Source organism: Podarcis pityusensis, assembly GCF_964106645.2.
Source record: "Podarcis pityusensis genome assembly, chromosome: 13".
Classification (NCBI taxonomy): domain Eukaryota; kingdom Metazoa; phylum Chordata; class Lepidosauria; order Squamata; family Lacertidae; genus Podarcis; species Podarcis pityusensis.
In genome coordinates, this window is record NC_138038.1 from 44,579,719 (window position 1) to 44,848,678 (window position 268,960).

Sequence of the window (268,960 nt, forward strand, 5' to 3'; positions counted from 1 at the left end):
GGCCTGGCTGGCACTTGTGAGACAGGGGCCTTGCGTAATCTCCCATAATCCTGTGGGCTTTTCTTTTTGGCCCTCAGCCCTAGTCTGGCTGGTAGGGTGGACATGCGTCGGCTGCTTCCTGTACAAAGCGTGCATTAAGTTATTGGCGTGGCTGTTCCACAGAACACCAAATAAATCTACCTTTTATACTAGACTCTTTTCTGTCCGCAGATTTGAGGGAAGAGGCGATCCCTTGCTTTAAGGGAAGCGCTTTGGCCTAAGATCTCTCAGTCAAATGTGTGAGAAAGACACTCTTGAGCATTGGGGCCTAAGGAACCATTTCCTTGTGAAGATCTGAGGCAGCTTTCTGTCAAGTCCAACTGCTGGTCTATATAATCTGGAAATGTCCGCTCTGAATTATAACCAGAGGCACACCCTTCCTCCCCACTGGCTTACTTTCAAAAGTATGTGAATTGGATGCACTAGGGGTGCCCAACAGATATTTCTGGACTACAACAGGGGTGAGAGGGACCAGTGTGGCCCTTCAGGCATCTCTTAATTGGCCCCTGGAACAGTCCCCAGACTGCACACTCCTCACTGGTCCTGCTTTGCCCCAAATGTTTTTGCCTGGCCAGAACTTTGACAATGCTTTCTTCTTGGCTGGAAGATGTGGGAGTGTGTTTGGAAACTAAGCCTGCATTAAAACAGCAACATTTATGCTCCATACACCCCCCGCCCCAGCAAAGGAATGTGGCCCTCTTCTTCCCCTGCCCCCTGGATGACAGCTCTCATCAGCCTTGCCCACTTTAATAATGTGTTGGCTGGGGCTGACGGGAATTGCAGTCCAAGACGTCTGGCAGGCAGCAGGTTACCAAAAGCAGATTGCTCTAGCAGAATAGGCTTTCCTCATCTGGATGCCTGTTCCAGCTAGAAGGAGACCAGTCCAGCAACTCGCACAGAGACACACTGGCCAACCTCCCGTTGAAAGCAACCGCTCCTGCTGCTGTGTTTCTGCACCTGAAGGAGTTAAAAAATCCACTAGCACCCAATGCTGACATTGCAGAATGGCCCCCTCTCTCGGGACAGGCTGATTGAGCCTTGTCCCTTTCCAGACTAGTGGATCCAAAATAGCAGGTCCTCTCTCTCCCCCCCCCCCCCCGTTTGTCTGGAAAGGGAGGGGGCTTGAGCTCAGAAGAATCTTTAAATGTAGGAAACAGCAAGCCTAAGGGTCAGAAGAGCCACTGGTACAGTAGTGGATACTACAGGGCTGGCTAAGATAGTGTTCTCATCTCCCCATGTGGATGGAGCATGGACGTAGGAAAAAGTAATGTCACCAGTATTTTAAAAGGATCTGCAAACACCAGAGAAGGAGCCGCTTGCAGGCAGAGAAAAAGCCCATTGCCACAATGTTCTTCCATCATCTTCATTTTTTTAAAAAAGCAATTCCGATAGAAAAACACAAAACGAAAACGAAAAGACAACAGTGCAGGCAAATATGGTACAGAATAAGTTAAACATCTTTTTCGTCCGCACCTCCTTGATGCTACCAGAGCTGGTGGGGGTGCAGAAATCTCCTCCTCTAGGATATAGGAGTTAAGAGGCTGTCATATATAATAAATAGAAGCCGGTCCGTGGCCACGTTTCGAGAGTGGAAGCAGGGAAGAAGATGCAAGAAAGGCCGAGGAAACTCTGGCAGGCTTGCAACATTGGCGGTAGGGAAATGCATTTGGAGGCGGGGGGGGGGGCAAGCAGATCAGACGCCAGCGCCAGAGGAGAAGAAATGAGCGGCCGAGTCCTGGAAAGTGGGCAGAGCCAGGAGGCCCCAATCCCCTGCAAGGGCTAAAGGAGAAGCGGGGGCGCTAGTTGGCAAGGAGCATAGCCGCTGAGGTAGAGAGAGGGCCCTGAGGCGAAGAACAGCAGGGAGAGTCTCTGCAATATTAGCAGAGATCGATGGCACCAAGAGGAAGGGATTCCCCACTTTTGCAAAAGGTAAATCCCAGGTTCCTAACATGGCCTGATCGGAAAAGGCACGGCCAACCCCACAGTTAGGGAACCCTCAAGAGCCAGGGGTAGGGCGTGGGAAGCAGCATCATGCCCACGAGCCCGTGGGGCAGGTTCTGGGTCAGTTTACCCACACGTGGAATTGACCCTCTGTATCCAGAGGAGGATGGGGGCTGTGTGCAAATCCGGCTCCAGCTTGCTGGCAAAGAAGGTGCTGTGTTCAGGCATCTGATTCTGGGAATGGGGCGGACTACACTTGCAACCCTGCTTTGAAATGGAGTGCCCACCTCCCGCATTGTTAACAGGCGTTGGAAAATGGAGGCTCCAACTAGCTGCTCCTCTCTGTGTGAAAAAGGGACCCAGTCTTTGAAAGCACATAAATTTAACCCTCTGAGCGCAGGAGGTAAAGGTAAAGGGACCCCTGACCGTTAGGCCCAATCACGGACGACTCTGGGGTTGCGGTGCTCATCTCGCTTTACTGGCTGATGTGGCCAGCTTCTGGTGAACCAGAGCAGCGCATGGAAACACCGTTTACCTTTCTGCCAGAGTGGTACCTATTTATCTACTTGCACTTCGTGCTTTCGAACTGCTAGGCTGGCAGGAGCAGGGACGGAGCAACAGGAGCTCACCCCGTCGCGGGGATTCGAACTGCCGACCTTCTGATTGGCAAGCCCTAGGCTCTGTTATTTAGACCACAGCGCCACCTGCGCAGACAGGAAAAAATAATCCCTGCGCTGACAAAATTTGTCATTGCAGGTGCCCCTGAATCATCTACCTCAATGCATCTGGCCTGGCAATGATGCCATGGGTGTGGGTGGGGCGATCTGGCTTTTTCCCATGCAGAATTGCTGGAGGCGGCCCACCTACCCACCCCTCCCTCTGGCTGAGGAAGTTGGCTGTCATCGCCCTGGGCATTGAGCTCCCCCACCCAGCAGGACAAGTGCTGAAGAGTTCGGACGAGTTTGTAGTTGAACCAACCGTAAGTGGCTCTGTGCACAGTGCAATGAAGCTGAAGATGCTGGCAATACCGCCCTCTTCTGGCAAACAGCAGGCAAAGCAGGCAGGTTGGGTGGTGTGCCTCCGACACCTCCAGTGGCCCACTTGTGGCATTACAGTCTACGTCCAGCGAGAAGCATTGTGGGCATGTGCTATATATTGGTCTTGCTCCTCTCTAGCGCCACCTACTGCTGCCATCTTTGGTGCCCCCCTTTGTGGCAGTGCTTCTCCTGCCCTGAGCAGAGCAGATGTTGCTCTTAGTCTGAGCCCAGTAGTGAGATAAACATCCTCGTTCCGTGGCTCTGTGCCCGCCGCCTCAGGCCGAACTGTACTTGCTCTTCGTGTGGCTGGTGCGCGTCAGCTGGAGTTGGCGGGCGGCCTGCAGGACGCGGTAGCGCTCGCGGAGGTTGCGCCGCCGCACATGCTCGTTCGTGATCTCCTGCACGTAGCGCGAGGGGAACCAGCCCTTCTTGCCGTCGGTCAGGCGGACGCCCTCATACCAGCCTACAAGAGGGGAGGAAAAGGGAAGGATACCCGTCAGCCTCTCGCTTCCTGTCCGCCCCTTTCCTCACCTTCAAAGCCACTAGGAGGGGGGTTCTCTCGGGAGTTGGGTTTGAAGCTTCCAGAAGCTTCCAGAGCAGCCCTGCTGCTTCGCAGGAAGGCTGGGGTCAGAACACAGCATATCAATAAAGTGTGTGGGCCCTAGATTGCAGGGAGTGTGTGTGTGTGTCAAAAACTGAAGGAGGACCGTTCTTTCGGTAGCTACAGGCCTCAACTTCAAAAAACACCGCCTTGTAAGAACTTAAGAAGAGTTTTGATGGACTAGCCCAATGGCCCATACTGTCCAACATCTTGTTCTCTCAGATGCCCTGGTGAGAAGGCCAGAAGATGGATCTGAGCGCAGCCACACTCTCCCCACCTGCGGTTTCCAGGAACTGGGATTCAGAACCATATGTTGCCTCTGGGTGCAAATTCCATAGTTTTAACTACCTCCATGTTTAAACATGGCATACCTTAGGTGATGAATGTTTCCCCCCTCCCCTTTATCTATCTGGGATAAGTGACACTTTTACAGAGTGATTCGATAACTCCACACACGTCGCTATTAAACGTACGCGCATTTCGATATTAAACACACACATACCCTCGTTGGTTTTGCGTAGCACATTGACAATGTCTGTAGGCTCTAGGCTCAGTTCGTCGGCCTGGGCAGCAGAGTAGGTCTCAATGCACTGCACCTGAGGGCAGTCTGTGAGGAAAGAGGGAAGGAGAAAGAAGGAAAGAAGGAAAAAGTGGCATTGGCATAGGGTACAGGGAGGTTTACAGATATAGGTGAAAATGATCTTCCTATAATTGGACACATAGTCATGGAGGAAGGAACACACATCCACAAGAATAGTTCCAGGGGGAGGCAAATTAAACACTGAGAGCAGGTTGGACACAGACCTGTTCCTCACGAAAAACAATGAGAATAGTACATTTTGCCTTGCATTGCAGGTTCGACAAACACTAGAAACTTGCTCTCTTTTTCTTATTTAAAAACCAGAAAATGAACACTGGGAATCTGGGGATTATGGTTCATGGCCAGGAAGGGGAAGAGGGTCCTGCCCTCAAAGAAATAACTTACTAGTTACCACTAATTGAAGGGAACCACAGCTTTAAGGTGAGGGCGTCATTTTATATTGGTGAGCTTGTGCAGCTTACAATTGTGAGGCTTACACAGACCATGAAGAAAAACATTTCCTGTCACAGTTAGTTGCTGATCTATAATTTTAAATCTCGATGTGGTTTTCGTTATGTATGCTGTGTATAATTGCTGTAAACCGACTTGGTATTTTTTAAAAAAATGAAATCGTGGTATTGAAGTATTTTTTATAAACAAATCCAAGAAAATCAGTGTACATGGGGGCTGACCACCACCCCCCTCCCAGCACCACCATCCTGATTCAAATCCCACCTCTGAAGCAGTTAGCGCGTCGGGCTATATACACACTACATACCCTTCAAGCACATTCAAGGAACACTCTTTCCCCTCAAAGAATTCTGGGCCCTGTAGTTTACCCCTCACAGAGTTACAATCCCCAGCAAATCTTAACGTACTACGACGCCCAGAATTCTCTGAGGGAATGAATGGGCTTTGAATGGACTCCAGAGACATAGTGTGTACACAGCCTCAGACCAAGACCTGGGAGACCCAAGTTCAAATTCTTGCATGGCAGCGAAGCTCAGGTGGGTGATACTAGGCCAGACACCTTCTCTAAGCCTAACCTATCTCACAAGGTTGTCAGGAGGATAAAAAAATTTTTGGGGGGACACACACTCCTTGTATTTGTATTATATTATTGTATTATATTATATGGGATCTAAATATAACAAGAAAGCAAATAAATTTAGCTGGTAGTAATGACAAGAGCAGATTTTAGGCAGTGTGTACATGAAACCAATGTGTCTCACCCCAGTCCTCATAGATGGTTTCCTGTTTGCCAACCGACTGGGATTCATGGCGAGGAAAAGCACCCATCCAGCGGTGCATATCTGACCTGAAAACAAATGACAAATCCATGAAAAGCATCTTTCGCCATGGTGGGCTGGTTCTGGAAGAGATGAGGCAATTGCGGTCCTGCAAAAATGTTTTTTGGGAAAGTGATTTGATGCATCCATAGGGAAGCCCCTGGGCAGAGACTGCACACAACGCAAAGCCATGGTGTAAGAAACCACGGTTGAATCAACCATAGGTTTGCATTATGTACGAACCAGGACTTTAGCTAGTTGTCATTTTCTTCCCTAACCCCATGCCCAGCCTGATCTCTGCCACTCACTGTGTTGGGGCACGGCAGAGCCGGTCACTGTTCCGTCCTTGGTGGTTCTCCAGCAGCGTCAGGTAGAAGCTGTTCTCCGCGCTGTGGCTTGTGGAGGATTCGCAGCAGCCCTGGGCCTGGACGAGAGAGCGGTGGGCATAATCCAGCACCACAAAGCGCTCTGAACTGCAGGAGAGGGTGAAGCAGAGGAGAAAACCTATAGCAGAGGGACTGCTAAACCGCAATGTGCACGTATAAGCCCTATTTCTTTGCAGAAAACATCATCTTGAAAAATGGCTTCTTTTCCTTCAGCAAAGTGGAATAAATAGACTGGTGTGTCATTGCCATGTTCACACCCCACAAGCAGCCAACACTTGGGCAATCTCCACTCTTACTATTATTATTATTACAGTCAAACCTCGGTTGTCAAATGTAATCCATTCCGGAAGACCGTTTGACTTCTGAAGTGTTCGACAACCAAAAACTGAAAGCAGAAGCCTCAATACAATAGGGTAGCATGTTCAGTAGCATATTCAGCTTCCAAAAATCATTCAAAAACTGGAGCATTTACTTCTGGATTTTCGGCGTTCAGGAACCAAGGTTTGACTGTACAGTGGTACCTCGGTTTAAGAACAGTCCTGTTTACGAATGATTCGGTTTACAAACTCCGCAAAACCGGAAGGAGTGTCCCGGTTTGCAAACTTTACCTCAGTCTGAGAATGGAAGCCGAACAGTGAAAGGGCACCAGGAGGCCTCATTAGGGAAAGCGTGCCTCGGTTTAAGAACGGTTTCGGTTTAAGAACAGACTTTTGGAACGGATTCCGTTTGTAAACCGAACTTATTATTTTTAAAATTTCTAGTCCTTGAGAATACAGCAACAGGTTTGGAAAGCGGGCAACTGACTGAGACTTAAAATTTGTATAAATGTATCACAGGCTGCAGGCTTTCAGCTACCCGATTCTGCTTCTCTGCCCCATGAGTCACTTCTTAAGATCCCTTCCCTTCCCCATATTGACCCTGTCCAAAATTTGCATGCCCTTTCCTTTGTTGGGGGGCCAAGCACAACCTACTCAACCACTCCTTGCCAAGGAGAAAAAAATCCAGCGTGTTAGCTCAGCCTGGTGCTGATACCACCAAGATCATGGGATTGAACCCCATACAAGCCAAGAGTCGTAGGTCAGAGCATCTGACTTGCATGCAGAAGACCCCAGGGCTTAATCCCCAGCATCTCCAGGTAGGGCTGGGAATAAGTCTCCTGTCTGAAACTCTGGAGAGCCCCTGCACATAATACCAAGGGAGATGGGGCAAGACTCTGGTTGACTCCGCTGTAAGGCAGCTCGCTGTTTTTCAGCTCACCTCTTCCGCTGGGTGATGAGCAGCAGGTCGTTGAAGAGGTACAAGTAAATGGGGACCAGTTTGGGCTTGGTGCCAAAGATGGTGCCCCGGTGCACCACCTCCAACAGCTCGCCCTGTTTCAGCAGCTGCCGGCTCTGGGAGATGATGGGAACTGCCTGGATCAAAGAGAAATCAAAACAGAATTGAAGCCCCCCAAACAGGCCACCAACTTGGATTACCTTCTGCTGAGCATTTGACGTGTGTGTGTGTGTGTGTGTGTGTGTGTGTGTGTGTGTGTTCAAGTGTCAGGTCAAATGTTTTTTAGACAGCATTAACTTCATCCGATCAAACACAAAGGTGCTTTAATTATTTACAGGTTTTACACTTACACTAATTATTTTTAAAAAAACAAGACAACAACGGCCATTGTGAAACAATGAAATTAACTTTTTCTTTCCTCTAAGCAATGGGAAGCACCGTACTTTTCCGTGTATAGGACTATGTTTTTTTCTTTAAAAATCATGCTAAAAAGTGGGGGTCGTCTTATACATGGGCAGTGCATAGGGTGGACATTTGATTGGTTGCTGCCAAGGTTGTCAGCGGCTATTGTGCGTGTTATTGGCTGCTGCGTCAATGGGTAGAAGAAGAAGAGGAGTTTGGATTTGATATCCTGCTTTATCACTACCCGAAGGAGTCTCAAAGTGGCTAACATTCTCCTTTCCCTTCCTCCCCCACAACAAACACTCTGTGAGGTGAGTGGGGCTGAGAGACTTCAGAGAAGTGTGACTAGCCCAAAGTTGCCCAGCAGCTGCATGTGGAGGAGCGGGGAAGCGAACCCGGTTCACCAGATTACGAGTCTACCGCTCTTAACAACTACACCACACTGGCTCTCACCACTACACCACACTGGGTAGTGTTGATTGGCTGATGCTCCTTTATGTACCGTATTTGGGCGGTCGATTGGCAACTTATGCAGGCAATGTGACAGACAGGAGGCAGATTTAGCGATGCGTATGGGTGAGTGATTATCGCCCCCCCCCCCCAAAAAAAACCACCTCAACAACCCTGGGCAATCCTCTGCAAAAAAAGCTCAACAACTCTGTGCCATCTCCCCCCATTTTCTTAAATCTGAGACCCCCAAAATAGGGGGTGTCCTATACATGGGGACGTCTTATAGATGGAAAAGTACGGTAAACTTTCTAGAACTGTGAGTGATTAACTAACGGCTCTGGGCTTTCTTTGGCTTTTATCCTGGAACAAGCGGGTCAGCCTTGAGTCGCAAAGTCTAAAAACACCAAAATTAAAAACAGAAAGAAAGAGAAGCAATGGCAAAGCCTCACTTTTTTTTTTTTTTTAAGAGGTGGTTGTTCTAAGTGAGTAAATAAGGCCAGCGGGCTAATTTCTTGAGCATCCCTGACATCAAAGTTTCTGGGCATATTTGACAAAGAGTTGATGGTCAACTGGCAATATTTAACTGGTCTATTAAGAACAATATGGTGATCCCTCCTGGATCAGGCCAATGGGCCATCTAATCCAGCATCCTGTTCTCATTTTGACCAACCAGATGCCCACAATGGGAAGCCCATTCAGCAGCAGAACCTGAGCACAACAGCATTCTCCCCTCCTGCGGTTTCCGCAACTGGAATTCAGAAGCACACTGCCTCCGAAAGGGGTGGTGCTGACCAGCAAGCCAACTCAATTAATTCATTAATTAACTCAATTAATAATAATAATAATAAATTTTATTTATATCCCACCTTCCCCAGCCAAAGCCAGGCTCAGGGTGGCTAACAACAATAAAATAGTACAAACATTCTAAAATCATTTCATTATAAAATTAATTCAAATCAAATTGATGGCAACCATTAGGCTAAAGTTCTGTGCAGATTGCCAAAGGAGGGAGTCAGGCTGCGCCCTGACCAAAGGCCTGGTGGAACAGCTGCCTTGCAGGCCCTGCGGAAAGATGTCAAGTCCCGCAGGGCCCTAGTCTCTTGTGGCAGAGCGTTCCACCACATCGGAGCCACAGCCGAAGAAGCCCTGGCTCTAGGTGAGGCCAGCCTAACCTCTCTGTGGCCTGGGACCTTCAGGATGTTTTTTGTTTGAAGACCGTAAGTTCCTCTGTGGGACATCCCAGGAGAGGCGGTCCCGTAGGTACGAGGGTCCTAGGCCGTATAGGGCTTTAAAGGTTATAATTAGCTCAATTAATTAATTAATTAATTAGCGGAATGTGTATACTGCTTAACTGTAAATAAGATGTTCACAATGTCTATTAATAGCATGAATTTTGCAATTATGGTTACATTTACGTGCTGCTCTTCTTCCAAGGAGCTGAAGGTGGCGGCAGATAGGCAATGCTATTTTCACAACAGCCCTGTGAGGTAGGCTAGGCTGAGGGACCCCGGCCCAAGATCAGCCAGTGTGCTTCAAGGCCGAGTGAGGGTTTGAACCCTAAATTCACAGATCGTCAATGCTCCAATCACACGGATAGCGTACTGATTCCAGGGGACACAATCAAATTACATTATTTCCAAGGATTGGGCAAGGCACAGTTGTAAAGGAGAGGAAGATATTCGGAACCAAGCGGAGAAAAATAACGTAATGCGCTCTGTTACGCTGCTTAGCACAAGTCGCAAAGAGGAAGAGGCACAGCAATGTTTTCAACCCACAATTTAGGCAGGCAGAGAGGATCAGGGAAGAGCTATTTGGAGTGAGCCCAAAAGCAAGGCAGAGAGCTGAAGCCTTCCTGACCTTAAGCTTGTCAAACTCGATCTTGCTGGCGATGTGGATGAGCTCCTCCATGTGACGCATGCGGCCCACCTCAGAGTTACATTCTTCTATTATCTTGGTCAGAGATTGAGGGAATGGGAAAAGGAGAGAGAGGAGAGAGTCACGTTACTTGTGGTCATTGAGAGACTGCTGATCTACCGCAAAGGGAAGGGAATGCTTAGGAAACAGGCGGTATTAAAAATATACAAACGTGCAAATATCTGCAACAAAATGCAGCAGTGTGCAGCGCTCCAGCCAACCACACCCTTTCCAGAGTACAGTGGTACCTCAGGTTACATACGCTTCAGGTTACACACTCCGCTAACCCAGAAATAGTGCTTCAGGTTAAGAACTTTGCTTCAGGATGAGAACAGAAATTGGGCTCTGGCGGCGCGGCAGCTGCAGGAGGTCCCATTAGCTAAAGTGGTGCTTCAGGTTAAGAACAGTTTCAGGTTAAGTACGGACCTCCAGAACGAATTAAGTACTTAACCCGAGGTATCACTGTACTCCATTCCATTCCATTCTTCTTGGCTAGTAAACATGCTCAGTCCTCATCAGGGTAAATTTGGGTTCGTTTTTCTTCCTTTTTTTTTTTTTAACTTCTGCTAAACTTGGGATTTCACCCCAAATAGTCTGATACATCCCTCTTGCTTCACCCTCGGCCCCATTCTGGCTACATAGCCATTGGCACTTAGCACCTGACTATTGGGAAGGAGCAGGATTAAGCAGTGTAGTGCAAACAAGGCCATGGCTCAGTAGCACATCCGGTGCTTTGGGTGGCAAAGATTCCAAGGTCAACCGAGGGCATCTCTGGTTTGAGATGATATTTGGTAGCAGCGCTGGAAAAGATCCTGCAGAGCTGCTGCCAATCACAATAGCAGGGTTGACTCGGTCTGAGATGGCTTCGTAAGTTCACATAATCAGCGTCATCCTCACCTTGGAAACAGAGGACAAAGCTTTCATGGCGTTCTGCTCTCGCAGTGAGCCTTCTTCTGTCCGACGCAGGATATTCTAGGAGAAACAAGTAAAGTTAGAGGGGGAGGAAAAGGGGCTGGAAGAGGGGTTTCAGGTGCACCCTCTGCTCTTAAGCAATTGGACGAACGGGTGGCGCTGTGGGTTAAACCACAGAGCCTAGGGCTTGCCGATAGGAAGGTCGGCGGTTCGAATCCCAGCAACGGGGTGAGCTCCCGTTGCTCAGTCCCAGCTCCTGCCCACCTAGCAGTTTGAAAGCACGTCAAAGTGCAAGTAGATAAATAGGTACCGTTCTGGCGGGAAGGTAAACGGCGTTTCTGTGCACTGCTCTGGTGTGCCAGAAGCGGCTTAGTCATGCTGGCCACATGACCCGGAAGCTTTACGCCGGCTCCCTCGGCCAATAAAGCGAGATGAGCGCCGCAACCCCAGAGTCGTCCACGACTGGACCTAATGGTCAGGTGTCCCTTTAACCCCCTCCCACATTGACACATCTGCCACACAACCTCTGAGATTTGCAGAGGATTCTGGGAGAGCATCTCCCATTTGCCCAAGGTGCCAACAGCACTTCTACTGGACCTCGCTGAAGACTTGCACTGAGTGTGCCTTAGAAAACTCTCAATGCTCTCCCTCTGCAGCTACACGTTACAGGGGAAGATAGATAATGGTTGGCAGATGCCTCCAGCTCTACGATTCTATGGTTCTATGAATGTCTCCAGAGCCCCCACCTCTATGAGCATCTTGATCCGGGTGATCCTCTGGAAAGGAAGCAGCAGGAAGGACATGAAGGGGAGCCGCTGGCATTGGGGGAGCTCCTGGAGCCGGGTGACGACAATGGCAAACTGGGGGTTCTTCTCCCTGAGAAGGAAGAGAGGAGGCAGGATTGGATCAGGAAAGAGGGCTATGTCTTCCTGCTGCAGCGCCACCTAGAGAGGGGAGGATGGAACTTGCCATAGTTATATATGCCCAGGTTACACCCAGACTAGACTACAGCAGCACATTCTATGTGGGGCTGCCTTTCAAGGTGGTTCAGAAGCTTCCTCTGGTACAAAACACAGCTGCCTCGTTACTTGAGAGGGGCAAGCGATGGGGGCATATGAATGCTATTCTGTACCGGCTATGCTGGTTCATTTCCAGAGCTGATTTAAAGCGCAGGTGGTTACCTTTAAAGCCCTAAACCAGGGCTAGCCCTCCAGATGTTGTTGAACTGGAGAGCCCTGGCCTATCAGTGTAATAGTAATAGTAATAATAATAATAACATCTATTATTATTATTATTATTATTATTATTATTATTATATTTATTCCCTGCCTTTCTGCCTGACACAGGACTCAAGGCAGCTTCCCAATAAAAATAAGAACCATTCAAAACATAAAAAATTGGTAGCCAATACTGAGCTCAATGGACCAAAGGTCTGAATCCATATAATGCAGCTTCTTATGAACACACAAGCAAACAGCTATTCCATCAGGCTGCAGAGCAAAAGAAGAAGAAGGGCTGTTTCAGTGCCTCCACTTCTGACCTTGCCTCAACCGTCACATAGCAGGCAGCCATTCCACAGGGCTACCTGAACTGTCTCCGTCCCAGCTGGTCAATATTAGAAGGGTAACTTTAAGAACTGGTGCCTGAGCTTGTTTTCGTCCTCCTCCCTCATCTCCCCTTTTCCCTTTCATGTCATCTCTTCTAGATTCTAAGCCTGAGAGGGCAGGGACCATATTAATGCTGTTTTTCTTTTTCTGAAGCCACTCTGGAATACCTTTCAGCCCAAACAGCATGGTTTTTAAATGCGCTAGATAAAAAACAAAGACACAATCCGACATTGCTAGACCAACCGCAAAAGAAAGAAAGAGATTCTTTGGCTAGCGGCTCCCTATTCCCATCGAGAGACCTTTGAAACTATCAAGAGTCTCCCAACGGAACTCCTTTTGCTTCCTTCTCTCTTTCTGCCACTCACATGAGGCTGCTGTAGGTCTTTTCTTGGTACAGCTGGTTGCGCACGTAGTCAATGTAGACCGAGAAGTTCTGCTGTGCGTGTGTCTCCACTATGTCACAGACGTCTGAGATCTGCAGGCTCTCGGCCAGGCGTCCTTCAAGATCATGCAGAAATCTGCCAAAGGGGAAGGACTGGCATCATGAATAGCCACATATACCGTATTTTTCACACCAGACCATAAGACGCACCCAGTTTTTAGAGGGGGAATGCAAGGAAAAAAATATTCTTTAAAGGGAGCGCTGAGCAGAGCCTGCCTGTATCCCAGGCTCTGCTCAGCACTCCCTTTCACGAGCCGCGTGGAGCATGTGTGCGACTCTTGGGGGCTTTTCCCTGAGGGGAAAAGCCCCCAAGAGCCGCACACACGCTCCACGCGGCTCGTTAAAAGGAGTGCGGCTCTTGCAGGCTTTCCCAGGAAGTGGGTGAAGGGACTGAGGGGCTTCCCCCACCTCCCGCAAAAGCCAGCAAGAGCTGCGCACTGTTTAAAGGGAGCACGGCTCTTGCGGGCTTTTCCGGGAGGTGGGGGAAGGGACAGAGGGGCTAAGCCAGAAGCTAGAACAGCAAGAGGGAGCACTGCGCAGCACTCCCTCTCACTGTTCTGGCTTCTGGGATAGCTGCGTGAAGCCTCCTCAGGGCAGTGGGATTAAGGCTCCCCGTGCCCTGAAGAGGCTTTGCGCGGCTAAACCAGAAGCTAGAACAGCAAGAGGGAGCGCTGCACAGCGATCCCTCTCGCTGTTCTGGCTTCTGGGATAGCCGTGCAGCCTGCATTCGCTCCGTAAGACGCACACACATTTCCCCTTACTTTTTAGGAGGGAAAAAGTGTGTCTTATAGAGCGAAAAATACAGTGTGTGTGTGTGTGTGTGTGTGTGTGTGTGGGACATTCAGGAGAAGTGGGGAAGGGGCTGTAGGTCAGTGGCAGAGCACATGCTTTTCATACAGAAGGTCCCACGTTCAAACTCAGGGTTGCAAATGTCCCCAGACTTGATAAAAGGCAGGCTCCTATTTTCCTGCATAATCATAGATCAGTTTCCTTTACTTTTCTGGATAGCCCCATGGCGATATAGCGAAAGGGGACAGAAGAAGGGAAGAGGAAGAGGCAGAGCTGACCTTTCGCTGACCTCCTTGACTTTGCGGATGTTGGAAAAGAGGGTGCGGTGCTCGCGCAGAAGGATGGTGGCTGTCAGGTCCCGCGATTCCATAAAGTGCTCGATCAGCAGCAACAGGGAGCGCAGGTAGGACGCCTCGGAGGTTACCACCTCAAAAAGGCTCTGGACATGGCAGAGAGGCAAGAACCATGGAAAGGAGGATCAGTGGGAGGAGATGGGGAGGACTCATCACAACCATGGTTTGCTTCGCCTGTCGCACTTCGCCAAACCATGGTTAGCACGAATGTGCAGGCTGCAGAATGGGAGATTGTGGCCGCTTCAACTCTTTCCTGGTCATTTTGCTACTGTGCCATGCTAAGCTAGGCAATTATTTGGCCAGAGTGTCGCTCTCCTGGACAAATCACAAGCTGTAAATCGTACAGCAAACCTTGGCTGCAGCTCATGGTTAAGTCTGGAAAGGGCTAAGCCATGAACCAGGTATGGACAACACACAAACCCGAACTCTTTGTTAGTTCAGCATGGCGCAGCTTCAGAATGACCAGGGAGGAGCAGATTGGATGCAATCTCCTCTCTGGTTTGGAATAGCATGATGTGCAAACCAGGCCCGTGTGTGTGATGTGGCAGAACACAGCTAATCCTACCTATTCTATTTATCTTTCACTAATTAATTACTATGAACCATAAAAAGTGGCATGCCAGGAAAAGCAAACCTATCTACCACATCTCCCATGATGGGCCACTTGAGAACCCAATTAACTTGTATATTTAAAGCTTGGATTTTGTTTGCCCCGGGGTAAAATCAATTCATGCTTTTCAGACACTGATCAGCACCCAACAAACTCATCTGAAAGTGTTCTGCTTCCTAAAGTTTAGAATGAGCGATTAAAACACACAAAACAAACACATGCAATTTGTGAACGAGGAGCCACCCTTTTGAAAGTTGTGCACAATTATAAAATGACCCCATTTTTTTAAAAAAACCAAATAAACAGCGCTAATGGGTCTCTTCCAATGCTACAATTCTTTGGTTCTCAAAGTGTTCTGGGCTCAAAAAAGTTCTTCATTCAGTCTGAGGCTGTGGCTCAGCTCTGACTATGCACAAGATCCCAGATTCAGTCTCTGCCCATCTCCAATGACAGGATCTCACAGTGGCAGAACTGCAGGAGATCACTTTGCCCGAGACAACAGCCAACTCACCTCCTGCATCTTCCTTTCTTCGGGGCTGATATTTCCCAGAAGGCCGCTCTCTCGCACAGCGGGCAGCTCCTGCCAAAGCGTGCTGTGCGGGATGGGGCCCCGAGGCCCCGCGGGCCCTTCGCCAGGGGAAGGGCCCCCATAGTCAGAGCTGCTGAAGCTGCTGTTGCGGGGGACCGTTTGCCGCTTGATCTCCTTGGAGATGACAGCCTGGCGATACGTCTGGTACAGGGGCTCTGAGGAGGGAAGAGATGGGAAAGGGTTTCAAAAAGAGACACGTAGCCCCTCCAGACTGATGTGTGTTTTTTTGCAGATGTATTCTGTATCGCATCAAATAATAGTGCACTGGTAGTTGATCTGTGTTACTAGGCATCATTTCATCAGATGTCAAGGAAATAAGAAGCTATCCTATTTTTAAAAGACATCTGAAGACAGCCCTGTTTAGGGAAGTTTTTAATATTTAATGCTGTATTGTTTTTAACACTCGATTGGGAGCCGCCCAGAGTGGCTGGGGAAACTCAGCCAGATGGGAGGGGCATAAATAAATTATCATTATTATTATTATTATTATTTGTACAGTGGTACCTTGGGTTAAGTACTTAATTCATTCTGGAGGTCTGTTCTTAACCTGAAACTGTTCTTAACCTGAAGCACCACTTTAGCTAATGGGGCCTCCTGCTGCCGCTGGAGCACGATTTCTGTTCTTATCCTGAAGCAAAGTTCTTAACCTGAAGCACTATTTCTGGGTTAGCGGAGTCTGTAACCTGAAGCGTATGTAACCTGAAGCATATGTAACCCGAGGTACCACTGTATTTGTTGTGGTTGTTGTTGTCTTGCTGTTGTTGTTGTTCCACAAGGCAGGACTAAATAAACCACCAGAGCATTTCCTGAAAACCAGAAGCAATCTAATGGAAGCTAAGTATCGGGAGATTTGTGACAGACAAAAGGAGGAACTTCTTCACACTGCGCATGGTTAAACTCTGGAATTTGCTCCACAACACTGTTGCTGTATTAGGCAGTATAGAAATCTATGAAATAAATAAATAAGATGTAGTGATGGCCAACTTGGAAAGCTTTTAAAGAGAGGAGTGGAGGAGGATAGGTCTATCGGTGGCTAATAGCCATGACAGTTCTGTTCTACCTTCACTTTCAGAGACCTTATGTCTCTAAATACCATTTGGTTGGAATCACAAGTGAGGAGAGTGCTGGTCCTGCTTGCTGACTTCTCAGAATGGGCCCCTAGTTAGCCACTGTGAGAACAGGATGCTGTACTCAATGGGCCTTTGGCTTGATCCAGGTTCAACCCTTTTCCTGCACCAATTTCCCACTTACCATCCTGTAGGTAAAGTCCCCAGTCAGGGCCCTTTGGGGATAGCACCGAGCAGTGTCTGCAAGGAAGGAGAAGCAGAAAGAAACTAACTGGTAAATTATCTTAAGAGATGATGCCATACTGGTTGAACCAAGGATGATGGAGCAGTCAGACTGCAGGCTTGTAAGATCCACTTAAAAAATAAGTGGCTGAGCATCTGCTTTGCATGCAGAAAGTCCTTGGTTCAATACCCAACATCTCCGTTTAGGACTAGGAACGTCCCATGTCTGAAACCCCAGGAGAGATGCTGCCAGCCAGTGTAGATTATATTGGGCTAGATGGACGAATGTTAGAATGGACCTGGTAGAAGTTTAGGCACGTTGAGAGATTCTCTGGACAGGCAAGGTCAGCTAAGTGATCATACAAGCAGAATGCATGACAATCTCTGTGTGTGTTTATGGCACTTTTAAGTCCAGCCTCCTGCTTCAACAGACACAATTTGCAGAAGACGGTATCCCAACCCCATACTCTGATTGATGCAAACAGACCCTCTGCCCTCCTGAAAGCTGGGCTATGCTCTAGAAACCTGGAGTGATCCAACCAGTTCTGCAGAGATAACAGTGCAGACTTTGCTTTGCTTAGGTTACAACTCTCTCAAGATTCAATCTCCACTCCAGAAGGCAGTGGCTTGTCCAAAGTGGGGCAAGCTGACTCAAATATAATGCCTCACTTCCTATGTCCCTATATCCACTGTGAATCACCCAGAAATCTGGGCAAGCCCATCACAACATCCCCCAATCAAGATCAGCATCCTCTTTGCACACAAATACCCATGGACATCTTTCATTCAGGAATTTGCGGGCACGCGGAAGAACACCAACGCACCCGTCATTTGGGGTCTCCGCGTCAGAGTCTCCAGGAGTCGGGCATTCATTTTCGCAGCCATCTGGTGAGAGAGAAATTTTGCAGAGTTAGTTGAGATTGGGAAAGGAGCAGAGATAAAGCTATGTGTGGGCAGCAGGGTATTGCTCTCACTCGTTTTTATTTTATTTTAGGTAACTACCGTACTTTTCCATCTATAAGACACCAACATGTATAAGACGGCCCCTATTTTTTTTAACCCAAAATTAAGAAATTAAGTTGTTTAGCTTTTTTTGGGGGGGGGGGTCACTTCCACCAATGGCTCCTTGCCTGCCCGCCACTGCTGACCCCTTGTCACAGCCACTGCCAATCGCACACCTCACCACAGCTGCCAATTGTTTGCCCGCTCACCGCCAACAGCCCACCCGCCCACTTGCCACAGCCGCCAATCACCTGCCCAACTGCTGCAGCCAATCGTCAGCAGGCCCTTCCGCAGCCACCAATCACCCACCCAATCGCCGCTGCCAATCTCCTGCTTGCTGCTGCCATTAATCGCACGTCCCCCCTCTGCATTCACTATCCGTGTATAAGATGACACCCAATTTTTGCCTAATTTTTTTAAGCAAAAAGCATCGTCTTATACATGGAAAAATACAATATTCTGGGTAATTTTAGTCTTTTGTTATTTTCCTTGCTGGCCAATTTCCTTGGGACCTTTTCAGGAGGCATGGAATATCCTGAATAAATCTTAGCCTAACAAATCTCTTAACTCCACCCTTCTTATCCTTCCCAGGCCACCCCCCCCCCAATTATGTCTTTCACTTGCAGGGTGCTGTCATTACCTTGACACAGTCCTTCACCCAAGGGTGGTGGTGGCTGGGTTGGAGGAGGAGGCAGGCCTTGAGGCAATGGCGGCGGTGGCTGGGAGGGCGGAGGGGGAGTCATGGTTGTGGGCAACTGGCAGGAAGGGGGCAGGGGGGGCTGGTTCTGCGGGAGGGGAAGGGGCGCCTGCACCTGGGAGACGGGTGGCGGCGGCGGGGGCATTGAGGGGGGAGGCATGAGGAGCCCTTCCACTGCAGAGAGGAGGCAGGTGTCGCCTTGAGCTTGGTTCATCTCCAGCGGGTACTGCAGGGAACTCCGGCGAGAGTAGGCTAAAGGAACTAAGGAGTTGCGGGGCGGTTTTGTGGGGGCCTTGGGTGGGATGGCGGGGGGCAAGGCCTCGCCATCCAAAGAGGCAAGGGAACCCGCTTTGCTGCGCCGGGGGGGCTTGGGCATCAAGGGCGGGCAGCGCAGCGGAAGAGGCTCGGCGGTGGATCGGTACCCCGTCAAGACCACACCGCCTTCGGGGTGCCCGTTGGCCGAGGGAGGTGGGTCAGGGGGCTTCTTGCTGCGGGGAGAACGGCGGGATTTAGGGGGCCGCCCACTGCAGGCTGGGGGGCTGGGGGCAGCTGGGGCATTGAGCACCAAGAGGTGTTGGAAGACAGGCCCTCCCTCATCCGCAGAGGACGAGAGGTCAGAGGCGGGCCCGTCCTCACAGTCGGCCTGCTGGGAATGTGCCGGAACCCAAGCCAAGACCATGCCTGGCCGCTGTTGATGGCAGACGCAGGGGCAGCCTGAGGGGCAGGTGGCTGGCGACTCGACGCCGTTCTGCTCCACCACATGCGACATGGGCTGCTGGGGATCCTCACTGGGATCTGTGGGAAAGAGAGAAGCAAAAGAAGATAAAGCCCCCACCAGAGAAGAACAGCAGATCAAGTTGACGGATTATGCCGAAATGACTAAAATGACTGGAACCGTCGGAAATCAGGAAGACAAATTTTTAATAAGGAATGGGGAAAATTTATAATTTATCTTAAAAACCACTGTAAACAGCTAAAATCGTTAGTAGGATGGGAATAACACTTGTAGTTTAATGGTGAATTTTGGACACAATGGAGATGTAGACAATTTGGATTATCATAAAAGATGCAGGAGGAAATGGCTAACAATAGGATCCCAAAGGGGAGCAAGGGATTCCAGGAGATTCTTCGGAATCTTGTTTTTATATTGTATGTTGGATATGTGATTGTAAAATTTTAATCTGAACAACCAAATACATAAATTTAAAAAAAGAGAAGAGAAGCAACACTGGAGGCCTTGTCAAAGATAAGACAGAGCCTCTGCCGTGCAAAGGGATACTGCTTTAGATATTGCCATGCACTGAGGCTCAAAGATAAATGCATGAGAGGAATGGGGGAGGGCGGAAATGGAAGCGAACAGGGATCCTACAGACAGGGATTGTGGAATTTGGAAAGCTCAAGTAGAGTGTGGAAATTAACAGCTAGGACAGAGCTTTCCCAACTTTTCACGTTGGTGACACACATTTTAGACATGCATCATTCCACGACACTGTAATTCGGTTTTACTAGCATACTGGAGTTTAAACTAACCCCTTTCCAGTCCCGGGAGGAGCACCAGGAGAATTCGCACAACACACCTACACACCGCAGTCGACACACTAACATCTCACAACACACAGTTTGGAAAGCTCTGAGCTAAAGAAATGGAACAAACTGTTGTGTGAATGAAGCCTATTTTAGTTGTGTCCCCATCACACCTCCCTGCAAGGGCAATACTGACACTAAAGAGGAGAAATTCAACAGCTAAGGCCACCTCTCCCTGCACTGGTTGTTAAGGACAGAGGGGTGGTTGAGGGCAGAATGAAGTTGGCAAAGCAGCGCCCCATTCAGCCTAATGGACCAGCCTGGGCTGGTATGCAAACACACTTTGCTTGCACAATTTATACAAGCAGCAAAACAATTCACCATTACTTGGGGCAGAGATTCCAGTTTGGGATGCACGTGGCTTTCGAAGCATCCTAAGGCCTGCAGGGCCAGAGGTTACCTTCCAGCCAAAGACATTTTTATTTACCTTACTTTGAGTTCTGTATGTTGTATACTGCCTTGCTGTGTTTTCTAATGAGTGTGATCTATAAATATTTTAATACCGCATTGGCCCGAATATAAGCCACACCTGGATATAAGCCGCACCTTTAAAATTCGGGGGGGGGGGGGAGAGAAAAAAAGACAGTACAGAGGTACCTCAGCTTAAGAACTTAATTCGTTCTGGAGGTCCGTTCTTAACCTGAAACTGTTCTTAACCTGAGGTACCACTTTAGCTAAGGGGGCCTCCTGCTGCGGCAGCGCCACGGCCGCGCGATTTCTGTTCTCATCCTGAAGCAAAGTTCTTAATCTGAGGTACTATTTCTGGGTTAGCGGAGTCTGTAACCTGAAGTGTCTGTAACCTGAGGTACCACTGTACTCAAATATAAGCCGCTCCCTTAAAATTCTGCAGGCACTCACACCCGTTCCGTTTTACCGTATGTCTGTTTCAGCAGCAATATTGTAAAAACCAATTTTTGTAAGGTAGCGAATTTAAGCCTCACTTTTAACTTTTCATGGTCAGAATTTGGAAAAAAAAAGTGAGGCTAATATTCAGGCCAATGCGATAATAGGGAAGGAAGCCACAAACAGCCACATAGCCTTATAGCCAAGTTCACTTACCCAACTGCCCCTCCTTCCCCTCCAATATCTTCTCTTCCCCATTCTCAGCGACAGGCACCTGGCTGCAGTTCACAGCAGGCTGAGCCGGCTTCCCAGCCTCTTCCTTCTCCGTGTGGCTGAAGCGCACGACGATTTTACGAACGGCGCCAGAGTTCTGCAGCTTGTGGAGCTGCTGCTGTTGGCTGTTGCAGGGGGGATCAGCCGACCTGGAGGATCCATCGTTGGCAGCCTCAGTTGAGGAGCCCTCTGGGGGCAAAGGTGGGGTTGGACCACGGCTCAGCCTGGCAGAGTCCGGCCTGGGGGGCAAGTACGGTCGTGGCCTGGTGGGTGGGCGGGGCTTAATGATGCGCGTGGGTTTCTGGGTCGGAGGGGTCGCCGGAGGCAGAGGGTCCATGGAGGACATCTTCACAGCAGGTGGGTCATCCGCAGCGCTGCCGCCACGACTTCATTTCCTGAGGTGGGATGGAGAACAAGAGGCAGACACAATCAAGCAGAAGCCTAAATAATAACAAATAACATAATTTTATTTACCATATTTTTCGCTCTATAGGACGCACCCGGCCATAGGACGCACCTAGTTTTAGAGGAGGAGAACAAGAAAAAAAATAATTCTCCCTCTCTGCACAGAGCCCCATGAGTGAAGCGGCAGGAGAAACGGAGCCCCTTCCATTTTTTCTCCTGCTTCGCTGAAGGGGCGCAGCACAGAGAGGGAAAGCTGCGCAGCACCTCTCCAGCGAAGAGAAGCCAGGAGAGCGAGAGGGATCAGTGTGCACCAATCCCTCTTGCTCTCCTGGCTTCGGGCAGCCATCCCTGAAGCCAGGAGAGTGAGAGGGGTCGGTGCGCATCAACCCCTTTCGCTCTCCAGGCTTCAGAGGAAGCAACGCGAAGCCATGGAGCCTGCATTCGCTCCATAAGACGCACACACATTTCCCCTTAATTTTTGGAGGGGGAAAAGTGCATCTTATAGAGCGAAAAATATAAAGCGAAAAATATCCCGCCCTCCCCAGCCGAAGCCGGGCTCAGAAAGGCTAACAACAGTAAAATAATAATAAAGGCAGGGGGGAGGGAACATTTTTCAGCCTGACAAGCTGCCCGGGGGCGACTTGCATTTTTTTAAATGCTTCCTCACATTAAGCGAATGAAATCATAGAACTGTACATTTGGAAGCGTCATCTAAGGCAACCCTCTGTAATGTAGGAATCTCAGCTAAAGCATCCAGGACAGACGGCCACCCAACCTCTGCTTAAAAGCCTCCAAGGAAGGAGAGCCCACCACCTCCCGAGGAAGCCCATTCTACTGTTGAACAGCTTCAGAAACTTCCTCCTGATGTTTAGTCAGAATCTCCTTTCTTGCAACTTGAAGCCATTGACCACTTTCAGACCATTCCCTGCCATGCTCATCCTATGTTTGCTGAAAAGTCTGGTGTGTTTTGCTCATAAAGCATTCAAAAGACTGGATCCCCACCATCGAAAGTGGCTCAGCCTGCTCTATCACTTAAGGAGGGTGGTAGCTCAGTGGCTGAGCATCTGTTTTGCACTCAGAAGGTCTCAGGTTCAATCCCCGGCTTCCCTAGGTATGACTAGGAATGTCCTGATACGACAGACAGTTGATGTCAAGTCAGAGTAGACAATATTGAGTTGGATAGACCAATGGACTAACTCTGTAGAAGGCAGTTGGTTGTATATAGAGAGTGGGGATCCTTCTGAAACAACAGTAGAATAGACTGTGCCACTTAAGATGGAAGGAGGGAATGGTTTTTTAATGCGCTCTCGTGTTGTTTTTTCAAAAGCCTCTCTGCAAACGGGAGAATTAGCAAAGTCAGAAACAGGCTAGAATGGAGCCTTTGTCCCCGATGCACACACATTATTTTATTTGCAGAAAGTGCTTGTTTGTTTTAGCATAAGGGAAGGATTCACAAATGGTATCCCATTTCACTTGCAATTGTAGCCAGCACAGTCCATTACACCATCTCGTGACTCAGTCACATCATTCTGTTTAATACAGGCATGGGTCAAGGCTAAGTTTAAGAAGCTGGAGGGGCCCTGGACCCCTTGGGGAAGGAGGGGGCACATACTGGTCTACCAGCCCCAATTTACACTGTCCCACAAAGGCTATTAGCAGTATATATTCATGGGAAGTTGCCTTATCACACTGAATCATACTGGCTGTGTACACATACAGCTAGATACAGTGGTACCTCAGGTTACATGTGCTTCAGGTTACACACTCCGCTAACCCAGAAATAGTACCTCAGGTTAAGAATTTTGCTTTGGGATGAGAACAGAAATCGTGCTCCGGCGGCGCGGCAGCAGCAGGAGGCCCTATTAGCTAAAGTGGTGCTTCAGGTTAAGAACAGTTTCAGGTTAAGAACGGACCTCCGAAACGAATTAAATACTTAACCCGAGGTACCACTGTAGTTCTTTTCCTCAATTCGGATCGAAGCTGGTTTTGGAGGGGAAACACACTATTTCATAAGAAACAATAGGATAGATATGGATTGCGGCTAACATCACTTTCCAAACCACCAATGGGAGCATACTGGATGCAAAGCAACTGGGAGTGTGCACACTTGGTGTGGCAAAGATGTTGCCCTCCCATTCGTTGATGGACTACAAAACCCATAATCCCTGACCAGATATCACACTTACAGGGGCTGATGGAAGTGGTAGTCCTCAACATCAAGAGGCCACTACGTTGGCTGCCCCTGTTCCCACACAGACAGGCAGCGACTCTCTCCAGTGTTTTGGACCAGGGCCTTTCTCAAGTCCAGGGTGAAATGGGTGTCGTTGGCACGACAGGCACGTGCTCAGCCACAGAGCTACAGCTTTTCGCTCATGGGAGGCTGAGGCAAGAGCCCTGTAGGCAAAAAGCAGCAGCTTAAAGGAGGGATTGTGTCAACACCCCCTCAACCCCGGTTCAGGATAAAAGTTCTGGGCGTCCGGTTGAATCAGGCTTCCTTCCGGAAGCATTCCAGAGTCATACGCGAGGTCTTGGCAGCGCTTGCCCAAAGCCCTGTCGTCATCTATCGCTTGGACTAGGCCTCCACAACCTTGTTCGTTTCTGCTCTGCACGCAGGCAGAGCAACCTGCCCTCCGGGGAGCTGAAACACGCGGCAGCCCAGCCGGCTCTAAATGCTACCCCCCCCCTTGAGGGCCAGCTGCCAGAACAGGCCCTCCAGCCTGGCTAGCGCACTCCCGGGTGTGGCTGTCATACTTCCAGCTGGGGAAGTTGACCGCAACAGGGCTGCTCAGCCTGGCCAGAGGCTGCCCAAGGAACGTGGAAATAAAATAAGAGGCAAGTCATAGGAAATGGAGGAGGGGAGGCGGTTAGTCTGACCCTGATGCAAGCAGCAAAGGGGGATGGCAACTCCACCTATTTTAGGTAAAACATGAGGATGGAAAAGATCAGACATCCATTTTATTGTGCATTCTTGACGTTTTGCGCTTGGAGAGTTTATACGTGACCCTGTTTTGTGGCTGCAGAGGTTTCAGGGCAGAGATACGACTTCAGTGCATCTTGCGGAAACCCTGCAGCTTTTCATACTGCAAATGCTCCGGTTTTAATTTTTTGGCCCTCCTTTCGTCGCTCTATGGAGCAAGAGCAAACGTAACAACCTAAGATGCGCTTGCAGGATCAGGCCAGTGGCCTAGCTAGTCCAGCATCCTGCTCTCACAGTGGCCAACCAGATGCCTGCGAGAAGCCTGCAGGCTTCTAGGCGGCAATAAAGTCAATAACACGAGGCAAGAATCGCAGAATATCTCATAAAGTGGAATGACGTGCAGACGCACAGCAGGTTCTTATGGAGATGGTCCAGAATAAATCCACCACTGATGCACTAATATTGCACCAATGGTATGTGTTGCAGAATACAACCCATAAAAACAAAAGCCCAACTTCCAAGAGCCCTTGTCTGACTAGGATTTGGCAGAACAGGGTTCAAATCCCACTCAGCCATGAAGCTCACCGGGTGACCCTGGGCCCGTCACTGCCTCTCGGCCTAATCCACTTTACAGTGGTACCTCTGGATAAGAACGGGATCCGGAGCCCCGTTCATATCTAGAAGCAAACGTAACTAGCGACGGCACGTCTGTGCACGCGCGTGTCACTTTTTGCCGCTTCTGTGCATGCGCGTGACGTCATTGAGCGTCTGCGCATACGCAAGTGGCGAAACCCGGAAGTAACGTGCTCCGTTACTTCCGGGTTGCCATGGAGCGCAACTCGAACGCGCTCAACCCGAAGCACATTCAACACGAGGTATGACTGTACAAGGGTTGTTGTGGAGATTAAATGAGGAGGGGGAGAACTATGTATGTCTTGACCTCCTTAGAGAAAAAGGTGGGATATAAATGCAATAAATAAATAAGAAAATGACCAAGCTATGCATTGTAGTTGCATCAGCGGTGGCCAGCATGGTGCCCCTGCCCAGATATAACTGAGTACAACTCCCATCAGCTCCAGCCTACATGGCTGATAGTCAGGGATTATGGGAGTTGTAGTCCAACAGCATCTGAAGGAGTACTCCTGCATGGCATAATGACATGTCAACCAAAACCAGTTACAGTGATGGTAGCGAAGTAGACGCTGGTCCTTATTGGGACTGTGGGAAGGGAAGATTTGACTTTCCACTCGGAGCCATTTTCCTGCCAAACCTTTCCTGCCCACTCAAAGCTGCTATTCTACCAAAACCACCCCCGCCGCCATACAAGAAGTAAAAGTTGTAGACCTTTTTCCCCTCCAGGGCTTTTCTGTTTCTCTAAAGGAACTCACAAAACAGCAGTTGCTACTTGACCCAAAGGGACCGTGAAACCCACTTCAGTCCCTGCCCCTGCCTCCAGCACAAAAACATACCCAAAACATCCCACAATCAAGTGAATCTTCCATACTTCTGTGTTTGCATGAGAATCTCCCTCCCTCCCTCACAAACACGTCAAGTTTGTAGCCCTTATGATTTCCAAAAGATACCTGGGGGGTGGGGAGGAATATAGGGACTGGTGAAATTTCAAGTTATACAGGAGTGGGCCCTCAATGCATGAGTGTTTATATGGTCAGGATGCCAAACAAGGGCAGAATAGCTCAACCCTCCCCCTCCAAGAAGCGGTAACAAAAACTATGCCAAAGAAACTATTAGTGCAACTGCAGTAAGCTTGCATCACCGACTCCACTAAATACTCTGGCATTCCTCAATGAAGATTGTGGAGGAGGGCAGAGAGTACTATTACAGAGAGCACATACCCCTGTATAGATTCCCTTCATTTCAAATCCAATGCCACAGCTTCTATTTACTTCTGAGCCCAAGCGAGTGCCCTTATCAGCTGCATATAAACTCTCCTGGATCAAAAACTGGGCAGGGCTGGAAAGAATGTGCCAGTCGTCCCCTCCAAAATCCCCCCTCCCCGCATCCCAGCAGATTTAATTCCCAGGCCGACTGTTCCTTTTTTAAAAAAAAAATTGGCCTAGATCTCGATTCCAGAAAACACGTTCCAAACCCTGCCACACAGGGACACACCCTCGAACATCCCCAAGCACATACATACAACACACAATGCTCTTCCTCCGCAGGCTTCAGATTTCCAGTCTGTTCTCCTAGCCTCATCTTACCTGTTCCCATACCTGACGGCTGCGAAACCACGGCCAAGCAGAAGAGGGGCCGCTGAACACATGCAAACATGCACTCACATACATGCATGGCGGGGGACTGGCGACGGGGAGGTGGGGTGGCGAAGAGGCAGGAATGAATTTGGGACAGCTGTCTCTTAGGAGACAGTTGCAAGGATATCAGCTGCTGGGTATTTTGGGCCCGCCATGTGGGTAGAGAAAGTCAGGCTTTGTGCCTGTCAGGAAATAGAACAGCAAGGGAGGCAAAGGGGACGGGCCTGTAGAGAAAGGATGTGTGTGTGTTTGGAGGGGTACTGGTCGGCAACCGGCGGCCGTCAAACCGAAACACGGCCAGTGTAAAGTCCTTGCTTGGCCTGCTGCTCCTATTGGGCCCTAAAATCAAATGCCAGAAACCTTTAGCCCCAGCAGCTACAAGAGGCTGAGAAAGTGCCATGCAGGTTGAAACCCCCCCCCCAAAAAAAAACAACTGAATACAGCTCCTCTCCCCAATTGGCCCAAAAACGTGGCCTCACCTATACCACCCCCCAATCGTATATTTTCATACATATGAAAATAAAAATCAGTCCTCTGTGTGTGGGCTAAAGGGAAGAGAAAAGAGAGAGAAAATCATGGGAGGGAGGGTGCAGGAATGGAATGGAGTATCCTGGAAGAGGGAAGGACTGTCTGGCTCCCTTAACTAGGAGCACTCCAGTCTGTGGATGAGCAGTGGCGGGTTCAAGGCAGCCTGCTCTGCTCTTTCTCATTCCTGCATTGCAGGGGGCTGGACTAGATGACCCTTGGAGTCCTTATTACAGCTCTACAATGCTATGATTCAGTTGCAAGCCTCTCTTGTTCTCTCTGTGACCAATCACAAACACCCTCTGGGCAGCACTATAAGATTGCAGAGGAAGTCGGGAACTTCGGGCCTAGGGGCCGAATGTGCCCCCCCCCCCCCAGGTCTTTATCTGGCCCTCATAGCTCTCCCCAGGCTAAACCCAGGTTCACACACCCCAGAGCGTTTTTGCCTTACATGCATCCAAGTTTTCTAATAATGCTGGATGGAGGATAAGGGAGGAGTGTGCGAGTGTATGTAGAAACTAGCCTCCTGTAACAAAGGTAAATTTTACCTTTGTTGCTCTGTCACCTTCTGCCTTAAGCTCTGCCTTACCCTGGACTGGTGGCCCTCAGGAGGTTCGTGCAGAAGGGAATGTGGCCCTTGAGCTGAAATAAAAGGTTCATCGTTCCTGCTTTACAATCTAAAGCACTGAGTGTGGACTGAAAGGTTGCAGAGAGACTGTCTGCCCCGAAAACCACGCGACTCCCTTCCCCAAAGCCAGAGCTTCATCTTCACATCTTTTTGAGATTCCCTTTAGGCTGTGTCTAGGATTGAACCTGTACAAGCCACAGGGTGGGGGGCAGAAGTAGGAAAGGAAACGTTCCCCCTTCTGCTTCTCTGTTCAAAGATGACCTGCTTTATTTGCCTCCTTCGTTACCATTCGGGAAGAAGAGCAGGCCTCTCCCTTTAGCAGCAGGAGCGTAGGCCGCAAGAGTGCAGCGGTTGCTACGGCAACCCCGTAGCCGGTACCTTACCTAAGCTGCCCCCACCTAAGGCTTTCAAGCCTTTGCAGCCACAACGAGGGGCCAGAAATTCAACAGGAAAGCTCCCTCCACACCTGTTGAATTCCTGCCTGCTGTTTTCGCAATCATTTAGTGCACAGGAGCTTTGCTGGGGTGGAGTGAGAGGCTATCCTGCCCCCATTCTCTTCTCTGCAGCGGTGCAACGCTGCAGAGTCTTCTTCCTCCCTCTCTCTCCACCCCCTTGGCCAGAAAAGCCTCCGTTTTGATCCTGTCCAAAAACTCTCGCTCTCAGCCCCTCCTTACACTCCCCACACGCTCATCATATCGATGACAGGGAGGGAAGGCAGAGCACGCATGACCAGCTGAGGAGCAGCGCATATCCAACGCCAACCGGCCGCACGCCAACGTCCCCCGGGGAGGCCGGAGCCAGGCGCCTCCCAGCTATAGTTCCCTCCTCTCCCTTGACAGGCTGCAAAGCTGCCTGCCTTGCAGCTGATCTTCAGCATTTCAGTGGCAGGGCCCCCATTCCAGGCTCCCAGGAGAGACATAGCCATGTTTTGGGAGTGGAGAGAGGGAAAGCATTCAATAAAAAAAACTTCTCTTTCCTCAAGAACAACAAAAACCGTTTCTGGGGGTGCTCGCCCCCACCATACACTTAACAGCTTCTACACAATTCTCAAATTATGTCTACTCAGAACCCTATTTCTAATGGTGGAACTCATCCTGGCCCATGAGAAATAATAATAATGATCCCATATACTGAAAGCAAACTGTGAAGATCCTTAGGTAGCCAAAACTGCACCGTCTACAGACAACACAGCAGGCTTTTGGGGACAGTCTCTAAGACAAGGTACTGTAGTAGAACGTAGTCATAATCAATTATGGGGTGCAAACCCCAACACCTCTCGTTTTAAGAATTAAATACAGTGGTACCTCGGGTTAAGAACTTAATTCGTTCCGGAGGTCCGTTCTTAACCTGAAACTGTTCTTAACCTGAAGCACTACTTTAGCTAATGGGGCCTCCCACTGCTGCCGCGCCGCCGGAGCACGATTTCTGTTCTCATCCTGAAGCAAAGTTCTTAACCTGAGGTAATATTTCTGGATTAGCGGAGTCTGTAACCTGAAGCGTATGTAACCCGAGGTACCACTGTACCAGAGAGCCCTGCTTTCCGAAGGAGAAGAAAATAAAGCAAGATGGTCAGAGCTTGGGCAGAGATTCAGACTTTTAAACTGAGGGAACAAGTCCCTATTTGGACAGCAGCACTTTTGTTCTGAGAAGAGGGAAACTCATAGGCAGAGCATGCTAAAACTCCCAGATTCAATCCCTAGCATCTCCAGGTAGGTTTGGGCAGGAGCACTGCCTGAAAACAATCTTCTGCCAGTCAGTGTAGACAATACCAAATGAGCCACTAGCATGACTCATGTATAATACAGCTTCCTAATGAATTCTAGGCATGCTCAGAGATTCTCTGGACAGGAAGAGTCAGTTCAGGCATCCTCCTACAAGTAGAGTGCATGACAACATGTGTGTGTGTGTGTATGACACTCTTAAGTCCAGCGTCCGCAATTAGCAGAGACAACCCTCATCCGACAACATCCCACAGCCATTCTTCAACCGATGCAAGCAGGCCCTCCGCCCTCCTCAAATCTGGGCTATGCCCTAGAAACCTGGAGTGATCTAGCCAGCTCTGCAGTGACAAGAGCTTGTTTAGGTGACAGCTCCCTGGAGGTTCACACTCCAGAAGGCAGCAGCTCCTAAAAAGTGGGACAAGCTGAGAATGGGATAGATCCTCAAAATATCAAAATGGAAGCTCAACCCAGAGCTCTTCTGTTACATCTCCAATAAAAAGCTGCGGCTTGTTTTCTTTAAAATGTGGGGGCTCTCTTCCATTTTGCAGCAAGTTTCTCAGCCTGAGGGCCGCCTTACCTCTGGAAAACTTTCTGGGGGCCACACGTCAGGGATGGGCAGGGTCAGAGGCAAAGGCGGGCAGAGGAACGAAAGTTAATTTTGCCTTTGTATGGTCAGCTGCTTTCTAAATACATTCCCATACCCATCTCTAGCCTGTATCTAGTAAAGCAAGTGGGATTTTCATAGTTCAAGAGCACATCCCAGTCAGGCAAAAACACCAGAGGAGGATTTGAAGAAGGACCAGGTGAGGGTGTGGCTGGAAAGAGTCCTAAGGGCCAGATTAAAAGACAGATTTGGGAGGTTTGGCCCCAGGGCCTTAGATTCCCCAACTCTGCTTTACACAATGTTCCTCCTTCAAGAAACCTGTTGCAATATTCACCTAAGTCCAAACCACATGCTATGTGGTAGGAAACTTTGCCTATTGAATTCCTGCTCCTCGTGCAGCTTGGGACTGAGGAGACCCAGGTTCAAATTCAAAGTCAGTCAAGACAAGAGGTTCACTGGTGGACTTTGTGCTAGCCCCTCTCTTTCAGCCTTGCCTACCTCACTGGGTTGTTCTTAAGAATAAAGTAGCCGAGTAAGCAGAGCATCATATACCCTTCCCTGGGCAGCTTGAAATAAACCTCCACATAAATGAAACGAACACGCCTCCCCTTTCCACCCCCACTGGCACTCCAGATAACTTTACATGGCAAAAAATATCACAAATTGGTATTATCTGTAAAAATGTTAAATCGCTGGCAATTGCAAAACGCAGGAGCAAGACCTCCCTCCCAGAAGCAAAGCACAGGTGCAGGATTCTACATTTTGAACAGAGGCTCAAGCAACGGCCGTGGGGTGGGGCTTTTGCACAGAAATGCCAGAATAAAAGATACCGTTTTGCAGATAACAAGTTGCCGGTCCTCATTATTCAGGACCGTACAGGCACACTGCGCTGCAGCCCAGGCTTGTACGGCAACTCGGAGCCACCAGATAGAACCCCAGGGAAGAATCAGAAAGGGTAGTTAAGGCCGAGAGGTGAATCCGTACCTGGAACAATTCTGCTGGCCCCTCTCGGTCAAGGACTTATTGGAGAAACTGCAGACAGGCTCCCTGCAGATGCGACTTGGCTCTTCCAAGCCACAGCCCCTTCATGAATCCTACCCTTCCAACCCTTTTCCATGGAGAAGGGAAATGCGTCTTTCCGGACGCAGGAAACGAGGAGGTTTTAGTTAGCATCCTCTCACTGCAGAGGAAAGGAAATGCTAGGAAAAAAGGAACAACCAGGGGGACGGGGCAACAATTGTTCGGCCAGCACTGCCAGAGTATTGTTTTCTTATCATTTCTAAAGCGCCATCTATGCGCAAAAGCTGTGCTTTTTACATCAGGGTGTGGGAGAGCAGCGACTCATCCCCCCCCCATGCAATTTTCCCAACAAAAAGTCCTACATCCCCTGTTCTTTGCCCCTGCTAAACTAGACTTTTTCCTGTGTACAAATCTATCTGTCATATACAGTCATATCTCGGGTTAAAGACACATCAGGTTGCGTTTTTTCAGGTTATGGACCTGCCGAAACCCAGAAGTACCGGAACGGGTTACTTCCTGGTTTCAGCGGTCACGCATGCGCAGCAGCACTAAATTGCACTTTGCACATGCGCAGAAGCGCTGAATCATAACCCGCGCATGCGCAGATGCGGCACTGCGGGTTGCGAATGTGCCTTCTGCATGGATCACGTTCACAACCTGAGCATCCACTGTATAGCTCAATTGGCTAGAGTGTGATGCTGATAACACCATTGGTCGCGGGTTCAATCCCTGTACGGATGAGCTGCATATTCCTGCATTGAGGGGTTGGACTAGATGATCCTCGAGGTCCCTTCCAACTCTACAATTCTCTTATTCTATGACCCAAATTCCATGTACGGCCGCGGCCGCCTCACTTAAAAATATATACTGTTCTGAGTGATTATATACATACAGATGCACGCATCACAGCACATTACTTTCAATCTGGAACAACCAGTTCACCTGCTTCCGCTAATTTGGAATAAATGTAATGCGAAAAAAACAACTTTCTCCACAAGCAGTGGAGCGAGGTGGTAGAACAGACTGTGCCACCTTAGCCTGCAGGTGAAGAGGAGGGGTTGGTTGCTGAGGGAGGCGGGAGTCCACATTATAAAAAAACACACCAATCTGCTATTTTAAAAAACAAAAAGCCTAGGATAGCAGTGAGAAATGTTCCAGACTTGAGCTTTCCCAGCTACACTATTTTTCCACTTGCATGCAGATGTGCTGAGCGTGTGGTTTGTTGGGTTTTCTTAAATCCAGGGAAGCATTTTTAAAAAAGAAAAAGGGAATCCTCCCCGCTTGCAGCCTAAACTGGTATAATCCACTTTCTGCCCCCTCATTTTACTGCATGTGTTACCCCAACAAAACTTAATGTGTGTGCGTAACATTCAGCTGCTTTAAAATTATCTGTCAGCATCAAACCCGTCTGGAGCAAGTGGTTCTGGCCACTTCCCAGATGTGGTCCGCTCAGTAAAACACTTTAAAGCCCTTTAAAAGCCCACACAATGCTCTTAAAATGGGCATCCTGGATTTCCAGCGTTTCCCGACATGACCTAAAGCCGTTATGAAAGAGCTGCCATGCACTTAATCGCCTTTCTTCCAACAATAGCCAACAAGAAGCCACATGCAGGTTTAGAAGCAAGGCATGATGGGAAAATCCGTCACCTGCAAACACTGTGCATCTGCTAGTTGCGAGTCCGGGCTTTATTAAAGCCAGGAGCAGAGCATCCTAAACCCGTATTTATTAGTGCCACTCAGCCACAAGTAGTACTCAAGGCAAAGCAATACAGAAGAAAAGAGAGTCTCTCAGGATTTGCGGAACTCACTTCTCTCTCAATTGAAAAACAGGAGCCAGTATCTATGTGATCATAGGTGCTTATCTGATATATTGGGGGGGGGGGGCACACATTTTTGGCCCAGCAGGCCAGATCTGTTGAATAGTGGGTAGACATAGCAGACGACGCAGCAATTTCTCCAAAGCAGCTCTTTATTTGTAAGCTGGAACAGAACTGAACAGCAAACAGCTCAGCCGGCCTGCTTTTATAGGCAGCCGGCTATCAACATTGTAGCAACAACATCCCAGGGTTTCCCGCCTAAAGTAACTGACGTGGACCTGAGTGAAAACTATATACAGTGGTACCTCAGGTTACATACGCTTCAGGTTACAGACTCCACTAACCCAGAAATAGTGCTTCAGGTTAAGAACTTTGCTTCAGGATAGAACAGAAATCGTGCTCCAGCGGCGCGGCGGCAGCAGGAGGCCCCATTAGCTAAAGTGGTGCTTCAGGTTAAGAACAGTTTCAGGTTAAGTACGGACCTCCGGAATGAATTAAGTACTTAACCTGAGGTACCACTGTACATGATACTCCTGGTGGCCAGGGTGATAACTTCAATACATAACAAGATCTTTATCTCCCTCTACCCGGGAAGATAACTTTGACAAGTGGGTGGAGCAACCCACTTATCAATCATCTGGCGTCATGACAACATCAGGTGACCAGTAGGTGGCCGGTCCTGGCACCTGCAGAGGTGGGGTCTTCTTCAGCACAGAATTTCTTGCACGGAGAGTACTTGTGAAGCAGCACCCAGCAGGACTGAACTCTCCACTTACCAACCGATGAGCAGAAACTTCAGTCATGCTCTCTGCAGGGGTCTGCTTCACCAACCCAACAGAACTGAGCCACGTCCCCCTGCCCATCAGTGGCAATGAGTTCCATGGACAAGTTACTGACTGCAATATCAATACCACACCTTTCTGAACCCAAATAGGGCAAGGCAGCTAAGAACCAAAATGAAACTGTCATCAGATTAAAAACAAATAAGCAAGCAAGTTTTATTTCCATGATCAATGAGGGCTAGCGACCTGTTATTTGCAAAACAGCATCCGAGATTGGGGCAATTCTGCACAGCACCCCCACTACTAATCTTTATTTTCTAGGCCTCTAACGAATTCTCTGAAATTGTGACACTGAAAAGCACATTAAAACAATAAAGTTTTTATCTGGCATCTAAAGATACAGACAGGGGCCTGAAAAATCTACCTAGGCAGTGTGATTCACCAGCATACGTAATTGTGACAAAATCTGCCGTGATGCCAGCACACCAGCAGAACCTGCACACACACAGACTCTTGACCAAAGCTATTGCCATGTCAATCCAGGGCAATGCCAGTTTCAAGTGTACTCCTGAACTGTGAACTATTGGAATTTATTTTGTTAGTTTGGGCCCAGTTTTACGATCTGTTAGGGTCATCTTGAGTCCTGATTCTGTCTCCTGAGGCATTAGCTACCCCTCCCAGTTTGGTGTCATCTGCAAATCCCCTCAATTCCTTCAGCCAAGTCGTTTATAAATGGTCCGTGCGACACCCCACTTCTCACTTTTTCCCAGGATGATGAAGAACCATTAGTGAGCACTCTTTGGGTTCAGTCAGTCAACCAGCTACAAATCCACTTAACAGTTACCTCATCCACATTTGCCAGCTCCTCGTGGATCTCTTCACAACAGCGTTCGAAACTCCCATTGTTCTAGGTGCGTTTTGCGGCAAGGAATTTCATTAGCGTGAGCTGTTTCTGAGCTCTGGGTGCAGTACTGCGCCTAATATTTCAGATTAAAACTGCGGAGTGGAAGGAAAGGAGGACCTTTTTCTGCCTCTCCACTTCCAGTCACTCTCTGAAGACTGGAGAAGAGATTCTCTTAAGAATATTAGGGGGGCAGACAGGTAAAGCATGGCTTTGTTTTTTGCCGTCTTCAGGTGAGGACTAGACCATGTGAGAAATGAAAATAAGATTTTAGCTGCAGTTCATTTTCAGCTTTTTATTCTTGCTATTAAAAAAGTGTGCCTAGACATTCTGTTGTTGTACCCATTACCGAGGTTTAAGGTGCCATTTAGCTCCCCGCTTTCATATCTCAGTTTCTAACACTGCTTCACAACTGTACATATCCTTTACATACTTCTCCTTTCCTGTTTGGTCTATTCCTTTTTAATAGGTTATACCCCTCAATTTCTACATTCCAGTCATGAGTCTCATCCCACCAGGTTTCAGTACAGTGGTACCTCAGGTTACATATGCTTCAGGTTACAGACTCCGCTAACCCAGAAATAGTGCTTCAGGTTAAGAACTTTGCTTCAGGATGAGAACAGAAATCGTGCTCCGGCGGCGCGGCAGCAGTGGGAGGCCTCATTAGCTAAAATGGTGCTTCAGGTTAAGAACAGTTTCAGGTTAAGTACGGACCTCCAGAATGAATTAAGTACTTAACCTGAGGTACCACCGTAATGCCTATTAGGTCATATTTGCCATCCTCTATTAAGAGCTCAGATTCATCTTGCTTGTTTCCCATTCTCTGGGCATTAGTATAAAGCCAACTGAGACCATAAGCCATCCTATCCAGCTGCTTCCTTCTTTAGAAGGTTTCTGGAGCACCACCTTAGTTCCCTGTATATCAGTGAAGGTATTATCTCTAGTATCAGGTTTGACTCTGTCATCTGTGATATTGTCTCCCTCCCTCTCAGTATTTAGTTTAAAGTTGTCCTGATTGGGTTTCCCAGGCCTCCTGCAACCACTCCCAGCCCACACCTAGTAGCTGAATAAAGGGAGGGATTTGTCCACAGACCACAAAAATATCTCCTCCTTCTTCTTCTTTTTGAAAATCAAAGTTTACCTCAAAGTTGAAAATGAAAGGAGGAAATAAGGAAGAACAGAATCTGTCTCATTGACTCTTGGCTTACACCAGGGTGAGTCACAAAGCGGTGGTATTCATCAGCTGCAAAGCAGATACTTCTGATTTCCTAAGAGTATAAGGAGAATGCTGATGGAACAGGCAAATGGCCCAATAGTGGCCAAACTGCTGTCTGTGGAAATAAGCCCACAAGCAAGACGCAAGTGCAACAGCACTCTTCCTACCAGTGATTCCTAGAACCTGGTATTCGGAGGTATACAGTCTCCTCTAATGACAGAGGTAGAGCTTAGTCATTGTGACTAGCAATCATTGGTAGTCTGATCCTCCATGAATTCCTCTATCCTCTTTTAAAGCTATCCAAGTTGGTAGCCATCACTACCTCTTGCGGGAGCAAATTATGCTGTGTGAACAAGCACTGGGTGAAAGGCAGAGTGAGAATCGTGACTTATCCTTCAGAGTTACTCCAAATTTACACGCCCCAAAAAGGAATGATTGCAAAGAGGTCCTTACGATTCACTCCAGAGCGAAAAGAGGTAGTAGAGGTGAAATCCCAGGATTTCAACTGAGTGAAGAAGGGGTAAGTAACTAGTTCAGGAGACCTCATATTAGTTGTTTCCTGGTGAACGAGCCCAGTGAAAGTCAATTGCACTGATGGTCACTAAGTGTTACTCCAGGCTTAAAATAAAAGGAGCCAGACTGTTGGGCTATGTACACACTGGTAGATGGCCGTCTTTCATGGATGCTTTAGCAGAGATTCCTGCATTGCAGGGGGCTGGACTAGATGACCCTTGGGGTCCCTTCCAACTCTATGATTCTACAAAAACACAGTGAGGTCATTCCTTCCCCCTGCGATTCATATTGCATTTGAACGCTGCTGTGCACACCAGACCGGGAGGGGAGCAGGCATGTCTTCATCCAGTGCGCACAAGCAGTTTGGTTCCCCTCCCCCCAGCCCTGCAAACCACCATGCCATGAACTCTGAATTCGTGAAGCCATCACCTGGGCATGTGCTGTTCTCTCTTCATGTGCAATGGCTGCCTCAAACGTACAGACCTCAGCTTAACCGCAAAGCGAACACGGCCTACGTTTTCAGATCGGATGGAAGCTGGTTAGGGGGAAAACGCATCGAACTGCTGTGGCTAACATCATGTGTACAGTGGTACCTCGGGTTAAGAACTTAATTCGTTCTGGAGGTCCGTTCTTAACCTGAAACTGTTCTTAACCTGAGGTACCACTTTAGCTAATGGGGCCTCCCACTGCCGCCATGCCGCCAACGCACGATTTCTGTTCTCATCCTGAAGCAAAGTTCTTAACCTGAGGTACTATTTCTGGGTTAGCGGAGTCTGTAACCCAAAGCGTCTGTAACCCGAGGTACCACTGTACATGTTTTCCAACACCAGTGGTGGGAACAACACACTGAAGCCAGAATAAACATGCACACAGAATAATGTGCACACAGTCTTCCTGGCTCCAGCAGAATTACACCTTGTTCACACCAGGATAAGGAGTTGGTGGGACAGAGGTTTAACAGAGGAGGATCCCCCCCTAGTTTACAGCAGGGTGAAAAAAATCAGCCCCCATAGAGAGCTCTTCTTTATTTACAGCAGGAACACATGATGAGAGTCCATTTAGCTACATTATTCCAATGGAGCACAACTTGATCAAACCTAGAGAAAGCTGAAGTTATACTACTCAGTATCCCTTATGCTGGGTAGAAATTGGGCTCCTGAATCAAACCCAATTTTTCTGCTACCAGAAAGGCAATGGAAGTGTCTATGCCACAGTACGATCGCTTCTCCAATTAAATTATTTTGCTTTGTAACCAAAGACTCCTTAGGGACGCGGATGGCGCTGTGGTCTAAACCACAGAGCCTAGGGCTTGCCGATCGGAAGGTCGACGGTTCAAATAGCTGCAACGGGGTGAGCTCCCGTTGCTCAGTCCCTGCTCCTGCCAACCTAGCAGTTCAAAAGCATGCCAGTGCAACAAGATAAACAGGTAAATGGCGTTTCCGTGCGCTGCTCTGGTTTCTCCAGAAGCGGCTTAGTCATGCTGGCCCCATAACCCGGAAAACTGTCTGCGGACAAACGCCAGCTTCCTCAGCCTATAAAGCGAGATGAGCACTGCAACCCCCGAGTCGTCTGCAACTGGACTTAACTGTCAGGGGTCCTTTACCTTTACCTTTAACCAAAGACTCCTAATGTGCTGAACTACAGTACTTTTTGGGTTGTGTTGTTGTTGTTTGTTTAATTTTATTATAGAGGTTTTCTTCTTTTTTTCATTTTTCTGATTTTCTTTTTATCCATGTGTGCTTGTCTTTCATGAAATTTCAATAATCACTTTAGTAATCTTTTAAAGTCTTTGTACTTTTTTGGACAAGTTTGTGTGTGTGTGTGTGTGTGTGTGTGTGTGTGTGTGTTTAAAAAGGCAAGATATTTGGCAACTCTGCGTGTATTCAAAGCACTCTTTTTTGATGACATCACATAATTCTGCCTTTTTAACTCTCTGAACTGTACTTTCTCCCTGTCTGCAACCAAAGTCTGTCCTGTCATTGTGTTCGTTTAATGGGCTCTTCTCTCATTTGAAAAATCAAACTGCTCAGATGAATCATTCAAAATTGAGACCACATGAAGCAGGAACCTTTGTAAATAAACCATTGAAATTGGCAAGTGTGGGGGAAGAAGGGAGAGAAATGCTCATTCTTTAACCCTGGACATATTTTATTCCCCATACCCTGTTGCCTCCTTTAATTTTGGGGGGAGGAGAAGACCCTTTCACTGCTATGTTCTTTTTTAGTTGGGCAAATTTATTCCAGCCCTGCAGTTTTTCCTCTGCTCCAGATTTCTGGAGAGGGTGGGGGCGTTCCTATTACTGTAAGACTTTTCACGCTCCCAGTTCCAAACTAGCCTCCCTTGGGAGCGGCTTAAGAAAACACATGTAATCCAGCCAGCGATAAGGCAGAGATGTTAACTCTCCTCTTCTCGCCCCCCCACCCCCAATTTCACTTGAATTTTAAGCCTGCAAGGGGAGGAATCATAGAATCATAGAATTGGAAGAGACCACAAGGGCCATGGAGTCCAACCCCCTGCCAAGCAGGAAACACCATCAGGAGACAAAGGATTCCCAAGAAAGTGAATGTGGAATTGGTCCCTATGGGGCAGAATCTTTTCCAGCTCACGGACTCTTGGGAAACATTGGGGGGGGGGCACATGTGAGTGGTGGGTGGAGCCAGAGACAGAAGTGGGAGGGGCAATGGATCTCTGAACAGCCATGCAAAGGAGAGACGCTTCCACAGACACACACAAACACACGTGTGTGCAAAGGCGGCCCTCCACCCAGGCGAGCAAAAGGCATAATCGCAGCTGAAGGACAGATGCCAGCCAGGCAAAAGCACCTGAGGAGTGTGTGCAGCAAGAATGGTGAGGGGTGAATCCTGGAGAGGGGGTGTGGCCTATTATTGAGAGAGACCAGAGGTGTGAAGGACCACAGATTCCCTACCACCTTTAAAAAGAACATTATAAGTGTTGCTCTAAGCCAGGGTTCGGCAAGGTTTACTGGCCATGGGCCGAATCACTCCCACGGAGATTGTCTGTGGGCTGGACTGGCGCAGTGCGACACCAGAAATCGCGTCTGCACATGTCCGCGGCGCCGGAAATCACTTCTGCGCATGCCCAGACGCCAAAAATCATGCCTGCACAGAAGTGATTTTCGGCGTCTGGACATGCGCAGGTGCAATTTTTGGTATATGCACATGCGCAGACGCAATTTCTGGTGCCGCTCAGCAAGTCCCCACACCGCGCTGCGCCAGTTCAGGGGCGGCTCATGGGCCAGTAAAACAGTCTTTGTGGGCCGCATCTGGCCCACAGGCCGCACGTTGCCGACCCCTGCTCTAAGCCTATGTACTTGGAAGACTGGATCCCACCCAGCCTAGTCCTTCCTGGAGAAGATGGAGAGGTAATTCCTTCTACCGTTTCCAATCTACTCCTGGGACCAGATCCGTTTCTCCAAAGGAGATTCTCCCAAGCCTGCGGAACGAAGAAGCCCAGCTACACCCACCCCGGCACGTGGTTGCCAGGGAGTGGGTGGGGAGATGAAAGGCGCAGAAAATCCTGAACAGGATCCTCCCCCTCAAACTGCTGGCTTTGATGTTCCAATGAGCGACGGAACCCCCCTGCATCTTAGGAAAAGATTTCCAAAAGGTTAGGTTGCCTCTCCCCACTGGGACCATTTTCTCTCCTAAATAAGAACACCTTTGTTAGGCCCTGTTTAAAATGAAATAAAAACCCTTTGTTAAGCCCACCCTCCCAGAAACTCCCTTGCACGAGAAAGATCCATTACCCTTCAGTTCCAGGCTGCCTCCGGAGTATTTCCACGCCAGATTGGGTCGACCATCCACAATGCAAAAAAAATAAATCCCTGCAAGGCGGGGGAACTTCACATCACGGACTCACTTGAGTTTTCAGAGAAAAGCCAGAAATCCAGAGGCGGACTCGCACACACACACACGCGCGCACACACACAAAAAGAAAAAAAGCAAGCCAGCTTCCAGAGTGGGAAAAACCGTCCTCTTTCCTTCTCTCTGTTGTTACAGGATGGTTACAACAGCTGCATTCTGCAAGCCTGCCGCAACTCAGTCCTCGCCAGCCGTCTCTGCCTGTGGTCCTCCAGAGAGAGCTTGCCCGTAAAAAGAATCAAACCGCTCCTTGTTTCTGAGTTGGCTGCTGGAAAAAAAGAAAGGGAGGGGAGGAAAAAGAAGAGCTGGTCCTCCTCTCCTCTTGTCTGATGAGAGGGTGCCGGGTGGCACAAAAGCAGGAAGGGAAGGGTTGGGATTGGCAGATGCCTTTGCACACAGGAGGAAATCGAGAGAGAGAGCATAGCACGCCTTTTTTCTCATTCATTGGGAAGGGAAGGGAGTGGCGGTCGGAAAGGTGGGAGACAAGCACAGAGGACTTATTCATGGAGCGGGCTTGCTGGAAAGAAGCAAGAGGACCTAGGGGATTTGCTTCTGCAAGAAGCAGCAGCGAGGACCACCAGTTTGGATGGCTGTGAAAGAGGGTGAGGGGAAAACATGGATCAGGCTATCCATGGCTCCTGGCCACGATGGCTGTGAATTAGAGGCATCTGACTGGCTGCCACAAGAACATGATGGTGGGCTACATGGGCCATTGGGCTGATCTTGCAGGGCTCTTAATTCCCTCAAGCGTTCCTCAAAGGTTCTGGAAGCCAAGACTTATGAGGAATGGTTGAGGGAGCTGGGTATGTTTAGCCTGCTAAAGAGGAGATTGAGAAGAAGAAGAAGAAGAAGAAGAAGAAGAAGAAGAAGAAGAAGAAGAAGAAGAGTTTGGATTTGATATCCCGCTTTATCACTACCCGGAGGAGTCTCGAAATGGCTAATATTCTCCTTTCCCTTCCTCCCCCACAACAAACACTCTGTGAAGTGAGTGGGGCTGAGAGACTTCAAAGAAGTGTGACCAGCCCAAGGTCACCCAGCAGCTGCATGTGGAGGAGCGGAGACGCGAACCCGGTTCCCCAGATTACGAATCTACCACTCTTAACCACTACACCACACTGGCTGAGAGAAGATACTACAGCCACCTTCAAATATCTCAAGGGTTGTCACGTGGAAGATGGAGCAAACTTGTTTTCTCCTGCTCTGGAGACCCGAACCAATGGATCTAAGTTACAAGAAAAGAGATTCCAACTTAAGATCAGGAAAAACTTTCTGACCACGAGAGTTGTTTGACAGTGGAACAGACTCTCACAGGAAGGTGTGGACTCTCGTTCCTTGGAGGTTTTTAAGCAGAGGTTGGATGGTCATCCGTCATGGATGCTTCAGCTGAGATTCCTGCATTGCAGGGGGTTGGACTAGAAAACCCTCAGGGTCCCTTCCAAATGTACACTTCTATGATTCTTGTGTTTATGTTCATATGGCCACCAACAGGCCATGAAAGATGGGCCAGAACGATGCAAAACGTTAATATGGGTGGAGATTTGGCTAAGCTATGCCAACTCATTGCAGCATACACCAATGGTTTATTTAAGAGAGCGCCACCCTTTTCAGGTTAAGGCTTGCTTTCTTCTCCCAGGGTTAAAATGCAGTGTGCCAAATAATGACTGCAAAAAGAACCCATTGTTATTACAAGCAGAAACCTGCAAACATACACAGAGGTTAACAATTCTGGGAACTCAATTCTTTTTGACTGTGGCATATCTATTTATTACATTTTTGCAACCCCGCTCTTCTGCCACAGAACTCAGCGCAGACTACAAGATTTCCCTGCCCCCAGGTTAAGCCACACAACACCCCTGCGTGGCAGGTTAGGTTGGCCACTGGAGAAAATTGGCTGTGGAAGATCAATCATGCAAGATATATGTCTAGTGTAAACTGTTTAAGATGCTCCACCTTAGGGTGTAGGGACCATTGGTCTAAAAATAATTCAGGATGTTTTGTATATACACCGTTTAATATGTTTACATGCGCACTAGTTGGTTAATATGTACTGTGAACTGAGATGTAAGTCAAACCATTGGTTCATCCAATCAAATATTGCAGTGGCTCCATGGTTTCAGCCAAGAGTCTTTTAGCAGCCATTTTAATTACCCACAATGCCCCTGACATAGCACCAACCCTCGGCACTGTGGGAAATTAAAATGGAAGCCAATTGCTGCTACCTGCCACTACCTGATAAGCCCATGGTGGGAAGGGGAGACACAGCTTTGCCACCCCTCAGAAAAAAACCCAAAAAACCCTGTAACCAGCCTTGACCTTATCTCCGAACACACTTGTTTATTAGAACAGTCATTCCTGGGCTTTGTTAAACCGTAGCTGTGGTACTCCAGATCTTGTTGGCCTACAACTCCCATCATCCCCTGTTCTCTGGGCATACTGCCTGGGGCTGATGGGGGTCCCCAGGCACTTTGGCTGCAATCCAGAGAGCCTTGCAGATCTCAGTGCGACTGTGTCTCTCTGGAGCTTCGGCCTTTTCCCTCCCCAAAAAAGTTCGACAACGACGAAGGTGGGATTCGAACCCACGCGTGCAGAGCACAATGGATTAGCAGTCCATCGCCTTAACCACTCGGCCACCTCGTCCTTCCTGGCCTCTCTGTGCACAACATACACCTCATTTGCTGACAGCAGGATCTGCACTCTTTAAAAAAAAAAAAAGCTTCCATTTCTTAAATCAGAAATACAATTTTTCAAGGGACAGGATTTAAAAATACCTTTTTAAAAAATCTGCTCTGTGTGCAGAAACAGGCTCCTGCATGCATAGTTACTGTTTCTTTGCACAAGAGGGTTGCGAAAGAACCTTATTACATAAGAGGGGGTGGGAATCAAATGTAGCCAGACATCCCACTCTGAAAGCTTTCTTGCACAACTTTTCCCCCACGGCCGCCCACACCCCGTGCCAAAAGCTGTCTGTATTGCCATGCACTAAAGAAGAATGATAATAAAAGAAACTATACCTGAAAAGAACTTGGGTTTGCCCACCTGCACAAATTATGCAATTTAAGGACCTTATTTCACCGTATTTTGCATCGTCGTTTCTACAAATATCAAGGGACAGTCTGCAGCAAAAATGCCTTGCTTCCGTGACTTCTCAAAAAAATTTCAGCCACCCCTTCAGCTTCCAAGACTGAACAAGCCTTGCATGCATCAAGCTGGCCTCAATAAGAACTAGAAACTTACCAGGGGGAAGGTATAAAAGGGAAGCATCTCAAGGAGCTTTGCTTTGCTGCCAAAGTCACACCCTTTTGTGCGTGTGGCATCTGCATAGTTTTCTCTGGGCACACCCCAGGTTGTAAAGCGCTTGTGCATTCCAGCACAGAGAGTAGGGAGGGATTTATTGCACTGCATATAGATTTCTGCGTCAGGAGCACGCAAACATATTTTTTGTCCCGCGTGTGCTGGGTATGGGCCAGGGCGGGGGCACAAGAGCAAGGTTGTGAAACCTACAAATCTGTCCCGCCAACCCACTTGCGGCTTGAAATCAGGTAAGGTGTTTTAAATCACGCTGCATGTGCTAATTAGCAGGCCGGTGCTCAAATGTTGTGTCAACACCTACACATTAATAACGGTAATTGCCGCTGTCTGTACTTTTCTGCCTGTTTACATCCACAGCCCTGTGTAGAAACACCAGCAACTCAAGAGAACGCTTCACATCAGGTGGGTTTGTAATGAAGAAAAGGCTCGTGACAAGGATGAGAAACTTGTGGCGGTCCAGATTATTATTATCAGCATCAATTTATATACAGTGGTACCTCCGGTTACATATGCTTCAGGTTACAGACTCCACTAACCCAGAAATAGTGCTTCAGGTTAAGAACTTTGCTTCAGGATGAGAACAGAAATCGTGCTCTGGCGGTGCGGCGGCAGCAGGAGGCCCCATTAGCTAAAGTGGTGCTTCAGGTTAAGAACAGTTTCAGGTTAAGAACGGACCTCCAGAACGAATTAAGTACTTAACCCGAGGTACCACCGTACCACCCTTTATCAAAAAATCCCGGGGGGTGTACAACATTACAAACACATTACAGAACATCAATGATAAAAACATTGCTAAAAAGATGATGAAAAGCACACCGACAGATAGCCTAAGAAAAAAATAGCCATCATAATATCAGTCCTCTCCCCCACACTTTGACAGATGTTCCTGAACTACATCTCCCAACTTCCCTGACCACTGGCCCTGCTGGTCAGTGGTTGATGGGAGTCCAGCAACATCCATCGTCCAGCTACCAACCTCCCCCCCATCCCAGACGCATGTCACAATAAAATGTTTTAGTTGTTCAGGTGCTGCAAGACTGTTGTTGTTGTAGCAGCAGACTCACACAGTTCCCCTGCTGGAAATCAAGTGTGATCGTGGGGGTACACTCCATTTCATCCCCAACACATAATTCTGGGAACTCTGGATGCCAGGCCCCTTTAAAGCAGTATTTTACTACTTTAAACATTCACGGCTTCCTCCCAAGAATCCTGGGAACCGCCATTTGATAATGGCACTATTGTCAGCAGACCCCGATTCCCCTCACAGAGCTACAGTTCCCAGCGTTCCCAGGAAAAGCGAATTAATGGCTAAGCCGTTCTGGGAATTGTAGCTGAGGAATAGTGGTTTACTGCTCCCGCTTCCCAGGGAACTCTGGGAATTGTAGAAACGAGCTTTACAATGCCACCACCCACCCTGCCCCCCCTTTTTGGGTGGTTATGTTGAGACCCAACTGTTTAGAAACTTTTGAAAACTGGCACAGGCTTTTCCCAGAGAGGAGGCTGATGAGTCACTTTCCGAGAAAGGGGAGCAGTCCGCAAACTGTCTTGTGTCCATTGTCCCTTTCCAACGCAATGTACACTTCCTTCCAGGCGGAATGAGAGCCCGGTAAGCAAGCGATCTCAATGGACAACTACGCATGAAGAGACAGTGCACTCCTTTCGCCTCCCTGCCCCATTGGCCTTTTAGCAATTAAGAAGAAGAAGAACAGCACCCATAGGTGCGGACAGGAAGGTTTAGATTCTGGACTTAATGGTCATCTGGGGTGGAAGAACCTAGTGCATAGACAGCATGCATTTAAAAAATATTTGAAGTACACGCCCTCAAAAAAAGAATTCTGGGAACTGTTTACCTCTCACAGAGCTAGCACCCTTAAACTACAGTTCCCAGGATCCCTGCATTGTGGGGGTTGGACTAGATGACCCATGGGGTCCCATTCAACTCTACAATTTGACAATTCTATGGTTCTTTGTGGCTAGCAATGTGCTTCCAAATATATACGCAGCCTCATTCTAAAATGTGGTGTGCCCACCCCACTGAATTTGGAAGCCCACCTGCTCTTTGTGCAGTGCGGCACTCTGGCCCGCTGCTCTAGACTATTGCCCTAACGGTGCCCCCCCTCAACCCTGAGAGAGCTGACTTCGATGCTAACAGTCCCTTTCACTCGGCTCCAAATTCCCACAGAAATAGTGATAGTGGTTATTAGCAAATTTATATCCCCGTCTTCCACCCGGAAGAGCCCAGGGGAGACAAACACAAAAGTGATAAAGCAATGCCCTCAAAAATAAAATAAAAATATACTTAGTCAAGCCACCAGTCCTCAATGAGGTGGGAAACCTGTGTCTAACTAGCACCACCTGCAGCAGCACAGGGAGGTTCTTAGATAACTGAATGCTTCCCAAGACACAACACTTTCATGCATGTAGAAAACTAGGTGTTTAGGGGCAACAGCTAGGCTGCAATTCTCCAAGACACCTCGTTTTCCTTGGAGGAGGTCACAAACAATGACTGCCTGGGAATTTCTGTCTGGGAATTCCCAGGTGTCAAAAAATGTTATCTATGTACAGTGGTACCTCGCAAGACGAATGCCTCGCAAGACGAATGCCTCGCAAGACGAAAGAGGTTTTCGTTTTTTGAGTTGCTTCGCAAGACGAATTTCCCTATGGGCTTGCTTCGCAAGACGAAAACGTCTTGCAAGTTTGTTTCCTTTTGGATTTTCAATGCATTCCTATGGGAAACCGTGCTTCGCAAGACGAAAAATTCGCAAGACGAAAAAACTCGCAGAACGAATTAATTTCGTCTTGCAAGGCACCACTGTACGCCACTACTGCGGCCCGTATTTTGTTAGCCCAAAAATGGAAAATGAGTGAAGTCCCAACTAAAGAAGAATGGCAACTTAAGCTGATGGAATATGCAAAGTTTGCGGACTTAACATACAGAATAAGAGAACAAGAACAACATAAGTTTAGCGAAGATTGGCATTCTTTTATTGAATATATGGGAATTGTGTACACTTGAAAACGCTGGCAGCATTAAGATAAATTCAATAGTGTAAATAAGTTTTGATGGACGTAATAATAGAACATTGAATGGTTTAGTTTATGTAAAATATGCAGGGATTTATGATATGCAAAATGAACCATGGAAAGAGAAGAAGGGAAGTCATTGATATTTTAAGGATGTTTAAATGAGTATTCTAAATTGCAAAACAGAAAATTTAATAATATAGGCAAATAATGACTGCCACCAGCAGCCAAAATCCGTGAGGCACCGACCTCTTTTCATCTTTGGCATGCTGAATGCATTTTAAAAAAAATTTAACCGTGAACAAGCTTTGAGCTTAAACAGGACCTGTGGCCATGGACCCTGTCCCCAGGATCAGAGAGAAAGAGAGAGAGAGAGAAAGAGCAGTTCTGAGCATGCACAGAGCGCCTTCCGCTATGGAGCTATCAAAATAAAAATAGGTTTCCTGGAATGCACTATTATAACATTTCAGGAAAGTCGACCGGCCCACGCCCCTGTTGAATGATCACTCTGCAAAATAAACACAATTACCGCCTCCTGATATCTTACCTGCATTTCCTCTGACACAGTTTCCCTGGTATCTGAAGGTCTGAGGCCTCCCACAAAAAGCAGGAGACGAGCACCCATTTTTTTCACAAAAGACGGGTAAAAAGCATTCTGCATGCCGGGAATTGCCACTGGCTGGCGACATTATTATGAATCTCTCCTGTGGCAATTTTTTTTATTGCGAAAAGACACTTTATGGTTCCGCAGTGCCCAGCTGAAGGCGGAATCTGAACCCAGATCTCCCCTAGCCAGACTCCAAAGACGGAGTCCACTACATCAGGCCAACTTTGACTCTGACCATTTCCCCATGCTGCCAGTGTTTCACGGGAAATAAAACAGTGAAACAATTAAAGTCCATCCCATAACTCTCTTTATCACCTTGGCCTCCTTTCAACCTGTCTCGGAAGCAGGAAATTCTTCCCTACCTCTGCACTGGATGTAATTGGACCATTCAATCACTCCCAAAGCCAGCATTCAAGAAAATTCAACTACTTCTATGGTTGGCAATTATCACTCTGCAAGACTCACGGTTCTCAGCTCAGATATATCAGCTAATCACCAAATGGCACCTTAAATCTAGGTTGTGGTCGCCACAACCGAATGTCTAGACACCTTTTTTCTTTGTTGCAATGAGGTTTATTATTATTGATCTCTATACTGCTTTGTATTTTAAAGAAAAAAATCTCAAAGCGGTTTACATCACTTCAAAACATCAAATAAAGAAATCCAGAATAAAACAAATGCAAGCTTCAAAGAAAATATTTCAAACCCTTCTCTAAGTGACATTTTGCTTTCCCCATATTTATTTACCGACTTAATTTATAGAGCTGTCCCATAGCAGAAAGGCTCTAGGGAGCCAGGGTGGTGTCACAGACATGGCCAAACTTGGCCCTTGAGATGTTTTGGGACTACAACTCCCATCATCCCTAGCTAAAAGGAGGAGTGGTCAGGGATGATGGGAATTGTAGTCGCAAAACAGCTGGCGGGCCAAGTTTGGCCATGCCTGGTAGAGTGTTGGACAAGGAACTGGGAGCCCAGGGTTCAAATCCCCACTGGGCCATGAAGCTCACTGGATGACCCGGGGGCAGTCACAGACTCTTAACCTACCTCACAGGGTCGTTGTAAGGATTAACTGAGGAGAGGAGTGAACTTTGGGAGAAAAAAATGGGATATACAGTGGTACCTCGGGTTAAGTACTTAATTCGTTCCGGAGGTCCGTTCTTAACCTGAAACTGTTCTTAACCTGAAGCAGCACTTTAGCTAATGGGGCCTCCTGCTGCCTCTGTGCAATTTCTGTTCTCATCCTGAAGCAAAGTTCTTAACCCGAGGTACTATTTCTGGGTTAGCGGAGTCTGTAACCTGAAGCGTATGCAACCTGAAGCGTATGTAACCCGAGGTACCACTGTAAATGCAATAAATGAGCTCTTCTGCCTACCTGCTTAAGAAAGCAGGAGGGGCCAGTCAGATGTCAGTCGCGAAGCTGGCACCCAGAAATCACAATTGGACCTGTGCCAGTCCCAAAACTTGGCTGGCGCCTGGAGAATTTATAAGACTGCACGGATAGTACGCACCCTGGAAATGATCTCTTCCAGCTTCTGCCTTCTGGAAGAAGGTACATGGTTATAAAGACTAGGACTAGCCGCCTGAGAAACAGTTTTTATCCAAATGCGATTTTGGTTTTAAACGCAGTGTAAGGTAGTCTCTGTGGGAGTATATTGTATTTAATTATGGGGTATCAGACTTTTTAGTGGGTAACCAGGCTGGGATAGCAGGCTTGTTTGTTTTTGAATGTCTGGTGTAGATTTTTTCAATTTCGTTGTTCTGTATGGGACAATGGCAATAAAGATGTATCATATCGTATCATATCGTATAGTGAACCCTTTTTTGTACCCAGGACCGCTGACCCATGGTAAAAGTTTGCAGGATTCTATAGCATCCTCTCTCTCTAAATCCTTCTCTCTCCATCCATCCATGCCACTTCATCTGGCCAACAAGCTATATAAAATTTTGGCAGTTTCCCCCAAAGGGTGAGCCCGTTCGGTCTGTTGCAGCAAGAACAAAACGTGGCAAGGCTTTCCACGGGCCACTCCGCAAAGCACAGCCCTGACTTGGCAAGCATTTAAAGGGATTTGCGACACCTAAAGGCTAGCAGATTTACTGTGGCGTAAATCCACATGGACGGGAGCCCATTCCGTCAAATGAGTTGGCAAACGCATGTCCACATGCCCACGTGTGCGCTGAGTGTGCGCTGAGTCGGGATGTAAACAACAAGGGTCCAGGGAGCAGGTAACACAATTACTACCATCTGACGCTTCAATTAAAGCAGAAAGCGATGCCAAACGAGCACAGCGGCCACCGCTACTCATTGCCACATTGAATCAGCGCCGTCTTTGCTACGTTTCATTTCACATGGGAAAGGGACGTAGGTGGCGCTATGGGTTAAACCACAGAGCCTAGGACTTGCTGACCAGAAGGTCACCGGTTCAAATCCCCACGACAGGGTGAGCTCCCATTGCTCGGTCCCTGCTCCTGCCAACCTAGCAGTTCGAAAGCACGTCAAAGTGCAAGTAGATAAATAGGTTCTACTCCAGCGGGAAGGTAAATGGCGTTTCTGTGTGCTGCTCTGGTTCACCAGAAGCGGCTTAGTCATGCTGGCCACATGACCCGGAAGCTGTACGCCGGCTCCCTCGGCCAATAAAGCGAGATGAGTGCCACAACCCCAGAGTCAGTCACGACTGGACCTAATGGTCAGGGGTCCCCTTTACCTTTACCTTTATTTCACATGGGAGTCTCCCATTATACTTCCTCAGTTGGAGAACAGCAACCTTCACGATGAAAACAAGGCTTTTTGGGGTAGGGGAGCCAGCAACTTCTTTTAAAGACAAAGATGATGGAGTGTTTCTGTTTTAAAGGGAGATTGTTCACGTATATGTGGGGATGTAAAAGTAAATGTAAAGGACCTCTGGGCGGTGAAGTTGAGTCGAAGGCGACTATGGGGTTGTGGCACTCATCTGGCTTTCAGGCCGAGGGAGCCAGTGTTTGTCCACAGACAGTTTTCTGAGTCATGTGGGCAGCAAGACTAAACTGCTTCTGGTGCAACGGGATACCGTGACGGAAACCAGAGTGCACAGAAACACAGTTTACCTTCCCGCCGCAATGGTATCTATTTACCTACTTGCACTGGTGTGCTTTCGAACTGCTAGGTTGGCAGGAGCTGGGACAGAGCAACAGGAGCTAACTCCATTGCGGGGATTCAAACCACTGACCTTCTGATCGGCAAGTCCAAGAGGCTCTGCGGTTTAGATCACAGCGCCACCCACGTCCCTGTGGGGATGTACACCCCTGTTGGCATCCGTCAATGAGAGAGACAATGGAGGAATACACCTTGGGGGTAAAGTCAAACCATTGGAGTATTAACAGTACCTGCTGTGGCTGCACACAAACCTGAATAAACCTGAATAAAATATATTCAGATGTTTATATGCAGCTGTTTAAAATGCAGATAGAGAGAGACAGATGTACTGTATATATTTTCAAAGTGCGATGTTTTCCAATTTTTTACATACATGCTGTAAGGATATATATTTATTGTATCATTTCAATATCCATTTTCGCAAGAGTTCTTTGAGGCAACTAACGACATTGGAATGAAAAAAAAAGTGCCCCAAAAGCAACAGTCTAATTCTCTACGCATCTACACGGCAGTAATGTTTCAATGGGACCTGCTCCTGGGTAAACATATCAATAAAAGGCAATTAACTACAGAACCGCAGCCAAAGATCTGACTGATGGTATCGTGCCAAAAAAAAGCCCTTTTGAGATCAAGCACTACGTATGTTGCAACAGGTTAGAAACATAGATTCCGCAGATTTGCAGAACTGGAAGGGACCCTGAGGGTCATCCGGTCCACCCCCTGCAGCGCAGGAGTCTTTTTGCACAATGTGGGGCTTGAACTCACGATCCTGAGATCAAGAGCCTCATGCTCTACCGACGGAGCCATCCCAGCTTGTTAGAATTGTCAGGCAAACTATAAACCAGGTGTGGGGAACCTTTGGTCCTCCAGATGTTGCGGAACTACAACTCCCATCATGGCTGACCGTTGGTCAGGCTTACTGTGGCTGATGGGAGTCATAGTTCAGCTGTAGCTGGAGAGCCAAAGGTCCCCCCCCAACCTGCTTATAAAGCATTTAGACCAGCAGTGGGCAACTATTTTCAGGTCCAGGGACCCATGTCCTTGTAGGCAGCCCTTCAGGGGCCAGAGGGAACAATAGTAAAAGCCACAAATGGCCTTTGTACAGTGGGCTACATCCAAGCCACATATCAATCTTTGGTTTTCAAAGACACTCAAATCACCATCATCCATCCAGTCGGGCAGCAGCGTTGCAGGAGGGCATGGCGCACAGGCAGCAAAGGCCATGGCTTGGGAAGAGTCCCAGGGGCCAGACAGAAAAGGGATGAAGGTCTGCACTTGACGCATATTTAAATAACCTTAAAATATCAAAGTGGAAGACAGGAGTGCCTGGCGTGCTCTGGTCCATGGGGTCACGAAGAGTCGGACACGACTAAACGACAACGACAACAACAAAATTTCAAAAACTTCCCTTGGTTCTCTTTCCATGGTTCATTTTGCATAACATAAATCCCTGCATATTTTGTATTAACTAAACCATTTAGTATTCCATTATTACATCCATCAAAACTTATTTGCACTGTCGAATTTATCTTAATGCTGCCCACGTTTCAAGTGTACACAATTCCCCCCTCCCCATATAATCAATAAACATTTTCCAGTCTTTTTTAAATGTATGTTCTTCTTGTTCTCTTATTCTGTATGTTAGGTCCACAAGCTGCGCATATTTCATCAGCTGAAGTTGCCATTCTTCTTTAGTTGGGACCTCACTCATTTTCCATTTTGGGGCTAACAAACCACAGGCCACAGTAGTGGCCTACATAAATAACCTTTTTTGACACCTGGGAATTTCCATCTGAATTATCCCCAACAAAAAGGCCTCTGGGTGTGTGTTTTTTGGAAAAGTACTTTTAAACATTTTTTTCAATTCACTATAAATTATTTCCCAATACTCTTTTACCCTTTTATAGGTCCTCCATGTGTGAAAGAACGTACCCTCTACCTCAGGGGTGCCCAAACCTTTTCAAAGAGGGCCAGATTTGATGAAGTGAACATGCGTGACGGCCGACCAAAGTTGTTTTTTTAGGATTGAAGTTGTTGAGCTTCTTTTTTAAGATTGAAGCTGTTAAGCTTTTTTTAGGATTTTACCCCAGGAGATAAACTGCCACAGGAGCCAAATAAAACTGACCGGCGGGCTGGATTAGGCCCCCAAAACAGACTTTGGACATGCCTGCTCTATCTCATTGCATCTCCAGCCTTTATCTGATTCAGATAAGTCCCCACCCCGATTCAGACTGCCAACCAGAACAGAGTGGCCCTTTATTTAAAAATATGAGATATAAGGTACATTAGAAACTGCTAATACCGAATCAGGCCATTGCCCCACCCAGCTCAGTATTGAACACAGATTGGCAGAGGCTCTCCAGGGTTTCAACAGGTGCTCCTCCCAGAGTCCTTACCTAGAGATGCCAGGAATTGAACCTGCAAGTCAAATGCTCTACCACTGAGCTGCGGACCTGTGGACCTCCAAACCTGCAGCCTTCAAGATGTTATTGGGCTCCAACCCCCATCATCCCTAGCCAGCGTGGCCAACAAGCACGATGATGGGAGTTGTAGTCCAACAACATCTGGAGGACACAAGCTAGGAGAAACAAGGCCTCCTGCCCATCAGATTCACCACACTGAGTCCAACCAGACTTCCTTCTTCTCCACGATGCAACTCCAGGATTGCACTCTCAGCTTCCAAGCAACGTGTTTATCTCACTTTGCACATCTTTGCAGCTGCGCAGCAAAAGCTTATCAGAAACCTGCGCATTATCTCTACGCAGATATAATTCACCGCCGCAGGGGTCGTGCACGACCAAAGGTTTTTGGACTATGGTCCTAGGCTCTATAAATGCTCTGCTTGGCTGCAAGCTGAAATAATTCTGTGGTTATATAAACCACCAGCTTGGATGCACGCATGTTCAGGAGAGTATGTGCATTTAAAAAGAGAAAGGGGGGAAGGGATTTAAATCATCCCATTAAGGAGAACCCCAAACATCGATCTAGCCCAGAATCCGGCTTCACATAGTGGCCAACCAGATGTGCTCTGAAAGGCGAACATGCAGGACGTCAGCACAACTGTACTCTTTGGTTGCTACTCTCCAGTAAGCGGCATTCAACCCAAGGGAACCTGGTGGGTGGGGCCAGAGGCAAGTGGGCGGAGCATCAGGCTGGTTTGAACAAAAGGCTAGTTACGGTACTCTGCAGCACAAACCCCCCTCTTGGTCCCCTATCTGCAGAGCATTCCAAGGGCCAGATAAAAAGCCCTGGAGGGCCGCATTCAGTCCTCCAGCACCTGGAGGACTCCACAGCTAAAAAATAGTTGGTAACCCCCACTCCTTCTTCCTGAATGTCTGATCCCCTTTTAAAGCCACCTGTTTGAAGCTACACCTGCTACTGCCATACCTTTGCCAGTTCCTTCACAAGGCATCTATTTAAAATGGCCTTTTTTGTCCCCGCAGCAATTTAAATCCGCTCACCCAGAACACACTTCCCATTCTGCTTCAGATGAAAACAAAGGGTCCCTTAGGCACCGGAGATTTGGCACAACACTGCTCTAACCACTAGGCGTGACTTCCTCCAAGAGCAGGACCCCAAATTCCATGAACTTGCCAGGGTGCAGATGAAGCTTGTCCCCCAGTGGGTTCCCTTTGAAACATGAGGCTCAGGGAGCTGGAAGTTCCCCATCATTTGCCCGCTAAGTGCATGAGTGCAAAGGCACCTGGCAACAAAGCCACCTGTCTTAGGCACACACAGGCACACATGTGCCAAGGCTTTCCTCTCCCAGCTGTCTCTGTATGGAAAGGCAGTTGCTGACAGATCCTCCATATTTCATCTCACCAGTACAGTATAAAGCTTCCTTGTCTCGTACACAGGGCACACCTTTCCCATTTCTAACCCAGCAAACCTTGTGGGTGACAAGGAGAAGGTCTGTAGTTGAGTGGTAGAACATCTGCTTTACTTCAGAAGGCCCCAGAAGGCTCAATAGAACCTCCCAGGTAGGACTGGGGAAAGACTCTCTGCAGAGCTGCTGCCAATCAGTGCAGCCATTACTGAGGTAAATGGACCAATGGTGTGACTCGGCGTAAGGCAGTTGTCGTCGCTGTCTCTCCCCCCCCCCCCCCCCCGGTTCTCTGCAAGCCCTTCTGGATTGTCACAATTTTCAATCCCATACAGTGGTACCTTGGGTTAAGTTCTTAATTCGTTCCGGAGGTCCATTCTTAACCTGAAACTGTTCTTAACCTGAAGCACCACTTTAGCTAATGGGGCCTCCTGCTGCTGCCGCGCCACCAGAGCACAATTTCTGTTCTGATCCTGAAGCAAAGTTCTTAACCCAAGCTACTATTTCTGGGTTAGGCTGGGTAGTCTGTAACCTGAAGCGTATGTAAACTGCAGCGTATGTAACCCGAGGTACCACTGTACTAGCAAATTCGGGATTGCGCAATCAGAGTTGAACTGGGTGGGTGTGCCTTGAACGACAAACCCGCTTGCTGAAAATATCGGACCTTTTGCAACAAGGAAAGCAAAATGCAAACGTGTGAAATAACACTTGTTTGACACATCGTCTAACCACCCTGCGAACAAATCAAGATAACTGTTCAACAGCCAGGTGGAGTGTGTGGAAGTGCCCTTTGTCCAGAAAGCCTCCTGATTTTGCCCCCTGCTCAGGAATCAGGCGTCACCCGGAACCCTGCAGAGCTGGGGGCTTTTCCCTTTGCCTGTGACTGGAGAAACTGACTCACTCCTTTTGCTCCAGGGTTTCCTGCACCTTCATCAGATTAGAAGCCAGGCTGATCTCTCAGCCCCAAGCTGTAGAAGCCTCACCCTCGTCTACTCCCCACCCCCCAAACCTGGAATCAGTCGCTCCATCTGGGGCCCTACAGTGAAGTCACAATGGAAACTCACCCCAAGGCACTAAGATTGTGCGTAAAATGGAGGTTGCAATAGCCTGAGCACAGATCGCAGCCAGGTAAACTGAGCACTGTCATTTGCGACATCCGGCTGCAGATGTGCGAGAGGAGGATTGTGTTGGTCTTTGGTCAAGAGGTCGCCCGATGGACAATGTCTTTGGAAGGGTATCCTCCAGGTAGCAAACCTGAACCGCAAGGTGATCAAATGAGGTGCTCTTGGTGGCCACTCTCTGTAACAGCAGGAAATGGGCAAGAAGGTGTTTCTGGAATGGCAGCAATAAATCACTCCCTCCAATAAGAAGCCCAGGTGGTGCGTGCCGACAGGACTGTACCAAAACAGGGCCGCCGAGGAACACAAAGGAAGTACGAGCATGTTCAGGGGAACATCCTGAGGACTTGAACATCAATGAGGACCAAGCTTGCTCAGTTGGTAGAGAATGCAGAGTTGGAAAAGGAAAACTGGGTGTAGGTGGAATGGAGTGTCCTGGAGGAGGGCAAGCAGGCTGGAACCCTGAACTGAAACCTTGCTGAAATGTGGGTACCGTATTTTTTGCTCTATAAGACTCACTTTTCCCCTCCTAAAAAGTAAGGGGAAATGTGTGTGTGTGTCTTATGGAGCGAATGCAGGCTGCACAGCTATCCCAGAAGCCAGAAGAGCAAGAGGGATCGCTGCTTTCACAGCACAGCGATCCCTCTTGCTGTTCTGGCTTCTGAGATTCAGAATATTTTTTTTCTTGTTTTCCTCCTCCAAAAACTAGGTGCGTCTTGTGGTCTGGTGCATCTTATAGAGCGAAAAATACGGTATACACAGCCACATTCTATTGCTGGTTCCATACATGTTAGGAACATCAAATGGTTAAATAAATCGCTACCTGACTATTTATATGGCCTTTAATTCGTTGACAGTAGAATTCTATGCACATGTACTCAAAAGAAAATTCCACAGAGTCCAATGGGGCTTACTTCCTGGTCAGTGTGACTCTCCATGTCCCTGAGCTACATTGTGGTTATCCAAAACTAGGTGATAGTCGGAGCTCCAGCTGCAGTTTTTTCTAACCTCTGTATCTGGGGATGCGCGGGCATTAAGAAGATCCAAATAAAACCAGAGGGTACAAACTGTTTGTGGGGCACCGTTCTAACAATGCGCTGCTATGCACAATTAGTCCCGCTTTGCACAATCCGGAGCACGCTTGTTCAAAAATAAATGCCACGGAGTTCAGCCGCCTGTAAACATGCACAGGAATTCGTGTAGCCTTTCGCCTCCTAAATACATGTACATACCTCGGAGGCAGAGCACATGATTTATATGTGGCGTCAGGCTCAAATCTCCGGCAGTCTCCCGTTTTAACATCTCTGGCAGCGAGGGTGGCAAAAAGACGCCCACCGCTCCATGCTTTGGAGAGTCACAGCCAGACAGAGAAGGCAACAGTGGACCCACGATCCGACTCAACGTAAGAAACTTGAATGCTCTCATAAGTCCAGCTCTTCCACATGAAAGGTGTTGGGGGCCCTGCTGGGAGCCGCTCCCTTAAAAACCCCATCAGGAGTCGCCGATTCTCACCGGGGTTGCAAAAGGCACTCTGCATATGTTCAATGACACTCTCACACACTTGCACGCGCGCTCTCTCCATATATACATATATATTCTTCACGCGTTGTAGAGTGGAGCCCGGCCCTTGGGAAGGGGTAAAAAAAGGTTCAGGGGCGCAGAGGGAAAGGTGCGCGCGCGCGTTTCTACAAGATCACCCACCCAGCCGCCGGATCAGGTTTATGGGAGATCCAGCCGTCAGATGCCAGAGGTTTAACCCAGAGCCTCTCCCTCACCTTCTCACCTTGAGCAGCTCAGGAGCCGGGCACGATCCGGCGAGAGCGATCGAGGAGAGGGACGCTCGGCCAAACCGGATCGCAGATCTGCGCCTCGGCGAGGCTGGCGATGCCTCCTCGGTCGCTCCGGGTCTCCGATCTCCCGCAGGAACTGGGCTCGGCCGTCCTCCTTTGTCCCGCCCGCCGCATGCCGCCAGCCGGCTGCCGCGCTCGCCTGCTGCCGCCTCCGCCAGGGCGCAGTTGGCTCAGGGACCCGCCTCCATGTGCGCCCCCGCCCTCGCCTGGGACCCGGACCAGAGGAGGAGGAGCCGGCGAAGAGGGCGAGGGAGACGATCCACCGAGACGGCGCCCCCGCCCGGCGCTTCCAGCCCCACCCCAGGGCGCTCCGGGTCGCGCGTAACGCGCAATCCGGGCCCCTGCCGTTAACATGTTTGCTAAGGGGTAAGCCACGCTGGGGTGGGTGGATTAAGGGAGAAGTCATAGTTAACTCTCGAGTTGGAAGGGTACCCCCCAGGGTCATCTAGTCCAACCCCCCCGAAGTACAGGTCTCCACTTTCAGGTACCGCCACTGCCCCTTGGGCACGGTGGGTCTTGCTTCCCTGCAAACATTATTATGAATTCCTTATGCGCAGGATGGCGCTGCAGTCGTTGCAACGCACTCTCTTTCTCTCCGGGTGAGCTTATCAAGTTGTCTGCGCCCCCAGCCCAATTAGGAATGTAAATGGAGGTCAAGAAAGATCCGTACGCAATCAGCGTTCATTAATCATCAACCACCATTGCCAGGAATCATAAAGTAAAAAAGAAAAGTAAAACTAGTGAAAATAATGAGGTCGCCCTGCTTTTTAATCTCCTCTCTGAGATGGACTGGGCTGATAAAGCTTTAACAAGCATGTGACTGTTGGGCCTTAGGGTTGTGAGTTCGAGTCTTGGGTCACCGCGTTTTAAGAATGTTCGCTTCCGCCTGCTTGTTTGTACAGAAGATCGACAACATGGCTGAATCCCACTCTGACCATCATTCTTAAAAACGCCCCGTGCTCTTCTTTTCCACCCTAGGCCTTTTCCCTCTTCCTAGGTCTTTATTCACCCCCTGCACAGTTCCACTGACCCCAAGGGAAACCCTGATCTAGTAACTGCGTTTAGGGTTGAAGCTCAAGACAGTTATTCATTTCTGATCTTATTAAAAGAGAGCCAAAGTGTGTCTGCTCCTAGCAGTGTGGCAAAAAAAGGAGTATTTTATTTTTCAATGCCTGTAAATGTTTAGGGAGTCCCTCCTTTAAAATGATATAACAAATCCAACCCCACAATAAGTTTACTCCACTTTGATCAATGGCATTTACTCCTAGGCAAATGTGCATAGGACAGTAAGCTTCATACACTGCCCAATATAGGGCTGCAGTGCTTAATAAATCTATTAATTGACAATAAAAGAAAGTTCCTCCTGGATGAACTAAGCAGCAGTTTGTGTTTTTTAAAAATAATGATCTGTTATTCTTAATACAAGCCTTTACAAAAACTGCAGGCGGGGGAAAAAAACAAACTCATCACTCTTAACAAACTACACTTCCCAGAATTATTTGGGAGAAACCATGATGGTTTAAAGTGGTGTGATACTGCTTTAATTGGATAGTGCAGATGGGGACTAATAAGATTTTGTTAGACCAGGGGTCAGCAACCCGCGGCTCTGGAGCCGCATGTGGCTCTTTTACACCTTTGCCGCGGCTCCGGGGCGGATACTAGCGAGGGGAGGAGGCGCATTGTGCGCCCCGACACTCCCTACTGTGGCGGACGCTGTACTGGCTGTGACGTCGCATGGGGGCGGTGCGTGCGTTAGTCACGCACCGTCCCGACGTCACCTTCCCGCCTGATTGTGGCTCCCAGGTTTTTTTTCTTCGGAAACGGGTCCAAGTGGCTCTTTTTGTCTTAAAGGTTGCAGACCCCTGTGTTAGACCAATTACTTCTATTTATTATGTCCGAGAGAGGGGTGTCTTTGCTAATGCAGCCAAAACAGCAGCACCCATGCACCAAGGGCGGGGGGTATCAGCAGGCTCAGGGAGCTCCCAATTTGCACAAGTATATAATAATCATAATAATAATAATAATAATAATAATAATTTATTTATACCCCGCCCATCTGGCTGGGCCTCCCCAGCCACTCTGGGCAGCTTCCAAAAAAATATTAAAATAGTGTAATACATCAAACATTAAAAGCTTCCCTAAACAGGGCTACCTTCAGATGTCTTCTAAAAGTCTGGTAGTTGTTGTTCTCTTTGACATCTGGTGGGAGGGCGTTCCACAGGGAGGGCGCCACTACCGAGAAGGCCCTCTGCCTGGTTCCCTGTAACTTGGCTTCTCGCAGTGAGGGAACCGCCAGAAGGCCCTCGGTGCTGAACCTCAGTGTCCAGGTAGAACAATGGGGGTGGAGACGCTCCTTCAGATATACTGGACCGAGGCCGTTTAGGGGTTTAAAGGTCAGCACCAACACTTTGAATTGTGCTCGGAAACGTACTGGGAGCCAATGTAGGTCTTTCAAGACCGGTGTTATATGGTTTCAGCTCCCAGTCACCAGTCTAGCTGCCGCATTCTGGATTAGTTGTAGTTTCCGGGTCACCTTCAAAGGTAGCCCCACGTAGAGCGCATTGCAGTAGTCCAAGCGGGAGATAACCAGAGCATGCACCACTCTAGCGAGACAGTCCGCAGGCAGATAGGGTCTCAGCCTGCGTACCAGATGGAGTTGGTAAACAGCTGCCCTGGACACAGATTTGACCTGTGCCTCCATGGACAGCTGTGAGTCCAAAATGACTCCCAGGCTGCGCACCTGGTCCTTCAGGGGCACAGTTACCCCATTCAGGACCAGGGAATCCTCCACACCTGCCCGCCTCCTGTCCCCCCAAAACAGTACTTCTGTCTTGTCAGGATTCAGCCTCAATCTGTTAGCCGCCATCCATCCTCCTATATTAGCAACATAAATGTGGGGGTGGCCACACATCATACCCAATGAGATCTGAGCATGCTCAGTGGCCACAGAATGCTGGCTGGCTGCTGGGGGGGGTGGCAGAATACAGCAAACCTGGTGGGAGGGGAAATGGAGCGTGTTGGAGAGGGGCAAGACTGGCAGACTCCACACTGCAACATTTGGTTGCAGCTCCTACTTCCCTTCTGCAAAACATGGGCATCCTATGAAATTGAATACCACCCATTGTTTCTACCCATTTGCAAATTTAATTGATTAACTAATTGACATAACAGTACATCAGGGGTAAGTCCCGTTGAGTCTAAAGGGGCTTAATCTCAAATAAGCAAGAGTCTACCCCCTTTTAACACTGGGGCTTACTTCTGAGTAAACATGCATAGGATGAAAACTGGCATGTTTACACAGTGCGCATGATGATAAAATATATAGACTGATGCTTATTTTGGCGTTGTGGGACGTAATATTTTTTAGAGTTTTCTCACTGAGTTGTGTTTCCAGTTTTCATGCAGATAAGGAATGAGTAACCAACTACGACATCATCCTTCCATACTTGAGAATAAACAGCATTTAGGCTCCCTGCTCCTGTAAGACCCCTTTACCTGCCTGGACTATTAAATTCTCTCCTCCCCCCCCCCCCCCGCCACCAGTTGGCTATTTCTCCCTTAGATCATCTCTTCCACAAGCCCTGCTCATCTCCAACTGGCCCAGCTCCCACACTGAACTGCTTGGCGCTGTCCCAAGCTTGGGTGCCAGCTGGAGGAGCTCCCTGGCACTGTTCCCAGTTTGGCATCTCTCAGTACACCTCCAGCCTGAAAAGCAGCCCTTTCCCTCCCTTCACCATGGCCTTTTGGTGGCCACTGTCTCCTTGGGGAAAGGACTGTAGCTCAGTGGTAGAGCATCTGCCTTGTGGACAGGGGATCTCAGGTTCGATCCCCGATGACATCTCCAGGTTGCGCTATGACTCCTCTCTGAAACCCTGTGGCATCACTGCCAGCCTGTGTAGATACAGGTAGGTAGCCGTGTTGGTCTGCCGTAGTCGAAACAAACAAACAAAAATTCCTTCCATTAGCACCTTAGAGACCAACTAAGTTTGTTATTGGTGTGAGCTTTCGTGTGCATGCACATGTGTATCTGAAGAAGTCTGCATGCACACAAAAACTCATACCAATAACAAACTTAGTTGGTCTCTAAGGTGCTACTGGAAGGAATTTTTTAAATATTTTGTTTAGCCTGTGTAGAGAACACTTTGCTCAATATTCTGACTCCGTATAAGGCAGTGTTCTATGCTCCCATTGTGGAGAGAGTCTCGAAGACCAAATTGATAAACTTAAGACTGTTGCATTTGGCCTTCTAAATATACAAGGTGTAACTGGAAATTTTGGTGAATGGTCACAGAAATCGGACAGCGAGAAATGTTGGAACGTACTGTACCTGCCTTACAGGCCTTCAAAGTAGGCCCCCTCTGATACAATGCACTGTTGACAATGTCCGTAGAAGTGTTGGAAACTTCTGGAGAAGTCCTCTTTTCATATTGCTTTCAGTTCCCTCATCACAGCAGCTGGGACATGTGAAATGTTAAAAAATCTCTGCACTTTCAGTGCAGATTTCAGTTTTGGAAAAAGAAAGAAATCCGATGGGGCCAGATTGGGAGAATATGGAGGGCAGGACAACTCGGTACCCTCAGTAACGATTTCACAGGGAATATACAATTCTTCTGCCATCATTCGGACAGACAAACGGTGATCCCACAAACTCTTGTCAACATTTGCCGCCGTTCTGCTCGTTGACGGTCTGACAGACTGAGGGTCATCTTTGATGGTTTGCTGCCCTTCACAGAAACACTTAAACCACTCACACACTGTCTTTCGAGTTACAGCTTCATCTCCATACACAATTGTGAGCATTTCGTGCATTTCCAATGCCAATTGTATGTTTGAATATTTCTCGCTGTCTGATTTCTGTGACCATTCACCGAACTTTCCGGTCACACCTTGTAAATTTGTAAACCACCCTGTGATCTTCAGATGAAGGGCAGTATATAAATGTAATTAATTTTTTTTTTAGTTTTTACTAATATTTTTATTACCTTTCACTAATAAAATATAGCAAAATTAGTTTTAAGTAATGCATATAAGAAAGTAAACATCAAGAACCAAAGAACAAGCGTGTCGAGTATAATTCAGAGGGGAAACCTGACATATTAAAGTAGTTGCCAAGTCAGCTGCAATGTAATAGATGAATTAAAAAACGAAAGAAGCCTAATTTACCCACCGTGACTTATCAAAGCTCTCCATCAGGATAACTAGGTAATTGGAGGAGAAAAGAACCAGCATTGTTCTGTTAACATATGTGAGAATTGGAAACTGAATGCAGCCGGATTTTATCTTTCCAAGACAGCCCACAAACAACTCCGCAGTGGTGCATTAATTTTTTCAGACGCGGCCGTTTCCAACACCCTGTCCAGCCATCCCTGCAAGGGAAAAATTGGCTGCCAGCTTCCGCGTTGGAGCAATTTCCATGCCAGTTGGTAAGACCACCAACTCCTTATGAATCACTTGTATGCTAGGTTGATCCTAAGGGATACTCATCCCTGTTCCAAGCACTGATGTAGAAACTTAAGTGGGCTGCAAGCGAAGGGAACCCAACATATAAATAAATGCAGCGCTCTGTCTCATTTGCCAGCCCCCAGAAGGAAAGTGAAGATATATATGTATATATTCATATATAAAATTTTAAATATATAAAATCGCATGCTTGTAAATTTTGTGGGCTTACTTGCCTACGATTTGGGGTACCCTCTAAGGAAAACATGCTGTCGTTCTTATTTTATTTGACTTTTACTTTTAAAAACTAATTATTAACAGTTTAAGAACAGTGATATGTTCCGTATCGCTGCTTGGACGTTCTAATCTAAACCTTAAAATAAAGAATCGATGTGCCCCTTTTTCATGCACGCATCTCTCAACACACTGTGCCTGTTTTTAAAAAAATAAGAATGTGATATGTGAAGAAGCTCAGAGCCAAGGCCTCCTGCTTATCTCCGCCAGGGGTCAGCATCGGGCATTTTTTCCCCCTCGCCTGTAGAATGTGCGCCAGCATCCCATTCTGGGGCGATGCTAAATGACCATCATTACTCCTCCTGCCTTAATTAAATTGGCTAGTCGCAGAAGGGGATGGGATGCTCTGCAAAGCTGCCATCTGGAGGAGGAGGGTTGCCAGCTGGACCCTTCCCCACCTCGGATGCTAATTTGCCCTCTCCTATTGGCTGCCCCCCAAGAGCTCCTGGACCAGCCCCAGCATCTGCCAGAATGAACTCTGCCTCTCTCCATCTTTCCATGCTGCATGTGGCTGCCTTTTCTACAAGTTCCGAGAGATTCCAAGGAGGAGGAGCCGAAGCTTTTGTCTGAAGCTTGTAGTCCTCCATGCTGCGAATCTCATTGATCCTGCTCTCCCTTCCTTCCTCTTGGGGATATAAGCAGCTGTGGCCCTTAGGCTTCCCCACCTAGATAAATGGCTTTTTGCCACAAGCGTGCGCCGGTTAGGGTTTTGGTTATTATTATTATTGGGGGGTTTTTTACAATAAAATGTAATCAAAACATTAAGAATTCTCTGAATTATTTGACATCCTCCCTCCCCTCTGTGGCGTGCATTGATAATCCTTTTCCACCGCATATCATAACGTTCTCTAGTTGTCCATAAAACTATCCATAGTTCATTTCACATTGCAAGAGTTATTGTGTTCCTGCCAATGTGTTAAGCTGCTTACAGTGTTCTCTCAAATAAGTTCAAATTTTCCCCAGTCCTTTTTGAAGTTTTTCTCACCCTAGTTCCTGTTTTTTCCATTCAATTTGGCCATCTCAGCATAGTCCATAAATTTTATTGTCCACTCTTGTAGGAATCTTGTCTTCCTTCCATCTCTGGGCTACGCCATCGCTGCATACATGAAAAGTGTTTTTTGCTCCTTTGCTATCTCCGCACCTATAATTCCTAATAAAAAGGCTTTTGGTTTTTTAACAAAAGTTATTTTAAACATTTTTTTAACTCATTCTAAATCATTTCCGAATAAGCTTGTTTGGTCTTGTTCTAAATGTAGTTGCTGTTTTTTTTTCTTTGACTGTCTTTAACTATTTTCACCTTGAGACAGCAGCTCAGAAGGCAACTAATAAATTAACTTCATAATAATAATAGCAGCAATAATAGTTGGGGTGGCACATCCTGTTTGGCCACTTGAGGTTACCACCTCAAGTTAACGCGGTTTCAGGTGACAGCTTGTCGATTCTGGGCAAGAAACCATGTGAGGTTGCCCCAAATCGGTGAGATCTCACCCCAAATTGGTGCTGGTGGCAGGGGATACTGTCACAGGGGCTTCTGCCACCTGAGGCAGCAGCCTCACCCCATCTAACAGCTGGGCCAACCTTGATAACAGTCACTGTCTAGTGGGTGAGTTTTGGTGAAGGACCTTGGTTCTGTGGTAGGTTTCCCGCTGTCAGTCAGTGTATGCACTATTGGGCTACATGGTCTGGCTGGGTGTTGTTGAATTGGGGGTTTTCGGCAATGAAAGCAGATACTCTGTCTCTGCACCAAAGTCCTTCCCCAAAACTCACCCGCCAGACAGTGTCCATCCACCCCATCCAGCCCGAGAGGCATAGCTGTCAAGCATCCCTTATTTGGCAGGACAGTCCCTTATCCCAGTGCCATGTCCCGCTGCTGTCCCTTATTGATGATGTCCCTTAAATTTCCCGGGTTTCAAAGGAAGCAGCTCCTCTCCCTCCCTGCCGGCCAGGGAGGAGGGAGGCTCCAACTGTGTTGCTTGGCTGCGTTGCTCACCCAATAAGGAGTCTAAGAACGACTGGGGGGTGGAGCTTGCATGCCTTGTGCCGATCAAATCGGCCGCGTTGCCTGGGGACTCGCCTTTGCTCAGCGCTTCCCAGCGGAGAGATGACGGTGGTTTTCCTTGCTGCATCCCCTTTGCTGGGTTGCTGCGCTATGGGAACTACCACTTGACGCTTCGTTTGGCTGCTGGTTGACTAAAATCCCTGATTTTGGCTGCTGATTCCTTATTTTCGAGACTGCTGGTCCCTTATTTTCAAATCTGTAAGTTGACAGCTAGAGGTGGACCTATATGGGGCTCAGTTAAAGCCACTTCTGCCCTTCGGAGGAGGTGGAGTTGTGGTCTTCACAGCCCCACCACACGCGCTGCGGCTGGAACCCAGCCCCCGCGCGACGGGGGGGATTCCCGGCTGTGTCACCTCCTGGCCAGCCAATCGGCTGACTCTGAGGGTGTGGCCTGCCCTATTTAAGGCAGGACGCGGCCAGGGATCTCCCTCTTTGCCTCTTTCCAGCTGTTCGTGCTTTTCCCTCCCTCCCACCCTATAAGGTTTTCCTTCTTTGACCTTGCTTTGGACGTTGTTCGGTCGCCGTTGAGGGGCCTGGTAGAAATTTTTCCACTTGGCAAATCGGCACCAGCCACTTGGTTTTCGCCTACCTTGTAGCAAATCGTCACAACTTTCTTGGTGGTTAGGCATTGGTATTGCTCTGTAGATGGAAGAGGGGAAGTTACAGTATCACCTGCCCCGCATATTGAAGGGTAGCCTGGTAAAGGATTCTGGGGGGTGTGGCCCTGTCCGAAGCCTAAGGAGTTGAGGGCCTAAGGCACACCCCCTAGTGGTGACCCCGGGGGAGTTCCTAGTTGATGTGCATCAGCAGGACTTCCCCTACTGGTGGTTAACCCTTCAAGCGGACAGACTGAAGTCGGATATAGTCAGTTAGGATCAATGCCTAAGCCAATACCGCTCATCACCTGTAACCAATAAAAGTTGTAGCCTCATTTAGCCCATTAACCTTAATAATTGTGTCACGTGTCATTATTTCCACTGGGGGGGCGGGAACTCGCCATGCAAAGTGCTTTAAATTGAGACAAAGCCCTTTTGCGGCTGGGGGCGCCAGCGCATACAGAATAGTTAGCTGCTCTTGAAAAATGCTTTAAGTCTTTTTAAAGCTCTTTACCACCAAGCGACTTCCTGCTTTAATGTTTTTAACGTAAAGCACTTGGCACGTAATGTACTTAGACCGGGCGATGATGGCTGATTCATAAATCTGAAAGCCACATACATCAAAAACGTCCACGGTGTTTCCCGGCTCCTTATTCCTCATTCCTTTCAGTAGACTTAGACCCCCACTTGCATACCCCACAAATGTCCCAGAAAAGCCGGGACACTCCACGTTTTTCGCGAGAGAACAGCGGCCATTTGGGGAGCCACGATCTTGTGTGATTTCATACCTCTGTCCCCCTAAAAAAAAAGAGCTCTTGTTCAGAGCCACAATCTCGCGCAGTGCCCCATAATATGCATTTTCAAGTGACATGCCCCCCCCCGAAAAACACTTTTTTCAGTGGAAAATTGCAGCGCGAAATCGTGTTTGATCATGGCTCCCAAAATGGCCGCCGTGCTCTCGTGAGAAAAAAAAATGGGAATATGGCATCCAGGAAGATGGTGTCCTGGATTTTGCTTTTGCGGTGTTGGAAGATACGCACTTGCACTATACCTCTTTAAAGTAGTATGATGCCATTTTAAACACTCGCGACTTCTCCCAAAGAATCCTGGGAACTGTAGTTTGTTTGAGGGGCTGAAAGTTGTTAGGAGACTCCTATTGCTCTCAGTTCCCAAAGTGGTTTAGCAAACAATCCCTCTTCTGAGGGGATTCTGGGAACTGCAGCTATGGGGGGGGGGATAGGGAGTCTCCTAACAAGTCTCAGTCGCACCCTTAACAAACTACAGTTCCCAGAATTCTTTGGGGGGAAGCCATGACTTTTTAAAGTGGCATGATAACTGCTTTAGACTTATAATCTGAATAGCGCCCTAGTAAGAAAATTCAGATGCCCCTGTCTCACCACCCCAATTCAGCTATCTCATACCACACTGTCCCCTTAAGATAGACCAGCATTCTCTAGTCAGAATCCTTGTTTTCACAAAATGCGCTTTAACCCATGATGACCCCAGGCCACATTTATGAATCAGGAACTAATAGTTTCTACAGGAACCCACCTCCCAATACACTTCGGGTCCCTAGAATTGTGTCTGGCCCTATGAAGGTGTGTCTGGCAGATTTAATATATATATTTCACTATATGCTGAAGACATACCTGTTCTCACTGTGATCTTTCACGCCCGAGAACTATGTGTATCTTAGGACCTACCCTAGTCTCCTGATTGTAAATTGCTTTTAATGGGTTTTAATAGTTTTATGTTGTTGTAACCTGCCCTGAGACCTGATGGAGAAGGATGAGTAAGAAATGTAATTGAGGATGATGGCGATAATAAATAATAATTGACATCTATTAAGAAGCGCATGTCTTACACAGAGGAATTCCAGCCATGTAGAAAATTGTTCACTGAAAAGATGGATTTGTGTTTTATTGTACATCGTTTTAATTTTTGTTAAGTTGTTTGGGGATTTTGAAATGTTATTTCCCTGTATTGTATAAATGTTTCCAAGAAATAAATCTGTAAAATAATGTAAATCGGAAAGTTGCTGCTGCTGTTTTAGGTCTCTCTTATTCATAAACATTAGTGTTACTGCTGTTTTTATGTGTCTTTTTTCATTTTGGAGGGGGTCATATTTGAATTAAGCTTCTAAATCAGGCATAGGCAAACTCGGCCCTCCAGATGTTTTGGGACTACAACTCCCATCACCCCTAGCTAACAGGACCAGTGGTCAGGGATGATGGGAATTGTAGTCCCAAAACATCTGGAGGGCTGAGTTTGCCTATGCCTGTTCTAAATGTTGTGTTGTTGCTTTTACTTGAGTGTTGATTGTAAGCTGCCTTAATTTTTTCAAAAGATTTAAAAGAAATGTTAAGGTGGGGTAGATTTTTAAATTTATTTGTAAAGCAGATGATCTGACTCCACCATATTTTCAAGCACTTCCTAGGACTGGAGAGGAGAAGATGACAATGGATGCCAACCCCATTATATGAACAGATCTGAGGAGTCCAATGTCAAAAATAAATAAATCTAAGTTTGTTGGGTGGGGGCATGGCTTCCTTCTATGCTCTGAGACTTTTGCAATGCAACCCCAGCCTTGCTTTCTAAAGACCTCTCCAGGTTTCATGGTGATCTGTGCTCATGATGGCATTGGGGCATTTGCGTGTCCCTAATGTTATTTTATTTTATTTTTATTTATTAAATTTGTATACCACCCTTCATCCAAAGATCTCAGGGCCGTTCACAACATAGAAACACAAAATAAAGCCACAAAATGCAGTGCAAGTGTGCTTAGTTAGGACTGCAGCTCTTGAAATAGGGACTGGCCACTGCTTCAGGGGCCTGTAAACCTCACCAGACATGCAGTGTCTGAGTCATATCCAAAATACCCACCATCAAAGGACCGTGATTCATCATGCTGGGCCCTGAGGAGACGGGCAGACATGTGCTATCTAATGATTAGCCTGGTCACCTTTTAGGCAGCTTCCCCCTTTCACCAAGGATGGATGCTAAAACGGCAGCCCAGAGTGTCCCGCTTTGGACATAAATCTCATTCCATCCTGAGAGAGGCCTGTTCAGAATGGGGATGGTTAGAAATACATTCTTCTAGTCCAGTGGCGGTTGTGCAGGTGGCGTCTGGAGCAGCGGTTTTAAAAACAGCCACAAAGTTTTTGTCCATTTAGGTGGGGGGAGGGCCTTTTTTCAGTATGAGGGCCACCGTCCCTCAGGGGCAACCTTTGCGGTAGGACATGCCAGGCATGGGCATGCAGGGAGCAGCCAGTGCCCATCTTAAAAAGGTAAAGGGGCCCCTGACCATTAGGTCCAGTCGTGGCCGACTCTGGGGTTGCGGCGCTCATCCTGCTTTACTGGCCATGTGGCCAGCATGACTAAGCGGCTACTGGCGAACCAGAGCAGCGCACAGAAACACAGTTTACCTTCCCGCCGGAGCGGTACTACTTGCACTTGGACGTGCTTTTGAACTGCTAGGTGGGCAGGAGCAGGGACCGAGCAATGGGAGCTCATCCCTTCACGGGGATTCGAACTGCCGACCTTCTGACGGCAAGTCCTAGGCTCTGTGGTTTAACCCACAGCGCCACCTGCATCCCCAGTGCCCATCTTACTTTTGTACAATAAGCAAAATTTCAGCTATGCAGAAGTCAACGGTACGTAGGAACAGACGAAGAGCGCTCCTGGATCAGGCCAAAGCATCCTTCTCTCACAGTGGCCAACCAGATAATCTTTAGAAGACATCTGAAGACAGCCTTGTATAGGGAAGCCTTTTGTAATGTTCTGTTGTGTTTTTATATACGGTATGTTGGAAGACATCCAAAGTGGCTGGGGCAACCCAGTCAGATGGGCGGGGTACAAATTATTATTATTATTATTATTATTATTATTATTATTATTATTATGCTCATGGGAAGTCCACAAACAGGACCTGAGGGTGGCAGCATACATCTTAGGTTCAAGTTCTCCACATTGACACATCTGTTTGTGATCTTTTTTAAAGTCCCCATGAAAACCCACCAGCATTTTCGATGCCGATTTCTCCTAAGACATTTTTCTACACACTGTCTTGCAAAACAATTATCCCAAATATAATGCACAGTTGTATGCCCTCCTCACTAATATATGCTTGTTTATGCGGACTTTAGCCTAGTAAAAGTTGTGGAACTTCCTTTCCACAGAGGTGCCTCTGGCACCTTCATTATACAGCTTTCTTTGAATGCTGAAGACACATTTCTTTACTTTGGCTTTTGACACTTGAGGTATATATTTAGCACCCGCCTAATTTCTGTGATTGTTTCAACTTGTCTTTAGCATTGTTTTAATTGTTGTAACTCGCCCTAGGACCTCAGGGTGAGAGACAAGTGTTGGTGTTGTTGTTGTTGTTGTTGTACCCCACACATCTGACTGGGCTGCCCAGCGATAATAAAATGCCATTTTGGGCACACATTACTTGACTGGAGACATTTTGAGACGTGCACATTTCAAAGGCTGGTGGTGTTTTGGTTCATATATTTTTTCAGGAAGTGCAAATCTCTTAGGTTCACTTTTAAATAAGAATTGTATTGAATTTCTCCTCCACCTTTACCCCCCACAACCAGCCAACGGGCACATCCAGGTGTAGTTGTTCCGAATTTTCGCCTTTCCCGCCTAGGAGCCAACCCTTGGCTCTCCCCTCCTCCATCTTCCTGGAGTTAATTGCCAGCCAGACCTCATGATGACTAGAAAGCTGATAATGATTTGCGGAGCCTCCTACACGCCTGGCTGGTCCAGCTCCTCAGGGCAGGAGGCCGTCTTGAAGGAAGCATGTGCTGCTCAGCACATCCTGCAGACTCAGCCAGGGAGCACTTATCCTGCCGCTACAGATAATTCTCCCAACCAGCTCCAGGCGGAATCTTTTCATGCCATGGCAATGGCCTAAGCGAGCATCGCTTCCAGCTTCCCACGCATGGATCTCCCTTAGGGCAGTGCTTCCCGAGGCATTTTGAATCCCAAAGTTGCGCTGCTAAGCTCGTTCTGCCTTCTACCTTGCCCACCCTGCCCTGACCCATAGAAGAGGGGGAGAAATCCAATTCAGGTTGCGTTTAAAGACGTAACCTACCTAATTCACACTTTTGGAAATGGTGCATAGACTGAAACAAAGCCGTCCCCCTGAATTCACACTAATTCCGAATTTTGCAGTGTGGTTCTCTGTGGGTTAAACCACAGAGCCTAGGACTTGCCGATCAGAAGGTCGGCAGTTCGAATCCCTGTGACGGGGTGAGCTCCCGTTGCTCGGTCCCTGCTCCTGCCAACCTAGCAGTTCGAAAGCACGTCCAAGTGCAAGTAGATAAATAGGTACCGCTCCAGCAGGAAAATAAACGGTGTTTCTGTGTGCTGCTCTGGTTCACCAGAAGTGGCTAGTCATGCTGGCTACATGACCTGGAAGCTGTACGCTGGCTCCCTCGGCCAATAAAGCGAAATGAGCGCTGCAACCCCACAGTCTGTCATGACTGGACCTAATGGTTAGGGGTCCCTTTACCTTTACCTTCTCTGGGCGAGTAATGTATACTGCTAGGTAGAAGTCTGCCCATAAATGAATGCGTAAGTGAAAATAACCTATGCAAATGCATTGGTGCAAATGATGGTGCCCTGGAGGCTCTTGTCCTCTTCTCAGTTGGCATCTGCCTGTCTCCAGAGACAATGGAGTGCACCTCCAGGGGTGAAGTCAATCCGCTGCATTAGCAGCACCAAAGCAATCCCCCTGGGGCCACAGGAGCCAACTCCTAGGGCCTGAGGTCCCTTCCCCCCCCCATAAAATATTTGAGCCCCCTCCCAAGTTGATGGGCGTTGCTATTCAAATTGTGTGTGTCTGCCGTGTCTTGTGAGATATTATGTGTGACGGAACTTGCCTGCCCCCCCCATTTTATTCAAGTTGGCACCCCTGCCCAGGGCACTGAGACCTGCGGGTATAGGGCAGTATATAAATTCAATAAATATACATAAAAATGAGGGGCCTGGGCTGCCCAGGCGACAAGACCCTCCATCTCAGCCTTCCCAATGTGGTCCAAAGGAAAGTAGAGCAAGACATTTGGCACCAGCTTGGCTTCAGGAGTTGCCGGAAGGAGTCGTACAAGGGACCATCCAACCATCTTAGGGACTCCACTCTGGATTTGTGTAGGATTTACTCCTTAGCCTTTTCTTCCAAAGATATCTCACAAGGCAGCGGAAGTTTGGGGTCAGAGTTTTCCGTCTCCTAGATGGACTACCTTCCAAGTTGATCAGCCTTATCGACCCCTCACTTCCCTCTACAGCACAGGTAGAAACCGCCTTCTTGACTGTAAATAATAATTATAATAATAATATTTATACCCCACCCACCTGGCTGGGTTTCCCCAGCCACTCTGGGCGGCTTACAGCATATATAAATACAGTGGTACCTCGGGTTACAGACACTTCAGGTTACGCGATTTTGGGTTGCGCACCACGCAGAACCTGGAAGTACCGGAACGGGTTACTTCTGGGTTTCAGCGCTTGCAAATGCGCAAAAACACTAAATCACGCTATGCACCAGACGCGGCGCTGCAGGTTGCGAATGGTCAGGTTGTGAACGTGCCTCCCGCACGGATCACGTTCGCAACCCGAGGTTCCACTGAACATAGAATTAAAAACTTCCCAATGCAGGGATGCCTTTAGATGTCTTCTAAAAGTTGTGTAGTTCTTTTATCTCCTTAACATCTGAAGGGAGGATGTTCCCCAGGGAGGGCGCCACTACTGAGAAGGCCCTGTGCCTGGTTCTGGCCCTCTTCCTGTTGGATTCACTATTGGATTCACTATTCATGCCTGTCTTTGCATGGAAGGGAAATCCCTAACTCACTGAGGGCTTGAGACCCATTGGCTACCCTCACCTGGTTTAGCTGGCCAGTCCAAGCAGTTTTGTTTGTGTGACTATTGTCGCATGGTGACAGCTTCTAGGAGCCACAGCTGAGAGCTGAGCGCAGGGTGGGCACCAAAGGTGGGCAAACTACCTCAGAAGGAGCACAATGTGCCCCCATCAGTAGTACTACCCCTACCCTAACATACACCGCAGTGCTGAAGCAATAATCAGCAATCAGACAACTCATCTTCTATAGGTGATATTGTGTGCTGGAGCAGAGAACCGCCTTGTCCTTTGCCCCAGCCAGCAGCATTGTCTTGGTCTAGGCCTGTTCCTTCTCCTGGGCTTTCAGATGAGCCTCCCTTGTACCTGTGATGGTTTTTCTCCTTTCCAGAATTCTCCTGGAGTGGACTGGTTTAGGCTTAGGCATTCTGGAATCCTGGTCTGGATCAATAAATGGATCTATCATAGACGTTACATTTAGTTTGCTAAGGATTCTGAGACCCCCGTTTCCCCCAGAGTGTGATGGCCTGGGACTCGGAACCAGTGGAGTCTCAGTCTGCACTGGATCCTTTGCCTCAGGCATCATCTGAACCAAGTCTGTGGCCTGAGCCTGAAGAGTCCCAGTCTGCACAGGTTCCCCCGCAACAAACACCAGCTGGGCCGAGTCAGGGGCCTGAGCCTGCCCTGGCCCCCGATGCGGGGATTACCTCGTTGCCTTCAGCTGGGCCATCACTTACAGCTGCTCCACTACCGGTTTGGTCAGGGGAGGCTGAGGCGGCCCCTGGCTCTAGTAACCCACCGACATCTCCCAAGCTGCAGAGACTAAGGTCTGAGAGAAGGAGAGACCTGAGTACTCGCAGGAGGAGTGCTTGCCTCGGGCGAAACAGGGAGGTGAGTCACCAGGGGATCAGGACCGTCTGTTACCCCGACAAACATAAAAGGCTGTCAGACCCTGTCGCAGGTCACGGGAGCAACATTGCTGTATGCCAGACCCTGCCTGAGATCCTGTACCTGAACTTGCCTGGTTTCCTGCCTTGAGCCGGTTGGACTGACTTCTAGCGGAACCGATGGATTCTGGACCGGACCTGGACCACGGTTCTTGGGTTAACCCCGGGCCCAGCACACAGAGAATGAGAATTCTCAGAGTGGCTTAACCATCAATTCCTCTTCCCAGATCTTCCCATAGGCATCTGCTTAGTCACTGTGAGAACATAGGAACCGAGTCAGACCTTTCTAGTTCAGTATTGTCAACACTGATTGGCAGCTGCTCTCCATGGTTTCAGACAAGGGATATTCCCTACCTGGAGATGCCAGGGATTGAACCTGGGACTTCCTGCATGCAAGGCAGATGCTCAACCACTGAGCTACTATGGTCCTTCTCCCAGAACGGGATGCTGGTCTAGATGGGCCTTGCTTCTGTTGTTATGACATGTTGGTTCACCTAATAAGGGCATCATCGTAATATGGATTTCGGGATTTTTCTTATGGGCCAACACAGCTTTACTATTTGTGTTCTTAGGATCCAAGACTGATGTTAGGTGACTGTCACTCCACCCCAATGCAGCATTCAACGTTATTTTTTTGGGGGGGGGGGTGAACAGGGGATTGCAAGGGGTTAAGAGCTGGCAGGAAACTTTCCTCCTGCGAATGCCCTTAAGTCATCTTAAGATCCAGTCTGACGTTCATTAAGAACAAAGGAAACACAGCAGGGACAAAGCACGATAGAGTAAGACAAACTTTATTGGTGACAATAAATAAATAAATAAAATAAATACACGACTGTTCAGAGCCACACAGGGCCCAACCCGTCTGAATAATTTAACAAATGCAAAATTAAAAACATTTAACAACAGCACAAAAATAGATATCCTCTCCCACTGTGGACAAGTCTTGGAATAGTTTCCAGGCTAAGTCGGGGGAAACCAGATTTGGGACATTTGAAAGATGCGGAGGACAACAATAGATTAAAAGGCAAATTAGCAGCTGGGGGAAGGGAAACGGCTTATGGGGTTTCCCTTTGGCTCCAGCCTTGGAGGGTGAGGGGAGGTCACAGTGGAAACTGGCAATTTTCAGTGACTTAAACTTAAGTCACTGCCATGTGAAGAGCAAGGACAGCTTTGGGTTTTTGTCTCCCCCAGCAAGGAGTATTATTTTTTGATAGTGTCCTTTGAAAAGGAGAAATCCTTCATACTTTTCTACTCAATGGAAAGGAGTTTGGGATCTCTGTTGCTTTTCATTCTCATTGCAGGAGAAATGCAGGAGAATTGCAACAGCAATACCACCTCCAAACGATAAGAGAATTATTTTGTTGCAGAAACTAATGTGGGTGCGAGCGTCTGCTGTTTGCAAAGGTCTGTGGGAAGACACCTGAGTATCTGTTCAATCTGGGGTGAATTTTGGGAGCTCAGAGTTTCCATCCCCACAATTTGTTTCAGCTCAGTTCGGAGGTTACAGACATATCAATGAAAACACAGTGAACATCACCGAAACAACGGTATCATGGACTCACACAGCGGCCAACTACAAAATTACATTCAACCCACGACTCCTCCCTGCCCTCTGCAAAAGGAACCCAAACCAACACGTGGATTAAATTCCCCTGAGTTTACAAGTTCTGACTGAGCACTTTGGATTGAGTTATGCGCATAAACAGACCTGAGAATCTGAAATGACTCACGTTTAGCTGTGTGGATCATTTCCACGCAAATACACAACTTTTGAGGATTTCTCCCCAGATAACCTTTCTACTGGAAATCTAGCACATCGTGGTATCTGGACCTGCTTGGCAATTCTAGCTGGGTTTGCTCTCATGGCAACCCTGCTGGAGATCTTTCCTTTCCCCCCGTTTCTGATTAAAATCAGTGATCAACCATTATCAACGTTGAGCTTTAATGACTTGCCCGAGGCCTCGCAGTAAACCTAGGCCAACTTTCTCCTGCTTCATGCCCTCTGGGTGTTGTTAGACTCCAATGCCAAGCAGCCCCAGCCAGATAGCCAATGGTCAGGGATAGTGGGAGTGAAGGAGGTTGGCCTAGGTAGTCCCTAGCCAAGAACCATGCTGTTTTCTTAGGTGGTCAAAGATACAGGCCATCTTTCTTCCAGAGTTTCTCTTGTTTGCTGCCATCTATTGTCCAACATTCCACCAGGAGATACAGTCTGACCAAGAAGACCCAATGGTCCAATCCAAAGATGGCAGAAGAAAATGGCTGACCGGTTAGAGGATTCAGTTCAGTGTCTAATTACAACAGGTCTGGCTCAGACATATGTTTTGAACGTCTCCTTCCTGAGGCAGTCGTCGCATTGCTGCTGCCAGCAGCTGTCCATCCTGTTGCCCAAACTCCGAACACGGCGTACCTTCCGTTTGGAAACCTGGCCTCTGCGTTTCTCAGCCATCCTCAGCTCCGTCTGAGCCTCCTTGTTCTTCTTCTCCTCGGCCAAACGGCAGATCCGGACAGTGCCTTCCAGGGTGAGCCCATCCTCTTGGAGGAGCTGCTGCCTGGCCAGGCCGTCTCGGCAACCCAGCACGACTTGATCCCGCACCAGGGACTCCCGCTGGGCCCCAAAGTTGCAAAAACGGCACTTGCGTTGCAGGTCGGCCAGGAAATCCTCCAGCGACTCGTGGGGCTCCTGGAAGCGGGTGCGGAAGAGGAAGCGCTCGTAGGCCTCGCTGCGGCGCGACACGCAGTGTCTTTCGAAGCGGGCCAGCACCACCTCAAAGTCTTCTTCTTCCGCCGGGTCCAGCTGGAAGGAGTTGTAGACCTGCAAGGCCTCTGGCCCAGCCACCGTCAAGAAGAGGGCCACTTTTTGGTCGCTGGGCCACTGCGCCGCGCCCGTCGCTTTCATGTAGAGGAGGAAACGTTGCTTGAAGAGCAGCCATGTCTCTTCCAAGTCCCCGTTCATCTTAAGGTCTTCAGGAGGCACCAACAAAGCCATTTGGAGATGGACAGATGCTACGTTAGAGAGATGCGTTGCTGCCGGTATATCGCTGGAGGTTATGTCCAAAGTATGGAGGCTGCTGTTGCACTGCTTTGCACACCAGCATCAAGCTCCTATTTGTACCTCCCGTCGGGCGCGAAGTGATGAATCACGGGGCAACCATGCAGGGCAGGCAGCGACTCGCCGCCTTGGTTCTCATCCCAGCTTTGTCACTCCAGGGCAGGAGTTGATGAGACTGAATGTACCCATCTGGGAAAGGAAGGGACTCACCAAACAAAGCTTTACATGAGCTGCCGCTTAAGGGCCATTAGATGACAGCTCTCCACCGCCACATTCTCCAACTTCTGCCTGGGGCTGCAGCAGGATTCCCAAGGATAACCCTGTGCATGGGGCCTCCTGAGTAAGCAATATTTGCTGGTTGCACACAGCGATGGGCTTAGGGACCTGAGCTGCGTACATATTTTAATGTATTTAATGCATTTAATGTATTTAATGCTGTACTGTTTTTAACACTTGATTGGGAGCCGCCCAGAGTGGCTGGGGAAACTCAGCCAGATGGGCGGGGTATAAATAAATTGTTGTTGTTGTTGTTGTTGTTGTTGTTATATTTAAAGCATATGGCTTCCCCCAGAGAATTCTGGGAGCTGTAGTTTACCTATCACCGAGCTACAGTGACCGGCACGCTTAACAAACTACAGTACCCAGAATTCTTTAGGGGAAGTTATGGGCTTTAAATGTATGGCGTCTATGCAGCCTTAGGTGATCCCCCGGGGCAGCAGCAATAGCGGTGCATAAATGCAACAGTAAAAAAGGATTCATACAAACAGTTCATCTTCACTCGTAAAAGCTGGGAACTGTGTCCTGCTGGGTTAACTATGTCTTCTTCTTAATGCACGGGGAAATTGGCAGCATCGGCGTCTGTTGAACAAGCTGGGTGTGGGCGTACATGTGGGTGGGTGGATGAGAGAGAGAACGCTTGCAGTCAGATCTATGCATGCAGACTTAATCTCTTGTATGACAAGAATAAATCATGAATGCACCAGAATCACTATGTGGGCTCTAAATATAAGTGAAAAATAAAAGATGTTCCAAAGTGAGAGCTTTTCAGCAGCGGAAAAGGACTCCCTCGGAAGGTGGCGGACTCTCCTTCCTTGGAGGTTTTTAAGCAGAGGTTGAGTGGCCATCTGTCACGGATGCTATAGCTCAGATTCCTGCATTGCAGGGGGTTGGACTAGATCAGGGGTCGGCAAAGTTTTTGTGGCTTGGGCCGGTTCACGGTTCCGCAGACACCACGCAAACGCTATTTCCGGCGCGGAGGAGGCGTGTGCAGCTACCCATTGGCTACAGGAGCTTGCTGCAGCCAATGGGAAGCCGGTCAGCGTCACGGAAGGCGGTCCCCACTCCGCTCCGTGCCAGTTTAGCGCGGCACATGGGAGCCGGCCGAGCGGGTGGCGGGGGTCCATGGGCTGGTTAAACGACCCCCATGGGCTGCTTGCAGCCCATGGGCCTTAGGTTGCCGACCCCTGGACTAGATGACCCTCCAACTCTACAGTTCTATTAAATGGAGGCAGGGAGTGATGGAGATTGAGATGGGCAAATCTGTCAGTTTCATTTTCTCCTTTTTTCCAGTCCTAAATTTGGTTTGCCCTGTTTCCATATTTGTGACTTTTAAAAAAATTATATTTGAACATTCATATACAGTTTCATTTCAGGTTCTCATATATGCATTTTTATCTGCCATTCCGCCTAGTAGATGCATACACTAGGGGAAAGTACATACACAGATGTGTATATGAGGAAAAATTGGCATGAGAATTTCCACCTAAAGGAATGCGATCTTTGTACAATGTAGTCGCACTAATATTTTTGCTTCCATTTTTCACTACAATAAGCATTTTTGCATGCATTCTTAGGTGGGAGAACAGCGTCATGAAATTTATAGAAGAGTCACTTTGGAAGAGAGCCCTTTATTTCAGCTGCATATTGGTTCAGGAAATGTTAAATTGGTGGTTCACATTAAAAGGGGAGAAACCAGATTCCTCCTGATGCTCCTTGCTTGGGGCGACATTTGGCTTTGGGGCTGGGCCTAGTTGCCCTATATCCCCAGGGTCCTGCCAGTCTTGAACAATCTACCTCCTCTGTTCTGTCCAATTCCAGTTGTTCTATGTGGGTGAAATATACTCGGAGTCGAGAGTGGATTTCATGCTCTTTATTCAACTCATAGTGGTGAGGAGGAATGGAAATTCCCCCACAATATCTGCTTTATATACATTATTTACACAATGGGCTGCACGTGATTGGCTAATTCTGGTATTCTCCTGTAGGCCAATCAGGTTGTGGATTCACTTCCACCTGGAGCTGGATTGGGTGACTCCTGCGGACCAATCATACTGCTGCATTTTGGATCCTATTGTTCTAGGACCAATCAGACTGCTGCATTTTGGATCCTATTCAACTCAGTACATAACAGTGGGGCTTCCCCCACAAATGATCCGAAAGCTGTACTTAGTACAAAATGATGCAGCCACAGTTCACCTTTCTGCCTGCTCAAAGATTTAAGTTGCCGTGTTCCTGGTGCCGAACTCCGAAGAGCCATAAAGCGAGCAACTCTCACCCTGCCTGCCTGTTTTATGGCTTTGTTTTTCATGTGTTCTCTTCCATCTGCTGCTGTAATTGTTCTCTCTGTTTTATATGCAATATATAACGAAATTTTAAAATATGCACGAAATAAATAAACAAAGCGAGCAACTCCCTGGAGGGCAAAGGGAATGTAAGGAAGCGAAAATAGGAATGCAGGAGCAGCGATTTTAACAGTAATGAGCGGGAACAAATAAGGGACCCTGAAAAAAAGAAGAGGGAAGCAGGCATTGTTGGGATGCCATGGGGATGTGGCAGTTTTCAGGCCTATTTAAACCACCCACATTTTTTGGTTTTTCAGTTTTATTTCATTGTATTCTATCTGTTTATCTATCTATCTACTTCCTTTACTATCTACCTAATCCCCTGGTCTCCTCCCTGGCCCAAATAGGACTAATTTAGCCAGCTAGCCCTGGTCTAATGTTTATTGGATGGCTCTCCCCCCTAAATTGATTTTTGAATTCTGAATTTATTGTTATTCACGTTTTATACTGTATTTTATGCTGTTTTTTTGTTGCATCAATTAAGTGTTTTAAATTTGTTGTTAGCCACCCTGAGCTCGGTTTTCTGAACCGGGAAGGGCGGGGTATAAATAAAAATTTATTTATATATTATTTATATTCCTTATTCTCACAACAACCCTGGGAGGCAGGTTTAGGCTGAGGGTTGGTGACTGATCTTGTCTTCATGCCGCTGTGTAAATACATGAGTAATAATAAGAAAAAGAATAATGGAAACGAAATGAAAGTTAGAAAGGCCGCCTCAGGCCCTAACAGACAGTGAACAACAGGGCGCGAGTGTGTAATGTTTGTGTATGTGCATTTGCCCCTTCATTTGGAAGTCTTCCCTTCAGTCCTCCTAGGCCTACAGAGGCGACACAGCAGCGTCAACAGTCATTATCTTATTCCTGGCTCAGGATTCCCAGGCCCTGTTGGGTTATGTAATAGGCTGCTATCAGGCAGCTCCCATCTCCCCTCAGGGCTGAAGTTTAATTACAGGCCCTGTTAGGTGACCAAGCGACGCGTGAGCCATACGCCAAACTGGATTCCACCTTCAGGCTGCCAAGTCTTGGGTTCAGTTCTTCCATGATGGAGAGCAGATGGCGCTGAGTCAAACCCTGCTCATACTTAAGAATAAAGCTGTGTACATACCGTACATTTACGGTTCAAATCCCCCCCCCCATCCATGAATCCTGAAAACTGAGGTTTATCCCTCAAAAAAACTGCAATTCCTAGGATTTGTGGGTGTGCACGCTTTAAACGTATACAGCCAGAGGCTGAATCTACACAGATATAAAAAACGCTGTGAAAATGCTTTTTTAAAAAATGTTGTAACATATACAATGGAACCTTGGAATCCATTCTGGAAGTCTGTTTGACTCCCAAAACGTTCAAAAAAAGACAAGGCACAGCTTTTGATTGGTGCAGGTGCCCTGGAAACAGTAGTCGACCGCCGCATCGGATGTTTGGCTTCCGAAAAAAGTTGAAAACCGGAACACACACTTCTGGGTTTTCAGAGTTCAGGAACCGATTCGTTCGTCAACTAAGCTGTTCGAGAACCAAGGTTCCACTGTATATGCACAGGCATATACATATATACTGTATATTCCACTGTATAGGCACAAGCAGAGGGCCTTCTCGGTAGTGGCGCCCGCCCTGTGAAACGCCCTCCCATCAGATGTCAAAGAAATTAACAACTATCTGACGTTTAGAAGACATCTGAAGGCAGCCCTGTTTAGGGAAGTTTTTAATGAGTGATGTTTTAATGTATCTTTAATCTTTTGTTGGAAGCCGCCCAGAGTGGTGGAGGAAACCCAGCCAAATGGGCGAGGTATAAATAATATATTATTATTATTATTATTATTACTATTACTATTATTATTATTATTATTATTATTATTATTACCATGAGCTCATCAGTGCTATCTAGTGCCACATTTGTATAATGCACTTAAAATGCACTTATTTGCGGCTGTATAGCTGAGCCCAGAGTCTTACAGGAAAATTCAGGCAGGGCGTTCAGTTCTGCTACAGAAAACATCAAAGGCTTTAAGATAAATGGGATCAGAGCGCGCTCACAAATTTGGACCGCTTCCCTCACTCACCAGAGTAGAGTCTTCAGATGAGCACAGTTAAGCTCTGAATCTGAAGGTTGGCTGCAGTTGTAAACAAATAAATCTCAGCCTGGAAAGTACCGCTGGCTGGTTCACAGACCATGGATGTTGCTATGCCTGAGATCTTCAGGTTCCTAATCCACAAGATGGGGCAAGGGGAGTCACTAGATTTTGCAGGTTCCAAGGGCTGGGTATCACAAAGGTGATCTCACGTTCAGTCTCTAGCATCTCTACATAGGGTTGGGAAGAACCCCTGTTTGAAAACCATCAAGAGCTGCTAGGGATTAGGGAAGATCTGAGATGGGGAACGTGTAGCCCTGCAGATGTTGGTAAGACTACAACTCCCATCATCCCTCACCATTGCTGGCTGGAGCTTATAGGAGCTGTAGTCTAATGCCTGCAGGTCCACAGGTTGCCCTTTCCTGTTGTAGACAATATTGAGTCAGATGGACCAATGGCCTTACTTGGCATAAAGTCATTTCCTTTTGCCAGGTAGATAGAATATGACCTAGAACTCTTTGGTTCATCCTGGTCTCCCTGCCCCATAAGTTAATGGTTTGTGTCCAACACTAGACCTACTTGGAACAGACCCATTCAAATTAATGAATCTGAGGTAGGCTAGGTTCATCAATAGGCCTACTCTGAGTAGGATTGGGTTGGTCAACATCTTGCAAGTTGGTTCCAAGAAGGGCGCTTGGCTTCGTTCCCAGAGATCCTGGGATATTCATCCACGTGGCTGAACTTGTAGTAGCTCGTAGCACCTCTGGAAGTTCAGTGGCAGAGTGTTATGCTTTGATTACAGGAGGTCCCAGGTTCCAAATCCTGACATCTCCAACTAAGCAGAGGGAAGAAATGAATTTGGTTTGCATCTTAATGTGAACGTTCTGAGCCTGCATTTCTCAGGCCTCAAAGACCGCATCTGTCCATATTAGCCAACCTGGATCCTGCAATCGTCATTGGAGCCTCTTCTTTATGAGCATTCTGGAGGGTGGCATTTTCTGGTTCACCGTTGGCGGAAGCTGGTACCATCATCTTTAGGCACCAGACAGACATTTTCCCCTATAATCAGGCCCTTGGCCTCTAACTGCCTGTGGCCTTTTAGTGTCAGTGGGATGTTTTTCATACATTTTCCCCTTGGTTTTAATGTATCTATGTAGTGTTTTTTGTTTGTATGTTGTTTTGTTGTTTGTTTGTACAGTGGTACCTCAGTTTTCGAACTTCTTCATTGACAAACATTTCGGTTTTCAAACGCCGTAAACCTGGAAGTAAATGTTTCGGTTTTCAAACATGCCTCGGAAGTCAAACATGCCACGTGGCTTCCGTATTGAGGCTTCCGCATTGAATTTCGGGTTTTCGAATGTGTCAGAACTCGAACGGTCTTCCCGAACAGATTACGTTTGAAAACCGAGGTCCCGCTGTAAGTAGCTTTGAGTTGCCTTGTGCAAGAAAAAGCAACGAACAAATATAATAAAACCAATAAACAAAACGAAATGTGTCTGTATCTGTTCTGAATTTGAAATTGTTTTTAATTGTGTTCCTATATGGATTTTTTTAAAAAAAAAACCTGTATATATGGGGGGGGGGGATCAGTTTTGTTGTTTTTACTGTGAAATCGCTTTGGAGATATTTTACAGAAAGGTAATTCGTAAATTGAATCAAATAAAAACAAACAAACTTGTAACAGTCTTTTTTGGGGCCAGCCTAAAGAGCTGAGGTTATATTTGCCAGGGAAGAGTGCCTTCTGTCAGACTGTCCTCATTTACATTAACACTTTTCCTTGAGGAAAACCCTCAGGGTTTTCTCCTCTTCCTTTTCTTAATCTCCAGCATTGTCATCTTCCTAAGAAACTTCCTCATTGCATTTCCTCATTCCCTAGTTTCCCACCTGCTCAGTGAGGCCACCAACACATCACATGACTTGTTTGCATTACGTCTGAGCTGTGGACACCCCTTTATTTGAAAACAAACAAACAGATTTTAGAGATTTCTCCAGATTTCCCCCTCAGCTTGGTGACTGCTCCCTCTAATTCAGCTGCTGATTTCCCCCTGGCTGCAGGGTTGTGTTACAGCCTCTAGGTGTCACTGTGTTCCATTAAAAAATATGAATCACTAGAAATTTTTCTGGAGCACAAGCAATGCTGCAAGATTGTGCTAGGAGTGATACGGATGATAGGAAGCCATCATTAGCCTGAATGTATCACCCTCTCCAACATCTGGGCATTACCTTTCTCATGATTACGTCAAAGAATGACCCCTGCCACTGAATGCAGTTTCTGTGAAACTCACTGCTATAGGATTTGATTATGGCTGCCACCATAATAGGCTTTATTTTAAGGACCAGTTGGCTATGATTAGAGCAAGAAGCCTCTGTACTTACAAACAGCATAGCTATGATTTCCTGATGGAAGGAACAAAGCAGCAGCTCTTATCATTTTGTCTTGTTTATGACCTTCCTCAGGGCAGCTGGTTGGTAAGTGTGAAAATTGTACCTAGTGGGGCTTAGTTCTGCGTACAGCACAAAATACTCATTTTAGTTAACATAGTATCCCACTCCCAAGGCATTTCTCAGGGTAAATGAAAACAATTTTATATTGTGCAATATGAAACACTTTTAAAAATGCATTGCAGTAAATATCTCATCTGAGAGCCTATGAAAAGAATAAAATCAATTTTAACATGTCTGAGGAAATAACAAGGATTTTAAAATTTGTATGACAATGGGAAGAGATGGGGTGTAGATTTTGCCCAAGACGGAAAGTTGTAGTTGTGGTGCCATCACCCAAAGGTCCTGCCAATCTGATCTTAACAAATGACAGGCCAGAAAACAGGTGGTGGTGATCTTAGGGATCCAGTAGGTTTGTATGAGTGCAAACAGACCTTCAGATAACTTGGTAATATATTGTCCTCCGGGGGGGGGGGGGGGAATGGTTCTGTCTTTTTGCATTCAGAGGGCAGGAGAGGAATGAAAAGAGAAACTCTCCAGACGTATCCTGGATTCCTTTCTTTCTTAAACATATAACAGAACTAATGAAATATTCCACCACTTCAAAGAATGAAAAATTGAACATGGCCAGGTAAAGAGATGAAATTATCACGCACACACACAACATTTGTGCAAAAGAGCTAACACAGTAATTCAGTGCCTTGCACCATCTGGCAGGGTTAATAATAAGATGCAGTTAATATTTGATCCTAAATATCAGGGAGAATGCAGGAGTTGGTGCTGAAGGCCGACCAAGTTTTTTTGGAAAATAATGCCAATAATATTAATAGATTAAATGGCTAGCGGTTTGCTGTCGTTTCCTAACACCCAAAACCAGCTGCCCGAAGCAACCACTTCACTCCATCTAATGGTAGGGCCGGCCCCTTAAATTTGTGCACTAAAGAAAATTGTGTTCAAAGCGCCCAACACTACACAGAAGGCACAGTGACGCAATAGAATTTGACAAGTTCCCAATAGCCACCTCGCGCCACTTCTGGTTCCCAATTGAGCACGCTGTGCTACCATGGCAAAGCCAACCGTAGGGCTAGAGCGGCTCCCCCACCCCCACAGACTTTCAAAAGCTTCAAAATAGACCCCGTGGCGCCTCCCCTCAGAATCTCTTTAGGCTCGTTATCAGCTGTCCCCGCACATAGCAACCTCTCTAGCGGCCCGCCACGTGCTTCCTGCCCCGCATATGGCTACCTTCGGAACCGCAAAACGCCGGAAGTCAAGCCTGCGCGCCAACTTTCCTCCGTATCTCTAGGCGTTGGGAAGGGGGGAAGAGAGGGGAGGGCGCCCCAAGAAGAGCCGGGAGCGCGCGCCCTCTCTGTACCTGGCGCATGCCTACATTCAACCCGAGGCTCGCTCGCGCCTGCGTGCTGGGACCCGAGCCGCGGGCAGAGGTGGGCGGTCCTCGCGCCGCCGTGACCGCGGATTGGCCCCGGCGGCGAAGTGGGCGGGGAGAGGAGGCGGTGCACTATTTAAGGAGGCTCGGAGGGCGGGGACGGGGAGGCGTGTCCGAGCCGCGCTCCTTGTCAGTCGGCGCCGGGAAGCGGCAGGGGGCGGAGGCTGCGGCAAGAGCAGCAGCAGCGGCGCCGGCGGTGGAGGAGTCGGAGCAGCCTCCACCACCCGCCTCCCCCTCGCGGCTTCTTCTCCTTCCCCTCCTCCTCTTCCTCCCGGCCTCGGCGGCGGCCGCCGCAGCCACCGCCACGCTGAGCCTCCAGCAGCGGGACTCGCCGCCGCCGCCACAGCAGCAGCAGCGCAGGTGAGGTGGCGCGGGGGAAGAGCCTGGTCCCTCCGCCGGGGCCTGGCCGCAGAGAGGCCGAGGGATGCAGTGCGAGGGGAGCGAGGCTGCAGGGAGCACGCAGGGCAGCCAGGGATTTTGGGGTGGGGGTGAGTCTGGGTGGGGGGGCTCCCTTGAAGAAGAAAAAAAAATAGAGATGGGGATGCTCGTTGTATGTGGTCTTCTGCAAGAGCAGGTGGAAGGGAAATTGCAGAGGTGTGGTGGGGATGATATCTGGGGGTCTGATATAGGGATGAGCAGCAGAGAGGCTTGAAGGGATGTGGGGTGGGTGGGCGGTGGGGTGCCTCGAAAGGGTGTAGGGGGCCAGTGGTGGCGTGGCGCTGGCGGTGAAAGAAAGCGGAGGGCTCTGCTTTGGGTGTCTCCACCGGAGAGGGGACTAAAGGGACGTGGGGTGGGTGGGGGGTCCATGTAGCGATGCCCACCAGGGAGATTCGGAGGGGTTTGAAGGGCGTTAAAATGGGGTGGGAGAGAGTGCGGGCCTGTCGAGCAGGTGGGGTTGAAGGGATATAGAGGATGGTATGGGCTGACTGAGGTGTAGAGGGGATTAATGGGAAAGGAGAGGGGGCTGTGGTGTTAGAAAGGGGGTCCAGGAGAATGGGGAGGCTAGATCAGAGAGCCCCACTAAGAAATTATGGGGGTTTCTTAAGCAGCCAGGGCTGAAAGGAGATTGGGATGCACAGAGGTGTTGGCATGGCTAGCTGCAGCGAAGGGGAGGGCAGTTTGTTGTGGATGAGCTGTAATTCCCAGGATTCTTAAGTTATTTAAAAAAATATTGGAAGTTTCCAGCATTTGTTGACCCTTGGGGTATGAGGCAAAACGTAAAAGCGTGATTCCCCTCATTTTTGTGTGTGTGAGAAACTACCCTGCCCCACTGTCAGTGTTTTGCTTTGGCCCCCTGCCCCCATAACATTTTTACAGATGTCCCTGGGTGAAAGGTGAGGGGGGGGATTTGATTGGGGTTTCTCTAAAGTTAAAGGGAGATCTGATATGGGGAAACTGCTGCAGGTAAGTGGAGATTAGGGTGATAGAAACAGGGTAGGCAGTGATATTAGGGTATCTTTCATTGGGTGAGGGGGTTCTTCACCCGAGAGCGATAACAGCAGATTCAGGGGTACAGTGGGATGCTGAGAGAAGCGTGTGCATGTGTGAGAGAGCAGGCAATTAATGGTGAGGGGTTCAGGGCACCATTGGGAAGAAAGGAAGATAATGTAGGCTTAGGTTGACTCTGCATAAAATAGGGTGGTTTTTTTAAGCTGTGGGAAATGGATTGTGGCAGTAGAGAGGTATGATAGGGCATTTCAGATATGGCTGTTAAAATAGTGGCAAGGGGCCCTAAGGTGGTGGTGTGTCCCTTGAAGGCTGTTGTGAGAGATTGGCTTTGAAACAAGAATAGATAAAATGGGGAATAAGATGCTGACTGCACAGTTGGAATGTGGGGACTTCACTAAGAGGATGAATAAGCTTTTTTGTGGCCTTATCCTTCAGCATAATGCAGGTATCTTCAGCCTTCTCAAGCCCAGCACCCATTTTTAACCCTAACATGCACCTGGAGGCCCATTTCTTCATCTTTTACCATACATTGGCATGCAGTGGGCTGCGTTCAAGCTACACTAAAGCCAGAGGTTTCTGCATTTTCATGCATCCATCTAGGCAAGTGAGAAGCGTTGTCACAATTTGAGGACTCATTCAAGCCAGTCAGAAGTGCACAAGGAAGGCGCAGAGCATGGATGGTGAGTGGGTGTGGCTTGTACTAGAGGCCTGATGAAAGCCTGGAGAACTGCATTCAGCTCCTGGGCTTGAGGTTCCCCATCCCTCTTTGCTATTGCGATCGTAGACTTTATCTGCTCCCATCAAGAGGACTAGAGTAATGGGGGAATAAACTGTCTTGGAAAATGCATGGAGGAGAATAGTGCCAAGCCAAGCTCTCTCCCTTTCACTGTTACGATAACTACTAAATTTGATGCCTGTTGCCTTAACAGTTCTGCAGTTACTCCGAGGATGGCTTTGGCCTACTCTTAGTGTTGGTTACTGTAGTTTGTAACCCATTCAGGTCAAGATTGACTGTATGGATTGCTGTAATTCATACCCCGATTTCATATGCAGCTATCGTCTATCTCTATGGGGCAAAAGCTAATGTGCGTGGAAATAAAAACCTTGGCGGGACATAGAAATTCACCTGAGTGTGGAGGGACTTGCAAAATGCTGGAGACAAACTATTAAGACAAGCTTGAGTTCTGAAATGTGCAGCACTGGTTTCGACATTCACTTCTCAAAGGTACAGGATGAGGTGCCTCTTGCGTGAGGGTGATCTTAAGTCTTCATTCCCATTAACTTATATCTATATGCTATGATTAAGAAGATTTATACACTGCTTGATTTTTTAAAAAAGTTGAAATGGTTTACAAAAATAGTAAATAAAATACTACAATTTTCAATAAATAGTTAAAAACATTATTGAAGAGCATTCCGAAGATAGTTAACATCAACAGTAGCTGAAAAGAGATAAAGCACATGTAACTTAATGTCTGGACAGGCATGCCTAAACAAAAATGTTTAAGCAGGTGCCAAAAAGAGTACAGGGAAGGTGTTGGCCTGATGTCAATTTGCAGGGAGTTCCAAAGTGTATGTGCTGCTACACTTAAAGATAAATTTCTTACAAATGCACAACCAAGTATTATGCAGCACCCGTAACAGTGCCAGTTTTGCAGATCGAAGCAGAAAAGTGGTTATATCTTGGACATGGTGACCCTGCAAGTAAAGTCCCAAGCTATTTAGGGCTTTACCTATTAAAGGCTGTGGTGTTCTATGCAGACAGGGCCTCGCTCCTCTCAACTACCACACTGCGGCATTCTGTACAAGCTGCAGCTTCTGGGTCCAGCTCAAGGGAAGTCCCACATAGAGTGCATTGCAGTAGTCCAGTCATGAAGTCACCAGTTCCTGTACTACTTCGGTCAGACTCTTGGTCCAGGAACGACCGTAACTGCTGTACCATTTGAGATGTGCAGGGGCTGGCATATGACTCTGCTTGTTCGAGGATGGGAGTAATTGTGAAACAGAAGCAGGTCTTTTTGCTCTGATATGCAGAGCTTGGTGGAGATCACGGATCCCTAGAAGTGATTCAAAGATGGCCATGATAGTCTGTCAGGGTTTCTGGGTTTTTTTTGGCAGTCAGGTGTTAAGTCATCTTGTGTGTTCTGCCACACCTCCTGCTCTCCCTCTGCTCCACCTAGGCCTCTGGGATAGAGGGTAGCTGCAGAGGTGGAAACCACTTGTGGGAGATGCTAGAATTGGAGCAGGCTCTCCGGCCTAGTCTAATCGGTGGCTGGAGCTTGCGGAATCCTCCCCTGAGATCCAGTGGTGGAAAAGCAAGCCAGGGAGAGATGCTCTCTTGGGAGAAGAAAGGCCAAATGGTTCTTCACCTTCACTTAAATTGCAGAGAGATGGTCCCAGCCATGCTACACATTTAAAGTGTACCACTGTAACAGTTAGGAGGCTTATGGGAACTGTAGTTTGTTAAATTACAGTTCCTGAGATCCTTCATGGCTGTTAACGTGGCATAAGAGTGATTTGAATGTATGGGGTGGATATTCAGAGCCCTGAATATCATGGGAAGAAGGAATTGTGGGCATGGGATTTTTTTTTAAATTATCAGCTTGGGAAATGCTACCTGGATTAAAGTATAGTTCCTCTTGATTTGTGGTATCTGGTGTTCCCCTATCTCTATATAAGCAACCCAGTATATCCACAAGTAGGGTCTGAGCTGGCAGTGACTGACATGGAGGGGGAATCTTGAGGGTGTGTCAGTGTTGAGTAGCTTGATGAAAATGTCAACCCAGTGTGCGGCAGCTCTGGAAAACGTACATTCCCTATTCCACTTTACAAATCTGTGGTGAGGCTGCATATTGAATTCTGCATGCATGTCTGGTCACCGTTCATTTAGAAGGAGCTGGAGAGGAATTTTCAGCAAAGAGGAACCAAAAATGATCTGTAAGTTGGAGCCTCTTCCCCCATGGAAGAAAGGTCACACAACATTTGGGGATTTCTAGTTTAGGAGAAAGGTGGGTACGTAAGGGAAGCATGATAGAGGTGTGTGAAATTAGGCATATTCTAGGTCAGGGGTCGGCAAGGTTTACCTCACCTGGGCCGGTTCACTTCAGTGGAGATCCCTCAGGGGGCCGGATTGCGCGCACCCTTGAGAGCGTGTGCCCGTGATTTCTGGTGTCTGTGCATGTGCAGACGTGGTTTCCGGCGCCTCGGAAGCGAGTTCCCGTGCTGTGCTGCGCTGGTTTAGTGCAGCATGCGGGGACTCGCCAAGCGGGCGGCTCGGGGGCCAGTTAAACGACCCCCATGGGCCGCTTGTAGCCCATGGGCTTTAGGTTGCTGACCCCTGATCTAGTAGAAAGCAGGTGGGGAGACTTCTTTCTCTCATTATTCCGGAACTCAGGGACCCACATTGAAGCTGAATGTTGGAAGATTTCGGGCAGACAAGAAGAAAGTACCACTTCATGCGGTGTGCAGTTAAACCATGAAATTTGCTCCCGTATGAGGCTGTGATGGCCACCGACTTGGATAGACAAATTCACAGAGGAAAAGGCAGTCAGTGGTTACTGTAATACAGCCTCCAGGACCATGAGGCAGCAAGATCCTGAATGCCAGTTGCTGGGGAGCAACTGCAGGAGAAGGCCTATAGTGCTGCTGTCCTGCTCATGGGAGACCCATAGGCATCTGGTTGGCTGCCGCGAGAGCAGGATGCTGAACTGGAGGGACCTTGTGTCTGCTTCAGAAAGCTTCTCTTGGGTACGTATCCATGGGCAACTCTTGCAAAGTGTCCTCTTGGGGATTGTGGGTGGGTGGGGAGGAGATCCCTGTTCTTAGGCAATATTATATTTGCTGTGGCAGCTGCTGGATGTGCCATCCCAGCATGGACTTGTTACCTTTGCGCAGACCTCCTCAAAGATGCTGAAGTAGCCTGCCACTTATTTTTGTTTGCTAATAAGGTTAGGTGAGATTGTGACACTGTCCTTGTAATTTGTTGATGGGAATTCTGAGTGCCTTATAAAGCGAGGCTGCCTCTCTCTGGGGGTAGGAACCAGGGGAGCTAGATGAGCTGGGGGGAAACCTCCTTGGTGGCAGTCTTAGGCCAGCCTTCCTCAACCTGCTGCTCTCCAGATGTTTTGCAGTACAACTCCCATCAATGAGCATTGATGGGAGTTGTAGCCCAACTGGAGAATTTGAAGTACGCAATTATGGGAGAGCTGGACCGGTTACAAGTAGTGGCTTTAGACTGTTGTTTCTCCCCAGTACCCAATGGCTCCTGTATTTAGAGTGTTACTTGGTTGCAATGGATTGGGTACCCTTTCCCAAAGATGTTCCCTCCACTTTCAGAGCTATATATTTCTGTATGCTGTTCGGGGATTCGAAAGCTCTATTGCATAACAAATACTTTCTGCTAGTTGTGGAGCATGAGGCCTGCTCTAAAGTCAAATTCTGATAAATCTCCACCACTCTGCCTTGAATTTTTACCAGTCTTCCCTCCGTTTCAAGCTTGAAGTGGTACATCCCTATGGACTAGGAACTTGGAGTCTGCTGCTTGATGCAAACTGGGACTCAGGCCCCTCATACTCAAGACAATTGAAGCCACCGCTTTGTTGATGCTAAACAGGTCTAGGCCTGGTCAGTGCCTGGAAGAGAGATTTACACCACTTTGGGTTCCATGATGGAAAAAAGTGGGATAAAAATGTAAGAAAATAACTGTCTGAAGGTGGAATAGCTGTTGTGTCCCCCCCTCCCCTCGGCATGAGGTCAAAGCAAAGAGGGAATAGCCAGACTGGAATCCTTAGCTAGACAGCTGTGCAAACAGTACAAAAGTGAAGTATTTTACTGCTGAAGTTAATGTGTGGAGTAAATCGCAGCCTTTTTTTTTTTTTTTTTTGGAAAGAGTGATGTAGAGGCATATGGTGTTTCTGCAGCCTGAACTGGCCTGTGCCCATAGGCTACTGTGCAGAGAATTGTTCTGAGGCTTTGGATAAATGGGTTCTTCTGGCAGCATTGACACCTGCCAGCTAACTGCTGGCATCTCTTTCAGTCCATTGTGGGTAGGCGTTGTGCTGATTTTTGTGCTTGAGCACTGAGGAGTGTTTTGGGGGGAAATGCGGGCTTCTGGGCCACTGCATCCAAATACCTGTCTTATCCTAATATGCTTTACCCGCTCCACACACGATGTACATCTGCTTGTTCCGCTGTTGCTCACAGGAGCCTTTGCCAAGCTGGTACCCTCCCCAACATTTTAGGGCGCAACTCCCCATCATCTCTGACCACTAGCTATGATGGCTGGGACTGTAGGACTTGCAATCCCATAACATCTGTAAGGCAGGGGGTGGGAGTGGGGAGTTGGTTTGCACAATGGCTGGCCCACGCGTATGTCATGAGGAGCAGGAGATGAGTTTCCTCACCCCAAAGAGGATATGGTAGCGTTAGAAAAGGGGCAACTGAAATGATCAAAGGAAAGGTGGCAGTGTCAGGGCCTTTTTTTAGTTCAGAGAAAAGGAGAGTTAAGAGGTGACATGGCAGAACTTTATAAAATTATGCATGGCATGGAAAAGATTGATAGGAAAAAGTTTTTCTTCCCCTGTCATAATGCTATATTTTGTCAACATACAACAAAGCTGAATGTTGGAAGATTCAGGACAGACAAAAGAGATGATGATGATGGCTTCTTCTTCTTCTTCTTCTTCTTCTTCTTCTTCTTCTTCTATATTTTTTACTGAATTTATATACTGCCCTATACCTGGAGGTCTCAGGGGAGTGCACAGAAAAGATCAACCTAAAAACCACAATATATATAATCAAAATAAAAACAACAACCCAATAACAACGCCCGTCCCCTCAAAAGAGCCACATTTTAAAAGGGCATAAGATGTCAATCACAGGGAGGTGGGTGGCGCTGTGGGTTAAACCACAGAGCCTAGGACTTGCCGATCAGAAGGTCGGCAGTTCGAATCCCCACGACGGGGTGAGCTCCCGTTGCTTGGTCCCAGCTCCTGCCAACCTAGCAGTTCGAAAGCACGTCAAAGTACAAGTAGATAAATAGGTACCGCTCCGGCGGGAAGGTAAACGGCGTTTCCGTGCGCTGCTCTGGTTCGCCAGAAGTGGCTTAGTCATGCTGGGCACATGACCCGGAAAAACTGTCTGTGGACAAATGCCGGCTCCCTTGTCCAGTAAAGCGAGATGAGCGCCGCAACCCCAGAGTCGTCTGCGACTGGACCTAATGGTCAGGGGTCCCCTTACCTTTACCTTTTAAGATGTCAATCAGATCAACCAGAGGCCTGGTTAAAAAGGAATGTTTTTGCCTGGCGCCTAAAGGTGTATAATGATGGCTGAGTATAGCTAAACTATGAAACTCCCTCCTACAGGAAGCAGTGATGGGCATCAACCTAGAAGTCTTTTAAAGAGGATTAGATGAATTCATGGAGGATAAGACAATAGCAGTGGCCCCCTCTAGCCATGAGAGCTATTCTCTGCCTCCACAGTTGGAGGCAGCAGTGCTTCTGAATACCAGCGGCTGGAAAACATAGGAGGAGTGGGTGGTCATGGACTCAAATCCTGCTTGTGGCTTTCCCACAGACACCTTGTTGGCCACTGTGAGAACAGGATGCTGGACTAGATGAGTCATTGACCTGATCCAACAGGCTCTCCTTATGTTCTCATGAGTTGGTAGAGTCTGCTCCGTGGTGGCACCGCAATTGTGGAATGTTCTCCTGCTTAGTGCCTATCCTTATTTTTCTAGGCTTTTTAAATCTAGCTTACATATTTGACTTTCTAACACTGAGTGGAAGGTAGCTTGTAGTGGGGGAGTTCCTTTTCCTGGCATGTTTCTTGGGCCATTAGGGAAGCCTGGACAAGCTTCTGAGTAAATCTATAGAGTTCTCCTGGAATAGCTTGGCAATACATAGTCATCTGGCCTCCTAGTCACTGCCAAGCCATGCAGTACATCCCTGCTGTCAAGGCTGGCTGTGCTGACTAGGTCACAGGCTGGCCATCTGTGTGGCCCAGCTCCTTGAACATTGCATTCACAATCCAATACAGTTTTTATAGCACACAGTGAAAGCTGTCATTTCTGCTGCTTATTTGTTTGCCCCAGTAGCTAACTAGTCCGACCCCATCTCAATCCCTGGCTTCCATCTCCTGCTGACTAGGGTGTAGCGATTAGTTTTATAAGATGGTTTTGGTTCCTTTTGGCCTCCTGATCAGTCTGCAGGGTCAATTGCTTACGCTTGCTGCAGCCACAGAACATCTGAACCTTACTTGCAATGTGCAGAAACATCAGGTGAATTCTCTTTCCGCACACCTCTTAACAGTGCACAATACACAATGAAAATATTAGTTTAGATGTCACGTCTTTGCAGGGGATGAGAAGAGGCACTCACCTGATTTAGTGGGAATAGATGTGGGTGGTAGAGCTGTCGCCAAATGACATTGGCTGAGGGGCAAAAAAAGAAGTAAGTTTAAGTAGCAGCTTTGAGAGGTGGTGCGGTTAAGTCAGCCACTGCATCGTACTTCCTGTGGTCACATTTCTAAATCATCTAGAGCCCCATTCAGAAAGTGTTGGTGACGGATAACCCTACCTCATGGATGAAAAACCATGGTTTGGTGAGTGAAGCGGAAACCATGGCTTGGCTGCAGTGGACTACTGTTTCCCACTAACCAGAAAGTCATGCTAACCAGATTGCTGCCGAATTGCCAATCCCAGCATGCTTGACTGGGGCTGATGGGAGCTGGAGTCCAGCAACATCTGGAGGGCCACAGGCTCCCCATCCCTGTTGTAGCAAAAAGCAACATCTCACTCAAAGTCCCCTCTATTACAGTCTAATCTTGGTTTCAAAACTACGTTGGACCACTCCCATCAAATGTTGGGCTGCCCTATGGTGCTGTCTGCTGCTTTCAAACTATGTTCCTCGACATGCTTAAACACCAGGGTGGGGAAATCTTCTTTGTCAACAGCTGCATTCCCTCGGTAATTTTGGAGTGGGGTGGTGGCAGTCATAGAAGCCAAGCCACAAATTTGGCTGGGGACCCCTTTTCTAGGAACAGAGGAAACTACCAAGTCAGACCCTTGGTCTTGCTAGTTGAGTATTGCCTTCACTGGTAGTCTGGTAGTGGAGATGCCAGGGACTGATGCCAGGGCCAGCCTTGTGCTAGACTGATGCTCTACCTTCTATGGAATTGGGCAAATGGTCTGTGTAGCTCCGTATTGCTTACAGCGATGGACAGATGGTCTCCAGAACTTCAGCCAGGTGAGGGGGTCTTCCCTGTCCATCCTGGAGATGTTGAGGATTGATCACGGGACCTTCTGCATGCAAAACTCTTTCCACCTGTGTGATATCAGCTGCAAGGCTGTGGAGGTTGCTGGCTCCCTGCTTTAACATCTCTGCTACCTGGCTAGAAAAGGGGGTCAGCTCTTCCACTGGCGCATGCTTATGAATGATGGGGAGAAAGATTGAATTCTGGGCAGAGACGATGCATAATCATTGGATGATAGTGCTGAGAGTACAATGGGTGTGGCTTTACATACACCAGCAAATGTGTTAAGACAAAATAAAAGCTTTATTCCCTCCCCACCTCCACAACCTCTCGCTTTTTGCCAAGTGCTCTCTTTGTCTCAACTCAAGGGGGAAACGGCAACTCCCACTGATATGAAAATAGGAGCTGCTTTTAGCACTGCACCTGCGTGGCCCTCCGAGACCCAGAGAGTCGCTGCGGAGCCCAATTAAAGGCTCTTGAGAAGTCTGAATGAACAATCGCAGGCGATGGGGCTGCAAAACAACGCCTGCATTTCAGTCCTTTTGTTCCTCCGGCTACGCTTGCCGCCGCTTGAAAGGACCCAAAAGCAGAGATTTGGACCTGGGGCCATGTTCGGCAATCAGTAATTCCACAACACTCATTTTAGAATGGTGTAAGCCAGCTTTCCCCAACCTGGTACCTTGAGAAGTTTTTTTGGACTGTGATACCCGTCATCCCAGACCATACTGACTGGGGGTGATGGGAGTCAGACAACATCTGGAAAACACCTGGTTGGGGAAAGCCAATGTTGGCCACGCTAGAGGCCTGCTAATTCAACACCCCAATTCCCCTTTTAGCCTCTTGTTGTAGGAAAGGTGCCTCAGCCCGCTGATGATATTGGTTGCCCTTTCCTGTACAGTGGTACCTTGGTTTAAGAACAGCTTAGTTTATGAACAGCTTGGAATAAGAATGCTGCAAACCCGGAAGTAGGTGTTCCAGTTTGTGAACTTTGCCTTGGAAGCAGAACATGTTCCGCTTCCTGTTGAGTGTGTTCCATTTGTAAATTGTGTCCCCCGCTGCTAATCTGAGGCTTTCTGTTGAGTCTGTCGGCTGTTGAGTCCTGAGCACCCACGCAACACAGAGGTGTGATATTTGGAGCTTTTGTTTTTGCTATTTTGTTGCGGTTTTGTTTGTGTGGCTTTTTCATTTTATTTTTTTACTATGACTTGTTCTTCGTTTTACGGGACTGACTTGTGACTGTGGCTTGTGTCTTCGTTTTTGTGACACTGTGGAACCCAGTTCAGCTACTGGTTGATTGTATGTATGACTGCAGAAATGGATAAAAGTCCCCCCCTCCAAACAATGACTATCATCAGTGCACGTAAGAGGAAAAATTAATTTTAATTTTTATAATCTACAATACTGTCTTATTTATTTTATAGTACAGTACGTTGATTATTGCCTTCATTTTATGTATCAATGGTCTCGTTAGATAGTAAAATTCATGGTAAATTGCTGTTTTAGGGGTTGTTTGTCTGGAACGGATTAATCCATTTTCCATTACTTTCTATGGGAAAGCATGCCTTGGTTTAAGAACGGACTTCCGGAACAGATTAAGTTAGAAAACCGAGGTACCACTGTACATCAGGTGTGTGGCTCTCCAGACCTTTCTACCTGGCCCCTGTAGTTCTTCCCACTCTGCTCTGTGTTCCTTGAGTCCTTTTTCCTGGCTGGAATGGGTCAAGCAGTTATACTGCCTCTCGCTTGTCTGGTGGAGGTTCAGGAGGTGTGAGTGGAGATGTGGCTGTACGTGTAAACCTCTGAATTTTACTGTATAAAGGGAAGAATCTCACCTGTTTCTCCACAAACTTATTTCCACCCTTTCCATGGAGTCCCCCCAGAACGTTCTCCTTGAGGAAAGGTGGCCTCCAGACTGAAACCCCACTCCCCACCCCTGCTGTGCATTTTCCATCTCTACAGTATCCCTTTTTATGAATGTGTGAGTGGTCTTACCACTGTCTTTTGTGGTGGGCTTGGGATGATGCTGTCAAATCTGTTTTCAGCCCCTTTCCTAAGAATTACTATCATGGGATTGCAAAGGCCTTCGACCGCCCCCCCCCAAACTTATGTAGGGAAACTTGTGCAATTGTCTACTATTTTTTCAGCCTCCCTCCCTTCCCAGAAAACTCAGCAGGCCTAGTCTGTCACTTTCAGCCTGATGGTAACAAGGAAGGCAGTCAGTCATAGTAAGTCATAGCTGTGCCCCAGTTTGTGACATCTCTGGGCCTAACTCTTTCCTCCTTGAAGACCCTATGATGGAAGCAGCAACCCCAGAACTTAAGATCAAAGACTAAAGAGTGCCCTGTGATAAGTATGCTTCATGTTGTCATCTCAGCAATGTTTTCCCCCCAAGATCCCACTTAATGCCTTCCTCAGCCACTCTTTCTCTCTTTCCTGGCTTGCGGTAGTTGAGATGTGGTCAATGTGCTGTTGCCTAGCAACCCCGATGAAGGTATCTTTGCTCATGGTCAGAAGGCTTGCTCTAGGCCAGGGATGGGGAACCTCTTCCCCTCCAGTTGCTGCCGAACTACAGCTCCCATCATCCCTGATCACTGGGCCATGCTGGCTTGGGCTGATGGGATTTGGAGTCCAACAACATCTGAAGGGCCATTGGTTCCCTTCCGTTGCTTCCAGGTCAGAGAAAGGCAACTGGTTGCCAGTGTTCAACCTATTCCTGTACAGTCCAGTGTCTTGCTGTGTCCTCAGTCAGCGACGCTGGGGAACAATAACCGCATATGGTTGCTTCCTTTTCATTTCTTAAGCCCGCCTCAGCTTGCTTGGTAGCTGGGACCTGTCAGTCACTTTGCCTGTATCTTACTGTTCCTTAAGTCACCTGTTGTCTTGTGCAAATTGGTTGACATCTGGCATAGCATGATTTATAGAAAGTGGGAAGGGATATGTATTTCCTCACTTCCTCATAATACTAGGACCTAGACCACCCAATGAAATTGAAGATTTAGGACAGACAAAATGGTCAGGGGTCCCTTTACCTTTACTTTACCATCAGTGTTAGAAACCGGGATAGAAAAGCTAGGAGCCAAATGGCTCCTGGGACCTGGGTTGTGGGCACCAAAACAGAAGGTCTAGTCTCCATTTGGGGAGAACGGCAACACTTTTTATTATTTTGATAAGCATATTGTTAATATCACATTTTTAACAGACATTGTGAATGCATGTTTAATTTGGTGTTTACAATAAAAATATTGGTATCACTCTACTATTGCTAAACGTATTGTTTATCCTTAACATATACTTCAAGGCTTCAAAGCACATACATTCCAGTGATCCTTGAGTGTCAGCCAGGTGCAAAAAATGGCACCCAGACTTTTAGAGGTGCTTGCAAATGGAGAATTTTTAGGTGCGAAATGCGCCTGGTACCCTGCTAATTTCGAACCCTGACCACAACGGCTATGTTTCTCTCCACAGTCTGAATATAATGCTCTGCATAATGGTCCACTTTTAAAATGAAGCTGCTGCGGTCAAACCTGCCTGGAAAGTACACAGCTATTATTTCTTCCACCATGGATCTCAAGACTGTACGTAGGGTTCCTAGGGAGCCTCCAGTCTAAACACTGACTGGACCTAGACCTGCTTAGCTTCTGCAGTGTTATTGCACCCTCTGCTTCCTAACCACGCAGGACCTCAGCAGTGGCTATTGGTATGCAGACAGTCTTCTGTACCCATGCGTAGTAGGAGAGGGTATGTATAATTGCTCTGGTCCTCACAGTTACGGAAGACAGTTTGGGTATGAATAGCCACTACTCAGAGCTTGCTCACCCCCAAGGTCCCTCCAAAACAGATTTTTACACAACTGGAATAAAAAAACAGGGGAAGGAACTTTATGCCAGCCCAGTTGGCGCTGAGCAGCTGACTAGGGTTTGGCAAAAGTGAAACCCATCCTCCTGCCTTCTCATCTCAACGGCTTTAGCCTTAATGATTGAGAAACACTCCTGAACGCATCTGCGCAATGGGATTGGGCCGAGAAAAACACTCTGAAACTTTCAGTTGGAGTTAATGAGATCCCAAGGCATTTGCTCCAGAGTTAGCAGCACAGCCCCCCTTAGAGGGTGCTTTCCTCAAAAGACATTTTGGAGCTTGGAATACAGAGACTGGTCTGTAGTCTGGCTGACAATTGCTGTTCATGGTTCCTTTTAGGGAGCAAGGCAGGCCTGGCTGCCAGTACTGGGCATTATTAAGACCTCTGCTTCTGAGGCAACCGTTTCCTTCATATACCGTATTTTTCACTCTATTGGACGCACCCGACCATAGGACGCACCTTGTTTTAGAGGGGGAACAAGAAAAAAAATTCTCCCCCTCTCTGCTCAGCGCCCCTTCAGCGAAACGGCAGGAGAAACGGAGCCCCTTCCATTTCTCCTCCTGCTTGGCTGAAGGGGTGCTGTGCAGCTCTCCCGGCTTCAGCAAAAGGAACACGAAGCCTTCGGAGCGCAGCACGAGTTCCCCTGCGCTCCGGAGGCTTCAGGTTCCTTTTGCTGAAGCTGGGAGAGCAAGACTGTCCTGGCTTCAGCGAAAGGAACCTGAAGCCTCCAGAGCGCAGCGGGAACTTGCGCTGTGCTCCGAAGGCTTCAGGCAGCTATCCCTGAAGCCTGGAGGGCGAGAGGGGTCGGTGCACACCGACCCCTCTCGCTCTCCTGGCTTAAGCAAAAGCAGCGCGAAGCCTCCGGAGCGCGGAGGGAGCACTCCCTCTGCGCTTCGGAGGCTTCGCGTTGCTATCGCTGAAGCCAAGGAGCCTGCATTCGCTCCATAGGATGCACACACATTTCCCCTTCATTTTTGGAGGGGAAAAAGTGCGTCCTATAGAGCGAAAAATACGCTAACTCGGAGAGCGCCAGCTCCATTTGTTATCACCGTATGCTAGGAGTCCAGGACGGATGGGGAGGCAGTTGGCTTTCTCAGTTTGCAGGCTTAATGTCTTAAGAACGTAAGGTAAAGCCTTCTGGATCAGGTCAAAGGCCCGCGTAACCCAGCATCCTGTTCCCACAGCAGCCAGCCAGATTTTATTTACGTATTTGTAATCCACACCTCTATTAAAGTATGTCAAGGTGATATACGGCGCACAGTGAACAAACTCCACAAAAAGCATCTCTGAAAACTTGTCAGTAAATGCCAGTTGGTGAAGAAGAGAAAGCTCATATTGCAAAGGCCTGTCTAAACAATCTCCTTTTCAGAAGGCGTCTGAAAGAAGGTGGGGGGTGGTTCTGCTGAAACGCTGCTGGCAGGGCTTGCCATGCTAAAGGTTAGGTCCCTGGTGAAGGCCAGCTGATGCCCATTGGATGCCCACAAGCAAGACTTGAGCACAACTGTGCTTTCCTTCCTTGCCATCCTCCAGCAGCTGGCATTCAGAATCATCCTGTCTTGGACTATGGAGGTCAAAAATAACCATGGCGAAAAGATGGACTTCCCATCCCTGAACTTGTCTAACGTTTCCAGGTTGGTAGCTATACATCTCGTAGGAGTGAATGCCATGGTTTTTGCTATGTGCCTTCTCCTGCCCCATTTGCCAGCCAAGACCTCAGAAAGGCATGTCTCTCCTGCCTCCTGTTACCCCAGCCGAGGTTCTTCCAAATTTCATGGGTACTGGAGCATGCAAACAATGCGGGGGGAGGCTATCAGGAGAGCTGCATTGACCCCTGGGGCTGAGGCTCCCCATTCTGGCCAGAGGCTTGTGCTTATCCTCAAGCGCCAACACAGCCTTGATCAGCTGCCGTTCTTTTCGGAGTCCAAAAAAAAAAGAACAACTGCTTGCTTGGCCTGCATATCTCTTCATTCCGTGGCTGACGGCTGTTTTTGGCCCTCATCGTCCCCTTGGCCTTCCTGGTGTTTGCACAGCTCTGCTTGTGCTGCCAGCCGGGTAAACGAGAGATTTCCCAGTGAATAAAGTTGCACTGCTTTGGAGGCCAGGCTAAAAGCCAGAGCCCAGCCATCTTCTGTAATCAAACTGGAGCGGAGCCGGCCCAGCTTGTTCCTGCGGCCTTTATGCGCTGCTCTTCCACTCTGGCAGAGAATTTGGCCAGCCAGCGCAGGAAATAATAATAATAATAATAATAATAATAATAATAATAATAATTTATTATTTATACCCCGCCCATCTGGCTGGGTTTCCCCAGCCACTCTGGGCGGCTTCCAAAAGAATATTAAAATACTATGATACATCAAACATTAAAAGCTTCCCTAAACAGGGCTGCCTTCAGATGTCTTCTAAAAGTCTGGTAGTTGTTGTTCTCTTTGACATCTGGTGGGAGGGCATTCCACAGGGAGGGCGCCACTACCGAGAAGGCCCTCTGCCTGGTTCCCTGTAACTTGGCTTCTCGCAGTGAGGGAACCGCCAGAAGGCCCTTGGTGCTGGACCTCAGTGTCCGGGTAGAACGATGGAGGTGGAGACGCTCCTTCAGGTATACTGGACCGAGGCCGTTTAGGGCTTTAAAGGTCAGCACCAACACTTTGAATTGTGCTCGGAAACGTACTGGGAGCCAATGTAGGTCTTTCAAGACCGGTGTTATATGGTCTCGGCGGCTGTTCCCAGTCACCAGTCTGGCTGCTGCATTCTGGATTAGTTGTAGTTTCCGGGTCACCTTCAAAGGAAGCTTGGAGAAATGTTTAGTTTGGTACACTTTGAGAACCAGATTTGCATTATTTTTCTTTTTGTGCAAAGGAGTAAGAGAGGCAAGATGGCAGGAAAAAGAAGCTGGAGGTTGAAAAGTTCAACCAGAGGCAAAACAGCAGATGACTTAAGCCTGCACAGAAGCAGCTGTTCTCCACCCTGCCTGCAAACACCTCTCCCTTTTCTCCCTTCTGCTGGCAGGGCGCACAATCTATTTTCAGATGCCTCATTCAGAACTCTTGCTACCGGTGATGTGTCTGTCCTCCCCTCCTTTCCCACCAGACCCACAGATGAATCAACACACAGGTGACGTTTCCTGTCCAGTGGTGTTCCACTTTCTGCAGACAGTAAGCACTTGGGACAGGGAACTTGGAAAGCTTCCTCTCCCATACGGTGTCACTCTCTTCAACCTGGCGAACTTTCTGCTTGTCGACTATCAGCTTGTGACTCAGCCTCATCGCTCTGGTCTCATTTCGCAAGGCAGAGAGAACGGCTGTATGAATAGCCCCACAGCTCAGTGTTAGAGCACCTGCCTTGCAGGTCGTGTTAGAAACTCAGATATACAGAGATACCTCAGGTTACATATGCTTCAGGTTACATACGCTTCAGGTTACAGACTCCGCTAACCCAGAAATAGTGCTTCAGGTTAAGAACTTTGCTTCAGGATGAGAACAGAAATCGTGCTCCAGTGGCGCAGCGGGAGGCCCCATTAGCTAAAGTGGTGCTTCAGGTTAAGAACAGTTTCAGGTTAAGTACGGACCTCCAGAATGAATTAAGTACTTAACCCAAGGTACCACTGTATAAGCTAATTGCCAAATGGCACCTTAAACCTAGGTTATGGTTGCCACAACGGTCTATCTAGGCGCCTTTTATGGTGAAATTTGTTGTTAATTTCATTTCTATACCGCTTTATATTTTAAAAGAAAAAACCACAAAGCGGCTTACAACACACAACTTCAAATAAAACAATCCAGAATAAAACAAACTAAGTCTTCAAAGAAAATATTTCCGATCCTTCTCTAAGTGACATTTTGTTTTCCCCACATTTCTTTACGTACTTAATTTATAGAGCTGCCCCATAGCAGAAGGACTCTAGGGAGCCAGTGTGGTGTAGTGGTTAGAGCAGAGCTTTCCAAACTGTGTGTCACGTGACACGTTAGTGTGTCATCTACAGTGTGTAGTTGTGTCACACAAACGCTCCCCGTGCTCTTATAAGGGGTTAGTTTAACCTCTGGTTTGCTAGTAAAACTGAATTACTGTGTCACGAAATGATGCATGTCTAAAAAGCGTGATCAACATGAAAAGTTTGGAAATCTCTGGGTTAGAGTGTCAGACTGGGGCTTGGGAGATCAGGGTTCAAATCCCCAATCAGTTATGGTGCTCACTGGGTGATCTTGGGCCTACCTCACAAGGTTGTTGTAAGGATTAGCTGTGGGGGGAGGAACCATGTAATCCTTGCAGAAAAAAGTGGGGTATAAATCCAATACATAAGTTCTTCTGCTTACCTGCTTAAGGAAGCTGGAGGGGCCAGTCAGATGGAGATGTCAGTTGCTAACCTGTCATCCAGAGATCTCCATGTGGTTGCAATTGGACCTGTGCCAGTCGCAAAACACACCTGGCTAATTTATAACACCAATTGCAAGCAGAAGGCCCCAGCTTCGGGCCCCTGGCATGCCCAGGTAGGGTTCCTTGAAACCCCCACCTGAAATCCTGGACAGCTGCTGCCAGTCAGTGTAGGCAGCACTGCGCAAGATGGGCCAGTGGTCTGACTCCGCATTAGGCAGCTTCTTGTGTCCCCTGACCTGCTAGGGGGAATCTCCCTTGCTTTCAGATGCACGTGCCTCCTTAACGCCTTGAGGGCTAGAGCCATGCCTTGACTTTTCTTTAAAAGAAGCAGCTGTTGGGTCTGTAGATTCCGGAGGTGTCCTCTTTTCATCTTGGGAGGCCAGGCTCCTGCAGTTCAGCGCTGGGTTTCCCCTGCCTCTCCCGCAGCTTTCCTTGTTTACGTCTTTAGCTCTTTCTCTCTCCCGTCTTTATTTATTGATGGCCAGAGGCCGCAGTCCTGTCGGATTGCATCAAGGAGAAGAGGTTGCAACTCGGTCACCGTGCGGTGCAGAGCCGGGAGCTTGCAGTGGGGGGGGGGGCGAGGGGACGCACGGCCACAGGGGGGCGAGTGGCAAACGGGGGCCAGTTCCCAGGGAACATGGCAGTGCTGTGGTAGGAAGCCATTGCCCATCCGTCTTTGTTGGGGCAGCGTGATGGATTGGACTGCCTCTCCCCACACAAACGGCTTAGCTTAGGCAGATCTGTGGGGTTGATCGCTGTGTCCCAGGAGAGGAATTCAGGTATCAGAGAGACCGAAAGGCAGAGGCAGGCAATGCTGGAATAGGGATGTTGCCCTCTAGGAATTTTAATCCATACTTCATGGGCCCATGTGCTGATTGTGGTACCCTTCCAGTTTTGTGTTCTTTTGAACTTTGCTGTACAGTGCTCAAGCTGTGCCAAAATGCATTCATTGCGTCCGTCAAAATAACAGGTGCACTTTTTGAACACTGGAAAGCTGTCTTTTGCAGAGTCAGACTGGTTAGCTTGTCCGCTGCCTGGCAGTGGCTCTCCAAGGTCTCGGACAGAGAAAGAGGGCATACCCTGGAGTCTTTTAAATTGGAGGTGCCATCAGGGATGAGCGTGGGGCTTTCTGTGTACAGAGCAGGTGCTCTACCACTGAGCCATAGCTCCTTCTGGAGCAAAATGAGGGTATTATTATTAGTGGGCCCATTGGGCAAAAGATTCCTGCATTGCAGGCATCGGACTAGATGACCCTTGCGGTCCTTTCCAACTCTACAATTCTATGATTCTTTTCCTTTGGGGCTGTACCGATAGCATAGTTCTATGGTTGAGCCTATGCCTTGCATGCAAGAGGTCCCAATTTCAACTGCTGGCCTTTCCATGTGGGTCTGGAAAAGAGCCCTTGCTAAAGATGCTGCTGCCAGTCAGTGCAGACAGTATTTAGCTAGATGGAGCAATTGTCCAACCCTCTGTAAGGCAGCTGCTTACAAGTGTGATAAGTAGCACTAGCATCGGATACAACTCAGAGGGGGAAATGTGTTAAATATACCTGCTTCTGTTAGTTGATAAATTTAAATAATAATAATAATAATAATAATAGTAATAATAATAATAAATTTATTTATATCCCGCCCTCCCCAGCCGAAGCTGGGCTCAGGGCGGCTAACAACAATCAAAATAATCCAACATTCTAAAAATATTCATTTAAAATTATTATTATTTTTTTAAATTGAGCTTTTACTGTAATACATTAAAATTAGAGCTACGACAGATAGAAGAAAAAGAAATGTTAGCAATCTAACACGATCTGTCTCTTTATTTCTTCTTGATTTTTGGAAACAAGATAATACCAAGTGTAAGTGCAAGTTCTGCATAGCGAAATGCAGAAATCCTGGAAAGGCTGGCATCGCATGGCTCCTGCTTTTTGGAAGGAAAACAAATAGAATAAAATTCTGCTTTAGTGATAGCCAGCTCCCTAAAAAATAGTTAAAGTTGTGTGGGGGCAGGATCTTGGGGGGGGGGCAGGATCTTTCTTCAGCTGTGCTGCTTTAAGGATGTTTGGGGATTAGGAGTTCACAGGCCATGTGCACCGAGGGGGGATTCTCTCTAGCAATCTCTCTCCCTTCCTGCAGCAAGCTTTCCTATACTGGATGCAGCTTTGACACAGAGGTGATAGCAGCCCCTGCCAAGTGCAAGGAGGTTCGTTCTTCCGTTCTTCCTTCCTTTACAGTTGCCTTAAGAGGATTTCTCTCAAATCCTCCCCATAGAGCTTAGCGCTGCTGCCGCCGCCTCGCTTTCTTAATGGGGGTTGGGAAGCCGAGGGCACGAGAAACACCTTTGCAGCAAGTTGTGAGCCGTCTTTTCATGGACAGGAAGGGAAGATGAGGACTGGGTTCTGGGCTAGATGGGACATTGGGCTGATCCTGCAGGCCCGCTGTTTATTTTCTTAAACCACAGACCTTATCGTTTGCCAGTTAGGTGCCTCCTAACCTGAGCTCGGTCGTATTCTTTGACATTTATTTATTTATAAGGTTTCCTCACCTGTCTTTCTCCAGAAAGTCCCATGACAGGTTGCAGTAGATTTATATGCACAGGCAAAAGAATTACAGTTATGAAACACAATAAAACTATCCCAAAATGGGACCAGAAAAGACTTTTTATGGTACATGACAACAGCTGCACGGATGCTACTAGCCCAGGGATGGAAAGAAGAAAGAGTCCCTACCAGGGATGAATGGCAAGCTAAGCTGATGGACTTTGCAGGAACCAAGAGGACAAATTTTTAAAAATCTATTATTTAGGAGACCATTGAAAGCAGATTTTACTCTGCTTCGAATGTAACAAATATTATGGACCATATGGATTGATATAGAATATAGCATGGGTAGGAAAACCTAAGGCCTGGGGGCCGGATCCCGCCAAATCGCCTTCTAAATCCGGCCCGCGGATGGTCCTGGAATCAGCGTATTTTTACATGAGTAGAATGTGTCCTTTTATTTAAAATGTATCTCTGGGTTATTTTGGGGCATAGGAGTTCGTTCATTCCCCCCCCTCCCAAAAAATATAGTCTGGCCCTCCACAAGGTCTGAGGGACAGCGGACCGGCCCCCTGCTGAAAAAGTTTGCTGACCCCTGGAATGTAGAATAATACACAGTTGTAAATGCTGACAATGGGATCCATGGAGGGGATGGAGGGAAGGCTCGAGATTCAGAGTAATGTCTATATATGAATAAGCATTTCAATTGTTATAATTTTATATTTCTAAAACCAAAAATGATTTCATTAAAAACATTCCAAAATGGAGCAGATATCCCTTTCTCTCTCTCTCTCTCTGTACACTGTCTTAGAATCTTAGATATATAAGCTAATTGCCAAATGGCACCTTAAACCTGGGTTGCTGTCGTCACAATGGAATGTCTAGGTGCCATTTTCAAATGGTAAAATGTATTAGTATTAATTTCATTTTTAGACTTCTTACAGCCGGTCACAATTTGCAGGGATAACCTACTTTGCGTTGTGGCACAGGGCTGTGTTGAAGAGTTTGTTTCCCAGCTCAGGCGGAAGGGGCTCCCCTTGCCCTGCTCGTAAGTGGGTCCTCCTGACAGCGCTTAATCCTTCTTTCAGGACCAAAGCAGCCGTCACGCTGAAGCGCCACAGGTAGCCTCGTTCAGGACGGACCCTTCTGGCACTTGACCATTTTGCAGGTGAGTCTCCCTCTCCCCACATCCAGCAAAAGGGAAGAGTGAGGTGCAACAGGGGGACCTGGGAGCCTCTGCCAAGGTGGAAAGCATGGGTACATCCTTCCCATCTGCTCCATGGGGTGGGCAATGTATTTGTGCATGTGTTTGGTTTGATTTAACATGTGTGTGCCGCTTTTCCAGCAACACTAAAACACCTGCTAAAAGCTTCTATTCCTCCAGGCCTACACAGGCAATTAAGAATACATCCTTCCACAATAGTTAATTGGTTTTTAAGAACAATTTTAAGGTTTTATTGTTTGATTTTATATTTTTATTGCCGCAAACCGCTTTAATATAGAAATATTTATATTAACAACTTTGAGCACAACAATTAAAAATTAGCAAGCGCCATTGCCGTCGATGTCATCCTATCCAAAAACGGAATAATATGTAAACAAAGCGGAAATAAGCCATCCAGCGAGCGATTAATGCAGCTCAAAACGCTTAAGAATTCAAAAACAATTGAAAATATATGGCGCCTGTTTCTCATGCCTCAATATTACTGTGGGGATTGCATTGGTAAAGCAGCAGAAAATAGGAGCTAAGGTTGCATCCTCCCTCAAACCTGAAACAGATCACATCCTCCAAGTCTCATTTAAAATAGCTTCCTTCATCGCTCCTCCACAACCAGTCTGAGTGGAGGGACAGGGGACCCATAATATTTTGCTTGACTCTTCTTGTTGGTTGCTTTGATGCAACAACATCTGACACTTGGCAAGGACAGAGCATTTCAAAAAAAAAATTTGCCTGATGCATGAGTAGCACCACAAATGGGGCAGCGCAACTCAAAAAATCCCACTTTTCTTGGTCGTCTACCTGAATTCAAACAGTGGTGTTGGTAGTGAGATATAAGGGGGAGCCTTGGGCTGATGAGTTTATTGTTCAGGCATGGCTCATTTGATACTGGGAAGTCCAAGACCATTGGATAATAATACATGGTTGATCTAAGGTGAGTGATGCACTTAGAGCAACCTCTGCACAATCTTGGGCTCATCCAGATGTTTTGGGCTACATTTCTCATCAGCCCCAGCCAGCAAAACACCTGGAGGGACCAGGTTATTGGCAGGTTGACTTAAGTGATGTGGTCGCTCTTTATAAAGGAGTCGCAATAGCTTTGCCAACTCCTGACCTAACTTTCTCTCTCTCTCTCTCGTCACTCCAACAGTGGAATACCGGAAACGCGCAAATCTGGGTTTGAAGCTATGAGCTCGGTAGCAGTGTTAACACCCGAAAGCTTTGCTGAGCACCGCAGCGGGCTGAGGGATGAAGAAACACGAGGTGAGATGGGCAGGAATCTTTGGGTGTGGGTGTGTCGTGAGGCTGCTGCTCACACAATGAATGAGATGCATGTTTGATGATGGGTAAGGCTGGGTAGAAGCCAGAGTGGGATCCATTGGCGGAACTAATAAACCAACATGCTCTGGAAAGGTAAATATTCAGACACAGGTAGAAGAAACTTTCACTCTTCCTGGGACGCTTTTGTTACCGGCCCTAAAGTTGTCATTCAGAAGGGAGACTCTAGGGTCAAGTTGCTCTATGGAAGCTTGTCAAAAGTTCAGTTCTATCACCTGTGAATTGAATCAAAATAATGGCTTCTTATGCCACTACAAGTGCCTTATTCAGTGGCAGGGTGCTTTGTGCTATCAACATTGGCTTGTAAACAGCCGGCTGCACTTATTTTACATAATATATTTCAAGCTTGTGGCATGATGGTCACAATCCGCTTTGCATTTCATTCCCCTGTGGACCTCGCTGCTTAATTTTTGTTTTACTCTACACCACTGTGTGCATTTACTCCTTCCAACTGAGGTTTATACTTCACTTGCAGGCATTGCTCGGGAATTCTAATAAACCCCAAAAAATCAGTGCAGTTTTGAAAGGTTCCATCTGCCTTATTGATTAAAAGTGGCGTACGATTGCATCCAAGCATATATGAAAGCCTGCTCATTGATCTCAGGAATCATCGCGCAAGGTTTGATGTCCAAATGCATCACAGAAAAGCCCCCCCCCCCCCAAAAAAAAACCAGAGAGCATCCAAAATGAACCCCAAAACAAACCTGTATCTCAAGATGCTGTGAAAATGAACCTTTTATTTTCAAAGCATCCCAGTGCTTTGGGGGGGGCGGGTCACATGGAGAAAGCAGCCTTAGGAGATAATATCTGTTAGATATTACCTCCCATTTGCCAATTCATGTGAACAGGAGATACATCTGGCAAGATCTCTGCAGGCTGTTCTTCAATTTGACCCCTGAAGAAGCGCCTTTAGGCAATAAGTGGCTGAAACGACATTGGGCTGTTTTGAAAATAACATCCTCATTTTCACAGCATCTTGAGATGCCGCCTCTTCGTTGCTGGGTTCAAATGCATAGTGAATGGACAACTTTCCAAAATATAGAGTAGATGCATCTGATTAAGTGGTCTCTAGTCCACAAAGTAATTTGATCAGAAGCCTGGGTGTGTCTTCTCTGTTGCCTGCACAATCCCTTCTCTAAACCAGGATTCCTCCCCACCCGTGTGTGTGATCTTGCTGTCTCTTTCTATGTTTGTCTGCTGGGCAGGTGGTGTCCCAGAGGATGAGGCCTACATCCCCACTTACTTGGAAGCCTTTCCGCCACTCCCAGAAAAGGGAGCCCCGGGGGAAAAGTCCAGTGAGCTTACGGGAGTATGGAACAAAATCCGGCCTATCAAATCCTCTGTCATCACCCAGGTGAGTGTGCAGAGGCCGGGCACAGGGAGTTCCACTTCTGCTGCTGGCATGTCTTCGCAGAATACCTTGTGTGTGTGCAAGGGAGAGAGGTTTCCCTATGGGAGATGTTAATTGTGAAGTGTTTATCTCATTGCTGGATGCGTAGCCAAAATAATCAGCAGACCTAGAAAGATGGTTTTGAACTTGGAAGCAGTAAAGCTGAACTGAAGTACTTGTGTTGCCTCGTTCAAAACCAGTGTCTTGGATGTACGCTAGGCAAAGGATTGGCAGCGACTGTGCGAAAAAGCCTCTATGCATCCTTCTCTTATTAGGAGAGCATTGTCATGGTTCTGTCTCGCCTCCAGTATCCGAGGCCTCTGGGCACCCGTTCAGAGAGGGTGAGCAGGAGAGTGCTGTTGTGCTCCTATCCTGCTTGATAGCTCAGTTGATAGAGCATGAGACACTTAATTTCAGGGTCGTGGGTTTGAGTCCCAGTTAGGCAAAAGGATCCCTGCATTGCCGGGGTTTGGACTAGATGACCCTCGTAGTCCCTTCCAAGTCATGGTAGCTCCTCTGAAGCTAGATTTCCCTTCCCCGGGGCACAGGTCCCTTCCCACCGGCTGCCCCTGTGGTGTGGCAGGGGCCACAAGATGCAACGGGGGTGTTAATATATGTTAGCACACAGCAACTGGTTGACCGCTGCAATAACGAGAATGCAGGACTAGATGGGCCTTTTGATGTCCTAGCAAAGGAAGAATGGATACAAAAACTTACGCAATATGCAGAAATGGCGAAACTTACTAGAAGAATAAGAAACCAAGAAAACATTCTTTTATTATAAAAGAATGGAAACTGTTTATTGACTATTTACAGATAAATTGTAAACAGATAAGAACATTGGCAGGATTATTGTAATAACCTGCAGCTTCATAAGAGTATGTACCGTATTTTTCGCCCTATAGGACGCACTTTTTCCCCTCCAAAAATGAAGGGGAAATCTGGGTGCGTCCTATGGGGCGAATGCAGGCTTTCGCTGAAGCTTGGGGAGCGAGAGGGGTTGGTGCGCACCGACCCCTCTCGCTCTCCAGGCTTCAGGAAGACATCCGCAGCCTAGGCAGCCCTGCGGAAGTTCCCGCAGGGTTGTCTAGGCTGCGGATAGCAGCCTGCTTCCCGGAGCGCTGGGCGCGCTGAAAGCAGAGCGCCCGGCGCTTCGGGAACACATCCGTAGCCTAGGCAGCCCTGCGGGAGTTCCCGCAGGGCTGTCTAGGCTGCGGATAGCAGCCTGCCGCCCAGCGCGAGGGGCGTCCTGAAGCAGAGCACCCCTCGCGCCAGGCAGACATCCGCAGCGTGTTGGGCCCTGCGGGAGTTCCCCACAGGGCTCCCCATGCTGCGGATAGCAGCCTCCCACCCGGCGCGAGGGGCGTCCTGAAGCAGAGCGCCCCGGACAGACATCGGCCAGCCCCACAAGCTCGGGGGACAGCAGGGAGGCGCAGCGCCGCCATCCTGCTGTTCCTCGACCTGGTTCGGTTTCCCCGACCTGGTTTTGGGGGGGGGGGAATAAAGGAAAACTTTTTTTCCTTTATTTCCCCCCCCCCCCAAAAAACTAGGTGCGTCCTATGGGACAAAAAATACGGTATTTAAAGAAGATGAGTAAATGAGCAAATCAAGTTAATTTCGATATGCAAAAGATCTTAAAAATTTAAGGAACCGCAGAAAGAGGGGAAAGGAAGTCAAGCTTTGAAATGTCAAAATGATTGTAAAATTAGTGAAATGTACAAACTTGAAAAGTATATTTTTTTAAAACTCTCATTCGTCCAGTTAAGTAGATTGAAAATGGAGGGAGAGGCAAGCAAGAGAAATTGCTCCATGCTACACTTAAATTAATGTGTGGAACCCTCCATGGTTGGCTTTGAAAGGAGATTGCACATATTTATCTATTGCCTTTATATCTCACTTCTCTGTGGAGCGCAAAGTGGATGGCGTGGTTCTCCTGCTGCCCCTCCTTTTAATCCCCACAACCACCCTGCGAGGTGGGTTAGGCTGAGAGGGAGTGACTGACCCAGCATCACCCTGTGAGCTTCACAGCCAAGCGGGGATTTGAACCCTGGTCTCCCAGGTTCTAGTCCAACACTCTTAACCGCTGCACCACACTGGCTCTCATGCAGGATAGATGTTTGCAAGTAGCCATTGGTGGGCTGAGAGCTGAACAGAACTTCCCATGTTCTGAGGCACTGTGCCATGCCATGTGCAGGAGGACAACGGGGGCATTTGTGCCTAGTCTGTGGGCTTATTACCAGGAAATGCCTGGTGGGCACAGAGGGAAGCGAGATTCTTTCCTGGATGATCCTATTGGTCCGGTCCTGCATTAACTGCTTTTGCATTTGGAAATAGACATTTTGCAGCATGTAGACACGGCCCTTGAGGTGTTCCTTCCTTGGCAGGTGTTTCACGTCCCCCTGGAAGAGCGACGCTACAAGGACAACAGCCAATTCGGAGAAGGTGACGAGGCCAAGGTGTGCGTGGACATCATGCAGAAGACCGGGGCTCATATTGAGCTCTCCTTGGCCAAGGACCAGGGCCTGTCCATCATGGTGACCGGCAAACTGGACTCCGTCATGAAAGCTCGGAAGGAAATAGTCGCTCGGCTTCAGACCCAGGTGCGTGCAAAGCCCTTCCGCCCCAAAGTGCGTCTCCCTCCACCCCAGCACCTCTCGCTTTCCTGCAAGCAGCTATTATTCTGCCAACTGCCCTGAGGTCTTTTGATGAAGGGTGGGATATATATGTAACAAATGAGTAAGGCAGCTCCCCGTGTTTCTATATCAAGCCAGCCCTTGTTAAAACTGCATTTGGAAAACCCAGCAACGCCGCTGTCCCCTCCCCTTTCCACAGGCTTCAGCTACTGTCACAATCCCCAAGGAACACCATCGCTTTGTGATCGGCAAGAACGGCGAGAAACTACAGGAGCTCGAGCTGAAGACGGCCACCAAGATCAACATCCCACGGCCCGAGGACCCCAGCAACCAGATCAAGATCACGGGCACCAAAGAAGGCATCGAGAAAGCGCGGCACGAGATCTTGCTCATCTCGGCAGAGCAGGTGAGCCGGGGGGGGGGGCGGGGAGAGAGTCGCAACTCCCCACCCTTTACCTCCAAAGGCGGAAAGTAGCGGGAGTGGGAAGCAGTTGCGCAAGAGACTTCTGGTGGCCTGTCTCGTGGCTTCTCCTCTTCAATTTAAAACCAGCGAGCAGGTTTTGCAGTGGACTCTGGCACACTGCATTCCATGGCTAGAGCAAGGCGCCCAACAGAAGATCTGGAATTTTTGTGGCTCTAGACACAACGTGGAGGGGTTTTATGCAGGGCACAATATGGTGCGGCCAGGTTTTATTGCTAAATCTGGGATACCAGCTTCAATGGGGTATTTTGGGAAGGCTAGGAAGGGGTACTAGGCACGATGGCTATCTTTCCCCTTGGCTGTTGGAGACAGTTTGCCTCAGAGGTACCCATTCCTGGTGATTGCAAGCAGGAAGAGCGTTGCTGCAATCTGTCCTGCTTGCAAGCGTCCCATAAGTTGACTACTTCCCATAGGTTGACCACTGTGACAACCAGGATGCAGAGCTATTTGCGTTTATTTTTGTGGGAATGTCGAGGAAAGTAGGAGAGCATATATTGATTAAATATTATCCCTCCTCACTCACGCTAGTGAGCAAGCACATTCCTGTGCATATTGCTCAAAGCTAGTTGATGGAGTCGTTAGAATTGTTTAAGCTAAGTATTCTAGTCTGGCTTGTCCAGTCTATCTTGTTCCTGGTAAGTTTCCCCTTTTATTTCCCTCTGGAATAATAACACAGCAGTCTTGATTAAAAATAAAGTTTACTTACATTCAGTCCACAGTAGTATTTTGAAGACAGCCTTTATCTTGTGGTTACAGTTACATTTGTAGAGAAAAGAAGTCTGAGCTTGGCCTCAGACTTTCTACCTTGTGGCTTCCATCCTCTGTAAGGAAAGAGCAAAAGAGGAAGATGGCTGTGTGACCGGCCCTTTTATAGGCTCTGCCAGGGTCATGCCCATCTATCTGGTCACACACAGGGGGAGGATGCTCCAGACAGGTGTGACAGGAAGTCCTCCTGGCTGGAGTAACATCCCCCTGTGTGTCCACTCTGGGCAACAGGAAGTGTTGCATTTGACTGCTTCAGTGATGATACATCCCACAGTTTTCAGGATGATACACAATACCGTTTATTTAGAACACCTAAGTAGCTTTTCGTGTGATCCAGCCAAGGCTGCTCTCCGGGCTCTGTGTATTGGCCTTGACTGCATTTCATGGACAGGAGCTTCTGTATCCCAGCTCCCTTCTTCAAAAGGAAGCTCATAGTGCAGAAAAGAAATCAGTCTTGGGGGATTGCCTGGAAGGGGGAAAGCATACAGTGAGCGATTCGCCTCCCCATTATTTCCAGGAGAGGGGCTGAATAGTTAAGAACTGAGACTTGATCCACAGGTTTTGGATATGCCAGGCCAGGGCAGCCTGTGATCCAGCAGAGGTTGCTCCTCTTCACGTGGATCAGCAGGTTTCCCCTTGTGTTCCAGGATAAGCGGGCCGTGGAGCGCTTGAACCTGGAGAAGGCCTTCCACCCTTTCATTGCTGGAGCCTTCAACAAGGTGGTCCAGGAGATCATGCAGGAGACCGGGGCTCGCATCAACATCCCACCACCCAGCGTCAACAAAGACGAGATCATCATCACCGGCGAGAAGGAGCCCGTGGCCCAGGCTCTCCTGCGCATCCGCAAGATCTACGAGGATAAGGTGGGTGGGTTTGCCTGTCCCTGCAAAAGGCGGCCTTAACGGCACTTTGACGGAAGCACCAAATCTGTAGAGAGCTCTGTTATTTAGCGTTTTAGCTGGCAGTTTCTGAAAGAAAGGGAGTGTCAGCTACATCAAGCAGCCCCTTTGAGTGCAGGTGGTCCCGGCGCTGCCTGGGGCGGGTGGGAATGACAGGCCAAGACATCTAGCTGGCACCAGTTTGGCAAAAACCTGCCCTAAAGAAATCAGTGGCCACTTCTACATGCACTTTCTACATGAAATGGGTGGATTTGGGGCCTTGCTGAAATTTGCAAAGGAGCAGCAGAAAAAAGAAACATTCCCTCCCTTTTTTTTGAGAACTTGCATGTGTTTTGCAGCAGAAATCCTCTTAAAAGCATTTCCTCCCTGTTGACTGGAGGGAATCCACCTTCGAAAACGGCGCTTGCAAGGTGCAGGAGAAAAATCTGCTCCCTCGTTAATCAGGGACACAAGAATGCTTATAACTTCCCATGAGCCATTAAACAGGATAAAGTAGGGATGGGGAGCCCATGATGATGATGATGATGATGATGATTATTATTATTATTATTATTTATTTTATTATTTATATCCCTCCCATCTGGCTGGGTTTCCCCAGCTACTCTGGGCAGCTCCCAACAGAATATTAAAAACACCAAACATTAAAAGCTTCCTTAAACAGGGCTGCCTTCAGATGTCTTCTGAAAGTCAGATAGTTGTTTATTTCCTTGACATCTGATGGGAGGGTGTTCCACAGGGTGGGCGCCACTACTGAGAAGGCCCTCTGCCTGGTTCCCTGTAACCTCACTTCTTGCAGTGAGGGAACCACCAGAAGGCCCTCGGTGCTGGACCTCAAGTGTCCAGGCTGAACGATGTGGTGAAGACACTCTATGATCCTTCTGATGTTTCTGGGCTGCAGCACCCATCATCCCTGGCCCATGGTCCATGTTGGTTGGGGTTGATTGGTGCTGGAGTCTGCACACAGCACCTGCAGGGCCGCCACCACCCCATTTGCGGGATTAATGCCTCAGCCCTAATTTTTACCCTATTCCTGAGTGCAGTGCGGTCATCCGCCCCAACTCGGTTTGGCTGGATGAGCGGGGAAGGTTTGGTAGTAGCTGTTTTTCTCTGGGCGTGCCGGGAGGCTTTTGGCGGCTTTGCCCGTTTCCATGCTGTGAAGCAGCTGCTGCTCCCCTCCCCTTCCTCTCTCAGAAGCGCAAGACGACCACGATCTCGGTGGAGGTGAAGAAGTCCCAGCACAAGTACATCATCGGCCCCAAAGGCAACACCCTGCAGGAGATCCTGGAAGCCACCGGAGTCTCAGTAGAGATGCCACCCCTGGAAAGCAGCTCGGAAACAATCATCCTCCGAGGGGAGCCCGACAAGCTGGGTCCCGCTCTGACTCAGGTCTACGCCAAGGTAAAGGGCTCCGAGCATCTGTGCTGGACCGCCTGGTCCTCTTTATGCACAGTTTGGACCATGTGGGCCACCTGAACACCAAGGGTGGATTTGACTGCACCACTAAGGATGTTCAAGAAGGTGCATCTGTAGTGGCTTGGCAGTTTTATTGCTGTTGCAAAAAAAAAAGAAAAAAGGCCTTTACCATTTCTTTTGAAGCAAGTTTATGTAATCTGATTTTTTTTGTTTTGTTCCTTGCAACCATGTAGGTCTTAAAAAGCACCTAGTGGGAATTGTCTTATGCAACTGTAGAGAGTAATCTTCTCATAGGAGGCTCTTTGCTCTCCCCCCGCCCCCCGTCCAAAATTAGCTTTTTCTTAGCGGAGGAAAAGAAAAATAATGGTGCCGTTCAAGAGACTGCACCTTGTCTCTCTTTTATCACAGGTTTTAGACCTGTGTTGGGATTTATTTACAGTCGTACCTTGGTTTTCGAACAGCATAGTTCTTGAACATTTTGGCTCATGAATACCTCAAACTCGGAAGTGAGTGTTCCAGTTTGCAAACTATTTTTGGAAGCCAAACATCTGACATGCCTTCTGATTGGCTGCAGGAGCTTTCTGCAGCCAATCGGAAGCCGCGCCTTGGTTTCCAAATGCTTTGGAAGATTGAAAGGACTTCCGGAATGGATTCCGTTCGAGAACCAAGGTACAACTCTATTTAGTATTTATTCAGTTTTTATACAGCCCTTTATCTAAAGATCCCAGGGTGGTGTACAACATTAAAAACACATTTTATGGAGCATTGATAAAAACATAACAAAAAGCATAATAACAGTCATAATAATAACAAAATAATCGTAATAACAGTCCCCCACCCACCCACTCACAGCTTTAACAGGCCATGGATTATTTAATGGGCAAAGGCTTGGGTAAAGAGGAAAGTTTTTGCCAGGCCCCTAAAGATGGCACCATGTGAGTGTCTCTGGAAAGATCATTCTACAATCGGAGAGCCACCACAGAAAAGGCCCATTCTCATGTTACCACCCTTCAGACCTCTTGGAGGTGTTTGTGTGTGTACATAATGGGCCTCAGATGACAAGCACAGGTTGGTTTGTATGGGGAGAGACAGTCCTTTCTGAGCTGAGTATTATTACATTTATGTAATGCGTATGAGTTACTCGTGCGTAAACTGGTGCCTCTCTAGGCTGATTTGCCTTGTTAAACCTTTCTGACTGCACAGCCCTTTCTAATCATGACTGCCTCAGTCGCTGGCAGAATCCGTCAGTGGGCGTTTCTTGAACCTCTTCCAACATAAAAGTTGTTTGACACCCAGTCTCCTCCTCCTCTCACTGCGCGGGAGTCTTCTGCGCAGGGAGGGCGTGGGTAGCGGAGGACCTGTCCCCTCCTCACTGAGGTCCAGTGAAGAGTCCTGGAGCCCTCTCTCCGATTCCCCCATCTGCCCCCCTTTATCCCTGGTGTTGCGCTTAAATGCTTCCCCCTCTACTGAGCTGTTTCTCCCCTGCTGCTGGGTCCTTCGCCAGCATCATCTAGGAGCCTCCCCTTCGCCTCTCGCTCCGATGTCAGTTCCCTGACAATTTATATACCACTTTTTTCTTCCAAGTAGCTCAAGGTGGTGTGCAAGGTGGCGTACATGGTGTACATCCTCACAACAACCCTGTGGGGTAGGTTAGGCCAAGAAATGGCAACTGGCCCAAGGTCACCCAGTGAGCTTCGCTGCTCAATGGGTATTCGAACCCTGTTCTCCCTGGGTTGCTAAGCATTGCGACTTGAGATGGATGTTTGAAACGGTACTATGGCGGCACCTAGAGACAGAACGCAGTCATTGCTGCACTAGAACAGCGATGCCCGTGTTGAAATCTGGGAAACTGTGATTTGACCACAAAACTCTCCCTCTTCTCTCACCCCACCAGGCGAAGAGTGTGATGGTAGCTGAAGTAACCGCCCCAGCCTGGTTACATCGTTTTATAATTGGAAAGAAAGGACAGAACATTGGCAGGATCACCCAGCAGCTTCCGAAGGCAAGTATCGCTTGTGCAAGAGACTGGAGTAATGGGGGTGAAACCGCATGTATTTTTGCCGTGTTTCCATTTTTATACATGACGTATGATCCCTGAAGCCTGAGGAAGAGCTGGGTGTGATACCCAAGCAGCAAGACGTGGGCTAGGTTGGTTTGGGTGTTCTGATGTGCCTGTTTGACGGATAGAAGGGGCAGCTAGCAAACGAACCTGCAAGTTACTAGTCCACAAGTTTTTACTACGTGCCCCACCCATTAGACCAGGGCCAGTCACCTGTGGTGTACTGCTGGCCTCAAGGAGCAAGACTTAAGTCTATAAGGAGAATCCTGTATCAAGCCAAAGGCCTACTTAGTCCATCATCCTGTTACACGCAGGATTCAACCACACACCTCTGGGAAGCTCACAAGCAGGTTGCTCTTCCCCATGGGTTTCTCCAGCAGCTGATAACTCAGAGGCTGCTTCTAATACTAAAGGTAGCATGTAGCCATCACGGCTAGTAGCTTTTGCTAGTCTTTCACGGGGGATTCTCATCTAATCCCCCTTTTAAAGCTGTCCAAGTCAGTGGCTGCCACTGCATTGTGTACCACCAGATTCTATAGTTCAACTACATGTTTTGTGAAGACGTTCTTCCTTTTTTTGCCCATCCTTTTGCCTATTCAGCTTGTATTTTAGCATCGTGAGGTGGTCACCTGGAGGCAATGACTACTCGCCGCAGGAGAGTGGCAGTTTGCCAACCCGCCTTAGGCATGCAGGACATAAGAGATGCCTTTGGGGGATTATAACAACACAACAAGATGGAAGAAGTAAAATATTGAGATCACGCATGGGTGAAAGGGATTGGGGGGTATATGGGAACCTATAATATCATTTATAATATAATTTGTTAATTGTGTTGTATTTACATATAGCAAAGGGACGCCTAGAGCAATTAGATATATTTTAATTTAGGTAATCTATGTAATAGGCTTATGTTAGAAAATGAAAATGGATTTTGAATTTGATGTTTGCAAATTTTTTTGGTTTTGAAATAAAAAATGTAAACTTTTTTTAAAAAGATGCCTTTGGGGGGGATACTTGGGTCATCTTTTTTTTCTTCATCGGGCATATCAGAAGTTTGATTGCTTGTCCCCTTTCAGGTTCACATCGAATTCACGGACGGCGACGAGAAGATCACGCTGGAAGGTCCCACCGAAGAGGTGGAGCTGGCTCAGATGCAGATCCAGGAGATTATTCGGGACCTGGTGAGCCACTGCAGCTTCTTGCTGCAGAGTTGTCTGTTGCTGGCCCAGTCGCAGGAGTATGAACCGAAATCCCACCATCTTGTGAAAAAGTTCGCTCTCGCAGGTGCCCCCTAGCATAGGGTGGGGCTTGGTATATTGAGAACCAAGATAATGATAATGAAAATAATAATTTATTTATTCCCCACCCATTTGGCTGGGTTTCCCCAGCCACTCTGGGCAGCTCCCAACAGAATTATTAAAAACACAATAAAACATGAAACATTAAAAACTTCCCTAAACAGGGCTGCCTTCAGATGTCTTCTAAAAGTCAAACTTAGTTGGTCTCTAGGGTGCTACTGGAAGGAATTTTTTTTATTTTGTTTCTAAAAGTCAGATAGTTGTTTATTTCCTTGACATCTGATGGGAGGGTGTTCCACAGGATGGGGGTAAATAAGGTGCCCCCCATTAACATATGAGATGGAAACCAAATCTTAGGAATATAATTAGATTATTATTTTCTAACTGCCCTTCTCCACAAGGTCCCAAGGTGGGTTCCAACAGTACAGTTATAAAAGCAGATAAAACCAATCCTGGCAGACGGGTCAGGAGAATGCTGAGAGTAGACCGGGCAGAAATAGCATCAATGCTTTTCTGCAAGGGAGTCCATATCTCCGGAGGACACAGTAGAATTGCAACAGAGCCACTCTGGGCGGCGGCCATGAGGCAAGCTCACCATCTTCTCTTTCCCTCCTGCCCTCCCCAAAATATTCCTTTGCAGCTCGGCCGAATGGACTACACTGAAGTGCTCATCGATCAGCGGTTCCATTGTCACCTGATAGGGAAGAATGGAGCCAACAGTGAGTCCTGGTGTGCCAACACAAGCGCTGGGCAATTTGTCTTGTCTTGGGGAAGTTGCGGTGGGTGGCGGCTATGTGACAATTGAGGACACCTGCCAGGCAATGCTTGCAAAGGTTTGGTGCTGGCCTCTGTGTCTCTGATACTGCCTGTCTCTCTCTCTCTCTCTTCCCTTCTGCGTGCTGCCAGTCAACCGCATCAAGGAACAGCACAAAGTCTCCGTCCGCATCCCGCCCGACAACGAGAAGAGCAACCTGATCCGGATTGAGGGAGACCCGCAAGGGGTTCAGCTGGCCCGCAAGGAGCTGCTGGAGATGGCTGCTCGCATGGTAAGGGAGAGGCCGGCATCTCGGCTGGTACCCTCGTCTCTCGCTTAGCCTCCCCAAGCCGGAGTTAGGATGGAAGAAGAAGAAGGAGCCAATCAGGAAGAGGGAAGGGGAGATTGGAAGGGGAAATGCATGGCAGTGGGGGGGGGGTGAGGTTGGAGGGGTTACAGGGGTGAATGAGATCTTATTTGGTGGGGGGCAGAGATGGAGAGCTAATAGCTCAGTATTCTTTCAATTTGTATCCCGTCCTCCTCCCAAAGGAGCCCAGGCCAGCAAACACATCTATATTTATTTTTATTTTATTTTATTTTATTTTATTTTATTTTGGCAATAATTTTATTAGTTTTCAATTACAGTCCAATGACAGCCTTGTTTTTAACACTGCCAAATTATAATACAGTTACTAATACCAATCGTTCAGATACCAAATTATATAATTTAGGTGCCACCCTCCCCCCCCCCCCCCCCCGCATGCTAGAATTGATGGTTTGGTGGTTTTCTTTATTTCTGCGTTCCAAAATCTTACTAATTTCTATTACATTCCGGTCAAAATAATAATCCTTTATACAACAACTGCAATATTAATAACATCTATTCATGTTAACACATTAAATGGTTTATAAAACGACAAGTGAGGCACTCAAACTGTATCCTTGTTCTTCCTGTGTGTGGCAATTACTCTGTGATGTTTCTTCCTGTCCTTGTAAAATGTTATTTCTATTTTTTCTAAAGAGCATTCTAAAAATTGTTCTAAAATATACTCTCAGCTTGAAGAGATGCAATGAACAGTGACTTTCAGACATCCAATGCCTGGGTCAACAGGGATGCTTTTAGATTCCTTCTGGGAGTCCCTTAAGGAGGGAGGCAGGCACTTTGCATCAGGGAGGGTGTTCCACAAATGTGGAGCTATCACTGAAAAGGCCCTGTTGGTAAATTTCCAGCAAGGCATTACCCCACCACCATAAAGCCCTCACTGATTGTCAGCTTCTGCCAAAGCAGGCAAGATTAGACTAAATTTGACCAGTGATCTTGCTCCATGCAAACCAGAGCCTCTTAAAGTGGAAATATTCTGCCTTCCGTAGAGTCAGAGCAGCACATAGCGAGGTGCCTTGGTTGGAAAGTTGGGCTTAGGAACCTGGGGGAGCAGGGTTCGAAACTCCACTCGGCTGTGAAGCTCACAAAGATGACTTCAGACCAGCCACCTCCTCTCAACCTGAACCCTACCTCACAGGGTCGCTGTGAGGATGGAACGGGGAGGGCGGAGAACTGTGTATTCCACCTTGAAGCTCCTTGAAGGAAGGGTGTGACAGAAATGTATCGAATAATAGAAAGGAAAAAAATACGACAGATAAAGGAGGTGGGACTTTGGCTGCTCCTTCATGGATCCCCTCCCAGAATCTTTTCCACAAGGGCAGTGCTTGTAGCAGTCCCGTTGCGCAGGAAGGAGTCTCTCTTGGGGCGGATGCAGCTGACTGGTTGTGTGGGCTTCTGTCCTAGGAAAACGAACGCACGAAGGACCTCATAATCGAGCAGCGCTTCCACCGGACCATCATTGGGCAGAAAGGCGAGAAAATCAAGGAGATCCGTGACAAGTTTCCTGAGGTAGGAAAGAAAAATTATTCAATTTATATATATATATTTGTCATGAAAGTCTACTCAATATTGATCCAGAGTAGATTCCAATGTATAGCAGAGTAAAAACGTAAACACGTTGCAGGATTCCCCCCAAAATGGACCAGAGGCAATTAATATTTCATCCAGCAGAGCTTTACTGCTACTGTAGGCAAACGAGCAGAATGGTCACAAATCCAATACATTCAGGATTGGCACTGTCCATAAGAAATCCAGTTGCAGCAGACTTAACTTGAACTTAGAACAACTTATAATAAGTCTAAAACATTAACGCTATATATAGAACTGTACACCAGAAGGAAAAGAGATAGAAGGATAGAAGGAGAAAGTGAAACTGAGACTCCTTCCGGCCCTGCTTTTGTAGTCAGCATGACCTTGACAGAAAAAGATAAGAAAACCAGTTTAAGCAAACTGTACTCTGCTTCTCTGAAGGAATAACCCAAACATCATGAACCTTCTGCTTGTTTCTTTCACACAGAGAAGCTTCCAGAAACCTCTTGAATTAATTAGAATAGGAAAGATCTCTGCACGTCAGATCAATACTTTCTGCACTAAGAAATGCAAACTGACAATTTTTACCCCTCCTTTTTATCTGAGGGGACTCAAGGCGGCTTGCAAATAAAGAAGAGTTGCTGAGAGCTTGTTGGGTTTTTTTGAGTGGGGAGCTGATGCTTTATCTCTGCAGCACCTATTCTTTTGGCGCATGGTAAATCATTGTCCACTTTGTGGTTCCGGTAGTCTCGAGCACTAAATGTCTTGCATCTCTTATCTGACAACAGGTTGGGGCTAAAACTTGAGTCTGTGCTGGACCTTCTGTTTTTCTGAAACCTTATCATAAGTTAGCGATGTAAGCAAAGTGTGTGTGAAAGGCAAAATTCGTAATTCCTGAGAATCTCGTCTTCATTTCGTTTTGCTTTTTAAATACAAGTTAGTAGTCCTTTAGAACAAAATAATGAACTGGAAAAAATGTTTAAAAGTACTTTCCAAAAACAACAACCCCAGAGTCCTTTTTGTTGGGAATAACCCAGATGGAAATTCCCAGGTCTCAGAAAAGGTTATTTATGTATGCCACTACTGCGGCTCGTGTTTTGTTAGCCCAAAAATGGAAAACGAGCAAAGTCCCAACTAAAGAAGAATGGCAACTTAAACCGATGGAATAGCTTGCGGACTTAACATATAGAATAAGAGAACAAGAAAAACATATGTTTAAAGAAGATTGGAAAATGTTTATTGAGTATATGGAGGAAAATTGTGTTTATTTGAAAACTTCGGCAGCATTAAGATAAATTCAACAATGTAAATAAGTTTTGGTGGATGTAACAATGGAATATCGAATGGTTTACTTTATATAAAATATGCAGGGATGTATGTTGTGCAATGAACCATGGAAAGAGAAGGGAAGTCATTGATATTATAAGGATGTTTAAATGAGTATTCAAAATTGTAAAACTGAAAATTTAATAAAAATTATATATATGAATGAAATACAGTGGAACCTCGGGTTATGGCAGGGATCTGTTCTGGAGGCCCCGCCGCAACCCGAAAATGATGCTCATCGATGCGACATGTCTGCACATGTGCGAGTGGTGAACCCGGAAGTAACCTATTCCGGTACTTCCGGGTTTGCTGCAGACGTTCGCCGAAGCGGAGGCGGACGCAGAATGAGGTTTGACTGTAGAGAAGTATGGGCAATACCTGATTGAAAGTCAGAGGATGAGGACTCTGTGCCCTTTGTTATAACTCATTGTTGCGCATGGAGAGAGGGAAAGCCGAGTTAAAGATGCAAGGCAACTTGTAGCTGCTGTGATAGCCTTACCCTGCACGATCTCCAGAGTTGCAGATCTGCTTAGAAGCTCACCTTTTTAACTCAGTCCTCGTTTAATCCCTCCCCACGAAAGAAGGGGACTCTAGGTGCCTACCCCTTGACTCTGCGTACTGATAACTGCTCCACCCCTACAGGTTATCATCAACTTCCCAGACCCCTCTCAGAAGAGCGACATTGTGCAGCTACGTGGGCCCAAGAACGAAGTAGAAAAGTGCGCCAAGTATCTCCAGAAAGTCATTGCAGAGCTGGTGAGTCCCACCTGGTTAGGCTTGCAGATGAACAGGGCCGCTGCTTGGCTCCCCCCCCCCCCCCCCATTGCTCAACATGACGGAATCCCATCGGGGTGAAACCCACCCTTTCCCCCAAGAACTGGGCTATTTGGGACGGGAGGGAGGAGGGGAAGGGTGTCTTTTTCTGCTGTCTTGCTGAAGTGTTGCTGCTCCGCCAGGTGTGCTTCTTTTGCCCAGGCAGGTGGCCTTGGGAGGTACCACCTCATGTGGTCGGAAAGGGGGTAGCACAGTGGTGGCCTGAGATGACTGGCAGGCAAAGGAAGCTTGGTTGGATACAAGGAAACTTATTTTATTTTTATTATTTAATAGTTTATACGCCCTGTTCTTCCTCCAGGTTGGAGCACAGGGCAGCTTGCGATGCAACACGCAACAGTAATCGTACAAAAAAGACACAATAAAACTGAATAAAACATACCACCATTGTAAAAACAGCCAAACTAGGCCTGAACTCTGCCAGTGTCTACATCAGGTACCAAAGGCCTGGACAAATAAATAGGTGATAACATATCTAAATATAGCTAATGTGGAAGGTTGACATATTTCAGTTTGGAGGGTTTTCCATTAAACGGCACCGCCACTGAGAAGGCCCTGTCTCATTCCTTGTTGGAATAATAATCCATAATTATTTAGTTATTGTATATTCATTAATTCATACCTATTTCCATATCTTCCGATCTCGTTTCCTGTTGCCCACGATTTCCCGCCCTAATTTAAAAAGAAAAGTCCCTTCCATTTTTGCTCCTTCCATTCTTTCTCCAGGAGAATTGCCAGAGGCTTGGTGGCTTTGTCCTCTGAGTTTGCCTTTTGCCCTTGTACCCAGGATCCTTTCTGTCTCAGCTCTATCTCTGCCATCTCAAGATGCTTCTGAAAGTCTCTATCAATGGTTCCTTTCCTCTTCGCCAGTATTGTCTGCTCACTCCTCCAGGCACCATATTTAACTTCATGGATTTTCTTCTTCTTTGCCTTAGGTTGAAAACAGTTTTTCTATTCCAGTCCCTATCTTCAAGCAGTTCCACAAGAACATTATTGGGAAAGGAGGCGCCAACATCAAAAAGGTAAAAGTGTGTGGGGGGGGGTTTCCTCCTTCCGATTTCCTCCCGTCCCCCAAGAACTGGGCTTGGGGTGGTAGTGTCTCAGTTTCTGAGGAAGGAAGTAGTTTCTGTGGATAGAGGTCCAAGCCAGTTAAGAATCAGAGAGTCAGTTCCAGCATGTTGGCCTGACGCCTCTGATGTTGTAAAGAACCAATGCAAACCTCTGGAGCTTTGGTCTAAGAGGGGTCCTAATCAACTGCTGCTGTCGGACAACGGTCTGCTCACTTGGTCACTGCAGGTGGCGCTGTGGTCTAAACCACTGAGCCTCTTGGGCTTGCCGATCAGAAGGTTGTTGGTTCGAATCCCTGAGACGGGGTGAGCTCCCGTTGTCCTGTCCCAGCTCCTGCCAACCTAGCAGTTCAAAAGCACATCAAAGTGCAAGTAGATAAATAGGTACCGCTGTGGCGGGAAGGTCAATGGTGTTTCTGTGCGCTCTGGTTTCCGTCATGGTGTCCTGTTGCACCAGAAGCAGTTTAGTCCAGCTGGCCACATGACCTGGAAAGCTGTCTGTGGACAAATGCCGGCTCCCTCGGCCTGAAAGCGAGATGAGTGCCGCAACCCCACAGTCGCCTTTGACTGAACTTAACTGTCCAGGGGCCCTTTACCTTTTACCTGCTCACCTGCCTGCCTCCCTCTTCCAAGCCATTGCCAAGGGCTGCTCCTTGTAGAGTCCCTTACGGTAGCCTAGCCTTGAGGGTCTGGGTTTGATGTTATCTCTTCACAATAGATTCGAGAGGAAACCAATACCAAGATTGACCTCCCCACAGAAAACAGCAACTCGGAGGTGATCCTGATCACTGGGAAGAAGGCCAACTGCGAGTGCGCCCGGGACCGCATCCTGGCCATCCAGAGGGAGCTGGTGGGTGTGTGAAGCAGTTTCCTCCTGTTAGTCTTTCCAGATCCCAAGGAAATGGCTTGGACATGTTCCAGTCTCTAACACAACGGCTGCAGTTGGAAGTCACGCTATCAAACCACAGTTTATTGTGACAGGAGTGAGCCTAGCCTCTCCTCAGGGGTGCATGTTCACTCCATCACCTTGGAGATGAGCTCAGAAGTTCTCAGCTTCCGTTTTAGATTAACCGTGGCTTGGTATGTTATCCAAACCTTAACAGACCGGTTGATCTTAACTCTGGCTTGTTTGAAACCAAGGCAACATCTAACCATGGTTTGATGAAACTGCCTTGTTTCAACAAACCATAGATAGGATTAACTACAGTTTTAGGTCTGGCTGCAATGAATAGAAAATTGGAACCAAAAGCTTCCACATTAAGCACTGGAAGTAAAAGCTTCAATTGTTTTCCTTGCCGTGCCAGTGGAAGTGGGGAGATTCAGTGCCTAGGGGAAGGCTAGATTTGTTCTTTCCACAATAAGCCATGGTTTATGGTGACGACTGTTTGGATTGGGCCAAAGGCAATCTGTAGCATGTTGTATGGGGGGCTGCTCTTGGGACACCCCTGTTTCCAGATATTTTAATCCCTTGCTTCTGCAAGTTCAGCAGTTTCTTGTATCTTAGTTAATTGTTTGCTCGCCTTGAACCTTACAGGAAAGGCAGGATATTAAAATTTTACGGCAATTGCTTTGGAAGCAAGTGCCAACTTTGGCCTTGGAGACAGGGTTTTGTAGACCTTGTCTCTCTCTGTTTCTGTCTCTCTCTATCACCCACCCCTTCCCTCCCAGGCTAACATAAAAGAAGTGGATGTGTCTATACCAGCCAAGCTACATAACTCCCTGATCGGGGCCAAGGGGCGGCTAGTGCGCTCCATCATGGAGGAGTGTGGCGGGGTGCACATCCACTTCCCTTCCGAGGGGTCGGGCAGCGACAAGGTCACCATCCGAGGGCCTGGCGAGGAGGTGGAGAAAGCGAAAAGGCAGCTGCTGCAGATCGCGGAAGAGAAGGTACCAAATACATCGGAGGTTGCCCGGTGTTATCAGTGGGAGAGCGTGGGGAGAAAACAGCTGTTCTTTGGCAGTCAAGTTGCTACGATAACAGGGCATCTTTCACACCTCCCCATTTTCCTTTGAGCCATGGGCTGCATCTTCAGCACACCTTTAAAAGCAGAATTATACCAATTTAATCAGTCACGGCTTCCCCGCCAAAAAAACAGAATCCTGGGAACTGTAATTTGTTAAAGATGCTTGAGAGCTGTTAGAATAGAATTGTGGAGTTGGGAGTCCAGCCCCATGGAATGCAGGAATCTCAGCTAAATCCCTTTCCCCCCTCACAGAGGTACAGCTCTCAAACCACTCAGAGAAAGGGGAAGATGGGTCTCCTCTAACAAGTCTCAAACTCCCAATTTCCAGGATTTTGAGGGGGAATCCACAACCGTTTAAAGTGGCATAATAGCTCTTTAAATAGCGTGCGAATGTGGCCTTAAAACTCCATATTGCAGCTCCATTTGCTTTCCTAAATTACTAGCCTATGAAGGCATGATTTCAAAGGCACGCAATATGGTTTGAAGCGAAGTATGTCCCTCCCAGGTCAGATATTGGATGGGAGGTCACCCTGCTTATCCCCCCCCGCCCCGCCTTTAATCTGGCTGTGGTTCCTTGATGGAAGGAAGGAAGGACTGGAATTTAAATGTAATAAATCAAAGACATGGAAATAATCCCTAGAAAAACAGCCGGATTTTAAAACTGTGGTCCATCGCACGAAGAGCTTGGAGCATTCATGGCCACACAGAGCAGCTAAAAAAATAATGAGCAACTATCTGTCTTGGCCGCAGTTAGTGGAAATGCATCTTAGGAGTTCTTCTGCGGCTTATCTCGCCTATAATTCCTATGAGACAAAACCCCTCCCCCTTTTCGAAGTGGTTTGTGCTTGAGGCTGCTGCAGCTAACAGTATAATTTTAACTCTGCCCTAGTTTTTGCGTTCCTTCCCACACTTCTAATGTTTTTATTTGTATTGTGACATAGTTGTACACCGCCTTGAGATTTGACATGAGAGGTGGTTTGCCATTTTTATCGATTAGGCTGATCAGTCCCACGTTGCCGAGGTCTCCAGCTGACTTAAATCTGCAGACATTCCCAAAAAACCCCACAAATTCAGAATTCTTGTAAAACGTTAACATCCTCACACAGACTTGTTGCGCATGGAAATGTTTTTTTTAAATGAGTAAGTAGCGTGCCGATTCCACGGGTTGGATCGGCTGCACAGAAAACTGTAAGGAAAGTGCTTCCCTTGGCAGCGAGTTCTACAGTTCGGTTTAGGAGGCAGGAGTAATTATTTGTGCCACAGAGCAGGGTGCTCCTTGGCAAGCGTTCAGCTGTCCGCCCTCTGCCCTCTCCACCCGCAGCAAATCAACAACCACTCGGCAGAGCTGCACGCCAAGCCAGAGTACCACAAATTCCTGATCGGGAGAGGGGGCGCCAACATCCGCAGAGTGAGGGACCGCACCGGTGCCCGCATCATCTTCCCCAGCCCCGACGACAAGGACCAGGAGATCATCGCCATCGTGGGGAAGGAAGATGCGGTGCGGCAAGCCCAGCATGAACTGGAAAGCCTCATTTGCAACCTGGTATATATTTATATATGAGTGTGGATGCTCGGCTGTTTCATTTGCATCTGGTTTGGATGGTTATATGCATGCCCAGCATACAGCACCCCTAGAATTGGTTTGGGTGAACGGCAGCCTAGCAATTGCTTAGCCACCAGCCGCTAACTAGCTATCGAGTTGGTAGCATTCAGCGGCACAGCGCGGCGTAGTGGTTAGTGCTGGACTTGGACCTGGAAGATCAGGGTTCAGTCCCCACTGGGCCACGGAGCTTCCTGGGGTGAGCCTGGGCCTCCTCTCGGCCTGACCTACCTCTCAGGGTTGTTGTGGGGTTTAAATGAGGAGGGGGAGAACCATGCCCACCACCTTGAGCTTCTTAGAGAAAAATGCAGGATATGAATCAATAAACGTGAGCAGCAATACTAGGCTGACTTCCACCCGGAAACCTCCATAAAGCTCATGGCCACCAATCTCCTTGCCAAAGGACTACTAGTCGTCCGGAAAGAGCCCAAACCTTTGGAGAGTGAGATTGCGCAAAGCTGGATAGCGTCACTTTTCCGCATTGGCCATGATTTGGGGGAGAGACTGTAGCCGTGGAAGGAGAGGCTACAGGGCCCTTCCCCCCACCTCCTCTTCCTGCCCCCCAGGATAACGTCATCGAGGATTCCATGATGGTTGACCCCAAGTACCACCGCCACTTTGTGGCGCGCCGGGGGCACGTGCTACGGGAGATTGCGGAAGAGTACGGCGGGGTTGCGGTGAGCTTCCCTCGGACGGGCGTCCAGAGCGACCGCGTGATGCTCAAGGGAGCAAAGGACTGCGTGGAAGCTGCCAAGAGACGCATCCTGGAGATCATCAGCGACCTGGTAGGCCTCCGTTTCTGGAGTCTGGGTCAGAAAGGGCGTTTGGAAAGACCAATTCAAAGTGCTGGTTTTGACCTATAAAGCCTTAAACGGCTCAAGACCGCAATACCTCAAGGACCACCTCTTTCCATATACAGTGGTACCTCAGGTTAAGTACTTAATTCGTTCTGGAGGTCCGTTCTTAACCTGAAACTGTTCTTAACCTGAAGCACCACTTAAGCTAATGGGGCCTCCTGCTGCCGCGGCGCCGCTGGAGCCCAATTTCTGTTCTCATCCTGAAGCCAAGTTCTTAACCCAAGGTACTATTTCTGGGTTAGCGGAGTCTGTAACCTGAAGCGTATGTAACCTGAGGTACCACTGTAAACCTACCTGGACCTTGTGATCATCTTCTGAGGCCCTCCTTCGTGTGCCGCCTCCTCAAGAGGTCCAGAGGGTGGCAACATGAGAACGGGGCCTTCTCAATAGTGGCTCCCAATTTGTGGAATGCTCTCTCCAGGGAAGTTCACCTGGCGCCTTCATTATACACCTTTTTAGCCAGGCCTTTGGTTGATCCGATTTACATCCTATGCCCTTTTAAAATGTGTTTTTTGGGGGGGCGCCTATTGGGTGGTTGTTTTAATTTTCATTAGGTATTTTGTGGTTTAATATCTTGATTTGTACCCCCTGTATAGGGCGGTACATAAATTCAATTAATAATAATATTAATAATAACAGCAAAAACAACAACAACCCCCTCTTTCCAGCATGTGTCATGTTGTAATTCTCTTTTAAGATGAGAACGATACCTTAAGCTGCAGGTTGGTGATCCTTGGGGCTAACGTGTCTCTCCACCCCATGACCGTGCAGGATTGAAATCCCTTTCCACCTCTGTTGGCTTCAAAGTCATCACAAGCACGCTTAGCCCCGATGCCCCTTCCCCGCAACCTTAACTCGCCTTGCTCGCCCTGTCCCACTTTTTTCTTTTTCTTTTGCTTCCCATCTCTTCTCCAGGAAGCCCAGGTGGTCCTCGAGTGCGTCATCCCGCAGCGCTTCCACCGGGTCGTCATGGGAGCCAAAGGTTACAAGGTGCAGCAGATCACTCGGGACCACGACGTGCTGATCAAGTTCCCGGAGCGAGATGACACTTCCGGTAGAGGGGATGGCAGGTAGAGGGGAGGGGAGATTCCATGCAGGGAAATATTTTCACCTGGTTTTCTCCCCACCCCCCACCCCTCTAGGTTCAGAAGCACAGTCTCAGGAAAACGGCGACATCAGCCCTGAGCTGGACTCTGCCCCCCGCAAATGTGACATCATCCTTATCTCGGGGCGCAAGGAGAAATGCGAGGCAGCGCGGGCAGCTCTGCTGGTAGGAATCTTCTCTCTCTGTCCTGGGCGAGTATAGAAAAGGCCCTCTCCTTGGTCACCCCCCTTCAGACCTTCCTCAGAAGGTGGGGGGAGTACCTGGAGGAGGACCTCTGATGTTGATCTAAGTCCTAAGACAGCTTTCTCCAAGCTGCTGCCCTCCTGATGTTTTGGACTGAAGCTCTTCATCGGTCCTGACCAGCATAGTCAAGGATGATGGGGAGAGAGGGGGATCACAGTCCAGCAACAGCTGTAAGGTGCATCAGTTTGGGCAATGCTGAGAATACAGAGGCCCAGGCAGGTTCATGGCAGGGGAGGAATTTGGTCAAGCCCTGAACTGAGTATACAGTTGCAGGAAAGAGGCAAAATATTGGGGACCTTATTGTTCTTTGGACGCCCAGTCAGGGCAACCTGTGCATAGGGAGTGTTTTGATTTGGACTTTTTTGCTCGGTTGTGCTACCTTCGGCACCGTGAGAGTGTAAGCAGAGCCTTGTTGGGGTCAGGCCCGCATCCCACTTAGTCCAGCCTCCTGTTCTCAAAGAGGCCGACCTGTCGCCTCTGGGAAGACTGCAAGCTGGGTGCGATTCCCAACTCCCGGAGATGGCATGATCCCTTGTGCTTTTCGCCATTTGGGTTCCCGCCTTCCACAGTTCTTAGGGAGCGAGATCACAAGGTGTGTTCCCTACCTAATACTGTTAGAATTCCTGCTCCATGATTGCAGTCATGGGATTGTTGTCTTTCACATGACGTTATGTTTTGACTCCACAGAGTGGGAAGTGATGGAGACAGGATGTTTGTGTTACTGTGTTCCGTGAAGTGGGACTATTGTCCTTTGTTCTTTCTCTTTGCTGTCTGATGCTAGAGAGAGAGGGAGCCATGTTGCACTGCTCCGTGTGTGTTTATATGTAAATAAAGTAGATTAGCCAAAATGCTGAGTTGCTGAGGTCTGTCACGCATGATGCACAAACTCTGCGGATCCCTAAGTGTGCCGATGTCTGTTGGCATCAGTCGCTGTGATGTTCAGGCTGAAGAAAGCTTTTGAAGCTCCCGAACGATTGACCAGGAGGGAGAGAACATGCCAGTCGGGCATGTGTCTCTGCCAGGGTCCTACTTGAGTGTAGGCCAAGCTCCTGACAAATACATGGGTAGGGTAGGTGCAAAAGTGCCATAGAGATGAGGCGGGGCCTGATCCAGGGTTGTGAGCCTGCATGTGTTTCTCCAGCCTTGCTCAGTTGGTTTTTCACTTCTGTGAACTGCCCTGAGACCTCCGGGTGTAGGGCGGTATATAAATTCAATAAATAAAAATATATAAAATAAAAAGGAGCCTCTATAGACATGGAGCACCAAAACAACTCTGAAGCTCCCTGCAGAAATCCTTACTCTTCTTATCCTTCCAGGCTCTGGTTCCCATCACAGTGGACGTGGAGGTCCCCTTTGACCTCCATCGCTACATCATTGGGCAGAAGGGGGCCGGCATTCGCAAGATGATGGAGGAGTACGAGGTAGGAACACGTGGTCCTCCTTCCAGCCCTGTGTGCGGCCTCAGCATTGCCTTTGGCGTACTCAGTGCTTTTTTTCGGTGGGGGTGTGCAGATTCATTTTGTGAATCTTTGTACTTTTGTCCATTTACTGTACAGTGGACGCTCGGGTTACGAACGTGATCCATGCGGGAGGCACGTTCACAACCCTCAGCGCCACATCTGTGTATGCGCAGGTTACGATTTGGCGCATGCGCAAAGCACAATTTAGCGCTTCGGCGCATGCGCAAGCGCCGAAACCTGTTCCAGTACTTCCGGGTTTCGGCGCATCTGTAATCCGAAAACGCGCAACCTGAAGCGTCTGTAACCCGAGGTATGACTGTATATTTATTTTTGCTGATTTGAACGATAAAATGGTGATTTCCTTGAGTCAAAATGAGAGTGCCCCTAAACATTTTTTTAAAGAAAAAAAGCACTGGGCATACCTTTTCCTTTAAATGCTGTGTGTGTGTTCTGGGTTCGCTGTCGATGGTATAGGAAGCTTCAGCGGTCTGCAACCAGATTGGCTAGGGGGCCAAATCATAGACTCACAGAATCGTAAAGTGGGAAGGGATGCCAAGGGTCATCCAGTCCCAACGGCCTGCAATACAGGAATACCAACTAAAGCAGTCCATTGCAGGTGGCCACCCAACCTCTGCTTAAAAACCTCCAAGGAAGGAGAGTCCACCAGCTCCTGAGGGAGCCCCTTCTGCTGTCAGACAGCTCTTACTGTCAGAAAGTTGTAACTTGAAGCCCTACCCCCTGGAGCAGGAGAAAACAAGCTTGCTCTGCCTTTCACGTGGCAGCCCTGGGCTTCCCTGTGACAGATCAGGTTCCCACGATAGCAGCACGTCTACGTTAACCCTGCCACAGCTAAGGAAGTATGAGAATAGGAGGGGAAGGGATGAAGACACAAGCGCACTGCAAAATGTGTGTTTGTGTCTGTCGCCAGCAATGCTGTCCTGTTGCTTTCAGAGAGGGCACTGCCCACAAGGGGGCACTGCAAACAAATGTCGTACACTGGTACATCTGGATGCGAATGGGATCCGTTCCGGAGCCCGTTCGCATCCAGAGCAGAACGCAACCCGTGTCTGCGCGTGCGCGGGTCGCGATTCGCCGCTTCTGGGCATGCACGTGACATCATTTTGAGCATCTGCGCATGTGTGAGCGGCGAAACCTGGAAGTAACGTGTTCCATTAATTTCCGGTCGTCGCGGAAACGCTCAACTTGAAGCAACTTTAACCCAAGGTATGACTGTATGTAGAAAGCCCTTTTGGGGAAAATTTTGGTTGGGCCCAATTCACAGCAAGCAGCTTTTCCAAGGTACATAGTTTGCTGAGCACTTATTTAAAGAGGACTGGTGGGTGATTTAAGAGCTTTTTTTTAAAAAAAAATTAGTTGGCTCATTAATCATCTGTAATTTACCAAGTTACCCAACACTAGAAAGTTAAACCTAGGTACCTCTTTTTTGGGGAGACCCTTTTGTTTGGCCAGCATTGAACCAGGACTGAGCCTTTAGTGTGGCAGACCCTGCCTTGAGGCACAGTGTGGTGTGGTGGTTAAGAGCGGTAGTCTCGTAATCTGGGGAACCGGGTTCGCTTCCCCGCTCCTCCACCTGCAGCTGCTGGGTGACCTTGGGCCAGTCACACTTCTTTGAAGTCTCCCAGCCCCACTCACCTCACAGAGTGTTTGTTGTGGTGGAGGAAGGGAAAGGAGAATGTTAGCCGCTTTGAGACTCCTGAAGGGGAGTGAAAGGCGGGATATCAAATCCAAACTCCTCCTCCTCTTCTTCTTCTTTGCCAAAGAGACGTCTGGCAGGGCTCCTCTCTGCCTCCATTAGGGCACCTTTTCAAAGCTGCTGTCCAGACAGACCTTTGGGACGTGGACTTTTTAAAAAAACAAAACCAAGCTGTTCATGGTGGTGGTGGTGGTCTTATGTTGTTGTTTTTGTATTTTGTCTTCCATCTTGCTGCATTTTCTATGCAGTGTAAATGATATTTAAAAGAATAAAACTTAATGGGCAGTTAAGCTAGATCAGGAAACTAGAACTGTGTGTTTGTAAAGGCTTTTTGTTCTGAAGATTATGCTACTTAATTAGAGGTGTGTTTAGCTGCCTGTTTTAGTCTGGGTGGATTCCAAGGCATGCATATATTTTTATATAATTCACTCATGTTTGGTGTAATTGTACTTGAGAAATGATGCGAAGGGAGAGGCCTGCTGCTTTCTCCAGTGGCAGCAGCAGAAAGTAGTTTGTAGGAAAGGACTCTGTGGAGCACCTGAGGGAGGGACTTTCATAACCACTCTGAGAGCAGGCCTTTGCAAAGGATCCTGGGAACATTGCATCTAACTTGGAACACTTCGAAAGCCTAATGGGAGCCTTTGAGATGCGCCGTTCGTCCCAGAGCAGAGAACATTATATTTGCATATTAGCAATTGATTTAAATGTTCTGTATACACAGTTGTTTGGGCTGGGTTATAAATTTATCTGAAGGGAAAGGTAGGAAATGACGCTAGGCCGTAGGTCCCCTGCCCTGACGGGTTTGCAGCCTGCACCGCCTTTCTTTTAAAGACAGTGACGCTTCTCCTTTTCCTCAGGTGAACATCTCGGTGCCCCAGCCTGAGCAGCAGTCGGACGTCATCAAGATCACAGGCTTGGTCCCCAATGTGGAGCGGGCCAGGGCCGGCCTCCTGGAGAGGGTCAGGGAGCTGCAGGCAGAGCAGGAAGACCGGGTAACTGCCAGAGCCCAGCACCTCAAGACATAAACACGCCCAACCCACTGGCTTCCCAGCTGCACCGCTTCCACCCGCCAGAGCTCTGCGTGGAGTACTGAGGGATGGGTTCCTGAGGCCAACCAGTAACTCCCGGCTTCCCTCTCCCTCTCCTCCCCAGGCGCTGCGTGGCTTCAAGCTGACAGTGAGCGTGGAACCCAAATACCACCCAAAGATCATTGGCAAAAAAGGGGCGGTCATTTCCCAGATCCGGAAGGACCATGACGTCACCATCCAGTTCCCGGATAAGGGGGATGAGAATCAGGTGAGTCTCTCTCTTTTGCTGTGTGTCACTGGCCCCCTCTACCCAGGGGGATTATGGGACCCAGAGAGTGGCTCCATAATGCTCCACCACGTTCATAAAACTTGTGTATGCTTGCTTATAAGTACAGTTGCAATTTGTTTTTGTTTTTTTTTATTATTTTATTTCTATTTGTTAAATTTATTTACCGCCCTATACCCGTAGATCTTGGGGCAGTTCACAACCTACAATCACAATGTGAAAAAGACAAAATACGTAATAAAAATGAAAACAAAGGCGACACAATAAACCCTCCTTCCACAATACGTTTAAAAGGAACATTTTGAAAATCTTAATGCTTTGTATGTCCTTTAACCTTTATGGTACAGTGGTACCTCAGTTTTCGAACGTAATCCGTTCTGGAAGACTGTTCGACTTCCGAAACGTTCAACAACTGAGGCACCAAGGACGGTCAACAAAGTCTATGGAGAAAATTGAAAAACATGTAGCAGAAGCCATTCGACTTTTGAGTCGCATTTGAAAACGGAAGCAATTACTTCCGGGTTTTCGGCATTCAAAAAATGAAATGTTTGGCTTCCGAGATTCTAGAAAACAGAGGTACCACTGTATGATATATTTTTATCTTTCTCTTTTCAAATGTAAGTTGCTTGGAGACCTCCAGAAGTAACAAGCGAGCAAGAAGTTTGATAAATAATAGCCTCACTTAGAATCAGATTTCCATGTTCCTAACTTTGCATAAAACCTATTTGGTCAAAGTGATGCCCATTTGTGGGGTTGCCTCCCGCCCCCCTCAATCTGTAGTGGCGAGGGAATGGGGCTTCTCTATAAGTCCTGCCGTCTTTTTATCTCTGTCTTTCTCCTTCCCCGGCCTGGGTCCAGGACCTCATCACGATCACCGGCTACGAGAAGAACGCCGAGGGGGCCCGGGACGCCATCTTGAAAATTGTGGCCGACCTCGAGGAGATGGTCAGCGAAGATGTCCGCTTGGATCACCGGGTTCACGCCCGTATCATTGGCGGGAGGGGCAAAGCCATCCGCAAGCTTATGGAGGAGTTTCGGGTAAGGGGCGGGGGTTGCCAGTGGCTGTTCTGTGTTTGAGGGGCAGAAGTTGCCTGACCCTTCTGCAGTCTGCCCCACCAACAATGGTGGGCAAGCAAAATCGTGACGGCCAGGCTCTCGCTCGTCCAGTCAATGCCCTTTGGACTGTGCAACTTGTGACCTTGTTCTTCTCGCCCCGGCAGGTCGACATCCGCTTTCCTCAGCCGGGTTCCAGTGACCCTGACAGAGTCACGGTCACAGGGCTGCCGGAAAACGTGGACGACGCTATAGACCACATGCTCAACTTGGAAGAGGAATATGTGAGGAGGGGAGATATGGCTGGGAGGGGTGCTCAAGCAGCTTCCTTCTAGCGAGATTCGTGCCATGTCATGGGTGCGTGGGCCAAATTGGACTGGTGGCCAGGGCTGCCCACCTGTCAGGTCACCTTGATGTCATGATGATGTCAGGTGGTTGGCAGAGCTGGTGTTGCTTAATCGGAAAATAATCACTGTTGACTTTTATTAATGATTGGAAACCTCTTACGGGTTTTCTGCAGAAGTGAACTTGTGGTATCAGGGTATGAAGACTTTGGGGGGTGGAGCTGAAGGTTGGTTTATGGAAAGTAGGAGAGTTGAATGTTACTAGGAAGTAAGAATTTTACGCCAGTTTTTAAAGCTGATAGATGGAGAATCGGAAGTTTTTTCCTTTCCTTTTTCCTTTTCTTTATTTCCTTTTAATTTTTCTGTTTAAGAAATGCTTGATATTTGATGTTTCTATACTGTTCTTTCTTTGTTCTCTTAAGCTTTAATAAAAATTCAAGGAAAATAATGATAAATAAACAAAACAATGATGCCAGAAGACTGGGCGCTTTGAAGTCCCAGCAGGACTTGCAAAAAAAGAGAGCTTTGCAAGGTGCTTTGAAGTGCCTGACGCTTTGCCTCGCTTGTGCAAAATTGGCACAAGTAGCGTGTGGGTTTGGTTGGTGGTTTGAGGGGGTGAGGGCAGCTACTGCTCCTTATTCCAGTTTTTTTAAATCTGTCTTGCATCCCGAGAGGCCCTCGAGTTGACCACAAGACTCCGCTAGCACCCTCCAATTTTAACGGGAGGCTTCTCCTTACAGATGATGGACGTGGTAGAGACCGAAGCCATGGCTGCGTATATGAAGCCTCCGTCCCGCTTGGAAGAGGAGCCCCGGGGCCCGGCCAAGGGCTTTGTGGTGCGCGATGCCCCCTGGAACGCGTCTGGGAACAAGGTATGTCTTGGGTCCGTCATCGCCACAGAGTCTGCCTTAGAAGCTGCCTGCTTTGGCCAATATTAAGAAGCACTGCATGTGAAGAAGGGGCTAAGAAAACCTCAAGACCCATGAGGCCTAGTGCCTTGGGGTCCTTTTAAAAGCAGAACCAGCTTGCTCAAAGAGCCAGTGTGGTGTAGTGGTTAAGAGTGGTAGTCTCGTAATCTGGGGAACCGGGTTTGCGTCTCCGCTCCTCCACATGCAGCTGCTGGGTGACCTTGGGCCAGTCACACTTCTTCGAAGTCTCTCAGCCCCACTCACCTCACAGTGTTTGTTGTGGGGGAGGAAGGGAAAGGAGAATGTTAGCCGCTTTGAGACTCCTGAAGGGGAGTGAAAGGCGGAATATCAAATCCAAACTCTTCTTTTTCTTCTTCTTCAAAAGGCAGAGGGTCTTTGTGGCATGCGCTACCCATTTAGAACAGGAAATACATCTCCCCCCTCTCCCCTTTCAGGCCCCAGATGTGAGCAGCGCCGAAGAGTTTCCCGTCTTCGGCACCGGCGTGGTCCCCAAGCAGACGTCCGTCTGGGGCCCCAAGAAGTTCTGAGGCGGCGGGAGGCGGTGACGACGCACTGCCAGCCAAGCACGGCTCCCGCCTTCCTTGGGCATCGTGGCGGCTTTCTCACGCCATCAACTCCTCTTGCTGTCGGGATGTGGCAGATTCTTCCTCCTCCTCCTCCGCCTGCACTCTCTCTTTCCGTGACTCTGTGCAATCCATTAACCAATCAAAAGCCATAGCCAGCCCCCTTTCCACTTCCCTGCCGCCCCCCTTTTCCTTCTCCGCGTCGAGCCAAAGCAGGCCAGGTTGTAAGCACACAAGTGGAAACGAGCCTCATGTGACTAACTCGTTTCTCTCTCTCTCTCTCTCTCTCTCTCTCTCTCTCTCTCTCCATGCCAAATTTCAGGGCATTAGTCTCTCCTGGCCAAATTTGGCTGTAACACCCCTACTTACCCCTCCTGGCTGAAAAAGGAGGAGGCAAGGACCCCCTTTCTTCCCTGTCTCTGACTCTGTCCTTCCAGGTGTAGGATTCTCGTACTGTCCACACACACCTGAACCAAGGGGAAGGGCCGAATGTTTTAGGGGGACTCAAAGGACAGGCAGATCTCTTGTACTGCCACCCCTAACTTGATCGCATCCCCCTTCCCCCTAGCCAGCCAGCCTGCCTGTTAATCGCTTCTCCTCCAAGCTTGCAAATAGCCCCTCTCCCGGGCGACAAACCATTAAGATTTGAGCTGCACCATAGAGACAGGTTTGCGGGAATCTGTGCATGTGGACCTCTGGAAGGAGACTTCCGGCTCCTGTGACCAGAAGGAGCTCTTCAGAAGCAGGGAGCACTTAGAAACTTTGGCACTCGGCAGTCTTTTGTCTCCTCTCCCACCCCCACTTTCCCCACCCAGTCTTTCTCATCCCATGGCACAGTGTAGACTAGCCTTGCCAACCTGGCTCCCTCCTGATGTTCTGGACAGCAGCTCTGACCCAGTTGGGAGCTGCTGGCTGAAACATCGGGGGGAAAGGAGCGCCAGCCAAGGTTGGCAAAAGCCGGTGTCGAGTCTGTTACGACTTGCTCCTTTTCTTCTCTTTCCATTTTCAACCTCCCTTTCTCTGTGACGCTTTTTCCTCTTTCTCCTCCCTCGTCTCTTCCTCAAGATGCACTTGCTTTGAAACATTAGGGGGAAAATATGCAACATTGAACAAAAGAGAAAGTTTAAGAGCCAAGCTCTTTCTCTTCTCTTCTCTTTTCTCTCTCTCTCTCTCTCTCTCTCTCTCATTCAGTTTCTAGTCCACATCCAATTTCTCCAGATTTTTAAACTGTGACTTCTGGACTGTGTGTGTCTGCGTGAGTGATTGTGTGTGTGTGTGTGTGTGGTGGAGATGCGAGTGAGCTTAGTGGCTCCACCGACCCAACTAACCCCCGTCCCCTCTTTTTTTCTTTTCTTTTTTTGCTGTGTCAACATGACAAGGCAAAAAAATAAGAAAAGCTATAGTGGAGCAACGTAACCAAGTTTTTGTTTTGTTTCTTTTTGAAGGCAGGGTTTCTGGGGAGAAATAAAGAGAATTTAACAAAAATAAAAATGGCAGAGAACACTATTGGCCTTAAAAGAAAAGAAAAAAACAAAAGAGAGTAAAAGGGGGTGGGGAAAGGAACTTAATGTTTAAGGAAATATGCAAACTCTGTAGGTCACATGATGGTGACTGTGGACTTTTCTAATTCCAAATAAAAATGGAGCGAAAAACTGAGCGGCAATTTCGGCATGAGAAAGTTATGTGTTTGGCGGCCCCGGGGAGGATGCAGGTTCCAAAGGATGGGCAAAAGGAACATCTGGATGAGTTTTTAGAGGAGGCTGAGAACTCAAACCAATTGCAGGAAACTCCTGTTCCCTTTCTGTTCGGTGTTGCTGGCGGAAGAGGAGAGAACACTGGAGGCTGAGAACTTGGGGCTAGGAGATGAGCCCTAACTTGGTAATTTGCTTTTCCCTTGGTACGGACTGGACTTTTCCAAACCACCATGTGAGCTTCACAACCCTTTGACAGCAAATCCACAAAGCCCTAGCCCATAACAAACTTGCAAAAGCCCACACCTTTAACCTAGGTGAGATCATCACATCTCACTGGCTTTTCAGTTTTCCATCATTTTGAGATTGGGGAGGCAGGTATCTGCACTGCACTTTGTTTCCTAAGTCAGGTGTGTATGGGAACCATGTCGGCCTGCGGAACTGAGACAAGGCAGAGGTCAACAAGAGCCTTATGCAATAGCTACCCTGCTTAACTTCTCCCCAGATCTACTGTTTTAGAAATACAAGCCATCTCTGGTGAAGAAATACCTTTTCAGCTTATTGCTGACCTTTCAGTTCAACTTCGAATTGTCTCTCCCAAGCGGTCTTTGTTGGGCTACAGAACCATTGCAGGCATTCTACATGCATCCATATAATATATAGGTTGCAATTACAGGATCAGTAAATACTGGAGCCTTTCAGATCCATAATTGTTTTTTCTTTTCCAAATAATTACTATGAAATTGGAGACCTCCCTCCCACTGCTACCACCACCACCAGTTATTTGGATCTGTGTGTTTACAGTCGTAAGGGACCTCCGCTGTGCAACTGGGAATGCAGCAAGTAACACGATACCATGAATTGAGATGATGGCTTAGCAAAGCTTTATCTGCAGACATTCAAACACCGCATGGTTCACTGGGCACAGGTGTCCCATAGCAGATCAAAACTTCTGGCAAGTATTCTTGACAGCTGTCAGGCTTGGGGCGAGGGTTGCCCCTTGAACCCTTGCTTGCCTGTCTTTTGGGTGCTTAAAATTGCCTAGAAATTGGGGGAGAAATCTCCTTTAGGCACCTGTGGCTGTGAAAACACAGCTGTGTTTAGGGTGAGAAAGGAGATGAATAACATTCTTTGTTTTCCAATTCATAGCAGCAGAGATGTGTAAATAGTTTTGTTTGGTTGGTATGGCTAGAACTAAAAAAATGGCATACAGTGGTACCTCGGGTTACATACGCTTCAGGTTACATACGCTTCAGGTTACAGACTCTGTTAACCCAGAAATATTACCTCGGGTTAAGAACTTTGCTTCAGGATGAGAACAGAAATTGTGCTCCGGTGGCGCAGCAGCAGCAGGAGGCCCCATTAGCTAAAGTGGTGCTTCAGGTTAAGAACGGACCTCCAGAACGAATTAAGTACTTAACCTGAGGTACTACTGTATTTATTATTTTAGCAATTTATATACCACTTAGTCACAGTGGGGTACATAAAGTAGTCAGGGAATTGATAGTGTACTGAACTCCCAAAGAATGGCCACAGTGGCATGCTAGATTGACAGGTGCCTATCAGCAGCTCCTGTGCTGCTATTGCCACAATGTTTTCTATGTAGAAATACTGGTTAAGATTCTAGTTTCTTAATCCAGGATCCAGCTACTCTGATCATGAGAGCAGAGTTGGACAGTGGACCGGCTTGTGAGGATACAACGGTGGCTTCCTGCGGACAAGCAAGTTCTATTGTGAATTGCCCAAATGCCCTGAACTCTGCTGTTGCTGAGCTGGGAGGAAACAAACCATATCACTGACTTGGGGCACTTCCAGCTGCACACTATTTTGGGTGGGATTCAGTCACACCCCAGCAAATTCAGGTTGTATTTTATTGAGAGGTCTTACTCAACCAATCTTTCCCCAATAAAGCAGACTTCATGCAACAAGAGAAGAGATGGGGAAATCTCTGGAACGGGTGGGGATAACACTCCCTCCCCACATGCAAATCAAGGAAAAGGCTCAATAAAAGTCTTTTACCTGGGAGCACACCTAGTGAGATTTTTGTGAACCGTTAATTGTTCATCTTTTGACACCCCGTGGGTGGAAGCCAAAAAGAAACATTTGAGTTCCACTTCTGGAACATAGGAAGCTGGATTCTTGATCCATCTATCTCAGTATCAGCAACTCTCCAGGGTTGTCGAGCAAGGTCTCTCCCATCCCTGCCTGGATATTATGGGAATTGAACCTGGAAATTTTGCATGCAAGGAAACCCTTTCCCCCAAAGGAACTCTTGGCCCAACCGGATCAAGCCACCTGCATTGTCTGGGGAGAAGCAATGCTAGCGTTGGAGAAATTTAAAAGAGGGTTCCTAGACTGGAGGTTGCCCTCACAAAAACCCAAAGGTAAAAGATGCAGGCTCCAAGTGAAAAGAGAAGCCTTTATTGAAATACAAACGCACACAGGGACAAATTATTTTTTTCGATGTTCTCAGAACAGACGTTTGCTACATACACTACCTAAAAGCAGCTAGTTCTGTACTGCAAAAGGTAGGAATGCACAGAAACCTTAGCATTTTCCATTTAAAACTTTATCCAGGAGAAAAACTAAATTATGACCAAACCTGCCACTCCCTTTAAAGTTTGGGAACCAAGTATGCAGGGAAGAACTTAAGATAACTGATGCCAAGGGATTTGTTTAAAGCAGCCGGGCTAAGCCCACTTTCGCCATTTGTTTAGCAAAGCAGCAGCTGGGCTGCTCATACGCTGCCAGCGTGAATCGCTGTCCTAAGCAAAACAGGATCCACTTCCTTCCAAAGACTAGTCAGAGTAGCGGGCAGCGACCCTCCACTGTTCCAGCCCAGTCTGGAAAGTGAACCTGCGAACTTCTGCATTCAAAGAAGATGCTCTAAGAGAACTAATGGCGTTTCCCAAAAACGTTCCTTGGCCCGTACGGGGATCGAACCCGCGACCTTGGCGTTATTAGCACCACGCTCTAACCAACTGAGCTAACCGGCCGGCCGCTAAGCTTTGGAAAGTGGGTGAGAAATTGTGCGTGCGGTACCCAAAAATGACAAATTAGATCAGCCCCCGCATTTAGAACAAAGATGAGAAATGTTTCCAACAGACGAGGATCTTGAGTGGAGCCGAGTTCAGATCCTGCGGTCATCCATGAAACAGCCACGTTTCTTACTAGGCGGCTTAAGTCTGGGGATTTCTTTCGTATCTCGTTACGTACAAGTCCGGGGTGGGACACATCGGGGTACGCTTCTCCGAGCGAGGTGCCCGCAAGCCGGTTCCTGCCTCACGTGCCTCCGGGCCCTGTGCGGTAGAAGGCGCTCGTCAGCTCTGCAGGCAGCAATGCATCGAGCAGAACATCTCTTGGACCTGCTCTGTGGATTAACCCTAATTCCCATCAGTCCCAGACCCCATGGCCAGTGATCAGGGATGATGGGAGTTGTAGTTCAGCAATGCCAAGAGGGCTGCGCAGGCTCCCCATCCCTGCTTATACTGTAAACGCTTTGCATGCGTGCGCGTGTTTTGTATTTCGCCCAGCCCTCGGGGAATCACCGGGAGAGCGATTGCAAAGGGAGCCAATACGGCGCCAGCCAGAGGTTTCGTTAAACTGCAACTCCCATCAACCCCAGCCAGCATGGCCAACCGCCAGGGATGATGGGAAGTGTGGTCCAAACCATCTGGAGGGCACCACGTTGGCTACCCCTGGCGGATCTCGGTTCCACCTTTCCGCCGCGGGGATTCAGGCCCCGGCATTTCCTGTCCATCGCTCCGGAACTCCAAAGGGCATGTGCCCTCTGCAAGCGCGCCTTGCAAACTTAATCCAGTTTAATTACGCCCACCAATGCCCTTGAAAGCGACGCAGATAGGTGCACACTCGGGATGTTTGCTGCATTCAGCCCTCCTGCATCGTCATTCGCCCCAAGGAAAGTCTTGGCATTTTGATTTTAGGGTCTGATCCTACGCGCTAATAAGAATAATTCGGTTTATTAAGGCCCATTGGACGCAGCATTGGGCTGACTCCGGAGCAAGTCTGCCTGTCCTCATACCCACATCGCTTCTGCAGAAATTGAATTTGGCACAGTAGCTTCTACTACGAGATGATCGCGGAAAGACAGACACCCCCCCTCCAAGAAAAATCGCATTTCCCCTCCCGCCTGTCCTGGTTTAACCCGCCAGGTTTTCATTCATAAGCCCTTGGAGCGCTCAGGTCAGGCTGGGCTAAACAGGCCCCGCCCACCACGGCTGTGCAGGGAAGGAAAAAGGAGGGGGCGCGTCAGGTATCGCTTCCCCGATTGGTGCGCCAGAGGAGAGACGTCGTGGGAAGTGGCCGGCCGTTGGACAACTGCGCCGGTTGGGGGCGTGGCCCATCGCTGCCGCTGCGGGTATTACCTCCTGGCAAAGCCGGCGCCGGCTCAGATGGAGAGGAGGAGGCGAAGGGCGAAGATGTTTGGTGGGAGCGCCGCCTTTGCGCACTGGCCACGTGAGGAACCGGGGATCCCGCTTCTCATCTGACAGCGGACCCCACCCCGCAGCTCCCCAGATTTCTCACCCAATGCCCCCCCACCCTGTCCTTAATTTTGTGATTTCCCTGGAAGGTTGCCCCCCAACACCACCCCTGGCTTCTCTGCAGTCCTCCATCCCGGCTCCCATTAGTGGTGCAGAAGTCCTGCTCCTTTCTCTCCATCCATCACCATATTCTCCTTACCCCCCACCACCAAAAAAAGAAGCCCCTGTGCAGCAGAATCCTCCCCAGAGACTGGATCCCAAATAGCCTGGGATCCGTTGGCCACTGATCAGCTGCTTAAAAAATAACATTTTCCCCTGCTAGCCTCGCCAAACCCAAATTACGCCCCTATTTGGACCCCTTTCAGATTCTAGCTTCAAACCTCTCAAACCTGTTTCCTCCAGCCCTTAATTTCCCAATTCCTTGAATATCATTTTTCCCCACCTGGCCCCCAACCTGGAAAAAAGGGAAATCTAAAATCGTCAGTCACCCCTCTGCCTGCCACCCCTTTTGAACCCTTAGCGCCTGAAAGTTTCTGGGACCTTTTAGATTGCCTGTTTCCTCCTTGCTCAAAGCTGACGCTTCCATAAATGTCTCTACTCCATCCTTCACAGCATCTGTTTCCCTCCATTTCTCATCTGCTAATGCCAGCGCTATTGCTGTTTGGGCCTTCTGGAGACCTATAACCAAGGTCCAGTGTTTTTTGTATATCCCCCTAATCCATCCAGGTCCCTTGTCCCCCTCCCCCAACTCCTTATAACACCTGGTCTTCTTCCATAGAAAACCCACATCGCCTGCCTTCTCCTCACCCACCCCAACCGTATTTTTCCCTCACTCGGCTCCCCAACAATGGACTTCCTCCTCAGTGGGGTGGCAGCCTGTGGGGCTTGCCTGTTTACCAACCCACTGGAGGTGGTGAAGACCCGCATGCAGCTGCAAGGAGAGCTCCGGGCTCCGGGGACCTACACCCGCCATTACCGCAACGTCTTCCATGCCTTCTACACCATTGGACGGGTGGACGGCCTGTCAGCTCTCCAGCGGGGCCTCTTGCCCGCCTTGTTTTACCAGTTTGGCTTTAACGGACTCCGCTTGGGCCTCTACGGGATCGCCGACACGGCTGGCTACATTCACGCCTCCGACGGGAGCATCAGCCTGCTGCGCACCACCATGGCTGGGGCATTGTCCGGGGTGGTCAGTGCCACTGTGAGCAGCCCCATCTATATGGTGGGTCACAAAGCGTGGGGAATCAGTACAGGGATGGATGGGGAGGGGTTGCAAGCCGCTGTGTAGAACTGGGAGGGGTTGCAAGCCGTTGGGTAGGTGGGTGGAATTCCGTCCTCCCAAATCTGGAATTCTGCAATCTGAGTGGCAAGAAAGTCAGGTTTGTGTGCTGTGTAGAACTGGGTGGTGCATGAAACTTTGCATGTGTCTGTCCTGATGTGCAATGGAGACTGGTAGGGTGCAAGGCAGGGAGACCAGTAGTAGGTTCACCACCACAACCAATGGCAAGCAGAGCCCACTGATTCTAGTTTTCTCCCCATCTGCCCCTTGCTGAGTCCCACAAAAGCAACACTGAGACTCAGGAGGAAGCTGATGGGCAATGCCACGCCTTGGGCTGGTTGTAAGGAATAATAGGCCAGTGGGGTTGGTGGCACAGTGCCCAATTTGCTCGAATGGACCAGCAGCCTCTGTTGCTGGTATGGCATGTATATATATATTTATCACTGAGTTCCAACTTGAAGTTCTTCTGTGGCTTTCTGTCAACGCAATCATTCATAGGAAAAGTCCCAGTTTCCCTTCAAGACGTACGTCTTGATTTGTCTCACTGGTCTTAAGGCCAATTTAAGTTCATGGACAGTCTTGTCAAAAATGACTTTCCAATTACTCCCTTTTTATCCATCTGACAGCACCCACTGCTGCTGGCTGTTGGGGATTTGGCCAAGAAGGGATGTGGTGCCTAGGCTGAAAAGATCCTCCTTTAAATGCTACATACACTACACTAGTCCTCAGCATTTAAAACACAGGGAGGGACAGACACACACAGCTGTTATTTTTCTCTCATTTACAACCAACTGGGTCTTAAAGTCCCTGAGATCAAAACACTGTCATTATCTGTCACACAGTGTCAGATGCTGACTTTCTGGACATCTTGTCATTGTGGTCCATCCATTCCTGCATCCTCCTCCCTGCCAACACTGGCCAATAGCAAGATGCTACAGGACAGCCTTTGTGTGCGTTTGTGTAAGTGTTAAGTAACACACTCTGTTTTCTTGTACTTGGAAATTTTAGACAGCCTCGAATGTAGGCGTTTGAATGCCCTGGTTCATGAACAAAATTCCACCTGAGAAACACTTCCCTGGAACGGAAGTGTCGTTTCTGGTTTACGGAGATGGCATTTCTCTGTAGGAAGGCATATCCTCATTTTTATTAATAGGCCCCTTATGTTGTGACAAGACGTTTCTTCCATTTCCACTGCAGGTGAAGACCCACATCCAGGCTCAGTCCGCTGCTGAGATCGCTGTAGGGCACCAATACCAGCACCAGGTATGTGCGGCTCGCTCGGTCTTTTACATTGTCCAGAGTCAAACTGCTGGTCCATCTAGCTGAGCGTTGTCTACACTGGCTTGCAGTGGCTTTCCTGGATTGAACATGGAACCTTCTGCATGCAGAGCTCTGCTCCTGAGCTAAGACCCTTCCTTAAGAGCATTGATGATAGTTTTCAGAGACCTAGCCAGGCAGGCTGGCCCTTTAAGAAGTCCCAGCTTGCTTGTACCAAGGGGACAGTATCTCCCATGAAAAGATTTCATTACCCTGGCAACCCTCAGGGTTGCCCAGCATCCAGGCCTCCCCGTGGGGGTCACTACCAGGAACAGCCAGCAACACCGTTGATGAAGTGTACTCAGCGGCCACAGAGGATGGCTGCGTTCCAGAGAGACAAGGTGATGTTCTCTTTTCACATTCACATACTTCAGGTAATCATGTGGAAATGGATAGGGGACTTGCAGCCCTCTGTGTGTTGCTGGACTCCCAGCTCCCATAGTTCTTGGCCATTTGCTCTATGGACATGGGCTGAAGGGGGTTGGTGCCCAAAAACGTCCACAGGTTGCCCACCTGTATCTTGTTCTCAGCGGGCTGCCCCCAATGGCAAAAATGTGTATTGCAGGATGGAGTTGTGTTACACCAGAGCAGGCTTCTTCAAACTCGGCCCTCCAGATGTTTTTGGCCTACAGCTCCCATGATCCCTAGCTAGCAGGACCAGTGGTCAGGGATGATGGGAATTGTATTCCAAAAACAGCTGGAGACCCAAGTTTGGAAAACCCTGCATTAAACACTCAACTACGGAATGTCTAAGCCTTTTATAAGACACTTAGACTGTGTGCCCGCCATACATTTAAGGGACATTGCAAGGGCATGATTTCTCCTGAGAAGTGTCGTTTACCCCCATAGAACTACAATTCCCAGCACCCTTAAACTACAGTTCCTATGATTTTTTGGGGGGGAAGTCATGTGCTTTAAATGGATGGTGTTCCTTCAGCCTTACAAGTATAACAGAATAAGTCTCTATATTCCCATGCTGGAAATGTCTTGGCCAGTGGTGGGAGCTTCTGGGCCTCCAGATGTTAGACTGCAGTTCCCGTCATCCTTAACCATTGGCCATATTGGCTGGGGCTGATGGGAGTTGGAGTCCAACAGTACAAGACCTTGTATTGGAAATCATTAAACCGAGTATCCAATTAATTGCAGCTCCCGTCGCAATATATCACAATATCTTTAACTGATTCCCCAGGGCTTCTGGTTGGCCCCTGTAAGAACAGGATGTTGGCCTGATGTAGCAAGCTCTTTACACGATCTAACTGGCTGCACGTTTCAGTCCTAACTGACCAATGACGTTTCAGGGGGACATTTGGTTCTCGTTTTCTCTCTCTTCCCATGCTCAGGGGATGCTCCATGCTCTGACCATGATCCACAAAGAGCACGGCGTGCTGGGACTGTGGCGCGGGTCGCTCTCAGCTGCACCTCGTGTCATGGTTGGCTCTTCTACACAACTTGCTACCTTCTCTTCTTCCAAAGAATTCTTTAGCCGACTTGAGGTAAAGAGGGTGCAGAGATGTAGAGGTGACTGGGCTTTTGTGTGTTACCATAGCAATTGCAACAGCATCCTGGGTTTGCATTGCAATGGTGCTGGTGGGATTTGGGGATCTACTCTGCTCTGATGGATATAGATGCTGGTTGTTGTATAGGTGCAAGATAGCAGCCCACACCTGACAAAGTTAGGTTGGTATGCATCTTTGGTTTATTTTGAACTCACACTCCCTAAGTCAGGTGTGAAGGAACTTTGAGTGCTCCAGATGTTGCTGAACTACAACTCCCATCATCCCTGACCGTTGGCTGTTTTTTTCTGCTGGGGCTGATGGGAGTTGTAGTTCATCAACATTTGGAGGGGCAAAGGTTCCTCATAACTGCCCTAAGTAAGTCATGATGACATTGCTCTTTCCCCTCGCACCTCTGAGCATTCAAGCTCAAATAGTGTATTTCAGAATCTATCAATACAAGTGTGTGTTTTTGTTTGTTTGGTGGTTTTGTTGTACATATGATGTCAACCTGCTAACCTTTCCCAGAGGGCTTAATTGTGTTTGCATTGTGATTTGCATTACGAGTCGGGCTTGATTTGTGCCAGGAGAGCAGGTTGCGAGTAGATTCTCTATTGTGTTCAGGACGGCTGAGGCCAGGATTCTGTGTGTGCTGCTGCCCATTTAGATAATTAAAGATTATCTAAATTTAGATAATTAAAGATAATTAATAGGTAAAGGTAAAGGGACCGTTAGGTCCAGTCGTGACCGACTCTGGGGTTGCGGCGCTCATCTCGCTTTATTGGCTGAGGGAGCCGGCGTACAGCTTCCAGGTCATGTGGCCAGCATGACTAAGCCGCTTCTGGCGAACCAGAGCAGCGCACAGAGACGCTGATTACCTTCCCGCCGGAGCAGTACCTATTTATCTACTTGCACTTTGATGTGCTTTTGAACTGCTAGGTTGGCAGGAGCAGGGGCCGAGCAACGGGAGCTCACCCCGTCGCGGGGATTCGAACTGCCAACCTTCTGATCGGCAAGTCCTAGGCTCTGTGGTTTAACCCACGGCGCCACCCGCGTCCCAAAGATAATTAATACATTGGTTCAAATCTTATACCAAAAAACCCTCCTGTAAACTGAATACATAATGTAGACAAAAGAAATGTGCATCTGTGTGATTGCTTTGTGTAAATTTATTCTACTTTTGCCTGTTGTGGAGAAGAAAAAATGGCTCTGGTGCCAAGGAGCAGAGTAAGATGCTGAAACTCTTCCTCCCTCATCTACTGGAAGTTTTTCTCTGCTTTTGAGATGCCACCAGGTACTTTGCACTTGGTGGTCAGGTCCGAAAGGGTGTGCATGTTTCATTTCAAAATAAAAGCATGTGGTTCTCAGAATGCTCATTCTCTGCTCAGTTTAAATCCCTGAGCTTATGGGCTGCAAAGCCATAAAGCATTCGGCCGATGGTTCCTGCACTATTCCTGCTTCTAGAGCCCATGACCACATTGGTCAGACCATTGGTCCTTGTAGCTCAGCACTGTCTACACCAGGGATGGGGAACCTTTTGGTCTTGGTGGGCCAGTTCTTTATAGCCCCCTTCCACCCATCACGTGGGCCAACTTTGACAGGTGGGTGGGACCACCCACCTCCTAATAATCTGGCAGCATAGAATCATATAATTATAGAGTTGGAAGTGTCCCCCAGAGGATCATCTAGTTGAATCCGATGCAATGCAAGTATCTCAACCAAAGCATTCGTGACAGATGGCCACCTAAACTCTGCTTAAAAGATTAAAAAGGAGAGACCACCACCTCCCAAGGGAGACCATTCCACCTTTGAACAGCTCTTATTGTATGATGTGATTGATACATGGTGGACTTGCCCAGAGTTTGCCAACACGGTGGAGGAGATAGCAGCTAAGCAGGGCTGATCTGCCCATCAGCAGATGTATGGAGAACTCAATCCTCCGTACTGCAGGGAGGGACCAGCTGCATGAGCATCCTATCAACCCACATCTCTACCTGTCACACACCTGTCATCACATATAATGGCAGGTTGGCACAGTTTTGCGGAAATAGCCTGGTGGGCCACATCTGGCCTGGTTGCTGGGTTCCTCACCTCTGGTCTACACTGACTAGCAGTGGGTCACCAGAGTTTCAGACAAGTGACTTTCTCAGCCCTGGCTGGAGATGCCAGGGATTGATTCTGGGACCTCCTGCTTGCCAAGAGTTCTGCCTCTGAGCTGTGGCCCTTCCACCTGCTCCTTCTTGATCACTCACCCCATATCCTTCCCATCTCCCATCCCCAGATCTTCCCTAAGGACAGTTGGCTGCTGGCATTGAGTGCTGGAATGACGAGCAGTGTCACTGTGGCTGTCGCCATGACACCCTTTGATGTGGCCAGCACCCGCCTCTACAATCAGCCTGTAGGACCCCGAGGTGAGGTAAGCATGGCTTGGGAGAAACATGGTGAGAAAGCATGAGCTATTGGTGGGTTTTAGGGGCAGGGTGGACAAGGGCGAAGATGGAGACCATGGGAAGGATCCAGGTTAAATTAGTTGCACTTATGCACCATTGAAATCAGTGGGGCTTAAGTGTGTGTTTCATGAGTCACCTGTCCTGTTGATTTCAACGGGACCTAACATGGTCTGGATCCCAGCTTGCCCCCAGATCCACTATTAACTCACCCCATTCATTCTCTGTCCATCTCAGATGTCCCAGTCGATCCCCGGAAGCTGAAAGCTTTCATTAACATTTTAGAATTAATAAGATTACCATTAAGATTTAAAAACTGGATTTCACTGAAAGCGAAAATAAGTTTGCAGGCCAATCCTATGCATGTTTATTTGGAAGTAAATCCCTCTGTGGGGAAAAGTGCATACAGTTACATCTTTTAGGAAGCTGACTGTATCTCGAATCAAACCACTGATATTGTCATCGCTGATTTCCAGGGTTCTAGACTGGGGACATTCTTACCTATACAGGGATCAAATCCAGAGTTTTGGTGTCATTAGCATGGAGTGCTAACCAATTGAGCGCTTCAAACATTCACTCATCAGAAACTGAAGTCCAACCTCTCAAAAGTAGTGTGAAAGCTCTCCCCTTCTGAATTCGTAAACCAAATCCATCTGAATTTAGATAAGCAAGCTTCTGATAATCCAGTGTCAAAACGGATTTTGTTTGAAAATCCTTCTTCTGATATTATAAACTACCAATATTTGCCTGTTATCTATACACAATCAACTCCTTCCGTCTCCAGTACTCTCTTTTTGCCTTTAAAAACAACCCTGGCTGTTGTCTTGATCCGTTTCCTGGTGCCCACAGTTTCTTTGCAAGTGCCACCACGGTAACATCAAACCGTACCTTTAAACCACAAGGCTTCACCCAAAGAATCTCGGGAGTTATAGTTTACCCCTCGCAGAGCTACAATTCCAAGCAACTTTAACAAACTACAGTTCCCAAAATCCTTTGGGGGGGTGAGGGAGAAACCCAATTGATGTTTCCTGCAATTCAGCTGTAAAGACTGGGTTTCCCCGGGGGAAAGTGGGAGAACACAAGCTGAAGTCTGGATTGAGACCTCAGCGAGTTTTATAAGAAAGGGGAAAAATAAAAACACCGCTTGATTTTCTTCTCTCTTTCTGCTGCAGGGCCTGATGTATAAGGGCCTTTTTGACTGCCTCTCCAAAATCATCCGTTCGGAAGGTTTCTTTGGGATCTACAAAGGCCTAGGCGCTTCCTATTTCCGGATCGGTCCTCACACCATCCTGAGCCTCCTCTTTTGGGACCAGCTACGCCAGTCCTACAGTGGCTGGACACAGCAGAAGCGATGATGTCAGTTGTGCCGGCCGCTGCCGGCTGCCTGCTTGAACTCCCCTCGCATCTGCAACGCCAGGGTCGTCCTCCTGCGATGTTTCTGACCTTGGCTCCGGGGCCACAGTGAGCATTGCAACCCATCACGCGGCAGCTGAATTTGCCCGTGATTGTTCTCACCAGCTTGGACCTTTCTCTCTTTCGCTGGCTGCACATTTGGGAAGATGCTTCATATACATACATATAAATATATATATATACATATATGCCCACAAAACCCTTCCCCAAATAGCAAAGCTTGAGGCCGTAGCTTATCAACTGAGGAGACGATTGTGTGAGGCGAGCGGATGAAGAGCATGTTTTAGGATTTTTGCACCCAAAGCAGCCCCCTTTCCCCAGGCCAGCCCACCAAAGTGAAGGTAGCCTTCTGTCAGTTGCTTATTATGGTCTGCTAAGTCCATGGCCAGCTGCCCAACAGCCCCAAGCAAGAAGCAATCAAAGAAAGATTTGTGGCTGGCAAGGCCAGCCCCACGTTTTTTAGACAAAGAGGCCTGCCGAGCCTCACAAGGCATTTCCATAGCAACCATTGTAGTAGGTAGGCCTCATAGGCCTCTTGTGTCCATGAGAATCCAGTTGCAATAGGCCAGCCCCTGGGTGGCGCTAGAGTGCAATATTTCTCCTTCCACTACTCCCAGTCTCAGCTAGAATTAAAATTCAATTGTCGGGAGATGGCAATTCAAGTTACTTTTTGATTCCATCCTCTCAAATCTGCTGGGGGGGGGGGAGAGTGACAGCTGTCCAAAGATGTAGGAGATCCAGGGTTTTATCACGATTGTGACTAAACACCGTTGTATAGCAACAAACCACACAAACGCTAAGAAAAGTGCTTTTACCACAGGTGTGGGAAACCTCTGGTCCGCCAGATGTTGACGAACTACAGCTCCCATCAGCCCCAGCAAGCATGGCTAATGGCAAGGCAGGGTGTGTAAATCTAGCTCAACTCATGCTCTAATAGCTGCTGCCCCGGGAAGAAGAGGCGGCAAGGTCTTTATTCCAGTTATCATTGGAGTAACATTTATTTGCAATCCATACACATCATTCCTAAAAAATGGACCTATGAATTCCAGTTAGCACTGAGCAATATATATGACTGGGTTTTAAATGCAAGACTTAGAAGTATATTGTTTTTTTATATATTTTCAAAGGATGGTCAGTTACTGCCTTTTCCCAGCATGCCTCTGTGCAACTTGACACCCTAGCACAGGGCAATATATAACCTAAAGAAGTCTGAAAGAACCACCTTAGTTGAAATATCCACAACAACAGGGGGATGAGGATGTGTAGGAAAGAAAAATAAAAGAAACACAAACATCTGCTTTTGGTCCTCAAACCCAAGAATTTACTATGTATGACTCTAAACGCTTATACCCCATATTATAAACATTGGTTGGTCCAAATAAAAGGCATTTTGGTTTTTTTTTAATTGACTCTGAATTTTGTTCTAACGGACTGATACACCAAAACACCCTTGTTGCAGGAAATTCAAAAGGCAGGTTGGAGAAGGTGGTTGATACATTGGCAAACAGGTGCAGCAACCTGGAAGGACAAATCCAGCTCCCCTCCCTGAACTGGGTGGGGTACAGTTGGAGCTGAGAGGAATAGACCCCCTTCCAAAGGCAAATGGAAGAACAGCAGGCCAGTATCGTCCAAAGGCAGGGGGAGACCTGAAACCACCTTCTGGGAGCGGAGGTGCCACGAAACCGCCCTCTGCCATGCAAATGTCCTTTGGGCAATCGGAGTCCATGTCCAGAGAGCCGAAGCAGCAGATGGATGATCCAGACATTTAACCAGAAGTAGCCTCTTTAAGAGTCTTCACCCAAACGATTCTGGGACTGCAGAACAGATGGTAAGTGGCTGCATCCTGGAGATGTCCTAACCAAAGATGCCAGGGTCGAGGAGCCGCACGCTGCGTACGAAGGTGTGGAAATGCTCCACTGTCCACGGAGGCTGAGAAGGAGAAGCTGGAACCTCTGTTCCTGGGGCTGCGCTGCTGCTTAGAGGACTGGCACCGAAGGAAAAAAGGGAAGGGGGGTGTTACTGTAGGAGTACTCCAAATTCATTCTCTCTCTCTCTCTCTCTCTCTCTCTCTCTCTCTCTCTCTTACACACACACACACACACACACACACACACAGCCAGCCTCTGCCTCTTTACCACCTCTGCAAAGTGCCTTTCTGCTGTGCCCGTGTGTTCAAGAAGCAATGCAGAATTCCTCCATGAGGACTGGCACATTTCCTTTAAGATGTTAAAAAGCCCTGCACCAGGAGCATAGCTGTCAACTTACAGATTTGAAAATAAGGGACCAGCAGCCTTGAAAATAAGGGATCAGCAGCCAAAATAAGGGATTTTCCAAGCACAGGTATGTTCAGCTTCTAAGCCCCTCCGAGCCAAAGGCAGAAAGCCCAGCCAGCAGCCAAACGAAGCCTCAAGCGGTGGTTCCCACAGCACAGCAACCCGGCAAAGGGGATGCAGCAAGAGAAACCACCGTCACCTCTCCGCTGGGAAGCGCTGAGCAAAGGCGAGTCCCCAGGCAACGTGGCCGATTTGATCGGCACAAGGCATGCAAGCTCCACCCCCCAGTCGTTCTTAGACTCCTTATTGGGTGAGCAACACAGCCAAGCAACACAGTTGGAGCCTCCCTCCTCCCTGGCCGGCAGGGAGGGAGGGAGAGGAGCTGCTTCCTTTGAAACCCGGGAAATTTAAGGGACAGCATCAATAAGGGACAGCAGCGGGACATGGCGCTGGGATAAGGGACGTTCCCGCCAAATAAGGGACAGTTGACAGCTATGACCAGGAGCCTGCCTAGCAGAGCTTTTACTGTATCTGTTTTACAGCAAGGGTGGGGAACTTCAGCCCTCCTTGGGGCCAAATGTTGCCCTCCCAGCTTCTCTTTCTGGCTCTTGAGACTCTTCCCCAGTCACGCCCTCCTCAAGTATTTCTGCCTGGCTGGTCAATGCGTCCTTGCTTGCCTGGATGAAGAAGAGGGAGAAGCGAATGTGGTCCTCAGTCTGCAAATACTCACTGGATAAAGGTGGGGTTGTTGAAGGTGAGAAGCAGGTCTGTCCCGTACTGGGGCAAGCGCAGCAAGACCAAATGTAGAGTCACCTCGTTCTTGGCCTGTAAGCGAAAAGGGAGTCATCAAAGCCCTTGGGAACGGCCTTCTGTTTTCTGATCACCTAGCACCCTCCCCCCACCTCCAAATGCAAAGACACTACTCAAGAAAATGAGAGTGTAAAAAACAAACAAACATGAGAAACGTAGTTTACCCATCGCAGAGCTACAATTCCCCACACCCGTAACAAACTGCAGGTGGAATTGGCAGAGGAACGTTGAAAAGAGCGCCCTCTCTCGGCTTTTAAAAATTGGTCCTTCCAAATCCTAGCCTTCTCTGGCAGTGCTGGGGATTGAACTCAGTCACAAAAACGGGTAACGCCCAAGCAGGGACTTGAACCCTGGACCCTCAGATTAAAAGTCTGATGCTCTACCAACTGAGCTACCTAGGCTCTGGCTGAGGGGCAGGGAACCTGTGGCCTTCCAGCTGCTGTTTGGACTCCCATCAGCCACAGCCAGTGTGGCAAGTGATCAGGGATGGGAGTCTTGCAGTGTCTGGAAGGCCACAAGTTCCCTATCCCACCTCTAGTGAAAAGAAAGAGAAAGGGGAAAGAGGAGGAAACAAAGTTTGGAGTCCCTCTTCCAAAAAGAGTTCTAAGCAGACACCTTCTGTTTTAACCACTGAATGCCTGCTGGAAATTTTTATATGCCTTTGAATTTATGTAGGCAATTTAAAAACATAGTTCATCAACTATGTTTTTTGATTGCCTACATAAATTGGATGGCATGGAAAAAAATTCAGGAGGCATTTAATTTCAACTTGTTGCATGCTTTTTATTTATTATATATAAATACTCTTGCTGTAAGCCATTTTGGTTCCCACCTCCTAATGACGAAGCAGGATATATTTTTATAAATAAATAAGCAACCCCTCTGCCCCCCTGAGCAGACCTTGGAGAAAACTTGAGCAATCCTTGAGAGAAAAATTCCCAACTGATAACCAGGAAACACTGCTAGGGTAATTTATACCTGAATTGGGGTGGGAAACGTCTGTCTCTATTTAAGCCTATACTGATAGAATCAAAGTTCCTGATAAGTTCTATTCAGGCAGCCCTGATACCCACCTCCTCATCAAACTTGGCCACCAGCTGGCGGGCGATGAGGCCCCAGGCGCTGCTGCAGCCTTCCAGAGCTAGGAGATGGGGAGCAAACGTTTCCTGGCTCAAAATCTCAGAGCTGGCAGAAGCACCAGCTATGTCCTCAAAGTGATACCTGGTTGGAAAAGGGGAGGGGGGAAAGATAGGAACACCATTCTCAGTCATGGAAAGAGACCAACAGGTGACCTACAGTATCTTATAGGTAAGCAGAGATCAAGCCTCACATTCCATCCAGCATTTCCCAGGCAGAGATTCGGCAAAACTGGAGATGCTGGGGATCGAACCCAGGGCCTCATACATGCAAAGCATGCGCTCTCCCACTGAGCTACATCCCCACTTCCTGCTCTTGCAGGCTGGAAGCGCTCTCATGGTTTGTTCCATTTGTTCCTCACCTTACAAAAGAGAGTCAAGGTGAAATGAAAAATTGCACAGAAACAAACTAAATCGTTAAGTCTTTCATAATATGGCAACAGTGTGTTATTGTCCTAATGGGTGTAGAGGGAAGAGTTCTAAGCAGTGACGATCAAAGCGCGATAAAATGCAGAAAGAACAATCCGATTAAAGATAAAACTTATGCAAAGTACCGCCCACAACAGCAGCCATTTTGGTAATAACTCAGTCACCCTAAGATGGTTAATACTTATAGCGAGACCATTGTCTCAATTCATGCCCATATTATGAAAATCAAACTTCCTGTTAAGTTCTATTTCAGCTGTTTCGCAGTGGAGTCTCCCTTTAAAGGTCCTTCACTGAAGAACAGCAATTGAAAACTGGAAGCCTGAAAAATTCTTCCACTGGTCCCTGGATGTTAAATGTCCACACACTGAAAACGGGGGGGTTTGCTCTTCTTCATTCTGTCTCTTTAGATGTTATCTAGAACAGGAGTGGGGGGCAGGGTGGCTTGCCACAGATCAGCAAGGATGCCTGACTCCCAATTGTTTTAAAAGGGCAGGAACAAATGGCAGCGCCCAACTCCACCCACCTTTTTTCAGATTAGGTTGCTCTTGAAAAGAAGAAACAATAACCAGGAATGGGGTTATTCTGTGAAGGGACTGTGAGCTCAGCTCAGTTCTAGTACTCAAAACAAATCCTGATGTGTGTGTGTGTTATTAAGGCTACGTCTTATCCACCCAGTTGATGGATCTTGGGGTTTTTGTAAAACAGTAGAACCTGCAAGCTTGAAGGCATAAAATCATAGAACTGTGGAGCTGAAAGGGGTCATCTAGTCCAACCCCCTACCTTGACCTTGAGCATATGCTCGGTTTAAAAATAACCACCATCCTCTTTGTACCCCATGTTAAGAACTCTGGGCAAACCCCCAAATCGTAGGCGGAAAGCCCCTAAAACTAAAGTTGTACTTTTCTATGCCTGTGAGACAAAGACTGCCCACAAACCTGGGACTTTGTCATTGCTAATTGGTTCATTTGTACGCTGCCAACCATTTTGTCTTTTTTTCATACTGCAATCTGGATAATTGGGGTATACTGGATAATTGGGATACTGGGGGGGGGGCGTGTCTGGAGAAGACCATGCTTATAGTTTTCTGTATTTGTAATTGTTTTTTTGGGGGGGCAGTTTTTTAAAAGGAAAGAAGAACATGGAGATGCTGGGGATTGAACCCAGGACCTCATACATGCGAAGCATGCGCTCTACCACTGAGCTACATCCCCTTCCTGATTCTATGAGGCCTCCACCAAAGCATCTATTGTTCAAGAAACTAAATGTGTCTCTGAGAACCCATTGTTGCCAGCTGGGTGAGGAAGGGATCTTTAAGCCTCAGGTTACATTAAAACAGGAAGCTAGAAATTAGCATCTGTCTCTTATCAAAGCAGAAGGAGCATATTTATCTATCTGCCTGCCTGCCTACCTACCTACCTACCTAGGCAGTGGGACACACCTAGCTACACACCTAGCTACAAACAGATCCAGAAACTCATTTATGCTTGACATTCACTTACCCTCTTAGGTTTCAACAAATTTGGATTCCACCAACTGAATGCAGTGTTCGAAACTCCCATTGTTCTAGGCGCGTTTTACGACAGGGAATCTCATTAGTGCGAGCAGTTTTGAGCTCTGGGTGCAGTACTGCGCCTAAGATTTCAGATTAAAACTGCAGAGTGGACGGAAAGGAGGAGCTTTTTCCTGCCTCCCCACTTCCAGCTACTCTCTGAAGACTGGAGAAGAGACCCTTTTAAGAATATCAGGAGGGGTGGGCAGGGGAAGGACTAGAGACCATAGGTAGGCAAACTAAGGCCTGGGGGCCGGATCCGGCCCAATCGCCTTCTAAATCCGGCCCACGGACAGTCCGGGAATCAGCATGTTTTTACATGAGTAGAATGTGTGCTTTTATTTAAAAAGCATCTCTGGGTTATTTGTGGGGCATAGGAATTCGTTCATTATTATATTTTCAAAATATAATCCAGCCCCCCACAAGGTTTGAGGGACAGTGGACCGGCCCACTGCTGAAAAAGTTTGCTGACCCCTGGACTAGACCATGTGAAAAATGAACGTAATAATTCAGCTGCAGTTGGTTCATTTTCAGGTTTGTATTCTTGTTACATAAAAAAAAGCGTGCCTAGACATTCCATTGTTGCACCCATAACCTAGGTTTAAGGTGCCATTTAGCTCCTAGCCTTCATAATATCAGTTTCTAACACTGACTGAATGATTTACATGAAGGTTCTTGTGCAGTTCCTTCCTTACATTTCTCGTTTGCCTGCAGAGCAAGGAGTAAAAAGTGGAGATGGCACCCAGAACTGCATACATGCACAGCATGCGCTCTCCCACTGAGCCACATCCCCTGGTTCCACAGCTGCTGAGTACTCTCTGGTTTTTACTATTATTATTATTATAAATTAGTAGATTTATATATTGCCCTTCATCGGAGGATCTAGGGTGGTTCACAGAGACAAAAGCACAAATAGTTAAAACAAAAACAACTGAACTGTAAACCCCCACCCACCCACAAACACATTTAAAAGGTATTTAAAAGCATTACTGCCTCTGAACATGGAGGCAGAATGTAGCCTCCAGGATCTACGGAAGCAGAGAAAGAGCCTCCATCCTGGCTGTGTTCAATTCTAGCATTAAGGACCTCTAGGGCAGTTCTAAGGATCACCTCTCCTTCCATGTGTTTTAGGCTTTTCTCCCTGCCTAAACACATTTAAGGCTGGAGTCCTGCATAGGGACACTTCCCCTGGGGAAAAGCACCCCCGATCGCAGTCCGGCGTACGCCCCAGAAAACCTGCCAAGGACCGCACTGTAAATCCTTTCTTAACTCTGCAGCACATATTTGCTAGAAGCAGTTAAAAATCGGATCGCTTTCTGTTCTGTCTTTAATGGCCACCACTCCAGGGGTGCAGAGAAACACTGTGTATGCATGGAAATAGCCAGGATTTACGTTTCGGGGGGGGGGCGGGACAGCGGGGACTAAACACTCACCTGTCATCATCCTCTGCCTTGCTCTGTCTAGCAGATTCAGAATGAAATGTCTTGCCAAAATTACCTTTCTCTGGACCCCAAGTGCTCAGAAAAATCTGTCAAAACCTTTCTACAATTTCTGCTTTTAGTTAAGTATTTTTATTTATTTACTTGATTTTCGCAACACCCATGTGTGTATGTGCTAAAGCGTTTATTTTTTTAAAAATATACAGTGGTACCTTGGGTTAAGAACTTAATTCGTTCTGGAGGTCCGTTCTTAACCTGAAACTGTTCTTAACCTGAAGCACCACTTTAGCTAATGGGGCCTCCTGCTGCCGCTGTGCAATTTCTGTTCTTATCCTGAAGCAAAGTTCTTAACCCGAGGTACTATTTCTGGGTTAGCGGAGTCTGTAACCTGAAGCATCCGTAACCCAAGGTACCACTGTAGTGTGTAAGAGTATCTTCTTAAAAAAAGAAAATGATTCCTGTGTTCCAGTCGCACTGGATGCACACAAAGCCACCCAGCAATAGGGGGAAAAGAACCAACCTGGAGATGCTGGGGATTGAACCCAGGACCTCATACATGCGAAGCATGCGCTCTACCACTGAGCTACATCCCCTTCCTGGGTCTGCAGTGTCTCCACTAAAATATCTACCACTAAAGGAAATGAAAGAAAACTTCTGAAAACACATTGCTGCCAACTAGGTGAGGAAAGGATTTTTTTTTTAAAGTTTGAACTTGCATTAAAAAGGAAACTATAGTTTAAAACCTGTCACTTATCAAAACATACCTACTGTTGGAATCATAGAATTGTAGACCACTGGTTTGTTGAGAGTTCTGGAAATTGTAGCTCTAGTCCACCCCCCTGCAATGCAGGCGATAGATAGATAGATAATAGATGATAGATAGATAGAGATACAGATAGATGTGGGGGGGGGCGCGTTAAAGGCTAGGGAAGAGCCTGGATGATATCTGTGGGTCACTTCCAGACCTGTGATTCTGTAGCTGGTGAGGTTTGGAATCTAGTAGAAGCAGCTGCTGAACCGGTCAGACCAGTTCCCTTTGTTAGGCTGATCTCCTTAACAGCCCCTCAGTCATTTCCCTTGGACTACTGCAATGCGCTCTACGTTGGGCTACCTTTGAAGGTAACCTGGAAACTACAACTAATCCAGAATGTGGCAGCTAGACTGGTGACTGGGACCATATAACACCAGTCCTGAAAGACCTACATTGGCTCCCAGTATGTTTCCAGGCACAATTCAAAGTGTTGGTGCTGACCTTTAAAGCCCTGAACGGCCTCAGCCCAGTATACCTGAAGGAGCGTCTCCACCCCCATCGTTCTACCCGGACACTGAGGTCCAGCGCCGAGGGCCTTCTGGCGGTTCCCTCACTGCGAGAAGCCAAGTTACAGGGAACCAGGCCGACGGCCTTCTCGGTAGTAGCGCCTGCCCTGTGGAACGCCCTCCCACCAGATGTCAAAGAAATAAACAACTATTGACTTTTATAAGACATCTGAAGGCAGCCCTGTTTAGGGAAGTTTTTAATGTTTGATCTTTTACTGTGTTTTTAATATCCTGTTGGAAGCCGCCCAGAGTGGCTGGGGAAACCCAGCCAGATGGGCGGGGTATAAATAATAAATTATTATTATTCCCTGCTCAGAAAGGAGTAACAAAAAGTGGAGATGCTGGGGATCGAACCCAGGACCTCATACATGCAAAGCATGCGCTCTACCACTGAGCTACATCCCCTGGCTCACCACATGCTGCCCATTCTCAGGTTGGTTGATTTGTGCCACCACATGGTCACTCTTCTCATTATTGGTCTGTTAGGGGCGCTAAGGTGTCGTTAGGATACTCTTCGCAGAGTTAATTTCCCAGAACCCTCAAGAAACTAGCAGTCCCAGGATTCCTTGGGAGGAAGCCACAACAATTAAAACGGCATTAGAGTGCTTTAGATCTATGGTGTGGATGTGACCTATACTTCCCTGCTGGTGGGATGTTTTCACAATCATTCTCTTCTCTCCCCCAGTTCAAATAAATCGCTAGAAGAGCATAAGATGCCATGGACAACCTCCATTTTTGTCCTGCCTTAATAACCATCCAAAGATGCAGAGAAAAAAGAAGGGAAATGTTTTAGCATTTCCAAAACAGCACGTTAAGAGCAGGGATGGGAAGATTGGTCTATTTCGGATCTTTCATTTCTCATTTTTCCAGTCTGTTTTTCATATGCAGTTCTAATGGAAACATTTCTGAGAGCAACTTTCCCTAACGGAATGCATTTCTTTTCATAATTCCCTCTAATGCATGACTCTGTATGCACACACTTTCCCCATATATATGCATTTTCCATAAACGACGGTTGGTTAGAGAACTGAATCGCAAAGTCCAGAAAAAATGGCTGTGTTCCGTTCTCAAATTGTTTCAGATTTGATAAGATTCAGCTTTAAACGAAGAAACACAGCCCTAGTAAAGTCTTAAAAAGGGATTTAAAAAAAGAAAAAGCAGCACATTTCAGGAAAGCTGTGCTGAAGAACAGATGTTTCTTCCCTCCTCAAAAAATCTGGAGATGCTGGGGGTTGAACCCAGGACCTCGTACATGCGAAGCACGCGCTCTCCCACTGAGCTACATCCCCTTCTCCTGTCTTTGCTCTGTTACTACAGGCTAAGAGTGGCCTTGCATGGTGATCTGCCCGACATATTGTTGCATTTATTATTGCAAAATTGCTTCAAGACGGTTCCTGGGAAGCAATTCCTGCGTGGAATGAAATAAATAGGCTTCCCTGCTTGCTTTTTGTTTGTTTTTTAAACCTCATGCAGAACTACATGAGATAAATGCCCAAAGGGAGAAAACGTTTTATGAAGGTCTGGAGGAAGATATACAAGTACAAAACTCATGATTTTCCCCCACACCAGTGTTGGGAATCAGCCCTCTCTACGTGTGATGATAAGAGAGATTTCTCTGAGCAGGTGAAGTGTGTACAGTGGTACCTCGGGTTAAGTACTTAATTCGTTCCGGAGGTCCGTTCTTAACCTGAAACTGTTCTTAACCTGAAGCACCACTTTAGCTAATGGGGCCTCCTGCTGCCGCCGTGCCGCCGGAGCACAATTTCTGTTCTCATCCTGAAGCAAAGTTCTTAACCTGAAGCACTATTTCTGGGTTAGCGGAGTATGTAACCTGAAGCGTATGTAACCTGAGGTACCACTGTATTTAAATCTCAGTTAGTCAGTTTAGGATTAGGGTTCTTCCTGCAAAACTTTACTCGGCTTCGCAACAAAAGGACTGCAATTCCCATCACAAACCTGGCAGCATTTTCGTCGGGGACATCTGCCTGGTACTCCAGAAGTTCTACGATGAAGCTCTGATCCGTGCTGGGGTGAACAAAGACTTCCTGGTTATCAGGGACTTGGCGCATCTCACTGGAAGGGGAAAAGTTGGGTCAGATGGGAGAATCAAGTAAGACTGGCCTGAGTTTGTTAAGGTTGTGTAGGTGGGCTAAAGGTATCAGCACCCTTTATGAGGCTTCCCCATCGCTCAGCCTGGACACTGAGGTCCTCCTCTGAGGGTCTTCTGCTGGTTCCCTCACTGCGAGAAGAAAAGTTACAGGGAACCAGGCAGAAGGCCTTCTCCCTGTGGATGTCAAGAAGATAAAGAACTGCTCCAACAGGGCCTAACCAGATGGCCCCAAGCAGACCCCAATGATAACAGCCACACTTTACCACTTCCTCCCAGCACCTGGTAATCTGAGGTATACTGCGCCTGCTCATGGATGCTCCATTTATCATAATCATGACTGATAGCCATTGATAAGCCCATCAAGGCAGAGGGCCTTCTCAGTTGTGGAACACCTTCCCTTCAGATGTGAAGGAGATAAAGGACTACACAACATTCAGAAGACATCTGAAAGGCAGCCCTGTATTGGGAAGATTTTTTATACTTGATGTTTTACTATGTTTTATATATGCTGTAAGCTGCCCAGAGTGGCTGGGGAAACCCAACCAGGTGGGCAGGGTATAAATAAAATCCTCCTCCTCATAATCTTCCATGATTGCGTCCAATCCTTTTTTTTAATTAAAAAGATGGCAAGGGGAGGGAGAGACATATAAGCTATAAATTAGCACAATCTCTTAGGCCAATTAAATCCACAAGCTAATCGTGTATTGTATTTTTAAAAAATGCAAGGGAATGCAGGAAAGACTTTACCTCCCTCTATCACCCTCTTTTCTTAGCTTAGGGGCAAAGCAAAGGGGAACTCCCTGCTGGAAGAACTTAGGTGTGAGGATACCCTCAATCAAACTGCTGCCCCCAGGGTCTGACGTACCTGACATCCAGGCTTCCAGGAGGGAGGAAAGCAGAAAAGGCTCCTCCAAAGAGCGGGTGGCCTTGCGGCTGTGGACCCACCTCATTGTCCATGGCCTTCTGCCTGCAAGAAAAGTGGGGGGAAGATTTACCTGAGTGCACTGATTTTTTGGAAAGAATTTGAAGCTGAACATTACAGGTGTCATCACCTCCAATACCCCAGCTTAATTTCTTCAGATAATATTTAATTATTTGATTTCTTACCTGCCCTTCACCACAAGATGCCAGGGCGCAGTACAACAATATTAAAAACAGTTTAAAACAAATCACTGTCACAGGAAGAGGCGAGTCCTAATATATAACTCAGGCATCCAAGGTCAGGATATAGAGCGGTGACTCTTCAGCATACGGAGGACAAAAGCTGTACGATGACGTGACACACAAGGAAAAGGGGAAAGGGAGGGAAGAGGAAGAAAAATCAAACTCAGACACCAGTTCTTAAACATTGTATATGCCGACAGCCACGGATTCACTTCTTACATATTCTCGCTCTTTTACACACACAACCTACAGCAGATGCCTACAAAAATGTACACAGGGAAGGACCATAGTTTGGGGAATGTCTGTGGCTCAGTGGCTGAGCATCTGCTTTGAACGCAGAAGGTCACAGGTTCAATCCCTGGCTTTTCCAGGTGAAACCCTGGAGAACTATTGCCAGGCAGTGTAGGCAGCTCTGAGCTAAGTGATGTGACTTGGTAAAGAATACAAGGATGTTCCTAAGAACATGAGGATGGCATCAAGATAAACACGGGTGTGGCCCTTGACTCTGACAGCTTGAAATAGGGTTAGACAAATCCATCATGGGCAGGTTTTTTTAAACCACTTCTTCAGCCTTGTGTACCCAGATGTTGCTGAACTACAACTCAAATCACCACCAATTAGCCATTGGCTAAGCAAACATCTGGAGATCCAAGGTTGAAGAATCACCCTCGGGACACGGGTGGCACTGTCTAAACCACAGAGCCTAGGGCTTGCCGATCAGAAGATCGGTGGTTCAAATCCCCGCGACGGGGTGAGCTCCCGTTGCTCGGTCCTTGCTCCTGCCAACCTAGCAGTTTGAAAGCACGTCAAAGTGCAAGTAGATAAATAGGTACCACTCCAGCGGGAAGGTAAATGGCGTTTCCATGCGCTGCTCTGGCTCGCCAGAAGCGGCTTAGTCATGCTGGCAACGTGACCCGGAAGCTGTATGCCGGCTCCCTTGGCCAATAAAGTGAGATGAGCGCCGCAACCCCATAGTCGGCCACGAATGGACCTAATGGTCAGTGGTCCCTTTACCTTTACCTTAAGCAAACATCTGGAGATCCAAGGTTGAAGAGTTAGTAGACCCTCCAGGTTCAGAAGCACGGTATCCCTGAATCTGGAGGGTCTGTTAACTAGTAGCTTATTGATCCTCCAAAACAGGGATGGCCAATGTGGTGCCCTCCCAGAGCTTGTGAGACTACAACTCCCATCATCCCTGACAATTGGCCACACTGGCTGGGGCTGGCGGAGCTGGAACTGAACGATGTGGCGGGCACCACTCTAGCTACTCCTGAAAGGCGGTGGGAGGGCTGTTGCTTTTAATCGTGTCCAGCATCATCTGACCACCCCCAGCTGGAAACAGGAGACCGGGGCTAGATGGCCTTTTGGCCTGATCTAGAAGGGCAGTGCTTATATCAAACGGGAGAAGTGATGGGCAAGGCGGGCCGATGGGGACAAACGACGAAGAGTCCAGTGGCACCTGGAAGAGAGACGACTTTAATAGGGCGCAAGCTTCCGTGGACCACAGGTCGCTTCGTAGCTACGTCATGGAAAAGAGGGAATTCCTGGAAATCTGCACGGGGGGTGGGAAAGAAGCAATTCCTTTTATTATTTTTAAGGCTCCCTGCTTGATTATTGGGATGGCCCACTCTGCCTGGGCCAGGCTCACCTTTGAGTCACGTTCGTTTCTGGGGCTCCGGCTGCTGCTTCCCCTTTAAATCGTACCCCGCGAGTGAATTGCCCGCCCAAAGGCGGAAGGTTTCGCAGGCAAACCAACCAATCAGAAACTACGGATTGGACTCTGCCGCGCCTTCGCTCCGTGCATTCGATTGTGACGTCCGCAGAAGGTTGTGTGACTGACATGCTCCTCGTCCAATCGCGTAGGCCGATGTAGCCGACTGGTTTCGAGCGACTGGCTCTAGCAAGCTAAGCCCCGCCTAATTCCAGTGACGCTCTGAAAGGCGGTGAATGAAAGGCGTAGCAGCGAATGAATGAGCTTCCACTTGAGCCTGTTTGAGAAGCGCTCTGTGTGACTCAGAAGCTGACACATTTCCTGCCCAATCCTATCTCTTACGATACTTTCCCTTTTTTTACTATTTCATTTAAAAATCATTAACGTTGATAAAACTGTGGCTGCAATGCTCTACCCTTTTACCTGGGTCAATGGGACTAACTTCTGAGTAGTCACATAGAGGATTGCTCTGCGTATTTAACGGGGAAGCGATGACTTTGATGTATTAAAAATAATTCTATATCGTAGAATCATATCCATTATTATAAATCTAGGAGTAATTTCATTTCCATATCATTCCCCACCCCCACTCCAGTAGCTATGCACAATGTGGCTTCTTTGATTTAACTTTAACTGAATGGTTTTGGGGTTTGTTTGTTGTTGTTTTTTTGAAAAATGCCAGGGCTACTGCACCTTTAATAGTCATGCAGAAGCTGGAATTAGTAAATGTAGCATGTCACCTGTTGGAATTTCTTCTTCTCGACAACTATTAAAGAAGCAGGTTCCCTGCCCTTATTTCTTATTTCTTCCTTGTTTTTCCACCTGGCCACTGTAATTTTTATTGTGATGGGTCATTTAATTTTTAAATTGTTGCTGTTTTAAAGATGCTATGTGTTGTTGCTATTTTTACCCACTGGTTTTATATTATAAACCAGGTTGCAATTATAAGCTAAAGCACAGTTAAAAAGCACCATACATAAATTAATTAATATTTATTGCATGTGATATATAGAAGTGTCAAGCCGGACCTGCTTTTTTGCCATCACAGAGATAACAAAACTGCACCTGTTGGATGTCTGTCTGTCTTGCCACTATTCAAGGCACAGACCTGCTGACAGAGCTGATGCCTCCTTATACTACCCTAATATTTTTAAGCATCTTACGGATTTATTGTAGCAATTTATATGCTGCTTAACACCATAGTCAGTACAGTAAAGTTTAAAAGCCACAATAAAGATAAAATCAGTTAGAAGTACTGTAAACTTTTTTTGACATTACTGTTTTATCTTCTGTAAGCCAACTTCTTTTCCTCATAAGCGCTCCCATACATTTAATAGACAGAAATTCAGCAGCAGAAGCTTTTCCTGAGCTGCATCTCAATGCAGGGGGAAAGCTTTACCTGCTGAATTCCTGTCTGTGAAAGGCACAGGGCAGGAGGTTCCCCAGGGAGAGGGAAAAGAAGAGGTCTCAAGCCTATAAGCAGAAGTTTTGTAAATTCCTGAAGAATAAAAGAAGTAGAGAATGTGGGAACAGGAGAAGGCAATTACTACTTTTACCACTTAAAGTCAAAATAGGCATCTAAGCTGTTCGCAAGTTATAAAACCCAATTACACAACGTGTAAAAATGTAAATCCATACAGATCTCCTCTTGATTCACAGCATCCTGTTAGTCCATTTAGCTCAAAAGGTATGAAATTAGGACAACCTCCCTAACAGCTCCTGATGGTGTGACTAGGAGCAGGTGAGATACCAGGAACCAAGAAGCAATATAAAGTGTTCTCATCTGTTGCAAGGGAGAGGCAACTTGGGTGGGAGGCTGCTAGGGGAAACTCTTAGGGGAGAGAGTACAGTAATAGAATCATGTCTTCCCCATCTTTTGCAGGGTAAGTCAATTTTATTTTTCTTAGTGTGTCTTTGGGCCTGGGGGGCAGTGTTGTTTGTTTTCTGTAAGAGAGGTCTTCATTGTAAAAAGAGTCAGGTTGTGTTCTAGATTAGAAAGGTTATGTAAATAATTATCTGGTGTAACAGCATTTTGCCCTACCGGTTCTTATCTATCGGTAGGGAGAGGACAGTTAGGGAGTGTGGAGGGTCTTCTAAAACTCCCAAACTTTTTATGCTCATGTAGTCTTTTAACTGCCTAACTAGGGGAGAGTTCCTGTCCCCCTGGAATTTGTGGGTGCTATAGTATAGTAGCTATCATGCCTGTTTTACATGTGGGTTTGGGATGTGAGCCCAATGGAAGCCAGTTTCATTTTATGAGGAAAGGGTAGAGTATCAGTTCCTGGCACCTCCAGGTAGGTTTGGGAGAGACTCCTACCTGAAACCCGGGAGAGCTTCTGCCAGTCAGAGTGGACTTTACAGAGCTGGATGGACCAAGGTTTTGACTCTGCATAATGCAGCTTTGGGACGCGGGTGGCTCTGTGGGTTAAACCACAGAGCCTAGGACTTGCCGATCAGAAGGTCGGCGGTTCGAATCCCTGCAATAGGGTGAGCTCCCATTGCTCAGTCCCTGCTCCTGCCCACCTAGCAGTTCGAAAGCACGTCAAAGTGCAAGTAGATAAATAGGTACCGCTCCGGCGGGAAGGTAAACGGCGTTTCCGTGCGCTGCTCTGGTTTGCCAGAAGCGGCTTAGTTAACATGACCCGGAAGCTGTACGCCGGCTCCCTCGGCCAATAAAGCGAGATGAGCGCCGCAGCCCTAGAGTCGGCCACGACTGGACCTAATGGTCAGGGGTCCCTTTACCTTTACTTTAATGCAGCTTCATGTGTTTCCTATGGAATTTGAAAAGCTGCTCACTTGACCCCAGAAGTTTTCTAGTGCCTCCTTGGAAACAGCCATATTGTTAAGTAAAGAATCACATCACTGAATCGAGGGGGGGTTGTTGCGGGGAGAGACAGAACGGGTCTGTAATAAAAAGGTTGTACTGTGGATCAGAGCATTCTTGCGCTGCGTTTCCTAGTCATAGAATCTTACAACTGTAGAGCTGGAAGGGACCAGGAGGGTCATCTAGTTCAACCCCCTGCAATGCAGAAATCTTTTGCCCAGTGTGGAGCTTGAACCCACAATTCTCAGATAAGTCACATTCTCTACCCACTCAGATATTCTCTTTTCTTCCTCTCCCCTGTCTACTCCCTCCCTGCCCTAGACAAGGTCAGCATCCTGAGACCCCGAGCATGCACAGTGCCTGTTGGGTTGTTATTAGGTGTTTTCCCCTTAACTATATATATATATATATATATATATATATATATAGTATTTCTGCAAACCTTAAGGTAGGGTTGCCATATTTAAAAAACTGAAAATCTGGACACAATAGTTGAGCTTTTTTAGCCAAAGTTGTTGAGTTTTGGGTTGTTGTTTTTTTTTGGAAAATTGCAAAAAAAGAAGACGACATTTCTGAGCTATTTTTAAGGAACACCGGCAAAAACAACACTACTGACATGGGTTGCCATATGTCCTGATTTGCCCAGACATTTTGCCGATTTCCTCCCGGACACTGCTTCCAACTACAGTATTCCATGTATGTATGGGAATTTCTGGAAGTATGGCAACCCCACGTCGGTGTAGACAACACTGAGCTAGCTGCACCAATGGTCTGACTCAGTATAAGAAATGCACGTAACAATCCTTTTATTCAGCAAAGCTGAAATCATGAAATATACTCTCCTACTGACATGCATGCTTGTCATATGATTTCAGCTGACTCTGTTGGAGAGAGCTTTTCATTATGAGGCGGGCGTGTTCTCTAACTCTTTAGCAGCTTTAAAAATAGATATTATACAGGAAATTCAGAGTGCATGTGAAGACTTGTATTTGCAATACAAAAGGGGCTTCTGCAAATCACATTTTAAGCTGTACACTTCATAAAGGCAATAAGAAAAGCCACTGAGGCTGCAAATCTATATCCATTGGGGAATTACTCCTACTGAACTCAGTTTATTGTTGTATTTATATCCCATATGTACATAGTTCTCTATTTCCCTCCCTGCCTTTTCTAACTCCTGCCATCACAGCTGACTCTCTCAATGGGATTTTATTCCAAGGCTGTGTACACACATTAAATTTAAAGCACATTACTTTCCTCAAAGAATTATGGACACGGTAGTTAGCATCTTAGTAGTGCCATTCCCAACAAAACTACAGTGCCCAGAATTATTTGAGGGGAGAAATGGTTAGTCCAGGTCTTGAGATCTCAAAATGCTGCTTACAGTCTTTCTCTTCTTTGAATACTCTGAGATTTGGACACCTGGCATTTTTGAATACTGTGCTCAACTCTTCCTCTAGAGAAGGAACATTAGAAATAAACTGTTGGGTTGGGTTTTTTTTTTTTTTTAAGGTTTCTTTCTTTCTTGAAGCTTGAATGCCTTTTTGAACCTTAAACCTGAAAGTTTCCCAGCCTGAGGTGTGATTTTTGCTTTGGACTACAACTCCCATCAGCCACAAGCAGCAGTATGGCTGCGGCTGATGGAACTTGTAGTCCAAAAGATCTGCAAGACACCAGGTTGGGAGAAGTCTGTTTTATACCATTTTGTCCTCTTCTCTCCTGCTGTCCTGAGATCTTTGGATCTTTCCATAGGTTAGAGGGGGCTACAGCTAGAGATCATATTGCTCAGTCCCTACTCAAATGGGGCTGTGGTGTGTGATGCTCTCATAACCTCTCTCCTGTGTCTTAAAGTAAAAGCCAAACTGATTCAATTTCTGTCTCTTGGTTTCCTTATTTAGGTTAGCCCTGCTTTGTATGTGTCTGTCCCAAGCAGTGGAGTCGATCCCCTTCCCCCCAGGTGAGCATCAGGTCTTTCTGCCAATGCGCTTGAGAGTAAAACTAAGAGGGAGGGTGTGGGTGGGTCGGCAAGTGTCCTTCATTCTCACCATCTCCTTTGTGTGGTGCAAATATCGGCTTCAATATTCAGTGTTTCTCAAACTTGGGTCCCCAGTTGTTGTTGGACTACAAATCCCATCACCCCTAGCTAGCAGAACCAGTGGTCAGGGATGATGGGATTTCCAACAGCAGCTGGGGACCCAAGTTTGAGAAACACGGACTGTATTTTGGGGGAAAGCTACTTTGGGCATCTCCCCAACATGTCTGCTCAGCGTTTCTTGAACAGCACAGCTCCCTAATGCAACAGTTAGCGTTAGTGGAATTCAGTACCCTTCGATACTGTTCTGTCAACCCGTATGCACTTGGATCTGCTGGTCTGTGACTGGATTCCTATGTGTACAGCCCTGGGGGTAGTGTCTAAAGCAGAGAAGAGAGACTTGCGGTGTTGTCAAAGTGGTCTGTGGAGGGTGGGGGGAGATCAGGATCCAGCCTACTGACCAGATCCAGAACTCCACTCCTAAAGCGGATGTGAGGGAGGAGTGTGTTTGCCTGCTTGTTGGGGCAGAAGGGCAGTTGGGATATATAGTGTCTGCGGGCCTTTCCTTGATAGAGAAACATTTTCTTTCCCGGAAGGTGCTGTGCGGACAGAATGTCGGGGCCGTTATTTCTGGATATGGATGGACAAGGCTGCCTTGGGCCAGAATTTGTGGCATTACAGCGTCTTCAGTAAGTATGGAGTGTTTCCTTTGAAAAGGAGAAGTGCTAAGGCAGCTGTCTCTTGATATCGTGCCTTTGGGTCCTTGGGACTACAACTCCCATCAGTCTGAGCCAGCATGGCTGCTGGGAGTTGTAGTCCAAAAACATCTGGAGTGAATACCTGGGAAGGCTGTGGTCAAAGGTTCACTCCTGATCCCAGGAACACAGAGGCTGGCAGTGATTTCTCTGCGGTAGGAAAGGAGTTGTCTGCGCATGCTCAGAGGCACTCTTTACTTTCCCCCCAAGCTAACTAGTGGCTGAAACTGAACCCTGGAAATCACAAGTAAGTGGTATCTTGGGGTACCAGAGTAACTTCTGCCATATGGAATCAGCCCCTCTCCCAGTGGATTGCCAAGAGATTGAATCGGCTGGTTGGCAGCACAAGAGGAGGAAATTCTGCCAGTGCAAATTTTCTTGCTGAAAACAGTGTCAACTGGGGCTGGGGGACCTCAGGCTCAGGGAATTGGATGTGGCCCTCTTGGCATCTCTGCCTGGCCCTTGGGGCTTTCCCCAGACCCCCTCCCCTCTGTCGTACCCTCCTTGAGTGTTTATTGCCTGGCACTGAATTCTGACAATGCCTCTTTTTTAAAAAAATAAAATGATATTTATTAAATTTTCAGAAAAAAAGAATTACACAAAAACAAGAAAAGTAAAAACAAAAAACAGAAGTAAAAATACAAGAAAAATACAAGATACAAAGTACAGAATAAAAGAATAAAAAACACTTAAAGAAGAAAAAAAGAAAAATAGATCAATTTTTCCATACCTTACATTCATATCCTTGTTTCCCTGACCACCTCATACCTCCCTTTTTTGTATTCCAGTTCAATTAATTAATTCAGCAATTTCTTTCCCTCTTTATTTTCTCATAATCCTTGAATTCTGACAATGCCTCTTGCCTTCCTGGATGGAGCATAGAGAAGTGGTGTGTGGAAATTCACCTACCTTTCAGAGCTAAAATGTGCATTCTTCACCCACCCTTACTTCTGGCCCTGCCCTCCACTCACATGTGGCCCCTGGAAGCCAGCTCTGAAGCTGCCCTCAGACTCAAAAAGTTACCCATCCTTGTTGGATGCCTGAAACAGGGTACTCTGTTCATGCATCCCTGCTGAGGTGGGTAACCAAGATCCAGTTGCTGCAAGGAAAGTTGAGCATGATGCAGGAAGGTCTATTAGGAGGGTGTGTGTGTGTGTGTGTGTGTGTGTGTGTGTCCTGATTTTTTTTACCTGGTAGAATTAACCTGCTTCCTTTTGTCCCTAGATGAGCAGAGACAGCGCATCCCCGTGACGGGGCATGTTGCCTCTCAGTGTGGCTTCACCAGTGGTACCGACTTGTATGGCAACCCTGAGATTAGAGTTTCCTTCCTGGCCTGTTCGGTCCGCAATTCGGTAAGCAGGTGATTCGCTTTCTTGTTAATGGTGTCCTTGTAAACGTGTTTAAAAAGCAAAATGGCATGCTTAAATCTTGCGACAGCTGAGGCATAACGAATGGTGCGGGATACATCATGCACTTTATTTTTATTTTTTAAATCTTAGTCCTCTGCTTCCCAGGCAGGTGGTCTCAAATTCATTCTGGCCCTGCCTGGATGGCAGGCAGGAAAACTCTGTTACAGGATCGGCTATGCTGCTAAACCCTTCGGAAGGGGCAGGGGTCATGCGATCATGGCAAAATAGGACAGGGAGCAGAGGGAGCTGCCTTATTCTGAGTTAGACCGTTGCTCCATCTAATACAGTGTTGTCGACACTGACTGGCAGCAGAAAATGGGCAGGCTTGGGTTTCATCCTATTGCCATCATCTCTCTTTGTGCAGCCTAATAAGCACTTTGCTGGGTGCGGCTAAAGTTAACCCTGGTCCAGTGTTGCTGGTGCCAAATGCCAGCAGGCAGGAGAGAATCTGTGCACCTCTGAACCTGCCATGTGATTTGTCCCCATTTCCCATCTGTTAAGCCAAGGTGAGGCCCAGGGTCCAAATGCGGCTCTCTAATCTTCTTTAGGGATGTGGGTGGCGCTGTGGGTTAAACCACAGAGCCTAGGACTTGCCGATCAGAAGGTTGGCGGTTCGAATCCCCGTGACGGGGTGAGCTCCTGTTGCTCAGTCCCTGCTCCTGCCAACCTAGCAGTTCGAAAGCACGTCCAAGTGCAAGTAGATAAATAGGTACCACTCCGGCGGGAAAGTAAATGGCATTTCTGTGCGCTGCTCTGGTTCGCCAGAAGCGGCTTAGTCATGCTGGCCACATGACCCGGAAACTGTACGCCGGCTCCCTTGGCCAGTAAAGTGAGATGAGTGTCGCAACCCCAGAGTCGGCCACGACTGGACCTAATGGTCAGGGGTCCCTTTACTCTTTACCTTTAATCCTCTTTATCTGCCCCAGAGCACCACCACAGATCAGCCATTTTTAAGGAGCATTCTCGCCTGGCTGAAATGTGCTTAAACTTTGTAATGTTTCTTCCTGGATGGAGGAACAAGAGTGTGGGTCTTTGTGGCCTGCTGTAGAAAGGTGAAATTTACATTTGTAACCGGGGCTTTTTTCAGGGGGAACTCACCGCAACTCAGTTTTGGCACGTCTCTGGTGGGTGCCATTGCCATTCTAAGAGAAAGAGGTGTTCATGGTGAGTTTTCGCACCTCTTTCTCTAGAAAAATAGCACTGTTTGTAACACAGAAACTTAATAACAATTAAAAAAAACCATGGCAGTGCCCAAAATGGTGATTTTTGTCGTTCATGTGGAGATAAAAAGTTCAAGAGTTTGAGGCCACATTCACACCATACAAGTTGAGCGCTATACAGTGGTACCTCGGGTTAAGTACTTAATTCGTTCCGGAGGTCTGTACTTAACCTGAAACTGTTCTTAACCTGAAGCACCACTTTAGCTAATGGGGCCTCCTGCTGCTGCCGCGCCGCTGGAGCACAATTTCTGTTCTCATCCTGAAGCAAAGTTCTTAACCTGAAGCACTATTTCTGGGTTATCAGAGGCTGTAACCTGAAGCGTATGTAACCTGAAGTGCATGTGCAGTAACCCGAGGTACCACTGTAATACCACTTTAAATAGTCGTGGTTTCACCCACAGAATTTGGGAAGTTGTAGTTCCCTTCACAGAGCTACGATTCCCAGAGTTTCCTGTGAAGAGGTTCTGACTGTTAAACCGCTTTGGGAATTGTAGTACTTTGAGGGGATGAGGCGTCCCCTAAAAACTCTCAGCACCCTTAACAAGCTACAGCTCCCAGGATTATTTGGGGGAAATTGTGGCCATTTAAAATGGTATCAGGATGCTTTGAATGTTATGGTATGAATGCAGCCTAGGGCAGGCAAATGCTACTGAGGGGACGAACTTGAAAAATGGGGGAGAAAATGAGATTTCCTTTCTGTCCAGTTTGACCAGGAGTTCAGCCTCCAGCTCCAGGTGGAGGTAACCAGTCCAGCGAACTTGACGGCCACTTACGACGTCTTTATGAACTGCCCCCTTGGTGCCCCATGGAGCCCCCGCGAGATCGTCTGTGAGGAAAACTACATGGAGGTGAGTGGAGGTGGAAGGAAAACCTGCATCCTTTTCGTGTATCAAAGCAGGTTTGGCAGGAACCCCAAAACAGATGTGGCTATGCTGAGGATCTTTCTAGACGAGAGAGAGAGAGAGAGAGAGAGAGAGAGGTGTGGGATCAGGTTAACTAATTAACTGATGAATTAAGATTGGTTTTGAGTGGCAAACTATTGAGCTGTCTCCTTTGCTCCTATCTATTTTTATTGATAGTTTTAAGTATCGCAAGGACAAAGCTCTTGCATAAGGTAATTAGAAATGCAGTATATTGCATTTCAATAATCATTTAAAGCAGCAGCTTAAGCGCAGCGCACAGACTTGCAACATACCACTGTGAGCTTCCTGCTGCCATTTTAAGAAAAAGCATTTCAACCCAGAAAAAAAGGGTTTCCCCCTCAAAAGACCCTTTTGAAAGCCGGTAGCGAAGTAACCGTGTGCAAATCGCTTGAGAGGAAGTTCATGCTGCTTAGTCTGTACAGCCCTTGTACAACTCACAGAGAACGAAACTGGATAGCTCGGCTGGTTAGCGTGGCGCTAATAATGCCAAGGTTGCAGGTTCGATCCCCTTATGGGGCGACTGCATGTTCCTGCATTGCGGGGGGCTTGGCAAGCTGATTCTCGGCCCCCTTCCAACTCTACAATTCTATGAAAACTGGAATTGGTTGGCTCTTCTATCATTGGTTCTGGTTTCTCCTATTCTTGGCCTCCCTGCTTTCTGCCCTACTGGTTCCAAATGGGCACCAGCAACCACTGAAAATGAGGCCACCACCAAGAAGGCCCCATCTCCTGCCTGCACAGCTGCTTGATCCTGCAGTTGGGCTTCTGAGCAGGGCAAAACTGTTCGTAAAAGTGCAGGCAGGGGATGTGTTAGCGAAGGCAATCTTTCAGATCTAGAGAAGAATGGTGCTGCAAAACCTCTCCCGAATCTGACCATCTCTGTCGTGGCTCTTGGAAACTGCACCTTGAGAGTGCTGTACCGGATGCTTTTATGGACTAACGCCTAACACAGGGCTGTGGTTGCAGGTCTCCGTCCGACGAGCAGTCCCAGGAATAGCTAGCGAGGCTCTGAATGAAGACTGGATTGCAGTGTGGCCTGTGGTAAGGATTTTGAGGGACGAAGGGGGCAGCAGAAGATATTCTTGATAAGAGGGAAGTAGAAGGAGAAGGCTGGATGGATCGCTTCAGGGAAGTAAATAATGAGCTTGTGTTGTCCAGGGTCAGCCCTAACATTAGACCAAGTGAGGTAGTTGCTCTTTCGGGCAATTTCGGGTATTGGAGGACAGAGCTCTCTGTGTGTGCCAGGCTGTTGGCCATGCACCCTCGAAGCCAGCTCTGATGCCCTCTGGGGCAGTGAATGGCTCTGCCCTTTCCCCAGCCCAGCTGAAAAGTCAAACTGGTCAGCTTTGGTGGGGAGGGCACTATCTTATTTTCTGACTTAGACACCAAAATGTCCTGCATTGGCTCTTTCCCATTGGGTATGGGGGAGGGACCCTTGAGATGTTGGACTACAAGTCCCATCATCCCTCACCATTGGCCAAGCTAGCTGAACCTCATGGGAGTTGTGGCTGGCTCTCGAGAGACAATGGAGTGCGCCTCTGGGGGTGAAGGCCAACTGCTGTATTAGCAACACCAAAGTGACCTCTCTGGGGTACCTACAAGCCCTGTGTGTCATTGGGAAGGCAAGTGGGTTGATTCCAGTCTCTGTTTAAACTCTCCCCTCGTGGGTTTGCCTTCTGTAGGCCCAAGGGGCTGTGAACCAGGTGTGGCAGGTGGCTTTCCACTATCAGAACGGCTCCCTGCAGAACATGATGGCCACCGAAGCACATGCCTTGGGCTACGGCGTCAACACCACGGCTACCCGCGTCCTTTTCCGCACTCCCTACGGAACCCAGCAGACCGAGGTCTCCCTGGTAAGGAGAAAGAGAGAGAAAACGTCTGTGTCAGTGTTGGGAAGGATTAATGGCTACCAACCATACTGCCTAACTATGGTGTGGTGCTCAGTGTTTGGAGCCAGAAGGGGGATGGCTTTCCTTTGTGAAAAGAACCAGACTAGCTTGGATACCCTGCCCTCTGGGGCACTGCGAAATAATTCTCCACTTAACTTGCATCAGCCGTGCACTCGCAAAAGAGCGCAGCAAGTGCTCTAAAGCACTTTGTTTCCCCCCCACGAAATGAAACAAGAACATCCGTTTAAAGAAGATTGGAAACGTTTATTGAATATATGGGAAATAACGGTATACAGCTGAAAATGCTGGCAGCATTAAGGTAAATTCAACTGTTTTTGATGGATGCAATAATGGAATACTGAATGGTATTCCATTTTTGTATCATTTTTGTAAAAATGATACAAAACCCCCCGATATTTTGTAAAATATGCAGGGACTTATGATATGTAAAATGAAACATAGAAAGAGAAGGGAAGTCATTTATATCTTAAGGATGTAAATTGAGTATTTTAAATTCTAAAACAGAAAATTTAATACAAATTATATATATATAGCATTTTGGGGGTTTTAAGTGAGTCCATACAATTATCAGATCTGGGGTGTGGAACCTGTGGCCATCCAAGCGTCGCTGGACTACAACTCTGCTCATCCTTGGCTATTGGCCGTGCTTGCTGGGGCTGATGGGAGTTGTGGTTCAGTCATGTCCAGAGGGCTGCAGGTTCCCCAGCCATGCTGCCAGTTAAGAACTCGGCATCTGGAGGGTCAAGGGTTGTTTTAAACCATTTTTAATGTTGGATTTTAATGCTGTAACCCACCCTGGGACTGGGGAATGAGGAAGATAATAATGACAAATGAAGTCCTTCCCTAATGGTGTTGCTGCCTGCCTGGCCTGCTAGGTTTCAGTGCTGGAGCTTTAACCTTACATCCTTATTGTCAATTTCCTCTGCAGGTCGAGGGCCTGGAAGTGGAGGTGGCACGGGCCACAGTCTTTTACAAGCAGGCCTGGATGATTCTCATGGTAGACACCGCTCTTGCCTGTCCCATCAGTGAGTCTCTCTGCTTTTGCATTGCCTTCAACATTTAACACTGGGACTTAGTTAGGGGCTGGATCTGGCCCTCCAGGCCTTCCTACCTGGCCCTTGGGGGACTCTTTGCAGGTCATGCCCCTCTCACCAGCTGCCTCGTGTGTTTTTTCTGGGATGGGAAGTATCCTTGAGCAGTGATGCCTCTTGTTTGCCTGCTACTATGGAGATATATATGTGCCTGTAAACCTCTTTGGTGTGCGTGTGTGGCAAAAAACAGTTATACCTGCTGCTCCTCCTAGTCCTGTCTCTGCCCCCCCCCCCCGTGGCCCCCAGAAGGCTATACATAAGGGAATGTGGCCCTTGGGCCGAAAGAAGTTGCCCAGCTCTGATTTAACGGATTGGAAATGACGGCACTCTTTTTCAATAGACTTAACGTCTGGCATCGATTCCGGGGCATTTACCTCTGCTTTACATGCTGCTGAAGATTCTCATTTTGCTGTGACTATGTGCTTTGTCTGCAGTGGCATCAAAATCTGGGTGCAATGGACACGGGGACAGTGAAATCCGTTTGGATGTTAGAGCCGAAGCCTGTTGGCCGAGCTGTGTGAGCAAATTCCCCACAGGATCACACAGCCTGGAGGACTGACCATGCTAGCAATTTCCCTCAAGGCAAACTCGCTCTGCACAGCAGATGATCTGAAGAAAGCAGGCTCAGACAGTGTTTCCCAAACTCAGGTCTCCAGCTGTTTTTTGGACTACAACTCCCATCATCCCTAGCTAGCAGGACCAGTAGTCAGGAATGATGGGAACTGTAGTCCAAAAACAGCCAGAGACCTGAGTTTGGGAAACCCTGCTTTAAAGCATCATGCAGGGCTCTTTGGAAGCCCTGTGGGGTGCTTTGAAGTCCCAGTTTCGGGGGACTTCAAAGCGTCCAATCAACTGACCCCATTGTGACACCAGGTGATTGCGAGGTCCCTCCCACCTTTCAAATTTGGCTCACGTCTTTGTCGAACCCTTCATGAGGTGATGTAGTGCTAATAACAAGGGGAATCTCTGTCTCTTGCAGATCTCCCTATTTTCACCACCACCACCTTAAGGTGGGGAACCTCCCGGATCTTGCCGTCCCTGGTGAGATTCCCGAATCTGTACAGAGATGAAGCTGTTGAGATGGGCTTGGATGGGCGTGTGATTGACGCAGCCACCATCCTGACAAATGGATACAGCTTCCTGGCGGACACCAAATTCTTCAGCATCACAGTGCCCATTGGGGCCCCAGGAGGTCTCATGGAGGTCAGTATCTGCTGTTTTGGAAAGGGCTATAGCTCAGTGTTAGAGCATCTGAAGGTCGCAGGTTCAATCCCTGGCATCTCCCCTTTTGCAGAAGAAATAACTTTTTGAGAAACTGGAGAATTTATTATTATTGACACAGCCCTAGCTAATATTCTTCCAATGAAGGCAATCTGGCTGCCCTCCAAGGAAGACTTCTTTTTGCTCTTACGCCATTCCTTAAACTTTCTCTCACCGTTAAAATGTTTATCCTAATGTCTGGCAGCAATCTGTCCCTGCAGCATTTTGCAAGTGTATCTGCAGATGGTAAGTGGGGAGGTTAATAGACTCTGGGGTGGGGGGATTAATGCTAGGGTTGCTTCTAAAGGGTTGCTTCTTATACAGAGCTGGTACCAGACTCCATCTAGCTTAATATTGTTCCCACTGACTGGCAGCATCAGCATCTTCTCTAGCGTTTCAAGCAGGAATCATTTTTAACATCCCCCCTCCACTTTTTGCTTCCAGAGTGATGTGATTGACAACCACTACGGCACCACCTACAGCATAAAGCTGCTGTTGGACCGCAGGTGGCAGGGAGACGAGAGTGACCGGACACGCCACCGCAGCTTCAAGGCCATCCGCACACCGTTTGCTCCTCATGCACCTGTGCTGACTGACAGTAAGCTGAGGCCTTGTTCTTCCTTCCTCTCGGAGCTTGAAATACGCCCCTGTCTAGGCAAGAGAAATCGCGTTCACATCTGAAATCCTAGTTGCGTCCTAGCAAGCTGAACGTTGCCTTAGCCATCCATCTCACCCTTCTTTGCTTCCTGATCCTTTGCTTGTCCACTTTTTAGTGTGTCTTTTAAAAAAGCACCACATAAAATGAATGCACCCATCCATACTCAATGCAGTTTTAGAGGTTCCCTCCAGATGTCCTTCTTACTGTGCATTCGTGATGATCCGCACTCATGACAGCACCGGGGTGATTATACTCGAGCCCATGTTGTTCGCACCTGCAAAAGCCTGAGGGCAGACATGATGTTTATATGCCATGCTATGAAGCCCTGTGGGGTTGTAGTCAATGTTAGCCCTACTCAGAGTAGGCCCGTTGAAATGAATGGCTGTGGCTCAAATAGGTCCATTAATTCCAGTGGGGCAACAAACACTAGCTTAAGTGGATACAACCCTATTGGTGGGGTAGGAGAGCTGAAAATAATGCCAGTATATTTCACAACTAGCACACCACCTGACGTATATTTTGATCTAGGAGGCTTAGTTTGGTCAGAATCGAGTAATATGCATTTCCAGAGGTAACACTAAATACTTCTGGTAAATGAGCCCCCATAGCTGCTAGAGGGCTGTGAAAATTTGTGTACCGGGCTTTTTAGACTCTTGTACCCCTGTACAATGGTGCCTCTGGTTACAAACTTAATTTGTTCCCGAAGTCCGTTCTTAACCTGAGGTACCACTTTAGCTAATGGGGCCTCCCGTTGCTACTGCACGATTTCTGTTCTCATCCTGAGGTAAAGTTCTTAACCCAAGGTACTACTTCTGGGTTAGTGGAGTCTGTAACCCGAGGTGTTTGTAACCTGAGGTACCACTGTACTATCTGAAACCAAAGGGGCGCATTGGTTGCCATATGCTTTTCTTTCTATCTTTCTTTTACAGCTCTCCTCCCCCACAATATGTACACAGGGGGGACACTGAACATTGTGGTACAAAGAATGGGCCTTGGCAAGGTCTCTAGAATATTCCCAGCCAACATGGCACCCATCCTGACTTCAGCTCCTATTGGCTCTGAGGACTGGCCATGCTGATGGGAATAAAACACATCTGTTGTTGTTTTTTTAAATAATATTTATTAATTTTACAACAGTTTAAACACAACACTACAAAAAAAATAAGAACAGAAAAAAAGAAAAGAAAACAATACAACACAGTACAGAAACACCACAAAACACTAACACATAAGATTAACAAAACAAAACAAAAACCATTTAAGACACAAAACAATTTCAATAGCTTAACTTTCATTCACTTATTTCCACGACCTCCTCACACCTCCCTTTTTGTATTCCACTTCTGTTAATTGTTTCAGCAATTCCTTTCCATCTTCCTCTGTTTTCTATCCTATAATTATCCTAACACATTCTAACCTTATTTTTCCCTTTAATACTCTATTAATCTATTTATACTTAATTCCTTATAACCTTTCTACTAAAGCCATATAACTTCATTCCAACGTTTTTCTAACATTCATTAGTTTCACAGTATTTCTGTAAATAGTCTTTAAACTTTTTCCAGTCTTCTTCCACCGACTCTTCTCCCTGGTCTCGGATTCTGCCAGTCATTTCCGCCAGTTCCATATAGTCCATCAACTTCATCTGCCATTCATAGAATCATAGAATCATAGAGTTGGAAGAGACCACAAGGGCCATCGAGTCCAACCCCCTGCCAAGCAGGAAACACCATCAGAGCACTCCTGACATATGGTTGTCTAGCCTCTGCTTAAAGACCTCCAAAGAAGGAGACTCCACCACACTCCTTGGCAGCAAATTCCACTGTCGAACAGCTCTTACTGTCAGGAAGTTCCTCCTAATGTTTAGGTGGAATCTTCTTTCTTGTAGTTTGGATCCATTGCTCCGTGTCTGCTTCTCTGGAGCAGCAGAAAACAACCTTTTTCCCTCCTCTATGTGACATCCTTTTATATATTTGAACATGGCTATCATATCACCCCTTAACCACCTCTTCTCCAGGCTAAACATGCCCAGCTCCCTTAGCCGTTCCTCGTAAGGCATCATTTCCAGGCCTTTGACCATTTTGGTTGCCCTCCTCTGGACACGTTCCAGTTTGTCAGTGTCCTTCTTGAACTGTGGTGCCCAGAACTGGACACAGTACTCCAGGTGAGGTCTGACCAGAGCAGAATACAGTGGCACTATTACTTCCCTTGATCTAGATGCTATACTCCTATTGATGCAGCCCAGAATTGCATTGGCTTTTTTAGCTGCTGCGTCACACTGTTGGCTCATGTCAAGTTTGTGGTCAACCAAGACTCCTAGATCCTTTTCACATGTACTGCTCTCAGGCCAGGTGTCACCCATCTTGTATTTGTGCCTCTCATTTTTTTTGCCCAAGTGCAATACTTTACATTTCTCCCTGTTAAAATTCATCTTGTTTGTTTTGGCCCAGTTCTCTAATCTGGTCAAGGTCGTTTTGAAGTGTGATCCTGTCCTCTGGGGTGTTAGCCACCCCTCTCAGTTTGGTGTCATCTGCAAATTTGATCAGGATGCCCTTGAGTCCATCATCCAAGTCGTTGATAAAGATGTTGAATAAGACCGGGCCCAAGACAGAACCCTGTGGCACCCCACTAGTCACTCTTCTCCAGTATGAAGAGGAACCATTGATGAGCACCCTTTGGGTTCGGTCAGTCAGCCAGTTACAAATCCACTGAGTGGTAGCATAGTCAAGACCGCATTTTACCAGCTTCTTTACAAGAATATCATGGGGCACCTTGTCGAATGCCTTGCTGAAATCAAGGTAGGCTACATCCACTGCGTTCCCTTCATCTACCAGGCTTGTAATTCTGTCAAAAAACGAGATCAGGTTAGTCTGACATGACTTATTTTTCAGAAATCCATGCTGACTATTGGTGATCACAGCATTCCTTTCTAGGTGCTCACAGACTGTTTGCTTAATGATCTGCTCCAGAATCTTCCCTGGTATTGATGTCAGACTGACTGGGCGGTAATTATTTGGGTCCTCTCTTTCCCCCTTTTTGAAAATAGGGACAACATTTGCCCTCCCGGGTGGGTAAATCTTGTGTCTTCCATCACAAGATAAAACACATCTGAAGGAACCATGTTGACTACCGTTGGTCATAGGCCCTTACAAACTTCCATTCTCTTGGGGGAAGTGGAGCTGTGGGGGACAATTTTTCCCAGTGTTAGAAACTGAGATATGAAAGCTAGGAGCTAAGTGGCACCTTAAAGCTAGGTTATAGGTGCAACAATGGAATGTCAGGCACACTTTTTTTTAATAACAAGAATACAATGCTGAAAATGAATGAACTGCAGCTCAATATTGTGTTCATTTTTCACATGGTCTAGTCCTTCCCCTGCCCACTCCCCTAATATTCTTAAGGAGGTCTCTTCTCCAGTTTTCAGAAAGTAGCTGGAAGTGGGGAGGCAGGAAAAGCTCCTCGTTTCCTTCCACTCTGCAGTTTTAATCTGAAATCTTGGGCGCAGCACTGCGCCTAGAGCTCAGAAACTGCTCACACTAATGAGATTCCCTGTCACAAAATGCGCCGGACAATGGGAGTTTCGAATGCTGCTTTTGTCTCCGCCTCAGCTGACGCCATCTACTACCCAATGCACCATTCTCTCTTCCAGACACAGTCGCTGAGAGAGGTTACTTTGACATCAGCCTAGGCAACTTCCTCCCAGACTTGGAGCTGGTCACCATTGCAGTTGGCGGCAAGCCCTTAACGCCTGCAGAGCTCAAAGGGCGTGGTTTCGGCCTGGGCGAAGCCCCCAACCCCAACAACACGAGGGTCTTCATCCTGCAGGTCCCTTTCACTGACCCCCTGGTGGAGCAGGAGGTAGGGGCCTAATTTGCCGTCAGCTTTGAAGGATTGTTTCTGTTGCACAGGCAGCCGGGGTGTGTGTGTGCAGAGTATAGTTTTCAGAGGCCACAATAAGAGACTAGTCCTCATTGCTGCAAAGTAGAGCTTGAGCAGGGAAATTACAGTCTTATGAAACAGAAAGACTAGAATGTGTGTGTTTGCTGGGCTTTTGAGGCGAGGTGTAGCAGTTCTTCCATTCAGGGAAGGTAGTCAAGGATCTGTTTGCATTTACTCTGGGCTCTTATCCTTTAGCATTCTCCTTCTGAGCAATCTTGATGAAGGTAAACTTTGCCTTGGTACAGCAGCTTAGTTTCTACTACCCCCCACCTGTCCTCTATCCAGGAAAGCAGAATTTAATGTGGGATATTCCAGCCAGACAAAAGTGCTTGGGGTATAAGGCCTGTGAAGGATGTGGCATGAGGATTGCTGAGGGCCACGTTCAGCCTTGGGGACCTGAGATTCCCACCCCTTTTCTAGAATATCTTACATTTATTACTTCTCCATCACACAAGCAAACAAGAGACCTTCCCAATTGTAATTTGGCTATCCATAACCATGGTTTAAAAAGAAGTTAAACCAACTATATTATTTACAAGTTGGCTTATGGCCCAAAAACTGGTTTAAACAAACATGTATTTGCCTGGTAGCAGAAGACATGGGGAAAGGCCTTAAGTCAGCAGCAGAGTAACTGTTTTTCATGCAGAAGGTCCCTGGTTCAAATCCTGGCATCTCCAGGTAGGGCCCTCCCTGAAACCCTTGAGAGCTACTGTGTAGACAGTATTGAGCTGGATGGCACCATGGTGTGACTCAGTATAAGGCGACTTCCTATGACTGAGCTGGCAAAGCCTCTCCATTGCAAGGAGTTTCGGAGCCTGAGAATAGCCACTTAGAGGGTCCTCTCTTGGTAAAGGTAAAGGGACCCCTGACCATTAGGTCCAGTCGTGGCCAACTCTGGGGTTGTGGCGCTCATCTCGCTTTATTGGCCGAGGGAGCCGGCGTACAGCTTCCGGGTCATGTGGCCAGCATGACTAAGCCGCTTCTGGCGAACCAGAGCACGGAAACACCATTTACCTTCCCGCCGGAGCGGTACCTATTTATCTACTTGCACTTTGACGTGCTTTCGAACTGCTAGGTTGGCAGGAGTAGGGACCGAGCAACAGGAGCTCACCCCGTTGCGGGGATTCGAACCGCCAACCTTCTGATCGGCAAGTCCTAGGCTCTGTGGTTTAACCCACAGCGCTACCCACATCCTGTCCTCTCTTGAGTTCCTGCCAAACGAGCCTCAGATGTTGGTGGGAGAGGCAATATTATTATTTATTTAAAAGATGGCCTTCTCCCAAGCAGCTTAAATCCAGGCAGGCTCCTATGGGAGAACACGGTCTTCCGAATAACCTGTTCTCAAATTGTGTTTGTAGAGCTCACAACCTATACTCTGAATCGTGCCTGGGAACTAGCCAGTAGTCGGTGAGGCTACTGTAGCAAGCAAGTCATACAGTCGTACCTCGGCTCCCGAATGCCTTGGGAGTCGGACATTCTGCCTCCCAAACCATCGAAAACCGGAAGTGATTGTTCCGGTTTTTGAACGCTCTTTTGGAAGCGGAACGTCCGACAGGGCTTCCAATTGGCTGCAAGAACTTCCTGCAGCCAATCGGAGGCTGCGCTTTGGAAGTCGAACGGACTTCCGGAACGGATTCTGTTCGACTTCCGAGGTACGACTGTGCTCCCTATAAAACCTGTCCCGGTTAATATTTTGGCTGCATTGTTCTGCGCTACCTGAACGCCCTTCAAAGGTGGCCCCATGTAGAGTGCATCACAGTTAAAAAAAAATAGTGTCACGCTGATAACAGGCTGGATGGAGAGAATGATGGGAGATTTGAATTCGTAACCTTTGGGGTGGAGGGGCTTCCAGCTTTCATTGTGCCGTGAACGGGCCCTTCTCTTCTCCAGTACCTGTATGACAACATCAGAAGATACACCCTGCGGCTAGAATACACCTTCAACCTGAACCCAAAGGGCAAGCCTTTCACCTACCCTGGGGTAATTGAATGTGACGTCCCTGATGTTGGTGAGTCTGCTTGAGCAGAGGGAGGGGCTTTGAAGTATCTGTCTTTCAAAGCAGTTTAAAATATATACATGGGAAGGAATGCAGTGTTGCTCAGTCAATCCAGTACGATTGCCTATCAAGTGTCAATTACATCTGTACAGATATTCTTAGAAATAAGCAATAGTTTGGAAATATTTGAGCTGTGTATGCACCATATGTCTGAAGCACATTTCAAGCATGTGGTTTCCTCCCAAAAAGTCTTTGGAACTGTAGCTCACCCTCTCCGAGAGCTACATTTCCCAGCACCCTTAATGAACTACAGTTGCCAGGATTCTATCAGGGAGCCTTTAAATGTATAGTGACAGCCTTGTTCCGTCATATGAAACCTTTTTGCTTTTAAGTTTGTGCTTATCATCTGTATGTTTTAAGCCCTTGAATTAAGAATAGGGGCCTCTGGCCTCCTCACCTTGCAGAACTGCTCTTAAGTTATTTCATGCAGGTGTGCCCAAAAAATGCACAATGTAATTGCAAGCATTATAATAGATTAGGGATACCCAACATGGTGCTCTCTAGATTTTGGACACTCCTTGGCCAGCATGAACAATGGTCAGGAGCCACAGGAGCTGGCGTTGACAGCGTCCTGAGGGTGTCCATGTTGCCTATCACTGAAAGAGACCACAAAGATTCCTAATGAAATGTATTCAATTAAGTCTGGAATCTGTGGAGAAGATGGCCTCTCTTGCCAGTAGATCTCAGTCGTTGCAAAACTGTGTGTTTTGAGAGAGGCTGTGCCTTGTAACATCTTCTGTATACGTAGCAAGATATATTTGGTGATGCCCTCTTCCTCACCTACCATTCTTCAGTTCTTCCAACCTTCGAAGGCTTCTGTGAGACGGGGAGGATTGGACTGGTAATGACCCACGGAAACTTGGATCGCTACTGGGTCCCGTACGTGGGGAATTTGCAGCTGACAAATGAATTGGCCGCATCACAGAACTACACTGTGCAGGATGATGGCAGCTACTACTACCTCTCAGTGCCCTTTTTGGCACCTGGCTTGGTGTATGAGGTAGGCCTGAGTTGGGGAAGGGTCCTGCCACCACTTTTGGCCTTGAGTTGACGCGGGAGCCGACCCGATCAGATATGTGTGACGTGAGTTTGTGTGTGTTGCCGCAGGATATCTCCCTCCAAGGACTAACTGCCCGGCTCGACTTCACCCTGAGGGACAACAAGACATCAGCGGTACTGGTAGCGTTCCGCGTTGGCTGTATTTTCCCCACCGGAAAACTGCTTGGTAAGGAATTTGGCATGGCGGTTCCGTTTTGTGTGGAGTAAGACTTGTTTGGCAACCTATTTCAACCCAAGGTGCACATTTCCTGATGGAAGCGGGGTGGGCTTGTAGCAGGCAGGGCCAGGGGCAAAAGTGGAGAGATTTCTTGTAGAAAGTGATGAACAATAATTTTGGAGATGGACCTCAGCTTGCTCTGTATGTAGCAGGGGCAGGGAGCCGGGTTCTGCCCCTCATAAGGTAAAGGGACCCCTGACCATTAGGTCCAGTTGTGACCAACTGGGGTTGCGGCACTCATCTCGCTTTATTGGCCAAGGGAGTTGGCATACAGCTTCCGGGTCATGTGGCCAGCATGACTAAGCCGCTTCTGGTTTTTTTTTTTTAAAAAAAAGATATTTATTGAGCATTTTAAAGTTACAAAGAAAAAAGAAAGAAAAAATACGAAAGAGAGTAAAAGAAAGAAAGTAATAGATAAAAATAACAATTAAGCAATACAAATCAATACAAACCAAAATCAAAAAGAAAAAACAAAACACACAATGCAACACAATCAAGAAACAAAAATATACAACAAATTTAAAAACAAATCCAATATTCCCAAATCCTTAACTTTCATTAACTTATTTCATCGGCCTCCTCACACCTCCCTTTTTTGTATTCTAGTTGTTAATTATCTCAGCAAATCCTTTCCATCTTTCACAATATTCTGTCATTAAATTACCTTGATCTATTTTAACCTTATCTTACCATAAAAAAACTTAAAACTTAAATCTTATTTATACCAAATTCTTTTAACCATAACATATTCTTACATATTTCTTTTTAACATTTCTGCTAAAGCCAATTAATTTCATTCCAACATTTTTCGGATACTCATTAATTTTGCGATACTTTTCTAAATAAATTTTTAAAACTTTCTTCCAATCTTCATCCATCGTCTCTTCTCCTGGTCTCGGGTTTTGTCAGTCCTTTCTATCCCATCCATCTAGTCCGTCAACCTGGTGACCTTATATCCGAGGCTCTTAAGTCTTTTCCATGTCCCTTCCGCAGGTCTTCTTCATGTTTATACCTGTACTTTACTTTGTCTTCTGCTCCTTTCACTCTGGGAGACTCCAACTTGACAATATTTTTGTCCCTTCTCGACAAGTCAGCCCCTTTTCCATAGTCAACACTGAAATCCATGTGGTATTTAAAAGCATGTTTCAAGACCCCTCCAAAATTAGGGGCCCCCACAACTCCGAGCTCCCCCCGGCCTAAAGCCAGACTTGAAAAATCAAAATATCTCTGCATAGGGGGGTCCATCCAGCCCCCCATCTCCAAACCAAGCAGATCTCCGTCTCTCCAAATCTGACTTTTTCCAGGTTCATTGATCAAATCCAACGACTCATGTTCCTGCTGGGCCACAGCTCCCTCCATCTCTGCCAACCGAGGTCCAGCAACAGCCTCCTCCCTCATCTCATCTGTCAAAGCACATTCCTGGGTTAATTCCTGAGTGGGTTCTATATAGGTACCCACTGCCTGTCCAAAATTTCCTATCGCAACTGTCATTAAATCCATTTTCTCATGTAACTGTTCCAATAAAGCACTTGTCTTGCAAAAGGCAAGCACCAGAGCCTCTGAGCACATTCTTGTTCAAGGTCGAAGTCTGGTCCCACAATCTTAATCTTTTACAGCTGCAAAAACTCCTCAGTTCGACTTTAATAACAGTTTCACAAGCTCCCTCTAGGGGAGACAATTTCTATTTGTATCCATCTTTTTTTCCTTTTTTTTTTTAAAGGCAGATTTAGCAACAAAGTTTTCCTTTTTCGGATATTTTGTCAATATTTTGTTCCTTTTAAAAGCGAAAGGGAACAATGGAATCAATATGTTTCTGTTCTTTTAACTATCTGTCAAAGACGTTTGTCCATAGTCAATGGGCTTCTCCAAAACGTCTGTCTTGACACCCCACTCCCAGGTTCAAGACGGTGGAAAATTACCTTTCTTTACTCTCTCTTCTGCAGGTTTAAACAGTCTAAAAAAAGATTCCCCCCTCTTCTCCTGCTTCCAAGGGGGGTTCAGTAGTTTTAAATGATGAAAATTTAGTCCTTTACAAACGACTTTCTGAATTCTAGCTTGCCGTGTCTTTGCTTCAATCTATCTACAAAAAGCGGAAGGCGGACTTCCTGTTTAGACCTTCCTGCTTTCGGTGCCTAATTAAGAAATTTCACAGTCCAATTTTCTGTTCTACTCATGGGCAGTTGTTTGAAATCCAATTGTCTACAGGAAAAAGTCAGCGCTCTCCGGCAACAGCAATGCGGCTTCACTCCGTGAAAGAAGCAGTCGATTCAAAGCACCGCGCCACTCACCCCACGTCGCTCCGGATCCCCAAAACAGGGTTTCCCCGCGAGTGGAGGGGGCGCAAAGGTGCCAGCCGAATCCCACGTCCACAGGCTTCTCCCGCCTGTGGTTTTTGATGGGTCTCCGCCTCGCCGTGGCGGTTCAGACCCTGTTTTCCACGGAGCGGGTTCCTCCCGATCGGAGGAAATCCGCCATTGCCAGAGGCGCCAACCCGGAAGTCCATGACTAAGCCGCTTCTGGCGAACCAGAGCAGCGCACGGAAAAGCCGTTTACCTTCCTGCTGGAGCGGTACCTATTTATCTACTTGCACTTTGACATGCTTTCGAACTGTTAGGTTGGCAGGAGCAGGGACCGAGCAATGGGAGCTCAGCCCATAGTAGGGATTCGAACTGCCGACCTTCTGATCAGCAAGCCCTAGGCTCTGTGGTTTAACCCACAGCACAGCGCCACCCGCATCCCCCTGCCCCTCATGATGTTCCCTACAAAAGCTCAACAACTTTGGCTGACCCCTCTCTAACAAAAATTCTGGCTACACCCATGCTTGGTAAAATAGTGCCCTGTGTGAGGCCAGTCCTCATGCCACCTTCCCAAAGCCAGGTAGAGGAGGTGTCTGGCTTTGGGAAGGAGGCATAAGGCTCTGGCAGGGTCCTAGACCCCTTCTTCCTCCATCCCAAAGCTGGGCAAGTGTTAACTAGGCTTTCGGAAGGAGACAGGAGGACTCTAGGACCCTGTCTGAGGCGTGAGGGTCAGTGTTGACAATGCTAAGTCAGATGGACCCAATGCTTGCTGCATTTTCTCTTTCTTCCTGCAGTGTGTCTCCCCAATGGAACCATAATGGCCACGGTCCTCGGCCTGGACACGAAGCCGGATTTGGACCCCAGGAAAACCCACCTACGGGACAAGAATTGTGGGCCATTGGCTGCTGATGAGTCCAAGGCCCTCTTCTCTTTCCCAGTGGCTTCTTGTGGCACCACAAGGAGGGTAGGTAGCTCCTAGGGCAGGGAGCACTCGTACCACCAGCTCCTGACAGAACTCTACAGCTTTGGACAAATGCTGAAGACACACTTCTTTACACTTGAGACACATGTTTTCAATTCCTGTCACTGTAATCCATGTAAATTGCTTTTAATTGTAAATTTGTAACCTGCCCTGGGACCCACTGGTGGAGGGCGAGTAACAAATTTAGTAGCAAAATAGTATTTAGTAATAATACTATTTAGTAGTAATAGTATTAACGGTATTATTAACCACCGCCACCAATGTTGAGGCAGCTCCTCTAGCACCTTCCTTGGGGCTGCTAAAGACCTGCTAAAGACCAATAATGGTGGCAGAAGCAAAGGAGCCACAGGCCAAGGAAAACACATACCATTGGCTCCCATTTGGCCTGGGAGGACTCTCGTCATTCTTCGTTTTATTGAGTGGTTTTAGTGTAAATCGCCTTGGCTGGCAGAAAGGTGGCTTATGAGTTCAACAACATCAATAATAAAATTGCCTACAGTCAAGAGACCAGGGTGTAAAGGGGTGCGTCTTCAGATGGAAACAACATAATGATGGGGCCAGACACACCTCTGTAAGAGAGACAAATCTGCAACTCGGGGTTCCCCAACTATAGAGCCCCCCCTTGCACTGAATTTCTTCTCTGCCCTTCAGTTTGATGGTAACTACTTGGTATACGAGAACGAAGTGACCTTCAGGAGAGAGTTGATTCCGGAAGCAAGTCCAGTTATAACCAGGGACTCCCAGTACAGGTGAGGCGGCTCTGTGATTAAAATGTTCCAGAAGAGATGCTGTCCTTTTCTTCTTCTGGTGGTGGTGCTGGAATGGACCACATGGCTTGTGTAAGAGTACAGGTCTGGCTTTTCTCTCCAGGCTGACCCTGCGCTGCCGTTACCCCCTCAACGAGGTGCTCCGGGTATGGGCCCGCCAACTGCAGGGGGGGCAGGTGACATCTCAACCCTACGCTCTTGAAGCCAAAGGTAAGCCGGTCACTCACACTGTTGGCATGTCCTTCCTGGATCAGGCAGGCATTCTGCCTATCCGGGAGAAGTGTTTCTCCCTTGTAATGCAAGAACCTCGGTGGCATCCCAGCGAATGCAAATTCGTGGAGGGATGTGGCTGTACGCTTGCCACAATGGCTGTGTTTGGCCTCCACTGTCAGAGTGACTCAAAAACTCTGAAAACCTGTTGCTGGGAATTGCAGTTGGGAAGAATGTTCCTGTGCTTTGGGGGCTTCCTGTGGGCATCTTGGGTGGCCTCTGAGAACAGGATGCTTGGTATATGGTATGATGAACTCACAGTACAGTGTCAAAATAAAAAAAATCCTTCCAGTAGCACCTTTAAGACCAACTAAGTTAGTTCTTGGTATGAGCTTTCGTGTGCAAGCACACTTCTTCAGATACTTCAGTGTGCTTGCACACGAAAGCTCATACCAAGAACTAACTTAGTTGGTCTTAAAGGTGCTACTGGAAGGATTTTTTTTATTTTGACTATGGCAGACCAACACGGCTACCTATCTGTCACAGTACAGTGGTACCTCGGGTTACATACGCTTCAGGTTACAGACTCCGCTAATCCAGAAATAGTGCTTCAGGTTAAGAACTTTGCTTCAGGATGAGAACAGAAATTGTGCTCCGGCGGCGCGGCAGCAGCAGGAGGCCCCATTAGCTAAAGTGGTTCTTCAGGTTAAGAACAGTTTCAGGTTAAGTATGGACCTCCGGAACGAATTAAGTACTTAACCCGAGGTACCACTGTATTATAATACTGTGGTTATGATATAATAGACAGAAGGGTGCGGCAGAAGAGGAGAAGCAACAACTCTGTGGAAAACAGAGTGGGAAGTCGAGAAAAAGAAAAGTCGAAATTGTTTTGATTGTACATGTTAAAAATGTTGAAACTTAATAAAATGTAATTGAAAAAGAGAACAAGATATTTCACCTGATGATGCCTTTGGTCAACTCCTAAGGGCTGAGGTACCTTCGTGCACCCCCAAATAATATTTGAGAGGGCCGGGCCTCCCTAAAATGGATGGAGATTGCCATTCAAAGGGTGATTGTGTGCTGTATCTTGTGGTTATGTGGGGTGGGGCTTACCTGCCCCCCATGTTTTATTCGACTTGGCACCCCTGGACTTGAAAAGGGCTGTTTTCACTTCCCAGAGATACAGGAAAACCTTTCTACCTCCCCACTTCTTGAAAACATGGCTTCTGCTCAAATAATGGTCCCATTTCTAAGGACCCCAAAGTGTTATGCTAGAACAGGGGTCAGCAAACTTTCAGCAGGTGGCCGGTCCACTGTCCCTCAGACCTTGTGGGGGGCCGGACTATATTTGGGGGGTGGGATGAACGAATTCCTATGCCCCACAAATAACCCAGAGATGCATTTTAAGCCAAAGAACACATTCTACTCATGTAAAACCATGCTCATTCCTGGACCGTCTGCGGGCCGGATTTAGAAGGCGATTGGGCTGGATCCAGCCCCTGGGCCTTAGTTTGCCTACCTATGTGCTAGAATGTAATGTGGACTTAACACACATCATCTGTGGTGGTGGGTGTAGGAACAACTCCATTATGTTCCTCTTGTGTAATGTTTGATTGCTTCCTAACAACTGGGGTGTGCCTGTTTTTCAGCATATCAGCGGAAGAGGTCTGCAGATCACCATGCTGTATCCCAGATAGCAGGCCGCTCTTCATCAGGTAAAGCCTCGACCATCATCTCAACCTGTGGAATGCCACTTTGACAGGAATAAGTACCTAGTCTTCACTGGCCCAGATATCACAGCAGGGACTGTGTGTTGCGGGAGAGGGAGGTTGGTAACTTTGGGTAGATACCAAGGATCCAGACCTTGTGGAGAGAAGAAGGCGGGATGGGGAGGGGGGATTGGTATCTTCAGGCAGATACCAAGCTTCCCACCTGGCAGCTAGAGCTCTATGCTGCGGGCGACACGCATTTGTCCCATGGGCTGCTGAAATTTTGAACCAGCCTTGTCTGCGGGTGTTTGACTTAAACTCAGGGCATGCTGAAAATCTGCTTCTTCAAAAACAATAAAAACACACTCCGAAAACCCCGCCACTGTTGTCACCCCCAAAAGTAAAGTAAATGCAAATAATACAACTTGGAACTGGTGACGTATAAACTTTGGAGAGCTCGTGTTTCATGATAGTTCATTGAGGAGGGAACAGAACTCAGTGGTGTGGAGAAACACACTTTGCATGCGCAATGGTCCCAAGCAGGTTCAGTCTCTGGTCTCTGTTTCCATTTAAAGCTTTGAAGAGCAGGTGATGATTGCAAAGATCCTCTGCCCTAAGATGAGCTGCTGCTAGCAGGACCTGACAACACTAGGCTAGATGAACAAATAGTCTGTCTTCAAGTATAATAAGACCACTTGCTATGTTCTTAGGGCAAAGCCTCTGCGGCCCTGAGTTGGCTCAGTAGACACTAACTCCTTGTTCCTTTGTTGCAGGAGCAGCTGCAAAAGCCATCTCCATAGCTTTGTTTGGGGTAGCTGCTGCAATCGGCATGATCCTCCCTGTTGGATTAATTGGTTGTTAAAAACAATATTCTGAAAATGTTACGTATCCAAAAAGAAAACAAATAAAAGGCTTCAAACGACTTATGAGTTGGAGTTTTTCAGTATAGCCTATAGGTCTCAACTATGGGATGACAAACCAAATCCCCGCATGTAGAAAATCAGCATGTCAGGGAAAAGGCTCGGCTTAGAATCCTCCTTCCTGACTTGCTAGTAGCCAGCTGTTACGGGTATGGATGTTTGTGTTGTTCTGCAGTAATATACAAATTGATTTGGAAATCTGCACCACTTCCTTGGCACGTGCCTAATCATCTTTCAACATACCTCTCCAAAATCTCTCACTTGAGGCTAAGTAGCCACAGGTGTGGATATACTCAATCTTAGCTGAAAGTGGTGGATGGCATCAAATACATATCCTAAACAAGCCCACATAAGGAACCCGCAAAATTATTTACTAGCCTGCTGGAAGACTAGCAACATGGAAATGCAAGCCCCTAGCTTCATAGCAAGCTAGTTAAAAAATATTGCCACCTACCATACAGGGGCAGGTAGCTTGGGTGCCAGGCTAGTTGCAAATTGAAGGCAGGTGAGCAGATTGACTTGCCTGCCCTCCATATTGCCTTTGGGCAATGTTGTTGAATATAAAGCTGTTTCATGCTACTTCTGCTCTAGGGAGACGGTCACATAAACCAGGGACATTGAACTGATGGATCTCTGAATGTTGCAGGACTACAAATCCCATAATCTGTTGAGCCAGGTCTTTCTCCCATCCCTGCAGGCAAGAGGACCACACACCTGTCAGGTGAGTGGTCCTCCTGCCCACCTGTCAAAGTTGGCCCATGGGGAGGGGCAGAGATGCTGCCCTAAGCAGGATTGAACTGACGTGTGGGATGTTCACTCCAGCTTCCTGCTGCTGTGTCTCTACTTGGCATCGCATTGGGTGTGACTTCGTGAAAACAGGCCTTTGCGTGACAAATGGGGAGGCCTGCAAGGCCAGCCCAGTGGCTAGCAATGCCGGCTGGGCCTGAGGGGGAGCTGGGAGTCCAGCAACATGTGAAAGCAGCCACAGATTCCCTCTCCCTGGCACAGCCCCAGACTCCTGCTGGCCTGCCAGTCAGCTCATCTTAGGCCCTGGCTGGGACACAGTGTCCTCAAACTCTCTGCAACACACTCTGAGCTGCCAAAAAAAAGCTTTATGCTTACAGTGGCTTGATTTGGCCTGTTTGGGCTCTTACAAGAGGCCCATGGATGGTGTGTGGGGTTATGGCGTCCCCACCCCCTTCCCTCTCACACACCCATGGCCTTGGATGAGGCATTTTGCTGCTGCTATGACGTCAGCAGAGCAACTAAAGGAGAGGTGGCAGTAGCTGCACATTTGCTCTGCTGAAGGCTTTGGTTGAGCAAGCTCAGGAGCTTTCAAGTATGGGAATTCATTTATATAGATGCCACATTAGGTTAACTACAGTAACATCCCCCCCCCCTTTTTTTTTGGTAATGTACACTATCTTTTTTCTCTGTTTTGTTTTCTACGTGGGTACTATTTCCTGTTTCTTCTTTCTTGTCTTACTCTGTGTGCTTCTAATTTATCAATGAAGAATAATAATGATAATTGTTATGTACTGAGTTGAATAGGATCCAAAAGGCAGCAGTCTGATTGATTCTAGAACAATAGGATTCAGAATGCAGCAGTCTGATTGGTCCCAGTCCACCTGGAGCCACCCAATCCAGCTCCAGGTGGAAGGGAATCCACAACCTGATTGGCCTAAAGGAGAATCCCGGAATTAGCCAATCACGTGGGGCCCATTGTGTAAATACCGTATTTTTCGCTCTGACGCACCAGACCATAAGACGTACCTAGTTTTTGGAGGAGGAAAACAAGAAAAAAAATATTCTGAATCCCAGAAGCCAGAACAGCAAGAGGGATCGCTGCGCAGCGAAAGCAGCGATCCCTCTTGCTGTTCTGGCTTCTGGGATAGCTGCGCAGCCTGCATTCGCTCCATAAGACGCACACACATTTTCCCTTACTTTTTAGGAGGGGAAAAAGTGAGTTTTATAGAGCAAAAAATACGGTAATGTATATAAGGCAGACATTCTGGGTGAACTTCCATTCCTCCTCACCACTCTGAGCTGAATAAAGAGCATGAAATCCACTCTTGACTCAGAGTATATTTCAATAATAAAAAGTGCAGGAAACGACCACCCTCCGCCGTTAAGTTTCCCTACATCCAGCCTGATCTGTTGGCTCCCACCTCAGCAGCGTGATAGACAAACCCCATCTGCTAAAGTTTGCATTGTTAGAATCTCTTCCTTTTGCTTGTCCTGAATGAAAAGAAGCCGCCTGTATCAGGCCAGTGCCCCAATCTGGTCCAGCATCCCATTCTCACAGTGCCTTCCTCCTGCTGGAAGCAAACAAGCAAAAGTATTCAGAAGCAGCAGAGGTAAAACCCAACCACCAAGATTAGTACCCACTGACAGCTTTATCCTGCATGAATTTGTCTAATGTAATAATTCTCCCATCAGTACCTCATTTGTCTGTCTGTCAAGAAGGAAGATGAGCTTCAGTTGGTAAAAGAAACAAGCAATTCTGGCAGAAGGCCCTGGATAGAGAGAATTGGACCCTAACTGTTGGAGGCTGGTTTTATAGTTAGTTGCTGAAACTCAGGCCTAGGGCCCAAATAATAGAATTGTAGAGTTGGAAGGGACCCCAGCGGTCATCTAGCTCAACCCCCTGCCATGCAGGAATCCTGCCCACAGCTGTCCCTGGATGGGCTCGAACCACTAATCTTCTGGTTAACAGCAAGACACACTGACCCATTGTGTCTAGCCGTCTCTAGCTGGCCCTTGGGACTCTGCCCAAGTCATACCTATCCATAGCTATCAGCCATTATGGATAAATGGAACTGACATGTTCAGAGGCAGTGTACCTGTAACTATTTATTTATTTGGTGTGGCTAAAGAACAGCGTTTTCAGAGCTGCTGCCTCCGGACTCTGCTGCCTGCTGAACCAGACTGGTGGTCTGATCCCAGATGGCTTTTTCTGTATTCACCAGGAGCTGGTTAATAATAGATCTGGGAACTGTTAATCGCTGACACGCCAAAGGTTCAATGACAGGAGGGCATCTGCTTATCCACCCTGGGGAGGGTCACTGAATTCCACAAAGGTAAAAATGATCAATTCCATCCCCCCAACCCCAATTAATTTTGGGAGACCTGGGTCTTGTCTTAGCTAGTTTAAACCTGATCATGATGTGGCAGGGAGCGATATTTCTGAAGAATGGTAAAAGTGCCTTTGTGGTAGGATGTCGAAATGCACACTCTGGCTCAAATCTGAACTTTGGTCACAATGTGCACATATAAATTTAGAATGGGCTGAGAAGGGAAGGAGCTCCACAAGCTACAGGGAGCCGCGGGTGGCAGAGCCTAAACTTGGGCGATTTAAGTAGCAGAGCAGAGGGGTAAGTACAACACCCATTTATTTTATTTATTAAAGCAATAGCTCTGGCTAATTAGAGCGCAGTAAAGGCACTGTGTGCAGCAGAAGCCAAATCCTACAATAACTTAGAATCAGAATTGGGAGAGGCCCGAGGGTCATCTAGTCCAACCCCCTGCAATGCACGAATCTCAACTAAAGCATCCATGACAGATGGCCATCCAAACTCTGCCTAAAAACATCAAAGGAAGGAGAGTCCATTTCCTGTGTTTCCTGGTTCATGCTAACCATCGTTTGCTGTGAAATCTGAAGGGGGCGGCGGCGGCACAACACCATATCACTGTAGTTCGTTGTGCAAATCACCCAACACCCCTGATTGACTTTAACTGCAATACCTTAATTTGTTGGTATGTGACTGAATCCCACCAGAAAACAGCAATATTCTGGATGTGCCCTGGTCAGGTTTTCGAGGTAATTGACCTACGGTTTTGGTTGCTCTAATAAAATTGTCACTCTAATAAGGACTTTGGAATTTTCCTTTCTTTTTGTGCTTCCCCCTCCTGGCATTAGACTTAGCTACTAGTGTATATCCCTAGTTATAGGCCAGGCATCCAAAGTCTGTTTCGGGGGCCTAATCCAGCCTGCCGATCGATGTAATCCGGCTCCCGTTGCAGCATATGTCCTGGGGTAAAATCCTTCAAAAAGCTCAAAAGTTGAACAACTTGGGGGTTAAATCCTCAAAAAAAAAAGCTCAATAACTTCAATCCTTAAAAAAGCTCAACTTTGGTTGGACCTCACACATGTTCAGATAATCAAATCTGGCCGTCTTTGAAAAACGTTTGGGCACTTCTGTTACAGGCTGAATGTAGACACATCAAAAATGTGAATCAGTTAAACAGGTTGTAAACTTCATACAGGGAAATCCCACTGGCGAAAGACAACCATCTGGTGTTACAGTGTTATAACGCATATAAAGTGCTTTATCTTTACGAATGTAGCTGAGTCCATTATATAGTTACTCTGGGCATACTGCTAGTCTGTATCCAAAGAAACAGAAATAAGTTGCCATATACTGTAATGCATCAGACTTTTTGTCCATCTAAGCCAGGACTGCTTGCACTGGCTGGCAGCAGCAGCTTTCTGTAGTCTCTTGCCATTGCTGTTGGATCTCAATCAAACAATCAGTAAAAAATCTCGGACAACCAATGATGGATTGTGAACCCATTTTGCCTGCAAGCGTGGGTTCTGCCCACAAGGGATCTTGCAAAGCTTCCTTGTCTTCACAAAAAAACAAAACCAAGCAGTAGGTTCCACCGAGATTTGAACTCGGATCGCTGGATTCAGAGTCCAAAGTGCTAACCATTACACCATGGAACCTTACGCAAGAAATTTCCCTGGTTACGAGACCTTAGCTACCTGGCTCTGCTACCTCGTAAGCTCCAGAGAGTTAAGTGGTTTGGAGAAAGAAAAAGACAAAAATGTTTCTGAACGACGCTCAACAAGGGGCGCGGGGAGAAGAGCGCATTCTCTGCGCGGGAGGGGAGGAGAATGAGCTAGGACTCCTGGGTTCTCTTCCTGGCTCCGATCGCAAGAATAGGTTATTTGGGGGTAAGGACTGCATTTGGGAGGCAAAATGTCGAGGTGAGGGGTGGAGATAATGACTCTCTATGGGGAAATCGTACGGAGGAAGGGGATCAAGATTCCTGGGTTTACCTTCCCTCGGCCTCTCCCCCACCCCCGGCAACAAAGTTTGGCCATCGCCCCCACGTGCCTCCATTCAAGGCCGGGAGGGAGGCAGGGAGATCGGCCAATGGGGAGGGCGCTGCCTCGAGTCGCCGCCTCCCCCGCGGATCGTCCCCCTTTTCTCCTCCCACCAAAGGGGCTGCGCGCAACAAACTTTTTCCCCTAGCGCAGCGAAGGCAGGCGCTCCTCTTTTCGCCCCGTGATCGAGGGACCGCCGGGGTAGAAGATCGCGCTGTTGTGGGGCTCAGAGAGCGTGTGAGAGAGGGGGCACCCCGCGAGATCCACAGGTAATCGTTATCTCGATGCCCCGCGGGGAACCAGCGTGGGAAGGCTGGCTGGCGAGATCCAGGGGCGCGTGGATCCCAATCATTTGCTCCGCGGCCGCGCGGTACGATCTAGTGGGGTAGGAAGTGCTTCTGCGCGGGATTCGAACTCTAGACCGCTGCGGACATGTTGGGTATAACTAGCAGAGGCTATTTGTGGCTCGCGGAAGTTGTTGGTGAGTTTCCACTTCGCAGGGCTGAATCCAATCCTTCCCGGGATTGCTTCCAGGCCGCGGAAGCTCTTGCAACAGTTCATCTTGAAGGTGCTACAGATTTATTATTTTTTGTTCCTGCTTATGTTAATTTTCACATCGCAGTCAGAAATAATACCGAACCCGCGTGTGGGTTGTTGTCCACACGTGATGATTCCTCGCTTGGAGAAAGGGCTGGTGAACAGAGGCACGCAGACTCAGCCCTGTCCCTAGAGAGCAACAAGTGATCCAAACACGACTTTTTTTAAAAAAAAAAGGGGGGGTTAGAAGAGGCCAGCCCACGATCATTTTTACTGTGCCCCCTTTCACACAAATGCTTGTGCACGTGGAGAGACAGTGTCTACCCGCAGGTTGTGGCTGTAGTCAGAACATGTGAGCAAGTATACAGTACAATTTTATTTTCTAGTTACAGGATTTCAGCAGGCAGTTGCAGGGCAAGTGCAAGTTGGAAAACTGCAGAATATCTGTGCTGAACCTTTTGCAGCAGCAAACAGTATTGAAAGTGGGAGCGCATAATGTTACAATAATGAGCACAAATAATAATGAATGCACAATAAAGAGGATGTCTGCAGAGGCCCTTAGGCACCAATCACCCATTTCTCTTTAGATATCTTTATGGGCGACTGCATGAAGTCCTCAATCTGCTTAAAATTAGCCAAGACTAACTAACCCTTAGTCTACATCCCTGAATTAAATGCATCCTCCTCCCTTGATTATACTTGCCTCCATTTCCTTAGTGCCTCCTTGAATTTTAGACTGTAGAGTCTTTGGGGGCAGGGAACTGCCGTCTTGCGCTTCATAAAACACCTTGGCGCTTTGATGAGAACATTATTAATCATCAATAAGAGCATCAACACTTTAGTCAGGACTTCACTGATGGCAGTGACAGTGAAGTCCCAGTTAACTTTAGCTAGATGGTGTGAAAAGAATAAAGGATCGAGCCACATTCACAGAGCCAATCTCTGCTGGTTGCAGGCGGTGTGTGGTTTGCTGTTTTGTTCTCAGTTGCCGTTGGAGAGGTGGAGATTGGGGGATGTTCCCTGAGCCTTTGAAACTTGGACGATGAAGCAAGAAATGTGATTCGGAGGCCACTGACCTATTTGCTGCTTCTTATCTCTGGGATATTTGGCTCCAGTGAGCTGGCCTTTGGGACATCTGTGATTAGAGCAAGGTGGATTCTGGGGTGGAGAGGGACATTGAGAAAAGGGGGCGGGTGGGAAACTCTATGATTGATTCAGCCCACTCAGGGCCGGCTCATGCGTGAGGCAAGGTGAGGCAATGGCCTCAGGCGGCAGGATCCACAGGGGCAGCAAATCTGTCCTCCAAGGAATGCATTGCATACTGCTCTTGCCACCTCTACAGCTGCCTCTTGGTAAATAGGAGGTACTATTGGTCTTCTCCTACCCTTGTTCCCAATGGACATCTTCACCCTTCTTCCCTGGTGAGGAGAGCGCCATTTTGTGGTTTGCCTCAGGCGCCAAAATGTCTTGGGCTGGCCCTGCCACCAGAGCCTCTTCATCTGTTGGCAGACACACACTGGTAAGCTCTGTCTGTATGCTCACCCCCCTGGCATCTTGCTCAGTGTCTTATGCCAAGGATGGGCAAGCTCTGGCCCCCCAGAAGTTGTTGGGCTACAGTTCCCACCATCCCTGGTCGCTGGCTGGGGCGTGGAGTTCAACATCCGGACGGCCAGCCTTTCATGCCTTGAGCCCTGCTCCCTCCGTTACTGTGGTCCTTCGCCTGCCGTGGGTCTCTTCCTGCCGTTCTGTGGCATCTGCTCCCTTTGCCCACCCTTCCTGTCCCTGCATGGCCTGGGTAGACCAACCTAGGAAGCTGAGTCAGACCCTTGGTCCAATTAGCTCTATGTAGTCTACACTGGCTGGCAGCAACTCCAGGGTTTCAGACCCACAACCCTACCTGGAGGCACCTTTTATGGAGGAGAGCGCTGTCAATGGCTACTAGATGGGCGTTCGGCCCGATGTTCTTATTGAACCTTCTACACGCAAGGCAGTTTTACTGCCACTGACTTACGTTCCTTCCGCCATCGAACCTTCCATCTCATCTTGTGTGTTTTTTTTAAAAAGGAAAACGGAGGCCCCTTGCAAAACACCATCCCAAGCAGTCCCTCACTGTTGCTTTCTCTTCTTTCCTTGGCAGGACTCTGCCATGGGGGTCCTACACTACTACCAGCGGCCCAGCGAGGCGGACACTGAAGTGGCCACACTGCTGCGTTCGGCTGAAGCCATCTTGGGTAATGGCCTCCAAGGGGTGCAGAAGGAAATATGTTTCAACGTCAACTGGACAGGTACGAAAATGGGACTGTGTCTGGATTCTGATATGAAACGAATGGGGAGGTATGGAGGGAGGTGTGCATATTGATTCTTTTTTTCCTTTCTGAGTGGGTAGAGGTTTGGCGTGGGGCTGCCCCCCACCCCTTCTTGTCACAGAGCCAGTTGCCTGTTGGGTGATTGCCCTGTTGCATTGTGGGTAGCTATAATCGTTTCTCCCTACTGTTTCCTGGCCAGGAGGAACACCCCCAAACTCTGAGGAGACGGAGAAGCTGCTGTGGATCTTTGGTTGCCCTTTTGAAGACGGCGACATCGCACCCAAGTCCTTCCTTAGCCCAACTCATTCAGATCTGCTGATAGAGGTCGGGCCTCGGTACGTCCTGAGCTGAGGGGAAAAAGCCACTCTGCCTACGTCCTATACAATAATGGCAAGGGGGAGAGAGAGAATGCGTGTATCGACCAGTTTCAGGCATCATGAACAGACCTCAGGCTTATACAATTGTAGAGTTAAAAGGTACCCCAGGAGTCATCTCCCTTGGAAGTTTTTCAGCAGAGGTTGGACGGTAATCTGTCATGGATGCTTTGGTTGAGATTCCTTCTTCGTTTCCTGGTTCACGCTAACCATAGTTTGCTGTGAAATCTGAAGGGGGGAGGACAACGTATCACTGTGGTTTGCTGCCAAACCAGAACTGGAAACTCTTGTTTAAGAACCATGGTTTTCAATTTGTGTTTGGTGGCAAACTATGGTTTTGTGGATTTTGATGTCAGGGCAAACTGGTTACTGAGAAGCAGGGTGGAAATCAGAGTACGTTGGTAGGAAGGAGTGTCCCGCCCCAATGCCTGATCACAACAGACAAACCATGAATTAGTTGTGATGTCTGAAACTCGGCCTTTACAGCTGAATCAAATGTTATATGAAAGCTTTCATTTGCTAACTTATGCTACTTAACCAACAGTGTTGTTTATTTGTAGGCCACTTCAAAATAATTTCACATAGTTGGTTGTTATAAGCCATATGAAAATTTAAATAGTTATAAAGGCTAACAAAAACATCTATTAATGAATGTACAGTAAAATTGAACTGTCTGCTAATAATTCAAACTAAATCTTGACCTTAAACAACACCCTCCACCCCAAAGGTCTGCAGGGATCCCAAACTGCAGAAGCAGGCTTGTCTCTGGAGTCAGACAGTGCTCCTCACCTCCCAAGCCAGGTGAAAATAGACCCCCCCCCAAAGGAAGGAGCAAGTTTTGCTGAAACAAATGTTTTATGTTTGTAGGTTGAACTTCTCAACTGCGTATTCCACAAATGCAGTGTCGGTGTGCTGGGCAGCCGGACTGGAAAAGATTGACCGAATCGAATGTTCCCGTCGATACCTTTTCAAGGTGACTGTGAGTGGGTCTAAACACAGGAAGAAAACTGCTGTTAGATTCCTTATGTCACCACATACGCAAGAACCCCATAGGGATTTGGAAACGTTTAACCCGATGGCTTCCACATCCTTCTCTTTCAGTGCGGGCAGCGCCCATCGGCCCCCCAGGAGGCCTCCATATCGTCTACGCTGTATGATCGGATGACAGAGCAGTGTTACCCAGAACCCATCAGCAGCTTTGCTATAGCCACCCGCCCTGAGCCTGTGTTCCATGTCGATATTTTGGGAGAAGGGAGACCTGCTCTGGTCGAAGCCAACAGCCAGCTCGGTATGAAGCAGCAGAGCAAAGCTAGGCTTGGATAGAGATGGAGGACCTTCAGTGGCTGTGCTCTGATTCTGAATGCCAGTTTCCGGAAGCTAACTCTCAACTTATTATTGTCTGACCCTAGCTTGCATGAGCACAGCTTTGGCAAATATCTCATCGGATCCTTTCTTCTCTCCTTTTCACTTGCAGAGACCTACGTGGATTTAGAGCAGCGTTTCTCGAACTTGGGTCTTCAGCTGTTTTTGGACTACAACTCCCATCATCCCTAGCTAGCAAGACCCAGTGGTCAAGGATGATGGGAGTTGTAGTCCAAAAACAGCTGGAGAACCAAGCTTGGGAAACACAGATCTAGAGGGATTCAGCCTTCTGGTCTTAAAGGGTTTTGTAGAATTTTGGAGCTGTGGAAGGGACCCGAGGGTCATCTAGTCCAACCCCCTGCAATGCAGGAATCTCACCTCGGGTATCCATGGCAGATGGCCATCTAACCTCTGCTTAGAAACCTCCAAGGAAGGAGAGTCCACTGCCTTCTGAGGGAGGTGATAAAGCTATGTTCGCCCCAGTCAGAGAGTATTCTGGCCCTACCTCTGAAAGTGGAACTCTGTTCTGTCCCAGTTTCCCTTGATTATGAGAAACAATATTCTTTATTTGGCCAGGTTTGTGTGTATGTGTTGAGGATAAACTATAGACGCTTCTCTGCCTTACAGGTCTGGCTTTTGATTCCTGGGATCTGGACTTCTACACTGACCTCTTCAAGAAACTTGGGAGGAATCCCACCAGCGTGGAATGCTTTGATCTCGCTCAGTCCAACAGGTGTCTGCTTGGCTATGGGGTGCAGAGGGGTGGGGCGGGAACTGGGAAAAACCTTCCTGCTTGAGGCTCAGGGGAGGCCATCTTACAGCATTGAGTCCCACAGATTTTCACCATGCAAAGTTTTTATAAAGTAAAAGTTTTTCAACTGCAAGTTGCCTTGTGGGTGTGGGAGAGGGCCCTTTTTTGGGTCAAAAGTGACTTCATTTTTTAAACCCCCCCCCAAAACAAATAGGTGTTGGATAACCTTATGCCAGAGGCTTTCAAAAGTCCACAGCTCCCTTGATAAACTGCATGCTTTCTGCGGCTCCCATGTGGGGCTCAGGAGCCCAGTTATGTCACCCCTTGCCTGCAGAGCTGGCGGCCTCTCACCCTTTTTGGAACATCCTCCCTTGTGACGTGTTCCCTCAGCCTCCTCTCCCCTCTGCTTGGGAGTCCTCTGGGCAACCGCTGCCACCACCCCTGGTCTCTGAGCTGCCCCTCCTGCCCCAAAGAGGTGCCTCCCCACACTGCCCCACAAGAGCCTAGGACTTGTCTGTCCATTCCCTTGCCCGCTTGCTTGCTAATTCACTCTGAGGCCACCTCGGCTCCTGGCACCAGCACCCCCTGGCCAGTGTCAGAGCCACCATTCGCCTGCGGTACTTGTAGCCAGGCTGCTGGAACAAGCAGCCGTACAAGCCTTTGGGAAGCAGAGATGCAAGAGGGCATCAGAGGAGGGAAGGAAGGAAAGAGAGAGAGGCCAGTGTTGCCCGCGGCACCCCTGACCATCGTTCAAGTCACCCAGGGTGCCACGGCACACTGGTTGAAAATGTTGGCAAACAACCAAGGAAGCGGGGGCAATTGGCAGGCCCCCAGCTGGCTCCGTCCCACCAGCCAGTGTACCGGACAAACTCCAGTCCTTGGTACCGCATAAATCAGTGACCCGAACTTCAAAAGCTAGGGCACGCTCTAATCAGCAGAGATAACGCTATGCAACAGAAGTGCCAGGAGAGTATGTGTAAGCATATTTACAAGCAATTTATTCAGCATAAGGTAAAGGGACCCCTGACCATTAGGTCCAGTCATGGCCGACTCTGGGGTTGCGGTGCTCATCTCGCTTTATTGGCCGAGGGAGCCAGCTTCCAGGTCATGTGGCGAACCAGAGCAGCACATGGAAACGCCTTTTACCTTCCTGCTGGAGCGGTACCTATTTATCTACTTGCAATTTGACGTACTTTCGAACTGCTAGGTTGGCAGGAGCAGGGACTGAGCAATGGGAGCTCACCCCGTCGCAGGGATTCGAACCGCCGACCTTCTGATGGGCAAGTCCTAGGTTCTGTGGTTTAACCCACAGCGCCACCCGCTTCCCTTCTGTTTACTTTTCATCATGACAAAAGGAAAACATTTCCGATCCCCTTTGTGTCCAAAGCAAGACAGCATAAGCAAAAGCTATACACAAACGGAAGTTCCCAGCAAGCTGTGCTGGAGTGTAAACAGGCATGTGACACACAACAATCATGCCTGTTCCTTAAGGTGGAATGGAATATCCCAACAGAAAACCACTGCTCTGTCTACCTCTTAAGTCCAGAGGAGCAAATGGTGAACACTTGATGGGGAATGATAACAGGAAGGGGCTTATTTCAGCTTCCCATAGGCATCACTCTGGGAAACAGGATGCTCAATCATAGAATTGTAGAGTTGGGAGGGACCCCAAGGGTCATCTAGTCCAACCCCCTGCAATGTAGGAATCTCAACTAAAGCATTCATGGTAGATGACCTTCCAACCTTTGCTTAAAAGCCTCCAAGGAAGCAGAGTCCACAAGCTCCCAAGGGAGTTTGTTCCACTGTCAAACAGCTCTTACTGTCAAAAATTCTTCCTGATGTTACATCGGAATCTCCTTTCTTGAAACTTGAAGCCATTGGTTCGAGTCCTACCCTCTGGAGCAGGAGAAAAGCAGCTTGCTCCATCTTCCATGTGGCAGCCCTTGAGATATTTGAAGATGGCTACCGTATCTCCTCTCAGTCTCCTCTTTTCCAGGCTAAATATGCCCAGTTCCCTCAACCATTCCTCATAAGGCTTGGTTTCCAGACCCTCGATCTTTGGTTTGACCTGGGATTTTTTTTTTCCAAAGAACCGTTAACAAGTTCATTAAAATAGTTTTCTTAGCCCCCTTTCCAAAGCTTAAGGTGCTATTTAGTGGTGAGTAGAAGAAAATAAACCTGGTTGCGGTGGATCATAAGAGCTGCCAAACAGAGCACATGCTTCAGTCCCTGCCACTAAAGTAGGACTCTAAAGGCAAATAGTAGGCATGGAAGATCTTTATCTAGTTGAGATCCTGCAAAGCTGTAGGCCATGCTAGGCCAGATGGCATAGCTGTCAACCGTCCCTTATTTGGCGGGACAGTCCCTTATCCCAGCGCTGTGTCCTGCTGCTGTCCCTTATTGACGATGTCCCTTAAATTTCCCGGGTTTCAAAGGAAGCAGCTCCTCTCCCTCCCTCCCTGCTGGCCAGGGAGGAGGGAGGCTCCAACTGTGTTGCTTGGCTGCGTTGCTCACCCAATAAGGAGTCTAAGAACAACTGGGGGGGTGGAGCTTGCATGCCTTGTGCCTGGCCGCCTTGCCTGGGGACTCGCCTTTGCTCAGCGCTTCCCAGCGGAGAGGGGATGTGGTTTTCCTTGCTGCATCCCCATTGCCTGGTTGCTGCGCTGTGGGAACCACCACTTGAGGCTTTGTTTGGCTGCTGGCTGGGCTTTCTGCCTTTGGCTTGGAGGGGCTCAGAAGCTGAACATACCTGTGCCTGAAAAATCCCTTATTTTGGCTGCTGATCCCTTATTTTCGAGGCTGCTGGTCCCTTATTTTCAAATCTTTAAGTTGACAGCTATGCTAGATGGGCCAATAGCCTGACCTGGCGCCCAGCAGCTTCCTGTCTCCCTAAACCCGCCTCTTCTTCCTGCAGCGAACACAGTCGCCACTGGTTCTTCAAGGGGCGCCTCCTGGTGGATGGGCAGGAGCTCAAGGAGTCCCTCTTCGAGTCCATCATGAAGACCCAGGAGCGGAGCAACCCCAACAACGTCATCAAGTTCTGCGACAACAGCAGGTGGGGGTCCTTGGGAACCGGCGGGAGGAGCGGGTGAACTGCAAAACGGCGGCCTCAACTCCCTGTTGCCGTCTCGGGAGCAGAGAAGAAGCAATGGCGCTGGCCTAGAACAGAGGTGGAGAACCTGTGGCCTTCCTTGATGCTGTTGAACTACAACTACCATCATCCCTGACCATTGGCTGAGGCCGAGGGGAGTTGGCATCCCACATTGTCTGCAGGGACCCAGGTTGACAACTGCTTCTGAGCCAACTCATAAGGCCTGTCTGGGGAATTCTGGTCACTCCAGATGTGGGCAGACTCTTAACTCCCATCATGCCTGGCTTTTGGCCTTGTTGGCTACGGTCAATGGGAGCTGGGAGTCCCTTCCCGTGTGTGGATTTTGGTGGCTGTGTGGCTTCTTCCTCTTCTTTTTTAGTTTTTATTTATACTTTCCAAATTTATTCATTTCATTAATTTTACAATCCATTCAACATTTCAAAATTTGACTTCCTTCCCCCTCTTCCTGCGTTTCCTTAAATTTATTTTTTCGTACCTTCTGCATATCCAAATTCATTTAATTTACTCATTTAATTATCTACTGTAAATAGATACTCTTATAAAACTGCAGTTTATTACACTAATCCTGCTAATGTTTTTATCTGTTTACAATTTAACTGAAAATATTCAAGGAACCATTTCCATTCTTTTATAAAGAGTTTGTTACCTTGATTTCTTATTCTTCTGGTAGGTTTTGCCATTTCTGCATATTCCATAAGTTTTTGTATCCATTCTTCCTTTTCTGGGACTTCTGCTTCTTTCCATTTTGGGCAAGTAACATTCTTGCCGCTGTAGTAGCATACATGAATAAATTTCTATACAATTTAGGTAGTTCTGTCCCTATAATTCCCAAAAGAAAAGCTTCTGGGGTTTGTTTGTTTTTTATAAAAATTATTCTGAACATCTTTTTATAACTCATTATATATCATTTCCCAGTAAGCTTTAACCTTACCACATTTTCCCCAATTTACTTGGCAAGAAGCCGTGTGGCTTCTTGAAGCTGAGTGTGTTGTCTTCCCAACACAGTGCGATCCAAGGGAGAGAGGTCCTTTCGATGTGGCCCAGCGACCCATCTCGTCCCAGCCCCTTTGAGAAGCGGACGTCCACCCGGCACGTCATTTTCACAGCCGAGACCCACAACTTTCCTACTGGTGAGTGGATGGGAAAGGGGGCATGGTCTGAAGGGCAGGGGGCTTATTTCTAGTGCATCGTAAATTCCCCTGGCAGGCAGGCACCCCTGTGGACAGCTACTGCCTCAAACAAATAACAGGCTTCTTTGCATTGACGGAGTCTATGAATAACCTGTCTGGGTGCTCTGTGGAGGGAGTGCATTTGTGTGGGTTTGACGTTGCTTTTAAACCCTCCTTGCAGGCGTTGCTCCCTTCAGCGGTGCCACCACTGGGACTGGCGGGCGGATCCGCGATGTGCAGTGCACAGGCCGTGGGGCCCACTATATCGCTGGCACTGCTGGCTACAGTTTCGGCAATCTGCTCATACCAGGTTAGTAGCGGTGGCTTGGGCTCAACATACTGAAAAGGCAGCTGCAGAGGGATGTTTTGCTTGGCAACAAATGGATAGGTGTTGTGCAGGTTTCTCCCCCCACCCCAGATTCCTTCCTCCCTCCCGTCCGAGTCTCCACCCCCATCGTTCAGCCCGGACCCAGAGGTCCAGCTCTGAGGGTCTGGTGCTTCTCACATTGCGAGAAGTGAGGTTACAGTGAACCACACAGAGTGCCTTCTTTGTAGTGGCGCCCTCTCTGTGGAATGCCTTCCCATCAGTTGCCAAGGAAATAAACAACTGTCTTGACTTTTAGAAGACATCTGAAGGGAGCTCTGTATAGGGAAGTTGTTTTTTTAAAAATATTTGAGGTTTTACTGTGGTTTTATAAATTGTTGGGAGCGGCCCAGAATGGCAGGGGCAATCCAGTCAGATAGGAGGCATATAAATAATAAAATTATTATTATTATTACCAGTAGAACTGTGCTTACTGCATGCCAGTGAGTCGATCCCTCCCATTTGCCACAAGAAGGTAGAATCTGCTGAATAAATCACTCCAATCAAATACATTTGCATAACTTTGACCAGCTGAGAAGCAAAGCCCAAGCACTGAACGTTTGCTTTCTAATGATTGGAAGTTGTCTGACTTCTGAGATTTCATGTGGTGCCTTCCTTGAGAACTAGAGACGACATCATCATCATCATCATCATCATCATTATTATTATTATTTATTATAAAGCTGAGATTTCTCAAGATGCACCAAGACCAGCAGTTGGTGGAGCAGGGGTGCTAGCTGCCCCCCCCTTGCTGCTTGCATTGCTGTGGCTTACCAGGAAAGAGAGGTGGGGGCACCAGCAAGGTTGGCATAGTGCGATAACCCCGGTGGAACCTATCCGGTGCTCCTGGCAGTGTGTTTGCACCATGGCGACTTGCCCTTCTCCCTTCCAGTAAGCTGTGATGACGTCGGTGATGGGAGGTCAGCTAAGCACCCCTGCCTGCTCCTGTGCAGATTTGAAATCCTTTTACTTATGCCCTATAAAATATGCCCAGATAATTGTGCCATGTGACAGTCTCTTGAGACAGACCAGAAGCTCCTCTTAATAAGGCAGTCATGCCCTCCAATCCAAGACATAGGTGTGCCGAGTTGGGCCCAACATTTGGGGGGGCGGCGTCTCACGTGCATGACATCACATGCACGATGCCTGTCCCCCAGGCGGGCCACGTCTTCCGGGACGCACAAGCATCCCTTTGAGGATTGCCAGAGTGCTTTGTGATTGTGGCGGGAGATCATGGAGGGCAAAAACCACCCTCTGCACCGCCCAGCAAGCCAGTGCTCAGCCGGGGTCAGCGGGGGATGGCGGCCCCCTCAATATGGGTGGCTGAAGGCCCTCCTGCCCTCTATACCCGGTGCCCCCACCAAGGCAGCAAGGTGTACATGCACAAAGGTGATTCGAAGCAGCCCTAGGCTATGGGAGAAATCTGTCCTGTTCTTTTCCCATTCCTCTCTGCAGGATACACATTACCTTGGGAAGATCCGTCCCTGCTGTATCCAGACAACTTTGCCCCACCTGTGGAGGTTGCCATCAGAGCCAGCGATGGCGCTTCAGACTACGGCAACAAATTTGGGGAACCCGTTCTGGCAGGTGAGACTTGCGGCATGATGGTCTTTGGCCCCTTTCTTGCTTCCAAGGTTCAGCGTCCGGCTGGTTTGTTTGTTTCTCTCTTTGAAACCCCGGCATCCTTTAGCGACAACTTAGGGCATCTGAGAGTCCAAAGTGAGGGAGAACGAGGAAGGGTGTGTGTTTGGAAATGTGAGAAAATTCCCCCCATCACCTGTTTTCCAGGCTTTGCACGTTCTTTCGGGGTCTGTCTGGCAGATGGTGAACGGCACGAGTGGATCAAGCCTATCATGTTCAGTGGTGGGATTGGAGCGATGGAAGATGCCCATGTCCGCAAGGAAGCCCCACAGCCTGGTAATTTTTATTTAATTTAGCCTGTTTGGGAGATTGCACTTGCTGTGATATGCATCTAATACACATGCTCTTTATTCCTTCAGCGCTGATGCATTTGCTCATGCAAAAATGATTCCTCGATCGATTGACAGCGATGAATTTACCACTCTATTATTATTATTAGTAGTAGTAGTATTTATTAAACTTATTAGTCGCTTTAAAAAAAGAAGACGTAGCTCAAAGGGACTTACGAAAAGAATTGGGGGGCCATCACTGAAAAGTCCAGTTCTTGCGTTCTTTGAACCTCCCATGAATGGGGCACCTGGAGAAGGGTCTCAGATGATGATGACTGCAGGAACCGGGTCAGTTCATAATAATAAGTGCTTGCTTATTTTGCAAAAATGTGTTATGGTACCTCTGTTGAGCTTGGGGAAGTTAAAGAGCTGCTGAAGCATTTGCTGCTGTGGAAATCTCACCCTCCCATCACTTGCATTTTGATATTTTACTAGATGCTCCCAAGGAGTCATGAGGACTAGAGCCTTTTTTTTTTAAAAGAAAACAAATCACAGTTGAGATTCTCAGAATATTGAATTTGGACCAGATGTTAGATTCTTTCTTTCTTTCCAACTGTACAATTGCGACTCAAGTTCCCATTTCCTTCTCAGGTATGAATGTCGTGAAGGTTGGAGGCCCCGTCTATCGAATTGGTGTTGGGGGAGGAGCTGCTTCCTCCATCCAGGTAAGTTGGGCATTGCCTTCTGCTCCTCACCTTTGCAGGTGAAGGTGGCATCTCCCTATCAAAGCCTTAAGGCGAAGGTTCGGAGATGCAGGTACCTTTTAGGAGTCCTGGGCAGCAGAGATGTAGCAAGGTGGGTGCGGTTTGCCCCGGGTGTCACCTCCCGGGGTGTGTGTGACAAAATGCTGTGTGACACTCAACGTCTGTGAGAGACGCTGTGGCACGCGCAGGCTTCCTTCTGGTGAAACTGTCCACCCACCGGCTCTACCTCAGCTGTAAAAAGCTCAATAACTTTGGCTTTGCAAAAAAAATATGAAATAAAGTCAAACCATTTTTGCAGGCAAAAAATAAATAAATCCCAATGTGCGGGGGTGGGGTGGGGTGTTACAAGCAATTTTCCGCCCCGGGTACCACGTGACCTTGCTATGCCACTGCTGGGCAGCAGGCAATGATGGCCCTGCTTATTGACCTCATTCCTTGGCCTTCTTCTTAATTGGTGATTGCCCGTTGCCGACAAAGCTACCGCTTCCCTCCGCGAAGCCCTTCACACCTGCAAATGCTCCCCATGTGTGCAGGTGCAAGGGGACAACGCCAGCGAACTGGATTTTGGGGCGGTGCAACGTGGCGATGCTGAGATGGAGCAGAAGATGAACCGGGTGTTGCGAGGGTGCGTGGAGAACGGGGAAGGCAATCCCATCTGCAGCCTGCACGACCAGGGCGCTGGAGGCAACGGTGAGCGGCTCGGAGAAGGCTTATGGGAACGTGGCTATAGGCTTAGCCGTATGTGCTCTTGCTTTTCCCCCTCCTGAGTGGTTTGATTTGGGCCACATGCCGCAGCTGAAGAGCGTTTGGACCTTACGGCGAAGGGGAAACTTGCAGGATGAAGAGCAGAACGGTTTCTAGTGGTTCAGATGTGGTTGAACAGGATATTCCTTTGTGATGTTGGGGGACCAGGGAAGGGCCGTAGCTCAGAGGTAAAACACCCTGCTTTGCATGCAGAAGGTCGCAAGTTCAATCCCCGGCATCTCTGGGTAGGACTAGCGATGTCCCTTTGCCTGAAACCCTGGAGAGTTGTCACAACAGTTCTGAGCTAGGTAGACCAAGGATGTGACCGAGCTAGATGGATCAAAGTACAGACTCGGTAGAAGGCAGTTTCCTGTGTCCCTACGTTCCTAAATGTCCCATTTGACCACAAAGGTTATGGGATGACCTTAAGACAAACCATCCCCTGTAGCATAGCCAACTTCACTATAAGAATTCTATACCTGCTTGGTACATTAACTGGCTCATTGGCCTAAGGGTTTGATTCTTGCTTTGGGTGCAAGAGGTCCTAGGGTCAAATCCTGCTTTCTGGTTTCCCACAGGTCTCTAGTTGGCCACTGTGAGAACAGGATCGTGGATTTGATTGGCTAGCAGGCTCTTATGTTTACATTGCTACAAAGAAATTACGTTGACTAAGCGGCAGTAAACGATTTGTGAATAGCAATGGTTTTGTGGCCTGGATGGTCTAGGAAGAGGAAATGGAAGATGAGAAAGTAGTCTTTTGCCATCAGGGGTTCCCCCAGGGAATGAATGGCTGCGGTTAACCATTCCCTCCACCTCCAAAGGTAGAGATGGTCAACTCTACCTGGATGGATAAGGGCAGTGTTCTTCAACCTTGGGTCTGCAGATGTCGTTAGACTACAATTCCTATCATTCCTGATCTTTAGTGTTATCTGTTGGGATGATGGCAGTTGTAGTCCAGCAGTATCTGAAGACCCAAGGTTGAAGAACATGAGATAAGAATGTTTTGAGCTGGGTGCGAACAGTAGGCCATTGACGGATGCTTTTCTGGGTGATAATAAGTTTGGAAGAATTATAGTAGCTGCTACCTTCAAGGATTTGGGTGTGTGTGTGAGAGAGGCCTCCAAAGAAACTCTTTGCTTTCTGTTTTAGGGAATGTGCTGAAGGAACTGAGCGAGCCAGCCGGGGCTGTCATCTACGCAAGCCGCTTCCAGGTCTGTTTCTCATTTATGACTTTCCTACAGACGCTGTGGGTTAAACCACAGAACCTAGGACTTGCTGATCAGAAGGTCAGCGGTTCGAATCCCAGCAACAGGGTGAGCTCCCGTTGCTCGATCCCTGCTCCTGCTAACCTAGCAGTTCAAAAGCACGTCAAAGTGCAAGTAGATAAATAGGTACCGCTCCAGCGCTGCTCTGGTTTGCCAGAAGTGGCTTAGTCATGCTGGCCACATGACCCGGAAGCTGTTTGCGGACAAACGCCGGCTCCCTCGGCCTATAGAGCAAGATGAGCGCGCAACCCTAGAGTCGTTCGCAACTGGACTTAACAGTCAGGGGTCCCTTTACGTTTACCTTTTACAGACACCAAGCTCTTTGTCTTCTGATCTACTGTCCTTTATATCTATTGATTACTTCCCCATAGATGGTTCCCTGTTCCTAAATGCACAGAGCAGGGAGCAGTAGATTTAAAAACAAACCCATGCAAACAAAAATCTGGAAAAATCCCAGATTAAATCTACATCTGGGTGAATAACTTCAGACCTGAAGGCTAGAGGTGGCCCTTCAGATATATTTGTCTGGGCTGCATCCTCTCTTTCCCACCCAGTGCGTCTGGCTTAGCCAGCCTTCTTGAGTGTTTTTGCCTGACTGGAATGTGCCCATGAACTCTTACAGCATATATAAAAACAAAGTTATGTAGTTTTTTATCTCCTTGACATTAGAAGGGAGGGCGCCACCACCAAGAAGGCCCTCTGCCTTCTCAGTCAGTTCTTCGTCCCTCAGTTTCTCTCTTTCTTCCTTTTCCCAGCTAGGAGATCCCACTCTGAGTGTTCTGGAGATCTGGGGGGCTGAGTACCAAGAATCCAATGCCCTCTTGCTACGCCCGCGCCATGCAGATTTCCTGCGACGTCTTGCCCGCCGTGAGAGGTGCCCTGTCGACTTCGTGGGCAAGATCAGTGGCGATGGACGGGTAAGACAGCAGGAGCAGGGGAAGGGGTGGAGAGAATGGCTGAAACAAACCAAGCTTTGATGTGGGAAGGCCTGTGCAGAAAACCATGGGCGTTATTTGGACATAACAATAAACTACACTAGCGGCCAAAATTGTGGAAACCTTTTGGGAAAAGTTTGTTTCTGAGGTTTGATGGCTCATAACACCACTTTTGAGTAATGCCATAACATTATATATCAATGGAAAGATAATTTAATGAAGAATGCAATGCAACAAGGTTTGTTCCATTGTCTGTATTCTATCAAAAGTTATAGCCAAATAACCAGAAAAAGGAAGCACAACTTGCTTAGGTTGATATGCAGTACCTTTCTTTCATTTGAATGTAGCCAGTGAGCAGGAGTGTTTAGAGAGCCAATCAGGTGTTATGAGCCATCAAACCTCGGAAATACACTTTCCCCAAAAGGTTTCCACAATTCTGGCCACTAGTGTCCAGTTGTGGGAACTAGCTGCAGCCGAGAATCTTGGGGTCCTGTATTTCTTCACCCCCCTTCTCCGGTGAGTGGGAGTTTTGAAGCTTCCGCTTCCATTTTTCATGGACGTAGTTTAGCATTCTGTCCAAACCTTGACATTATATATATACAGTGGTACCTCGGGTTAAGTACTTAATTCGTTCCGGAGGTCTGTTCTTAACCTGAAACTGTTCTTAACCTGAAGCACCACTTTAGCTAATGGGGCCTCCTGCTGCCACTGCGCCTCCCCCACCCGATTTCTGTTCTTATCCTGAAGCAAAGTTCTTAAGCTGAGGTAATATTTCTGGGTTAGCGGAGTCTGTAACCTGAAGCGTATGTAACCCAAGGTAGCACTGGAGAGAGAGAGAGAGAGAGAGAGAGAGAGAGAGAGAGAGATAGCGCTAGATTTTAGGAGTGCAAACCTTCACTGCGATGGTCGGTTTTCTGCTCCTGGTGTGGGGCAGACATTGTTCGGGCCTGGGAAACTGGGGAGAGGTTAAAGTTGAGTGCCAAAATCCAAGAAGGGAGAGAAGGGATTGGGAAGGTTTGAAGGCTGAACAGTTTGGGAAGCGGGTGGTCTGTAAAAGTGGCTCCTCTTCCTCGACAGATTGTGCTAGTTGACGACACAAAGGTCCCGGCGAGCGACGTGGAGCTGGAGAAGGGGCAGGTTGGAGGGAGAGCCACTCCTGTGAACTTGATGCTGGAATGGGTCCTTGGCAAGATGCCACGCAAGGTATGGCACGCCCATCTGTGTGTGTGTGTGTCCTCTTCCTGCCCTGCCACCCCCAAAGAAAAGTCTTGGTAAAACATCTGTTTAAAGGTGTCCCAGTAGACCAAGGGTGGAAGAACCTGTGGCCTTCCAGACATTGGACTACAGTTCCCATCTTCCCTTACCACTGGCCAGGCTGCCTGGGGACTGATGGGAGTCAGAGTCCAAAGACAGTAGATCTTAATGCTTTGAATCTGTGATACTATTATTATTTATTAAAGTTGTATACCGCCCTTCATTTGTAGATCTCAGGGCGGTTCACAGCATAAAAACGTGAGACAAAAACACAAAATACATAATACAAAAGAAAAGCAAAACAAACCAATCCCTCTCCCACAAACACATTTGAAAAGCCATAGAATGTTAATCAGCCAAATGCCTGGTTGAAGAGAAATGTTTTTTGCCTGGCGCCTAAAGATTTATAGTGAAGGCCCAGGTGAGCCGCCACAGAAAAAGCCAATTCTCGTGTCACCACCCTCCCATCCCTTCTCTAAAATGCTCTGGCGTGGATTCCAATATCCTGTGTCCATTATTGTTAATTCCTTCAGCTGGTTAGGATCTGTCCCTTTTATACTTATTGGACTAATATTTTCAGGAACTTTGTTCTTTTGTATTTGATATAGAGTTGTTGTTTTTATTTAAAAAATGCATTCTCAAGCCGTTTTGCGGACTTGTCAGTTGCTTTGAGACATTTTCTTAGTGGTGAGGACGTGTCGTAAATGAACAAACAATGGTGATGATTTCTGCCAACCAGGAATTTGTTTTGAATCGTGTCCACCGAGACCTCAGGCCTCTGTCGCTTCCCCGTGGCCTTAGTGTGTCGGACGCCCTCCAGCGTGTGCTCAGGCTCCCATCCGTGGCAAGCAAGCGCTACTTGACCAACAAGGTAAATGCCTCACAGATTTGCGCCTCTGGGTTCTTTTAACCCAGCCATCTTTTTTAAAAATGGAGGGAAGGTATATTTGCTGCTGATTTGTTTTTCTCCTCTTCTCCCCTCTGCCCTTCTCCCTCTGGTACAGGTCGATCGCTCAGTGACGGGCCTGGTGGCTCAACAACAGTGCGTCGGCCCCCTTCACACCCCACTGGCGGACGTTGCCGTGGTGGCCCTTTCCCCTTTTGAGACGGTGGGAGGAGCCACGGCCATTGGGGAGCAGCCTATCAAAGGGCTCATTGACCCTGCAGCTGGTGCCCGATTGTCTGTGGCAGAGGCCCTCACCAATTTGGTCTTCGCTCGGGTCACTGACCTTAAGGTGAGGCAGTCCGCACCCCACCCCACCCCACCCCTGACATTTTCCCTTCTTGCCTTAATACAGTGGTACCTCGGGTTACAGATGCTTCAGGTTACAGACTCCACTAATCCAGAAATATTACCTCGGGTTAAGAACTTTGCTTCAGGATGAGAACAGAAATCGCGTGGCACGAAGAACGGACTTCTGGAATGAATTAAGTCCTTAACCTGAGGTACCACTGTATCTCAGTTTTCCCTCCTCTCAGTTTATCCAAGGTGGACTAGGCTGAGAGAGGGTGACTAGCTTTTCACTCTGCAAAAGTCTTCTCAATGCCCTCATTTTACTAGAAGCTGTGGTATTTTGTGGTGTTTTTAGTTTTAAGAAAGGCTGCTTTCATTATATAATTTTGTGCAATAACCAACATGGCTGCTGATTGGTTTTCTTTACTACTTATCATATTACTTTATTTTACGTTGCACACTAGCCTAAAGGGGCCAGGAAATGTTAATATCTGTTAAATTGGCCAACCTGAGGCCCTGCAAATGTTTTGTGCTGCAACTCCCATTTGCGCCATACTGGCTGGGAGTTGTAGTCTACAACATCTCAGTCTGGTCTGTGACCGTATTAATAAATTCATTCATTCATTCATTCAACATCTCAGGAGAGTGGGCAGGGGAGCAGGTTGGCAAAGATGTGTTAAATCTTAATAATACACAAACACTCAGATAATGGGTTGCCTCTGATTGGGCTGGGTGATATATCAACATATTGTCCCAAACCGGTTTGAAGTCCATATCGGTTTCATAATTTTTGCCCTGGCGAATCGCGAATCGTGATGTGTGTGTTATGCAAACATTTTTAAATGGGGGAAACCGTGAAGCCAGCCAATGCCTCTACACAGCTCCATCCTTATTCTAGACATGGTGATATATCAGTATATCGTGGTGTTTAGCTTGGTGACATATCACGATGGTGAAAACCAGATATCGCCCAGCCCTAGTCTCTGATCATATTCTGTGTAGGACCCTCACTGAAATCAACGCATTTCTCTTATGAAACCTCTAAGCGGTTTAAATATAAAACATTAATTTGTGTGCTAGAGTTGGAGGCTAGCCGTACGGGCAACCGCCTCCTTCCCACTGTTGCCTAACCTCTCTGTATATGTGGCGGCGACATTTGTGTCCTTCCAGGATGTGAAATGCAGTGGGAATTGGATGTGGGCCGCCAAGTTGCCTGGCGAGGGGGCTGCCTTGGCGGAGGCCTGCAGGGCCATGTGCTCTGTGATGGGTGAGCTGGGCGTGGCTGTGGACGGCGGAAAGGACTCCCTCAGCATGGCAGCCCGCGTTGGCACGGAGACCGTTAAGGCACCTGGTGAGGAACAGAAAAGCTTCTGCCAAGGGATAGGGTGGTTGCCCCCTTCCTCCAAAATAAAAATGCTCTCCTCAAGTTCGGAGGGTTATTTTATCTGAGGATCTGAGGCTTGTTTTGTCCTCTCTCTTTTTTTTCCATTTTCAACTCCTCCCTTGCCCTTTTCATATTTTTGTTGCCTTTCCAAGCCATCTCCGCTACTTATTTTGGAAGGAGCGGCTTCTGATAGGCATTCAGACAATCTTTAAGATATTGTAACCAAATTTTGCCGGATGATTCCTGAGCTCAAGGAGCAGATATTCATCAGCGTTTAGATAAAATTGCAAGCCCTTTTGAGTAAAAGTAGTGAACTTAACATTTTGAAACTGCACCAGTTTAACTGCTGACTTCAAAACTGCAGGTTTTTTAAAAAAAATATCTTAGCACTTCTGAGCAATGCCAGGTATGAGGTTGCTAGTGTCCTTGTGCTATATATATATATATGTGTGTCTGTGTGTCTCTGTGTGTGTGTGTGTGTTTCGCATATGTGCACAGATGCACAAACATTTTCCAAATCAACTGAATGTGGATTGTAACTAGAGAGGCATAAACCCAGGTCTGCAGAAACACTTTCGAAAGGGAGAGAAAGAGGTTAGGATCTAGCTTTGTCTAGTCTCCCGGGAAATAGATCTCCCCGCTCCTTGGGCCGATGGGACATTCTGTCAAAAACACAGGAGCTAGAGGCAGCTTCTAAGTTTTCCCTGTGGTTGCACCTTGTCAAACAAGCTCAGAAAAATCCCCTGTGGCTGCTTGACTTCTGGTCCCCCTGGACAGGGAGAAGAAGGGTGTTGTTATTTCCTAACAAGCTGTTCCCCAGGCACCTTGTAGCTTGACTGCAGGCGACTTTGGATGTTTTCCTAGCTCTCAATAAATGTGCTTTAACACTCTGCATATTTTCTCCATTCCAACTCTTCTCCCTCCACCTTTATGCTCCTTTTCCCAGGAACACTTGTCATCTCAGCTTATGCTGTCTGTCCAGATATCACTGCTACGGTGACCCCTGACCTCAAATGTCCAGATGGAAAAGGTAAAGTCAAGAGCTGATGAGAAGAACATCTTTCTGCCACACTCACCATCTTCTCCCACCTCATCACTGTGGCTCGTCACACCCTTTGAGAACCACTGCTTTAGAGAATGACTTGTAGAATATTTGCTAATACAGTGGAACCTTGGTTCTCGAACGGCTTAGTTGGCAAACAAATTGGCTCCCGAATGCCAAAAACCCGGAAGTAAGTATTCCGGTTTTTGAACATTTTTTGGAAGCTGAACATTCGACGCAGCTTCCGCTTGAGTGCAGGAAGCTCCTGTTACCAATTGGAAGCCATGCCTTGGTTTTCAAACGGTTTCAGGAGTCGAACGAACTGCAGTGTTTTCTCTATTTTAGCTATTCCAGAGGGTGTGATGCCAAGCATCTAGTGTAAGATTTTGGGCTTCTTTTCCATTCTTTTGCAATTCCTTCTTAAGATCAGATATAAGACCAATTCTTTTGGCAGCGGATCTATCCAAAATATCCAGTAACATCCCTTTCCGACAAGAAGCAATGGCTTCTTTAACAATATTTAACATATCTGTCAAAATCAAATTCCAAAAACACTGCACCAACTTGCCTTCCCACCATAAAGGATAATATGTACTAAGTGCTGACAACAATTAGATCTCTTCCCTACCCCTTTTTGTAGGTGTTTTGCAGTGGAGAGAGGAAAAATCCAAGACAGTCATTTTGTCCTCTTCGCTGATTTCTTGGGCATTTTTTCAGGGACCCTTCTTCACGTGGCAATCTGTCCTGATCGGCACCGCCTGGGGGGCAGCGCTCTGGCCCAGTGCTTCTCTCAGCTGGGGGACGTTTCGCCAGACCTGGATAATCCCAGCACCCTTGCTTCCTGCTTCCAAGTCACCCAGAGTCTGCTACAAGGTAAGCATGCGTTGAACAAGGACAGGGTCACCCCTGGCCTGCCCACCCCCAGACGCAGCCCTGCCAGTCCCAGTCTCTGGTACAAGATACCTAAATAATTGCTTATAATTCCCCATTGGGTAAAGGCACTCTAAACACACCTAAATGAAAGGCAAGCACTCCACCTCTGAGCCATGGCAGAAGGCAGGCGGAAGGTGGAAAGAAGAAGCAGGTCCCTTATACTTCTGTGATGGGAAAGAGGATTTGGGGGTAATTGAACTCTGCACCAAAGAAAAAGGAATACTCTTTGACCTGGGTAAACTGAGCACAAGTGCATGTATGTGCTTATTAATGTATTTTAAATCTTTTGTTGGACGCTGCCCAGAGTGGCTGGAGAAACGCAGCCAGATGGGCAGGGTATAAATAATAAATTATTATTATTATTATGCGTAATTCTGCTTCTGTTTGCCATAAGGAAGGGGCAATTTGTAGAATTTGTACTGTTAAAACAGAAAAGGGTCAAACCATCGCAAGAGGTTTTGACATTTTGGGAGATTAGATAGTTACAATGGAATTGTCTTGGGGGTAGGGTGCACATTTTATTATTATTATTATTACTTTGTCAAAAATAAAAATAAAATGAAGGGGTAACAAGTTTTGCAGGGCTATGAAGTCAAGCTCTTTGACTTCTACAGATCCTGCTCTTACCTTGCCCAGCGTTGTGTACAAGCCAGCTTCCTATCTATACTAGAAACTTCCTTTTCAAATTAAATAAAACATGAGGTTCTTGGGACTGCAGAAGCTGCTGTTCCAGTAGCAAAGTCTCTCTTGTGTGTGTTTTTAACAAAGCTGAAGACAGCACTCGGCCACACAGACAAATTTCTTCTGCCACACAGATGAATTTATTTCTCTCTCCCACAGACGCAGTGATTTCCGCAGGGCATGACGTGAGCGACGGCGGCCTCTTGACTTGCATGCTAGAAATGGCCTTTGCCGGGAACTGCGGTGCCCACATTGAACTGGGGGCGCCTGGAGTCAATGGTCAGTGAGTTAGGGAGAAGAGGAGTTGTGGCATGGGAGTTTGAGGGTGGCACTAAGCTTGGGTTGCTGTCGGAGATTGGCTGATTTGGAACAAGATATTCAGTGGAGAGAGAGAGAGCGTCAAAGGGAAGTCCTTGGCAAATGAATGTGCAGGGCAGGGGTAGCTGGGATAGTGCCTTGAGATCAAAGCATGAGCGGGAGAGTTGGTCACGGGTAGAGAAGAAGGATGCTTTTGAATTATGGTGCTGGAGGAGACTCTTGAGAGTCCCATGGACTGCAAGAAGATCAAACCTATCCATTCTTAAGGAAATCAGCCCTGAGTGCTCACTGGAAGGACAGATCGTGAAGCTGAGGCTCCAATACTTTGGCCACCTCATGAGAAGAGAAGACTCCCTGATGTTGGGAAAGATGGAGGGCACAAAGAGAAGGGGACGACAGAGGACGAGATGGTTGGACAGTGTTCTCGAAGCTACCAGCATGAGTTTGACCAAACTGTGGGAGGCAGTGGAAGACAGGAGTGCCTGGTGTGCTCTGGTCTATGGGGTCACGAAGAGTCGGGCACCACAAACGACTAAACAACAACAACAAAGAAAAGAAGGGCATGGAGAACGTTGGGTGGAGAAGGATGAAAAGATTTCCTTGACCTGGATCTGAGAATGCAGCTGCAGCTGCTGTCCATTGGGTCTGATGAGGTGGAAAGCTGGGAGCCGACAGCAGGTGGTGCCAGAGCCCAGAGCAGGCAGAGCCAATTCTGTTCCCATCCGCCTCCCTGTTGAGTTCTGCAAGAAGCAAGGCTAAGACAAAGGAGGAGGCACTGGTAGTCATTGCAGGCCATAGGTGTAGCAGCAATTGGCATTCAAAGAGGCCTTGGAACCTGGAAGTGGTATATACCAGCCATCCTGACTAGCAGTCACTGGTAGCCTTATGCTCCCTGAAATTTACAAAACTCATTTTGTAAAAGCCGTCTGAATTGATGGCCGTCGCCACTTCTTGTGGCTATAGTGAATCACGTCCTTTGACTATCAGACTCTGGCCCAAGACATCTTTGATGCCTAGGGCAAAGGACAAGATGGCGCCCCCTTCCACGTTCAGAAAGATCGAGAGCTGACTCAGACTTCAGCTCCAGCAACAAGAGAGCAGCACCACATCTAAGGGTTGCTGGCTGGGTTAGGGGGTACAATGCTCTCCTGATTTTGAGGGGAACAGCCAATGAGGTGCTGCTGCCACCCCTCAGTTTCTGCTGCCTGAGGCAGTTTCCTCCCTTTGTCCTATGGTCGCGCCGGCCCTATTTGACTAGGCATTGTGTCTCTTCTGAATCTTCCAGCATTCAGCTCCTGTCAGGGTGTTGCCAGCAGCTCCCGGCTGGTTGCCCAGGAAAGTATAAAGACAAGGAAAAGTTTCTTACAGTCTATTTTTCTTCTTCAATCTTTACAGAGAGAGGCTATAGAATCCAGCCTCTTGGATAATGGCATTGTCCTGAGTGAATCTCTATCCTCCCGTCTCTCCTACCTCCTCTTTCATCATCATCATCACCACCTCCTCCTCTACGGGTACCTCTGTCTTTGAGCTCTTTGCTCTCCTACTTTTAAGGCTCGCCGGGTTCTGGGCGATGGAGGGTCTGGAATGCTTTCTAATAACAATGTGTCAGCCGGGTGTTGCTCTGGCTCTCCCATGATTTCCCAGCTTTCCTCCTCATCTGCCTCTGAGCTGCGACCTCCTTCAAACCCCTGCTGTAAATCTATAGTGTCTTCCTCTTCGTCCTCCCTGGAAGGGTCAGGATGGGGAGGTAGTCTCCACCATTCCTCCTCTGCCCAGTCCCTCACAGCTCCGTTGGATGACCTCCACTGGATTGTGAGAAGGAGGAGGGCTTTTCATTTTCCTCTATAATGTCCTAGCCTCTTTACTTGCCTTTCCCCCCTTAAATTAACTAGCGCCCTTCCTTGCAACCTTCCATCGTTGTTTTGCTTGTCCTTTTCCGGTTCCCTCACCCTAACGCAGTCACACTTCCTCTCTTCCCTTAGCCCTTGATGTCCTCTTTGCTGAGGAGCTGGGCCTGGTGCTAGAGGTGCCCCGTGCGGCGGCGGCCGACGTCTGCCAACGGTACCGGCGGGCTGGCGTGCGGTGTGTGCCAGTTGGGCATTCAGGCCCCCGGGGCCCTAATGCTATGGTGAGTGTGGACGTGAGCCCTGGGGGGCAGCAGTGGGGCTGGTGGCGGGAAGACTTGCTTAAAGGGTTGCTGTTAGAGTTTATTTCCAGACCGTCTTTCAACCAAGAAAGACGCTCCGAGGCAGCTCACAAAGGATACCACACAAACACAACTTTCGAGTAAAAAAACAAAAAAACCCTTTCTAGTTATTTATTTCATTTATATCCGACCCCTTTTCTCTGAGGAGGCGGCGTGCATGGTTTTTCCCCTCTTCCTCCTTTTATCTGCACAACACGCCTGTGAGGTAGGCTAGGCTGAGAGGCAGTAGCTGGCCCAAGGTCACCCAGTGAGCTTCATGGTTCAACTATGGAACTCACTCCCACAGGAAACAGTGATGGCCACCAACTTGGATGGTGTGTGTGTGTGTGTGTGTGTGTGTGTGTGTGTGTGTGTGTGTTTATATATAGAGCCAGTGTGGTGTAGTGGTTAAGAGTGGTAGTCTTGTAATCTGGGGAACCGGGTTCGCGTCTCCGCTCTTCCACATGCAGCTGCTGGGTGACCTTGGGCCAGTCACACTTCTTTGAAGTCTCTCAGCCCCACTCACCTCACAGAGTGTTTGTTGTGGGGGAGGAAGGGAAAGGAGAATGTTAGCCGCTTTGAGACTCCTGAAGGGGAGTGAAAGGCGGGATATCAAATCCAAACTCTTCTTCTTCTTCTTCTTCTTCTTCTTCTTCTTATATGTATGTATGTATGTATGTATGTATGTATGTATATATGTATATGTGTGTGTGTATCTGTAAATTTTTATTAACTTTTCTGTTTTACAATTTAGAATATGCATTTAGACAACCTTAACATATCAATGACTTCCCTTCTTCTTTTTCCATGGTTGATTTTGCATGCCATAAATCCCTGCATATTTTATATAAACGAAACCATTCAGTATTCCGTTATTACTTCCATCAAAACTTATTTACACTATTGAATTTACCCTAATGCTGCCAACGTTTTCAAGTGTACACAATTTCCCCCCATATATTCAATAAACATTTTCCATTCTTCTTTAAACGTATGTTCTTTTTGTTCTGTTGTTCTGTATGTTAGGTCCACAAGCTGCACATATTCGATCAGTTTAAGTTGCCGTTCTTCTTTAGTTGGGACCTCACTCATTTTCCATTTTGGGGCTAACAAAACACGGACCGCAGTAGTGGCCTACATAAATAACCTTTTTTGACACCTGGGAATTTCCATCTGAATCATCCCAAACAAAAAGGACTCTGGTGTTTGTTTGGGGGGGGGGGTGGGGAAGGTGCTTTTAAACATTTTTTTTCCAATTCATTATAAATTATTTCCAAATACTCTTTTACCCTTTTACAGGTCCACCACATGGCCAAGCAGGAATTTGGTCTTCCCACTTACTCCCCCTCCTTTTTTTAATTTGCATTTTATTTATTTGTTAACATTCTTATATTACATTGGTAAACGTTGTCATATTATATTACAGGACTTACTATAATATAATTTCCAACATGTATACAAAAATTATATACAAATTTTATATACCTAGAAAGAAAATGAAAAAAGGAACAAAAAGTAAAAACAAAAACAATTCCCCCCCCAAAAATCATATACATACCAACACACTAGACTTCCTATCTATCCCGTTGTATATTCCTTTTTTACACATGAATGTACTCTTATTATTGTATATTTCTTTGCATTTTATCTAATACATTCCTATATCAATATGTGCTTTTAGTCTTTTTTCTCAACTCAGTCTCACTCCAACGTCAATCAAATGCCAGCATAGATAGCGAAACTTTACTGTATTTTTGAACATATGTTTTATATCTATCCCACTTTTCCATAAATTTTTGTTTCGAATTGCCTCTCAGGGTGTTTGTTAACTGAGCCATTTCAGCAAATTCTTGTAGCTTGTAATGCAGTCCACTTACTCCCCTCTTTACGGTTTTTCCATCTCCCACTCCCAATGCCCCCCGCTTTTTGTTGTTGTTGTTGTTAACTTGCTGCCTTGTTGTGACGCTTTGCAGATCCAGGTCACCGTGAACGGCCAGGAAGTGTTGGCAGAAAAAGTGTCCACCTTGCGCGGCTGGTGGGAAGACACGAGCTTCCAGCTGGAGAGGCTGCAAGCGAACCCGGACTGTGTGGCCCAAGAAGAGGCAGGGCTGACCAAGCGCACGGAGCCCAGCTACACCCTGACCTTTAACCCCCAGGAAGAACTTCCCCTGCTGCAGGAAATGGGTATGGGGCAGACCAGGGCCAAGAAGAGGGGTGGGGAAAGGGGGGGGGCCGCCTGGTACCTAAGTAAAGGTTGTCGACCCCTTGAAAGGAAGGAGCCTCAATTAGCTAGGCAACTTGAACTTCAGTTGGTCTACTCTGAGTTGGGCTAGTGCAAGATACCACCCTGAGAAAAAGGAAATAGAGCTGTTGCCTGACCTCTTAGCAGATTAATTTTAGCAAATAAATTGATTGCATTTGCATTTGGGTAAAAACAGTGGCGATGAAGTGAGAAGTGTATACTTTATTAGCTTTGGATAACATGCATGAGCCGCTGTAGGCGTGATCTTAGGAGAGACATCCTTTTGCGAGAGGAAATGGGGGATTCATTTTCTGAGATGTGATATTTGTAAGTACAGTCAAACCTCGGTTGTTGAACGTAATCCATTCTGGAAGTTCATTTGGCTTCCGAAATGTTCGACAACTGAGGTGTGGCTTCTGATTGGTTGCAGGAGCATCCTGCTCTCAAGCAGAAGCTGCGTCGGACGTTTGGCTTCCAAAAAATGTTCGAAAACCGGAGCGTTTACTTCCGGTTTTTTTGCATTTGGGAACCAAAATGTTCCAAAACAGAGGCATTCAGGAACTGAGGTTTGACTGTACCTGTATTAAAAATTACGTTTTAAAAAAACCCTGCCCACTTAATCAAGAACACTTTTTGAGTTGACTTAATCAGTAAGGCCACTTTTTTTAGTTGACTTTATTTTGAATTGTGAAATTGATTAATTGTTCATGGTAAAACCTTGCAGCCTAATCATGAAGGGATGACAACAAACCGTGTGTCTTTTCCCTACAGCCCTTCCTGCCCCCCGTGTCGCCATCCTTCGTGAAGAAGGGAGTAACGGGGACCGTGAAATGGTGGCGGCGCTCCTCATGGGTGGCTTCCAGGTGAGCAGACCAATGTGGATTTAGTGAAGGCATCGCCCACAAGTGCTTTGAGATGAAGATCTCTAACCTAATAATGTCAGGAGAGCCCTGCAGGATCAGGCCCCAGGTGCAACTCCTCCAGCATTCTGTTCTCACAGCGGCCAAGCAGATACACTCTCCCCTCTTGTGATGGCACTCAGAGGCATAAAATGATCTCTGGCACTGGAGGTGGATCTCGGCCATTGACAAGTGGAATAACTGTGTCTTAGTTTAGCTGAAGTGAAGGCACGAGTCAGGTGTTGGTCATCAGGTGAACTGTGCGTAAGCAAGCTGCCAGCTACCTCTGCGGAGGCTCTTTATTAGCACAGTATGCAAAACCAGTCAAATACATTTTGGACTGTGACCTTTACACATCTTCCAATCCCGAGATCAAGGGGTGGTACAAGGTTATTTTGGCACCTGTTTCCACCACGTCATTTTCCCCTTGCACAATGTTTAATCGAAAGAGACAAAGGTCATCAGACTACTAAGAGAGCAAAAGGTTAGATAGAGGGCATGATGTTCAGACAGCTGAGGCCTGTCTGCAGGTGGAAGTGTGCTCCACACCTGGCGATCATTCCTTCATTCAGCGGTTGGCAAACTAAGGTCCCCGGGACAGATCAGGCCCCCCTGGGTCCTGCATCTGGCCCGTGCTGCGAAGCCAGAACCCGCTGTGAAGCCGAGACTCCCGGTGATGGCGACGGAAGGAAAAGGCCGAGTGGTGGTGGTGGCTCTGCCAATCAAATGCCGTGCCTGGTTAACTCAGTGGTGTTTGATTGGCAGAGATGTCCTCATGCTGCCCTGAGGTAAACCAGGCATGGTGTTTGATTGGCAGAGCCACCACCACCACTTGACCTTTTCCTTCCGTCGCCGCCACCACCCTGGTGCTCCTGTGGGCCAGAGAGCGGAGCGGACGAGCTCACTCTGCCTACCCACAAGAAGCAGCAGCTGTGGCGGTAGCCCCTGGGCAGGTAAGTGCAGCGGGTGGGGGTGGGGAGGAGGACTACTTGCCCCCCCATGCCTCTTCTTCCAGCCCCCCCCCCCAGTGCCGCTTCTCCAGCCCAACACAAGGTCTGAGGGACAGTGGACCGGCCTGCTGCTAAATTTGTTTGCTGACCCCTGTCTTAGTTATTTATTACACTTAACATACAGTGGTACCTCTGGATACGAACAGGATCCGTTCCGGATCCCGTTCGCATCCTGACGTGAACACGATCCGTGTTTGCGGGTCACGATTCACCGCTTCCGCACATGCGCGTGACGTCATTTTGACCGTCTGCGCATGCGCAAACAGCAAAACCTGGAAGTAACACTCTGTTACTTCCGGGTCGCTGCGGAGCGCAACTGAAAGCACTCAACCTGAAGCAACTACAACCCGAGGTATGACTGTACCATATTTTCCTCTGAGGAGCTCAAGATTTGTATTCGTGTTTCTCCTCTTTCCTCATTTTATCCTCACAACAAACCCTGTGAGGCAGGTTAGGCTGAGTGACCAGGCTGAGTGTGAGCTTCATGGCTGAGTGAGGATTTGAACCCTGGTCTCCCAGGCCGTAGCCTGGCACTATGCCACACAACATGGAGTAGGTTCATTGAGATTAATGGACGTACAGTGGTGCCCTGCAAGACGAATGCCTTGCAAGACGAAAAACTCGCTAGACGAAAGGGTTTTGCGTTTTTTGAGTGTTCTGCAAGACGAATTTCCCTATGGGCTTGCTTCGCAAGACGAAACTGTTGGAAATCAAGCCTTTATCAGGAGAAACTGGCCACTCTCCAGGCACCCAGCTTGATTTCCTGTTGACCTCCCTGTCTGCATTCCCAGCAGGATACAGGCTAGGTCGCGATAGGCGATCCTTCTCAGCGTGAGAAGAACACACCTCCTCTTTCCTGCCCCCCGGGCAGGGGAAAGAGATAGACAGAAACGTATTTACATGCCTTTATTTCTGTCTTTGCAGCGTTACAGAAAACATGACTGCTCTCTTCATACTCCTGCAGTCAGTGGCGTAGCATGGGGGGTGCAGGGGGGCCGGCCGCACCGGGCGCAACATCTGGGGGGGGCGCGCTCGCACTCGCAGCTCTCTGCCCCTACCTGGCTCACTCACTCTCTCTCACTGCAGTGCTGGCTGTGCGAATCCGATCCAAGCCGCTGGGTCACCGCCCACTGTGGAGGGGGTGGGTGCCAGGCGTGCGGTGCGGAGAGAGAGCGAGGGACTATCTGGGGGAGGGACAGTGCAGCGGCCGCCCAGCGCAGCGCTGAGCGCGGGAGAGAACCACACCAGCCCAGCCCAGGCAGCAGCAAGAAGAAGCTGGCAGCGGCGGCAGGTTAGGGGTTAGGGGGCGCAAATTACTTGCCTTGCCCCGGGTGCTGACAACCCACGCTACGCCGCTGCCTGCAGTTGAGAGAGAACAAACACTTCCTGTCCAGCTCATATTACACTCTGAGCTAATTCCGGTGCATTGCCCTGTGAATTGACTGTCCCTCTGTTTCCCACGGAACAGTCCCAACATTCCATCATGTTTTGTTTTCAAGCTACCAGCAGCTCGCAGCTGCATTGCTTCAATATCGTAACTTGCAAGTTCTTGCGAGTTTGTTTCCTTTTTCTTAAAGCCGCTAATAGCCGCTAAGCCGCTAATAGCCGTGCTTCGCAAGACGAAAAAACCGCAAGACAAAGAGACTCGCGGAACGGATTAATTTCGTCTTGCGAGGCACCACTGTAAGTCATTTCAGCGGGTCTCCCCTCAGTAGGACTTTAACATTGGATATCACCGAAAAACTGAAGGAACAGGAACCTCACGCAAGGAGTTGGATCTCCTCCCCGCAATGTTTCTGTCACTTCGATCCCCTCCCTTCCTGAAAGGCCTCCTCTTTATTGTCTTCTCTCCGCCCTCACTTCAGGTCTGGGACCTCACCATGCAAGACTTGTGCTCGGGCGAGATGACGCTGGACTCCTTCCGTGGCCTGGTGTTTGTCGGAGGGTTCAGCTATGCAGATGTTTTGGGTTCTGCCAAAGGTCAGCCTTGCCTCTTGCAAGGAACGGGGCCGTCCGCTTGCCTCGGGTCGAGGAGAAAGCTTCCACCCAATCTAGTGGCAAGGGATGGCGGCCTTGTTGCTGGGTTTTGGGCAGGGGATTCCTACCTGCCTCACGCTCTTTGGGAGATGCTGTTGCCGCTGATGCCACGATAGCTGTGGGGTCTTTGGCGTGCGGTCCAGAAGGGCTTGCAAAATCCAGACAATTCATCTCCTTTTTTCTTGCTTGCAGGCTGGGCAGCTTCGGTGACCTTTAACCGCAGGGCGCAGGCTCAGTTCCAGGCCTTTCATCGGCGCAGAGACACCTTCAGCCTGGGCATCTGCAATGGCTGCCAGCTGATGGGACTGCTAGGCTGGGTGGGGACCAAGAGCGCTGATGTGCAAGATGAAGGTAAGCGAGTTGGTAGTGGAATGGACTCCCTCGGAAGATGGTGCCCTCTTCTTCACTGGGGGCGTTGAATCAGAGATTGGATGGCCATCTGTTGGGGGCTTTTTACAGTGGTACCTCGGGTTACATACGCTTCAGGTTACAGACTCCCCTAACCTAGAAATAGTACCTTGGATTAAGAACTTTGTTTCAGGATGAGAACAGAAATCACACGGTGGTTGTGCGGCAGCAGCGGGAGGCCCCATTAGCTAAAGTGGTGCTTCAGGTTAAGAACAGTTTCAGGTTAAGAACGGACCTCCGGAACGAATTAAGTACTTAACCCAAGGTACCACTGAAGTTGTGATTCCTGCTTTTCAGGGGGTTTGGGTTAGGGGACCCTTCATGATTCCAGGAAACTTGGAATAAGGGTATGCTTGCTTTGCACCCTGAATGCTGCTCTGGTCAAAGGTGGATTGAGGCAAGGTTACCAGACGCCCCCGTTTCCCAGGGACAGTCCCCGGATTTACAAATCAGTCCCCATACAAAATCCATTGAAGTTGAAAAGTGTCCCCGGATTCATTGAAAAAAAATCTGGTAACCTTAGTTTGAGGATCGTTGGAAACATTGGCCTGCTAAAAACTTAATTGCTTTGGCAAGCCTCTCCAGGTATGTCACATGTTTTAATGTTTTCAGCTTATTGTTGATATTAATCATTCTTTGATTTTTTTTTAAATACTTGCTTCGGCTTTTTTTACTGACAATGTCATTGTTTTATTTAAACCATGTTGAGGTTTGTTTGGTGTGTTTTTTTACAACCAAGCAGTATGTAAATCACATGAAATTAAAAAAAGAGATATGAAAATTTTCTTGATCTTGGTTATTATTCCAGGTGGCGCCATCCAGCCAGGGGTGCTGCTGAGTCCCAACAATTCTGGGCGCTTTGAGTCTCGTTTTGTGAGCGTCGGCATCGAGGAGAGTCCGGCACTGCTGTTGCGGGGCATGGCTGGTTCTACCCTGGGCATCTGGGTGGCACATGGAGAAGGTCATCTTTGTTTTAAAAAATTGAGTGGGGTGGGGAGAGGGTTCATAATTAGGTTTAGAAAAACCTTCAGTGCAAGTAACTGGAAATGGGGATAAAACACCAGTGATTTCTGAAAGGCATAAAAAAATTTAAGGGGTTATACACTAATATGTAAAATGACAAATTATATTTATTTTAGAGACAGGAATTAAACATGCTTGATTGATAGAAAAAAATGTTTGCAGTTTTAACTGGCTTTCTGTAATGTTTGAAGAAATGTATTCAATATGTTGACCTTAGAGCTCTGGTGCATGTAACAGCGTTGACTTTTAATAACATAATTACAATAATTAATAAGCTTCAGTACTGGGAGCTGGAGGCCGCCTTTTTCATTTTTTAAACATTTCTATTTTTTAAGAGAACACAAAAGCATGCAAATATGAAAAAACCAAGACATAAAGCTCAAAATGCAAGAAGCTAAACAATGCACACTCTTTATCAAGAGGAGCTATTGGGAATGGGGTTAAGAGAAAAGAAACCTTTTTTCAAGTCCAGTGATCCCTCTGACTTATGCTAACACCACTGCCAGACCTTGCGTGTGTGTGCATGTTCTCCTGGGAAAGATTCTAATTCCAGTAAGAAATCCCCCCCTGGTTTGTTTGTTTTTAGAATTCAACACAAAGCATTGAGAAAACTGCCTTGTTCATGTGGCTTTGTGGCCGCATTTGCAAGTTCCTACTGGACTGAGAGTAATCTAGGCTGGCCAATGGAGAGAGGCTGCCGCATAAATATTGTGAGAGTCCACGACTCATCACTCACCTTTTCCCCCTTCCTCTTCCTGCAGGTCGGATGCGATTCCGCTCAGATGAAGTCCTGGCCCAGGTGCGCTCTGCTCGCTTGGCGCCTCTCCGCTACGTGGATGACCAGGGTCTGCCAACTGAGGAGTACCCTATGAATCCCAATGGGTCTCCACTGGGCATTGCGGGCATTTGCTCTCCCGATGGGCGCCACTTGGCGATGATGCCTCACCCTGAGCGATGTGTCCTTCCCTGGCAGTGGCCTTGGATGCCCGCCTCCTGGCGCCAGTCTCTGAAGGTCTCCCCGTGGCTCCGCATGTTCCAGAACGCCTGCGAGTGGTGCTTGCGCTATCCCCAGGGCCAGCCTTGACCTTGCTTTCCGCTGCCTTTCTGAAAACTTTCTACACCCACTCACAAGCTACACTGCACCATCAATTGCAAGCTGGACTAGACAAGATTAGACACGGTCCCTGTGCTGTGGATGCAAAACTTTCCAGTGCTGTTATCCTCATACATAATCTAGGTCCCTAGCCCCCACACCCGCAACACACATTTGAATGAACTTAGGGAGGGGTCAAGGAAGAACGGATGTGCAGTCCCTCCAGTGGGCACAGGGGGGTGACATTGTGCAATAAATAAGTTGGTTTGTACCAATCCAATTGTGGAACAACGTGGGACCAATGGAGTTTCTATATTGCCAATAAAAGCAAATTTGAATTTAGAAATATGCACCTGTGTGTCTGTGGCCTGTTTTTGTTTTCCTTTGTAAACTAGGAAAGAAAATCTCAGATGTGAGTATGAGTGTACTGAATTGTTTCATTTACTTGAGTTAACTGCCCAGTGGTCCACAGCATACATCTATTAATTAATTAATTAGTTAATTACCTGTAAATAAATATATATTAAATTTAATGTTTAATAAACCAAGGTATACAGGCTAACATGCCCTCTGCCATTTGAACCCGGTCTTCTAGCCACAGGGTTCCCCCCGTTCCGCTCAATCAACAGTCTAACCCTCTGAAAGGATATTGTCAAGGTTGGTGGAAAGTCAAGTGGCAAAATGAAGCTGTTGGCTACAACTTCTCACTCCCAAAGGCAAAATACATGGGAAAATCTTTAATATAGGAAAAGGCATAAATCCCAAATTACCAAATAAATAAATAAAAATAAAACACACATTTTAAAAAATCCGTAATGCTGAAGAAGGGAAAATGCAATGTTACAGTGAGATGCATAGTAGCTGAAGTCCAAAGAGGCCATTTATTGGATCTGTTATAAGGCATTCCTTTGTTAACAACATAAGAATAGCTGCACTGGATCAGGAATAAGATCCATCTAGTCTAAAACTCCATTTCCATTGTGGCCAGTCAGATGTAACAGGAAGGGCGGTAGAGCATCTTCCTTGCATGCAAGAAGTCCCAAGAAGTCAGTGTGGACAGTACTGAGCTAGATGGTGGTCTGACTCTGTGTAAAGGCAGCTTCTTAATGTTTCCATGCCACTTAGCAGCTCATGAGGAGGATGTGAAGGCAACAGTCCTCCACTAATGCCTGTTGGCATTTGACCACAGGTTTTTGAGGTTCTATACAGGAATCTTGCTCTTCTCTCATATTATTTGCTGTTCCTGTGCTCAGAAAGGAAAAAACCAAGCCTTTGAAGGACAAAAGCCCTCAATTTCATGCAGAGCTTCTGATCTCATAAACCAGATGTACATTGAGCAAAGACACTGAGATCCCAAGAAATCCAGTTAGTCATACACTGAAAGGCCTTGGACCAATCACCCCTTAATGCCTCTGGCCTTGACTAGTTGTTCCTCTGCAGATGCTTGACTGACTTCTTTGTGGGGTTGTTGTTTTTTTAAAACAAGGAGCCACTAATGGAAGAGAGGGCCGGTGCAGGCAATTGAGGGTTGGACAAGCATGGATGAATGCCGTCCACCCAGGAGCAAAAGAGACAACTCGGCTATGAAGCTCACTGGGTGACCTTTCAGCCCTAACATACCTCACAGGGTTATTTTAAGGATGAAATCAGGGAGAACCACTATAATCGTGGAGGAAAGATGGGATACAATTGAAATAAACACCAGTTCAAAGTGCCTTGAAATTATATAAACAACTACCTGACATTCAGAAATAAAAAAATCCTTCCAGTAGCACCTTTAAGACCAACTAAGTTAGTTCTTGGTATGAGCTTTCGTGTGCAAGCACACTTCTTCAGATACACTGAAACAGAAGTTGCCAGATCCTTCTATATAGTGAGAAGGTGGGGAGGGGTATTACTCAGAAGGGTGGTGGGAATTGGAGATTGGCAGATAGCTGAGATGAGCCTGCTGACGACTCTTAAGGACTGTAATAGGTATTACAGGAAAAGGCAAGGGGTGAGAAGGTGAGAAATGGTTTAGTCATGTATAGTCATGTACAATCTCCAATTCCCACCACCCTTCTGAGTAATACCCCTCCCCACCTTCTCACTATATAGAAGGATCTGGCAACTTCTGTTTCAGTGTATCTGAAGAAGTGTGCTTGCACACGAAAGCTCATACCAAGAACTAACTTAGTTGGTCTTAAAGGTGCTACTGGAAGGATTTTTTTATTTTTGACTATGGCAGACCAACACGGCTACCTATCTGTAACTGACATTCAGAAGACATCTTAAGGCAGCCCTGTTCAGTTTTTAATGTGTGACACCTTAGTGTATTTTTGGTCTTTGTGGAAGCCGCCCAGAGTGGCTGGGGAAACCCAGCCAGATGGGTGGGGTACAAATAAATTATTATTATTATTATTATTATTATTATTATTATTATTATTATTATTTGCAAATACCGTAAGGGTTCTTTTTTTAAAAAGGAGGGGTGAGGTTGATGCTCTCCCCTAGTAGAATAAATAATATTGAGAGCAGGCCAGAAATAAAAATAAAACCACATTATAAACCCATTATTTCCCTAATCTGACTGAATCAGACCTCTGCAGGGACCCTCATAGGCGATGGATGGAGGATCCAAGCGTGCTCAACCGACGCACCGCCGTCTGACTTTTACGCTGCTAAAAATATTTGCAACTGCTAAGCACATTGAGTGTGTATATTGTAGTATGTAGTTATGGAAGCTTTCAAAAGCAAGCGGCCGGTTAGCTCAGTTGGTTAGAGCGTGGTGCTAATAACGCCAAGGTCGCGGGTTCGATCCCCGTACGGGCCAGCTGTGATTTACCCTTTTGTTAAAATAAAAAATGCTACCTTATGAACTTTCTCGTCATATCACAGTAGGAAGTTGTACCCTTTGATGCAGTTCCAAAGGTCCTGGTAAGCACTAAAGTGAGGAGAGAAGGAATCGGAGCGTTGGGGTTCATCGTCCTAAAATCTAGAATACTGTACTGCATACAGATTGTTGCTCTTTTTCTATTGCATATTCTGTTTCTTCCACGTCGCTTTGAGTTAGATCATAAAATTCTGGCCAAACAAACAACAGTGTCCCTCGTGCATTATACCACCTCCTTTAATTGCTGTGGAACTGGAAAAGCAGAAAGAAGTCGTTGTTTGTAGCTTCCACACGTACTTCTCAATCTTCCATCCCCTTTGACTTTTTCAATCAAGTTCAATTAAAAAAGACAGCGCTTTGGTTCCACTGGGGCTCGAACCCAGGACCTTCTGCGTGTAAAGCAGACGTGATAACCACTACACTATGGAACCCACGACAGGAAGAAAGGTGGTATTTTCCTACTTATAAGAAATGTTACTGTTTTTAAAAGGGATGATTGCGAAGTTGTAGCAGCTGACTTAGTAAACAGGCTTCCCAATTGATATCAAATACAGTACTGTATATTACAAAGAAATGACACAACCTTAGAATAAACACGCGGCTGTTTTGAGCAAAAGGAAGCATCCCGAGAACTCCTACCGGAAGAGACGAGGTGGCCGAGTGGTTAAGGCGATGGACTGCTAATCCATTGTGCTCTGCACGCGTGGGTTCGAATCCCACCTTCGTCGACGCTGGTTTTTCCTTTTTTGCTATTTCTTTCATTTGTCTGTCATTCCCACAGGCAAAACCATTCTGAGCTCCCGCCCGCCCCGACTTTCTTAAGCAAACCAACATAAAGGTTAGAGATGTTTTCCTGTGTGGTGATATGATTTTCCCTTCCCATAAATTTCGTTATTTGGGCAGTGATGTCTACAAAAAAGACACTGTTTCCCAACGTCCGGCCTTCAGCTGTTTTTGGACTACAACTCCCATCATCAAGACCACTAGCAAGACCAGTGGTGGGGGATGGGAATTGTAGTCCGAAAACAACTGGAGAACCAAGGTTGGGAAACACTGGTCTAAGATAACGTGTTTATTTGCAGCCCAATACCAGAATTGGAGAAGACACGGTGAATCTGGAGGTATGCTCTATGCCTGAGATTTGTTCCTGATTTGTTACAGTTCTCTGTATGTGCTCAGAGAACTTCTCACCTCAACTGCTAAGCGCAGCTGGGACTTCTGTTGATCATGCATGAGCAAGCATCGCGCAAATGCAGTTTTCAAACTCTTGCTCTGCCTTGCAAGTATAATAACTATTATTATTATTAATAATAATCCCTCGATTCCAAGGGAGCCCAGATCATAGCAAGTTAAAAAGATACAACCACGTGGAGATGGTGTGATTTAATAAAAGCAGCAACCATCACAATAGCAATAGATCGACATCTTCAACGGTGAATGTAAAAGGCAAGGGCAAAGATGGGATTTTTACACAGGCAGAGCTTCTCATTAATGGAGAAACTATAGAGAAATGACGTCCCGCAGCGCCCGCAATGTTACAGAAATCTAATAAACTGCGTGCACAGGCCTTTCAAATTGCCGCCGCGCGCACAAACAAACGTCATGACTTTGTAAGGCTGTCTAAGGAACGTTACTTCCACAAGCAGAGTGGCGCAGCGGAAGCGTGCTGGGCCCATAACCCAGAGGTCGATGGATCGAAACCATCCTCTGCTAAAAGTATTTTTTACTTAAGGAAAAATTGGATGAATTTAAGTTGTTGCAATTCACAGGCTTGTCTTCAAGCTTCAAAATCGTGTGTGGATTTATGAGTCACCGTCAAAGGCTATAAGGAATTTGCTAAACTCCCCTTTACCCTGAAGACCATCAATGCACTTAAAACGACCTCTTCTTCTTTCAGCCCTGCTTCGATTTTATTTCACACCGAAATGTCTGTGCTATTCTTATCAGCTCCGGAAAGTTGTGGCAGCCTAACACTCTCCCGCTTCTTAGAAAGACTATCCTTAGCCCCCTCCTCACGAGTTTGTGGGTGACAATGAATGATGCTCTCCTCTCTTCTATGAAGACGAAAAAGTCCTCTGCACATGACCAATGAACTTTTCGCATGTTTATTTACATGCATTGCAGCAGGGTAGAACCTGGTCCTGCTTCTTCAGCGGTAACCCATCCCAAGGCATTTTAAACTATACAGCGCCACCGTGTGGCCGATAGATTTCCTTGATTGCGATAGATTTCACCTCCCCACGCTAGGGACTAAATGGCTGCCGCCTCCTCCGCAGATTAAGGGGAAAGGAAACTGGGGAAAGAAAGACCGTTTTCACTGAGGGTGATTCCTGCTAACAAGTTGATTTATCAGCTGATCCTCACTGTTGTTACACATGGCTCACTAAACTTCTTAAACCAGTGCGTTATAATGAAATACACTTTCTTCAACAAAGAAACCCCCTTTCTTAAGTAGTCAGGATGGCCGAGCGGTCTAAGGCGCTGCGTTCAGGTCGCAGTCTCCTCTGGAGGCGTGGGTTCGAATCCCACTTCTGACAAGCTAGCTTTTCTTGGTCAGATTTCGCGGCCGATATACTGTTTTTCACCTGGCATTTCTCCCTGCGTTACATTACCGTGCAAAACTCCGGATCACTTCATGAGAGCAATGTGTGTGCTGCCCTCTAAAAGGAAAGAAATCCTGGCATTACAGCAGTCAGATTTTTTAAGTAGCCCATGAGTACTTTTGACATGCCTATGAAAAAGAGGCTGCCTTCAGCTTCAAATCTACATTGGGGTGGGGAAGTAGAGCCAGGAACTGCTTTAAAATTGCAACGTTTCTACCCCGAGCCAATGATAGTTATGTAACCGATTATTTAGCTTCCTGCAATTAAGCGGCTTAGCGCCTTTTCTTCAAGTATTGTGTGCAGAAAATAAAAATGGAAAAAGTAGGGTGGTGGAACATGGAGACTTAAAACTCCTAAACGTAGTTGCAATGTAGTGTAGTTACTAAAGATCATTAGAAAACTAGCAAACAGATTATTCAAATTATTGCAGATAAAGATTAAGAATCGAACAGATATTCGGCAGCGGCAAGAGATAATTTAGTATCGTGTTAGCTCTTTTCCAAGACCATGTGGTGGCTCTTAAAAGAGCCTTTGTGGTGAAACAGGATTCGTGTTCTGGGGACGCAGGCGGGCGCTTCTCAGGCCCTCTCTCCGCGGATGCGCCTGGCGAGCTGGATGTCCTTGGGCATGATGGTGACGCGCTTGGCGTGGATGGCGCACAGGTTGGTGTCCTCGAACAGGCCCACCAGGTAAGCCTCGCTCGCCTCCTGCAGAGCCATCACGGCCGAGCTCTGGAAGCGCAGGTCCGTCTTGAAGTCCTGCGCGATCTCGCGCACCAGGCGCTGGAAAGGCAGCTTGCGGATCAGCAGCTCCGTCGACTTCTGGTAGCGGCGGATCTCGCGCAGCGCCACGGTGCCCGGCCGGTAGCGGTGGGGCTTCTTCACTCCGCCCGTGGCCGGCGCGCTCTTCCGGGCGGCTTTGGTCGCCAGCTGCTTGCGAGGTGCCTTCCCGCCAGTCGACTTGCGAGCCGTCTGCTTTGTACGGGCCATCTTCCTCTTCGCGCAGATAGAACTTTCTTCTTCAGAAAGGAAAAAGAAATGAAGCCAAGGGGATATTTGGACCGCCTTTTTATAGCCAGCGGCTGCATCCTGATTGGCTGAATGAGGTCAGGGGACCGTTGCAGAATTTGAATTTCCCGGGCTCGGCATTGATTGGATAGACTTTGCAGCACCGCCCTTCGTTCTTCCGCTCCTTCCCAAGGTTTTATTTCCTAGATAGATGGAAATGCAATGCTATAAGAAATATAGGGATTAAAGTGGTTTATTCTGTTCATCCCCCCGCCCTCGGAAAACATAATAAAAGTAGGAAGAGTTTTCAACAAATGCCCACCTCATCGCAGCACTTAGCCGTAAAAATAGGTGATCTGTAGGACCCTGAATGTTAAACTACAGTGAATTTCAGTAGAGTAAGCTTAATACTGGGCACTGCATAACATACATCGAAGACTGATTGGATGCCTTAATAAATTGGTTAAGGCTGCTGCATTGCTTTGCACGCTTTCTTGGGAGTAAACTGCACTGGGCTGAGCGAGACTTCTCCGTAGACATTCATGGGATCGGGCTCCATGTCTTTATTGCAGCTCGTCTGTAACCCTATACCCACTTTCCTGGGAACAAAGTCCATTGAAATCGGACATTTCCTTCTAAAGACTAAGAATTCCTTTAGCCTTACTAAAGAAACTGAGTTGCCAGATAATGTAACTTCTGTTAACCAACGGATAATTTGAAAGACGCGCCCTAACGTGTGATTGGCTACTCAAGGGCCCCCCGCCCTCAAAATCTCGCGGGGTTTTTCATTTGAAATTGCCGCCAAAACCGCAGTGGTTTTATGCTTTCAAACATGGATTTCACAATTGTGTTCGTCTCGTAATTGTGCAATTCTATGCAGTTTCACAACATAAAAATCTCCGAGTTTAATCAGGTTACTCACAGCGGAATGGGTTAGGTTTGCAACTACGCTCATGAAATTGGACCATCAATGAAAATATTCATTGAAGGGAGAATTTAAGTGGCAAGTTCAGAAACATTTTATCTTTCTCACTTAAAACAGCCTTCTAGTAACTTTTAAGAGTGACATGTGATGTATCAGAAGCCTATATAGTTGTAACTTTTTTTCACTGCAACGAAGTAGCACAGATCACATTATTTATATTGTATCATGTGTATTGGCCTTGAAACACCTGCTTAAGGACGCACGGTTTCAAACGGCAACACTAAAAAAAACCTAAAGGTTTCATATGATCAAAGCTCTTTATGAAATTGTGGGTGGCTCTTAAAAGAGCCTTTGTGGGTTTTTTCTGCTGTAGTTCCGATGAAAAGCGATCTATTTTCCTTTGGCCTTGTGGCTCTCGGTTTTCTTGGGCAACAGCACAGCCTGGATGTTGGGGAGAACGCCTCCTTGAGCAATGGTGACTTTGCCCAGAAGCTTGTTCAGCTCCTCGTCGTTGCGGATGGCGAGCTGCAAGTGGCGAGGGATGATCCTGGTCTTCTTGTTGTCCCGGGCAGCGTTGCCGGCCAGCTCCAGGATCTCAGCAGTCAGGTACTCCAGCACAGCAGCCAAGTAGACGGGCGCTCCGGCTCCGACGCGCTCTGCGTAGTTCCCTTTGCGCAGAAGACGGTGAACACGACCCACGGGGAACTGGAGCCCGGCACGAGAAGAGCGAGTCTTGGCCTTGGCACGAGCCTTGCCTCCTTGCTTGCCACGTCCAGACATGATGCTAGTTTCAAAAGAGTATAAAGCTCACGATTCCTAGTAGACAGAACACAAGCTGAGAAACAAATGCGCTCCTCGGCCTTTTATTCAGTCCTGCGGATTGTAAGTGCGCATTCCCATTGGTTAGCTTTCGAGTTTCACCCTATCTGTCCAATTGGAAGGCCGGTGCTGTTTGCTACCCAATAGGCAGACGACATTTATGCCATCCAATAGAAATCAAAGTTTTAGAATTCTACTATTTGCATGTAACAATCTAATCGTCCAATAGGCGTCGCTGGTTTCTGAGCCAATGAGAATTCGAGTGTTTCAATCCTGCGATTAGCATGGAAGCCGTATAAATACAGGACGCTCAGCAGCTGCCTTCATTTCTTCTCGAATTTCCGGTTGTTTTGCCTGTGATTGAGTGAGTACAGCATCATGCCTGAGCCAGCCAAATCCGCTCCCGCGGCCAAGAAGGGCTCCAAGAAGGCCGTCACCAAGACGCAGAAGAAGGGCGACAAGAAGCGCAAGAAGAGCCGCAAGGAGAGCTACTCCATCTACGTCTACAAGGTGCTCAAGCAGGTCCACCCGGACACGGGCATCTCGTCCAAGGCCATGAGCATCATGAACTCCTTCGTCAACGACATCTTCGAGCGCATCGCGGCCGAGGCTTCCCGCCTGGCGCACTACAACAAGCGCTCCACCATCACCTCCCGGGAGATCCAGACCGCCGTGCGACTCCTGCTGCCCGGAGAGCTGGCCAAGCACGCCGTCTCCGAGGGCACCAAGGCCGTCACCAAGTACACCAGCTCCAAGTGAATTTCGCCTCCTCACATACCCAAAGGCTCTTTTAAGAGCCACCCACTTTTTCATAAAAAGAGCTGTTGCGACTACGTATTTTTTAATTATGTTCTTAATTTTTTTTTTTTGCATTTCTAAACTGCAGGGTGGTTTACAATATAGTAGGGTAACCAGCAGTGCTCCGCCCCAAGCTTTAAAGGCCATTAGTCAAAGGGCTGAAAAAACAGGTATGCTTTTGCCTGCAGCCTAAACAAGATAAGTAACAAAGGTGGCGGGCGAGCCTGAGGGCAGCATTGAACAAAGATGGGAGTTCCTACTATGGGAGTATCGAAACGTATCCTTATACAGTAGTACGAAGACTTTCAGGAGTGTTGTGCCACAGTTCCTTGGCTAATATCTTAATAGGAGTTTTAAGAGTGAGAGTCGAGACTTTGTCCCTCTCATTTTAAAAAAATGAGCTGATTTCTAAATTCCTCATAAAATTTATAGCTAGACTATGTTGCAACTTCAACGAATTTAATGTTGCAGTTAATATACTACAGACCCCTCTTATTTGGCTATATTAATGGCAGATAAGGGTATCTACTTCACTTCCGCATCAGTGACAGTCTCTAAATCCAAGTTGCTGGGGAGCAGCCTAAGACAGCGTTTAAAATGCATTTTGTCTCTTTAACCATGGTTGCAGTAAGTTGCAACCCTAGAAAGAAGCATTAGGGCCAGTTTATTTGACAACTCAGTAAATTAGGCTTGGTTAGAGACGTCTGTGCTTATGACATAGTCATATCCGCTTTGAAAAATTCGTATCCTTCCTCTTCTCTTTCATCCTTTCATTTGATGAGGTTTCAATGTCACGCTTCCGTGTTACGGAAAAGCGCTGCAGTGATAAATTCACATATGGATAGCTCTATTCTCCAGAGACGTTTACAAGGAGTACAGAGTTACAGCAACGCGTGACGGTAGCAGATTAATTCCTTCTAGTTTGGGTCTGCCCCAGGTATATATTGCCCGCAAATTGAGTAGCCCTGGTCTTTTTTCACACAAAAAACACGTTGTTGTGTGGTCTGCCATACTATCTTGATTAACAAGGTTGCTAGAGACCTTACTTGTGGGAGGGAGCACGATTATTAGGTTCTTTGCACATCGTAACTGGAGTTTTATTTTTCCGTGAAAGAACTCGAGGCAATTTCAGTAAATATTCCTGGTATCCCTGCTGAAAGGCGTCCAATTTCCTTTTTCCTTGTCTTCTGGCGCCGCCTTGTGATGTGATTTATAAAAAACAATGCGCAGGATGTAGAGCGTTTCCACATGGAAAGAATGAGCAACATGCAGCTGGCCGGTTAGCTCAGTTGGTTAGAGCGTGGTGCTAATAACGCCAAGGTCGCGGGTTCGATCCCCGTACGGGCCACAACATTGTATTTTATGTATGTGAAGCGTCGCAAGGCTAATATAACAGCAAACTTGAGCATATATTCCAATGGAAAGTGAGGCCTTTCTGACCCAAACTTTAACCCAAAGCATCTGAGCATTCTGGAGAAAGTTATACATCTTGCTAAATGTGTTAATAACGTTTAATGCTAAATCAGCAGGGGAAAATATTTTGCAGAGAAGCTACTAGTTTTGCTGTCCTCACAACAAGCTTAATACTAGGGCACTGAAAAGCCCAAATCAGATGTTTTAAAAGTCTTTCACCTCTTCCGATGAATGTTGAAGATGTTGGGGAGTATTGAAAACAGTACATCTTTTCATTTGTGGAACAGCTGCCAAAACTGCATCTCTGGGTGGGTGATTGATAGTAGCTTCCATGAGACATAGGAACCTGGAGTTTGAAAAAGAGCCTATGCTACACAATTTCTACTTACTTGGCTGAGGCATCTTAAGAACTTGAGTGATAGACTGTCATAATGCTCAATACCATAGGCCAATGGCCCATCTAGTCCAGCACCCTCATTCTCACAGATGCCTGTGGGAAACCAGTGAGAGCAGATCATGAACGCAAGAGCCCTCTCCCCTCCCATGGTTTCCAGCAATATTCAAAAGCATTGCTGCTTCCAAATGTGGAGGCTGAACATAGCCATCATGGCTAGTAGCCATTGATAGCTCGCCCCTCCATGAATTGGTCTAATCCTCTTTTAAAGACATCCAGGGAATTTGATACATAATAAAATAATAATAAATACGACGGTGACAGTCTCTGCCTCTTGTGGGGAGTGAGTTCCATAGTTTGATTATACATTGAGTGAAGAAGCACTTTCTTTTATCGGTCCTAAATCTTCCAACATTCAGTTCCATAGGATGTCCATAAGAATAAAAGAAAATTATTATAAATTCATTTGGAGATGGCATTTAACACCAGTCAGATTAAATCAAATAAACAAGGAATATTCAGTGTTATGTTGGAGGGGATGCCAGGAAACAGGGAATTATGTTCACATGTGGTGGGGATGTCAACATGTTTTTTAAAAAAACTGACAAAGGGTGTTTAAGGAGATAACAGAAATCACTGGGTTAAAGCTGACCAAAAGTTCAGAGGTAGCATTATTATCAATTTACGATGGGGTGGAAGGTTCGCAGGCTGTGAAGGACTTACTCACAAATTTATTGACAGCTGCACAAATTATGATAGCTAGGAAGTGGAAGGGACAAGCAGAATATAAAATGGAAGAATGGTGTAAAGAGCTGTGGGATATAGTTATCAATGGTAAATTAACATGTGCCATTAAGGTAAGACGGGGAATATACAGGAGAAATGATTTTGAGGAGATATGGAGGGTGTTTGCAGAATTTGTACTGTTAAAATGGAAAGGAGTCAAACCATTGCAAGAGGTGTTGAAATTTTGGGAGGTTGGATGGTGTCGGTGGTGGGGTGCACATTTTTATTCTTAATTATTTATGATTATTACTTTGTCAAAACAAAATAAAAAACAAGTGCTGGTGTTATGAGAGAGGGAGAAAAACTTTTCTCTACTTCCACTTGCATAGCTTTATAAACTTCACTTTTTACTTGTCTTTTCTATAAATTAAAAAGTACCAAACATTCCATCCTTTCTTCATAGGAGAGTCACAATGGTGGTAGCCCTTTTCTGAATGTTTTCCAGCTCGACAATATCCTTTTGAGGTGGTGTGAAACTGTACACAGTGCCCCACCATAGATTTGTATAGCAGCATTATGATACTGGCAGTTTTATTTCCAGTTCCTTTTTGAATGATTCCTAGCATGCAATTCACCTTTTTCATTGCCACTGCCAACTGGGTCAATATGGTCACTAAGCCATCTACCACATTATTACCCAAAGGTCTTGCTCCTGGTCCATCACCTCCAGACCCCATGAATGCGTGCATAAAATTAAGTTTTTGTTTTGCTCCAATATACATGACTTTACTTTAACAACCCTGAACAATTTAGTGTCATCGGCAAACTTGGCCATCTTGATTGCTCAGTCCTAACTCTAAATCATTGATGAAGAAGTTAAAAAGCACAGGTCCCAACACTGATCCTTGGGCACACTGTACCACCTGGTCAATGGCCAGGAAAATTGGCAACATTATATATGTTTAGGTAGCTAGTACCACCCGTATACATAGCACTTATACAGCTGACACAGAGACAAGTTGCTGCTCCAAAGCCATTACAATCTAAAATTTTACAAAGAGAAGCTGGAAAAGAAAGATAACTGTGTAACCTATGGAGGTATTCTAATCTAAGGTCACCCTTTTGGGCTCAAAGACTCTTTCAGGTTGCATTCCCAGTGAGTAGACAAGGACATCCACACCCTGCCCCATTCATGATGCATTAAAAGTAATGGTTGTCTGGCAATCTTATCTGGGTCATTTTGCTTCAGTTGCATCAATGGGCCCTCCCAGTCTGTTTTTATCTTTGGGTGTGGTTCAATAAGATACTGGCATTTTCAGGCTGTGCATTTAAAGTTGTTTGGGAGGTCTTGTGCAACAAACCTGCAATGAGACAGCAATGAGGAAATGCACTAGAAAGTGCAGGATAACACTTGATTTGAAACAACTTTGTTTGGCCTCCCAGCAAACAAATCTGAAAGTCTTTCCTGGGGCCAGATGAATCTTGATGCTTCAGCATGTGGCCTCTGAAACCCTCAACACATTAAAAGAGTAATGTTTAGTAGATTTTGAAGACTTGGTTGCTAGATCTGACAGTCCAGTAAATGCTTATGTTATAAGAAATCGAAGGTGTTGTAAATAAAATGAATGTTCATAAGTGCACAAGGTAAACACACATGCGTAAGTGCATAAACCACATGTCTGAAATAGTACAGAAGAGCAATCCTGGAGCCATATTGAGTCTTAATGATGCCAAATATTATTATGCAGAAGGAAATATATTGGATAAACCGCCCCCTATGGTTCTTTTCACTTACAAATTCTTTTTTAAGGGAATATTTTGTGTATGAATAGGCTAGGCCTATGACCTGGATTCAAGAACTAAGGTATTTACCATCTCAAAAGAAGAAACTAGACTTGCCAGGTAATGCAATCAGTGGCCATTATCAAAGACCTTGTCAAACAGGAGATAAGCCACACCCTAGAGAGTTGGACTGTAAAAGCCGACCCCATTTTTCCCCTAAACACAGGTGAAATAAATAAGGCTTCTCTTCAATGGGGTGAGATTGATTCCAAAAGCACTCCTCAATATTGTTTTCATCCTTAACCACAGAAAAGGCCCTCTCCTTAATTACCCTCACTTCACCTCTTCTAGTAGGGAAGGGCCTTTGGTTATAATTAAAAGCCAGGATACCTCTGAGCATGCTCTGAACCTCAAGTGCACTCAGGGTACCTTTAAGGTCTTTTTAAAACATCCCAGGCAAAGCAGTATTGAAATACTTTTGCAAACTCCAGCAGGACTTTAACTGCAGATTAATTTCAGGTGTGTGTTTCACAGCTGCAGAAGTGTCTTGCTAATATATCAGGGCGTTGTTTGGTTTTCCAAATGAAGTAACTTTCTTTTTTCTTAAAAAAAATCCAAAGCAGAACAAAGTTATTTTACTGCAAGAAAAACAGCAATAAGGCTTGTGGCAACTTAAAGACTGTCAGATCATTCCTGTATGGTAGAAATGTTGTGGCCACAAGTATCCTGCAAAATAGGTTCATGAAAGCTATATGGCATAAGAAATAAAGTTGCTTATATCTAGGAAGCTTCAGGACTTGTTCTTCTTTAAAGAAATCATCTTACAATTGTGATTAAATGAACACATTGTTTTTGCACATTTATTTAACCTGGTAATGCAGTATGTAGAAACCAAAGAAGGGAAAACCAAAACGTAGAGATGAGCTTTGAAAAAAAACTAAAACAGATAACTGCGTTGGCCGGGAATCGAACCCGGGTCAACTGCTTGGAAGGCAGCTATGCTCACCACTATACCACCAACGCCTTTGGTGTAAAGGTGGTTATTTTCTGATTCTTTGTGGCTAAGCATCCTATTAGTTATGCCTCTGAGTTTCCGCATGGTGGCGCCATCCACTAAGGATTTGAAAGTTGTGGGTCGCTTCATACATTTATGTCGAAGTTTTTCAAATTTCACTCCTTGAGGGGGAGGGGAATCCTTTTCTCTACACCTCCACAACTATAGTGAAAGTTAAAACTCTTTCGAATGGTAATTCAGTATCGAAACACACCGAGCCACCTTTTTGAAATTTTTTTTCTAGTTCCATGGCTCAACTTCCAATCTTTAAGCACCTCTGCTAATTCTCTAAGATTAATGAAAGCATCGGTTATTGATCTGGGACGCAGGATGGAACAAGGACCCTTGAAGGGTCTGGGGAGTAAAATTTATGCTCCAGGTGAGGCTCGAACTCACAACCTCGGCATTGCTTTCACAAGTACTGCTGTATAAGTACCGCGCGCTAACCGATTGCGCCACTGGAGCCGCTGCTCCACAACCCTCTGCCCAGTTTTCCTTGTGTGGCTCTCAAAGTTTTCGAAAGTAGTGTAAAAAAAATTTTAAACGACAAATCTAGCACAGAAAATTCAACTTATTTATTTTAATGAAGGACAGACATGCGTAGCAAGGATTTCAAAGTAAATGGGAAAGATTTTCCTGAAGTATTCTTAAGTCACAATCACATCTTGGTGCGCCTGACTTTTTAAGACCAGGCCGCCCCGGGAAGTGGTTTTGCCCCACAGAACATCCACCGGAGTAAGCACGACAGTTAAGTTGGAATAAGCATTCAAAAAGGATTATGTTTTAAAAGCACGGGGTAATCTTTCGAGCTACACAGAACTCTTTGTCAAGGGGCGTGTTCAGAAAGTAGCTTGAAAGAGTAGAAGCATCCAAGCCACGTGAGCACTTCAACTCCACGCCCCTGTCCTTGAAACTACAGAATTTTTTTTAATGGCAGAAGTACTGTACTAACAGAAGTCGATGTAATAAAAGTAAATCTTGTCAGAAGTGGGATTCGAACCCACGCCTCCAGGGGAGACTGCGACCTGAACGCAGCGCCTTAGACCGCTCGGCCATCCTGACTTTCTGAACTCCTCCCCCCCCCCCCACGTATTTGCAGATTACAGTAATACATTCTCCCCTCTCCCTCTTCCTAATGTAAACCTTTGGCATATTATAATAATGTAAACCTTTATGCTTTATCATTGCATCATCATATATTCATTTTTTAAAAAGGTATACCTTCAAAGTACGAATTTCAATAAGATTACGAAGGAAGCACCCTCATCGACGAAGGCAATAAATTGCTAAACAGTACATCCAGCTGCGCGACTACAATTTAAGGAACTTCAAGGGTGCTGTCTCAAGGTATATTATGGAAGCCTTTGAGAGTGCTGCCCGCTTTACGGATTGGTTCTCACGTGCAAAGTCATTACGTGGTTACTGGGCACTTGCTCAGGATTCACACAAGAAGCATTCACAAGTGTACATTATCTGTTTTTTGGTATGTTTGATGACCGGCCACTGAGCAGCGTAAACTGGCTGGACTGAGAAATCCATCGTGCGTTTGTGTTGATGTGGCGGGGATCAAAGGTGTGCCGTAACTTTGTTGGCCCGTTCCTACGATCACGGTGTTAGTCTTTTTAAAATAGTGATGGAAGAGGAAGCTCTCTGCAGGCTGATGATTTGGGTTAATTTAGAAAACACAGTCCTGTGGTGTTCGGCGAGGAAAATGTACCGACTGGAAGTTATTAAGTATGGTCTCAATTGCTAAGCTCAAATGTCACCTTCCGTGACATCAACTTGCACAGAAGCAGACTGAAATCGTAGCTATTTCCATAGTATGAAAGGTTGCAAGGTTGTTTAGCACTTCGTAGTCGTGGCCGAGTGGTTAAGGCGATGGACTAGAAATCCATTGGGGTCTCCCCGCGCAGGTTCGAATCCTGCCGACTACGCGATACGTAATTTTTTTTGTTTTGGGATCTTTAAAACCTCGCTTCTTTGGTTGTGGTTTCCTCCATTTTTAAATAATATTTTCACACGGTAACCGACCCTTGGGCTGGAGAAATGGTGCCTGCTGTTTGCTAGCTGTGTCATTTTACGCAAACCGCGCAACACTCACGATAGACGGGTTAGAGAAACTGGGATTGCTGTTCCTGTCGCTTAGAGTGTTTCAAAGAATGGATTCAGCCTCGATGGTGGTGTGTGTACTTTTTAAATGTCCCGCTTGGTCGATTCAGTCGTTCACATTTTAATTTCTGAAAAGCAGACGTGAAAGCGATTGAAAAAGAAAAAGTTTCATCAACCCTTCAAATTTGGGTGCTGGATTTGTTTGTTTTTCAGCTGGTAAGGGTTACGCATTTTTTATATGCTTAGATGATACACTATCTCCTGGACGTTTAAATTTCGCAGGACCTAATACGGCTGAAGTCTGGTTACCTGAACATACCTCACATTGCGCTTTGCCCTGAGAAATCGTTGGTTAACTTTACGCACAAAATTTATGTGCAGCAGGAGGGAGACAAGTCAATCTGCTTCTCGTTCATGGCTTGTCACAATTGAGGTATGCTGCATAGCAGGCAGAACTCACGACTGTTTTCTCTGTAAGCGTTGGTGGTATAGTGGTGAGCATAGCTGCCTTCCAAGCAGTTGACCCGGGTTCGATTCCCGGCCAACGCAGAGAGTCTTTATTTTAATTTATTTTTATGGCTGTTTTAAAAAACTATTAAAATACTGTTTTCCAGTTTTCGTTCTCAAAACAATTATTAAACTTTCTGTTCAGGGAATAAAGGAAGAAGAGGAATGAAAAGGGAGCATAGGTTATATGTTATTTCTGTAGAAGAATGTGCATGCATGGGCAAATTTTTATCCAACCTGCTCTGCAGCATCTTCCTTCCTTCTTCCTTTCTTTCCTGAATGAGTCTTTTCCTTGATTAAAAACTTCTTGCAGTTCTGCGTAACGGTAAGTTGAAGCTCAGGATTGGAAAAACAATGCATGGTTTTGAGGAGATAATTGAACCATGGCAAAATATGAAGTTAATATAAAAGTTTGTAAACTACTTCATTTGTAGCAGCTATTTCTATCCTTGTGAAAAGCCCGTATGTAACCAGGTCCTCGTTAGTATAGTGGTAAGTATCCCCGCCTGTCACGCGGGAGACCGGGGTTCGATTCCCCGACGGGGAGATGGTGATTTTTTTTTCTTATTTACTTATGGGGGGACGGACGGACTAAAAATGCTCCATTTTCAAAAGCAATTATAACGCTACAGACTAAGTGATATGGATTTGAATTACAGTATATGTATGAAGTCTTACTAACTTAATCTTTAATGTGCGAGTGGGGGTGTTGTGAAAGATAGATAGTGCTGCTTAGCTAAACTTAGACGCAGACTGCTCACTGACCTCTGGCTTGATCTGTGCCTTGCTTAATTTCTAAAATACAATATTGGGCTCACTGCCCCAGACTAGCTTGGAAATGTTATCGTTTCACCTGAAAACCCTTACCTTTACGCTCAGCAGACTGTGATTGTGGCACAGGTGTAAGAAAGGAACGTTGTACATGTTCAGAAGAACTCTTTCTTTTTCCTTGGCCTGCTCGAGAGTAGTCTTAGTCTTATCGATGAAATAGGTTTTGGGAACCCGGAATAACCATGTCCCTAATTAATTAAATTAATTAAATCCTGCCCACCTAGCAGTTTGAAAGTACATCAAAGTGCAAGTAGATAAATAGGTACCACTCCAGCGGGAAGGTAAACGGCGTTTCTGTGTGCTGCTCTGGTTCGCCAGAACTGGCTTAGTCATGCTGGCTACATGACCTGGAAGCTGTACGCCGGCTCCCTCGGCCAATAAAGCGAGATGAGCGCCACAACCCCAGAGTCGGCCACGACTAGACCTAATGGTCAGCGGTCCCTTTGCCTTTAATTAATTAAACTGCATTTTAAAAAACAAATATACCTTTTATGTAATAGTTTAAGGAAATAGTTGTTTCTCTTTCAATCCATCTCCAAAGACGCCTGTCTGCATTTCATTTTATTCCACATTATTTAAGAAAATAATAAAAATATTTCCCAAATAGCTCTTTTTCATGAAAGTGTTATTTTTTTAAAATACTCTTTTAATGAATGTTTTCCTGCTTTACAGTAATTGTTGCGTGTGCATGCTTTCTTTAACATTATCCTTTTTGCTGTTGTTGTATGCAAGACTTTTAGATCATGACCAAAAAGGAAAAAAGATTCAATTCAGAAATGCAAAGGCACCACTGGGATTTGAACCCAGGATCTCCTGTTTACTAGACAGGCGCTTTGACCAACTAAGCCATGGCGCCCTACATATATAAGAGAGAAAGCATAGAAATTAGAGGCTTTTATGTAGTTATAAATGGAAAATTCTCGATGGCTGTAGAGCTCCAAGACCTTGGCTGAATGCAAATTTTAAAAGAGGCAGGCTGCAATCAAGCGTGTACACTCTTCCTCTGTGCAAACTCTCCCACATATGCATGTGTCACAATCTGAGTGTAATTTGTCTCCGTGGTGCACTTAAGATAGTGCAAACAGAAACACAAATTTTAAAAGGAGTTCTAGGAAGCGTTTTGTCTCCACTGGGAGAACAAAATGATGAACTGCATAGGCCTTGGCCTGATCCGGTGGCGCTCTTCTTATTTTCTTAAGTGGGTTCAATTTTTTTTAAGACACACTTTTGGCTCAAGCATGTCAGGCAAGCTAGTTTTCATGCTGTGTTAGTTCCACTTGAATTTTTTTTTTTATGATTATGGTTGTGTAGACGGACTCACTTGATCAGCACCGTTTGCGGTTCTGGGAAAGGCTCGTCTGATGGCTTGCAAATCTGAAACAAAGCAGGCAGCGGGCTGGAAGTGCAAATAACACTATTTACTCTTGAATCTACTTGGTATATGTTAAATGTTCGGAAAAAGTCAGAAGCCCAAGGCAGTATAAGTTCCTCAACTAAGTTTCTTCAACATTTGTCGGTGACAACAGCTCACTCATAGGAACACAAGAACCAAACTGATTAGACAACACAATAATAAACCTGAGCATGAACTGACCGTTGACAGCTGAAAGTGCATGTGCTTACTTGCCATTAGAACATTCGACTACCAAACACTTCTATGATTGGTTAGAATGCGCCTTGTAACATAAAATGTGTGAAACCCAATACATAACACTCCTTCCCCCAACTTCCTAAAAAAAGGAACAAACATAGTCGTCAAGGTGTGCCGGCCTTTTCCGCTCCAGCTAGGACCGTCGCAGTTCCTGTGCCTGAGTGGGTGACCCAGGAGGTTCCTCCGGTACCCACAGTCTGAGTGGGGCGGTCAGCGAGGCCAGCTCTGAAGGGGTCACTGCCAATGGAGCCACTGAGGATTCTGGCCTGAAGTCACCCTGCTGAGGTAACTCAGTCACCGGCAACCCGTCTGGTTCCCACCCTGGCCTGGGCATAGAATCCCCCGAAGTACCCATTTCTCTGTCCTCTGGTTCCGCTTGAAGTTTCATGTTTGGACATGCCCCGGCTCTGATCTGGTTGAGGTCACTTCCAAACCAGTCCCCCCTCCAACCCTACCTCGTAGGAAACTGGACCTGTACAGCGGGCAATGATACCAGGGACCCAACCCTGTCCGGGCCCATAGTTTCAGACGTACACAGTGGCCCCCGGGGAGAACCCTCTTGGAGCCCCCCGCACCACAGTGGGTGGCCATTGCTCAACAGCCCAGTCGATCAAGGAGGGTAGTAAGTCTCCTCCCCATAAGCAACTCTGCCGGGCTCTGGCCGGTCACTGCACTTGGGGTGATGTGTTGGGCCAATAAGAACTCTGCTAACCAGAGTGTCCAGTCTCCATGCACTATGAGCCTAAGAGCATCTTTGGTAGTATGGACCATGCGTTCAGCTTGGCCGTTAGTGGCCAGGTGAAAAGGAGCGGAAGAAATGTGGCGGATTCCATTCTTGGTTACAAATTCTTTAAATTCTGTCAAAGTGAAAGCGGCCCCATTATCACTCACCATTGTGTCTGGCAAGCCATGTGTCGCAAATAGCTTCCTGAATGCGTGTATAGTCGCTCTAGCGGACACTGTGGAGGTCGGCACCACCTCAAGCCACTTGGACTGAGAATCGACCACTGTTAGGAAATGCTGGCCCTGAAAAGGCCCCGCGAAATCCACTTGCACTCGTGACCATGGGGACTGTGTGGACTCCCAGGACTGTACTGGTGCCTTAGGTGGATCCGGCCGGGAGACCTGGCAGGGCTCACAACGTTTCACCCAGCCCTCTATCTCCGCATCTATGCCTGGCCACCACACATAGCTATGGGCCAATGCCTTCATCCGGACAATTCCTGGGTGAGACACGTGCAGCCCTTCTAAGACTTTTTTCCTTGGGGGGAACTATGACACGGCTACCCCATAACACGCATCCTCGGTGAGTAGACAGCTCATATTTGCGGGCTGTGTAGCATGAAAATTCTGGACCCGGCTTCCCGGGCCACCCACTCCCCACCCAGCCTGAGACGTGGGACAACAGCCTATCCTTCGCGGTTGCAGTGGCAATGTCCTTCACATGCAAGGGCTGGTCCAGGAAGTCTTACAGCCGCAGGATCTGGTGGGCAGGAGCAGGGTCAGGGCCGCTCTCTGACAACGGCAAGCAGCTGAGTGCATCTGCGTGTCCCATGGCTTTCTTGGGTCGGTGCTTTAGCGAGTATTGGTAACCGGCCAGGAAAATGGACCAGTGCAATACTCGTGGCGAAAGCATCTGGGGTGTCTGGCGGTTCGGCGCAAAGAGTCCCAGGAGTGGCCAGTGGCGTAGCGTGGGTTGTCAGCACCCGGGGCAAGGCAAGTAATTTGCGCCCCCTAACCCGTGGATTTTAGCACTCGAGTGTGAGCGCGCCCCCCCGATGTTGCGCCCGGTGCGGCCGGCTCCCCCTGCACCCCCCACGCTACGCCACTGGGAGTGGCTTTTGGTCGGTAACGATAGTGAAAGGCCGACCATAAAGGTAGTCATGAAACTTTTTGACTCCCTTAACTATTGCCAAACCCTCCTTGTTGATCAGACAGTAGTTGCGCTCCGCCGACGTGAGAGTTTGGGAGAAGTAAGCCACTGGGATTTCCCTCCCATCCGGAAGCTGGTGGCCCAGTACTGCACCCACTCCATAAGGGGAAGCATCACAAGCAAGCACCACCGGGAGTTTTTCATCAAAGTGTGGCAACACTGAGTTGGACACAAGCAAGTCTTTGACCCCTTGGAATGCCTTGCCCTGTTGAGGGCTCCAGACCCATAGTGCTGCCTTGTGCGGCAGGAACCCATGGTAAAAATTAAGAAGTCCCAAGAAGGCTTGTAACTCTGCCTTGCTCTTTGGTTCTGGGGCGTCGCAAATGGTGCGCACTTTGTCCTCTGCTGGATGGAGGCAGCCCGCATCAACCCGGAACCCCAAGATATCCACACTGCTCAATCCCAACAGACACTTTTTCTGTTTTACCTTAAGTTCTGCCACCTGAAAGAGTTGGAGCACTATCCGTAATTTGGCGGCAAAGCCCTCTCTCAACGATGCGGTGATCAGCACATCGTGGGAAAACGGCATAACTCCGGGGATGCCTTTAAGGAGATGGTCCATTAGGCTCTGAAATAACCCTGGGGCCATGCTAACTCCAGCCAGGGTTGCTAACACATGGCTCACCACTGGAACCAGGTACGCGTGGTCCTGTAAGGCCCGGTTCAGGGTGCGTTTGTAATCGCCACAGACACAGACTGAGCCGTCCGGCTTAACGGGTGTGGCAATTGGGGTTTCCCAGGTTCCCAAAGCTACCAGCTCTAAGACCCCTTGGGCAACTAGGCGATCAGGCTCCTCATCCATCTTGGGTTTAAGCGCAAACGGGACTCTACAGGCCTTGACCCGAATGGGTTACACTGTGGGGTTGAGTTGTGGGGAAATCGGGGATCCGTTGTACAGGCCTAGGGTTACATTGAAGACTGATGGAAAGTCCTGGCAGGTTGATTCGAAATCTGCCCCTGGGGAAATCTGATTAAGCCCTGAAACAATGGCCCGAACCATGCTAGGCCTAGAAGGCTAGTGAATAGGCCTTGAGTAATGATGAGGTTCAAATTCTTGGTGTACTTCTTAAACTGGACCTTGAAGGTGCTCATCCCCTTTAGCTGGATTCTTTTTCTCTGGAAGTCCTGCAGCACTACGGGGGCCGGACGAAGAGGAGGACCGCCGTTAGGGCAAAGCTCTTTCAGAGTCTTAGCAGATATTATGGAGTAGGATGAGTCGGTATCCAACTCCATAGTGCATGGGCTTCCCTCTATCTTGAGTTGTACCCTAAACTTATTGGGCCCCGGGGACGGAAGTTGAAGTACCTTGGCTGGAGAGGTGGACTGTAACTCCTCCTCTATGTAGGCCTTGTGGACACGTTGCTTGGGTCGTGCTCTGGAGGTCTTGGAGGTCTTGGAGTGGCAGACTCGTCCAATGTGCCCAGTCTTCCCACAGTGGCGTCATGTGGCGTCCCGAAACCTGCATGTCCAACGCTCGTGGTTTTCTCCGCAGCTGGCGCAGGTCCCAGTGATTGTGGGTGGTTGCAAAGATGCGGCAGGTGGGGTCTCGTTTCCAGGACTATTTGCTGAGTCCAGCGTAGCGGTGAGGTCGAGCTAACTGTGAGGCAGCAGGCGTGGTGCTGCGGTGCAGTCTTGGGCCTCTGGCAGCCGGTGGGAGCTCATCGATCCCACCTTCGTCGCCAATGTTAAATGTTCGGGAAAAGTCAGAAGCTCAAGGCAGTATATGTTCCTCAACTAAGTTTCTTCAACATTTGTCAGTGACAACAGCTCACTCATAGGAACACAAGAACCAAACTGACTGGACAGAACAATAATAAATCCGAGCATGAGCTGACTGTTGATAGTTGACAGTTGAAAGTGCATGCGCTTACTTGCCATTAGAACGTTTGTCTACCAAGGCTTATATGATTGGTTAGAACGCGCCTTGTAATATAAAATGTGTTAAACCCAATACATAACAGTATACAGTGGTACCTTGGGTTACATACGCTTCAGGTTACAGACTCCACTAACCCAGAAATAGTGCTTCAGGTTAAGAACTTTGCTTCAGGATGAGAAGAGAAATCGTGCTCCGGCAGCGCGGCAGCAGCAGGAGGCCCCATTAGCTAAAGTGGTGCTTCAGGTTAAGAACAGTTTCAGGTTAAGAACGGACCTCTGGAATGAATTAAGTACATAACCAGAGGTACCACTGTAATACCTAAAAAAGTGTTCCAGGGCCTGGGTAGCTCAGTTGGTCGAGCATCAGACTTTTAATTTGAGGATCCAGGGTTCAAGTCCCTGTTCAGGCGTGTTGTTTTTCTCATTAGGAGATAGAAATTATTGTTTTCTTCAAATAACTCAGTTTCACCTTTCCACCTTGTTGGCAATTAATGGTTAGCATAGCCTTCCCAGCCCCACTACCCTAATATTTTGGGTTATATCTCTTCTCTGGGGCTGATAAGAGTTTTAGTCCAAAACATGGGGTGGGGCGGCTACTAGGCTGCAGTGGCAGCACCGGGGAGGGAGGGGGAATGGGGGAACAGACAGAAGGGACAAAGTCTATTTCTAGATAGGTGAGCTGTGTCCCACAGGTAAAGAAAGCTCTCTGAAATAAATAAATAAAATTTATATGTGTGTGTGTGTGTGTGTGTGTGTGTGTATGTGTGTGTGTTAGTGGCAGGGAGTGAGCTCCTTATTTGGGGCACTTGCTTCCCTACCCCCCTACTCTGGTGCCAACCATGCTAGGCAGGGTTAATTTAGAGGAGGACAGGAGTATTGTGGCATAAGCTTCCGCAATCGCTGACTACAAATTTGGCAGGCCATACTCGACATTTATAATAATCCCATTTGATCACCATGTGGTTTGGCAGAAGTGGCCTTAAAAATGCTTTATAAATAACAAAATCTTTTCTGCCTAGCAATTTGTACCACTGAGGAAGAAGATGGGGAGCTCGTTGCAGTTACTTTGTGATAGGCAGATTGTTGTTACCTGGAAATATGTAGGGCAGGGCTTCTGGGAGAATATCTGTGGCCCTCTAGATGTTGCTTGACTACATAGAATTGTAGAGTTGGAAGATACCCCGAGAGTCATCTAGACCAACAACTTGCATTGCAGGAATCTCAACTAAAGCATCTATGACAAAAAGAAAAGTGATGAGAGGGGGCTCTGTGTAAATGGGAGGGGCCCCTCCCTCAACTCAGTTAGAGTTAGTTAGAAGACAAAGGGAGAGTTTGAAGAAGAGTTTTAGGGTTGGCCATGATGGGACTGATCGCCGAAGAATTGATGCTTTTGAATTATGGTGCTGGAGGAGACTCTTGAGAGTCCCATGGACTGCAAGAAGATCAAACCTATCCATTCTTAAGGAAATCAGCCCTGAGTGCTCACTGGAAGGACAGGTCCTGAAGCTGAGGCTCCAATACTTTGGCCACCTCATGAGAAGAGAAGACTCCCTGGAAAAGACCCTGATGTTGGGAAGGATTGAGGGCACAAGAAGAAGGGGACTACAGAGGATGAGATGGTTGGACAGTGTTCTCGAAGCTACCAACATGAGTCTGACCAAACTGCGGGAGGCAGTGGAAGACAGGAGTGCCTGGCGTGCTCTGGTCCATGGGGTCATGAAGAGTCGGACACAACTAAACAACAACAATGATGGGACCTAGAGGGAAAAGGGTTGCCTGCTGTTAAAGGCAGCAAGCTGGAGAGAGGGTCAAAGCATGATCACTGGTGTCTGGCTCCAAGGCTGTGGCTAGGGGAGAAGCAAGACCTTCTTGGGGTGTTAATGCTGGGAGCCCTTCCATCGTAGGCTCAGGTTGTATGTATGTGTAAATAAACCATAGATCAGGGGTCAGCAAACCTTTTCAGCTGGGGGACGGTCCACTGTTCCTCAGACCTTGTGGGGGGCCAGACTATTTTTTTTTGGGGGGGGAATGAACGAATTCCTATGCCCCACAAATAACCCAGAGATGCATTTCAAATAAAAGCACACATTCTACTCATGTAAAAACACGCTGATTCCTGGACCGTCTGTGGGCCAGATTTAGAAGGCGATTGGGCCAGATCTGGCCCCCGGGCCTTAGTTTGCCTTAAGGTCCATAAATAGCAACACTCTAGAGGTCCCGGGCCCTAAGGAAGTCAGATTAGCCTCAACGAGGGCCAGGGCCTTTTCAACACTGGCTCTGGTCTGGTGGAATGCTCTGTCTCATGACAGATCCCTGCAGGATCTGATTTTTTTCTGTAGGGCCTGTAAGACAGAGTTGTTCCACCTGGCCTTTGGCTTGGAATCAGCCTGATCCCCTCCCCCTCTTTCCTTTTCCTTCTGTGATGGAACCCCTATTTGGGGACTTCCCTGGCTTTTTTTCTGGCCCACATAGGACCAGTTTGGATAGTTGGCCTTGGTGAAGATTTGACGTTTTCTCCCCCCAAACAGTTTTTGATCTGGGCTTCCACTGAAATGAGGCTGCATTTTAAGTTGTACTTTAATCCTGTTTTTAAGTTGTATTTTAATCAATTGTCTTGGCCAGGGAGGGCGGGGTATAAATAAAATTACAAATTACAATTACCCATGCCATAGATCCTAAAGACACCACAGTCTCTGCTGTACCTCATTTCCAAAAGGACTCATGAACCCCTGGAATCTCACACTACTTGAAGATTGGGGTGGTGCGCGACAATATAAACTTTAGCGCCTTGTAGAGTTTCCTGATTGCGCTCTATTTCAAACTTTTGTTTAGATGGGGGCTATTTACCATGAAGCCCACTAGGTGACGCTGGGCCGGGCCCCATCTGTTAGCCTGCCTTGCCTCACAGGGCTGTTGTGAGGGTAAAATGGGGGTGGAGGTGGGGAGAAAACACGGCCTTGAGCTCTTTAGAGAAAAAGGCAGGGTATAAATTCAATAAATAAATAAGTAATAAAATAAACAACAAACCAGCACTATACTATACTGCTGCTAGTAGCATTTGTATTTTTAAAACTCTGCAGAGTTCACAGGAGTCTGTTCTCGTTAAGGATCCTGATCATTTAATGACAGTCTCATTTAAGTACAGTCCATAACAATAGTCCACGTGAATGCTATTATACAAAACGAGGGAGTAAAATTATTATGGTTACTAAAACAGCCCTCTGGTCTCACCCATCTGCTGCTGGTGCTCATTTGGAGAGGAATATTATTAAGTTATAGTAAACCGGTGTGATGGGAGAGGTGTTATGCCAGCATATCCGGAAAGCCCTCTTTCGAAACCAGCCAAAAGATCTGAATCTTTACTGAACACCTGTGTTTAGTCCTGAAAAGAAAGGACTTGAATGAAACGGAGTGACACTTTAACAGTAGGAAGTCAACGGAATAATAGAGCAGCATCTAAGGTAGTGTGGCCGAGCGGTCTAAGGCGCTGGATTTAGGCTCCAGTCTCTCCGGAGGCGTGGGTTCGAATCCCACCGCTGCCAAGTGTCCTTTTCCTTCGCTACGATTTCCAATTTAACGGCACCGCTAATCCTCTGTTATATGTATATTGCCTTGGAAGAAAATCTCACAGCGTTCAGGAAGACTTAGGGTTTTGCTTTTTTATACATTCCCGTTTTTCTTCCTGCTTTTAAGAACATTTGCTTTGAACAATAAATGAAACTTCCCACCTAAAAAACCCTTTTTGGTTTCATGTTGTAGACGGTAGAATTCTACCGCCGCTTCGAATCAAAGAAACAAAAAAGTGCCGTTTCTGCCTCCCACCAATTAATGCATGTTGTAGAATATATGAAAATAAAGTTAACGAAGAAGCCTGGCTACTGTTTCAAGACATGGGTAAGGCTGGATAGCTGGCGGCGGCGAAGAAATACACGGCACTATCGAGGCTAGACTGAGCACGCAGAAGGCTAAAAGAAGTGAGGAGAACGGTTGCGATAACTGCCCGGCTAGCTCAGTCGGTAGAGCATGAGACTCTTAATCTCAGGGTCGTGGGTTCGAGCCCCACGTTGGGCGCACACTTTTTGTCTAATTATTTTTTAAAAACACCACTAACTATTTTAGAAACCATATGTTACTGCAGACTCCTTTTTTATTTGTTGTCTTAAGAGAAGCAGGGCAGAGCGGTAGCAGGAAAATGGAACAGAAGAACCGTGGTCTTGAAGCCAACCTTCCAGAAACTTGGAAACTTTGGCACTAAACAAGGGAGGCAAATCAATGGGAATTAACAACCATGACTATTCATAACGGCTTTTAATTTCATCAGGATGAATTCGAAAGGTCATTGGATTCCATGTCACCACAAGATCTACACGTAACTACATTGTATTATAAAAACATTTATTTAGTGTGTGTATTCATATCTATATCTACATCATCTATCTATCTATCTATCTCAACTAAATAAATGTTTTTGGTTTTTTTAAAAAATAAATATAATCCCGTGGCAGCATTCTGATAACAAGGTCTGGTCTAGCACAGCACAGAAAGACATTCTGAGAACCACCAGGTCCACCAACAAACCCCTGCATTTCCCTGCGCTGATTCATCAGGGAATCATAGAAGTTTATCATACAGCCTCATGCTCAGTGCAGGAATCTTGCAACAAGCGCAGCACCCCCAAGATCCCTTGTTAAAATAGCTCTAGTGAAGGAGAGCGACCCTTCGCCAGAGACAGATTCTACTGCTCTGTCCACCACAAGCTCATACTGTTAGGAAATTTCTCCTTATGTTTCCCCTGAATTTACACATCTGTGCAATTCTGTCCACTTGCTCAGGTCTGCCCAAAGGCTGTTGCGCCAGGGCAGAAATCAAAACCAACAATTTCCGAAATCTGGTTGAAGAAATTACACTGTGGCAGTAGCTGGCTGACACACTCAGGTGGCAAGGTGAGGTGACCAACTCAGGTGGAAGGATCCACAGAGGCAGCAGATCTGACCAAGGAATGCATGGCCCACAGCTGTTGGCACTGCCACGCTGTGGCACACACCTTGGAGGTTGGATCTGCTGGTCTCCTCCCACTCCTGGAGTAGAAATGGCTGGGGAGGCCCTCTTGGGTCTCCTGGGTGCTGCACCCATTCAGTGTGCCACTAGGCAAGGTTGACTTGACTCCCTCACTTGTTTCAGATGTAATAATAATAATAATAATAATAATAATAATAAATTTTATTTATACCGCGCCATCCCTGGCCAGAGCCGGGCTCAGGGCAGCTAACACCAGTAAAAATTACAGTAAAAGCATAATAGGGGGAAAAACCACCAATTTAAAATACAGCCTCATTTTAAAAGTAGCCCATAGATCAAAACCATAAGGGGAGGGAAACATAAGGGGCAGACTGAGTCCAAACGAAAGGCCAGGCAGAACAGCTCTGCCTTGCAGGCCCTGTGGAAAAATGTCAAGTTGCGCAGGGCCCTAGTCTCTTGTGACAGAGCGTTCCACCAAGTCGGGGCCAGTACTGAAAAGGCCCTGGCCCTAGTTGAGCCCAATCTAACCACCTTGTGACTTGGGACCTCCAAAATGTTGTCATTTGTGGACCTTAATATCCTCCGCGGGGCATACGAGGAGAGGTGGTCCTGTAGGTACGTGGGTCCTAGATCTTTATTCCCTCTGTGTTCCTGATGTTGATCTTCACTCACCCCTTCCTCTTTGCTGGGAGGGGGACGCAACAGTTCATGGTTTGCCTCAGGTGCCAAAATGTCTTGAACCAGTCCTGGATAGTCTTAAAGACTTTACAACTCAAAGGACTGAGAGGCCACCACCACCACTAAGGCACACTTCATCCCCAAGCACCCTCTCTCAGAGGTCCAGAGAGGACCAGGCCACTTCCAGATCTGAAATCATAATAATAAAAAAATGAAATGATCCTACATGCACTTGATCTAGAAACAGCCACTAGTGGTGGGTTTTTTTGGCCAGTCAGCTGGTCTGACATGTTCGTCATGGTATAATCTGCCATCAGAAGTCATATACGTAATTTAATTACTATTTATGAATATTAAAACTCTTTAATATGACAAAATACGTATTTTACCAAATAACATCTCTTATTTGTTTAAATTTGCAGCTCTAAGCTGAAAGTGTGCCAAACTTTAGGCTGATGCGCATGAAAAGAAGTTGCAAAATTGTCAAATGCCAAAAGAATTGACAAAGAACTAAATCTGAGCCTTCCGCAACCTGGTATCCTTCAGATGTCCTGAACTATAGCTCCCAGCATCTCTGACCATGAGTCCTGTTGTCTATGGTTGTGTACACACTACACCTTTAAAGCCCCTTCAGAAGCACACTCTTTCCTTCAAAGCATTCTGGGCACTGCAGTTTATTAATAGTTGCTGGGACTTGCAGCTCCATGAGGGGTTAACTACAGTGCCCATAATTCATTGAGGGAACGAATGTGTTCCAAATATGCTATAAAGGTATGGTGGGGATGGAGCCTACATCTGGTGGGTGCTAGGTGAGGGAAGGCTGCTCTAGGGTCTATGATTGAATATCAGTTGCTGAGGAGGGGGCTGATGCTTTCAGGTCCTTCTCTTGGCATTTGATTGGCCACTGTTGGGAAGCAGGATGCTGCATGGACCTTTGGTCTGACCCAGCAGGGCTCCTATTATCTTCACATATCTCTTCATGGTCTCCTTTGTATCCCGCTTTGTTAAATAAGAAACATGCTGCTTAGAGAGACAGAGCTCTCTTCATCATGCAAGGAACTATGAAAAAAGAGAGGATGCTCTTAAAGATTCTTCTGTCACCCTCCTTACTTGTGAAATGTCCTGGAGTGGGTAGCTGCATAAAGGCTACTGCAGCAAAAACAGATAATAATAATAATAATAATAATAATAATAATAATAATATTTCCCCAGCCACTCTGGGCGGCTCCCAATAAAATATTAAAAACACAATAAAAACATCAAACATTAAAAACTTCTCTAAACAGGGCTGCCTTCAGATGTTTTCTAAAAGTCAGATAGTTGTTTCTTTCCTTGACATCTGATGGGAGGACGTTCCACAGGGCGGGCGCCACTACTGAGAAGGCCCTTTGCCTGGTTCCCTGTAACCTCAATTCTCACAGGGAGGGAACCGCCAGAAGGCCCTCGGCGCTGGACCTCAGCGTCTGGGCTGAACGATGGGGGTGGAGATGCTCCTTCAGGTATACAGGACCGAGGCCGTTTAGGGCTTTAAAGGTCAACACCAACACTTTGAATTGTGCCCGGAGTATTGTATTGTGAAGCTATATGTAGACAGATTTATTATGGCACAAGCTTTAGTGAACCTCAAGTCTACCTCAGCAGATGCACGGAGTTTTATCCAGATTTATATATACACACCAGGAGTGCCAACTTGGCCCCGCGTCCGTGGGTGCCTGGGGCCGTGGGTGCTATGCAGTGGGCATGGCCCTGGCACCCAAATTTGTGGGTGCACTGCCCCTTCATGGGGAATTTTGTGGGTGCTCAGGACCCCAGGGAATTGGCACCCATGATACACATGATTTTCAGATGCGGGGGAATCTTAAGCAGTAATGTTAGAGGGAAAAAGTAAAGCCTGTGAGTCTGTTACATTAAAGCAGGCATGAAGAACCTCAGGTCTGGGGGCAGATGTGTCCCTCCAGGCATCCCTTGGTGCTCCCACTAGGCCACGTTCCCTCCCCAGGAAACTCTTCCCAGGTTCTGTTGCCTAGATGGAAAGTGTTTAACTGTGGTCATGCCTCTTGCTTCCCTAGGCATAGAGGTGTGTGTTGTGGGTGCAGCAGTAGAAGCTCTGCATTTGCATTACTGGAATGTAGCCTACATTGCAAAAGTAAGAGTTACTTTCATTACTTTGCCCATTTCTGACTTCTTCTCAGGGTAGCGTGGCCGAGCGGTCTAAGGCGCTGGATTAAGGCTCCAGTCTCTTCGGGGGCGTGGGTTCGAATCCCACCGCTGCCAGTGGATTGCTTTTCATTCTCAAAGCAAATATCAAATCTTCCCAAATAAACCTTCGGAAAAGGTTTCAAAAGGTTTCAAAAACAACAATAGTCCCTATGTTTTTAACTATCTCCCTTAGCAAAGCTTTGTTTTCCGAAGGTTTATTTGGGAAGATTTGATATTTGCTTTGAGAAAGGCCAGTAGTTAAGAGAACGATCATAATAATAAGCGAAGGAAGGCAGAAACAGATGAATACTTATTTGTGTGATCTAAATTGCACCTCTCAGTTGTTTTAATAAATAGAAGTCACATCACCCATTGAAATACTCAGAAAGTTGACCTAAACAAACCTGTTGTATGGCAATATATTTGGCAGGATGCTTTCATAGGCTTATGAGTGCCCAAATAGAGGAAATAAGCTTTTTTTAAAAAAAAAAAATTGCGAGGATGGACGTTACTAACGATAATCCCTCAGCGATGAATTCTCTCATCTGGCAAATCGTAAAGCTCTGATAATATGTGAAAAGTCGCTGTTCTTAATAAACCTAGTTGACTTTTGACGTGCGATTGCTATTGAGAAAAGGAAGCGTCCCTGGGTGGGCTCGAACCACCAACCTTTCGGTTAACAGCCGAACGCGCTAACCGATTGCGCCACAGAGACCGCCTTGCTAAAGCAGCGGAAAAAAAGTGCTCAAATACCACGAGAAGCACCTATTTCCCCCTTCCAGCTTTGTAATATATATGCATCTTTTTTAAAACAAACAGGCTTGTTGTAACAGAGTTACAAACACTGATAAAGAAATAAGAAATCACCGTCCTCTAGGTGCTCTGCATACAGATCATCATGAATGGCACGCAAGGCTAGACCAAATAACTTGGTTTCCCTTATGTCAGGGAAGAGGAACCCAAAGCCAGGGGCCCAAATGCGTCCCCCCCCCCCCAGTATAATTAGACCGCTCGGTCATCCTGACTACTTAAGAAAGGGGGTTTCTTTTTTCACTTGCCATGCCTCGCCCCTCTCGCGGGCTGGTGTTCTTACCTGGCTGGTATGTGTCTTTGAACTTTAAGAATGCCTCTTGCTCCCCTAAATGGAGGAGCGTGTGCAGAAGCCAGCTAAAATTTTCTTTTGTCGCTCTACCCACTTTCTTCTCTGATGCCGTTCACCACTGCCTGCCACGGGGGCCTTGGAAGCTTGCGCAGAAGAGAATGTGGACCTCGGGCTGAAAAAAAATATCCCCCACTCCTGCACTGTGTGATTCTAATAAGTATTTTACATCAAGTTAAGACGAAGTGGGTGTAAAAAACGAAGTTGGCAGCGGTGGGATTCGAACCCACGCCCCCGAAGAGACTGGAGCCTTAATCCAGCGCCTTAGACCGCTCGGCCACGCTACCTCCGCTGTATGGGTTTACGGGGAATAGTGTGAACAATGCTTTCCCACCTCCTCTTTCCTGTTGTACAGTATTTTCGTTTCGCCTATTTATTTAATCAATCCGCTGATTGCTGAAGGTTGCTTGCATGAAGCACAACTACATGATGATCAGTTGCACTATTAACTGATTGCTCTAGCGATGAGATATTGAAAAGGTTTCAGCATCTTGAGGCTATGAATCAGCGGGGTTAAGCGAGAGACCCTCGCTCCTGGAATTAAAAAATAAAGGGAGCTGCGTCTGAAACTCCCAGAGAGTTGTTGGTAAGCTCTACAGCACGCCATGGGCGGGGGGGGGCATCCCTAAATCAAGCAAATCAATAAAAAGACTTAACTAAATGAGGTTTTGTCCCCCGCAACATAAAGCCTGCCCCACACCCAAAAATCCTGCCTACGCCAATACCGCGCGCCAAAGCAGCATCAGGAACAGGAAGGGGACGGTAGAGGCAGAGAGGAAGCAGGCTGAAGTCGCGCGGGAAATTCAAATACTATAGCGTGCGGGGGAGAGAAGGAACTTTTGTTGTCCTCAGCCAATCAGGAAAGAGCGAACTGCCTATAAATACCTATCAAATGACCTCAACCCTTTCCAGCCCTTCCTTCTCCAGGGACCTGTTTCAGGGACCGGTTTCGTAAGGGCGAGAGGGCCCGCACGAAGCATCATTCCACACTATCACACTATATATGGGCAGCGTGGAGTTTGTATAGTATTCAGTGTAGCAAAAGTGGAGATGTCCACATGTTGCTGGACCATGCGGAGGTTGATAGGAGTTGCAGTACCAATCTGGAGGGGAGGGCACCAGATTACATTCCTTAGGCACAACAAACATTAAAAAGGGCTATTTTACTTGGCAACAGCGTAAACCAGCATCTTTATATGAATCTCTAGGTGGCTCTTAAAAGAGGCATTAGGGTTAGCTAAGAAACTCCCTAAAAGCATTCACTTCCTTTTAGGCACTACCCTTTTCAGCTTTGCCATCTTGGCTTTGGGCATTTTAGGCTCAACTGCCTCAACTTTAGCCTGGCTCTTAGTGGCAACTTTCTTGGCTTGGGAAGCCTTGGGCTTCTTTACTGCTTTCTTGGGGCTTCCCTTGACTGGCTTCTTACTCTTAGCCACTCCTGTAGGCTTCTGGGCCACTGCCTTTTTCTTGCCCTCCAAGGTGGAGGCCTGGTCCTTGCTGAGCCTGAAGGAGCCCAAGGTGCCTGTGCTGCTGCTCTGCACCAGCATCCCCTGGCTCATCAGGTTCTTGAAGCAGCTGTTCTTGTCCACATCGTAGCTGCCTGCCACCAGCACCTTCTGGAGGGCAGTCTGTGGCAATCTTTGCAGGTCGAAGCCACCTGGACCAGCAGCTCCATCATGCTGGGGCTGGAGGGCTTAGAGGCACCCCCCGACACTGCTTCTTGCCCTGCATTAGGCCACAAATTCATTCAGCCCAGTTACGCTTAACTGCCCATATCCGAGATGAAGCCAAAGAGCTGAGACTGGCCTTTCTGACACCAGGTTGACTCGTCCAAGCAAAACCGTTCCCCACTTAGATGGTCGGTCTGTCAGCAGTGCAGTCAATGTGGGTTTGAAAAGTGCCAGTCTCACTGTCAAAATGCACCAAACTCTTGGTCTGTTTGCAAAGAATTAAATGCTTGGTGACAGTGATTCAGTGCAGCAATATTTTGCAAGGTTGAACATAAAGACAATTCCTTGCCTCCCCCCATAACTCTCTGACATGACCTCGCAGAAGCCCTCTCTCTGCTATCAAACATATATTTCTATTCCCTCTTTCTTAATTGACCTGGAAACTTTCTCCCTCTCTTCCTACCATGTTTCCCAATTTCACCTTTACCCCAGTCACTTCCAGTTGCTCTCTCCCTAATTCCTCCTCCACTCCAGCTCTCTTCATCACCAGAGCATAAAATTGTCTCTTACACATGTACACCTCCCTCCAAGATTCCACTTCATTCCTCCAAATGCCCCCTTTACCCTAGTTAGTTCCACCTGCCCCTTCCTCAGTTCCTGCTCTCTCTGCTGCCCCATCACAACTGTCATACATACAGAGACTTACTTTAGCCCCACCAGGACTTCAATTAACCTTGCCATTTACCACAGACATGAACCCCTCTCTTCTCTCCTTCCCAGCCCGCACCACCATGGGTGATGCCATCCTTGCTCTGCCAGGAACCTTCTCTAAACAGACAGGATCCCAACATGGCTGGCTGCTCTTTCCAGTACTCCACCTTCTGCCATGGTGCCTGGCTGTCTCCTGCCTGCTTTTCTCTGCCCTGATAACTTAACTTGCCCTAACCTGCTCCTCTTCTTTCTAGTCATCATGCTGTCTTCTCAAGGCAACCTCTCCTTGCCCTAGAGCTTTAGGAAACAGCCGACAAAAACAGCATGATGACAGACTAGTGAACATATAATACAGAAAGATATTCCAATCACAGCATCATCAGTGCACTGACATGATCGCAGTATACTGGCCTGGCCTTCATATACTGGCCCAGGCCAGTACACTCCTCCTAAGTTCATATGTTGCTTTAGTAAATTATATATACAAAAAGATACTGCCTTGCCTTCCAACCAAGCCTAATATCCAGTAATACCTAACATTTGTATACCACTTTCAAGCACTGAAAGCACTTCATGCACATTATACAGCAATAATCCTTATAAAACCCATGTAAAGGTTACTATGCAAGGCTATGTCAATAGTGTATTATTATTTGTGGGAATGTTGTGGGTAGCAGGAGAGGATATATTGATTAAATATTATCCTTCCTAACTCATGCTAGTGAGTTTATTCATACAGCAGAGTACATTCCCCTCTTTACACAGCAGGAAGCTAGTTGGTAGATTTGTTTGAATCTCTTTACTTAAGCTTCTTGTGTCTTTATTCTCTTTAGGAGGGATAAAAGGGGACTTACCAGGAACCAAACCCCATCTGAACAAAGCCAGATTGGATTGCTTCTTTTAAAAGTAATAAGAAGTTTACTCACATTCAGTTCACAGTAGGATCCCTGAAGGCAGGCTTTAGCTTAGAGTTACAGTTACAGAAAAGGGTTTGAGTTCATCCCATGAGAATGAGCCCATGTCCTTCCTCATAGCTGAGAGCCACCAGGCAGCAAAATACATCAGTATCAAGAAAGCATGGCATCAGGAGTGTTACAGAAAAATCTAGGTGTGAGGCTGCTCAGTCACCCAGCTCATTGGGCAGAGCTCGCAGGTCCCTGCGGAATAAAGGAAGGAGTCCAGCCACCAACCGGAGCAAATAGCTGTAGACCAAAGTTTATTGCGCAACAGGTTCAAAGAGGAATTTTGAACCCCGAGGATGGGGTGACAATGACTTTTAAAACTTTCCCGCCATATCCCAGAATACAGTTCATACAGCATCATAGATACGTCATTACTACATCACTGACATGCCACAAAAGGGGAGGGGTAGACAGGGGTTACACTAGTTTAACTTTGGCAAACATGTCCAGACAAGTCCTTGGTACAGGATTAGCATAAGCAGACATGTCAGGGCAAGACCCAGGTAAAAGATTAGCATAGGCAAACACCTCTGAAGTCCCACCACCCAAAGTACTCCTTTGCATGTTTGGAGCCTGAGGCAAGTCTGGTGGTGAGATTTGGATTCCCTTGGAGAACAATGAGCCCAGCAATTGTTACCGCTGGGCCTTTCCTAGGGTAGGAGGTGTGTATACATGTCTTCAAGCTTGGGGAGGTGGCAGGGGAAAGAGTCCTTTTTCCAAGGGCT

The 268,960-nt window shown here is 47.4% G+C and overlaps 8 protein-coding genes, 1 long non-coding RNA gene and 1 pseudogene across 19 annotated transcripts in view; 5 read left to right on the forward strand and 5 right to left on the reverse strand.

Moving 5' to 3' along the window:
- PLOD3 (procollagen-lysine,2-oxoglutarate 5-dioxygenase 3) overlaps positions 1–193 on the forward strand; it is a 32,086-nt gene extending 31,893 nt beyond the window's left edge. Inside the window, 1 exon segment of the mRNA XM_080977765.1 lies at positions 1–193. This exon segment is cut by the window's left edge and continues 1,658 nt beyond it. The gene's annotated coding sequence lies outside the window, so the exon portion shown is untranslated.
- A 1,195-nt stretch (positions 194–1,388) lies between these two features.
- Positions 1,389–40,754, reverse strand: ARHGEF15 (Rho guanine nucleotide exchange factor 15). The gene is made up of 16 exons (XM_080977721.1): positions 39,990–40,754; positions 20,848–21,299; positions 18,148–18,999; positions 17,330–17,390; positions 16,468–16,523; positions 15,139–15,371; positions 13,943–14,103; positions 12,799–12,951; positions 11,573–11,702; positions 10,812–10,886; positions 9,858–9,950; positions 7,131–7,285; positions 5,796–5,960; positions 5,431–5,516; positions 4,121–4,225; positions 1,389–3,480 (listed from the first exon to the last, which is right to left on the reverse strand). The coding sequence occupies exons 2-16, from the start codon at positions 21,248–21,250 to the stop codon at positions 3,293–3,295; spliced, it is 2,916 nt and encodes a 971-aa protein (XP_080833847.1). The 5' UTR covers positions 21,251–21,299; positions 39,990–40,754; the 3' UTR covers positions 1,389–3,292.
- Positions 40,755–61,893: 21,139 nt separating this feature from the next.
- On the reverse strand, positions 61,894–67,381 carry LOC308460723. 2 transcript variants are annotated; one of them, XR_013978753.1, is made up of 3 exons: positions 66,405–67,381; positions 65,255–65,396; positions 61,894–63,839 (listed from the first exon to the last, which is right to left on the reverse strand). It is a non-coding gene; the product is annotated as an uncharacterized lncRNA (long non-coding RNA). The 2 variants fall into 2 exon arrangements; XR_013978754.1 differs by having other exon boundaries at positions 61,894–63,848.
- Positions 67,382–84,898: 17,517 nt separating this feature from the next.
- Positions 84,899–139,434, forward strand: LOC308461094 (vigilin-like). Of its 2 annotated transcripts, XM_080977716.1 has the most exons (29): positions 84,899–85,141; positions 86,831–86,910; positions 106,329–106,408; positions 107,610–107,722; positions 109,003–109,151; positions 111,572–111,787; positions 112,020–112,226; positions 113,714–113,929; positions 115,157–115,363; positions 117,273–117,380; positions 118,514–118,618; positions 119,376–119,454; positions 119,642–119,781; positions 121,276–121,380; positions 123,370–123,483; positions 124,494–124,580; positions 125,344–125,475; positions 126,294–126,512; positions 127,911–128,132; positions 128,756–128,974; positions 129,962–130,100; positions 130,189–130,316; positions 131,711–131,815; positions 134,426–134,560; positions 134,721–134,864; positions 135,741–135,920; positions 136,103–136,219; positions 137,020–137,151; positions 137,643–139,434. In XM_080977716.1, exons 4-29 carry the CDS (start codon positions 107,647–107,649, stop codon positions 137,733–137,735), a joined length of 3,774 nt encoding a protein of 1,257 aa, XP_080833842.1. In that variant the 5' UTR covers positions 84,899–85,141; positions 86,831–86,910; positions 106,329–106,408; positions 107,610–107,646; the 3' UTR covers positions 137,736–139,434. The 2 variants fall into 2 exon arrangements, with proteins under 2 accessions (XP_080833842.1, XP_080833841.1); XM_080977715.1 differs by lacking the exon at positions 86,831–86,910.
- Positions 139,435–143,773: 4,339 nt separating this feature from the next.
- Positions 143,774–153,318, forward strand: SLC25A35 (solute carrier family 25 member 35). 2 transcript variants are annotated; one of them, XM_080977740.1, is made up of 5 exons: positions 143,774–145,186; positions 146,441–146,506; positions 147,901–148,053; positions 150,335–150,469; positions 151,673–153,318. In XM_080977740.1, exons 1-5 carry the CDS (start codon positions 144,812–144,814, stop codon positions 151,853–151,855), a joined length of 912 nt encoding a protein of 303 aa, XP_080833866.1. In that variant the 5' UTR covers positions 143,774–144,811; the 3' UTR covers positions 151,856–153,318. The 2 variants fall into 2 exon arrangements, with proteins under 2 accessions (XP_080833866.1, XP_080833867.1); XM_080977741.1 differs by having other exon boundaries at positions 150,335–150,464; positions 151,673–151,819.
- Positions 153,212–165,913, reverse strand: RANGRF (RAN guanine nucleotide release factor). 3 transcript variants are annotated; one of them, XM_080977748.1, is made up of 8 exons: positions 165,789–165,861; positions 165,600–165,692; positions 164,084–164,240; positions 163,842–163,943; positions 162,823–162,939; positions 156,070–156,217; positions 154,917–155,011; positions 153,212–153,897 (listed from the first exon to the last, which is right to left on the reverse strand). In XM_080977748.1, the coding sequence occupies exons 4-8, from the start codon at positions 163,931–163,933 to the stop codon at positions 153,768–153,770; spliced, it is 582 nt and encodes a 193-aa protein (XP_080833874.1). In that variant the 5' UTR covers positions 163,934–163,943; positions 164,084–164,240; positions 165,600–165,692; positions 165,789–165,861; the 3' UTR covers positions 153,212–153,767. The 3 variants fall into 3 exon arrangements, with proteins under 3 accessions (XP_080833874.1, XP_080833873.1, XP_080833875.1); XM_080977747.1 differs by lacking the exon at positions 165,600–165,692 and having other exon boundaries at positions 165,789–165,913; XM_080977749.1 differs by lacking the exons at positions 164,084–164,240; positions 165,600–165,692 and having other exon boundaries at positions 165,789–165,862.
- A 1,586-nt stretch (positions 165,914–167,499) lies between these two features.
- LOC308460733 (uncharacterized protein) lies at positions 167,500–194,091 on the forward strand. 4 transcript variants are annotated; one of them, XM_080977249.1, is made up of 19 exons: positions 167,500–167,592; positions 170,574–170,632; positions 171,304–171,396; positions 172,687–172,814; positions 174,796–174,939; positions 175,981–176,055; positions 176,697–176,867; positions 177,853–177,949; positions 178,995–179,218; positions 179,720–179,873; positions 183,583–183,791; positions 185,763–185,880; positions 186,723–186,928; positions 187,036–187,153; positions 190,296–190,465; positions 191,135–191,232; positions 191,354–191,460; positions 193,110–193,175; positions 193,943–194,091. In XM_080977249.1, the coding sequence occupies exons 2-19, from the start codon at positions 170,590–170,592 to the stop codon at positions 194,029–194,031; spliced, it is 2,310 nt and encodes a 769-aa protein (XP_080833375.1). In that variant the 5' UTR covers positions 167,500–167,592; positions 170,574–170,589; the 3' UTR covers positions 194,032–194,091. The 4 variants fall into 4 exon arrangements, with proteins under 4 accessions (XP_080833375.1, XP_080833374.1, XP_080833377.1 ...); XM_080977248.1 differs by lacking the exon at positions 167,500–167,592 and adding an exon at positions 167,617–167,734; XM_080977251.1 differs by lacking the exons at positions 167,500–167,592; positions 170,574–170,632; positions 171,304–171,396; positions 172,687–172,814 and adding an exon at positions 173,286–173,377.
- A 3,352-nt stretch (positions 194,092–197,443) lies between these two features.
- On the forward strand, positions 197,444–241,594 carry PFAS (phosphoribosylformylglycinamidine synthase). 2 transcript variants are annotated; one of them, XM_080978731.1, is made up of 30 exons: positions 199,313–199,468; positions 201,874–202,021; positions 202,242–202,377; positions 203,284–203,389; positions 203,518–203,704; positions 204,406–204,511; positions 207,444–207,584; positions 208,647–208,771; positions 208,992–209,120; positions 210,630–210,761; positions 210,963–211,091; positions 211,736–211,809; positions 212,382–212,538; positions 213,742–213,803; positions 214,613–214,774; positions 215,870–215,995; positions 216,786–216,917; positions 217,051–217,281; positions 218,451–218,631; positions 219,611–219,694; positions 220,424–220,579; positions 221,480–221,599; positions 223,621–223,766; positions 225,797–226,007; positions 226,837–226,928; positions 229,840–229,954; positions 230,204–230,362; positions 231,228–231,380; positions 232,204–232,414; positions 241,136–241,594. In XM_080978731.1, the coding sequence occupies exons 2-30, from the start codon at positions 201,883–201,885 to the stop codon at positions 241,518–241,520; spliced, it is 4,287 nt and encodes a 1,428-aa protein (XP_080834857.1). In that variant the 5' UTR covers positions 199,313–199,468; positions 201,874–201,882; the 3' UTR covers positions 241,521–241,594. The 2 variants fall into 2 exon arrangements, with proteins under 2 accessions (XP_080834856.1, XP_080834857.1); XM_080978730.1 differs by lacking the exons at positions 199,313–199,468; positions 241,136–241,594 and adding an exon at positions 197,444–197,463 and having other exon boundaries at positions 232,204–232,883.
- Positions 238,478–238,999, reverse strand: LOC308460736 (histone H3.2; the record flags this gene model as incomplete). The annotated part of the gene is made up of 1 exon (XM_080977252.1): positions 238,478–238,999. The coding sequence occupies one exon, from the start codon at positions 238,997–238,999 to the stop codon at positions 238,589–238,591; it is 411 nt and encodes a 136-aa protein (XP_080833378.1). The 3' UTR covers positions 238,478–238,588.
- On the reverse strand, positions 240,247–240,873 carry LOC308460959 (histone H2A type 2-C pseudogene; annotated as a pseudogene). Its single transcript has one exon. The product of its transcript is annotated as a histone H2A type 2-C pseudogene (transcript).
- Positions 241,595–268,960: the final 27,366 nt, after the last annotated feature.

Bases quoted from the DNA above. Each gene is read 5' to 3' on its own strand.
- LOC308461094 (XM_080977716.1), top strand. From the start codon at position 107,647: ATGAGCTCGGTAGCAGTGTTAACACCCGAAAGCTTTGCTGAGCACCGC. The intron at 117,381-118,513 runs GCAAGTATCGCT...GTCCCCTTTCAG, and splicing joins TCACCCAGCAGCTTCCGAAG to GTTCACATCGAATTCACGGA. The intron at 124,581-125,343 runs GTAAAAGTGTGT...TCTTCACAATAG, and splicing joins GAGGCGCCAACATCAAAAAG to ATTCGAGAGGAAACCAATAC.
- LOC308460733 (XM_080977248.1), top strand. From the start codon at position 167,712: ATGTCTTCCCCATCTTTTGCAGG. The intron at 177,950-178,994 runs GTGAGTCTCTCT...TGTCTCTTGCAG, and splicing joins CGCTCTTGCCTGTCCCATCA to ATCTCCCTATTTTCACCACC. The intron at 193,176-193,942 runs GTAAAGCCTCGA...CCTTTGTTGCAG, and splicing joins AGCAGGCCGCTCTTCATCAG to GAGCAGCTGCAAAAGCCATC.
- RANGRF (XM_080977747.1), bottom strand. From the start codon at position 163,933: ATGGACAATGAGGTGGGTCCACAGCCGCAAGGCCACCCGCTCTTTGGA. The intron at 156,218-162,822 runs GTTTGTGATGGG...TTTTCCAACCAG, and splicing joins CCCGACGAAAATGCTGCCAG to GTATCACTTTGAGGACATAG. The intron at 153,898-154,916 runs GTGAGTATTTGC...CTTCGGTGCCAG, and splicing joins AACAACCCCACCTTTATCCA to TCCTCTAAGCAGCAGCGCAG.
- PFAS (XM_080978731.1), top strand. From the start codon at position 201,883: ATGGGGGTCCTACACTACTACCAGCGGCCCAGCGAGGCGGACACTGAA. The intron at 208,772-208,991 runs GTGAGTGGATGG...CCCTCCTTGCAG, and splicing joins GACCCACAACTTTCCTACTG to GCGTTGCTCCCTTCAGCGGT. The intron at 211,092-211,735 runs GTAATTTTTATT...TTTCCTTCTCAG, and splicing joins CAAGGAAGCCCCACAGCCTG to GTATGAATGTCGTGAAGGTT.
- ARHGEF15 (XM_080977721.1), bottom strand. From the start codon at position 21,250: ATGTCCTCCATGGACCCTCTGCCTCCGGCGACCCCTCCGACCCAGAAA. The intron at 16,524-17,329 runs GTGCGTTGGTGT...CCTTCCTTGCAG, and splicing joins GCGGAGACCCCAAATGACGG to ACACTGCTCGGTGCTATCCC. The intron at 5,517-5,795 runs GTGAGTGGCAGA...ATTTGTTTTCAG, and splicing joins CTCTGCCGTGCCCCAACACA to GTCAGATATGCACCGCTGGA.
- SLC25A35 (XM_080977740.1), top strand. From the start codon at position 144,812: ATGGACTTCCTCCTCAGTGGGGTGGCAGCCTGTGGGGCTTGCCTGTTT. The intron at 148,054-150,334 runs GTAAAGAGGGTG...TCCCATCCCCAG, and splicing joins AATTCTTTAGCCGACTTGAG to ATCTTCCCTAAGGACAGTTG. The intron at 150,470-151,672 runs GTAAGCATGGCT...TTTCTGCTGCAG, and splicing joins CTGTAGGACCCCGAGGTGAG to GGCCTGATGTATAAGGGCCT.